The sequence below is a fragment of the Megalops cyprinoides genome, chromosome 2, assembly GCF_013368585.1.
Source record: "Megalops cyprinoides isolate fMegCyp1 chromosome 2, fMegCyp1.pri, whole genome shotgun sequence".
In the NCBI taxonomy this organism is placed as follows: Eukaryota; Metazoa; Chordata; class Actinopteri; order Elopiformes; family Megalopidae; genus Megalops; species Megalops cyprinoides.
The window spans coordinates 60,764,961-61,053,318 of record NC_050584.1 but is presented as its reverse complement, the minus strand read 5'-3'; the positions used below and the strand labels follow the sequence as shown (position 1 = coordinate 61,053,318).

At 46.3% G+C, this 288,358-nt stretch overlaps 4 protein-coding genes and 1 long non-coding RNA gene across 6 annotated transcripts; 2 read left to right on the top strand and 3 right to left on the bottom strand.

Moving 5' to 3' along the window:
• Window positions 1-2,057: 2,057 nt before the first annotated feature.
• odad2 (outer dynein arm docking complex subunit 2) lies at window positions 2,058-43,953 on the bottom strand. The gene is made up of 20 exons (XM_036520655.1): window positions 43,877-43,953; window positions 43,017-43,250; window positions 42,359-42,516; window positions 41,846-42,044; window positions 41,526-41,632; window positions 40,541-40,677; window positions 37,853-37,969; window positions 34,120-34,337; window positions 33,315-33,458; window positions 31,910-32,063; window positions 23,837-23,983; window positions 23,232-23,441; window positions 21,606-21,839; window positions 21,137-21,247; window positions 20,643-20,797; window positions 15,240-15,482; window positions 12,470-12,584; window positions 9,136-9,324; window positions 8,692-8,913; window positions 2,058-2,321 (listed from the first exon to the last, which is right to left on the bottom strand). The coding sequence occupies exons 2-20, from the start codon at window positions 43,238-43,240 to the stop codon at window positions 2,208-2,210; spliced, it is 3,198 nt and encodes a 1,065-aa protein (XP_036376548.1). The 5' UTR covers window positions 43,241-43,250; window positions 43,877-43,953; the 3' UTR covers window positions 2,058-2,207.
• A 15,967-nt stretch (window positions 43,954-59,920) lies between these two features.
• On the bottom strand, window positions 59,921-149,046 carry mpp7a (membrane protein, palmitoylated 7a (MAGUK p55 subfamily member 7)). 2 transcript variants are annotated; one of them, XM_036520656.1, is made up of 18 exons: window positions 148,981-149,046; window positions 134,260-134,378; window positions 121,161-121,238; window positions 116,212-116,292; window positions 111,748-111,879; window positions 99,227-99,308; window positions 98,518-98,603; window positions 95,966-96,040; window positions 94,108-94,304; window positions 93,379-93,443; window positions 86,849-86,869; window positions 85,832-85,873; window positions 76,971-77,141; window positions 72,979-73,059; window positions 69,435-69,528; window positions 66,926-67,034; window positions 65,450-65,593; window positions 59,921-61,318 (listed from the first exon to the last, which is right to left on the bottom strand). In XM_036520656.1, exons 1-18 carry the CDS (start codon window positions 149,015-149,017, stop codon window positions 61,139-61,141), a joined length of 1,794 nt encoding a protein of 597 aa, XP_036376549.1. In that variant the 5' UTR covers window positions 149,018-149,046; the 3' UTR covers window positions 59,921-61,138. The 2 variants fall into 2 exon arrangements, with proteins under 2 accessions (XP_036376549.1, XP_036376550.1); XM_036520657.1 differs by lacking the exons at window positions 85,832-85,873; window positions 86,849-86,869.
• Window positions 149,047-149,108: 62 nt separating this feature from the next.
• Window positions 149,109-192,776, bottom strand: LOC118796648. Its single transcript, XR_005004453.1, has 3 exons — window positions 192,584-192,776; window positions 160,111-160,190; window positions 149,109-149,183 (listed from the first exon to the last, which is right to left on the bottom strand). It is a non-coding gene; the product is annotated as an uncharacterized LOC118796648 (long non-coding RNA).
• A 5,149-nt stretch (window positions 192,777-197,925) lies between these two features.
• On the top strand, window positions 197,926-230,228 carry waca (WW domain containing adaptor with coiled-coil a). Its single transcript, XM_036522755.1, has 13 exons — window positions 197,926-198,164; window positions 198,362-198,395; window positions 199,276-199,456; window positions 207,080-207,171; window positions 212,500-212,615; window positions 212,767-212,882; window positions 220,462-220,707; window positions 224,432-224,554; window positions 225,351-225,499; window positions 226,604-226,719; window positions 228,493-228,718; window positions 229,458-229,585; window positions 230,029-230,228. The coding sequence occupies exons 1-13, from the start codon at window positions 198,124-198,126 to the stop codon at window positions 230,096-230,098; spliced, it is 1,638 nt and encodes a 545-aa protein (XP_036378648.1). The 5' UTR covers window positions 197,926-198,123; the 3' UTR covers window positions 230,099-230,228.
• Window positions 230,229-236,283: 6,055 nt separating this feature from the next.
• On the top strand, window positions 236,284-240,642 carry bambia (BMP and activin membrane-bound inhibitor (Xenopus laevis) homolog a). Its single transcript, XM_036521926.1, has 3 exons — window positions 236,284-236,767; window positions 239,040-239,318; window positions 239,984-240,642. The coding sequence occupies exons 1-3, from the start codon at window positions 236,692-236,694 to the stop codon at window positions 240,403-240,405; spliced, it is 777 nt and encodes a 258-aa protein (XP_036377819.1). The 5' UTR covers window positions 236,284-236,691; the 3' UTR covers window positions 240,406-240,642.
• The last annotated feature ends 47,716 nt before the right edge of the window (window positions 240,643-288,358 follow it).

Sequence of the window (288,358 nt, the reverse complement as noted above, 5' to 3'; positions counted from 1 at the left end):
AATGATGTCACAGTAACTGGGCTCCACATTGCAGGACAGAGGAAACAGTGAATGCAGGGGCTTCCACATTCCTGATTGTTCGGGTTACCGGAATGCTTTCATTCAGACGTTTCCAAAAAAACAACAAAAATAAAAATCTGTTTTGGGTGTTTTCGGGCTGTTGAGAGCGTTTGCATGGAATGAGACCGCCATTAATCATGGGGTATTTATTTAGTTTGAAACCGTTCTGAGACAATGGCGGGTTCAGCCCAGCTCCATGTTGCGCTCTGGAAGGAGTCCTCGTCGGAACAATTGAGTTAAAGTTCACCCTCTCCTCCCTGGGACCCGTGGCTCTGCTAGCTGCATCCCCCTGGCCGCAGCTGGTACAGTTTAAACATGTTAGAGTGATGAAGGTTTCAACCACATACTTTTGATGTTTAGCTAATTTTTAATATCGGCCTGATATTAATGACGGAGTTCCCGTGGGCCTTCTAGCAGTCTCAATAGCAGGCCGCAGAGTTAATTAGGACCAGGGAACAACGGAGGAGGGCAGGCAGAGCAATCAGGATGTACTGCGGCCTGCTGGAAAACAATGGGAAGTGACATGGCGTGTTTTTACTAAAGGCCTGAGACACGCTCACCGTACTCTGAACATCTCTGTGTTTTTCCGTTCTTCTTTTTTTTTCCCCAGCACATGGCAGCTTATGAACTGAGAAAACAAAAGATGGAGCTGAATTGTTTGTATTACTGACAGCCATAAAGGAGGGGATATCATTGCAATAATATCTAAACTGATTTTCTTTGACTGAAGATTAACTAATGGGTACACTTGAATGTAACAAATACATTGCAGTTGTGGATATTTAATATTTAATGCTTTTTCCCTTTTTAGAATCCCCAACTGCACATTAGTCTCACCTCTGTAGTCGTACAGGAGCACAGAAATGAAATCCTGCAAGACATATGTAATCCACACGTACACATTCCCTGTTTTTTGTACTACAATACCCATGATGCACCACAGTAAGTAGGCACCGACTGGAGGATAAGCGCAACTCCGCTGATCTCATTGCAGGCGCAACACCAACTTGCAGGTTACTGAAGATCAGAGGAGATTAGCTGATCCTGGGTAATGCAGCCACCCCCTATCCCCTGTGGCATGCTGCAGTCTCCCAGTTATTGACAGTTTTGACCCCTCGCGAGCCCAGTGTAAAGCAGTTATATTTATATGTGATATAAAATGGTTATGATTAAATTTTTTAAAAGGTTACATTGACTTAATGTTATGTGTTTGATTTACATCCTCATCTAATGCTTTCCAAAGAAACCTTTGTTATGATGATTTTTATTTCAGTTCTAAAAAGTAATTTACACTCTTGCAGATGAGGTTTCCCCATAATTCCACAATAGCTGTGTGAGGGTGAATATTATAAATTATGTTGAAACTACAGATACATATTGAGAGTTCAAATCCATATCAAATTTATGCTTATACCGAGTGCATACAGATTTTTCTCATCAGTCATATTCGTTTCTGTCTTTCTTTACAGACTTTCAAGGAGTAATTCAATATTCATGCACTCAAAATCTTTCCCTGTGGCTTAAACATTAAAATACAAACATCTGATATGAAACTGAATTAACACAAATCAGATCAGTCTCATCTGCAGAGCAATGTTTGTTTCATACATGTAATATGTATACATGTAATAGCTGCCTTTCAAACGTGCCTCTTGCCATTTCGAAAGTAATACATCCAGATGTGGGACTTGATTAGATATTAATCTCCCGTGCGGATTACATGCAGACCCCGCGCAGGCGAATCGTGCTCAGAGCTGCTCCACTGAGAGGAAAGCGTATAGCGTTTGGCGTGGGCACAAACAGAAGAAGAAAGCATTTATTGTTATTATTAAATCGGACACTGTGAAAAAACAAAGGAAGGGGGAGGCTTTCATTAATGTTTGTATCAAGTCCAAATTAAATAATCACTCGGAACGTATCGGCAGGATTTTCAGAGAGTCTTCCTGCCATTATGTGCTCTAAACGATATAAATACACACACACACATATCAGCGGCTGAACACTTGTTTATTCTCGCTCTTACTCTGTAGAAAGACGATTGTGATGCGTTTGCAGGACCGAGCTGCCTACTCAGTCCCGCGAGGGCGATCAGCCGAGGTGACCGCGGAAATACTCACTGGAGCTGATTGGGTGGGAGCGATTCCCTTTTAACCGTATCTGGCCTTTTCATTGGCCAGGGCCAGCCGGCGGATGCTGGCCACACAGCCGGCCGCGGCTTCCTGCAGGACCTCATCGCTGGAGCCCATCATGGTCAGGAGGAGCTGCCCCAGAGACGGAGAGGAGAAACAAACAAGCTGTTAGCGATGAGAACACGAGAGGCCTGATGACAGGAGCAGGCCCTTCGGCCCAGACAGGCGAAGCTCGGCCCGGTCTCACCAGCCTCGCAACAGCCTGCTGCAAAGGGGATTCAACCCGCACTCGTGCGTAGTCAAAACGCGCTCCTCGGCGGGGAGTGCTGTGGGGTCTTCAGTTACATTTTGGGTTGACTGAGAGAGCGTAGATTAAACTGTGACGGTATGCTGCTGGTTGCCATGCTTCTGTGTCTGTTACCTATTTTGATCTTGCAGTGCAGGCAGCAGCTGTAAAGCGCACGCCTCTGAGAGTTTGCTCAGATGAAAGTGTTTGTCTAACAGGCAGCTGTGGGCATTAAAAACACGAACACCAACCGCAAAGCTTGACAGCCTTCCATTGCTCAAAGGTCACATTATATCCGACGGTTACTGGCTTGTGTAATAAACCTTCTTTTTTTTTTTGATCTCACTGGAGAACACGATTTTTCTCCCTCCAAAAGTCAAACTTTTAAGAACATGGTTCGTAAAAAAAAAAACTATATACATTACAATTTTTGTTATTATGTTTAAAGGGCTCTTATTATACTGTCACATATTGTGAGCCCAGAAAAGAACTGCCAAAGATATATTACGGCTATGGTATATCCGAGGGGAAGAAGAGTGCATCAAGTCCATGTTGAGCTGTGGGCTAAAATGAAAATAAACACAAATTCGGGTGCAAAAAAAAAAAAAAAAAACGCTTTGGCACTTGGGAGGATTTTAAATTCGTTCAATGTGTTCCTTTATGAAATCCCAAGGCCCGTGCCATTGAACTCCCGCAAGTGACAGTGGACAGTACCCTTCGGGGACGGTCTGCGGTGAGCAAGCAGTGACCCCGAAGCGGCGGAGCGCCCCTCTCTCATCTCCGCCTCCGACCGCCTCCCGCCTTCCCCTTATTGTGTTTGGGCCCTTTTTGTTTCTCGGACCGGCTCTCTTGGCCCGCCTCAGCGCCTCATGACGAAGGGAGGGACTTCGGGTTTATTATGTGCGACTCCACCAGTCAGGAAGTGCATCTCCTTCTCTCTCTCTCTCTCTCTTTCTCTCTCTCTCTCTCTCTCTCTCTCCCTCTCTCTCTCTCACCCTCTCTCTCCCCAGACCAGATGTCCGGCCAGGGAGGAAGCAACAGGATTCTTCTATTTCTCACAACATGTTCAGAAAGCTTCGGGCACGGGGCCCTTTTGGAATATTTCTGAATGCGGAAAATGCTGAAGGTATTATAGAGTGCAAGCAGAACCTTACGTCTAAAGATACAAATTAATATGCATTGGAGTGTATTAAATTATAACCGCAGACGGACGAGGATAACATATCACAATGCATGCTTTCTTTTTTCTTTCCTCACCCACACATAACCCATACAAAAACTGCAAGGTGCAGTTTTTTCCCAAATCTAGCATTTATTAATTTGTATTTTGTGTCAACAACCCACTTGCTCCCTGGTCTAAAATAGCATCAAAAACAACAGAGAGAAGCAAACTAATACACAGCGGTCGGGGGAACATGCAGCTCGCTCGGACAAGTGCCTTTTGTGAAAATAGAGGATGCTTGAAAAGTGCCAAAAACAGCCCTTTGCCAACCTCACAGCATGTTATTCAGACCCAGCCAAATACAGGCTCCCGAAGCGCACAGCTAAGGCAAAGATAAGCGTGTCTCTCTTTTGCATTTTCTCCCCCCCCCCCCTTTCCATCCCAGCTGGGATCTCAAAGACTATAATGCAGCTCTTGTTGGGTATTCCAAAACCTTAGGAACATGATAACGCAGCTCTCGTTTGAAAAATTAACCCCCCCCGGTCGGCGGTCGGGCTCCCCCAAGGTCCATGGTGGCTCTTGACCCCCCCCCCCCCCCACTCCTACCCTGGGAAGGCAGCGCACAGTGCAGGTGGCCCGGGAGGCCCCCGGTGCACGGGAGAGGTGTCGCAGTGTTAAGTGCACAGGCAGCAGGCCGCTCCTTCCTGTGGAGCGGGCCTAAATCCCCAGGAAAGCCTCCTCCATCTGACAGCCATTACCCGACCGCACGGAGCGGGTGGCTGTTCCCATGTTTCGGGTCCCTCTCCCTGGGTAAACAGCACAAACAAGCCGGGTTTTTTTTTTTCTCTCTGCCGAGCAGAGAGCTCCGCGCTTGAGGAAGTGACTGAGCAAAGTCAAGGTAAACACCACTCCCAGGGGCCTCTGGGAAGCCAGTAAGATTTAGCTGTTTTCTTTCTGTAAAAAACAGCATTAAAATCTCCCCCCGACTGGAGGTTGTATTTACGGAACTTTTTTTTCGCAGTAAAACTTCAACCTGGATTGAACCCCCCTGCCCCCAACTCCCTAGAATGCTACTGAGGAATTCCATTTTAGGCTTAACATTCCGTATTCCAGACTGTTTCGAATGAAGACGGTAGACGGAGCCTAGCACATAACATGCTGCGGATATGTCAGGTACACAGCAGAGAGCAGCCATGGAACATTGGGGTCACCTGTTCACCACATCTGCGCCTTACCTTAAAACCTGCAACAGGCACAGCATGGCTCAGCCTAAACTCGGAGGAAATACTTCTGAGAATCACTGCCTCACACAACTGTCTCCCAGGTCCATATTTTTCTTTCTCTCTGGCTCAGTTGCAAGGATGCACGCACTCACAGACACACACACATATGCGTAATTTGAATATGCAGAGTTTAAAGAAGGGTGAAAAGCAAATGCTAATGCTGTGAAGTGCACAAGTACACATAGCAACAACAGGAACAAACGTTTTTCTCATTTACGTCTGAAGGCCCAAAATACATACCAGGAGCTGGCAGCAGTCATTTTTTGGAATACCTTCAGTTGAAAATTACCAATAATTACCATCCGCATTTTGTAATTTACATCAATTTACTTCACAAAGCTTTTCTTATGAAAGGGGTTCTTTAATACAAAAAGCTGGCTAGAAGCTGTCTACCAGGATTTATGGTGTCAGCAAACAATCCCCAGCCCTCTGGAAGTAATGTAGAGGCAAGGGCAGAGCGTGTTGATTTTGTGCAAGTGGAAAAAAATAAAGCACATCCTTGTAGAACTGTGAGATACCAAGTGTACACGTCAAATCAAACTAGAGAGCAATTAATCTCGGGCCTTTTTAAGCTGCGCTCTGGTACGCACCACCACTGGGATCAGGGTCTCGGGGGCCTGTTCCAGCGCAGGACTTGCTCTCAAAAGTCTGCGCACGTCCTTAAAGGAACCAATGAACACGGTGCCGTTAAACCGCAGGGTAACATTAAGTGATGCGCGACAACTGAGAAAACATGTTTCAAAATGCCTGACACACTGAAGCCAGTGAAGCGTTTCGGCTCTGCTGGTATGCTAAACAGCAACACAACACTGTTTCCAAATGTGAAATATTTTTGGTTTCGATGAAAAAAAGTGACGCAGGTCAAGTGCAGTATAAAGTATCTTACAATAAGTACACTACTGTAAGTATAAATCATAATCTTGCAGTATAAAATATCTTAATATTTCAGTTTACCGCGTACCGTGAAAGGAAAACGGTGAAAGATAGCGCCTGCAAGCTTGTGTATTGCTCCAAAATTTCGCAGAATTACAGCAGGGCTTGATTTGTATATTGTAAAGTCACAATGATAGAAAAAAAAACGAGGAGAGTCAGACGGGTCACTAATGTCTTTTCCAGTGTAAAATGCTTTCTTTTCAATGCTTAATTTCCTCTCCGAAGCTTAGGGGACTGAGTTATACACCATTAAGAATGCTGGGGAGGAAAGTTACTTACCGAACAAAACACTGGGAGAAAACGCTCGCGCTTGCCGCGATCGTTGGAAATCATTACGCTGCCGGTGGGTGTGCATGTTTTGAGAGCTTTTCAAGGACGAAAAAAGGTTTTTGAAATACTGTTGCAATAATACCAGAGGCGGTCTTGAATTTTACACTCGGACATAAATTAGATTATGAGACAGACAGAGCCCAGCATCGGTTCTTGATAAACGCCTTCGCCGATCGCTAAAACTTCAGGAAATATTGTTTTAACACATTTTGCGCCACACCACCACATATATCATCGGCGAGATGTGTAACTGCACTAGCTTCACCTCTAAAACTGACAGCCTCTCATGTTGTAATGCTTCCTCGGGGTCAGACAGATATGAATCAATTCTCAGCATGCTATGGGCCTTAATTTGGTAATAACTTGTGTTTCTGCGCCTCCTATTAAAAACTAATTGAAAAAGGTGCAATATGGGCTATTTAATTAAGCCCTTTAAAATCCCTAAATGCATTCTGGAATCCTGCTGAAACTCAGTGCTAGTACATTAGTAATGAAAAACAGCAACAGGCAGTATAACACTCCAGCACCCCACTGAACAACGCAGTGTATTTGGTAGGAAAAAATTTTTTGTCTGTCTAGTGATTTGTCGAGGCTTAAACTAAAAACATTCTGCTGAACGATTTTTGCAAATTGGACATAACTCTTTTGGAACACCCAATGTTCAGTTCAGCTACCAATTATGGGTAGTGTTGAACCACATACAACGTAACTGCAGATCTAGCTAAAGTACACCATTAAACGAACATGGGAAAGAATATTTGGCTGCAACTGCAGAACCACTTCAGAATTTATAAAGCAGTCGGTATAGAAGAAAAAAAGGCTTTAACTCTACGTGGTCACAAATGTTTTCTCCTCTGAAACTGTGTACTAGAAATGCCAGTGATTGAATTAGGAAATCAGATCAAAACACTCTTCCAAAGATTAAATTACTCTCTTGTGTGCAGAACGCCAATTGTAATTTAATCTGACGATAAAATCTGCACAATAATGTCATTTACAAACATAAACTCATTTTGTTGATAACCACTAAAAATAAACATGTTAAAAACTTACTTCCAATCCAATCCAGGCCAAATCCTGGCATCAAATCCAGTGACCATCAGTGCCATTATATTATTATTCACATTACTGTGCACTTTCAAATAAGCAATACACACAGTCTCTGGTTACAACTGATTCATGCCTTCCCTCCTTCAGCTCGTCTCTAACACTAATAACCTATATCTCCTTTTTTAATAATTTTGTATGTTTTTAAATTTCTTGCAAATATTTAAAGGCATTACTGACTGAGCTCAAATTTCCAGCAATTTTATGATCATCTAAATCAATTCATGTTCGTTCATTGTTCACTGGTCTGTTCAGTGACTAAAAACTTTTTTTATTATTATTTTACAAAAGCAAATTGATGCTATGGTTTCAATTGTCTTTAATGCCGGAGACACAATGTACAAAACAAATTTACCACCATTATTTTATATATGGGAACAGTGACAAGCCAAGATGTTCTGAGTGGCCTCTGGTCTTTTTGTTGTCCTTTTGTTTCCATTTTGTTCTCAATAAGCATTCTTCATAGAAAAAAAAAGGTACTGTTACCATGACAATCTGGTCAACCTAGACAACCCCCGCCCCCCTTTCCCTGAACCCCCGAACATGTTAGTGCAGCGCTTTGCTTTCATGGTCAAATGTGACTCACAGCAGCAGTTGCCCAAGAGACAGTCTTCAGATTGCTTTTTGTAATGGCATCTATGGCCTACAAGAGAAGTGGCACTTCGCACATACTGAAATGTTGACTTTTCTGAATTCCCATGACTGCTAGAAAATGCCGCTGCGTTTCCGCCCGGGATAAAACAAGCCTTGTTTCAGCTTCATTTGTCAAAGGCTCTGAAAATAGTTCCCATTTTCAGAGTTTATTACCAGTGTTTTTGGACCGCACAGAACTAAAACAAGTGTGATTGGCCTCATGGACTTTCTTTCTTGTGTGTTTATAGTCTCCAAATGCTAAATCTGTCCCTGCTTTTTTTCCATGTTCGTGGATAGACACTGTGTGAAAGCCAGCAGAAAAAGTGGAACATGAACATTTAGGCTTTTCAATATCAGTCACTGAATCAATCAATTGATTACTGCCCACTGATCATTTCCTTACACATACTATGTTGGACTACATATATATGTAGTCTGTATATATATACAGACTACATACATATATACTGTATGTAACTGTTTGAATATTACATTACATTAGTGTCATTAAGCAGACACATACATAGAATAGGTTACAGTTTTATCCATTTACACACCTAGATGTTTACTGAAGCAACTGTGGATTAAGTATCTTGCCCAAGAGTACAACAGCAGCGCCCTAGCGGTGAACCGAACCAGCAACCTTTCAGTTACAAGCCCCGCTCCTTACCGCTACGCCGCACTGCTAAATAGTTTTGAAAGCATGAGATGGTATCTAAATGAAGTGAATGGCGTACGGGGGGGGGGGGGAGGGTCAGTGTGGCCTACCTTCACCACTCCGTGCTCATGCATGGTGATGCAGTTGTTCGGGTCCTTGGACAGCTGGAACAGGGCCTGGGCGGTGGCCTGGTGGACAGAGGCGTCCTTGGACTTCAGGTAGCGCACCAGCGGGGCCACCGCCCCGGCCTCCCCGAACGCCTCCCTGTTGCTCCCCCACATGCAGCACCGGGCGATGGCCTCTGCCAGGTGCCGCCGGAGCCTGTCATCCGTCTGCCGAGGAGGTCACAGTAACACGGGACATTACGCGTAAAAACGCAACCTCGCAGAATTAAAGGCGACACTGAGAGCACGACTAAACCTCTTCCTCTGTTCACTCAACACAACTGAGTCAGACCGCCGCATCAATCCCCAGCTTAAATGCAGTGAATCAGAGTCTGAAAAACTGTTTGAGGAGCTGTATCTGCAGTAGGAGAAAAAGGCGAGTTTGCTTACTGTATTTGTCAGTTTCGCCAGCATTGGGACGACGCCGTGATCCGTTATGACTGCCAGGTTTTCTTCATCTTTAGCGATTTTGGCGATGGCGGCGCACACGCTCGCCAGCACTTCTTTGTTTGTTGATTTCAGCAAATTAACAATCAGTTCCAACCCACCGACGAAGGACCGGACCATTTCCCCCGCGTCCTGCAGGAAAAAAAAGAGGCTCCTATTAATCTGAGCGCTCGATCTGCGAAATAAAGGGAGCGGGGAGAAAGCCGTGGCCCAGACTCAACCCAGCCGCAAAGCGCTGTCTCTAGCCTTTAGCGACGGATTTAAGTAAGTGCTACATTTCAGAATTTTCTTTTTTCATAACATCGTTCATTAGTTTCAGCGTCCTCTGACCTCCCGATGTTGTGGAGAGATGGAAAATGTTCGACTAAAATGAAACCACTTGCTGAAAGCTGAGGAAAAAAAGGACATTGCATTCAGACTGAGTCTGGGCCACTTAACTGAAAATATTAAGCTTTTATTTCTAGGAAGCATGACCAAAATCATTACAGAAAAAAAACTTCACTGCTCTTACGTAATTGCAATCATTGAAGCAAAACTTAATCAATGAAGTAAAAACCAAGGTCAAATCATGGGGAAATTAACAAAATGACCGTATGGTTACAAATAATAAATAATTTGTGAGCCATTCAATGAATTACACTGTTAATACTACACTAACAACGAAATAAATTCGATCTCTTTTCTCGACAGCATTAAGAGCCTACATTCTCTTCTACCCTTGGCTGTGTCTGGGAGATAAACCGCAGCCGGCGGTTACTGCTTTGGACAGGGAAGGAGGAGGCAGCAGAGCCATTAGGTGTGAATTACTGGCAGTGAATCTTACAGCTTTTGATGTCCACACCCCTTTGGTCAGGGGAATTTGCTCGATCCCATATCCTCTACAGATGTAATTGCCCATGCTTTTTTTTTTTTTTTTTACACGTAAATGTAGAGCAGTCCATGGTAAAATTTTTTTTTTCTATTTACATTTACATTTACATTTGTTCATTTGGCAGATGCTTTTATCCAAAGCAACTTAAAAAAGTGAGTACAACGCAAGCAAAAAAGGCACATAAGGAATTAACAATAATAGAAGCACAGCATGGCCAAATTTCAATAGCTGGCCAGATAACGTACAAGCTAGCCGGTAGAGAAAAGCACAAAGTTTACGATATACTTGTACACGCAGCCGGGGTGTTAATAGTGCTTTTGCTCGCTGGTGCTGTAGCATGTCGGCACATTAAAGTGAGGTGAGCAGGGAGTGATTGACGGCGTTCAGAGGCGGTCAGGACGAGATGAGGCCCGGGCTATGCCAGGCGCTGTTTGCCCCGAGCTCCGTCAGAAGACTTGCCAGAGGATGAGCTCTGTTTGGAGAGCTGACCCCCCCGCCTCCCCCGCCTGCCGCCCGCCCGATTCAGCGAGAGAGGAAGTGCTTCCTGGGGAATACTAATGGGGCGAAGGATGACAGGGCTCTGTGAAGCCACCAGCTGCCACTGACTAAGAACTCTGCCTTTCATGGACCGGGGCGGTCGCCGTGTCCAAACCGCAACATTACGAACCTCCACACGGTATGAGCTGCCCTCAATATACGAATACAAATCGGAAATAGATAGCACATGATGCGGGTATCGGGAGTGGTGAAGTAACTGGCCTTGTAGCCACAACATTGTAGGCTCAACGCTTACCTTCATTATACCTTTAGCAAGGTGCATTTGCTCTAGTAACAACAGAGAGCTTTACAAATCTGTATCTCCATCTATTCCCATATCTGTCTCTCCCTATCTCTCTCCCCCTCTGTGCATGCTCGCTATGTGTGATACCCCGGGTAATGGAATCTGCCAGACCAACAGATAATGAAATGAATGATGCAGCGCAGTTCTGCCGCCCTTGAACTGTGGTCCTTCACTACATGAACAGACAGGTCACTTCCTTGAACGAGGAGCACAGCGGTTTCCCGAGACGCGGAACGCCGGTGAATTTCCTCAGAACTGGCCGCCTACAAACGAGATGCAGGTATCCGTAGATGAACGGAGGGAGAGGGACATACAGCTGCGCTTATAGCAGGGCTCTGTCTGTCATAAATCCACTCTGTGGCCGCTAACCGAAGCCAGATGTGTTTTATCTAAATAACTACTGCACCGAGAAATATCGGATTCCGTCACTGTATGGGCGGAATGTACTGTTTAGCTCTTGTCATTGCCCTAGCCTCAGAAATCACTGAAATGGCATGTGTTTAAAAAAAAAAATTTGGCACCATAAATGTCAGACAAACATTGTCAAACTTTGTTAGCTTTCAATAAGATCTTCTGTGCTTTTTTTTCCATATGGTGAACATACGGTACATCATTTTTTTGACCAAATCCTGAGCCAGAAAAATCTCTGACAGAAAGAAACACTCCTACACCTGCTCGAACACATTTCTTTCAACTTCAGAAGGTTAATGTAGAAGTACACCATTCACTCACTGTGATTTTAAGACACATTTAAATTCAAGTTCAATTCAATAGTTCAATAGTGAGTTTCAGGAAACACAACGCATTGATTTGGTTCTTACTGAAAAGACGGTAGATGACATTCAACATGACATTATATCGAGATATCTGCAGGTCTGTGACAGCAGTGCATTCATATAAGTTTCTGCATAAGCGCATTCATGTATGTCTCTGTAAGCGAAGCACGCTCTGTCACCCCATAGGGCTGCTGAATGCATGACCTGGCGGTTTGCCTAATGCACACTGCCAGTCGTGTCACTCTGGGGCTCAGTGCATGCAAGAGCTTTCTTTCGAGAATCAGCATTTATGCAACAGGAAATTACTCTCTGTCTCTCCCTGTCTGTTTATAAGTTCACCAACAGAGTGCAGCGCACTCTGCTTTGTATTAATGCAAGGTTCATGCAAGCTTTTAGTGCCTTCAGCACCCACAAAATGACATATTTAAAAGGCAAAATGGAGTACAATTTACAAAATAATAATAATAATACTCATATTAATATAAGCAAACCCTTCTAAAAGTGAGTTACAGCCAAAAATTCCAGGCTGAACGCTGAAACTTCGGAGTCCATTTCTTCAGTGGTATTACAATCGTAATGTAAACACGGAGGTGATAATCCTTGAGTGCTGTTCTCAAGATGAGGTATGCAGAATAGACCCAAAATATACATTAAGTGATATTTCATACATAATTCCTTTTTCTCATACAATTATACAATGTCATTTTCAATATTTCTAAAAACAGCAACATAATTTGTAATATTTACAGATGTGATTTTCCTCTAAACTATGTCACAGCTCTGTCTTACCTTCGCGTTTTCAATGCAGGGACAGACGGCCCACGCGGCACTGGCCTGGACGTCTGGATTCGGGTTTTTCAGCAGCGACCAGAGCAGGCGAACCCCGTCCAAGCGGTCTATTATTCTGCAGCACAGAGAGAGGACACTGCGGCAGCAGCAAAGACAGGCACGGTCTAACAGGCCGTGTGTTTCCACACTCTGAGGGTGAGCTCTGAGGTCCTGCCGAAGCACAAAAACACACCACTACACACTCAAGCAAACGGGCTATTCGGCATCAGTAACGCATCGCTGACTTTTACTCATGCAATCTAATTCTGTAGCTCGGCTGCCCCGACCAAATTCATTTCCGCGACAAAGTATTCCATGCACATCGATGGCCGGTCATCGTTTCATTCATCAATATGACTGCATTGTGGTCTATGCCGTTTTTTTTTGTTTTTTTTTATAACCCCATTTAAAGCCGAAACAAACACGAACCACAGTGGTTCCTTTCACTGTACAAAAAAGGGGGGACCTCTTTCCAATTTAAACAGTTAGAGAGACAGATTTCCCAATATTTCACTTTGTCTGACTGAAGTTGACTTAAGCCCCTGCCATATTTCATGCTGCATTCGCAGGCTGTAGTCAAGGCTGTAGTCAAGGCCTGGGAACCCAAAGTATTACGCCACAGAGCATCCGTTGTCTGGTATAAATAACATGTAACGTGTTTCCCATGTGTGCTCCACCAACAGGCCCCGACATTCAACGCTGTCGTAATTGCTTAAACACTCTCTAATCAAAGCGTCTCCGTGACTGGCGATGAATGGAGTCTCATCAGAGATGTCCCCGCACCATCTGTCTCGCGCCTGCTAATAAATCAGTCTGGGACATCATAACGTCGGATTAATGCCCGCGGGGTGCTTTAAATTGAGCAAAGCGACAAACCGAACTAAATATCGTCCACAAAAAGCGCCTCTCTTCATACAGATTGGTAGGACGCATTTAAGAGAGATGAGACGTCTGATGATGAGGATGCGAGTCAGACCGCAGATAGCCTTAAAAAATCTTCCGGGCATCTGCGTGCTGTGTGTTTTATCTTGGACTGCGTGGGACCTAGCCGAACTGAAGGTATGCGTGATGTAGAGTGTACTTTCTCTGAACCGAACGAAACCATTTCAATCACGCTGTACGCACTAGGTGTGTCAGTCCTTCCTCTAGTCTAAGTGAAAACAACAAAGACGCAATGAGGAGTAAACAGCTGAACGAGCTAAAGCGAGGCGCGAACGTTAGCGTTAGCGCGGCCTTACTACATACAACCGACATCAGAGCGTAGTGTGGGTTTCCGGACAGCGAGCAGAGGAAAGGCAGGAGTCCAACCGAAGACGCATTAGTCCGGACGCATGCGGACACATGTTTAGCATGCAGTTTCGGGGTAAAGTAAACCAGATGGGGAGCCAGCCTGTCAGCTACTTGAGGAGCTGCTCTTTGGCTTGTGGTTCCCCTTCACCAACCAGATGATGTTATGTAGATTGTTTCATTATAACCCCCCTTCCCTATGTAAACACAAAGCCCCCTCTCTCCCCGTACATGAAGGCAATTTTGGGTTTTAGTGAAAGAGGTCAGTTTTTGAATGGTATGAATGTAAGGGGGGGGGGGGTGAATAGCTAAGCATGCTGATAGCGGAGATGAACAGAGCGACGGACGTCACGCCATGATCCTACCAGCCGGATGAATGACAGCACTCTGCCTGAGTCACTTAATTTCAGAAACAGTTCTGACCATACTGGTTCCAGGCAGGAAACAATCAAATGTGAACTATGTTAATTGCTCAGCAAACCCCTGTACACAATGCTCAGAATAAGCCTTCGCCACAAGATGTAAAAAAAAAAAAACTTGTGGAAATAACGACTTTCTTTCCATAACTAAGTGTAAATGCAAAAAGAAAAGAAAAACTAAATATATCTTCCTTGAGAATACATGAATAATATTGGCTGTAAAACAATTGTTTGGCTGGATTCTACCTCTTGCAATTAATTGCTGAAAAAGCTTTGTTTCTTCAAAAAGGGTTCTACTTTCATCCATACCCATCCATAAATCTATTATTTTTCAGACAATTGCATTAACTGCTAACTAACAAAATGTACTTGATCATAAAGTTATTTATTTGAGTCCAGTGTTAATTAAGAGGGGGCTTTAAGTCTGTAACAACCCTGTAAAAGCAATGAGAATCAGATGGTATGGTACATACAGTACACTCTTCCCAAGGACCAGCAGGGAAAAGCTTTAGACAGAGCATGGCAGTATGTTTATTCTAAACTCTACCTCATTCTACACATCCCACTGGTAGCTTAGCAATGAAAATGATCACTACTGACCACCAACCACAACAAGCACCGTTTTCTTTTTTTGCCACATGTAGGATAACAATCAGTTGTTTTAACATCCATAATGGTATGAGCTTCTACTATTTGGGTGGCAGTGCACCATAGCGGTAAGGAGCAGGAATGGTAACCGAAAGGTTGCCAGTTAGATTCCCCGCTGGGGCACTGCTGTTGTACCCTTGGGCAGGGTACTTAACCCAGAATTGCCTCAGTAAATATCCAGCTATATAAATCTGTAACATGTAAAAAAAAAAAATATAACCTATGTAAGTTGCTCTGGATAAGAGTGTCTGCTAAATGCCGGTAATATAATGTAATGTAACCTCACAAGATCTCATTTCATTACGACTTAAGAGTTTGTTAAACAGAGATAAGAAAGACGTAAACACAATAGAAAAAACGTGAGTTTGACAGCTTACGCCATGTTCTCTGTCTCCGTGGCGCAGGCGCCCACGGCCTTGGTGACGTTCACCAGCAGCGCCTGATTGGTCCCCGTGAGCAGGTTGACCAGCGGGGGGATGCCGCCGCACTTCCTGATGATGGCTCGGTTGTCGGGTTTCTGGGCACACTCGCCCAGGGCCCCCACGACGTTGACGAGGACCTCCTCTGGCTGGTCGGTCAGCAGGGCCACCAGCGTCTCCAAGGCTTTGTACTCCTGGAATCTGAAACGGGGGGCCACAGTCAATGCGAAGGAGAGCCTTCACCCTTTCTCCCAAATACTGTCTGTTTGTTCCATTGTCACTTTGTTGAATGTACAAGGATTGCTGTCTTCCCCTTTCCAATTTCATTTTGTACAGTAATAATTGTCTTTGTCTGTGTCAGCCAGCCCCTTGGTTAACGAGCCACACCTGCCTAATTAAAGGCATGTTAAATAAAGGTATATGGCTGGAGAGCAGAGAGCTTTTTTTCCCTGCTGACTGTGTGCTCAGGCTGGGTTTGTTTGCTTTGTTGGTTTTTCATATTAATTTTCTTTTTTTTTTTTTACATTAGTTCTTTCTGCTAATTTTTGTGAGAAGCGTCCGCCAGCTCCTCCACGGTCAACTTTCATGTCTTCACAACTGCCCAACCCCTCACACAACTCGCCGTGCTACTTTGGTAGTGCAACAGTTTTCCCACGGTGATTGCGTGCTCGCAACATGCGTGTACTCTGCAGTGGTACGGCTCTCTGTGGTTTGGAAGGATCGCGCCTTTGTCTTGCCATGATCTGACTTTGCTGTCCAGCACTTTACAGTGGTAGACTACAGTAAACATTTAAAAGGGATATGATGTGGTTTCGGAAAAGCCTCAACAAACCAATGATGTACGGTTAAGTTATATGACTGTTTTTATTCACAGTTACGGTTCCTGGCAACGGGGCTGCAGGCTATTGTCGAAAGTGTCCAAGGTCACTTGGTTTTGGTCAGAATCCACCGAAACATTTTCTTGTGAGTGAAACAGTAATGAAAGGTGGAGAGGCTGCCAAAGTTAACTTACTGAATTTGGCAAACCCCCCCCCCCCCCCAAAAAAAAATCTTGTTCATGTGCCACCATTGCAGCGTTATCGGCAGTCTGCTACAGTAGAAATCTGGCCTAATTGCATGCATTAGTTTTGATAAATTGACTGCAAGTCATGTCTATTTTTGTAGCACCGATAACGACATGAGAAATTAGCAAGGCAAAAGAAACAAAATTAGCCCTTACCACAAATAGACAGCCCCCACACAACTGGAAGCATCACTGAACCTTGTCAAATGACTCGGGGAAGAAGGAGGTGCTTCTGTCCAATCTATTTCTAATTTTTTTAGGCAGCTCCTATCTGCAAACATATCTGATGTATCGACACATTCACTGTAACAGTAGAATACACTCTGTCTACACTCACAGGAAAGCCTGTTTTCAGCTGTATCTAGACTGTAGGTTTACTGTCAGTTTCAGATCCTACAAATGAAGCCTTTGCAACTAGAACAAACAGTGTGGAAAAACAATTGTTGATGAGGATAACACATTGGATCATAGGCATGTAAACTTAAAACATGCTTTGTTCAGTAAATGCATCCTTCTCAATGAAGATCCATCATCATCTGTAAGCACATTTACAGGGGTAAGGATCCCATTACAATGCCTATGCACTTTTGGCTTGAAATTACCCTTGTTGTGGAACAAGGGCAGCTCTTGTCCTATAGCTAACTGAGGCAGAAGGGGAAATGGTCAGTAATTGTGACTGAACAGTGGGATCTTGACCTCAAACATCGCTGTACGTTGGCAAGTGCCCTCTAAGTCTTGGCAAAAGAAACTTTCCATCCTAAGGATTTTCCCATCGTTAGGATTCTTTTTTTCCCGGCTGCATTTTCAAAAAATGACATTCATGTGTGTCTGCAGCACCTCAGTATATTACATTCAAAAAGGTCACCGTGTTCACTGATGTGTAACCAACTAAACACTGTCCACAGTTACATGCTAACAATATCAAAACACACATCAGAACATCTTTACATTTTTAAGGTCTTAACTTTCCTCTCCATTTGTGAAATAATAAATTATACCTGTTTGAAAAGTTTAGCTGCTATAAAACAGGTCTTGTGAAAATCCAACTCTCCAGGTACTTAAACACAAGATGCAAGGTTTAAATAAGCATGCCCTGGTTATGAATGTAATTATATTTTTGCCATCAATCATTTCTCATTTTGATGCATCATTAATCAAGGAAATGGGTCCCACATGCTCCCTCTGGTTTTTGGAGGAGGTCTCGCTACTCAAATCTTGGGAGTCCCTTCAGAAAGTGCATGCTAAAGATCACTTGCACAATGGAGCACTGTCTGTTATCTGCCACAAACGCTGCTTAAGCCGTTCATGAGCTTTTTACAAACCTCCCCATTAATTATCATCGCTGTAAAGTATATTTCAGGGCGATTTTCGTCTCCGTGCACGACTCCCGCCTTGATTGATGTTGAAATGAAGGAGAGCCTCGAGCAACGCTCCTTGAAACTCTATTACCGTTAGCAATTCTCGTTTTGACGGTAATGGCTCGGTCATTTCGTTCCAGCGCTTCGTCTGACCTTGACGTTTTTATATGTTATTCAAATAACCCTGGGAGAGTTTGAAAACCAGATCCCGCTCGCAGATTTAAGTGCGCATTAAAAAACGCTCGCTTTGCATCACGCTGGTTTCCGCTTGCCGCGATGGCCAGTTTCTTACCTTCGTTCGCACCCAACTGGTTACGCAATCCAAAAAAGCATTTTAAAAAAATCATGCAGGAAAATAAGTGTTAAATGAAAATATTACAACAGGACACATTCCTCTCATTTTCTTCACTGGATTTTTTTAAGCGTAGGAGAGCTATTTGGAATTTTGAAGTTTGTTAATGAAGTGTCACCAACTGCAGTTTGCATGCCATTACTAGTATCATTACTATTATTACTGTGGCTTTCCTACATAGCAACAGTGTTATGAGAAATTACAACAAGGCAGAAAGCCCACTACTGGGGTATGTGCATTGAGCTGCCACACTCCTCACTGCCAGTAGAGTTAACTTTGTTTTATCACCTTGACTGGCCGCTTTCTGAACAGCTGCCGATCTCTGGCGCCTTCGTACAATATTAGGACTTTGTGTGAAGGTTCATTTGGCACCCTGGGGCTGGGAGACAGTCTGAAAAGGTCATTTTTGTGTTGTACCCTATTACTAGTTTCGCTATACTCTTAAACATTCGCCGGTGGACAGTGTTTAAACGTTCGCTGCTCACAGCTCCTGCGCTGAAAAGACAGCTACCACATCTGTTATAACGGAAAAGGTCTGCTCATCTCTCACTCTATAAACAGACTGAATCTTTATCACTCCATCTGTGTGAGAGAAACATACTGTTTTATATGTTTTGAAAAACTTACATGTTTGCTCGGTCAAGGTGGGAGTTGGATCTAAAAGCTCTGGCCTTAACTTTGAGAAAGGGATTTCATCAACTATTGCATTTTGTTTTATTGAATCTTGATCACATTTGTGGGATCAGGGTAAATGAAATTCAGTACTCAAGTTTAGTTAAAAGTGGTTTAACTTTCAGTAATTCAGTAGTCAAGGTAACACTGGCTTAAATTCAGTATTCAAGTTAAAGACAAAGGGCCAAGGTGGTCAGACTAAATACCTCCCTGGCATGGCAACAACTACTTTTCTACCCAATGAAAAGCTGTCATCTAGCATGACCAAACTTCCTCTGAATGAAAAATCTTGCCGATCTTAAAACACTAGACAGAAGCAGACCCATCTGAGTGTCTGGGGGACATTTTGATTCCATATTACGTCCAACACACCCACTGAAAGCGATTTTTACAGCCTAGATTAGATGGAAGAATTATCAAAACAAATCTTAATTTATTACTATAAAAACTATGAAATTCCAGAGCTATTCTTATCATTAAAAAGCAATGGAAACTCAGCCTTATATCAGTTTTCTGGTTGTGGCAAACGTCATAATCCTGTAATTTATTAAGGGGCTACTGATTATAAATGAAAGCATGCCTGGGTTTTCCTCTGCATATCCCCTGCCTCACACTACATGGAAATTAAATATGGCTAAATAATTTTTTTAGGGGTACCTTTGCGGTGGTAGAAGGATGCCAGGTCACAATTCTCTACTATTATTTATTTTTTCGAGGAGAGTTACCTGCTAGAAAAACCGCCTGACACCCCCGTGGCTAGGGAAACCCTCCAAAAGTGTCAGTGCCTGCGGAACTGAACGACACTTAAATAAACGGCTGCGTGCCTTACATGACAAATGATTTAAAATCTGTCAAGTTACATCTCTGACATCACCGGGCAGTCATTCTCAAGCCGCGTTCCTCTGGTCCGCACGCCCATGTTCAACACTAATCAGCCGCCGCTTTGACAAACACATCATTTGTGTCCATAAAATCAACACTTTACTTCATCTTTTTTTGTTTAACAGTGGAAAGGCGCATTCCTCTGACAAACAGTCAAAGGGAAGGCTAGAACTTACAGGCGTCGTACGAAAACTTCGCTGCAGTTCAAATAATCACGACGGCCCGGGCTCGAAATGTGAGATGGATATGACAACACTTGGACTGTGGAAAAACTGACTCCTTATGTGAACAAATAAGGTTGCTCATAAAACAGACACATGTGATTGCACCACCCTCAGCTGCGCTCAAGATTCCCACCCTGCAGATGTGTCTGCCCGTTTTCAGGCTCTGACCTGGCGCAAAGTGGATCAATCTGCACCTACAGTGAGCTCGTCCAAGGGCTCTCAAAACAGCACTAATGGCCCTGTCTTGGAAAGCGTCCTTCAAGTGAGGACCAGCAAACCATAGACACATAATGGTTTGAGATGATATATGATGATATATGATGTATGATGACAGCCATCATATTAGGAATCACCTCTTTGATGGCCTTCATTGTGGCGCATTCCAAGGTTTCACGTTCATATGGCACATAAGTGCTGAGCAAATTACAGATTAATTATAATCATGATCAGATAGTATAATCATTGATTGACATAATCAATAATGATAATAATCATAATGAATAATAATGATAATAATTAGAATAATGAATCAATGATGATTGAAATAATAATCAATAATGATAATCAATAATCAATCATAATATAATAATACAGATGAAATAGTATAATCATGACACGCTGTGTTAACTTACAGTAGGTACTGAGAAAATTGAAAGATGTGACATGTGATAATCAGACAGCTCCTTTTCGGAAGTAGGGGATAGTGCCAGGTGTGACACACAGTATGGACCGTGCGATACGGAAGTACACTGCGTGCTTCTCTGTGTGAGAGCCCGGCGCGCTAATGAGGCCTAATGGCTTAATCCATACTTCACTACGTTCTCCATGCTGATGGAGCACTTCCAGATGGCCCCCGTGGTGGCGGCCAGGAGCTGCTTGTTGTCCGACTCCTTCAGGAGGGCCACCAGGGGCTGGAGTCCTTCGTACTGCCTGACGAGGTCACGTGTCGTCTTGTCCTCCGCACACTGGATGGAGAGAAATTCAGGCCCGAACATGTGCGCCGTTATTTCAAGAATGGATGGAAGCTAATGGGCCGAGAAGGATCATTGATGAAGGGTGCTGCTTAATTTTTTTTTTTTTTGGCTGATTTCAAACCACTCAATAGGCCGAGAGGAGAAGCTTTGAGTATGAATGGCTTCTTTGAGCTAGAATTGTAAAGCAGTAACAGTGCTTCACAGTCAATTAATTTATTGTATACTTAGCTGCAGTGGAATTACACTTAAGGTCCTCTGTATATTCACACAATGGTTTATGGCATTAGAACAGACGTGAAGAAAATAAAAAAACCGTGAATGAAAGTGTACCTTAAAGATGGCGCTGGCACAGTGCATCTGCAGTTCGTGGTTGTCGCAGCTGAGATTTTTCACCAAATCCTCGATCATTCCCTCAGTCTGAATTGCCATCCTGTAACTGCTCTGTACACAGAAACAGAGACACGCTTATGGCCTGTGCGGCGTGGCAGCAGGGGGTAGGCGGAAAAAGGGGTTCGTAATTCACATCTCAGGTGGGGCACCTCTCTCGTGCCTTCGAGCAAAGTACTCAACCCAGACTGCTCCAGTGAATACCCGACTGTATGAAAGGACGTTACGTAAGAACATACATACAGTGTTGTGTAACACATGGTCACCCTGGATGTGGGCATCTTCTGACCGCACAGACGGCGGACGTGTGGCGGTGGCTGAGGTTTGAGCGCCTGTCAGAGCGGCCCCCTTGTGAGGCCCCCGTGTGGGCGGGGCAGGGCGGCGGGGGGAGTTCGCCGATTGGCCGGCTCACCTCGGAGGCGCACTCCTGCAGCGTGCCCACCACGGGGATCAGCATGTTCTCGTGGGGGGACTTGAGGAGGCGCGCGAGCAACGGGATGCCGCCGGCCCTGCGGATGGCCTCCTTGTTCCTGGTGCTCTTGCTGCAGCTCCAGAGGGCCAGGGCCCCGCAGCGGGCCACCTCCACATCCCTCTCCTGCTCTTCCGTCAGTGCGGCCGAGTCCGGGACGCAGTCCAGCAGCTCCACCTCCAAGGGACATTACAGCACATTACATTAGATTACATTACTGTCATTTAGCAGACGCACATTGTCATATATCCAGAGCGACTCACATAGGATACAGTTTTTACATGTTTATTAGTTTATACAACTGGATATTTACTGAGGCAACTTTGGGATAAGTAGGGGTACAACAGGGGGACAAAGGAGAGGAGAGAATCGAACCAGCAACCTTTCTGTTATGAGGCCTGATCCTTACCACTATGCTGTACTCTGCCCATACAACGCAGCATTAATCTCCACTCACGCACCTGCAGTCCCCGTCTTTATCAACTACATTTTATATCGCACTGTCCCTTCTGAACTGATCCACAGGAGAGGTCTTCATATCTGCTATTATCCCTAACCCCTAACACCCGCTACTTGTAATACTTGTATTACTTGCTGTTTATTTTATGTGTAGTATCGCGGTGTGTTTTGGATCCTGTGATCTAATGACTGTAATGTATGGTAGTGTGTGCACTTGGATTCCCGTAGTTTCTACGCTGTCTGTTCAGGCTGCACAAGGTAACTTGTGGTGGTGCTTGAACAGTGTTATGCTCACACTCACTGTTGCTCATTCAGCTTGAATGGATGCACTTCTGTCCTTCTGTGCTGAAAGTAGCTCTGAATAAGAGCATCTGCTAAATGAATGTAATGTAATGTATTATGTTTTTCTGCAATAACTAGAAATGGCTGTTAAAATGGATGACTCACAGCAAAGTTTTGACTGAATCCATGAGTGACACAGGCAGTGAAAGGCATACATGTCGACCGTTCGGTCATATGGCTGTCTGTAACGATTTATGAAATAATGAAATAATAATTATGCCACAAAACTCAAAAGTCACTTGCCACAGCACAAAAATTAACAGAGCAAAAAGTGCCGCACTGCAGCGAAAAGAAATTCAGCACTGCTCTTTTTTTTTATTTATTTTCCAGGTGGAAATTTGACAGTTTAGGAAACAATCACTCACTGCGCTGACCTACATTTCCTGAACGCTAAAACGACGCACACGCGGCCATTGCGCTCTCGGTTCACAGGTGGCCTGTAATTTTGCAAGAAATTAATCCGCAGCTGCGATATCTCGTAACTAAATTGAATACATCCGATGTGGGATTTAGGAAAATATACAAGGCACCAGCTTTAATCACCGGGTGCCCCGCAAATAAACAGAAAAGCTGGGGGCAGCGCTGACGACGACATTCTATCTGCTTTCCACTGGATTACTCTGAAGTCGTCGGATCTGCTGTTTGCGAAACGAGACCTGACTTTGAGAGAGCTGCGTCATTAGGGCCGAAACCTTTGAAAGGAGAAGCCAGAAACACACTGAGTGTAATGCGTAATGCAGGGTGTCGGTTTTTGTTTTTGAAACTCACCAATCTCTTTATTCCGCCGTGCTGTCTCACCGTCCTCCTGGCCCTCCGGAACTTGGCCACGTGGGCAATGGTCTCTGCGGCCAGACACTTGAGCTCCTTATCCGGGGAGTCCAGTATGGTCACCATGGTCTGCAGGCCCCCCAGGTCCGCGATGGCCCTCCTGATCTGAGAATTTCGGCTGATCTCCTTCAGGATTTTCAGAGAGCCAATCTGACGGCAAAAGAGAAAAATTTCCTCGTTTTTTTGGAACATCAGCTTCTCAACCAAAAAAAAAAGCAACTTTATAGAGCAGATGCATTCTCAAGTGCTTTAGGAATCGTTGTTAACAGTAATGCTAATGTGAGGTCTGTCAAGGCAAATGCACAAAGAACATCAATACCCACGGGAACGCTAAAAACAGACAGCGCCTAATTTTCCAATAAATGTACGCTGTAAATCCGGCTCATTATGTAAATTAAAAAGAACAATAATTACTACCCTGCTTTCTTTAAACACTGGCATTTGCACTGTTGCCTTAGAGAGCCCTGCTCTGAACACACAAACTGGCAGACAACGTATTTCTGTTAGCCTGTAGGCATCCAGGTTCTTTGGCAGGAGCGACTTACTTTGCATTTGATTTCTTCGGTATCCAGCAAGTTAATGAGAACTTCAAGGCCACCTACGTCCCGGATGGCCAATTGGCAGGTCTCCTGCCCCAAATTAAAGTCCCTCATTGAGCACAGAGCAATCACTGTGGCTGGCTGATTGCCTCCCTAAAAATAATAATTCACAAGCATGAATTAATGAAATAGCTGGCAAAGCCAGAGTTATGAAGCATTAATAAATTGAAATAGCAGGCCTCTTTATGAAAATGTCCCCCTGGCATAACTTTGTTTACTTCAAGGTTGCAACTTTTTAGTTTTGCCACTGTAAACACAGAGAAACAAAAAAACATACATGAAGTTGATTCTGAGTACTGTACTATAGCCAAAAACCATAGACAATGACCTAACTTAGAAATTCAAAGAAAAGGAACACTGAAATGTAAAAGATAATAGCGAGTTTGTATTTCAGACGTTGTGTTTTGACAGTTGCTATATACACACACCGTCTTTTAAGTTTTCTTCCCTCAAATTAGCTACTAAGTAACTACAAAGTAAACAAGTGGTTTGTGTAAAAACCTGATTTTTTTCCCTTTTTAAGGTCCTGCAATATACGAGACAGGATATTGAGCAGATTTTTCTTTTATTACTTTTAAATGCAATATGTATATGCAGTACCATATAGATTCAAAACAGGTGGTCTGAAGGTTATCGCGGCTCCCCCTCTGATATTGGACTTTTCCACAGCTACTTTTTCATGTGTGCCTTTTACCACCCTAAAACAACACCCCAGCCATTCGGAGGGTCTAGGGTATGCCGCCATAGGGAACTGATGTTGAGCTGGGTGTCTTTTGGACAGTAAGCAACAGGTCCAAAGAAAGATGGACAGTTTGATCAAAAGAAAAAAAGGAGTCAGCAAGAAGTGCCTGCCATGAGCCAAATACAACTCTGAAAGGTATTTTTTCAGTATTGGGTCAATCTGTTTTTAGTTGTTTAGGTTTAAAAAAAAAACACTGCAAAACTAAAAACGGTAACTGCAAATGAAAAGTTCAAGCAAAGTACCGTAGGTAGAAAATTAAGCAGAAAGCTGGTGTAATACTGGACGCGTTACATGGCTTTGAAATGCAACACTGGATACAAAGCAAAATCTCTTGGCAAGTGAACAGTCACCTTTTAGGAGATTTTTTTCCCCTTTAAATTAACCACAGATTCAGTTAAATTCATCAAATTCAAGATTTTCCTGCTTCTGCATTTATTCATTACACACAACAGCAACATCTCACGTAGGAAGCCACAAAGCAAATTACTTCAATTGCTCAGAAGTGCACATGTATCTGTTATATTATTACACAGCAATAACACTATCTTCTCATTCATCTTTAATATTCACTTTAATAATAGTACTAGTTTTACATCCATGGTTGACTCCTCAAGACAACTGTAAAAAGTAATGTTTGGAAACATATTTAAAGCAACCCCAGTCTGAACAAGCTTTTTCTCAAGTCTCGCTAAAAGCAGAGTGAGAGAGGTCTGAAACAGCCTGAGACCCCGCACATGTGCTGCCCATATTATGATGTTGGCCTAAATGTAAACCATTTGTCCATTAACAGCAGTTGATCCACTCTTCCTTTGTCTTCACCATTCATACTCTTCAAAGGATTCAGAGGGCAGTGATCAGACCTTGTAAAAACAAAAGCTATGTTTAGAACTGAAACAAGAAAAAAAAAAAAGATCACATGCTTGAATTTTTTTGTTCGCTTTGGTCTTGAAGTGATAAAGAATTCCTTAAAACACACACAAAAAATCCCCATCTGACTACCTACAATAATAAAACTTTCCTTGACAGAACCATGCTAAGGGTAGGTTAAAAAAACATATATCAAATATGCACTTACTGATACACTTTAGCCTCTTAGAAATGTAAAAATTCTGAGACGCAGAACCGAATTGGTGGTACGTCCCCAATATTTTTTGCAGCGTTTTCAGCGGACTGCTCCTTCCTTCCGCCAAAACCATTCACAAAACGTAATTTTAAACTAGCTTTCATATGCACATATCATTATAGGAAAAAAAACAAAAACGGGGGTTTAGAAAAAGGACAAACGTTTCATCCTGACGACTTAACCCAGGTGAATGGGTCTCCCCTGCACTTTGCCTGGTTCTGGTGCATAAAGTTAAGACCCACTGTTCAAGACATTTGCTACCAGCAGGATTTGGCAATCTGAGCAGCAGTGACTAAATGTCCTCATAAATTACATCCTGAGGAAAAATATCTTTAAATATCACACATTACAAACTAGGAAAGTATGAAGGGGATCCATAAATCCATCCATTCAAGGTCTGCGAAACGCAGTCAATTACCGATGTATCAGAGGGCAATCACTTCTCGACCTCTCTGTTAATCCCATTGGGTGCACTCACTACTGAGTTACAAATCCTGAATTTCACAGCACATAATTAGTATTTATCTAAAGTCGATAGGAATTTGCAAAAGACAAGCAATGTGCATTTTTTCCAATTAATATTATTATGGCCATTACTAAACATTCATTTCCTATCAAACATATTCATTTAACAGATATCAAAACAAAATTAAATTCAAATGGTTAAGCAGCTGTGAAGCACCAAATGATCTAGATACATTTAAACTAATATAAACTAGATCAAAAGAAAACACATTTACTGCTACAACAATGAACATCCATCTGTATGATACTGTAAAGTAGTTCATGCTTTATGTATAGTCTGCACTGAAAACAGAGGTGTGACATGTGGCTACCATTTCACTGAACCACACCTTTAGTTCAGCTGTGTGTCAGTGGCAGTCACTACAGTTCATGATCATTACTAAAGGTAATTTTGGCCAGGTATGCAGGTGCACTAGCTACCGAGCTACCGAGTGGCTACCAGTTTAAACTGAATGAAAGGTCCAGAGGCTTCACGCAGAGTGTGCTTGTGCCGCCGGTGACAGAAGCTGGCGGCGGTGTCCCGGGCCAGCCGGACTCCGCTGACCCCTGACCTCTGAACCCCGGGCCAGCGGACGGGTGTGGGCGCGGGTGCGTGTGCGGGAGCTGGCCCCGCGTCAGGTGGAGGGGAGCCAGAGCTAGTGTTTCGCAGACCCAGTGTAAAAAAGAAGCGACCGGGCTTGGCAGGGGCCGAGGCTCAGGGGATGCGTGTGGTTTTTGCTTTTTTGCCTTCTCTGGAGCAGAGTTGCAGCGCCAGGCTAGGGATGAAAATAGAGAGAACTCCGCCAAGCCCAATCTGAGTAACAAAAGGGGGGAAATGATTGGTGGTTCTTTCTGAATGCATATTTTTTGAAAAAAAAAAAATCATTCAAATAGGATCTCCAGTAAAGAAAGATGTTAGCGTATGACTGGCTCTGCCGTACTTCTGCAACTCAGAGGAACAATACAGCTAATGTTAGGCGTCCAAATATTTTTGTGCTTTTTTTTTGTATTTGAAAGGAAGCCCTTAAATACAAAGCAGGAATATGTGCGTACGTTTTGTAAAACAGAAAACGCAGAAATCATTTTTACATTATTTTGTCATTTCATATGGAAGATTGCTTTATCAGAGCATGAGAGAAATAATCCAGTTTTCAGCTGGAATAATGTTTTCAATGTGGTAAACCTTTATTTTTAGATACAGTGGACCCATAGAATAGGCATTTCTCCTGAAGTCAAAAGCTTTTTGATCCATTCCTCACGATAAGGCTAAAAAAAATAAAGGAAAAATGCTGAAAAAATAATAATGAAATGTGCTTTTCTCGAGATGCTGTAGTCGGTTATAAAAAAGAAGAATTTCTGGTCTGTGTGATTCTTCGCTAGCTTGTAACTTAATGACCTTAAAAAATTATGCTTTCCTTCCAAAGTACAGTATCTTAATTATTCTTGAAAACAAAATTACTGTTGTAATAACTTCCCCCTTCAAGTTCAATAATCTTTCATTATCAATGTATAAAAACGTAAAGTTATAAAGTTATACTACCGGAAACAACTCAGATCTCTCCAAATCTGTGTATAGTGCAGACTGACATAGTCTGACAGAGTCAGTCCTGCTAGCGAAAGGCATTTGGTAATCATCTGAAATAAGTGGCTAAACCCTGCTCCTTGTGCACAGCTCAACGGGAGCCTGTAGTACCGCTACACACCAGCAGAGGGAGAACACCTTCAGCAAGGATTCCACACGCCACTGTCAGAACCAAGGGGCTTTTTGACAATTTTCAAACGCTGCAGTTTGGCAATAAAAAAAGTGACTGACATCCAGTGAGTTTCCCTGCAAACTGTCCTTCTCAGTGCATATGACACTTCAAACAGCAAAACTATTTGAGCATATGTTGCCGCACTCAGAAATGAGAGAAATAATGAATGAAAATGAATGATGACATGAAGCCAATATTCATTACGCCTTAGATGCTGAAAATCAAATGTCTGAATTGGTTTGAAATTTTATGTAAAATAAAGATGTCTTTTTCACTTGATTTTGATTTTACTGTTTGTGTAACCATCAAGCGATACTGTACCACAACACATGTTACTTCGCTGCTATTTCCAACACTTTGAAAGCAATCTCATTGACACACTACTGAAGAAACACAATGTGTAATCAGGTCTCTGCTAGATGTAATTTCATTGGAAGCAATGTCACAATTTTTCAAAAATAATTTAAAAGTGTTTTCCAAGCAACAGTTTACGCAGGGGGGGATTAATCAAGAACAGTTGAGAGTGAAATGATTAGTAGCAGCTAATGCGAAAAGCTTTTCTATGAAACACTGTTTTGCTGCCATATATATCTGCAGCTAGCTAATGAGGCAGTTTGGCTTCTACTTGTAAAACACCCTGTGGTTAGCTATACAGTGATGCCAGTTGAGAAGTATGGAAACTGTAATGCTTGTTCCTTTACCATCTGTACAGTGAATGAATGCACTTCAGGTGTACTGCATGTTTGAGACCATAAAGCCCTGTTCTAAATATACACACACTTAGGTTTGTGCCATTTAAAAATAACTGTTTGCCCAATTTAGTCTAAAAAAAAAAACACACAAACTTTCAAGGCCTCACTCAAATCCGTCAGTGTGAGCTGATTTCTGTAGTAAAAACACAGGTATAAATACACACTCACACAGGCCACATACATACAGTGTATGAACCGGTACAAGCACAGAAAGATGCAGCCAGGCATGACAGCTGAATGATTAAAGGTTTGTCCAGGCCGAGTGAAACGCTGACTCAGACATTCGCTGATAAATGCGCAGTTCACAGTATATATGCTGACGGGGAGTGGCACAGCACAGGAGTGAGTACAGCTGCTGTGTTCAAATCTTCAGTTTTGTATTTGATCTTTTCAATATACTGACATACTTAGGTATAAAAGAACCAAGTATATCAGCACATATTTCCGCTGAACCCAGGCAAACACCTATCTTCACGTTTATCTTACATAACGTGTCACTATTTCAGACAAATCTAAAAAAATGATGCTTCAAAATGCGCCAAGAAAACAGAAAGCAAGTCATTAATATGTCACTTTCATCGAAACTTCCTAAAATAAAAATGTCTGTCTTCACACTGAAAAAAATGTTCTTGTTCCTAAATAAAAAACCCCATATTTAGTTTGGCTCAGACTTAGTTTCAGCCTCTGATGGTAATGATATTACAAAATGACTACTGGACAAACCCCATAAATAACTTCTCAGTGTGGAGTACAGATTTGTGCAGGTTACAGATGCATCCTACCAAGGCATGAAATCATTAATCGATGCACAGCTTTATCTGAATGTACAGGAAAACAAACAACATCATCAGAGAGCTCAGTCCAGGAAAGCAGAGAACTAATGTACTAATCTGCTCAGTATTATCCTTTGTACATTTCTTAATCTAATTTTTTGTTTTAGGAAAGAAGAGACTACATTCCTAAAGGGACTTTTCTTCCATTGTGCACAAATTATGTACATTCTTGTTAGGACATGCATCTTATGGGTGTATTAATGGAGAATATTATTAGTGTACTATTAGTGTATTATTAGTGTATTATTAGTTTTATGAGTGTACTGTATTTACACCGTATTTAGGCCATCTGAGTGAGATCATGGCGCCCTTCCGTGGCAGCCGTGTTTGCTCGTTCCGCTCTTGTTCTGTCCAACAGCCATCAGACTCTCGAATGGGTCAAATACACTAATACACACCTCCCCAGCCTAGCCCATGCATACATCCACACATACACACCCACACCGCAGCCAACTGTGCAATGGAATGGAACTGACATTGCATCAGCATTGCACATCCTACACTGCACTGATGTCCTTTTTGCACATTTAATGTATATATCCTTTATTTATTTATTTTTCTTACACTCTCGGACCTTTTTTTATATATTTTCTTTCTTAGATTCTTGTGTTTTCTTACCTAATTGTACCTCTTACTCTTAACGGCATTCATAAGTGGAAGGCAAAGGAAGAATTTCGTTGTACAGGGAACTTGTTTCTTTACTGTGCATATGACAATAAACTGTGAACTGAACTTGAACTGAACTGAGCTAATTATGCGTATGTGCATTTGCTACTATTCCTTTGAGCAGGAACAGCTGAACTACAATAAACTGCAGCAAGACTACATGAGGGTTTTATTAGAAAGGGTTAATATCCAAGCTGCCAAGTTTGACTTCTACAGCTGTCTCAATTCATTTAGCTTGGTTGCCTGATGCAATTAACAACTTAGTGAGCTAATGCATATTAGTCTTATTAATAAAATTGATTCAGATTTGGAGAATGGCAGTAATGCCAAATATTAATCTGCTTAGCTTGTCCTTTACTAGCGGGCTACGAAGCTGTGTATTCAGAGTGACATTTGCTGTTTTTTTTTTCGTGTCATAAGTGCAGCGCATCTTTTGAAACCTGAAAAAAAAAACATCTGAAAACGTCCCCTTCAAACTTAAATTTATTCCAGACTGCGGAAAGCTGTTTGTTCTATTCATAAATTGCACAATCATATCTGAATGTTCCCACAGAGATTTAATGTGCAAAACATTAAAATACAGGGAATGACATTTCTTTTTAACGTGATTTTTGCTAATATTAGTCAAGGGGACCCCAAAACTGAGCTTCCATGGGGCCCCAGGCCACACATTCCTCTACCACTACCACAGTCACACGTATTGATCAACACAGCACCTGCAAGGAAGTGTGTGGAACAGCAGTCAGACACAGAGGGAGACATCACTCAGGACTCAGTGTGTAAGGCCATCGGATCCACATCATGCTGGTTATATTACTTACTGCCCCGTTGGCACAGTATCTGTGTACACGCTAAAACACAGGCCCTGGTAAATTGTGAAGAGCGCACATCGCTTGCGGAAGGCAGGCTTTTGAAGTGTTCCCAGGCAGGCTGGGTCACATGTATCTGTCGTTCATGTTTTGACACATTAATACGCACCACATGCACCATCAGACACTCGGCACTGCGTTTACGCACTGCAGCGAAGGCGACCCGCTTGCACTGTGCAGCTGTCGTCGGGCAAGGCGCCCGAGTTCTGGCTCGCTGGACAGCCCTGCGTCAAAAACCACAAGCCCGGGAACCAGGCTCACCACTTCAATAAACGTTCTGAAACAACGCACTATTTAAAACAGAAGTACCTCATACATGTATGTTATTTCATCCGGCAGCCACTTCAATCTTCACGGGCAGCTTGATACACAAGCATACACATCGCTTAAAAATGAAGCCGATGGAAAGCACAGTTGGGGAATATATTTACTGCGGGCGATGACACAATGTTGTAGCTGCAACTGAAATTCATTTGAATATATAATACACCACAATATAAATTCATATGTAACCCGCAAACAAACCTGTACCACCATCAAAGAGAAACTGAAAGGTAAGAAAAACACTTTGTCAACGGCAATGCCAATTTGTCAGTTCACAAGATGAAGCTCAGTCTCCATCCTCCCAGCAGCTGAGATTTATGTGAAAGTACAAAACAACAACCGAAAAACCCTCAATATGGCTGAAGGCATCATTTGGTTCAGTCACACTGCCAGCAGCAGCATGCTAACACGTCACCAGCAGAGGCCGAGGCTGATCGTGGCACTGTCGTTACCTTTAAGTACTTGACCAGCTTCTGGATCTGCCAGTACTCGGAGGGCAGGTCCGTGTTGCTCTCCGGACGGTGCTCCAGCTGCTCCTCCTCTTCCTCGCTCTCCGACGAGCTCTCGCTGAAGTTCTCGGCCCTGGTCCCTCCTCCCGGGGTTTTGCTTTACAAAAAAACGACAGGCCGTGAATGTGCTTTGCCAGGGAACCTCCATGCTGGTCCTGAGGCTACTCAGTAAAGGGGAGTCCAGAGCAACCAGACATCTTTGTGAAAATGGAGGGTGGAAGGCTCAGTCTACAGCTCAGCCATTAACACTGCACTGGCTTCAGAAAGACCACATGGTGAATCTATACAACATACATTACATTCTGTATAACTGTGCTATAAAATCCACAATGAATAGGTTACACAAATAAAAGTAACAATGTTTACCTTTGTGCAGGCCAAGAAATCATCATATGTGATAATGTATGTGAGGTGGATGATATCATAGAAATCGTAGCTCTGGGTAGTTTGTCAGAAAAACGCAGCTCTGCAATTAGCTAGGTGGTTCCCGGGGTCGTTAGTGTTGCAATAATCATTAATCTATTATCGAGAGTCTCACTTGAAGTGTCAGATTGCAATATCCTTGGAGCCCCAAGCAGTAGTTAAGCCTGACAGCAATACGGAGGGGCTGAGCTCACCGTCATAGACAGGCCTGTATTGCACACGCAAACACATATGCAGATGGCTTTTAAAGTCAGTCGGGCCTTTCAAATAACTGTATCATGAAAACGGTACGCTGCGGAGCAATGAAATTTGGTACACAATCAAACAGGGCCAGGGGGAGCCTGTTCCCATGTACCGAGATAGCAATACCAGGGAGCTCTTTATCCAAACGAAAAAAAAAAATCCCCAGCTTACTGCCATTTTCCATGCAGGGTAAGCCATGATAAACACCAACGGTGGCCACCGTAACCCGCTGTGCATTCCCTCGGTGTCCACTACTGGTGTCCACCACAGCAAGTTCCCCGCGGCCCCGTTCGTACATGTACCAAGTTTCACTAGTGCATAGCGCTAAGTGATCAAAGCACGCTTGCTTGAGTCGACCCAGTAAGTTTATTAGGAGCCTTTATACAATGGCAGTCACAATTACAGAGACAGCTGGAAATCTTACTGAAACTCTGCAAAAGAGGGGAAAATTGTACATAAGGCTATACATTGGCTCATATAAAAGTTTATTATCAATTCCAAAAGAAAATATTACAATGGGTGGTGGGCAGTGCCAAGTTTTTTCAGTAACTAAGTCTGAGTTAAAGCTAAATTCTCTGCTTTCTTTACTATAGGCGGTTCCCCTATCCAGAGTGCTGAAGACAAACGAGAGGGTCGAGTTACTGCCGAAAAAACGGGTAACGCTGTGAAGCAAAGGACTTACGTTTTTTGTGAAGACTGACGCTCGGGCAGAGACGATAAAGAGAAATCGGCTTTTTTCCTGCTCTCTGACCGCAGGGGTTTGTCCTGCCCTTCAGCTAATCGGCCGTTTACCCCTTGCTTTTTAGACTTCCTCTCCTCTGCATCCCTGGAAGAAAAGGAAAACAACCTGACACCTTACACAGATCACGCACGTGTGATTGCCAAATCAGACCCTGCTTTGCGGCTTCAATTAAAGGTTATTAACTTAATCTTGTTACACTTAAAATGAAGGTAGCCCCACAAAGGAGTAATCACAGCTACCACAGTGTTTTCACAAGCCGATCAATACCTCGAAGGAGCTATCGCAAAGTACGGTTACACAACGCTCAAATAAATCACAAGCTGTGATCTGACTTGACTTGAATTGTTGAATGCTGATGACGAAAAATCTGTTTCTGGATTATAACAGGCTTGGTGACATCTATTAATCTGTCAAGCAACAGGTGTGCTAGTTCACTCCTTAACTGATCGTTTCCAAATGTCACCTGGTTGCTCAGAGGGTGCCGTTCAGGGAAGGAGGACCGTTAACCAAAGCTATGAGGTAATCATGAAAATCAGGCCATGCTCAAAAAACATACATATCCTCCATAACCACTCTTTTACGGCACACGTCTGCTGGCGTGTGAATATGACACACAGCACCATTGTGGACGTCTTTCACTTCAGGCGACATCGATGTTGAATCCCTTACAGTGGGTCTGATCGCCACCACTCAAAGTGCGTCGGGTCAGTTTGGTATTTCATAGGCGAGCGGAGTCATTACATACTCGTACGGGTCCGCGAGACCCAGGTTCTTCCATTTCAAAGATGGTTCTAATTTCTGCCTGCCTGGCTTGTTCTGTGCACGCTGTTGTCTCGGCTTCTCGCGCACATTCTTTTCCTGAAGCTCGTAAGACCTTTGGGTTTGGCCTTGTTCCTCCGCATCAACCGATTCCACATGCACCACCTTCTCGCTCGACAGAGGCTCTTCTTGAACTGCGAAATCCTGTTAAAAAGAAGAAAAAAAAAAAAAACGGGAAAAAAAAAAGAATTTTCTCAATTTGTACAGAAATGCTAGCACTGAAATATACAATAAATTTTGGTTGTAAAATTATATAGACTTGGCCTGTTTAAAAAAAACTCTCTTCTTCTGAATGATTGTTCTTACAACAAAAAAAAAACTCTGGTTCGTCATGATTCTTTCAAGTTATACAACATAGTTTCCAGTCTACATCTGACACCTTGCCTCTTCATTAATTTCTGACAGACATATCACACACGGGTCTGTGTAGGGCTAGACGCTTTCCAGCCTGTGAAGAACCACATAAAACCAATCAGGGTTATGAATTTGTATTAGTAACCGTGTATGTAAAAACGCCTTCAGAACATTCCACGGCCAGAGGAACAATTTGGCCTTTATTAAGCTGAGAAAGAAATAACACATTTCACTGCTTTACACGGCAGAAACCCTTTCAATTAATTTGCTGAACAACATCAAACGTTTATTGTTTCTGTACATTCCACCCGCTGAAGCTTGAAGCTTGAAGCTTGGCACCAGGAAAGTAGGGGCTTTGTGTCACTGTTCAGTGATGATTTTTAAGATTTGAAGACTTTTTTTCCCCCCCTTTACAACTCACATTAGCATGCCAGCAGGACACATGAATAGTTTGCAGGCGGGAAAGTTTTTAATCGCAGACACCTGCTAAGGCAGAAAACGAGCTTCTGCTCGAAAACGGCCCCATTCATGGTTACTCTTGATGTTTAGCTTCAACGTGGCACGCAATGTATTCACCAACGAGGTTTCGGAGCACCCTTGGACAGGCCCTGAAACCTTGCCTATCCACTCCTGCAGCTGATCAAGTCTTCAGCGTTCCGTTTCTTCTCCCATGGTCAGAGTGGCCCTCAGGGGAGGACACCATGCTGAAAGCAGCCATAAGCAAAATCAAAAAATACCAGAAGTAGCCAAGCTGGTTTTAAAAGTAGCCCAGTAAATAGACCAGTCATTTCAGACTGAAATCTTCCACATCTCTTGGCACAGAGGGTAAAATACAAGGTTTCAAGTTCTTTAAAATGTAAACTGCTTTAAAGCTCATGTGAATACACCGAAAGTTGCCAAAAATGGCTTCAAGGGTAGCCCAGTAAACGGCCCAATGATATGACTAGAAACCATCGCCACCGCCTTTGGGATATGACTCACAAAGGCATTCCGAAGAAGTTCAAACTTTACAACATAAAATAAAGAAATATTTCCAATATCTACTGAGATGGTATTTTCAAAACGTGTCCATAATAAATCTCAAATTTGATCGTTCCTCTGTAAATCTTTTTTCTTTTGGCAGTACACACTCATTTGATTAAGAATGTCTAAAGTAATAAAACTATGAGAAGACATTGGTCCTAATATTGGAAACATCCAGATATGTTCAGGGATCTGTTTGTTATATCTGGCTGTCACCTTCCTGGTTCAAGTTTGCTTGGCACTGCAGTACTGCAGAACAAACTGTTTAAAATGGCCTACTTCTGAGCTAACAAATTACATTTGCAGGCCATTAAAAGAGAATATTTTGACCTTAAAGGTAGAAGGTTTATTCCTTGCTACTACAAAATTTGTATCTGAGTGAGGCATAGGAATGTGTGGATGAGCTTATGGGAATCTCAAGGCAAAGCAAAATTTAACTGTTACAAAGTTAACCAAAGACATTTTTTAAATTACAACACCTGAAAATGTTGTTATAGGATCAGATTAAAAGGATCAATATACGGTATGTTTAAGATATGTCTAAGACCCTTCAACGCCTCAATTTACAGACAATGTGCCAACAGACAGGATGATCAAAATATGACACAATCCATCCACAATTCATCACCATTCTTGGCAACCGCTAACAAAAAATTTAACTTGAAAGTAATTTTATTTGTATTTAACAAATCAATCTCTGCTGATTGTACTTCCTCTGTCCATTGTCCTCTCATAGCTCTCATCAGTCCCCACATAAGGACTTATATCAGGTAAAAGCTGTAGGCCTGTGTGGTGCTCCAGCACACACATGTCTGGCACTGCGGCTTACATTCATAAACCCTTCTTCATAACCTTCACTCATAACCCTCTTCACTGTCACTTTGTTCATAGCTACTGATTCCAGGGTCTTATAAACGGTGCGACCACGAGCTCCTCCTTATATTTCTTCCCATTCATATGACAGGATTATGACACAGATTGGAAGACAGTCTTGTGAATTTTGCTACTGGTATGTACGCAACTATATGCAACACAGATTCTAGACCTTCAACTGCCAACTTAATTTTCTTTTGTTTCTCTGGTGGCCTAAACAAATGTAAACACAGGTCAAAAAAACAAAAGGCTCAAGAATGTGCTACACGTTCGGCAATTAATTGGACAGCCAGTAAATGCAATTAATAACTGTTCCGTTCAATTCAATCAGTTAATACACGTTCAGTTAACAGATATGACATAATACGAAACCACATTGCCCTCATGCTCGCTACCTTTTGCATATATTCACCCTGAGTTGCATGGATCTGGACAAGGAAAACACTTATTTTTGTAGTTGTTTATCATGATGATGTAATGACATGATTCGTAACTGGGCTAGAATGAGCAATGTTCTTATACTAATTCTGCAAACACAAGCATTCCTATTTGACTTCTTTGTATTGATGAGGAGTTGAATGACCTGATGTCCCAAATGCTCAAAAGTCGTTCCAATGATTCCAAGCACACAGTCACTTCTGCAACACATTAGCCCAAGTTACAGTACATCTATAATTGATATTCTTGTCTATTCTGTTTTACATCTGCAAACTATATATTCTGATACCATCTCTACAGTTTTGCTAAGAACATGGTCTGGGTAAAAGGAAATCAGTCTTTATAATAGAATTTCCGTTTTGATAGCTCAGGGACAGAATTATATTTCAAAAGCAGTCTAACAGACAACAGAGCTACCAATGCTAATCTTAGTCTTTGTTTACACGTATAATAAAACGTATGCAGGACAAAAACATCATGGTTGATATTAACTCTTTTTTAGAGCAAGCGAAAAAGAATTCAGTGCAACCATAAGCTTTGTGTGACAGACACAAGTACAGTGCACTGAGCCAACACAGCTGCTAAAAATTGGAAATTCATTTTTTACTCAACTTATTTTATTAAGAAAATTTAGAAAATAAAACTTTATGTACAAAGGCCTTCTGTTCTTGAATTATTTGGCCCAATAGTTATATAGACGGTCTGGTGACCCATACTTTTCCTCTTACAAATATATCACTGAGTCACCAGCAACCAAACTATAAATTGTTGTATAAAGAATGCTTTTGTATTTTTTTCTGCAGACTGAAGCAATTATTGGAGTGATTGGTTAATCCATCATATCACTTTTTGCGGGAAATACGACAACAATAATCAAACATCACTTTCCTGATACACTGTATCTGAAAGCAGAGACTTCAAAAGTAATCTCTGAATGTGTGGTGATGCAAGACCAGTCATCCAAGCACTACCTGCTTATTTATGTTCTCAGCAAAATGAGGAGATTCCCCTTTCAGAAGTGTCACAAGATCCTTGTAGACTTCACTTTTTCGCTCATAGCCATGTTCTTCCCCTTCCTGTTTAATGCCCTGAAAGTATACAAAAATAAAACAAAATAATTCTGGATTAATTCTGTCATTGTTTCTTTGTACAACTGAAACCATCACCCAGGACAATTCACAGTCTTACACTTGATTTCACCTGCAGCCACTAAGGCACATCACCACATTCTCGATTGCACAAAAGCACTATTGCACCTACAATTCACAGCTAGGATTCTCAGGTTAAGAGCTCAAAGTCATAAACAAAACACTGATAGCAGCAAATCAATATCACTGTTACATGTGCAATATATAATAATGTAAAACCGTACTCAGCTGATGTCAGTGCAATATATAATAATGTAATACCGTACTCAGCTAATGTCAGGTAAGGTTGGGAGCAGAAGGAGTATAGTAAGGAGTAGTATGATAATAATTGTACAATGAGGCATAATACAGTGAGGTAGAGTAAAGTAATACAAAGCAGTACAATGAGAAATAGTATAGTGATAAGCAACAGTACAGTAAGAAGTAGAACAGTAATAAGGAGTAGTATAGTAAGGAGTCATACAGTGATAAGGAGTTGTACAGTAAGGAGTAGTACAGTGATAAGGAGTAGTACAGTAATAAGGAGTAGTATGGTACTGAGTAATACAGTGATAAACAGTTGTACAGTAAGGGCTAGTACAGTGATACGGAGTAGTATCGTAAGGAGAAGTACAGTAATAAGGAGTAGTACAGTAATAAGGTGTAGCATGGTAAGGAGTAGTATAGTAAGGAGTAGTACAGTAATAAGGAGTAGTATGGTACTGAGTAATACAGTGATAAGGAGTTGTACAGTAAGGAGAGGTACAGTAATAAGGAGTAGTATAGTAAGGAGTAATACAGTAATAAGGAGTAGTATGGTAATGAGTAATACAGTAATAAGAAGTAGTATGGTAAGAAGTAATACAGTGATAAGGAGTTGTACAGTAAGGAGTAGTACAGTAATAAGGTGTAGCATGGTAAGGAGTAGTATAGTAAGGAGTAGTATGGTACTGAGTAATACAGTGATAAGGAGTTGTACAGTAAGGAGAGGTACAGTAATAAGGAGTAGTATAGTAAGGAGTAATACAGTAATAAGGAGTAGTATGGTAATGAGTAATACAGTAATAAGAAGTAGTATGGTAAGAAGTAATACAGTGATAAGGAGTTGTACAGTAAGGAGTAGTACAGTAATAAGGAGTAGTATGGTAAGGAGTAGTACAGTAATAAGGAGTAGTATGGTACTGAGTAATACAGTGATAAGGAGTTGTACTGTAAGGAGAGGTACAGTAAGGTGTAGTACAGCAATAGTGCAGTAATAAGAAGTAATACAGAAGTAAGAAACAGTACTGTGATAATGAATAGTGTGGTAAGGAATAGTTCAGTGATAAGGAGTAGTATGGTAAGGAGTAATACAGTAGTGGGAGTACAGTAATCAGGAGTAATGCAGAAATACAGAGTAGTATAGTAATAAGGAGTAGTATGGTACAGAGTACTGTAAGGAACAGTGCAGTAATGAGGAGTAGCAGAAGATGGAAAGCAAACACACAGTCGCATTGTTAAGAGAGGAAACGTGTCCTGGCCATCAGGTGCTGTGCTGTCTATTCTGTGCACACAAAGGGGTGGAAAGAAAGGAGCACGGACGAGTGCAGGGGAAAGGGTGATTGAAAGCTTTGGATGTTACTGCATGATTTAGGCCACATGGACGAATACTCAAAGCAGCTGTGGTTCCTCTGAGACATTCTGTCAGAACTCTGGCAAAGTGGATCCAGTGCTGTCCCAGTTGGAGTTTACTGCACCACTGCCTAAAACCAAATTGCCAGAGACTGAAAACCTACCTAAACCTATCTAGCCAATTACACTAGGTTTTCAACTGTGGTGAGTACAGTTTGTTTCTTCAAGAATGAGTCTGTGTAGTGAAAGATTTTTGCATTGTTTGCACAATTTTCTTTTTCTTTTTTTTTTACTATACTGAACTTTACATATGAATGAAGCCTGACAGACTCAGTTTTGATTTGTCTGTGAAGTGTTGCAAGTGTTTAACGCTGCAAAGTGAAATTTGGAGTTGAACCGTTCGCATGAATTGCTAAACTTTTCAGTGACACTTACCTAATCCTTTGGAAAAATGGCGAATATCATTAATTTGATCTTATTAGGGACTCGGTGTGTCTTGAAAATTAGACTAAGATTAATCACCTTGACAAGTTGCCATGTTGCAGTTTACAGTTCATTTACATAAAGAACTTTACTGTACAACTGTACTGTTTTAACATATTTATGACATCCATGTTGCTTTTCACAGTGTATCCTGTTCAAATTCACACAAGTGAGACAGGGAACTTTGCATACTATTCAGCCATCTAACATATTAAACATCATCCTAACAATGAGGGCGCACAGCAGGTGGCATTTTACAGACGAAAGAATTATTCTGAGGATTACGGGCTGTCAGACCGTGACAAATATCATCAACATAAGTAAGAACAACACTTCAGGAATGCCTTTGACCAGGAACAAATCCTATTGGCTATGTAAGCTTTCATTTCCAACCATCCACTCGTTTCCTCACGCTTGCCCTCCCGTCCGGACACTCACCCCGTTGAGAAAGACACCGGCTGTGCTGCAGGTGACGTACAGGGGGGCTGTGTCACACGGCTCAATAACGAGGTAGCTGATTTCTCCATGGACTTGCCTCCATGGAGGTGCACGGCAACCGTTTGGAAACTCATAGCCTTTAGAAAAGGAAGGTTAAACAGGAAATGACACAAAGATAAAAAAAAAACTATCGGCCAAAACGGAGGCACATTTGATTTCACACGCCATGCGCTCAGAGTACATGGCATGCTTGGCATACTTACATCCACGCAATGAGAACAAAAAATCAATTGTGGAGATTATAAGAGACTAAAGGGAAAAGTCCTGGATGTACAAAAGAATCATGGACAGGCTGTGCTTTCCACACGACACCTCAGAACTAAAATTTCATCCTTCATGACTTCACTGATACACAGGGTACACGCTTTGCTGTCCCCGCAACTAGAGGTAGGAAGGAGGCAAAAGAAGTTACATGGGGTCAATGAGTATATTAGCCCGGGAGATAAAATCAGCACCTGTGCCTAAGCTGAATAATGAGATGACTGATCACCTTGCATTACAGGTTAGAAAACAGCGGAGGTTTATGGCTGTGACCTCACGCCGTTGTAAATCATCTTCAGAAAACACAGCCCGTCCTGACACAGCCCATATATTAATGAGCGCGGTATCTCCAGCGCGAGTGTTTGCGTAGAAGGTTTCAATTTTCCTCGGCATGAGGGACACATTTTTCAGAGACGAGCATTTATCACTCAGTGCGGCGCGCATTTCTCCGACCGGTTAATTGTCACGGTACGGCAAATCCACCCCTCTTAGGCGGGTGAAAAATTGATTAATCTCTTGGTAAACTGAAATCTGACGTTTATAATCGCTTCCACGTTTCGGGGCCGGGGATACAGACATTTCGCGTTTTTCGGAATATCCAGTATTTCCCCCCTTAATGGCAGAGGGCTTTTTCTAGACGCAGAAATGTGAAAATAATTCAAACCTGATGTGTATTCGACAGACTTCAACACCCTTTTCTCCCTTTCACCGCAAAAGCGTTTCAGCAGCTCCACGCTGTCTTTTACTGCGGCCGGGCTGAGCCGGACCTCTCTGCAGAAAACAAAAAAAAGGCCGCAATTAATTTCCATTGTTTAAGGCTTAGCCCCTAATAAACTTTTCCCTAATCCCGCCACATGTGCTGCAATTTGCAGAACATAAAGCACGTAGACTTCACGTGTTATCAATCAAGGACGCTTGACAAATGCCCCCCCGCCCAAACACGTTGTACTAAATAATGCAGAGAGAAGTTGAGACCCCACGCACCGGGAGATCTGCTTCAGCGAGTTGCTCAGCAGCTGCGTATCCAGCTGCTGGAGAAGCAAGAGCAGCTTCATTTGGGCTTCGGCCTCCTTCGACACGCTGTCCTCTTTCACTCTGTCCAGCAGGCGCAGCACGGAGGTGTCCTCTCCCTCCACCGTCGCAAAGCTAGGCCCGAGGATCTTTACCACCGGATCCCTGTTAGCTAAGTAAAGAAAAAAAAACTGTAAACGCCTATTTTGGTCCCTTAGCACATTTTTATTGTTTTTTTTTTTAAACCACCATTTCCTAGGCCAGTGTTCTAGATGAAAAATACAGTAAATTCATTTTTTACAGAAGCGCAATAAACAGAAATTCCCACGGGGTATGCGCGGTAAACACATACTGAGGGCAACCAAGCTTGCTCTGAAGTTTAAACTTTAATTATTACAGAAGGACCTGCAACGCGAGGCACTGTTTTTTTTTTTATTTTATTTTATTATTAAAACTCGTCTCTCGTGTTGTAGCTTTCACGCTTACCTTCGAGGCACGCCCGGACCTCCCTTAAGGCCTTATCTTTTGCCAGCTGCGCTACCTGCGAGAGCTGGCCGAAGCTGAGCACAGAGATGGACGGGAAGGACAGCTGCAGGAGTGGGTGTCCATCGCTGTCCGTTTCAAGCGACTTCACCGCAGACGCACTGTGAAACCAAAGGGAGCGCACGCACAGGGGCGCACCGGATTCAGTGCTGCATTCTCAACGCAACGCACTCCTTAATGGAAATATGCTGTGTCGTTTCTGAGGCAGGAATCACTCGACGGTTTCAGAAAAATTTACAACAGATGAATGAAAATCTCTTAAAAGGGTGGAAAAGGACCTGAAGCCGTTCCATCCCACTTTCTTTCCAACATACTGGACGTGAACCCAGCTGCTTTGCACAACAGATAAAAATACTTAGAGCTCTCACACTTTCTTATTATTGTATTCTGTACTGTATTCTCAGTACCCAAGCTCAACAAACAGACAACGGATCAGAATGCCGTCTGCTGGAGGCCGAATATACCACAGGAAGTGTTGCTTTGTTAAGCAAATTGTACATGCTGATGCGGAAATGTAAGACATGCACTAGCATAATGCAAGACAGGGCCACCAAGGCTCCTGCTTTCCTTCAAAACAGAATTCAGTCTGTTTCGCGTTTACCTGATGTCATATCCCGTCTGGAAAGCCGAGGCCTGTAACGACGTTTCCCACCGCAGCGGCTCCTTGAACACGAGGCTCGCCTCCTGGGGATGCCTGGAGCCGAAGTGCTCCACAAAGCGGAGGATGTCCTTCAGCAGGGATTCGTTAAGGGGAGTGATCTCCAGTTTGCCGGCTCCGGAACTCGCGGTGGTCCACTGCGCGGCTCTAGTCAGCGCGACCCCCATGGCACCCACTCTAAGTGCGGAGAAAGAAAGAAAGAGTACATTTTACTGTGCGCTGTCTGAAGCGTCCTTAAACTAGATCCCTGTCATATACTGTAGCAACTGGAAAGCTTCTGCGTGTATTTTAACACGTTAACTGGCAAGTTGTGCATTCACAGATATTTAGTTTGGTGGAAGTTATATGCGACAAGCGGCACAACCATCGTACAGTTGTGCAGGTCTTTGAGAAAAAAATCTAGTTAACGCTAGCTAATGTACCTTGGCTAGTTGGCTTAAGTTACGTGCCTGCGTGCTACGTTGTCTGCGTGCTAATTAACAACTGTAGCCCAATTAATCCGTATAATTTATAATGATCCACAAGAACTAAAGGCCAAGTTCAGTTTCTCAAGACAAACATTAATGTTAACGGTATCCAGCTAAGTTAAATGCTGAATAGCTAACCAGATATAAACGGTAACAGTAACCTGTTGGACAGCGTAATCTTATCTACGTTACAGTAGCTGCCAAGCAAACTACACTGGTGTCAGTCAAATAATCACCTCTTTCTCGGTCTTAGCTTTTAGTTATATCAGACTCGTTATAAGTAAATAAAGCATTGTTTGTAACATTTCAGAATTCAGCTTTTTTTTTAGAACTTACAAACTGTTTTCTCCTCTTTCCAAGACCTCACGTAAACTTCTTGAGGATCAGTTGCTGTGTTGTCCTGGCAACAAGACAGACACGTGCAACGGAGCCAGTGCTGCCATGGTACTGTTGCTAGGATACGACTAAACAACGTCGGCCTGGAAGGGACAAAAGACAAGCACCGGTATTGCGGATACCGTCTCTTTCTCTTTCTCGTTCTCTTTCTCCCCATCGCCTTGTGACGCAGAGCTGAAAAATGCCTATGAAGCACAATTTGTATTTATTGCTAAACGCATTTGCCTTGTCGTATCGCAAACTTAATACATCATTAAAACGACACGCTCAGAGATTGCTATTAAGGTTACTGCATAAAGCTAAGGTGGCTTGCTGAACGTTCTTGTGTACGTGTGCATAGAACTGGGATATCAAAAGTGTGTCATCCGTATTGTGCCACATACGGTAACGTCACATAATTTCGTGATTTTTAAACTTTGAAATATTTTATCAGCTGGCTTTGACCTGTGTGTGTGGATCTGCCCTTAAATCAGAAGTCACTCGTGTGACGTGAGCATTTGAAATTGGGCAGATAAAATGCTTTTCAGTGCATAGGCTAGAGCAAGCCTATATTTTCTCAGGCTGTGTGTCCACTGAACAGCACGTTGGTGAGTCTCTCAATAAACTTCCCTCTGGACTGCTGTAAGGTTTGGCAGGAGGGCATAGACAAACATTGTGTTGACGAAAAAGTCAGTATTTGAAGTAGCTTTTTTTAAACCACTCAGCCTCCCATAAAAAGTTCATTCAGTTGAACTTACATCAAGTTGTGTTCCTGGTTGTGCCTTTGTTCTGAAAACAGGACGGCAGTGTGGGACAGTGGTTAGAGAACTTGACTTAGTACTTTTGCATGCAGGTTCAAATGCCGGGTGGGTGGGGCACAGCTGTTGTACCCTTGAGTAACACACTTTGCCTGAATTGCTTTAGCAATGTAGTTAAGTGGATCATATGACAAATTAAGTCATGCCGGAGAAGGGCATCTGCAAAGCATTTAAGTAATGCAATGAAAACCCCAGCCCTGTTCTAAACTTTATATGTAAATTAACAGGATGTCCCTGTTTCCTGGCAAACTCGTGCTCTGGCCTCGACATAACTCCGCTATGAAGAGCCGAAGGAAAGGGGAAATGCCAAAAGGACTCTTTCTTTGGCCTTTCTGATTGACCGTTCTTATTCTAGAACCTCAAGGCAGAATGATCACTGTGAGGGGATATTTGATGCTGTGGGTGAGAACAGCAGGAAAAAAAAAATACATGCTGGGGGATGTCCAGTGCAGCAAAGTCAACAGTAGTTGAATCTGCGCGCAGATGTGCACGGAAGGATGAGGAAGGAACTGACCTAGAATGGTGAATACACCTGAATGTCTTGCGTTATCCCATCCCATCAGCAGCCATTTTTGGTCCGAGCCCTCGCACAACAAGCTCTCCGTATGTCTGTTTTCATGTGAGAAGCCACGTCACTCTCGCTGCAATTTTCCAAGTTAATGGTGCAGGTCACTTAAAAAAAACACACGGGCGTTTTGCCATACAAGTAGCCTGCTTCCTGGAAATATCATGGATATTGCCATGCTTTTCAGGGCTCGTACAGGTAAACACCAATCAACCTATTTAATTGAATGGATAGAATTGCATGTTTTTCTTTCAGACAAATGCAAAAAGAAAATAAGCAAATGATCCTAAAAGCTTTGACTTGGAACATGGAACCTAACCCGCTGCGCTTTGAAAAGACGCAGTGTGCGCGTTCGACGGCTTCCCTCGCGCACGGAGCTGCGCATCAGCAGTGAGCGCAGACGGCAGATGAAGCGAACTCCAGAAAGGGGTAGCTGCGCTCTGTACGCGCTCCCATAAGCGTGTGCCCAAACTGTGATTTATAGTCAGAGAGCAGACATGTTTTCATTCGATTTGAATAGCTCCCTTCCCCACAGGTATTTTTTTTTAATCTCTGCTGAATGAATTGCCCAATTTTGCTGAAATCGCCACTGTTTCTCATTGTCTGGCAGCTGCCCATGATGTCTTATGACGCACTAGAATGACAACACCAACATATCTCAAAGAATAAAATGCAGTCTCCGGAGTTTCTCCGGCTTCGCTCTCTCTGTTGTCCAATGGTTCAGAAAGTCGGTCTTTGATGTTTTTTTTTTCTACCCACCCAGCACAGCACGTGGAATTACTTCTACTCGAGGCCGTAGAGGTACACCGACCCGTGCGGCGTCCCGTAAATCAGTCGGCTGCAGTTCCCGGGAGACCGGCAGTAGCTCATCCCTGGAATCAAGAAAAATCATTCCGAGTGTTGTTGTTGTTTCGGGAACGATTTATGGGTTCCCCCTTTGGACATTTCATTCGGAATGAGAGAGCTTTCTAAATTAAGAACGACAGACAACCCAGCTTTCCACCGTGGGGCGTATCAGCGTGCGGGGCAAAGTAGGGAGACGTGCCTGCGCGTGTGTGTGCGCGTTGCAGGTAGGGGGAAAAAATGAATACCCGAATGAATGAGGGTATTAATATATCTGGCCCATGGTCTCATTAGCAGTCCTAATTGCTTTTTTTGGGGTTAAACGGAACAGTCTGGTTGGCCAGACAGAGCCCGTGCTTACTTAAATCTAAAGCAAATATGGTTTGCGGTAAAAAGCACCTGCAGTTTCCTTTAACTCAATACAGCATAATAAACAAAGCCATTCCCTTTGTTTTTGTTCGTTGGTTGAGTTAAGCTGTTGATTGAACAAAATGGAAAACACGTTAGGGAGATTTATAAAGGTATCGAAACTCTTAAAACATTGGATTCCTGATTGCATCCATCTACAGTATATTCAATACTCAAAACATTCCGTTAACATTATGATCAAACATGCACAGAAATGTACCCGATTGAATGAGCGATGAACAGAAAAGGGCTACCTCTGCTATAATTAGAGCACAGCAAACCAATCTTTCTTTATTTTAAAATCCTTCATTTTTATTCATCCTTTATTTAAAGTACGCTTTAACTTCTCCTCCCTTCTTTATTTTAAGTACCCTAACACAGAGAATAGGAAAATACTGCGGCGGATTAAAAAAAAAAGTCATCTACAGTTCAAGTGGGAAAGTTAACTGCAAAACCAGTCAAGGCTGAAACCCTTCAAGGGCGATATTGAACAGAGGAGCACCTGCTAGATTTCGAACATTTTGATTAGAAATACCTATCCAAATTAGAGAGAGGGAAATGACTCTAACAGGGAGATTACAACACACTGTCACTGTGCATTACCACGTTCACGCTTGTAATAGCCTACCCACATCACGATTACCTGATCTGTCTCACTTGTCGTACCTCTTCCGCAGACAGAGCAAGGGGCACCCGTCTGACTATGATTCAGTGAGAGTGACTTACAGTGAACAAGAGACTTGATGACCTGTCATATAACTCTCATTCCGGGGAGCAATTTACTACACGCAGGTGCTATTTTGTAGAACGTTTCCTTTACACGGAGAGAGTCGTTGCCTTTTCTTATCTCCCAGAATAGTATGGATTCATACTGAAAAAAGAAATCCCTCTGGTATGTCTTAATTGTTAGTAATGGCACGCTTTTATTGACTGTTTGGGCAGCTAATGCAATGTGATTTACTGGTGGAAAAATGCTCCACTCCCTTCTCTCTCTGTCTCCCCCGTGTTGGATGGGTAAGAAAGAGAAGAAAGAGGAAAAAAAGAGAAAACAGCCAAAGAAAATTATTGAATAAAACACAACTGACAAAAACAGGCTTTTGCAGAATTTCTCGGTTTTCTGAAGGCCACTGCGGCATGAATCACCGCTACTGTTTACGTTCATTGTCAGTTTGATATGGACATCCTTAAAGAGGTGCTCTCAATGTCTGAAAATGTTGAGCGCCATCCAGACAGTCGTGCACGCAGGCTTACCTGACACTGAAAGACACAGCATATCTTTGAGAGAAAAATGTTGTTGTTTTTTGGCATAAAAAAGGCTACGCCGAGAGCGACCCCGGCACAAGTAAATCAGAACCGAGAGCGAGAACATCTGTTTCTTTTTCGAGATTTGACTTCACTGACTTGGAAACGAGTGTCACCTTAACCGATATGAGTCCATTCGCTGGAATGCATGTTTATTTGGTGATGCCAGATGAGTCCTGCATACCCCAGTTCAGGCGTTTTGTGCGTTAGACGTTATTAGGTGCATCTCAGGTGAACCTCACTATTCTCTCATACTAATGATTGTTAAGGCACTGATGCCCTTCCCCCCCCATTTAAATAATATGGTTTGTCTTCCTTTCCTTTGTTCCCTCTTCAGCGGTATGGAATTATGAAAATACATGCTCTGAGACTAAATGTCAACCAGCCTTTATGTTGGCTGAACTGGGCAGGTGATGTAAACGTCCAACCCAGTGACTATGCAGAGAAAAAGAGCAAAGATGGGAGTTTTTTTTTCCCTTTAATCATGGTGCCATGGAGCCAAACAATTTTGCAGGGGATATTTACATGGGAGAGAGAACTAACAAAAATAGCATATAAGGCACCCTGGGAAATGCGCTACCCGCACACAAGTTATGGTACCATGATACAATGTTTGCTGCACACATACAACTCTTTCCTCTAACCCAGGTAAAGAGCTCCTCACCATAGCAACCTTACTGACCTGTCCTTAGCTTTGAGTAAAAAAAAAAAAAAAAATCAAGCGTCAAGTACATTTTTCAATAATAATTTGTTAAATAATGTTAAATAATATTTTTTTTCCATTAATTTCTTCTGAACTTGTGATGATGTGAATAATAAACATAAGTACATGCAAAATGTGTGTAATATTTGCTTAAACTCATTACTCAAAATTACAGGCAAGGTGCCATAAGGGCCAGACAGAATGTCCCCCCCCCCCCCCCCCGGCGACTGTTCAGAACAAATGAATCAAATAAAAAAAAAAAAATTTGAAAATTATTTGTCTTTTACTCTGGAATTAGCACATAATGGCTGAAAGCTGCCGGGCAAGTCAAACAATAAAGTCTGATGCAAAACCATTTTTGTAAAGAAAACAAAATCAGATACTCTTGAAAATGTTTTCTCTGTAACAATGAATACCATTTCTAAAACTTTGCATGGACTTTAACCTGCAATTATGGCTTTTAAGTACTGTGTGTATTTTCAAATTGTTAGTGCCAATGCTTACTTTGGAGCAGATTGTTGCTTGTCAAATATAGAAGTAACAAGATTTATGGATATATGAATGTCCATAAATCTGGAAATGGCAAAAAAAAACAATGACAGACTTCTGCTACTACATGTATTGGAAGGAAAAGTGCCCAAGCATATTTGCTCTGCATGTTTAAAATAATAATAAAAAAAAACATTCAAACATAATTTATTCATTCATTCCTTTATAAATTTTGTCACAGATTGACATTTTAAGAAGCTATGTAGAAATGCATTGTTTCGGAAGCAATTCTGAAAAACAGAAAGATACACATTTCTAAGGATCCATGTCACCGTGTCACTTATGTCTACGCTTGCCAGGCTGTCGGTGCAGATATCGATAAATGGCATGATATATTAGAGTCGCCATATGCTGATGCAAATGTCATTCTGTAGGCACAGAAGAACAGGCCAGCAAACACACTGTATATTCATCTAGTTTATGCACCTACGTGTATGCGTGTGCATATGTAGATACAGACGTGGTTTTATTGGCAGATGTTTGGCATGGAAAAAAGAAGGATTAGACAGGGACGCACAGGGCTATGAAAATAGTCTTAAAAGTTTGATGAAGTTACATTAAAACCAATACCAGAGGGATCCTGTGCTGCATAAACCAACAGCGAGTGTTTTCATAGCAGCAACGGTGGTAAGGTTCATATTTTATTGTTACTTTCAAAGATATTCCAAACGCTGTCATTTTCTCTGCACAGAGCTGCCTCTGACGTCTTTCCCCAGTGTTGGAAAAGCGCTTAAGGAAGGAGTCCCCCCGGTGCTGGACGGTCGTGAGTCGTGACCGGTCCCTCCCTGATTGGCCGATTGAGAACGGGGGGGGGGGGGGGGGGGGCGCGGCCTCTGCGGGGCAAGTCCTTGTCATGTTTCCCGCTGGGTTCACCCAAGGTCAGCCTGGCCCTCGGTCCCACGGCGGTGGAGCCATACTGCCCCTGGGGTGAGAGAGCTCCGGCACTCTCCTCCTGCCAGGCCAGCCTGCCGGCTCCTGGTCTCCCCTTCTGCCTGGAGATAGCAGCTGGTTCTGTTTCAAAGTCACTCAACATGCTTAAATAAAAAGCCAGATCTTCACTCTCCCCCTCTCTCTCTCTCTCTCTGTCCCTCTCTCCCTTACCCTCTCTCTCCCTCTCTCTCTGTCTTCCGCGGTGTTATTATTTTGAAACTGCGGTCTCCAAAGCTGTCTGCGTTTGGCCCGGCCTTCGCCGGCGAGGCTTTCAAAGATTTAATCTGTTTTGACTTTTGTTTAATAATGACCCCTGGAGGCCTGCAGGAGCTCTCTGTTCACTCCCAAGCTTCATTGGGGCAGGGGCCGACACGCTGCCCCCATGCTTGGGACGGGGAGAGAGGGTCTGGGATGCTGGAGCCTCCCAGTCACTGGTTGAGGTGGCGTTTGTGCGCATGCTGTGGCAGGCCAAGGTTGACATGACTACTGTGGCTGTTCAGTGTATTGGGACAGAGGGGCAAGGCGGTGCTTCCACTGTAGTGTTGCGCTTCGGAAAGGCCGCATGTATGCAACATGCGTCCAAAGGAACAGGAACAGATGAGAAATGTTCTTAACCAAATGTCAGCATTGAGGGGGTGGACAGGCCTCTGCACTAAGTGGTAAGTGACAGACCCTGGAGTTTTTTTGTAGGGTTATTATTTGGAAACATATTCCGTTACGTTGAACCGAGGGCCGTGCCTGGCTAAGGCAGGCCTGAGATTGTTCCAGGCGGTGCTAACGATGTGGTCTGGTCCCACAGCGCACGGCGGGGCTAATTGGTCTGTCTCCGGCCGGCGCGCAAGGGCTTTTTTGGGGGGGGTTGGGGGCTCGTGTGGAAAGATGCACGGGGGCGGCGCAAGCACCAGCGGGGCCGGGTTGCACTCTACCAGCGCTGGCATGGGGGACGAGTTCAGAGGGAGCGCCGTGTCTGCTGGCTGTCACCCCGGTCTGCCGAGGATCACTCATTAAGCCGCTGTTAAAAACGCATTCCCCCGGCCAAGGCCTCCAGCTCCCAGGGCCACTCCAACACCGCTCCCCGACGTCAACACCTGCTGACACCGGCACGACTGGGACAACTTCCACTTCCCCCGCCCCCACTCCACCACCTCTTACACTTACACCAAAGGACTCACTCCATTCTCTCTCTCTCCCTCTCGCTCTCTCTCTACCCCTTTGTTTCTCAGAACGTGCCACCGTTAACCGGCCATTTGGTGGAATTGCTCCACGCTGGCTTTCCTCAAGTGCTGTTACGAACGTCAAAGGACGCCCATTAACCACGTCAGTAAAAATATAACGGCTAATGGCTCTTACAAAAAAAAAAGAAGTAGCCCGTTTTTTTCACTCTCTCCCTCTTTTTGTTTTTACAATTTATTTGTGTTAGGCCTGCCTCTGGGTTCTGTTCATGTGAGTCATTTTGAATTTGACAGATTAATGCTAAAGTGGAGGAAGCCTTTTCACGACCCCGTCGCTTTCCGCCAGACCTAGCCGCACGGTCGAACCCGAGTGAGCCGGTCTGCTCGATGCATACACGGCCCTCGCTGCATCCACGGCACTTTATTGTGGGATTACATCACCCCAATAGGGGACTTGACCCCGTCACAGAATCATATAGCTCCTTCTTATTCTTCCCTCGCAAAACCAGACAGGTCTACCTCTTGCTTTTTTTTCTCTCTCAATCGCCGTCTTTCTCTTTCGCCTTCTTCTCTCTCTTTTTTTCCCTTGAAAACATCAAATGCATCGCTTTGGTTCCCATCATGCATCTGAGACAGGGCTAAGGGCTAGCTGAACGGAAACAATAACACAGCGTGCGTCCGCTCCGTGGGGCCCCTCCGACGCCGTCCCGTCCGAGAGGGAAAGAACGACAGCGTGTCAAAACAACGCGGCACACGCCGGAGGGAGAGAGCGTGTTGTTTTGGGGTGATTTCAGGGTTCGGGCTGGGAGCGCGGCGGGGGGGGGGGCGGGGGTGGGCGTCCTGGTGTTTCCATGAGCTGGCCCGTCACCCTCACGCGCGGGGGCTTGTTTTCCATCTGCTCGCGGACCTCTCTGCTCGCGGAGGTGTCAAGAGAGACCCAGGCCGGCTCCCGCAACAAGGCGCCAAGACACTTCTGATATGAGCTAACGCTCCGGCGGAGCCAAATCTCAATAGCCATGCACGCACGGTTTCAATCCATGAGTGTGAGTGTGTGTACACTGTCCTGGAGAGTGTTGGATTTGTCAACATATGGAGGTGCCTGGGAATGTTTGCTGGTTGCGCATAAGCTGTAAATGATGCACTCCGGCATTTCAAACAACAGATGGTACCAGTGGAACAGGGTACGAGGACACGTGATCTTGGACAACATTGTTCGCCTTGACAGAATCCTATACAGTGCATCCTCGTTTCACTGGCCTTGCTGTCACCACTTACAAATAAACTTTGGGCCTGAGACAAACAGGCATATCCAGGGGCTCCTCTGACAGCCAGAATAGAGTTAAACGCACGATGCCAGAAGGAGGGAAAAAGATGACAGATCAGCCCCAGACTGTTATCCGCGCAGGAAACTCCGTCAGGTATTTTTAGCCCGTGACCTGGTATTTTGGCTCCTGCTCTTGTCAGCGGATTGGAAGGAGTTTACGTACCACGGGCCCCCATAAGCACCCAGAGAAGCATGCAACAGAGATCCGCTTGATAGGAGTCTACAGACGGATGTGGGGAACTCTGCCATTAGAGGAAGGAGTGAGGCTTCGGGCTGGACAGGGGGGACCGTTACTCACTGGAAGAGGAAGAGGGCAGAACAGAGGAGGCCGGATACCCCAAAATATTCCTGACTAGATTGGTCAAGGGGGTGCTGTACGCCAACAGTGAAAATCAATTACAGTCTGTCCCAACAGGCATCGGTCATTACATTTGGCAGAGTGATCCAATGACTTCAATGACTGAGTCTCCCTCCAACATCATGAAAGAAAGCATAAGGCTTTACAAGATCAGCAAGATAACTAGAAGGGATCAACATTGTCTATCTTTGTTGGTATATATGTTGGAGGTTTAATTGCAGTTGCTGGTATGTCAGTTTTGTTGAAAAAGATACTAAATATTTTTAGAAACTGCACACACAAAAAAAACAGACAAAATATTACGGCTGCTGGATCACGGAAAGCAGACAAAACGATATTAATGTGGGGAACCTGTCTTTGTTGGAATCCTGCAGCCTATGATGTATTTCAAATGAAGCTTTAAAAAAAAAAAAGAAAAAGAAACGGAGGAAGCTCTCATGTGTCAGCTTGCCTTCCAGCTGTGTTATTGCTCCGGCCCTAGCAGTAACATTAGAATTCGCATTCGGACGGGGGCCGTTAATGACTGATGATCAATGCTCCCTGTAATGCGCTTAGCAGCGTTAATGAGGCCTTACAATCAAGGCTACCTTACCGTGCTACTCCTACGGGGCATGTGGAACTGGGAAACCTCGCCAAGGCAGCCATACTCCACACCCTCTCCTCAAAGAACCCCAAACTGGTATCCTAGACAGGTCATGTCTTTAAGTCTAGCAGATGCTACAGCTGGTTCATAAAACAGAGTACTTTTTTAAAGTTAAAAATGCAAATAGGTGATATGATATCCACGCCAAAGGTTATGATTACAGGCGACTGTAATGTTGACTTTCGACCTACAAGGAAATCCACAGTTTGCATGTACCAAACCTATGGGGGGGTGGGGGGGGTTGGGGGGGGTGGCGTTGGGAAGGATCTACAGACAAGAGATTGGCAATGAAGATGCAAAACTGCAGTAAGGTTTTGTGGTAGAAGTAGGGTGGGGCACAATAACTACAATATTTAGCACTGAACCTAAAAGAACCTTCATTTATCTCAACATAACGGACTTGCACGTTTGCAGACTCTGGATGGAGTGTTATGGAGCGAGATTGCCCGAATTCCCCCCCCCGACAGCCGAGCACACAGAAACACGCAGGACTGGAGCGTTCATTTCCTGCGTGCGCAAACCCGGCCCTGTTAGCTCTCTGACGCTAAACACCCGGGCTCCTGGCCGAACAATTAAAACTGGTACGCGGAGGCCGCGGCGCCCCCCCCCCGGGGGACCTCCGAGGCAGAGTTTAAGAAAATACAGGTGGACAGCTCTGTGCTCCCATAACACAGTCAATGCACCCCGCCACCTCCACCCACCGCCCCTGGGTTTCCTCTGTGGACGTCAAAATCACTCCCAAAACGTGCCCCCCCCCTTTTACCTGAACTTTTACCCTCCTGAGCGCGCAGAGCACGGAGCCGGCACGCCGCGCCCCTCCCTCCCCCGGGCTGCGGAGTACTTCCTGCTCAGGAACAGGAAGAAGGTGAGGGGTGGCGAGGACATCGTCCACGTGTGTCATCTGTAATGACAATCTGCCTAGTCCCGCCTGTAGCCTCCAGGCCTTATAATGGAGCAATGCAGCTCAAGGTGAAGGGGGGCTCTGAAGGCCTCTGTCTGTAGATGTGAGGTAATGTGCTGTTAATTAGGGACTGGGGTGGCTGGACACCTTCTCCTGTGCAGGAGCGGGTGAACTTTCCATCTGCGGTCAAGGACGTGTGCGACAGAGGAAGAAAACAACCTGTCCTCTACGCCTTTATCTGTGCTGCACCGATAAATCGAAAATGAAAGCGAAAGGATTTCATGATGAAACACACACACCCACATACACCCCCCCCCCCCCCCCCACACACACACACACACACACACACGCACACACACACACACACACACACACGCACACGCACACGCACACGCGCACACACACACACACACACACACACACACACACACACATACTCACAGACGCACACACACACACACACACACACACACACACATACTCACAGACGCGCACACACACACACACACACACACACACACACTCAAAAGAATATTCTGAAAGAAATAAAAGAAGCCTTTTAAAATGGATCTTTAAATGGAAGGTATTGAATCTGAAACAGTTGGAGCAGACATATATATATACATATATATATATATATATTTTTTTTTTTTACCCTGTCCTTTGATGCCCACAATGTTCAATTTGTCACAGGCAGTGTGCAGGACTTATCACAGTGAAAAGGGCTCAGGATATTCGTCTTGACTACATAATTTAGCGCACTAAATCAAAATGATTGGGGTATATATCAGGGGGGTGAGTCACTTCGCTTTAACTGTTTCCGAAACGCATCACAAACCATGTAAAAACTGCGACATGTCACTGGTGCCCTGACGGCTGTCTGGGTCTCTCGCTGTGTAATCTCCAGCTAGTCTGCAGACCAGCCCCACGGTCTCTTACTCCGACAAACGGCTAGTTAATATGAGAATTTATGGACATGAAAACAAATACATCAGAGGGCCCGAGATGGACCCATTCATGAAATCTTAACCTACAGGAGCAGCATCAATCTTCCTGATCGGAGATAAAAGCTTAGCCTCTAATACTATAAATCCCTCCAAATTCCAAAACCTCTCTGTTAAAGCATTACAGCTATACAGGGAGGAGGAAAAGAAATAGAGAGAGAGAGAGAGAGAGAGAGAGGGAGAAAGTGGGGGAAAAAAAGCCAGCTCTTTGATTTGGTGAGCTCCTGAAGTCGTTTCGTAACTGGGGGAAGCCACCGCGCCGTGCAGCTCAGGCCGGCAGTGCTCCGGCGAGCAGGTAAAAGAGAAAGACGATTTGTTTTCTTAAATCAGTAAGGGACGTTGGGCACACAGGAGGTTTATTGACCTACACAGGGATTTATTTTAAGAGCCCTTTTCATCTCGCCCTGGCTGAGAGGGCCCTGCCGTACCTCATATATGCGCGCTCACGTAGAGAGGGGCAGGGCCGCGGCTCGGCGTTAATCCAGCCCCTGTGGCACCCTCCTTCGGCCCAATCGCCCGTAATTGGCGTGATTGAGACTTGGCTCGTGAGGAGAGGAGAGGAGAGAGTGCGTTCCCTCCGCAAAAAAAAAAAAAAAAAATTTAAAAAACGCAACGGCGCTGTGGCGCTTTTCCAGCGGCCGCTGATTGCCCGTGGCACTTGGGGGGGAAACCCAATCCGGGAACACATGTTTCTGTCCTCTTCGTTTTTATGTGCACAGAACACCGACTGAAGGAGGCTGATGCAATGCCTCGGGCGCACGGCACGGCGGTGGCGGCGGCCGCCGCGTTTGAGAGGCACAGAGGTTTCAGCCGTTGCGTCCTGGGGGACGGGGAATGTGACACCAGGAGGACAGAGAGGCGCTGTGCTCCTCCAAGTCAGGTCCGCAGTCAGCAGGAAGGGCGTTGTGATGCAACAGTTGAACCTCAACCCCTACTCTGCCAGTACAGGCTTGGCTCCCTGAGCCCTGTCTCCCCCCTTCCCCCGCCCTAAAGCACTGATCATGTAGCATCTCATAATACTTTGTTTATGGGTTTTTGGTATAACAGTTAGCGCAGCGCTGCTTTAAACATTGCGACTTGATTTGAGGTTAATGATGGTTTCTTTGATTGCGTGACACTTCGTGGTTCTTTCAGTCATAGCACTCTGATTGTTATAGCGCTGTTACCCTGTCACTTTTCTGTAGCGCATTACTGATGTTTTTCTGGATCTGTACTGTTCATGTAGCCTTTCATGTATGCATTAATGTCCCCAAGGTTGTAAGTCACTCTGGGTAAGCGAGTCCACCAATGAGCAAAGGTGAAAGGCAAAAGAAAACTGCGTATTAGTCACACCTCGATTGATTGGCTGTCAGTCACCTTTCTGAGGTGTTTTCTTTGGGCAGACGGATTTGGCTCAAAAGCCGACTTCATATGCAATCCATCACTCTTACATATGTTTCGGGAAAAAAATCCGAGAGAAAACACTTCAAATCAAACTCATACATCCAACCAAATCAGACAAAGTAAAATAAGCACTTCCAAAAAAGAACCTTTGAATGACACACAGTGCTGTAAAAAAAAAAACAGCGCAGTGATCTGTCTCTGTACTTAACCCCGGACTCGGTCAAAGCTAGCTCCAGTTATTTCAGTGTACACTGACTTTGTTTGACCCAGACAATATTTAGAATAAGGAGCATGACTGTCCCATGTGAGAAATGGGGAAATCAAACAGGCTGCAGAAATGATGGTAGAAGTTAAAAAAGGAAAGTAATTAAAGTAATACAGCATAAACTTCACTGATGTCACTAATCAGTATGTAAGGGGACCTAAACTCAGACCTGCACCACCAATCTGCTGCCTTCTCCCTCATGACTCAGTCCCAGCACCCTTTCTCATTACACACGTGTCACATAATGACTCATATATACATTTTCTCTCACATATTTCCAGGAGTTTATTTTGATTGCAGTTTGCAAGGGATCAGAGAACAATTTCATTCTTTCCATTTAGTCTCACCCAGGATTTTCCTGTTCCCACTCCTTTGGAAGTAGCACAGTATCAAGCACAATCTGCAAGGGTCACCGCACCCAGTTCGAGCTGACTGATGGAACAACTCCCTAACTCCTTCTTCAACCACGGGGACAGCTTAACCCTCAGACTTTTTCAAAGTTGCAGTAATGGGAAGATATCCAAAGAAGACCAATATCCATTACTGAGTTCTGACTCTACTGAGACATTGGCTGGCTGTTACTGCCATGTCTGTCATTGCCCCCCCCCCCAATTTACACAGTCCCCTTCACCCCTCCAGGGGTCCCATCAAAGGAGCGCCCGGAGGAAACTGGGGGAAATTTGCGTTCACTCAGAACCTTCCGTCTGACACCAGAACATGAGTCTCCCGGCTCACATTTCCCTTGGTTTAAGACACAGTGAAGAGGCGTTCAGCTCGCGTTAAACTCGGTTCACCAAGCTCGCTGGCTCTGAGGCGTTAGAGCAGGTTTCTCGCTTTGCGCCGGTAGGCCGGCTGCGCCCTCTGTACCTCTGCGTGAGGCGACCGGAGGCCCGTCGCCCCGAATCTCAACTAACGGGCAAGCGCAGGAGACCCCGGAGCCTCCCGCCGGGCCGCTCCCCGCGCCCCTGCCGTTACCTCTCCCTGACCTCCCCGGCACACGTCCCTCCCTCCCGCCTGTAAAGGCCGACCATCAAAGCCCCAACCGCGCGCAGAGAGAGGAAATCTGAAGGCTACGCGACCTGCCTTGGCTCCGAGTTTGTTCTGGAACGTCATCAAGGCGACTCGGGTTGTTGGGGGGGGTGGGGGGGGAGTCCCCCGAGTGCCGCTCAAGACTTCTCCAGACTTCTGCGGGCTCCAGGCGGCCATTGTTTTTGAAGGTCCAGTGACATCTGAATTAGCGATTTGGCCACCGCTCAGACGACGCCCGTTTAATTAAGGCGAACTGTTGACGTCGGGGTGCCGGCTTAAGTTTTCCCCAAATGCCAGGGGAGATGGTAGCCCAGCTCCCCTCTCCCCCTCCCTCTCTCTCTCTCTTTCTGGCAGGGATCTGGTCACGCCATCGGTGTTTGCTAATTACAGCCAGTGAGAAAAAATATTATTGCACCCACACATTATCACGAGAGAGAGAAGGATCAAAGCTTAATGAAGCCGGGTCCCAGCGCTCTGGTTAGCCCATTCTGCCAGATGAAAGGTGTGACTCGTTTTTGCGCTGGAGGGTTATTTACACAAGCAGGGGGGAGACTACAGGCGCTTCTGGGGTAGCTCTTTTGAACTTATGGTAGGTAACTCCACAGGGGCACAGAGTCAAATTCCAAGCACACGTGAAATTTGCACTACTCTGACGATGGCTTCACAAACAAAACACACCAGTTCAACCTACGGAAGACACATACACAAAAAAAGACTGCTTACACGCATACCTTGGAAATGTTTTGTTTCTTAGGTACTAAAACTGAAGAGACTTCCATCATCCAACATTCCTGCCCCCAGATTGACTGTTTTGTTAATAACATAAAATAAAATAAATATATCAAATACATATAATAGGGTAAACAGATAAAGATAAAGACGTACTGATTGATTGATACAGTATTTAATGTACAGTAAGAAAAGTCAATTTGCTCATTTGCACAGTCATCTTGATTTGATCAAGAACACCGATATTAAGAGGGTGATATTAAGTGTATACACCTCTGAAACAGAAACAAACAGAATATTCCATCGTTTGTTTGAAAACCCTAAGGAAAAAAAAAACACAGAGGCTTCCACTGGGGTTAATTTGAAATAAAAAAGATCAGTCAGTAAACAGGCAAACCCTTTTTTCATGAGCTTTAGAGATACAATAAAAAGGATGTGTGACGTGTTGATTTGCAGAAAAAACTCACTAAACGATGAACTCACTGAATGATGAGTGAGCTCTTCATAAGAACGTGTGACGTGTCGTCACGGCAGAGAAAGCTCACTGAACAACGAGCGAAATTTGCATAAGATGCTGAGCTATTGTGCGGGGGCAAACGCTTAAACAGCACACGGGAGCCAGACCCACTGCAGCACCGGCACAGGTGCGGTGCTGATGATCAGACCGGGAGGCAGGGAGAGGTATTTACATGGAATGTTGAGCGGGACTGCATAGAGCTGAGGCTGAGGGCTCAAATGACAGGCCTGAGAGAGCGAGAGAGAGAGAGAGCCGGCCTGTCACTTCGAACACACGCGCATACTCTACAGCCTCTGCAGTGCTGCTCACTGTAGATACCCTGCGAACTGAGTCTGCATTTTAAGCTCACGCACAGTGTTTGTGTGCATGTGTGTGTGTGTGTGAGAGAGAGAGAGAGAGAGAGACAGAGAGGGAGGGAGAGAAAAAAGAGAGAGAGAGAGAGAAACAGAAGAGAGAAGGATAGAGATGGAGTTAAGAGAGACAGAGACAGAGAGACAGAGAAACAAAGAGGGAGACAGAATCAGAGAAAGAAAGAAGAAAGAGGGAGAGAGACAGAGAGACAGACAGAGGGACAGAGAGACGATGAGAGAGAGGCAGACAGACACAGGGAGAAAGAGAGCATGCTTCAGTAAGTCTCCCAAATAACTGTCAGCTAACCTTTTTTTTTAATATAACCATGACCCTTGTTAAGTCAGAAGCAGCTATGCAGTACTTCTTGGAGCAGTAAATCTGGAAATGCTTAGAACCCTCTGTTAGGTTCCTTGTTTTAGACCTATTTTATGAGAATAAATGCAACTTATACTCCACCCTAATTACACAAGATTGAGAGCATTTCTTGTAAAGGAGAGCCAAAGTCTGGTTGCTTTAATGGCAAACTGTTATGCTGGGCACCTTCAGAAGGGTGGAGGACTTAAAATAGCTCCTAGATGAAATTTAAAACACTTAACAAAATGATATTCTGTGTAGTGTGGACTTGGATGGGGCCTTGTAGTGTAACAGGTTTGAAAACCACTAACAGTCGCTCCCACATTAACAATCATCATGGTAGTGCACAGTATTTACATCATATTGCTTTTAAAAAGTTGGGAAAGATGCATATAAAAAGATATGTAAAACATCAGAAAAAATTATTAAAATATATTAATTCATCTCAAAATAAAACTTCACAGTGCCCTCTTTGCATGTACCTGTGAAAAGTTTTCTTTGCCTTTTCAATATAACCAACCATGGCGGCATTCAAAATGGGAGGGTTTTGTCAGCAATTTGAAAATTTAAGACTGAAGGCAAACTTTTTTTTTTTGTTTTTTATCCCCCTCTTCCCTTTGAGGCTGTGCGCTATACATAAATACATGTAAACCTTCCATCCAGATGATAAATCCCTTTGGTTTCTATAAACTAATGTTAAAAATACACTAAGTGGCAAAAGTTCCGTGCTGGTGGAGTGCCGGAGGGCGGTCATGGGAAGCTGTCTCCCTTGTGGACAGCACGTCAGTACAGTTGGTACAGTCAGTACAGTACATACTCAAACAGGAACCCAGTGCTTCCACCACACTTCCACTGACACCCCAGCGACCCTCTCCAGGGAAGACTGGATAGCCAGCACGAGTTATCCCAATGTTGTCCAGCTGTATATGCTTATTTTTATACATATATAAAAACGCAACCCCGACAGTGAAATCCTGCATGCCTTCAGCGGAACTGCCCTTGAGAATAAAACTCCTTCCCTTTTTTTTCCTTCTTGAATTCACGCTCTCTCCCGTCCTTTACTTTTTCCCTCCTCTTATGAGTGTGTCCAGGTGATAGGGACCCAGTGAGTCTCTGTCTCCAGCCGTTTCAGCGCCATCTTCAGCTCGCTGAAGGCGGCCGCGAGGTCGTCGTTGACGATCACCTTCTCGAAGAGGTGGCCGTACTGATGCTCGATCATCTGGGCGGAGCTGATCATTTCCTGGAAGTCTTCCTCCTGAGGGATACAGAGAGAGCGTGAGATAAACAAATAGATGAAGTAAGTAAAAGGATACAACAGAGGCCTGAAGGAAGCTTCCCGCTTCTACAGAAAGACCGCACGCACGAATACGCCTACGCGCAGACCGTTTTTGAAACCTTCTCCATGCATGGACCAATTTTCATCATTTCCTCTGAGATCCTACAGGCCTTACACACCGTTCTTCTGTTTAACATAAAATATTCTAAAAAAGAAGAAGACAGAAAAATACCCAATACTGTTTTTTCCCTAATCGCTGTTTTTTCAGTGGTAACAGGCTGGTGGCTGCTTTAGGCCAGCGTAAACTGTTAATTTGGGCTTGATCTGAACACGGCTATGAATGTAAACTGGGTGCGCCACACATTCAACATTTCAGCTCCTTGGAGGTCAGTGTGAGATCAATCTAATTTGTCCGTCATTTTCTTCCACCAACACCACAGGCGTACCCCTTTAAGAAGCTGCTTCTCAGTTTAAACAGGTCAATGACAATGAGTAAACTAGTTTAGATTTCTGTTTTTTGTTCATTTTGACAACCCCCACCCCACTCCACCTCCAGCCACCATTTCTTGAAAGAGCGCTCCTTCACCTCTACAGAGCCACCTCTTTAGCCCCATTAATGGCCTGTTTCTGAATGCTCAGGCACACCCTGGGAAAATCAGGCCAGGCTCAACAGCATCCGTGGCCACCTCTCTTGTGCAAAGGGCAACGCTGCATTCATCTCACTTCAGAGTCCCAGCACACACACACACACGCTCACACACACACACACACGCTCACACGCTCACACACACACACACACACACACTCACATGCTCACATGCTCACACACACACACACACACACACACACACACACACACGCTCACACGCTCACACGTTCACACACACACACACATACACACACACACAAACACACACACATACACACATACACACACACTCACAGCCGGCCTTACAAACTGAAATTTCAGAACCTTCTCCTTTCCCATGGGACTGCAGACCGCTGCAACAGAAATGACTTCACAAAGTTCTCTGTGTTTTTTTTTGCATGATATTCAATCATCGATGAGGCCAAAATTAAATGCGGTGAGAGACGGGAAGAGGTGAGCGGGATTCCTTTCCAATCAATCGCAAAATCCGCAGTGCCCCCAGCAGACAACTCTCTCTCACGTGTTTGGAGTCAGCTGAGACCACTGTATTACTCACTTCCCTGTGATTATGGTCTTCTTTCTTTTTTTTTTCCTGGTGCCCAATCATGTCAGCATCCTTCTCTCTTTCTCTAAGTCTAAACTTTGATGTACAGTAGGAAAAAAAGCTCTGGCCAGGGGAGAAAACCACTCCTTGTTATATTAGCAGTGATCTGAGCTGACCGCTTCTGCTCCATGGTCAGTGGGTTGAGAGCTTTTCCATTAGAAGCTCGGTCCGGCTTCCCACTGCCTCCTGCCCAGGCTTCAGACTGAAGCTGACAGGTCTCTTGGTGTGAGAAAGAGGGCAATGGAGACAGTTTCCATGGTGACGGTTCTGGTGTGACCCTCTCTCTCTCTCTCTCTCTCTCTCTCTCTCTCTCTCTCTCTCTCTCTCTCTCTCTCTCTCTCTCTCTCTCTCTCTCTCTCTCTCTCTCTCTCTCTCTCTCTCTCTCTCTCTCTCACTCTCACTCAGAGTGGGCAGAGTGAGACATTATCTACAGAGACACCTGGTTATCAGTAAGAGCTTTCGCTATTACACATCCTGTCAGGCCCGTGATGGAAACTAGGCTCTTACTGATTCAAATAAAGTGCACCTGCTCCTCGTCTTAAAATAAAATAATAAAAAAAAAAAACATCCAACAGATTCAGCTGGTGAAGGGGTCTGGGATTTATTTCTGAAGAGAAGGGGAAAAGTTAAAAACTGCCTCGCTGGAGGACACCCTAAAAGACAATAACAAGCAGAGTGTGGCCAGCCATCGGGCCGAGTTAAAATTTCCTCCCATTTTGTCTTATGTCAACATTTCAGCATATTTACTGAAACATAATGTGACTCTGATACGATTTCCATATACACATCTGATTTGGCCTGCAGGGTTGATTATATAAACTCAGACTGAGAGCCGGAGACTGAAATGAATGTATTTTGGTATGTTAAAAATGACATCAGCATTATACAAGCGATATTGAGGTTAAAACAATAGAAGACAGTGTCTGGTCTGTTTTAACAATGAAAAGACTGTTCCTCTGCGTGATCTCCTACATTGAAGGAAGGTGGTTCTATTTATTGTTAAAACAGATCAGACTCCTGCCTCTTCTATGAAAGAAATACAGTGCGTCGAGGATGAGATACGTCTGTGCTTTTTCACTGAACAAGGTTTCTCTTTCAGACTTTTAATAGTCTGGATCTGAATGCTTTAAAACACTGTCAGTGCCCATAAGATTACACTGGGAGAAAATATTTGACAATTTGAGCACACGTCTGCTTTAAAAGGGTACATCTAGAGGTCAATGGCTACCTTCTTGATAGCTTATTGGTGCTTAACTCCACCCAATGAGCTATATCGCCTAATTTGAAATATTTTTAATACACATTTTTAAATAAGGTACGTAGGGAAATGATGTCAGCATGACATTTTCACATTTTTTCAGCAGAAAAATGATCCAATATATGAAGTTTTTCCACAGTATGATTATCTGTGTGGATATATATACAGTCGTATATATTGTTATACATACATTGTGGTTGCGGTTGTGGTGTGGTTCTCTCTCTAAATTATCTCTGCAAGTGATTAATGTCTTTAATCGACAAAAGAGTAATGTCTTTTCCGTTTGATATTCGCACATAATGTCTGTCCGCTGTGCTACGACTCGTCTTTTCAACATATTCACCTCATGATCCTCACTGTGTGATTTGCTGAAATGAGCCAGCAATGTGTGAGCCAATATTACCTGGCTGAGAACTGAATGGGAGACCTTGAAGTAATGATGATGATTGAAATGAAATGTGGTAGTACAGTATGACTCTTAGCTAATGATGAACTTTGTTGTTTGAAAGACTGGGTTCAAACATTTAAAGTTAAATTGCCAACATTTGTCACCTTTAATGTTTTAGACTAGAAATGGACCCCTCAATACCATGGAGCACCGCAATACTCAGAACCATATGATCCAGCAGCTTGCTAGGAGCAACATTTCTGTTAGGCTATGGGTGAATAACAACTCCATTTGACCGCACATGCAACACTCCTGTTAGACCCCATGTATAACTGTTCTGTTAAGACTGCAACACTTCTACCGGACTGTGTGTGTGAGTGTGTAACAATGCTGTTAGGCTCTGTATAGCACTTCTGCTAGACTGTGTGTGCACACACAAATCTGTCCAGCGTGAAACCTTGCAAGTGAGGTGGGGGGGTACAAGCCACAGACCCCACAGACTGGGAAACCCATCAGTGCCGGGCCCCTGTTCCCGCTAATTGGTTTCATGTGGGTCTGGGCCGAGCATACAAGGTGTGCAGATTACCTCATTCCTTCTGTGATCATGTTTCTGAGGAGGAATCCTGGTGTGCGTGTGTGTGCGCGTGTGTGTTTGTGAGTGCGTGCATGCGTTTGTGTATGTGTGCCTATTCTGAGTAATGTGGGATGATCATTAAAATCATCTGATAGCCTAAATGACATGCTAGCCCAAAAAAGCGCACTATACCAAAAACAGTGCTGTTCTCCCTTTTTGAGGTAAAACGCAAACCTCTGTTCTAATCCTGGGACTGCATGAGATACAGAGTGTTCTAAGTGTGTCCTCAAACTGCGCTCTAGAGCCCTAGCCCAGTGGTTCATGGGAAGGGTGAGGAAATGATACAGATCTGGAAATTACTATAAAAACAGAGACTGCAGCTTCGAGTGACTGATGAATGTTTCAGTATCACAGTAAATACATTTGACCAGGATGCATGCCTGGGTGTCAGGGGAGTCTGAAGCTCTCTGTAAATAGCTTGTCTAATTATACTGTGTTGGCATGTGGTTCATAAAGATATCCCGTAATTTTCGAGTGGTCCCCAAGAAAAAAGTTTGATGATCACAGGGATTTTCATACGTTTTTTCTGCAGCCAACCCCCCCCCCACAGGCCTGTTGGTACCCCTCCATGCATTACCGTGAAAGGTTTCGCAGATCCCTTGTCGTCCTTGCCCGAGATGATCTTGGCGTTCCTCCTGGTTTCTCGCAAGCGGGCTAACGGAGGAGGCTTCACGAAAACCACGAACGGTTTGAACTCGGCCGTCCGTAAGTGCTTTATCGTCTGCGACATTCAGAGGGGAACAAAGACAAAGTCAGCTGGTGGGTGGGGGGGAGGGGGGGGGTGCACTGTATCTCAAGGGGTCTGAGGAAAGGCAATGTGAGAGAACAAATGCTAAAATCAAACAGATGTCCCTGGCGCTTCGGCAGTCTCTCACTCTCTGGTGTGGATTAGGCGCGTGCTGCTTGTTCACACGCCCAGTGGCAGTGTGGCGTTGTGGTAAGCAGCAGGGCACGCAACCGAAAGGTTGCCAGTTCGACTCCCTGCTTGGGGTACTGCTGCTGTACTCTTGGCCAAATCACAAAACCCAGAGCTGCCTCGGTAAATATCCAGCTGTATATATAGATAGCATTTTAAAAACTGCAACCTATATAAGTCTCTCTGGATAACAATGTCTGCTAAATGACAATAATGCACTGTAAAGTTATCTCACACTGATACGATTCTGTGGGGGAGAACTCGTCCAAGCTAGATACAGTGCGCAGACAAGAACACAGGAGCGAACATTTGTCTGAATCAGCTCTTTCATCAAGCTTTCAGTCAGCAGGAGATAAAACACCATCACTGGGCACAGGGCTCTGAAACCACGCTGATGTGTTGACTGCTTGAAAAATGTGCCTTAGGCTACAACACTCAGACTGATGAAGGGTCTGTCTTATCTGGGCAGAGCAATTAAATAAAAAAAAAAAAAAACCTTTCGACCGATCTGCTAAATAGTATGCACCATGTATCATTACCATTGCATTTTCAAGGAAGTGGAAAATTATAGTGCATCAAACAGCGCGTAGACAAATCGAAGTTCCTGGCCCGTGATGATGTCATTCCTGCTTTGGGGTTTTTGGGTTTGAAAAGCAGTACAAGTGGAACATAATGTAAGCCGATTTTGAGAGGGCAGTGGCTGGCATTCTGGTGCAAGAGCCAGACAAACAAGAGAGAGAGAGAGAGAGAGAGAGAGAGACAGAGAGAGAGAAAAGAGAGAAAAGAAGAGAGAGAAAAGAAAGAGAAGAACAGAGAGAGAAAGAAAGGAAGAAGAGAGAGAGAGAGAGACAGAAGGAAATCACAAAATTAGCAGTAACCATTCCTAAAAATTCCTCTTGAAGCCTAGAGTGGTGACAGGGGTACCCGACCGAGGGCCCACAGGGGAGCGGTGCTCAGGGCTTTGAAGTGGGAGATCCTGTTTTGACACGGGCGAAGCGGAGGTGCTGGAGCCGGTGAAAACACCGCCTCAGAACAAAGACTCTTTCACCGGCTCCCTGTCGGACCCTGCGTGATGCGGCCTCTACTCTGACACGTGGGAGGAGAGCGTGGCGGGCGAGAGAGGCGGGCGTCACTCACGTGGGGCTGAACGTCCAGCAGGCACACCTTGTTCTTAGACAGGACGGAGCGCACTGAATCCAGGCTTGTCCCGTAGTAGTTCCCCTTGTACTCCCCGTGCTCAATGAACCTGTCGGGCAGAGACGGAGAGAGCGACAGAGAGAGAGAAAAAGTGATTACATTACATTAATGTAATTTAATGTAAAAAGTGATATGCATTGAACTGACTCTCACCAATGCAGACTCTCACCACTTAAGGGAAGTGATTCAAAATGCCAATGTCATGATGTGTTGGCAATTTCTGTGCGTACCTGTAGCTTCCAACGCAAAAGGTAAAAGCAATTACCTTGGCAAAAGACAACTGGAAAGGGATGTTGGACCACGAACATTCCAGAGATGCCTCAATGTTTAATTTAAAGGAAAGAATTTTTGTGAGATGGATGATCATATGATCCATATCTGATCTCAAAAAAAATTGCCCAGTAGGGGCACTGTCAAAAAACTGTTCAGATCACAAGTCTCAATTGAAAGTATTGGGGAAACGACTGCTGACAGCAACAGATGGCAATGACTGCCACAAAAAATTTGCTAGTGTATGATGGCATAGTGTATGATGGGATATGTTGCATTGTGTACTGGCATATAGAACGGTCTGCCCAGGGCCACTTGCACAGGTGAGAGATTTAATTCCACACATCATTCTGTGAATACTTACATACCATACCTGTGATGGTACAACAGTAGACTAACAGTAAAAATGATTTCCTGATTCATTTATTTTTCCACAAAGTGCTTTGGTGGCCAAAGATAATTTCCAATACACAACAAAAGTTCAGTCTTTATCAGAAATTCACTTTCTTCACAGGTTACATTATCTGCCTGAAAAAGAGCAGCAACTCTTCCGACTAAAATGAGACCGCTAAAACTGAAAGAAGAAATCGTTATATCCCATGCATCATCATTTTGCTTCTTAAATCCCGTCTCCTGATCTCCTAATAGAAGCAATGACATGAGAGCCCAACCGCGAGAGGGTACAGATTACTCCCCCAGCCACCGGCTAAGTTGTAGCATTCTTCAGTAGAACACAATTCCAGACATTTTGGCACAGTAATATTTTATATAATCTTCTATGTTACACTTTAAATCAGTAACACCTGTTTGTTTTAAAAGTAAGAAATGCAAATGCCAAGTCTCCCTTAATCCAGGTTTCCTGAGCAAACTAAGGCAAACAAACACTTTTCCATCACATAATCCTGCTTATTCACATCGATGAAATGTAATAAAATACTGGCTTGTATTTTTAGAAAAGAGCTAAAAAAATCATTAAAAGGGAAAGAACGTGGAAAGAATTTGTAAATTACAAATCACCGTGGAGAGGCTGTGTAGTGCTATCAGTGAGTGTTGGGCAAACGCACACATTTCTTTTAATAGCTATGTAAGGCTTCTTTATAGTGCTTGTCCTATGGAGGAAAAAGCAAGGGGTGCTTTTGACAAGTAAAATAAACCTGTGGAAAGATTGTTACACAGCATATTTGCCTGTGTGGTTTTCAAATGTGTCAAAACCGTACATACACTATTCACACTGAAATGCAAGTTTATCTGATGACTGAAACCGCAAACAAAAAACAGCAATAGCATGGAAAACTGAAAAACATAATCGAACAAACATTTAAACCTGTCAGTAGGCTGTCAGCAATGGTGCTAAGGAATGTAACATCTCATTCTCCAACTTTTAATGAAATCCAGCCTTTTGTTTGGTTTTATTTGTTTGCTGGTGCGATGTCTTATTTGCACCGTGATGCCCTGCTAAAGGCATCTGGCCTGCTAAGTGGCGTTTGGCTAAACTGGCCGCGTGCGGGACGGCGTTCATTTTTAGCAGGGTTTGGGGTTTCCCTTGGGAAAAAAGCACCCCAGTCGCCGGGGCTCTGGTATCTCGCACACTTCAGAGGAGACTTTCCCCTGCCGGCACATTGTTCTAGCTAGCATGCAATGAAGCAAAACAAAAACAAGCAGGCTCTGGTCCGCGCCTTGTAATTTCCCCTGTGTCTCTGTCCCCAGCGCCCTGCCACAAAACAGCAATTCTCTCCTTCACCCCTCACTTCCCAAAAAACATTGCATGCCGCGCCGCACCGCAGATGACCCTAAAAATACTCCCCGACTCCAGTGCAGGGACACTCTATACTCACGCAGGAAAAAACGACTTCCTCTGGGTCAACGTTTTTTTTTTTTTTGGTGTGCGTGTGCGTGAAGTGGAATAAATAGGAAAGAAACATCCATCATCTCCAGTGCCAGTTCGATGCTTGCTGGCTGCAGGGTTCTCAGAGCGGGCTGTTCCCAGAACCGTGTGTCGGTCTCGGGCGACCCGGTGACCTTGCGGGGCGACACTGCGGGTTTCCCTCGCCGGGCGTGGGCTCGCCCCTGTCAGCGTCCTTTCAGTCCCGGTTTGGAGGACGTCGGGTGACACACAGCAGCGAGAGGTCCCGTGTTTGGCGGGGAGAGACAGAGAGCCCTGCTGCGGGGCGGTACCTACTTGTTGTTGTGGATGTCAGTCTCAAACAGGTGCTTGGAGATGAAGTGGTATTCCACACCGTCGCTCTCCTGGCTCCTCTTGGGCCGGGTGGTGTCTGTGGGACAGAGGTCACGGGAGGTCAGTCACACCTGGCCGCTGATAATCTACATGACCCAAACCATATCCTGAGAGTGTGTGAAAATTACTGACACAGAACAGCATTCTGATTGCACTAATGCCCCCACCTCTGATTCTCCATTTTTATAATTTCTATCAGAAAATTTGCCCCAATTGAACTGCCGGTATGGATGTACAACTTGCACACACATCTTTGACACTTCATAATGTCACGCAGAACAGGATCCGAACCATTTTACCTGCTCAAATCGGTACAATCCCAGAATGCACGGCTCCAATCAATGCAGTGACATCGCGCATGTCATCTCATGTTGTGCGCATCCATAAAACATTCAGGGAGCCTAAAAAAATGGCAGCGCGCTAAAACCGGACACCATGCGGTGCTTTCGGTAGTGTTCGGGCTGCGGTGTATTAACAGCGGAAACCGCGAAGTGCCGTATAACAGCAACAAGCAAATTAATAGAGAAGGCAACACGATAAGATTTTTTTTCCCTCCTTCAGGTCCTCATTAAGATTAATTCCAACATTTACTCGCTTGTAAAATGTTGCCATTAAAAGTATTAAGCATTAAAAGCATTAAGCGTGGCTCCGGTGGATTTGTGAGGGGTGTGGAGCCCCTGCGGTCGGGCGAAGGGGGGTACAGGGGCCGCGCGTTTTAACAAGGGCCGCAAGAGTCAGAGGTGCGCGTGGCCCTGCCTCAGACTAACGGTCTGCACGCCCCCCTGAGCTCAAAAACAAAATGTAAAGTTTTATCGCTGTCTGCCCCGGCTGGCCGGCCCACTCGCAAGGAATACACTGAGTGGAGGATATGTCCTTTTTCCATGGCAGTTTTGGGGGGGGGGGGTTGGGGGTTATGGGGGGGTAGGAGGGTCCGTGCAATGGGGGCCAGCAAACCTCACACATCGACGACGAGGCTCTTTTTTCCTCCCTCCATATCTGCGTTTCGAGTCTGAAAGCTCGAGCAGCCTGTAAATCTGTCCCGGTGATACTTCTGCGAAGAATCATTCACTCATCGACATTAAAGGTATATCTGTAACGCTGACAGACTGCTATGCCCTCAGATAGCGCTCCATATTTATGCTCCTGATGGCAGGGCGATGCAGGGAAAGCCATGAAGGCAAAGCCCTGCTTAGCGCTGAAAGGTGCAGGATGGATATTATTTAGCATCTGCTCTGTGGTTGTAGGAAACACACACGACGGAACAAAGGAATTTCAGTTCGTTCCTTTTTGGAGTGACGCATTCGATCATGGAAAATAGCTGTAAGGCTGGAGCCGGATCAAAATCGTCAAGCCCCTCTCTCTAATCACTAATTACCTACCTGGTAGCGTTGCAGCGGTGGCTGTTTCACATTTTAAGGGGCAAAAAAAAAAGTTAACACAAACATTAACCAGCGCTGCAAAGGTTTTCTCTTTTTCCTGTTTTGATTAACAGGTAAGCAACACTTTTATTTTCATACCAGCCAACAGTAAGTGGTAAATATTTCAATCCACATACCAGCGATAATTAAAAATGAAAACTTCTCTCAATTAAACCTTGTTTTAAAGGGTGTAACGCACCGACTCGAACCAGGGTTACATGCAAGCCACGCTTTATAACGGGGAGAGAATCACAGGTCACATTTGCAAACAATTAACAAGCATGGAGGAAAACTCTGCGATGGGATTTTAATACTAGTGACATTTCAAGTGTCAGACTCTGAATAACCCACATCCATTATGCACTTGTGTGGAACAAACACGGCAATTAATTTAAACTGTTGCAATTTCCCTCCCCCTAAATACACGATTACTTTGTTACTCTGCCCAAGATACATAAAACACACTGCTTCATTGGTTCTAACATGTCAGTTTTCTACTTTGCCAAGTCAAAACTCTGTCCCTCAAATCTTGTCCAGACCCGCCTCCCCCCCCCCCCCCCCCCCAGCTCCCCAAACGCCCCTCCTTCCTCCACAGCGGTAAGGACTGCAGTCGCGGTCTCCGTTAAGCACCGTGGTTGGAACCCGTTCAGAATCATGGCAGGCTGTCATGCGGTCCTTATAGAGAAAAAGGAGCGGGGGTCTGAGCCAGAGTATGAGGCACTGGAATGGCATTCCTTCAGCAGGCAGAAACGGCTCCCCCCCCCCAACGCCATCACTCCGGGGCTGTCAGACTGGCCGTGAAAAGCTGACAATTACGGCGGAGGAGAAGCAGTCCAGCACTTGGGCTGCAGCGCCTCCCAGGCTGAGAGCGGGCCCGTGTGTTACTCACCCAGAGACACCCGCATGCGCGCAGACCCCGAGCTGTTAACCATTCACAGTCATACAGACCCTGAGATCTTATCCATTCACAATCATATGCACTCCGAGCTGTTAACCATTCACAGTCATATGGACCCTAAGATGTTAACTATTCACAATCACTGTGAACCGTACGCATGTGGACCCATGACTATTAATCACTCACAATTACCGTGAACCATGTGCACATGGAGTTGAACTACTGACTATTCACAATCACTGAGAACCACACACACACGGACCCCTCAGTATTAACCAAACACAATCATATGGACCACTCACTATTAAACCATCCCAACCGTCCCTTCTCTCCTTATTCATTCACTGTAAATCATGCCCATGTGGACCTCAAACTATTAACGATTCCCCATAATGTAGTCTCACTATCCACAATCATTGTAAACCACAATCAGTACAAACCACTGACAATTACTATGGACCCCTCACAATCACAGCAAACCATATCTAATTACCACCCACAGGACTAACCACACACAACCATAAAGCAACTCACATACATGCTTCCTTCACTATTCCCCACACGCACTCTCAGTGAACCACGCGCATGCGATCAGAGTGAAATATGTGAGTGTGGACACCTCGCTATCAAGCAAAGACGGTCATGGTGAAATATGTGCATCTGGATCCCTCATCATCAGCCACACGGGCACGCTGATCCCTCGTTTTTATGTATGCACACAGCACTCAGAGACCTATGCGCATTTAGCCCCCACGCTAGTAACAAAACAATCACAGTGCCTCTTGGCTATCATGACATAGGAGCGTCTATGTTTTTCCTGTACAGGTGTGGATGCTGTGTTTACCTATGTTCATGTAGATCCATATCTATATTAGCAGCAGAAATACAGAACTGTGGAAACTTATGTCTGAAGATTATATATGACATATGACTATATGACCACCTACCCATGGTCTCCACCAATAAATAACTGCTGAAATAGCGCTAGATAAGTTATAGGACCAGAAATTTGACAGTTCCTGCTTCGCAGGGGTGTCAGATAGTGGACACGAGATATTTCCTGAACCTCAGGGTACAGCATACAAGTGGAAAAGGGGCGACAGGTGGGTCTAGGACAGACTGGTCCTCCACCCCCCCCAATCCCCCCTCCCCGGCCGAGGCTCAGACTCACGTGGGATGGTGACGCTGAAGTGCTGGGGGTCCGAGATCAGCAGCTTCCTCTTCAGCTCATTCAGACCCACCCCCGTCGGGCCTGGAAGGGGAGTGCAAACAGAAAGAGAAATGAAACATGGCGGTCATTAAAAGACATCACTCTCACCAGAACGGCGCAGGCCCCCCTTGATCCCGCAAATGAAGAGAAGAGGAAAATGGCAGACGGAGTCAGGACCTGCAGGCCGCAGGAACGTGAAAACCTTTTTCCGTCGGATCGGGCCAAGGGGACGGACACTGACAGATCGTCCGCTGGTCTGGGCTCAGCACGTGTGTGATGGTGTTTACAGATGCGGCAGGACGCGGCGATTCCGCGCCTACGGCCGCCGCTGCTGGGAGGATGAGAACGGCCCACGGCCGAGGGCCTACTACCAGTACTGTAAATATGGCTGTGTGTCTGTGTGTGTGGGAGAGGGGGGAAAAAAAAAAAAGACGACACACGCACACACAGCCTGCCAAGGAGACAACTTTGTTGTGTTTCCCTGAACAGCCTGAAAAATCAACAAGGCCTTCATCCCACCAGTCAGCTGTGTTTTCCATCACTCGGGCTGGAGGAAGGGGGGGGGCAGAGGAGGGCGGCGGGGGGGTGAATGCGATATTGATTTGTCTGCGGCTCCGTAGCCCCGCGCATTTCCAAAACACAAGCCCTGGCGCACTTGCCTCCGAACCTCTCCCGCCTCCCGAAAGCAGCATTACTTCAGTGGGAATGAGAACCCATCTGATACTCATTTGAGGGGACCCCGGGTATCCGTGTTCTTTAAATAGCGAGGACACGGACAGACTGCCGAGCAGCAGCGTGCGCTTGGGTTCAGCGTACCCCGGTTCTGAGCGCCAGCACAAAGGGACCGTTGATATTTAAGCGGGATTCCTGAAATGCTTGTCATTCTAATCACCCATTAAATGCGTTCGCCTCACTGAGCGCTCCTTTTCACGGCAAATGTGTTTTGCAGGGCAAAATTTAATACAAACGAACATTGAGCTCTGTCACTGATGTAGGACTGAAGAAAAAAAGCCACACACACACAACGAAAGGGGAAAAGCTTAGCGAACGCTAACGATGTCCCGTTTCACTCCTGGGAGAGTATCGCTCTCCCCGCGCTATCTTCTTCAATGTGCTGTCCAAATTAACCTCCTGTTGAGTGGGGTTTGATCGATTGGAGTCAGAAAAGCAGCTGTGAACACAAAAGAGGGCTCTTTAACCCTCGCTCTGGGGGCTTCGCCGCGGTTTGCAGTACGGGTTATCTCCACCGCCACACACCAGCACCTTTATCGCTGACAATAAACATTCTGAACTTTCGGTTTCCTAATTTCTGCTTGGTCACACATGGTCCAGAGTCACACGTGCGTTAAGTGATAAAAGCTGGGCGTTTGGCAGATTTATTCCGCTTAAATGTTGTTAAACGAACCGATGGCCTCAGCTGGCTTTGCAAAGTGCAGTTTGGCTTTTTTTTTTTTTTTGCACGAACGGCGCACGTCTGCGTGAAGACAGCAATCAATCCTGCAGAGTTTTTCTCGAAAAAGTTCAGCGCGGCCCAAGCGTGGATTTATTGAGCCAAGGAAACGGAGTTACTTTTCAAATTCGCTACAAGGAACCAAGTGGAATTTGGTGCTGCTATTTAAAAAAAAAAAAAAAAAACGCAATGTATCACCGAGCAAGCCGGTGCTCTTAATGTTGTTGTAGGTGTTAAAGTCAGCGGAGCGTGGCGATACATGCTTTTTATGACCCGTATCGCAGCGGTAGACAGTACGCGGGCGGCCCCGCTCCAAGCTTCGCCGGAGTGACAAAGTTGTTTGTTCGAAACGAAGCTCGGCGGTTTCCCGCGGATGTTGGCACCCGGGCCGGCCTGCGTCAGGGCTCGCAATGAGCAGCCATGCCTGTTCGTATGAAAAATGGCCCATGCTTCCTTGCACTTGCGCAATTTCATTAAATAATTTTTCACTTTTTTTTTTTCCCCCCATCATTCGGTTGCGCTGCTGCTGTTGCTACCTCTGATATATGGCAAAGAGTTTTCTTAAAAACGCCGCAGACACGGATTAACTTGAAATTCCAAACCAAGCTTCTGTGTGCCAAAAATGCAGACTGTCATATTCATTAAAGAGAACAGCTAGAGTGCTCCCCTGGGGTTATCGCCGGAGGAGAAATAAGCAACTCTTTGTGTGTTGTTGTTTAACTCGGCTTTAACAATGTGACACAACAGCAAACCTTTAAAACCCACGTGTAGCAATTACGGTCCACTTCAGTGTTTTTCTTCTCCAATTGTTTCTCGATTATATTTAATTTTATATCGTGTTTTCTGACCCACTTTCCGGACCTATCAGGAATTTAATACTGTACTTACGGATTACCGAGTTAAACAACTGCCAGTAAAGGTGTCAGATCTCATTACTACCCTCATTAGAGAAAGAGCCTTTAATATTCAGACTTAATAACTTCCAGGCTAAATGCTGACTAGATCTGATGCTGTTGCAGTCGAGGGCCCTTGAGAGGCCTTTAGGCCTAACCCATACATTCCAACGAGAGAAGCCTTGGTCTGTTCAAATGGCCCTGCTACCCTTTACATCTAAACTAAGATGAGCCAACTTTATAGTTAATATGGTTGCTGTAAGTAATTTTGCTCCCAGCTTTTGGAAAAAAAAGCTTAAAAATATGTGGGGTAATACATGTGTGAAATGACCCAATACATGACCTGGTTTGCTCTGGAAGAATTATGTTACATTTCAAATTAAAACATTTTACAACGGGTGAGGAAACTATATATTTGGTGCTCAGATTTATTCATACAATCAACTGCTGTTTTTACAGTCACAGATAAGAATCTTGATTTTCCTAGAGAACCCTCTGAAAATGATCCCAAGTCACAAATATCATTTTTAGTAAGTGTGGGAGCCAAAAAAATTCATTAGTGTTTTTTTTTTTCAAATATCCACACCAATGAAGAAACACCTTAAGGCGATTTAAATGTCTAATGTGAACGAAAACAATGAAAAGAATGTGGTGCGTTTGAATGGAAAGTCGACGGGGCCAAGCCAAGCAGACACGCTTCCGCCATGTTTGGAACACATACACGCCTGCTCTCCTGCCTCATTTGGAGCCCGCGATTTAAAACGGCTCCTAAAAAGAGAGACTGCTCCAAAATAAAAGAAAAAAAAAAAGGTTTGGGACTCCGGGGGGAGCAAAGAAAGCAGAAAAACATAAAGCAGATCTCACCTCTCCTTCACGCTTCGCTGGCTCTGAAATTATCCATAGGTGTCCTCCAAATTACGGAACTTAATTGAAAATATTTACATTAGAGTGATCAAGAGGGGCAAAAAAAAAAAGAAAGTGCTTTCGGGAGAGGCATCCTCTGCTCGGGCCTGACAGCTTGGCAGGAAAATGGGTGAATTAAACACTCCAGACGACGTGGCCGGAACGTGACAAAGTCCATGCGTACACAGCGCTTTGCGTTCACCGCAAAGAGGCCCGGTCAGTCTGGACCTCCGCAGCTCTGAGCAGCACTCATTCGAGGAAAGGACAGAGCCCGTATTATTCATAATGTACATTTTCAGATTCATTTACTTTTAATCTTTATCAAAAAATCCCCCCCACCCCCACACACACACACACACACAACCCCTGCTGCACCCCCTCCCGAGAAAATAAAAAATGAAGAACACTAGCCAGGGTTCAGAGGTTTGTCTCAATCGGACCATTATACTAGAGTCGAAACTTTCATCAGAAGCACGCCTAAACTCTGCCAAACACTTTTCCACCTTTTTGGCATGTTATCAGACTCCCTGCAGACTCTGCAGGAGGTGCTCCTACTGTGTGTGTGTGTGTGTGTGTGTGTGTGTGTGTGTGTGCGTGTGTGCGCGTGTGTGAGAGAGAGAGCCTGTGTGCAGGAGGTACGATGAGGGCACGATCCGTGCCAAGCGCAATATCCCTGGCGTAGGGGTCACGAGCCATCTCACACTCACCGACCAGAACCACCAGCCTGTGCCGGGCCCCGGGCTGCCTGCGGTAGGGGGCCACCTCCTCGTAGGTGGGGACGTCGGCCATGTCGTACTGATCGCTCTTCTTGCACTCGTACATGGACTTGTTGGTCTTCCTGTCCCTCCGACTGAGGCGGAAGCTCCTCCTCAGACCCGCTAAAAAAAATAATTTAAAAAAAAGTCGATATTATTATAAGTCGATATTATTAAATAAGAAAGAGATGTATTTATATGAGTGTGTGTGTGTGTGTGTGTGTGTGTGTGTGTGTGCGTTTGTGTGTGTGAGCCTGCCCCTGTAGGTGAGTCAACTGTCAAACTTCTTAAAACAGGGAAAAACACAAACATGAGTGATGAGATATTTGAAACTCATGAGATTATTTGCAAAACGAATTAAAAAAAAAAAAAAAGTAGTCCCCACACAGTCTCTTGTTCTGATACACCAAGCACTAGCCAAGCAGCAGCTCCACAGAGGCAACTACTGCAGGTATATAACACGTCAACTTACACGATCTCCCTGGGTTTAATATTCAAGCACGTTTTTTCCCCCCACCGTAAATCTCAAGCACTCAATGGATGCATACATTTATATAGCTCATTGCATGGTGAGGTTACTCTCGTATTCTCAGGAACATAAAAAAGTTACTGTGTGGTCCTATACGTTTCTAGAGCCAGTCATGCTCTGTACCTGTAGCTTTTCCACCCACATCGCAGACGTGATTCATTCGTCTTTTCGGTTCTGCCTGGTGTCTGGCATGTTTTTAGCGCCCTGACCTTCTCTCTGCTCTCAACCACGAGGTCACTTTGAGAGCTAAGAGAGGGAGAGGGGGGAGGGGGGGGAGTCTAAACCTATTCTTTTTGCCATATATTAAATTGCTATATTTCATTGCTATGCGAATTTACTGCCAGTTGCTTCATGCTTGTCCAAAACGCAAAATTGCCGTGCTGTGATTTTTATTTTATTTTATTATTACTTTCTTTGTAGAGGGGGAATGCCCTTTGGCGGTTTGATTGGGGCACTTTTTACCGTTCCTGCCATGTCTGATCGGTTTATCATGCCCCGTGCGTCTAAAAAGGTCTGCCACCGCAAAGCCTTCCTCGAACATAATTTCAGAGCACGAGGGCCTGGTTTTAATGACGAACGGCAGTATCGAAAGACGAAACGCACCCTTCATTTGAGGAGCACGGTTTCGCATTTATGACAGATGCTAGTTAAACCAAAATCCCCAAACCAAAGACACCTAATATCCAATTTCTGCACAAGGCAGTAGGACATGGTTTTTTCTTTTTTTCTTTTTTTTTAGAGTGATTAATGAACTCGGGAATATGATGCAAGATGCCCAAGACAGATTAAGGCAGCATGAAAATTATGGGCTGGAAAGGGGGGAAAAAAAATCCGATCCAATCCTCTTAATACTTTCCACAACACCGAGAAACCACTAGCACTCTGCAGATGGGCGAGGGAGAGAGGCTACATTCTTCTGAGCCTGCTCTTTCCAAACAGCCACTTAATAAGGGGGACAAAGCAGACCTTCGCTGTGCAGCATATGAAACACGCCGTAAGTCAAACAACCCCAAAGTGCAATAGAGCGCACACACGCGTGTGTGTGTGTACAGCCTGGGACGGGTATCGTGTTACGGCAAACATGCGGACGGATTTTTCCACCGCGGGCACGGTGGGCCGCGCCACCCGTTTATAACCACGCAACGCTCGGCAGGGGAGAGGGACGTTTATCCTCATGTGACATCGATGGAACGATGCCGTTAAAAAAAAACGTGCATTACGTCATCCGACAGAAATGACAACCATTACTCATCCCGTTTTTTTTTTTTTTTTTTTTTGTTTAATTTTAAATGCACTGATTAGTCTATTGCCGAGTGAGTCATGAGGAAGAGGTCTGGATGAAGTTACGATTGCACCTGTTTACCCCTGACGGTGAGCCCACGGGATGGTCTGCGCAGAGAACGCAACATTAACGCTGTATTTGCATAATGACGATGCGCCGGGGGGCCGCTGAGGTCAGAGGCGGCCGGCGGCGTTTGGCAGGCTCTGTCAGAGCGGATCCGTTTGTCTCTGCTGGGCGGGCAGGTGCTTGGGCTTCTCCTACTGCTCTCAGCTGCAGGCAGTCGATACAAATTGCCGCTCCCGAGCAGACGGCCGGTTGCCGTAATCTTGGCCCTTCAGAATCACTTAAACCCTTCCAGACAGCTCCATCCAAATAATAAGGTAACCTCTCCCTGCGGTCGGGCTTATGTGGCGTAAATCAGTCAAAAAGCTCACGCACGAAAAACCAATCGGCTCTGTTACTGATGGGGGCAGAATTAAAAACCAAGGGAGGACAGCTAATTTGATCCAGAATAATAACAAAACAAAAAAAAAGACTCAATTTTCTTTGGATTTGCCTCTGTCATTGAAGTCTCCGTGTTTGGGCATGTGTCACTCTGTATTCTGGGTAAACTGATGCCATGGCAGTAGTTGGGGAATGTGTAGCTGTGGACCTGGGTCTGATTGGACAGTCAGTGCAGACAGGAGACAGGGCAGCGCATGGCTGTCCCAGCATCCATCTGAGACCGTGATGGTACCAGAGGTGCTTCCTCAGAGGGGAAGCACTCACACGCCTCCCGATGGTTTCCACAGCTCAGAGACCGGTCTACCGACAGCACCCCTGACAACGGGCCTCGAAATGCCACCACGTGATGCGTTTTAGGGCTAAGCCCGCCCCACACCCCGCGCGGTGTAAACACGCTTGCTGCCATCACCGCAGCAATGCCCGTTTTCTACCCTCCGTAATATCTCACAGCCACGCGGGAAATTTAAAAATGCGAAACCCCCCCCCCCATGCCTAGCGAATAGCTTACTAGCTTCTGGGTTTCCTGTCAGTGGTGTTCCATGAAAGGTACATTGCTACCTTTCCATTGGGGGGGAAAAAAAGATCACATACAAGCAACAAAACTAAGCTGCCGCAGATTTCCAGTGACTTTAACGAAGGGCCACAGGCCTGAAGGGACCCGGATACCTCAGCCAGCATGGATGATTATGCCGCAGTCATGGCTCGGACAGCGCTGGCGTTGTAGGTGGCGGTTTGAGAGTGATGTAATTGGCGCGCGATTGGCGGCAGTGGGCCCGTGGCTGGGGGGTTGGGGAGCTGTTTCGGAGGCTGAAGTCACCGTGCGGCGCATCGCTTTCTCCAGAGACGCGCTGACAGGTACCGACCCGTCCTGGCAGTCAGAAGGAGCCCCCGCCGAAGACGGACGACTGGGGATGACAGCTCCAGAATTAACTTTCTCTCGCGGCATTAGATTAAGTGAGCGTTACGCTTGACGCGAATGTGCGGTTTATCACTGCAACACTTACCCGGCCTGCAGCAAAGCGGGCACGAAATGTGGTAACCATTATGTGCTCTTTTTCTCATTATATGCACCAGTTGTTGTTTCAAAATCTGTTAAAGACTATTTCAGACGTCCCAGAGAAGGCAGAGGAGATGGCACCCTGAAGGCTTTCCCACACTGTTATCCATGGTACCTCGACGGGTGCAGAGGACCATGCACAAACGAAAAAAAATACTAGTTTTCTCCGAAAGAGTAAATGGCACCATTTATGCTGTCATTGCAGGAAATGTCTCCTTCTGGAAAACAACTGGTTGTTGTGAAACAAACCCCCCCCCAAACCCCCCTCCCCTAAAAAAAGTGTTTAGCGAGTCTGGATGTCCATCCACTCCTCCAATGACCACCAGGAGGGAGAGCGAGTGCGTGTGTGTGTGTGTGTGTGTGTGCGCGCGTGTGTGTGTGTGTGTGCCCCTCAGGGTTTTCAGCCGCACCGATGTTTACAATGGCCAGCGGGGGCCAGCACATTACCACAGCGTGAGACTCCCATGTTTTGGGAAAAGGAAAACGCCGTCCCAATGCGTCCGCCCACTGCGGGGTTCAAAAGGGAATCGGCCCATCCCTCTGCACAGCTGTGTGTGTGTGTGGGGGGGGGGGGACCCTGTCAGATGGACCAATGTGTCGCCTTCACCCGCTCCCCTGCGAGCATCTGCGAAAGGGCTTATGGGTGGCGAGACCTCCCTCCTGAAATCTCACACAACACAGCAGGCTTTTTGCTTTTCCCCTCGATCTGGAAATCATACTCCACACGCCACCGCACTGATGGTAATTGTATTGAAATTTAAACATGCTCTGGTCTTGGGGGGCCCCCCAGATTCTGTAGTGAGGGGCGTTTTTACCAATCCCTTGGGTCTGAGGCCATCTCTTTGCTGTCATGAATGAATTCCCTGTTTTAGGGAAAACTCCTGCCTCCTAGCAGGAAAAGACATAAAACCTCATGTTCATTCAAAGGAAAAAAAATGTACTGTACTTAGTGGTGATATCTCAAATATGTATCAAAACCCAGGCAATATCTGAAATATGTATCAAACCCCAGGTGATATCTCCAATATTTATCAAACCCTAGGTGTTTCGTGTGGATGTAAAGGAAAACAGTCTGGATAGAGGCAGCTATTTGCTAATATCATGGAAAGCGGTACCTTTTCCCAAGCGTTACGAGCATGAGTATTATACCACTCAAACCTTTTCTGGCCGAGAAATGCAGGCTTGATCAAAACGATATTTGTTTTCCTGCCACCCACCGTATTTCTCAAGCTCTTTGGGCGGAGGAATGTCTGGTATGAATGCTGCCTAATTTACGGAGGGAACCGGGCACACGCACGTCCCGCTGTCTTCTCACGGCTCCCGAGCCGGTCTCAGACCGCCGCGCGGCCCCCGATCGTGCCAGGAATGCCGAGCCGGAACGCGCGCCTTCCTGTCTGTCTCATCAATCGGCCGCCTGATCGTAGAGGTGCTCAGCAGACACGTGATCGCCGGGGTAAGCTGCCTCGTCCCGGGGCTCTCGTCGAGCTGCGACGGACGGCTGGCCCCCCCCCGGGAGAGGCGCAGGGCCTTGGTGCTGGCTCGGCGGCCGCGTGTCAGCGAGCGGCCGTTGACAGCCTTTTGAAAAAAGTCTTCCTGCGCTGGAATGCTACCGTTTCGTACGAGCTAATGAGAGCACGGTTTAACGACGAGAACAGGCCTCTCGGTCCATCTTAGCCTGTCATCCGCCAATAATCCAGAACAAATCTATCACTGTGTCAAGCTTGGTCTGGAAGAATCCCAGAATCCACAACTCCACTATAAATCCTGAAAACTTATTCCATGCAATTATAACTCTCTGTGTAAAGCACTTTCTAGTGTCAATGTGAAATTTACTTTAATATTTCCACCTGTGGGTCTGTTCAAAGAACCTACCACTAAATAGCCCCTGCCAGCCACCGCATCAATCCCTTGTGAATTTCAAATAAATTCTGATGTCTTCTCTCCCTGACAGGGAACTATTCATGCTGCTCTTCTCCGTACTTTTGTCAAGAACTTCTACATCATTTTTACAATGTGGTAATTAACTCATATGCAGTATTCTGAATTTGGTCGTTGTATTGGCACTGTATCCTTTAAAATATAACTATTTTGATTCACAGTCTTTATGATCTGCTATATGGTCCTAGTATGTTATTTTCTTTCTTTGCTGCCCTAACACAATGTCTTGATCCTGACAATGGAATCTATTACTTGTGCCTCAAGTATTTCTTCCTCTCTGTATGAACAGAGGTCCCAATACAGATCGCTGGGGGATTCTATCCTATACACACCTTGTTCACACACAATCTCTCTTACTGTTTCTCTTTTGAGTTTTTTCTGAAGGCATTTTTCAAACCAACAGGAAGAGAACACTTTTCCTCCTCAAAGGTTTTTGTTTAAGAAAAAGTTGCCTGTGAGGTGCTCCATTTTCACATAGCTTTCTACAGGATTGGAATCTTAATCAACCCATTAAATGCAGTGAAATGAGACACACACCTCCACAGGGAGCAAAACTACGTGAAAAACACCATTTTAATGTAATTGAACCTCAAAGAATGTGCGAACCCATTACTCACATAAAATTCGCCTTATTTACCCACATACATTAAATATCGGCAACCTAAAATCCGAGCCAAAAATGTAGAAGATGATATAGTGTTCAAATCTTCAACTGATTTTTTCACCCCACCTTTTGTCTCCCAGTTGTGAACCCACTGACAGATGAAATAATCTAGGTTTGGAAGCGGAGCGTTTTTATTTGACCGTGTCTCTGTTTTTCCATAACTGCATGCTTTAATTGGATTCAGGAGTTGATACCTTTTCCAGGTTTCTCCCCCTCACCGAAACCCACAATTTTCTGCAGGATCTATTGATGATGATTACAGCTCACACAGTTACGGTACCTATTATCTCTGCGCACGGCAGAGAATCTGAACCTTGTCACTCATCTCCCTCTGAAAAAATTAATCACGATTCGCACACAAATCTTAGGGAAATCACCTTTTCGGCTTCTTCCCTATAGAAAGAATGAGACCTCTGCGGCCAGGCTTCTTAATAGCCGTCTTAATCACTCCTGCTCGAGCCAGGGTCCCATAACGGTGTTTAAAGTTTAAAAACAGGGCCTCAGCTTCTCCCCTCAAATCTCTGGCACAACAGAAGGGTTTCCTACAGAGACCTAGAGCGCTGCAGGACCTGCTGATCGGTATGCAGGAGTAAAAAAAAAAAAACACACACGTGTTACAGGTAAAGTACTAGAATGCTGCTCGGGAGACTGCATACCTCAATGCCCCTTTAGTGCCGTTTGCCCTAAACTCAATCGTTTTCTTCCCAGTCCCGAAGGTAGTAATTTCACCAGAAAGACAGGTGGAGGGGTTAGAGAGAGGCAGGGGTGATCGGGTGATCTCAGCTCCAATTAAGCACATTAAGAGGTAATAATTTTACGTTTAGAGAGAACGAAGACAGATGAGTAACCATCCCCGGAGAGCAAATTCAAAATAACTTTGCGCATCGCGAAAGCATCTCTCCTGTTTTCACGCTACAAAGTATCGCGTGTCTCTATTCAAATCGTGCTGGCAGGCAGATTGTGCAGTGGTGAAACTCACGAATCCTGTTTGTTGTTTTGCAGGGCTCTCCCGGGCCGACTGCAGCCGGCCTGTGACAGAATTTACTGTTGAACACGTGAATACCATTAACTGTTCTGGGAACCCCGGGGCCGATGTTTGGGTCGCGCCTTAACAGAAAAATGAAAAGGTTGAGGTTAGACGCAGCAGGGTAGGGACGGCCCAGACGGAGAGAGAGAGGGAGGCTTTGCGGACGGAGCTTAAAAGGTTATCCCTATTGAATGACAACACCCTGATTGACTTTGGCAGAGATGGCCAGGCCACTTTAAGTCTAAACTTAAAAGAGTGCTGGATCGTCTGTGAAATGAAGAAGGAGAAAAAGGAAAAAAAAATTCTAACTTAACTTCTCGAACATGCTTTAAGCATCCAGAAACCAAACCAGTGCATGACCTCAGCCTTGTATCCGCCTTACAAAACACAGCGCAGTAGGTGTGGCTATGTTAAAAAAAAGGGGGGGGGGTGCTGGGGAGAAGCAGCCAGCGCCGGAGCGTGTCGCCCCAGTGAGCTAACTTATGATTTGTCCGGAAAGTGACAGCGGTAATGACAAGACGATAGCATTTTCCGCACGCAAAGCGGAATTGAAAACAGCGTCTGCGCTTGCTATAAAACAGGTCCGGGCTGCCAATCGTCCTCAGGGAGTCCGCGTTCGACGGGAAAGATCCGGGCGGCTCGTCCAAAAACGGAGAGCGGCGAGGAAACCGTCGCGTTTACCCGAATGCACTTCTCATTTACAAACAACATACACAGGGCGTGAGGGCAGCCAAAGAGCACACAGCGCTAAGGCTGAGAGCTACAGGGCTACAGAAAACACGCTCCTCTCCTCAGTCCCAAATGTACGTATCACTGATGAGCAGAAGCTTTCCTTTGTTCACAGGTAAGTGTTGACAGACCATAAAGATGAATATATATAAAAAAAAAAAATTATTACTGACATGTGATTGGAAGCAAATCATATGACAAGCTTCACCATCAAACTGTAGTGTGCTTTTGTGGACGACGGTCAGTGCATGAAGCATATCACGCTCACAGACAACTTCAGTCAGGGTTTGGAGCTCAGTGCATGCGTTGATGGGGTTAAAAAAGAAAGATAATAAAAACACTGATATTGAGAAAATATCTGATTTACAGATACTACAATACACAGTGGCACTGCTTCTTTCAGCTTTTTAAATGTGTTTTTCCAAACATTTCCGAACTCCGCAAATACTCTGAATACAGCATGTTGTACTCATTTCCTGTGCCAATTGTCTAATATTGGAATATCACGTTAATGTTGACAAAGTAAAAGAGAAAAAAAGCTCATACTCTTCCCAGCAGGAGACAACACCAAGCACAAAGCCATTACAGTGGAATTGCATGACCAAGGGCGGCCATCAGATTTCATTAGCGGAGATGTTAAACACGTGTCTTAGACTTACACTTACAACACACCAGACAAACAGCTCTGTTCCATTAACTGTCAAGCGCTGGAGCGGGGGCGAAAACTGAACACGGCACGACATCACGCTCGTTCACAAAGACAAAAAACAAACTTTGTTGGGGGCACCGTGGAGAGAGAGAGAGAGAGAGAAAGAGAAAGAGGGGGACAGGGACGGGGGGCAGGAAACGAGAGAAAAGCGGGAAGTGGGGCGCACAAAAAGAGCCTCTGTTCACACACCACGTCACAGATGAGGGTCACAGTATCACTGCTACAGTACAGCCGCACTGCTGTTAGTACCGCTACCACACAGTCACAGGGGGCGGGGCCAGGGCGGGGTTAGAAAGGGGCTGACGGGGGAGGGGGAGGAGGAGGGGGAGAGGGAGAGGGGGAGGGGACACAGAAAGTGGAAACAGGTGTCTCACCTATGTGGAATCCGCTTATATAGGCACCATAGTCAGCGTCCTCTGGGTACAGTGTAAGGGCACAGAGAGGGGAAGAGCAGAGCGACCAGAGAGGGAGCACAAGAGTTAGAGAGAGGCCAGGCAGAACATTCACAGATACAGGAAGTGACACGGTGTCTTCCTCCGGCTACACGACACCACCAAAGGCGGGCGACCCACAGGCACTACGCACTACAGCACAACACGTCACGGGAGACACAGAGACAAGCAGAGGTGTCTGCACGGTACTTTGAGCACCGCATTATGAATGACTTGCCATTCCCTCTCTGACATGTAGGTGGCGCTACGCGTGGCACAGATTTTTTTTTTTTCCCCACAGCCATGCAGTCTGCTGCCACACTGACGTGACGGCTTGGCACGCAGCCTCCGTTGAGAAGCATCACAGTGGCCACGTCACCATAAGTGGAATGGTTTATGCACTGGCCCGGGGAACACGTAAATGTGCTAGCCGCATCTCTGGGCATTTGGCATGATAAAGTTACAAGGATGAAAAGTGGGGGGGGGGGGGGGGGGGTGGGGATCTGGGGCATGAACAGTAAACTGCAGTTTCACATGAAAATTTCTGGGCGAACAGACACCCCAGGTCGTCTGTTTGTGTGAATCGGCTGAGATGGAGAGACGACAAGACAAGACATCAGAAGCTACACAAAGGAGGCCACGTTCCTCCCCGTCTGACAGACACGCTACGCTACACAGCAAGGCACTGAGAGGGAACCAATCAGCACGTCCTGGTTGATTGGGTGCCGTGTTTCCCCCCTGAGCCAATGAGCTTTGATCCAATGGGTAAGCGGGGTTAGGCGGTCCGAGAAGAAGTACCTTCGATTTCCTCTGCTGAAAGCGTATGCAAAGCAAGAACAAACAAAAAGAAAGAAAGAAATGAGAATTTGTTAAATTTGGCGCAAATAAAAAGGTAAAATGAAGTGTGGATGTGAGAGGAGGGCCAAACGAACAAAAGAGGAGTAAAGGAGGAACACCTACCACATTCAACAGCAACATCATCTTAGAAAAGAAAAAAACAAAGAAACAAAAGAACAACAGAATATTGTTAAAACCTTAAATGAGGCACACAATGACACAACACATGATTCTTATTGCAGATTGGGCCCTGATTCAAACGCACTGAACTCTTTGGGAACTTGAATGAAGACTCAGTGTTACATGCACGCGCACACACACACACACACACACACACACACACACACACACACACACACACACACACACACACACACAAACACACACTGTTGTGCATGCACACTCACATACACACACACGCTAACACATACGCGTGCACGCACACACACACACAAGCTCACACACGGTCAGACACTCATATGTTGAGACACACACATATGCACGCATGCTCACACACACGCACGCACACACACACACACACACACACACACACAGATCACACAGCTCATGGGAAGCATTACACAATACGAATACCAAACTTAACGAGGGCCGCCAGACGTGAGAAATCCCCCTTGTTAATCTGCGTACAGTAACACAGTATAGCGGCGCTCTCTGTCCGCGGCGGGGTCAGACACGCGCAGACGCATGATGCAATGGCAGAGGCAGGATGGAGTCTGAATAGGGCCCGTATCCTCCTCCAATGAGCAACATTTGGATCCAGTTAAGCCGCTTCCTTTTCATCATGTGGTCCCAATTCCGCCAAACAAGGTTAAATCAAAAAGTTCAAAACTTCTGCATCTATACTCTTCGGCTTATATTTTTCGGCTCGCCTTACAGTGTTGCGCTCCTCGAAAGAGTACAGTGCCCGGGCCCTGCGAGATGCGGCGTCGAGATACAGGTAATGTCTAGACATAACAGCTGTCACCGGCGATCGGCGGGAAAGTGCTTTTTAACCGCGGTAACGTACTAAGAGCGCCTCTTAAGTGCCGCTTACGGCGGGGCCGAGCTGAATCGCTTTCTTGTTCGCCCCCGTCCCGCTTCGCGTGTAGCGTGTGTTCGTGGGCCGTAATGACGTCCCCTCCACACTAATTTGATGTTCTGACTGAAACAGCTCCTGGAGGGCGCTTCAAAAGCTGAAAATGTCAGAGAAAGAGAGAGAGAGAGAGTCCGTGTGAAAGAGACGTCTATAAGTCTCGCTTAAAAAACAAAAAAAAAAACAAAAAACACGCCGCTACACGATGACGCACGCACTTGGACCCCCCCCACCTGCCATTTATGCACTGGGAAGGAGTTTTCAGTAGCCCGTCATGTGACATTTTTCACAGGATTAAAATCATAAATGTAAAAATGATACGGAAAGAAAAATGGAACAGAAAAACACCGAGCGGGGGCAGGGGGGGGGGTGAGAAAGCTCGTCGTTTTTAAAAAGGAACACATACTGTACTACTGTGTTTTCAGGTCCAAAAAAAAAAAAAAGAAAAGAAAGAAAGGGAGACATTTTTCCATCAAAAAAAAGGGGAAAGAAAAAAGAGAGAAAAAGAGAGGAGCTTCAGAGAGCAGTTTGTGCTGCTGTTATTGTCGTTACTCTCTCCGGCCAGCGCTGGCCGTGTAATGACAAAGGGCCCCTGTCATTTGGTAAGGCAGAGGGGTCGGTCCGCCCACACTGCGGCAGGAGCTGATCTTGTAAGGCCTGTGACAGGCCCTAATGGAACGGGACATGCTAGTTTGCACTGGGGATGTTACACCGTACTGATAGGCAGCAGCGAGGGTGGAGAGGGAAAGAGAACACCCCCCCCCCCCCCCCCCCCTCCTGGATCCAGGGGGCTCAGACAGGACTTGGAGGTGGAGGTGAGGAGGGGGGGTGGACTCTTGCAGTATTTCCTTTTCTTTTCACAGCACACTGCATCTGGCCTCTCCGGTGAACTCTCTTCCCTGATCCTGTAGAGGAGTCTTACGGCTCAGCAGACGGAGCACTCCGATAGGGCCCTTCTCTGGGGCAGCCTCACTGCAGATGAGTGTGCCGGTTGGGGAGAAGGTTCACTCTGTCACTAAGGAAGCTGATACCTGACACTCAGGAGGCCTTCCAACTGACACTGAGGAAGCTGCTCCACTAACACTAGGGACACTGCCCCCGCTAACACTAAGGAAGTTGCCCTACTTACATTAAGGAAGCTGCCCTACTTACATTAAGGAAGCTGCCCTACTGACACTAGCGAGGCTGCCCTACTGACATTAAGAATGCTGCCCTATTGACATCAAGGAGGTAGCCTCACTAGTACTAAGCAAGCTACCCATCTGGCCCTAAAGAGACTGCCCCACCTAGCTTTACTAGGCCAGTCTATGACACAATACCGTAGGCAAAGCTTTCTCTCGTTTATTGAATCAAGACGATGACTTATTCAGAATGAGATGTTTTTCATTTGGGTGCTTTTTTTTGATTTGTTTTGTTTTGGTTTTGAATTACAATCCAGTATAGTGGCAGAGTCTTTGCTTCCAAGTCCGTTAATGAAGTGCAACTTGCAACACAAACATACCAGCCATCTGGATTTAGTTCTGGGTGCATGTACTGAAAGAGCTACCACTGAGGCTAGAACGCTGTAGGTGATGTTGTGGTACATCAGGCACAGACACGCAGGACAGCTTGTCAGGCTGGACGGAAAACAACTGCTATGGATTTGCACAGCAGCAAAGACAACGGCTTGTAACGGCAAAGGTTGCTGGTTCCATTCGCGGGTTGGGCCGCCGCTGCTGTACCCTTGGGCAAGGTACTTAAATCCAGTTAATATCCATCCTTATGTGTAATATTCGGTTATATATAAAGGGATAACAGAAAAATGATATGCTATGCGAGTCACTCTGGATAAGACAGGCTGCTGGGGAAAACGTAACGTAATGGATAAAAAAAAAAAAAAACATACAGAGATGGATCTGAGCTGAACAGACTTCAGTGGAGTGTGTTAGTAAGTGTGAACGCTTTCTGTTCACACGCATGGGGATTAACTGGGACGTGCGGGTGCCAGCGATATCTCCCTGTTATGGTACGAGGCTGTAAAATAACCCCCCCGTCATCAGCGCAAGGAGGAAACAGAAATATAGGCTGATGTCACTCAGCTTCTTGGCCAACAAACACAGGCCTTTTCATTGGAGAGGCACTTGCTTGAACAAACTGTTAACTTGTTTCCAAGATGAGACCAGCGGAATTTTCCAGATGACATGAAATTAAATCTCTTTAATGCGTTTATCTATCCATCGGATAGACTTATTTACTGTCCGGGTTTTCTAATAAAATCTGGGGTAGATTAGGCCTACCCATCTGATTACAATTTGCACTCCGCTTCATAAATTCTGCCCACAGGATGACGAGAGCGCCCAATCTGACAGACTATGCAGCTTTATTCGAACACTATTCTTTAGCAGGTAAGCCATTTTTCTGCATTTTTATTACACGCCTTTACTCCCAAAAAAGTGCTTGCATTGGGTTTTGGATGAACTGGTGTTAACTGCTTTTTACCTTGACACATCTTACACCAAAGAAAACGTTTAATCTTCATCAGCGAGACAATGGGAGTCTGGGAAGACAATAAGGACCTGAAGGAGGAGACGGCACGCATCATCGAGAGACATAACTGCACCAAGGTGTTTGGCCGCGCGCGGCCCTTCACAATAAAATTGGACCAAAAAAAGAGCAGCTGAATGGTCTGACTGTCAAAAGTGTTGAGACATCTGCCATAAAATGCTCAAAAAAGCTGTCAGGATGCACACCGGCCTGGCAGAGAGAAGAATGGCTGGAGGTGAGCCAGGGAGCACGCTAACTCTGACGCTAACGGGAGCAGGGAGGCTACCCCTTCAAATAAGGCACTGGGTGAAAGAGAACGATTTCAACCGTCTCCGTTTCTCCAAAGACAGGGCCCAACTCATAAGACGTCTCCTCTAAAACGAACCTCTTTGGGGTTTTTTTTTGAGGCGGGGTCATTTTCAATGCACAGAAAGTCTTTACACAGAGAGCGTCACGCAGGGAGAGACGCCTCTATTGATATCTCCTGAGTGCAGCACAGAGCAATAAAGTGATGCTCTTCTGCCTCGCCGCCCAAGATCAATATTGTTGCAGGCTTGGGTGCTCCTGCTCTGGAAATGTCAGATCCCCCCGACAGGTTCCTCCGGCGCCTTTCAATTAAAAAGAGCTTATGAGTCGCAGGCCCCGCCAGACAGGCCTTCTTCTCAGGGCCAGTGTTGAACCAGAGGAAGTTCCCCTCGTTGCGGTTCGGACCGGGCGCGGCAAGCTTGCCGTATGCTGGTGCCGGCTGCTGCCCCCCACCCCTGTCTCCCACCACGGGCAAAAGCTGATATTCATTAGATAAACATTTGCAGGCTCGCGGAGACAAGCGCAGCACACATGACGGGAGCTCAGCTCGTCCCCGGCCCCATCCGTCATCCTCGGAGGCCCGTCGGGGGAGCTCCTACTGTACGATCACTGTTTATTATTGAAACTGGGGTGAGGTTTCGGCTTCTCCCTCCCACGGGGGGGAGGGCCCTCACACTGCTACGCCGCGCCACTTGCACGCTATTTACCAAACACGCTCCCAAACGTACACATCCACTCCGAGCACTTCAGCTGACGGTCAGCGGGAAGAGCAGGCATGGCAGCGTGCCATGTTTTAACTCTTAACCCTTTTCCGCCGTCTTGTATTTATGACTTGCGCTTTTTAGCTCTCTGCCAGTATGCAGGAGAAAAATAAATAAGGGACACCTTGACTATATAAAATACCCAGTGCTTTTTCATCACTCGGTTACACCTGCCAGTATGTTTCACACAATTTGGAAAGTTATGATCACCTGAAAGAAACAAATGACAAAAATCACAAAAAATGTTCAGTATGAAATGTTTCCGTTCACTCTTAATATTTGGTGTTGAGTAAACAGCTGCCCTTTAGTTTAAAAAGAAATGATCCATTTTGCCATTGGGAGGTTCTACTGTGGTGAAGTTTTGCACATTATCATTTAACCTAAACAGGCTGGAATTTGCCCCCGTTCAAATCTTTTGTACGGATAAACCCATATAGACTCTTAAAATTTCAAGCAACACCGCAGCCTCACGACCGGTAAAAGCTGAACTACTCGGCAAGATTCAGCTACTTGGCTGTGGCAGGGCGGCACCGGGCCAGCTTTTATCAAGAGGGGACTGCAACTGGAACACGAGCGGTCGTTGCGAACAAGCCCATAGGGTGACTATTACCCCGGCGGTGACCGGGAACGGGGTCGGACCGCTCGCTACCGGAAGGCGAGACTCCGGTCCATCAGTATTCTGCTCAGCCTCAGCGCCTCCGCAGTTTCCCTCCTCTGCCCTCCCTGTCTGCACACATTATCCTCCTCACTTAGCGGCCGGATTAATGTCAACACGCTGATGGACAGGATGCAGAGGGAGCCGTCTGACGGGATTATGGGAATGCGCCTCGCTGATGGGAGGTCTGTGTTGAGCATGGACGTGAAAAATGGAATAAAGGACACACTCAGACGCTGTTCCTCAGGAGCCCGTGCGTACGTATGATGCCACTGGACTCGGCCCACACCGGAAATGAAGTGTTTTGGGGAAAGCGTCCTGGGGAAGCAGTGTGGTGTAGTGGTAAGGAGCTGGGTTAGTAACTGAAAGGTTGCTGGCTCCAATTCCCGCCGGTACCCTGCTGTTGTACCCTTGAGCAAACTACTTAACCCAGAGTTACCTCAGTAAATATCCAGCTACATAAATGGATAAAACTATGCGAGTCGCTCTGTGTAAGAGCGTCTGCTAAATGACAATAATGTAATGTTTGACAGATGGACAAGTAGGAGTTTTGTGTTGAACCACGCGATTCTCCTTGGATTTCCAGGTTTGTCGAAGGGATCCAGGACACGTTACGAGCCTCTGCGGGAGAGAGGGCCCATCTGAACCGGGACTTGTGTGTTCCAGCACTGAACGCTCTCTAACCTGCCCGCCTACAGGTACTGTGCCTGTTTCCAGGGAGAGGCCCGAGCCCACAATCCCTTGTCGTGAGACTGTATATTTCCGCACAGTCCCAGGGCTAACGGCCAACATGTTCACACTCAGTAAAACATTTTAATGTGTAAGACAGGATGGGGCATAATTTATAACAAAGAGGAGGCCACATCCACGTCCACATCACATCCACATTTCCTATCAGGCCGTTCGCTCTTCATTAGTTTCAGAGCGCAGAGAGGTTTTCCAGAGTTCAGCCTGAGGGGCAGCAAATCCCTGCCTCTCGCTCTGAATCCCACGTTAAATCGGCAGGGGAGAGGGGGCCAGAGAGGCCGTCACTACATCCCCCCTGCCCCCCACCCCCCGAACACAGCGACTGCTAGAGGATCTAACCGTTTCAGAAAAGGAGGACAGTGATGAAGTGCCTTCATCCATCAACCAGGTTTATCTCTCTTAAAACGGCACACCCCTCCCCCCCCCCCGGCCCCCCCACCCTCCACCATCATCTTAACCTTCTGAGCTGTATGCAGGGGCTGTTTGCCTTAAATGCAGGCACCTGCTCCACAAAGAGAGGCTACAGGGGTGTGATTTGTGTTCGCCGTCATTTGATATACGAGCTTACATGATCTTCGGTTTGAGATTTTCTGAGGCTGAACAAGGGCCACAGGCCTTCGGAGTGCGAACCTCCTGCAGGAAGAACGAGAGAGAGAGAGAGAGAGACAGAGAGAGAGAGAGAGACAGAGAGAGAGCACAATAAAACCATCAGTTTTCACGACCGGTCTGGGATTAATAAACACTTTCTGCTATGATACCACGAAACGTTCTTAAATATCCACCAGGAAAAAAAAAAGAAAAAAGAAACGAAAAAAGGAGCGCAGGACGAAAACAATGCCTTCTATTCAAAAGCTGCTGAAATAAATCTGAGGGCTTTGAATTTTTCGCAGGGGCCCCCGGGGCCGTGCCAAGAAAGTGCTCCTGCGTTGCACATCAGCGAGCGAGGCCCGAGCCCGAGCCCGGGCCCGAGCGCCACTCGTGTGCCATTTTCCATGCGCTCTCCTTTCCAAAGTGGATCCACACCAGCACTATCATTTTCTGTCGTTACTCATTCCCGGGCCAGACGTGCACGGAAATCCAAAGGATTCTGGCAGCGTGAGGTAAGAACTCATTCCTCCGCTTGTCAGGAGTCAAACACGGTCAGGCCGGACCGGGGCCCTGTAATTGGGTGGCAGACGGTGTCGGGGGTGAGGTGGCGGCGGGGAAGAGGGGTGTTCTGGTTTTGGGTGGGGGGTGGGGGGGGATGTATGACGGAGTGGCCGGCCTGGACGGCACCGCCGCGGTCTCGGTAGCTTACCTTTCCTGGAACTGCTTGGAGGGGATGAGGCCTGCTCGGGGGTTGGCATCGCCGTGGTGCCTGGCCTGCCACCAGGTTGCATCATCCTGGCTCATGATCTGAAGGATGTCCCCCTTCTTGAAGGCCAGCCCGGCCTCTTTACATGGGATCGCTCTGTCCTCATTAGGGTCATAGTCAAAGAGCACCCTGACAAACATCTGTAAGGAGGGAGAGAGAGACAGACAGAGAGAGAAGGACAAAAAAAAAACAAATTGAAAAACAATAATCGTATTGATCGCAGATTACCTTCGCGGTCCCGGGTGGATCCCCACGAACGCGACGACACTGAAGATCCAGCCGAGGGCCCGGTGCTAAGCAGCGCAGGCAAGTCAGCGGCATGCGTGCAGGGTTAAACTTTCCCAGCTTCTGAGAGCGCCTCACTGTCAGTTAGTGTGATTAGCCGGGAAAGGTCAGCGCAATCAGGTCTAATACCTGCTGCCATTTCCTCCACCCCGTAACTCAGGCGAGACGCAGGGAGGAACCGGCCAGAAACACCCCCCACCCCCCCAAAACTAAATCCTGTCAGCTCCTGTGAAGCGTTGCGAGGCTTAACATCCTCTGATTCAGAGGTACCAAATGTGACTTGCGCGCCGTTTCGCTCTGTGATTTTCCCGATGTTGCAAGTCAGGTTACTAACAGCGATCCTTCCAAACAAAGAGGATCTGAGGAGGGCTAATTCGTCCTGGCTGCCAGTGATGCTCTGTCTACACGAAAGCTGTGTTAAAAAAAAAAGGAATGGGCGGGGATTTAATAAATATCTGCGGAAGAAATTACACCCCTCATGGAACCAACAGCCGCAGCGTCCAGCTCACTCTCCTTGAAGCAGGAGTGTCACGGTAAATTACCAGTCAAGGGCTGCCGAAGCATACGGAGGGAGAAACTCGGGGCAATCAGAAAAAGTTTACTTTACTGATTTTAGCAAGTGCTACTTGCCATGCAGTGAAATGATGTTACAGTCGAGGACTTCGGTGCTGGCTTTGGACTTTGGGGTTTTCAGAGGAGTACACTGATCCATCCCTGCTGAAAGAGCTTTCTTTACCCTCCCTCTGCTTATTACACATGTGTACCCAATTAGCTGCACTTACAGGTACTTATTATATTCGTTAAAAACTTGTTGCACAGTGAAGGCATAGCCCTGGCCCTGATGTGGATTAGAAGCTCAGACTAAAGCCTAAAATGGACATATTAAAACTATTAAACCATAAAAAACACCCACACGCAAACTCTGTACAGATGATCTTCCAGGGTGTGCATTCGCCCGAGCTTTACCTAAGGGACCAAATGCCGCCTTCTGTTATTGATAAAAGTCTGCGAAAGACAATACATCAGACCTCTGCCTGTGGAATGTATCCAAATGACTAATGGCAGGTTTTCACTTTACACAAATGCTGTTCAGCATCCCCCTCACCCCCCCACTCCTGACCCAAAACACATCATCATCTATGAACATGAGGACTGCATTCACACACCCACACCGATGCCCGCCCGCTTCAGCGCACGTACACACAAACACACACACACACACGCACACACACGCACACACACACGCACACACACACGCACACACACACGCACACACACACGCACACACACACACACAAAGATGGGAGAAGAACGCATCGATTTTCAGACTCCAAGCCCTCACCTCCCCACCTCTAGCCCTCCCCCGATAGCCGGCGGATTAATTTCCTCTGGACGTAAGGCAGATCGTTCAGACCGCTGGGCTGGAGGCAGCGAGCAGGAGACGGCCTTTCATTTCATTCGGCACAAGTCCGCACGCGTGTAACACAATCGATTTAATCTCTATGGCAGGACCTACCTTGGGTTCCTTGCTCGGCGTCTCCTCTTTAATGGCTGGTATTATTTTAAATGTAATGGCCCCTTGGGACTGAGCCTGAACATGGGAAAAAAAAAGAACAGACAGGGGAGACACATCCATCGTTAATTTAAACTGAACAATCCAACGAGAGACTCCGATGTAAAGCTGACACTCTAGGAGTGCCACTAGGGAAGGGTGGTGGCTACGTCCTGAATGGTATTTTTGCTTACTTGCTCCATACGCTTCTGCTCAAAACAGCACAAGTAATGAGTTTGCACGTATCAGAACAGCCAAACTTTCACTCGCTCTTGACTGCTTCATTCGAGTGTACGTGCACGTGCACTTCAGCTGGTCTGACATTACAGGGATTCCTTTTACCCAGGATACCCCAGTATGAGAGTATGCACTCGACCCCTCATTGTGAATTTTAAAAGTGTTCCATTAAATTACAGAGGCGCCAACAAACTAAATTGTAACCAAATTTCCAATGGATGGTGTTTTAGTGTGCTTATGAATGAATGCTCCTCACACACCACCACGAAGCAGCAGTTACACTGTGCTGAGTGATTCCCATGCAATTTCATTACAAGCGAACAGGAACTGTGACAAATGACTTGCGGCGGGATTTCAAGGATTAAAGTAATCTGAATCACTTGGACATTTAGCCAGTTATCAAGCACCATTTGTCAAACATTAGACAAAAGAAATGTTTTATATCAATCGTTAATCTCTTTTTTTTTTTTACAATAAAGCCAGATTTACAAGTGACTGCTCTGCACTAAAATGTATGGCTAACCAACTGACTTCAATTATAAACAGTGTAACGTTTAAATTGTTACTTTGCTAAAACTGGGAGATTAATGGTAGCGGGAGACTTGCATTCAAGTAATGTTTTGCTCTTTCGAAAGTACTGAGCTGGGGTTTCCCCCACAGTTAAAGTTACTTTGTGCAGATTGATTTATCATTGACTCTTTTCTGTCCCTCAATTTCCAAACAGTGTTTGCCAACAATTGGAAAGACTGGTGAGGGAAAAGACAAGACTTCCTCTTTAATCTCTGGTGTTAAAACCCACACAGATTCGTGTTTAACTGCATTAACACTGTGAGCATTACGATTGCAGTGTGGTTTCCAGGGGGGCCACCTCTTCTGCAGTTTCTGTTTTTTGTGTCTATTTTTTTTTTTTGAGTCCCTCTTGTTCTGTCACAAGCCAAGGTGCTGGAATGATGACAGCAGACTGCATCCCAAAAGCGCTCCCAGACCTTTCTCTTCCTTCCTCCGGTGCGTGCTTTTGTGATGTTGTGTTGCGAAATACGGATTCCTTCACATACGCTTCCCTCGTCTGTTTGGATTGGGATGTAGCTGATAACTGCTCAGAGACTGAGCTGATGTTAAAGATGTCCACCTATATGGAACAGGGATGGAGCTGATAACTGCTTACAAACTGAGCCGATGCTAAAGAGGCCCCCCTACAGTGGCCTGGGAAGCAGTCGATAACCGCTCACAGAATGAGCTGATGTTGAAGAGGGCCCCCTGCACCAGTCCTGGGGTGGCTTTGCCTTTAATGATGCCAGCACAAATCTGTGGGACCCTGCAGCTTGAGCCTCCGGTGCCATTGCCCCTAAGGAGACACAGGGGAACTGCACAGGGACTGCACAGAGACTGCCCAGGGACTGCATATGGACTGCAAAGAAACTGCACAGGGACTACTCTGGGACAGCACAGACACTGCACAGAGACTGGCCAAGGGATTGCCTGGGGCCTGCACAGGGCCTGCCTGGGGTCTGCACAGAGACTGCCTGGGGCCTGCACAGAGACTGCCTGGGGCCTGCACAGAGACTGCACAGAGACTGCCTGGGGCCTGCACAGAGACTGCCTGGGGTCTGCACAGAGACTGCCTGGGGCCTGCACAGAGACTGCCTGGGGCCTGCACAGAGACTGCACAGAGACTGCCTGGGGCCTGCACAGAGACTGCCTGGGGCCTGCACAGGGACTGCCTGAGGTCTGCACAGGGACTGCCTGGGGCCTGCACAGGGACTGCCTGGGGCCTGCACAGAGACTGGCCAAGGGATTGCCTGGGGCCTGCACAGGGACTGCCTGGGGCCTGCACAGAGACTGCCTGGGGCCTGCACAGAGACTGCACAGGGAGCACAGGAACAGCACAGGAACAGCACGAGCACAGTACAGGGAGCATTATCTCGGGGGAACTGCGTAGGAAGGCCTACACAGAAGGGGCTTCCCAGGAGAAACTACACAGCAGAGAATGCACAGACACAGCGAAAGAGGGGCTGTACAGAGCCTCCAGGGCCTTATAGCTGTTCCTGGCGGGTCGTACAATCCAGCGCCGCGCCTCTGTCCCTCTGAACACGCGTTTCGCCGAGCGACCTTGTAAATAACGCGACCGTTTAGCCGTCAGCGAGGCGGGGAATGAAACGGCCACACAGCTCCAGGCAGACGCATTAAAGAGCTGCGCCACGGCGAGGCCCGCCGTAAATCTGCTGCCAGAGAGCAAAAACAGACCTATAAACAGCAGGTCAATGATAACAGCAACATACCAAAATGTGAATGATTTCCTCAGGCTTCCGATCGTCCACAGGAATCCCGTTTACCTCCCTGAGCTCGTCCCCGACGTGGATCAGCCCTGCAGTGCAAACATACCCATCAGCAGGTTAGGGTTAGCATGGGCACATACAGCACACACACACACACACACACACACACACACACACTCTCACGCTCACACAAATATATAAACACACATGCACACACCCAGAAGAAGGGTCAGCATGCAAGCACACACACACACACACACACACACACACACACACACACACACACACATACACACACACACACACACACACACACACGCACGCGCACACACACACAAACAAACAGACATACACAGGTAATAAAATATTTGATGTTATTACACAAGAATAGTTTCCCTTTTAGATTAATGAGAAGCGCTGCCCTAGAATCCCAGAACATGTTCACAGAATACCATTAAAAATAAACAGACAGGATTTGGCCTGAAGTTATAAGGCTTAATGTGGGAGATTTACTGTAAACACCAGAGTGCAGTTTTGGTACAGGCTGCCACAAGGCATGTTAGCTCTGGTGATGACAGCCTGTGGGTTTGTTTCATGGCGGTATCTGAGACACTTGGCTTGGCGGATGGCTGTCGGTGTGTCAGCTGGACACCGAGGGAGAGAAACGGGGTGTGAGGACTGCAGGAACGGGCCGGGGACGTGCAGAACTCACCGCTCCTGTCGGCCGCTCCGCCTCTCATGATCCGAGCCACCACGATGGCTCCCGTGCGCTCGTCCCGTTTGATGGTGGCCCCCTGCGTCACACACACGAAACACAGCGGTGAAAAAAGAGCCAGGTGAGGTGATGGATTTTACCCGGACGAGGTGTGCAGCTGGCTTCCAAAACGAGAGCATTTTCTATCGGGCTCAGTGGCTTGTGTGAAGATGGTAACAATGCGCAAAGTCTCTTCAAAGACCATATGCTACTACCCTCAACTCCTGTGATGTGATTCACTCTCTAGGTACGACAGCTGGCGTGCGCAGCCGGGGCCTACTGCACAACCAAATGCACTGTGCCCATACTGCATCATTTATAACATCATTACATTTGCTTAGCTGAAGATCTTAACCTAATTGACTTACATACAACACTTACAAGTTATCCTTTCATAAAACCAGATATTTAATGAGGAAGTCTGGGTCAAGTTTTGCCCACAACAGCAGTGCCCCACCTAGGAATCACATTAGCCATCTTTGGGTTATAAGCCCTGCTCCTTACCACTACACCACACTGCTGCCCACTACACCACACTGTTACCACACAGCCCAAATCCTCAAGCGCTGAGATGGACACAGACACACGGCCTCTCAGGCCTGTTAACCGGACGCAATCCTGGACCAATGCGCTTAACTGCACCTGTCTGGCCACGCCCAAATAAGGGTGATGCTCAACCCCGCACTGGTCTGGTGGGGACTGAAAGACAGCAAGAAAGAACTATGGCCACACTGCGAGAAGGGTGAAGGTTTTCTAGGTTCTCCGCCATAAAAAAAGAATAAAACCAGTCGACACAAGTGCCGCCACCTACAGACTAACCCTACTGTATTAACCTTGTATTCCCTTGAGTAGAATCCTGCTGTGCTGTTGTTTCTGTTACACCTTTAAGTCGTAGTTAAAAAAATAAATAATCAATGAGTAAGTCAGCACAGCCCTGCAACAGCAAAGCCTGAATCCTTTCTTAAGTCGTTCTACATTTCCTTTAATAACCTGTATTACTGCTCACTGACCTGCTAAGGAAATTTGTGGAGCAGCTTTGTGAGGTATTAATTTTCCTCTCTGCTTTATTTCAGCCTTCATTATCTGGGTGAGAGGGTGCGCTCCCCCCCCCCTCCCCGCTTCCTTTTCACCCCAAAACATGTCATCGAAAAATAGTTCTCACCTTTCTTCCTACTTTACCTGTTTCCCCTGCCAGAGTGCATACCTGACTTCCATCCCAGATGAAAGGCAAATTGCTGCAGCCTAGGACAGGTGACACCAAAGGCCACATCTCAAGGGGAAGCACAGCAGTCTGGTTTTTGTACCATCCCAAGGTTTCCAGACTTACTTAATAGATTGTTGCCATTTCTTTGAGGGGGTCACGGGTAATATTTTTTCCCCCTCAAGGTCTGTTTTCTACCGCTGATGAATTAAGCGATGGTCCCCTGATCGAAAGTGCAGTACCTACACCTCATTCGCACACTTGGAGCCCGGTCTTAAAACGTATCCAGTTAATCGAATAATTACATCAATTAAGCGGTAACCACAGACCTTCGGTAGGAGGAAAACCGTGGAGACGGATCTCCGGCGGCCAACTGTCAGACCTTTTGGTCCGGGGCGGTGTTCCGAGTTAATAATGATTTTAAGCAGCTGTGAATGATGCAATAGAGAGAATTCCAGAAAGGGGGATGATACGAAACACTCTTTACTGGAGGAATTTCTCCTTCTACACTGTGGCACTGCTGCTAAAAACCAAGCCCGAGTGGCAACCACACAAACTCAATGGGCCCAGCTTGGCAGACCATGGAGTGACAGGGGACAGGAGGGTGGCGGCGAATTTCAGTAACAGTAGCTCGGGCCAGAGCCAGCGATCACTCCGGCGCTGTGATTTAGGGAGGCAATCTGCATCATACTTCCCCAATAAAGAGGGCAGAAGGGGGACTATAAAGTGGTAAGCTGATACATCAGTGCTATGTGATGAAACAGGAATGGCTGAATAAAAAAGCTCCTGGCTGGTTCCAGGACCCCGTGCCGGAGCGTTGTGGAGTCCCGAGAGGACATGGCGGGAGGACGAAGCCGCAAGAAGCTGGGGGCCCCCGCAGACACGCGTTCGATGATCTGGGCAACGTCAGGCGACAGACGGTCACTTCCGAGGAGAGTAGGAGACATGACGAGACGTTTTTTTTCGATGTTGAAATAGCACACGCGCCGTGTCGGGCTTGCAGTCTGTCTCTCTCCATCACTCTCACAGTCAGCCAGCCAGGCTTTCAACACGCTCTCCCTGACCCCGCCACAGTGCCGTTCCCCCTGTAAAGCTGACCTCTCAGTGCTTCACGGTCTGCATTCCTGCCACATCATTAAAGCTGATTGATCTGCTTGGAAATGCCTGTACACTTCATCGCTGCTCCCCGGGGGCAAATCAGCTGTTCGGGGGTCTCGCATAACAACCCTCGCTCTGTTAAAAGAGAGAGAGAGAGAGAGAGAGAGAGAGCGAGAGAGGCCCCTTCAAGAGGACTGCGGGCTTTAGATGTCGCCTTCCCTATTATTGCTCCTATTTCCCGCTGATATACTGCAGCTGCTGGTCTCCAACTTCACCCCTGTGACACAAGCGCTCGCAAACACCAGCTAATTAACACGCCTGTCTGAACCGCCATGGCCGTTAAGCAAACACATAAACACAGGGGTACATACTAAAATAAGCTCCAATCAAAACTCTGCTGGGGGTGGAGGGGGAAACTCCGACCGGCCTGGGGGGCCTCCTCGAGCTACTCTAGGGCTCCTAATTGAGTCCTCTGCGAAATGGGGCCCCAGGAGCGCATGGAAGCCATTTTCCAGCCGCGGTTCACGACAAGGCAGGTGAGGAGGGAGGGTAGAGGGATGACTGCATGCTGCTTTGGTACCCCGAATCAGGGCAGGCCAGACAAGGCAGGGGCCCTCTGAGACGAGACCTCTGAATGACCGACGCTCCACAGTCAAAAAAACAGATAAATGAGCCACACTACATCTTGCAAATTACAGCCTAACCGCTTAACCACGGCACAAAAAATAAAAAATTCTCCACCTTCGCCTGGAATGCCCGTCTGCGCTCGCACGAGAAGGTACAGTGTACCGCACATTCGCACGGGGAGAGGGAGAGACGTGAACCCCCCGTTTTTGCTACCGAGCCCTTGCTTTTCCGAGCCGTTCAAAAATAGACATTACTCAAATGAGCGAGCCTCTCAAAAATTATATGTTGGAGAGCAAAACGATCATCCTTATGGAATCGGGAGTACTTTTAGCCACGGCGGTCAATTACTCATCAGTAACGCGAGCCGGGCTGCTACTCTCTGACATGATCAGGTCCATATGTACGTGCTGCCCCGAGGACCATTGCTATATTTTTAACACATAAATGCTTCTGATTGTTATTGTAGAGCTAGCCAAAACTCAATAGCTTAAGCTGCTCCGTGTGATGAGAATTGGAGCGATATTCGTCTCTATCAGACCATAACTTTCTTGAAATGTAGGGAGTAGGAAAAAAAAGAGGAAAAGCAAAAAGGGGGGGGGGGGGGGGGGGGGAGTGCTGACAAATGGCTCACGCTTCACATATTCGTTCACCGGAAAGAGGAAGGGGAAAGGGGTCTGGGGGACAAATCTGGCCAAGTTCATATAGCTACGGTATGTATATATGTAAGTGTGGCTCTCCCAAAAAAGTTAAGGAAACCCAAAGAATTCCTTCCAGGTCCTTCTCACCGTGGCTCACTGCATGAAACACCAGCAGACAGACACATAGCCGCACTGGGGGGCGCAGCATGTCAAATTAGACACCCGCTCCGAAAACCGCGGACGGACGGGCCTTGAAATAGCTGTTAGCTGTGTGGCCTGGTGATTAGGACAGGGGTATCCCACCCCCCACCCCCCCCCCACCCCCCCCCCGGGAGCTGCCAGGGAAAACAAGCATGAGGATCCATTTCACACACTCGGCCCACACCTGAAACGGCCACTCAAAACATTGTCCCTGCAATTGGGTATAAAAAGATGTCATTTAACAAACATTAGCTTCCTCTCTAAATTGACACGGACAAGAAAAAACAATTTGAGGGCGCGGTAAGGGGGATAAACATAAAACGCAGTGGTGTTTTGACACAAAGTCACTTAAGAGCAAAAATGTAACAGCAGCGGTGAACGCTCTCCAACTCTGTTGACTGGGGTATTTGTGAAATGAATACAAATTCAGTCGGGAACACTTGCCAGCAGTCTTTTCACCAGATGTTGTCAATGGAAAAAAAAGATCACAATGGAAAAAGGAAAAACCCTCCTTCACAATAAAACGCAATTAGCCATAATCGTACCTTGTTTTTAAGTGTGCCACTTTGTATTATATCCTGATAGTGCATTCCCATTGCATTAATAAATTCATGCTGCATGAATTCATGCTGCACTAATCCTGGCTACGGATGATTAACAAACAGGTACTCTGTGTCTTAGAATTGATATCAGCGAATTACCTCAATAACAACACTTTCTGACAAAACCAAAGGCACATTTTTATTGCAGCTGCAAATCTTTAATGCAAAGTAATACTGCATGCAGTGCTTGCCTATGGTAACGCTATTGAGCCTGTATGCATGCTTGGAAGTGATCAGACAGAGCCTATTGTTTCGTATACTAGACTATATTAACAAACCACTGTAAACTCTGCAGAAATGGAAGCTGGCTGCCTCCAGCTTCACAAAGACTAAAGCATTAGTCCACCAACTGCAAAAGTGCAGTTCCGCTCAACACACCTCCAAGACCAAAGTTTGCTCGCGATGCCACGTTTCTGACGGCCAACATTACATTACATCACATTCATTTAGCAGATGCTCTTACGTGGAGCGACTTCCAGCACAAGAGAACAGAAGTGTATCCGTTCAAACTGAGGGAGCAACAGTGTTCAGACCAGGCTAACAACTCTCCCAGAGCAGCGCGCGTGAGGCCAAGAGCGGCCAACGCTGTCGCACCGCGCCACTGAAACAGGAAACATGCAATTTGGGATGCGGGGCCATAGGTGGACCTGTGAGGCCGTGGAACGGGCGCCTAATCTAGTGGGGACGAGACGGAGATCACTCCGAGCGACTGCAATTCCCCCTTGCGATCGCAAAGGGGAACAGTGGAGTGGCAAAAGGTGGAGCCGAGGGCACCACTCACTATGAAGGAATGCGGATGTTTTTTTTTTTTTGAAAAAAAAAGACCTGGCAAAAAATCGCCCATTGGCACGAGAGGCATGTAAGCACTCTTTCAGAAATATGTGAAAATAACTGTAATCTTCACCCCCCTGTCCAGATCACTTTTCTCACTTCCTCGCGTTGGAAAGGAGTGTGAGAAAACGCCGTTTAATGATTATTCATTCCTGGCCATGGAATTCGTTTCAAAACTAAACACGATCACGCAACTTTATACCACTGCCCAAATTCAAAACCTTCATTAACTCTGATAATCACTGGAGCATGTTTTTGGAGTTTCTGGCCTGCATTGGGTAACAGAATCATATCAGTCCTGGGCTCACTTTACGTAGTTGTTATGAAAGCTGTCCTGTTGTCGTATGTCATCCAGAAGTGAAAAAAGTACAAAAAAATGCTGTATGCCAACTTACTCCTATCTTGGGCCATATCTCTTTTGGACTGGACTTTCATGTTGACTAGATATTAAACCTCATCATTGTGAATAGAGGACTAATAATAATAAATACACAGAATTTTCTGGAGATACAAAGGGTCATATCTGGATGATCCTTACTGTACCATCTATGCTATCCAAGATGGTAGATGGAAGAACTGACTGCTCCGCTGGCTTTGAAATGGAGTCCCCAAGAAAAGAAAAAAAAAGTGAGACAGAGGTGATCCAGGTTTTCTACTGAAAGATTTTTATATTTCATTCCAGGGCGGTGCTGTTATCCCCTCTGAATGACCCCTTGCCTGCCTCTCCACCTGTTTTATTAAAGAGCTTGTGATTACTGCTAATAAAATCTTACCCAGAAAGTGTTCTAAAATTTCCTTTTTTATTTCCTTAACCCTCCTCCTAACCTCCGGCGTAATTAACAAGTATTATGAGAAAAAAGAAAATTGCAGGTCATTATCATGATAATTACAAGGAAATTCCTACAAGAAGCTGCCAGACACTGGTAATATAAAGCAGGGGCTTGAGTACGGCATTTTCATTTTGGTTTTTTCCTTCTATACCCAAGGCTTGATGTTTGATAGAGGTTCAGTCACTGCATACCGCCTAAAAAAAAAAACACACTTAGCCACACGCCTCACCATCACAGACAGGAGTGTGTCTGTGTGCGTGTTTGTACAGTATGCATGTTTATGTGCATATGTGTATTACTGTGCTCATGTGTGTTCTGATGACATCCTGCCTGTGGATTAGGCTGAAATGGATCCTTCTGGATCCGCCGACTGTACGCACAATGATAGAGTTATACATCGCTGCATTTAAGTGTTGACTCTTTTCATTAAAATTGCCCTGCAAAAGAAATAACACTTTCAGATGCCGCGTACCGCTTTCCCAAAAAAGCCTTCTGGGAAACGGACAGCCCAGGGCGATTAATATCTCCACACAAAGCAACAAAGCATGCATTCATGCAGCCGCCACACAGAAAGCCGAGCGGAGAGGGGAATCAAGAAAGAAGCGATGAAAGATGAGAGAGAAAAAAAAAAACAAAACAAAAAAACGAGCTGCTGGTTTTACGCTCGGAGAAGACAGGCAAAAACCCCTAGAATCACCTCCACAATAACATCACGCCCCATTTGTTAACCGTATGGCTGCTGAGTGTGTTTCGAAGAGCCTGTAGGAAACCTCAGGCCTGTCCACACGCTGGAGAGCACGGACAGGCCCGGCCCCTCCCCCCATCCTGCCCGCTTTCACCCCCATCTCCTCCCTGCCACATTTATAGGGTTCGAGCAGCAGGTGGGCCCGCCTATTAACCAGCCCTGCCCGTGTGTCACATAAATAAAGCAGCAACCAGCAGGGGACTCAGGTCAGTAATCAATAGCTGTTTTATTACGGACACTTCTCCTTGGTTATTTTTCCTGTTTGTCAGGTTCAGTCCCACTAAGTTCTTATAGCACTGTGTTTTCTAAAATATTCAGAAACTATCATACAGCATCACTATGCATAAAGTATATTAGTATTACTATTTGTGTTAGTCATAGTTTTATTAGTAATAACTGTATTATTATCAATAGTAGTAGAAGCAAGAGTAGTATATATAGCAGACATTGTAACAGACATTGTAGTAATAGCAGTACAGTTAGTAGTAGTACAGTAATAGTGGCAGTTGTAGTGTTACTCACTGTAGTAGCAGCAGCAGCAGTTTTAGTAGTAGAAGCATAGCACTGAACCTCAACTGTGTTACTTTCAGCTGTTCATTCAGATGCCCACAGATACCCCCCCATAATGGTGATGCTTCCCACAATAGCCTTGTTAATTGCCTTGGATTAAAACATCAGCGAAATGTATAAATGTAAATGTAAATGTAGTAGTAGTAGTCAAAGCAGCACTAGTACACAGGCACTGCATGGCTGTATCACACTGATCACTCATGTCAGTTCTGCACCTAGGCCATGTCCCACGAGTGCGGTTTTAGCGTTAATCTGCTGAAGCCTTAACGCCCCCAGCAAAAAGCTGTCAAACTAATGATAAAGTGCTTTAATGCAGAGCGCACCTCTAAAATAATAACACATGTCTTTTGATCTAATTTCCTGTTCTGTTTCTTTCCAGAAAACCGTTACTCTTGCGCTTAATTCCTTATAATTTGTAATGCGCTCCGACTGAAAAGAAGACTGACTTCAGTCAACTTGTGCTCTTTTTGTGCTAAAGTTACCGATTTCCCTCTCTAAAGAGACCACCTATTTCAAAACCCGCTCCAGAATTTACCGAACATTTTCTCATTGCATACCAACATGATTTGCGTCACGTTATTTCAGCCAAGAGGGAACTTAACCCGGCCAGCCCTGTTTAATGATATTCAGATTAAATCGCGAGACCGAGGAGCAATGACTTCAATTATTTGATTCACTAGGAGAAATGTGCTTCACTTCTCATATTATCAGCATAGCAGGGTCTGACAGTTATATCCCGTTAAGTCTGTACACGGCGTAATCTGCAGAGACGTAAGATGACTCAATAATATCCCGTATCCCAGATGCAGCAGGGATGCGCATGCAGGCCGCTCTGTAGCTGGATGAGTAGGGGCTCATGGAGACAGCGGGAGAAAAATCTGTCTCCCAGCGCTCGTGTATATAGAAGCGGCATTCAAGCCTTTTCTAATACAGAATTCCATAGAGAAACCGTATTAAGACTCGGGCGAACAGCACGGACAGTAGAAAAGATATTTGTTGTGATGTTTTTTCCAGCAGAGGTGCGGCCTGTCCAGCGCTCTGATGTGGTGTGCTGTATTGATTATTGCTGGACAGCACATATATTTATTAGTGCTAGACATTGGTGCGCTGTATTGATTATTGCCGGGTAGTAGACATATTGATTAAGGCTAGGAAATGACTGCACTGATCAGCACTGGGCAGCAGTGGCTGTATTGATTAGTGTTGGGCAGTAGACGCATCGATTAAGGCTGGGAAATGGCACTGGGCATTGATCAGCACTGGGCAGCAGCAGGTATATTGATTAGCATTAGCACAGTGGGAGCTGGATGGCAGACGGACCCGTGGTAGGGCGTGGGTGGGCTGGCACAGCTGTGGAAACAGACCCATTGTGAAGAGTTTCTCACAGGGCTCGACTCATGGCACTGTCCTTAATGGAAAGAACGAACCCCCGATGCATAACGGAGACAGAAACGTGGATTCTGTTGGCACTGCTGGCTTCAGGCTCTGACAGATGTTACTGCTGGGGGGGGGGGGGGGGGGGGGGGGGGGTCTGTAACTTCGGCTCAAATGCTAAACGAGCTGCACTAGTTGTTCTGACTGCAGTCGGCTGACCCCCTTGACCTTGTGAGAGACGCTCCAAGAAAGCATCGGTCACACGACTTTGCTAACCGAAGCAGCAGCCTGAAATGAAGAAGCCGTCTTTTCCTCCGTACAGTTGCTTCTGCCACAATTCCTCCACGTAACTCCGTCCGCAAAAAGGGAACGAGGCCTTCCAAAAGTGGGAACGTCGCCAGTAGCAACCGGCATCCCTGCCCTTTCCCATTTCAGATGGAACAAAGGGTCACGCAGGACCAGGGACGTCAAAGCGAGCTGTCAAAAAGCACGGCAAACAAACACCCGGGGCTGTCTCCAATCTGCTATTTACATCTGGATCAGACGAAGCAAGACCGCCCCAAATGACTGGAACAGACGTGACCACAGCAGCCCTGAATATTCTGTAATGTTTACACATTATCTTCAGGTCAGCTTTAATCTATGCGGCATTCTTGTTGATTTCGCTATTTTTTTCTTGCCGTTTCTCGCAGTCCTCTCCCCCCCTCTCTTTTTCCTCCCTCCTCTTCGAGATGCAGAGCGGAGATACTGAGGCGTTTGGCTCGGTCTCCTCCTGGTTTCGGGGGCCAAGCTGTGTAACACTACCAGCTCCCTGTTCTCCCTTCCCTGATTTCTGGCACTTTGCAGTTTTGTCTACAGTGCTCCTATTAGTCAGTCTGTACCCGGACTTTTTATCATGGGAAGCAAGTTCACTATATTGCATGAGACAGAAGTTGGTCTTCGTGCAGCTCCGCGTTCTACTTTAATTTAGGTTTTCGTAACTCTATCCAAAATAACACATTCTTTTAATAACATATGCGACTGCACTTGACTTTTTCCTTTTGCTTTTTTTTTTTTTTTTGGCCTTCCCCCCCACCCGAAGGACCCACATGTTTATGCCTCTTTCGAAACCCAATTATTTCATTGCCCTGACATTCGAGCTAATAAATTACGCAGCTCTGGTTTCAGTGAAAGAGGGGGGGTATGGGAGGGGGACGATCACGAAGATTAAGTTTTTTCGGTTTTGCGAAAATACAGCATGAAGTCACGGTCTGAAAAACGATAGCAATTAATCAGAGCTACCGAATACAATCTACTCCACTAATCACAATTAAGTTAATGGATGAGTCACGACGAGACCCGGTGCACTAACTACGGTCCCCCGAAGACACAGCCAAAACATTCACGGCTATACCCCGAGACTGGGAAGAAATTACTCTGTTACCGTATCGCCCCGTCTAGTTATGATGTCAAGCATGAACGTTTCGGACTGATTAAACACAATTGCCAAGTTAAAGGGCACATCAAAATCAATTGTTTTTTTCTCTGAAACGTTAACAAAGACCCAACACTGCTTGGGTGACTTTACTGGTGGAACTGAATTTAGAAATATATATGAAAAACTACTACGAGGTACAGCAAGTGCTTGAATGGTGACTTCAGAGCGATCATTAGCTCACACAAATGATCCTCCTAGCCTCTGGCAACGCTCTCCTCGGGTCACAGCAGGCACAGCCCACGCGGACAACTCCATCAGAAGCCCCGCTCAGGGGAATGGGGAGGGAACCCGTAATCAGATTTTGGGGAAAATTTATCGTCTTGTTTTCACTCTCTCTCACGAACGCAAGCCTCGCGCACCCAAGAATCCGCGGCTGGGTTAGCTAGGCCGCAATTAGAGAAACCGCGTTCAATTAGGCCGAGGCCTCCGCTTGACCCTTTCAGACAACGTGAGGGCAGCGCGGCCGCGGCGCTGACCGCAGGAGCTGTGGGGGAGAGAGAGAGAGAGAACGAGGGAGGAAGAGAGAGAGAGGGGAGAGAGAGGGAGAGAGGGAGAGGGAGAGAGAGAGAGATGGAGAGAGGGAGAGGAGAGAGAGAGGGGAGAGAGAGAGGGAGAGGAAGAGAGAGAATGACGTAGAGAGGGAGAGAGAGAAAGAGAGGGGGAGAAAGAGGGAGAGAGAGAGTGAGTGAGAGAGGGAGAGGGAGAGAGAGTGAGTGAGAGAGGGAGAGAGAGAGAGAATATGAGGGAGAGAGAGAGGGAGAGAGAGAGAGCGAGAGAGAGAGAGTGAGGGAGAGAGAGAATGGAGGGAGACAGAGATAACGAGGGAGAGAGAAAGAGAGAGGGACTCCAGCCAGCCTCCCGTTCCACCACCTGTCCCTGACCGGACCTGACCAGACCTGACCGGAGCTGCTCCCGGCTTCAGCTCTTCCCCATTCTCATCCAGAGTGTTTACCTTCACACAGCACAGCCCGACATCGCATGGAGCTGAGCAACAGTCCAGAGCGCTTTTTTTTTTTTATTTTCTTTTCAAAAAGGACGCACATTCAAACATGCAAACCTGCCAATTAAATTCTGCCAGAGCAGTCCCTGGTCACATTATGGGTTTTCAAGATGTGACATTACAGCAGCTTTTCTGGTTTGCTGAGAAAAAGAAGGGAGGAAAAAACAAAATCCCCGACAAACAGCCTTGTATTAGAGTGAGCGGCGTCTATGACACACAGGAGGCTAAGGGCAAGGTGTTGCTGATGTGCGGTGGTCTGGCCGGTGGAGAGCGTGAACGCCGGGCTTTGGGAGCCGTGATGTGAAAACACGGCGGCCGAGCACTGGAAGGCCTCTGAGGATCTGAGAGGAGGCTTCCAGCGAGGCGGACAAAGGCGTCCCCCTGGGACGAAAAGCGTGGCGTGGCTAACGAGGTGCGCCCTCCTGTGAACAACCCGTCTGGGACAGTTTCAGAAGTGCTGGGAGGAGGAAGGGAGAGGAGGGCTGAGCACAGGGTGGCATGAGAGAGAAGGAGAGAAAGACAACACAGAGTGATGGAGAGAGATTGAGAGAGAGGGAGAGAAAAAGAGGAGAGCGAGAGAGTGATGGAGAGCGATAGAGAGTGAGGGTGAGCCCCAGCTGACCACAGACAGGAGCGCCTATTTGCCAGTAGCGCCGGTGGAATGTGTGGTATGTCAGAGTGGCCGCCCAGGAAAAGGGGATGATAAAAAAAGAAAAAAAAAATGAGGCGGACAGGCCAGGATGCTGTTTTTGTCATTGTTGTCGTCGTCATCCTGGTAAGGTCACTGAGAGCGCGAGTGAGGAGCGTGACCTGGGGTTAGCAACACTGCTCAGACACTGGCAGACCTGGGACTCCGCGTGAAAGGTTGGATTGTGGTGAGGTAGATGGGGGGGGGGGGGGGGGGGGGCAGCTTCACGCCACAGGTGCTACAAGCTCCTCGGGGGCACAGAGTCATTCTCCCTTTGAGCTCCTGTGAAGGGCTGCTTTCTCCAGGCCCGGGCCTGGTGCCAGTGTCACATGGGCGGTGACGCTCTGGCACTGTGGATGAGTGTGCGAGATCCGCTTTGCACTGCGATAGACAGCGGGCATCTGAATGACAGAAGGCTCAGGGATGCAGCCATTTAAGCACACGCAATGGCTAAAGCAGAATGGCTAAAAAATCATTTTTTGGAAGGAAAAAAAAAACACTCGTCCCTCTCTGTTACTTGGACACGTGAAAAGAATACAAACCAAAGCCATTTCAGAAGGTTCACGGAGCAGGAGCAGGTGGGGGGGGGGGACTCACCAGCGGCTCTTTGTTTTTGACCAATCGGATGATCTTCACCGAGTCCTCGTCGTCGTCGATGTCCTCCGGCAGCGGCGGCAGCTCGGGGTCATAGCTCTTCTGCGCCACCGTGTCGTGGACGGAGAGCAGGCCCTACAGGGAGGGAAACGGCAGGGTCAGAGTTCAGAGGTCGTGGGGTCACGGCTCAGAGCCCCACGTGTGCGCTGTGTCACTCTGAGGCATCTTTGCACTTTGTCACCACGGCAGCCTATGGCATCTGCAGGGCCTGGCCTTCCAAGGGGTTCCCATGTAAAACAGGGGCGTCAACGTAGCATAATGGTAAGGAGCAGGGCTCATAACCGAAAGGTTGCCGGCTTGATTCCCAGCTGGGGCTCTGCTGCTGGACCCTTGGGAAAGGTACTTAACCCAGAACTGCCTCAGTAAAGACCCAACTGTATAAACGGATAACATGTAAAAATTGTAGCCAATGTAAGTCATTCTGGATCAACGCACATGCTAAATGACAATAATGTAATGTAATGTAACTGGCACTCTACTCCACAGCAAGTAATTAATGACAAAACTCCCTGCTCTCAATATAATTACGAACTGGTGTGTGAACACAGTATCCTCTGAATACCGATCTACATTTATCTACATACTGTATCCATATATCTACACTTCTGTGGGGTTTGTCACAGAACACCAGTGTTCATCACCATTGAGGGTTTAACGTACTTCAGGGTTAATGACAGGGAAGCAAAACACATCGGCAAAGAACTGAACAAACTGCTCTGAGATTTAACGGAGACTTCCACTGGATCTAAGATCTTTGCAACTTTAATAAAAATCCTGGCCGTTTGGCAAAATTCAAACCCCACAACAAAGGCTGTGTACGACACTGACTGTGTTCTAAAATGAATTTCTCAAACGCTGTAAAAACCAGTTACACGGTGTGCTTTGGAAAACATTTTTTTGCATGATAGAAAACATCTTTCAGGCACTTGCATCAAAAAAAAAAAAAATTGAGGGGAAAAAAATAAAATGAAAACAAAGCAGGCTGCTTTATTACTTGGGAGCACGCTGCAATACAACATTCAAGATGTTGCTAAAAGAGACCAGATGGAATGGGGAGAAACTCCACTGGGAGTCTGCAGGACCGGCAACAGGAGTAAACACCCATCTCCCATTCATCTTTATCAGCATCAGCCAGTGAGTCGGTCTGAGGCCGAAAATACGTTTTCTCCCTCCCCGCTAACAGATCCATTCTACAACTGGCTACATTAAAAAAATCCACCAGACTACAACGCATTCCTCTCTAAAGAAAACGGTACAGAGTAAATATTATCAGAGGTACATCGATTTGGAGCTACACTTCTTTCCTCGCGTTTCTGACTCGATTAGTATTATTACTTTTTCCTAGAAAATGGTTAAACGCGTCGTCCAATTGAGTTCCTCCGGTTTCCCGAAAACGCTTTAAAGCGGTCCAGTCCGGTTGGGGCCTGCGAATATGGCCCGAAAGCAGACAGCCCCCCCCCCCCCCCCCCCCCCCGCAGGTCACCACAGTGTCTCACACGCTCGGCCGTAATTAGGCTTCCTCTGAAGTATCAGTCACACGCTTCCCCTGTCAGCAGCTTGGTCCCCCGGGCGAGGACGGACCCACCGCCACGGACGCGTCGCTTTCATGCCCGGGAGCCGGCGCTCAAGGACCTTTCCCCCATTAGCCTCTTATTTGCACTTTTCCTCGGGTCTATATCAATCAAGTCTAATATCCTGAAATTTTCGGAGGCTTATCATCGATGCCCGGCGTTTCCCTCGTCCCCTGGGCGGCTAATAGCAGCGCAAACCAGTAATGGCTTGTAAAAATTCAGGATCACAGGCAATGAAAGGTAAGAACGATTGTGAGATGTTAATAGGTAGCACATGGTGGAGCCTTTGCTTGTGGCTACCTACACACGCATTTGTGAGGTTTTCCCGGTCGACACCAGTCAAACGGAGCCTGTTATGTCTCAATGGCGGCAGCTCGCCCGCGCATAATTGAATTGCGAGTCCGAATTTCCGCGTTGTAAATTAAACTCTCCGAATGGCCGCGCTACTTGTTGAGGGCGAGCGCCAGCCAACTTCTTCTTGACTGTACTATAGTCCCGCTTTAAAAAGATATTTGTTTTCATTAGAAATAATAGGATCCTAGAAAAACAGATCGCCAGTCTTGACAAAATAAACCAAGAATGCATTCCTGGCATTGAGATCTCATTAACAGCAGTCTGTAATTCTGAAAATAATTTTTTACCTGCTGTGCTTGGTACGAACACTGTACCATAACCCGGTTTCTTACACTTTGAAGGTGCTGTCAATGTGGCAGACACGCCGGGACAAAGGCCTACAAACAGCTATGTCTAGGACACCATGTTCCTCCAAGAAACAGCCAGCCGCCATAATGGCCACTTTCATCACTGTCAATATTAGTCTTTCTAAGGAGGTTAATATGAATGAAATTTGTTTTTTCATGTGCGAATCATAAAAGGGGAGGAAAAAATCTTTAAGGCTTGATTTACGTCCCACCCACGGAATGGATCGTTTCAGGCCTAATTGAGAGTGATACAGTTACTATCGCACAGAGCGGCCATTCACCCCCGCCATCTGCTTGTGCTTTGCGTGGCTGTGATTTACACGGTCGTGATCTGGTGTCAAATGCCCCAGCAGACAGATCTGGGGGGGGGGGGTGGCGCGTCAGAGACAGTTCTCGGAAGCCGCGGAGCCTCAAGCCGGCCAGCCTGCCTGCCTTCCTTCTTCTCAAAATCAGATCCTTTTTTGGTAGCAGGCAATCGTATTTATTGCGGAGCAGAGGTTAATATATTACGGCCGAATGGTTCCCCTTGACTGACGGTTCCAGAGAATGTCAGGCTTCCTCCCCGAGCGTCTCGTCGTGCGATGCGGAGACGCGAGAGACCCCAGCCAGCAGCGGGAAGGCTACCGAGCTGGTCGGGAACGGCACAGGCTGTCAGCACCTCAGGCTTAGAGGGTGTGGCCCGGGCCCAAGAACACGGCGGCCGACGCCGGCTTCTTCGCGGCGAGCGCGAACCCTCGAGTGTAATGCTTGGACCGGCTTTGCGTCTCATTAGCTCAGAAAGCCTCTCCTGAGTAATTACTCAACGGCATGATTAGTTTCATAAGAATTTTGTTTTGATGGATTCACATTATTGAGTCAAACCATTGGCGGCGGATCTGGCCGAAGGAAAATAAATGCTACTCTGCCGCTGCACGGGCTGTCCAGACAACTGTCTTAGACACGCGATGAGAGAGTATCAATCAGGACTCGAACAAAGGAGCAAAAATACTAGGAACTCAATTGTACCAATAACTATTTGGGCATGGAAGACAACTCGATCCATCACAGACTCACAAACGATTTGTTTCATTTCCATTTTTCTCCACCAAACATCCTCCGCTTGATGCGATTCCTCATCATAATATCTCCCGAGTCAATGGCCGAGTGCGCTGCCATGCGATATGACAGAAGACACTCTGACTGAGTGTATTTTCTCTGGCACCGATAATGGCAGATAATTTGATGCGCTTTAGAAAGAGACTTTCAGAAGTCTTTCCATTTGAGACGTGACTCTCTCTGCCGTCTGCGTCACCTTGCGCTTTGCGTCTGACAGGTGACACGACAGCGACAGAGGGGACGGAGCCAGGAGGAGAGAGCAAAGCTGAACCGGAGCAGACGAGAGAGACACAGCCCTTTGCTGCCTGGTGTCACGCACCCGATCAGCAGCTGATGAAAAGAGGAGCAAGCTTTTGTTATGTCTTTATTCACACAACACCACACCTCCGCACACAGAGACAGTGTGTGAGCAGAGTGTATGACTCAGAGCTCCTGAAGGTGTGTGGGTATATGAGAGTGAGCTTATGTCTGAGTGAGAGTGCGCAATTGTGTGACAAAGTGTATGATACAGTGTACAAAAGTGTGCGTATGTGTGAGCGTCTGCGCAAATGAGTTTGTTGGCGTTTTAAAAATCTGATTAACTGTGTGTGTATGAAAAGTGTTGAAGTGGGCATAAGTAGGTATGTGTCATTAAGTGAGTGCGTGGCAGTGAGAGAATGTGCACGTGTGTGAGTGAGTGAGGTGTGCGCGTGTAAGTCAGTGAACATGTGATAGAGCATGTGAACGTGTGAGTGGGTGTGTGCGTGTAGCTATGTGTAAGTTAGTGAGTATGTGACAATAACAGCATGTGTGTTAATGTGAGTGTGTGTGTGTGTGTGCACGCGCAGGTATAAATGTATGTCAGTGAGTGTGACAGCCTGTGTGTGTGAGAGACAGTGAGAGAGCACGTGTGTGTGTGTGTGCACACGCAGGTATGAATGTATGTCAGTGAGTGTGAGAGCGTGCATGTGTGTGAGACAGTGAGAGCATGTGTGTGTGTGTGTGATCGTGCGTGTGGCAGCAGGAGTGAGGGGCTGACAGGATGCAGGGAGTTTCCTCACCTTAACGTGTGGTTTGGCCAGCAGTTTGAGCAGCTCTCGGATCTCTGCGCTCACCGCCTTACTCTGCAGCTCCTCGGCCAGCTGAGGGGGAGATCAGATCCACACACACAGGGTTAGCAGCACAATCGGCTAACCTGCCGCGTCACTACCACACACACGCGTGCGCACACACACACACACAGGGTTAGCGGCACCATCGGCTAACCTGCCGCGTCACTACCACACACACACACACACACACACACACACAGGGTTAGCGGCACCATCGGCTAACCTGCCGCATCACTACCACACACACGCGTGCACACACACACACACACACACACACACACAGGGTTAGTGGCACCATCGGCTAACCTGCCGCGTCACTACCACACACACACAGACACACACAAACACACACACACACACACACACACACACAGGGTTAGCGGCACCATCGGCTAACCTGCCGCGTCACTAACACACACGCACACGCACACGCACACGCACACACACACACACAGAAAGACACACACACATGCTCACAGACAGACAGAATCTATCTTGTACAAGGATATTACTTTCCAGTGTGTTCAGACAGAAGCCAGCATGAAGAAAAACAGACCATCGATCTGGGCTCTTCCCCGCTCCCGCTCCTGACAGCGGCCACATCAGCCAGGCCCCGCGGCTCGGCGTAACCAGGCAGAGGGGTCAGCGGGGTCATACGCGGCCGCTGGCCCCCGTGGGCCCCAGGGGCCCCGGGGCCCAGCCTGATTGACAGCGGCCTTGCTGAGCCCCGCCCCCCAAGGCAGGGGAGGAGAGGAACAGTGGACAAAGGGCTGCTTGTACGAAAGCGGGATCAGAACGGTGGACGCTGCCTAAGCTCAGGACCTTTTCGGCGAGCGCCGGTGAAAATTCACACGGGTTCTGAGAATCCCCGCACTGGCCTGGATGCAGTGTGTGTTTGTGTGTGTGCGTGTGTGTGTTTGTGTGTGTGTAGTAGCTAGGGACGAAGGCAGGAACTCCGCCCCCTACTGCCTCCAGCAGATATGTGCTTCTGGGTTCAGTCAGTCAGGGCTGAGCTGGATTGTGCTGCAAGGCTTTACGTGGAGTAGAGATGTGGTTTGTAATGGTGATAGATATGGTGCTGTTGTATTTGGTGGACATAGCTGGGGGGTGACTAATGACCGCTGGGTGAGGGAAGGGAGGTGGGGTGGGGGCGGGGGAGGGCGGTAATGAAGGGTTCAGTTGTGTTTGGGGACCTGTTGTCCAACGCGCGTCCATCACCTGCCTGTGGACTTTTCCACTCACAGCATTCCCTGGGCTGATGCAGCTCTGATTGATACCCGCTGCGGACCGGCTGAATCCCGCTGTCCCGTCTCCCCTCCCCTCCGGATACCGATCCGCTCAATCAAGCTCAGAGGCCGCCATCGCCGCCGCCAGCCCAAATTAGGGCCCGGATCACTGTGACACCGGTGTCCCGGGAAGGGGAACGCTAGCCGAGCAGCGTTGCGACCGCGTGGGGAAACTCACGCGTGTCAGACGGCGGTGGCGGCTCGCTGCTCTCTCCCTCAGCTTTTCACACCGCCACACACGTCAGCCTCGTCACCCTGCCCGCGATTACCTGCCCGCGACTACCTGCGAGGCCAACGGCGTATTTCCACCGGTTTATTGTGTTATTAGAAAGGGCCTCGTTTCGATAAAACAGCGCGGGAGAGGAGGGCTCTCCAGGGGAAAGAAGAGACGTGTTTGACGGCACGGTGTACACAGCGTTCACGGTTCGCATTAAAATCACACTTTCTGTCCTCACTCATCGCCCAGCATTTTTTCTCTTCTGAAAACATATAACACTCCGAAATGTGGCTTTCCGCCTGTTTGCACAGCTAATCTGGAGCCCCCTACCCCCATCCTGTGCATATTTAGACAGGCGTAATCTTGAGCACATAGTTTACTTTTCCAGTGGCCCTCCAAACTTATTACGTTATTTCAAACACAAATCAGTAAAACACAGATCCTTTAAAATTACACGTGTCTTTTACAATCACATCTGAGATATATTTATACGTATAGGATTTTTTTTTTTTTTTTTGCCTCAAAAAATGTAGCGAGCATGGAGAAAGGCAACCTTGCTATGATGAAATGATGTGTGCTCAAGGTCCCTCTGTCTGACACTGGGGGGAACAGCTGTCTGCTGTGTCTTTATTGTGGTTGATGTAAGCCACCCACGCGTGAAGGGGTCTGGACGGAGCGTATCCGGTATCTGTCCTACACCACTGAAGATGGGTGGATCACATGGTCCACACACATGCATACATAAAAAACCCTGGGAAAGTATGGAGGCACTGTGGCTGCCTCACAACATTAGGCATGACTGTATGTAAATTATCCACGGGACCAGCTGGAGCTGCAGCTAACAAAAGCGCCACTTTAAAGTGCCTGACCCTGGTAGTCTCTAAGCCCATACATCATTCTAGCTGTCAGGTAAAGTCTCTGTGGCCACAGAGTTAAACTCCCTGGGGCCACCTGCTGGCCCAAAGAGGACTTAAGGTTGTTGCGAGAAAGGCGCAGGTTAATCTGACCTTGATATCCAGTCAGAACAGCTGTAGAAGTGAGAGGTTGGTCACTGTGCAAGGAATATGTCTTCATTAAAGCATTATGTATCTTTTTTAATGTAATATTTTTGATATAAATTCAAAGTTGTTTTTCTTTTGTGCATGTGATTTTTTTTTGGACAACAGTTTCATGCAAACATAGATTTCTCTCCCTGATGTGCAGCAAAAAGCCGGACCGCAGTAGTGTTATTTGCACCCCTGAGGAAGGTGGTGCTAGAGGAACAAATGGCACTGATGTGCTTTCAGAGGACCTTCCCTGTCGGTCAGAGCTGTGTGGCCTGACCTCACGTTGTCCGACTGAGGTCACACAGTGAGGTGGGGGGTGGGGGCGTGGGGGGGAGTTTGGTAGCGGCTGTGTAGCTCTGACAAGGCGCCTCTGTGTGAAAACACAATCACCGCGTTGAGCTGTGAGTCAGATCTCTGCTGGATGAGCCAATGGCGGACAGGATGCATCACCGAGAAAAGGTGAGGTCAAAGGTCAGACTCCATCAATCACCCACAGAGTTTTCAATCACTTGGACAGGGGTGGGAAAGGCCTGAGCGGCCACTTTACACCAAAGCCTAAATAAAGGCCACGCTGCTGAAACCTCAGGCCGAAACGTGTTTGGGTAAGCACAGCCTCTGCAGTTTGACATTCAGAATGAGCTCTGAATACCGCTCTGAGCGGTAATGTGATGTAAAAGAATACTTCTTAAAAATACAAGAAGCGGCCCGAGTAATTTGGTAGCGCAGCCCAGCGCTCTCGTTTTTTTTACCTTTGATAAACTGTTTCAGGTTTTTTCCCTCTTTTTTCATCCCGATACCTGATAATCCCTTTGTGAGATTTAAGACCGTTTTACAGGCAAGAACAAATTTAATAGTGCAACTTGGAAAAAAAGGGGGGAAAAAAACAGCAGACAGGGTTAGCCCTGAAGAAATACAAAGTGGGGCACTTGCCACTGCCCATGGGAGGGCTATGAAAGAGGGAGAGGAAGTGCGTGAAAGAGGAGCCGCACCGTGGAGCCGAGCGTGCTCTGTCTGAACCGGGCCTTCCGAAGCAGAGCGGGTTCGTTTGACGTGCCATGTCATTCTTCCCCTGCCGTGTCACAGTTAGGGGCATGCAGTGGTGTTCCGGGCCTAATGACCTCACAGTGGATATCCGCCTCGTAGAAGTTCTCTGGCCAGACCCTAAGCTCACAGTTCTAAGCGGGGCCTCTGACCTCTCATCTGGGCTCAAAAACACAGCAAGCCTTTCCTAAAGAAATACTTTGTGGTGCACACTGCCAGCCGGTCTGTGAAAGCCAGAGGGCTTACGTGAATACAACTTTTTTCCCCTCTCTCTCACTTTCTCTCTCTCTCTGCCCCCCCCGCCCCCCTTCTCGATTCAGGACTAATTACAATGATATATTACCGTGCTCACTTTAAAAGAAGAGAAATACCCCTAAAGTACTTTGATTACAATAAACAGGCCCGGGGATTTAAACAAAAACCACAGATCATTAAACCGTCGGCTTTTCCCGTTGCGTCTTCCAGGCGGCCCGCTGGTTTACACAGGTGCGGGCGCGGCATTGCCCGCGTGTTCCACATAACGATTGGCGGGAGAAACGGAGACAGCATCTCTGCGGCTTGCATTTCAAATTCGACAGGAGAAAAGGGCTGGGGGGGGGGGGCAGGCAGGGGGAGGTCAAAAACGTTGACTTCAGGAAATGAACCGTTCCATCAGAGCTGACAGTTGTGATAATTTATTTCTGGGCAGCGCGATGTCAGCTTGGACGGGAGTCCCGGGCGATAAATCACCGCAGGGCCTGTGTACCACAGGTACGTCACGACAGCTCCTTCTCGCCTTTATTTATTTCGCACGCTTCATTTCTTTCGGTTTTTATCTGCCGTTCGTCTCGTCTCGTCTCGGCCTCCCCGACGCTCCAAATCCGTCTTTATTTTCCCCCCGCAATCTTGCACTCTGTCATTTTCCCCCGAAAATATCCCGAAGGATGACAATGGGCCCGTCCCTCGGGGGGGGGGTCAAGGGCCTGGGTTTTCTATTTTGAAGTCTAAAATTGAAGGTGTGTGTGTGTGTGTGTGTGTGTGTGTGTGTGTGTGTGTGTGTGTGTGTGTGTGTGTGTGTGTGTGTGTGAGTCCTTTAGAGCGTGTCGGGGTTGTGGGGCGTTTTGCGTTCTGTGAATGCTTCGTTTGTGCAGCAGGAACACTAGAGTCCACCTTGTGTCAGAAGGTCTACCGCCAGCTGAGTTTGGAGGGGGGCGAGGGTGGAGATGGGGAGGAAGAATAACACTGAAACCTCATCTAACTAGGGGGGGGGGGGGGGGGTTCTGGGGGTTCACAAACACAGAGTGGGGAGCCCCCACCGGGGAGACCTACCTCATGGGCCAGAGTCCCAGCACTGTCCAGGACCGGAGCGGGGCTCTGATCCTCATACTTCTGCAGCCTCTCATGGATCTGAAAGAGGAGAACGGGTTGTGGGATCAGAGACGTGGAGAAGAACAGGGGCGAGCGCTGTACAAACACCGGGTCGCGGCGTCGCCGGTGTCTGTTGACGACAGCCCCGCGGGTAACCCAGACCCCCCCCCCCCCCACCCGACACCACATTCAACTCATACATCACGGGGGCTTCACACACAGTGAGCGAGAGGTCTCCGCCTCGTACGGAGTCAGACGGAGAGAAAATACACAGAGGAGCACAGACGGACTCGCTGCGAAGGGAATTCGCGGCACAGGTATCTGCTTTCACCCCTGCTCTACGCAAACAAAGCTGCGTACTGTCAGGAGAGCGCCGCCGCCCCGCCCCAACGGAGCCCCCGACCGAACAACACCCAGACCCAACACAGACACCCACATTTCAGTCACTTACTATTAACAAGGAGCAAAAAGTACATGAACGGCAAGATACTATACGTTAAGATTCGTGATAACGTTACGTTTGAAGCTGCGTTTCACAACAATGCAACAAAGCTTTCACAAGCTACCCCTTGGAACTCTGTTCCACTGAAAAGCCAGTAAGGACACCCCAAAAGTTTGCAACCTTCCTCAAAAGCGTACCTCAAAGCCAACATAAACCATATTCAGTTCAATTTCAATCACGAATTGGATAAGGATGGGTGAAGCACTCTTTCACCTCAAGAGGCTGAATTTTTAACAAGACTTGACCGATTCTAAAGTTTCCCAACAACAAAGCAGACATCTTCACACATTTGCAAAATGCAATATTGCTGCCAAACCACGCGACCGATGTAATTATTTTCAACAAATGTTCAAAAAATTTGTCAGATAAGGAAATCACTGTCAAAATGTTAAGACACTGTGACGTGCAGGTCAGGAAAGATACGCATTGCTGAAAACTGTTATGACTTGAGCAACAGGGGTTCCAAAAGATGAGATTGAGCCATTACTGACTGTCACATGAGAATGCTAAATGTTCAACTTCAGTTTTTCAAATTAAAGCGCTATTTGTGCTACAATGCACTGACGTGGCCCTAACGTTGATGCGATCTTAATTACAAAGGTCAGGATAATCCCAAATATTGTGAAAAGACTGTTTGTCCATATTTAGTGTAGCGGTCACTTCACACTGTGCCAAAGCAGAATTGAGAGTTTCAGGGTCATCAGCTGACGATACGATACCCTGGGATTCTACGACACAAGAGCAAAATGGACCTCTGCTCTTTAAATTTGTAATCCCTGTCAAAACTGCAAACACGGTTAAACATTTCTTTATTCGTTATGACAGCGCCGCAAAAAATTCTTTCCAGCAACTATTACTGAATCATTTCAGTGAAAAAAAAAGTAACAAAAAAAAGCAATCTCAGTCACTGAAGTTATTTCTGGCAGTTATAAATGTTGTTTCAGAGAATAAAAACACAATACTGTCCAATGCATTGATTGAAATTTCTTAATTCTATTTTCATGTCTTCTGCCCATTAAAAAAGAATTAGTATTAAAATATTGCTGAAGGAAATACAGACAGAAGACTGAAATGAACCAAAGAGTACACCATACTTCGGAAGAGCAATTAGCATGAGGGCTTGAAGTATTCAGAACAGGGGTGGAAAGTTTTAAGGAGACTTCCAACCAAATCAAATTGACTGCATTTCTTGCATCTTGGAAACACTGAACGTGATAGGAGACGGCCTGAGATTTTCCTCTGTGAGGTGTCATGAGTAACATCAACTTGGGTACGTGGGTCCTCTTCTCCCAAAAACAATTTAACGTCAGCGAGCTACTGAGATCCATTTCACTGTTTTATCCATTTAATGTCCACAATGCTCACGTCTCTGAATCAGATTTTATTCAGGGGTGACACACCGTGTTTTGCTATTTTTTGTAAAAATGCTATGTTAAATGCAAAATGACATCAACACCCATATGTTATGTAATATAAATTCCCTACATTTTAACATGTAACAGTGAACTGGAATCACCCCCCCCCCCCACCTATGAAATCCTGCAGATGCACTTTTTACATGGTCAGACAAGCAAATAGCTGTTTACTAAACATTATTTCATCACTTATGTATGTAAAATGGCCAGCTGTGGTGGCATATGACTTTTTCCAAGGAGATGGATAAATAAGATGCAAATGCAATTATAAATGAAAGATGCAAGATGCCGATATAAATGAAACAGGTGGACGAGTGGAAAACTGGAATCGGGCCAAACTGATGTGTGTATAAGGACAGCCACCTGCTTGCCTAGCACAGATTAGCATGGCTGTCCAGTTTCGACATTCTCTAAACAGCAAGCATTTCATATGGTGGAATATTCACGTCACAAAAAAAAAAAAAAGCCACAAGAAAGGTGGGCTGCTGGATTCAGTGCATTTTGTGGTTACATCTTTCATCGTTTCAAAATCCATGCACATGATGCAGCTACGGACCGTAGCAGGAATCAAGCTGACCAAACACAACGTCCCTCTCGAACAGTACCAGCAAAGCGCTAAAAAGGCACTGAAAGGAAGGGAAAGAGAAGCGGACAGAGTACTAGACGCGAAAGCATATGTGACAGACAAAAGTGAGATGCTGTTACAACAGCCATTAAATCACTCTCCTCCCAACCTAAGCGCCTTTAAACAAACAAACAAGAAGAAACCACAGAGAAGCAATCAGTAACTGAAGCGCCTGTCACACAAGATTTACGGGCTGTGATATGACAATAAGATGACACAGGACACTGAAGAATGCGCCACAAAATGCAGGGAACAAAAATAGCACAAAGAGAGAAGAGAAGAGAAGAGAGGTAACTTCTGGCTGTCAGTCAGCATGCTTGTAGGGGAAGGACCAGTGGGTGTGAGTGATAGGGACTGTGCTCCAGACAGGCGACTGCTGGACACCGGTCATACATTCCAGCACGGACTTGAGAGAGACAGAGAGAGAGAGAGAAAGTGAGCAAGAAAGAGAATGAGCGAGACAGAGCGAGAGAGAGAGAAGGAGAGAGAGAAAGCAAGAGAAAGAAAGCAAGCAAGCAAAAGAAAGAGAAAGGGAGAGGGAAAGAGAAAAAAGTAAGCGAGAAAGAGAAAGACATACAAAGAGAAAATAGCAAGATAAAGAAAGTAGGGAGAGAGAGAGAGAAAGAGAGGGGAGAAATAGAGAAACAGAAAGAGAGAGGGAAAGAGAAAGTGAGCAAGAGAGAGAAATAGGGAGAGACAGTGAGAGAGAGAGAGAGAGCGAGAGAGTGAAAAAGACAGAGAGGGAAAGGGAGAGAGAGGGAGAGAGTGGCAGCTCCTCGCTGGGTGACAGTCACCGAGGATGCTCTGGAAGGAGCTCCTGGAATGCTGCTCGCTGCAGGACCGCTAAGAGCCACAGCCCAGAAATCAGCTGCAGACGGCGGGGAAAAAAAGGACTTTGTTTTCCACCACGTTGTTAATGACTACAGTTGCTGTGTAATTAAAACATCTGTTTCTCTTTTTTTTTCCTGATGTCTGAAAGTATGCTGCCCAGACAACGTCAGACTCTTGACTGCGTGATGAGACTTTTGAGTTTCAAAAGTACAAACAAATTACTGTCACTTGTAGAATGGAATTCCTCTGTTTAGTCTGAAATGCACTGAAGAAAAACAGTATAATGCATGCATAATGTGGTACGTATCAGTGGACAATATTTGAGTAAAGGGGCAATGCTCACTACAGATTAAGTAAGACCTCTCTTTATATTTATTTCCCTCATTTTATTACAGATTTCATTGGGTTCAATTTTATGCCATCTGAGAGAGGAAAAAAAATCTCCTGTTGCAATATGGGAAGAAAGAAAAATACAAATGAGATCCTGCTTATCTTCATTGCAAGGGCCAGGGTGACAATATTATGGCTTTATTATTCAAATCACGCATCATTAAAAACATATTTATGTCCCTCTCATAATCAGAGGAACCTTTACAGATGATCTTGGTCGAGAACTCTTGCGTTATATATCTACAAATGTCAAGCGCACGCTGTTTGCCAACAACAGTGAGAGAGGTTGAAATCCTTGCGCAAAGTCAACATTATCCTGCACATAAAGCCCTTGGAATTAAGTGCGTTGGTCTATTCAATCTGGAGCGCCCTGCCAAGTCAGACACTTCGTGTAAAGCTCTCAAGCTGATCCTGGCGCAGCATAGCTTAGCGAGGTGCTGCTTTGGACAGCACCGCCATCCCAACGGAGCTGGTGGACAGAGCCTGTCTCAGGGTCAGCGCTCTCGCCACAGGCGCCAGGCCCATAACAATTATGCCTGCAACCACCCCCATTCTCGAGGACAGACAGCGGCAACGCCACCTCTAGCGCCTCGCCCCTTTAACACCCTCTAGTGGTAAAGTGCAGCTACTGCGGTCCCATGACGCGATGGGGACAGACAGCCAGACAGGCATACAGATAGACATATACTCACACCAAGCCAAGTGCAATACTCTTGGGCTGGGGTAAAAAAAAAAAGAATCTTTTTACAGTAAAGAATGTCGCTACGTACTAACTCCCGTCCAGAAAATGACATCTGCTTTGGTAGTTCCAGAGAATCTGGTTAGTTACTGTGGAATTATTTTTCCTTTTTTTTTCAGAGGGAACGTGAGATTAAATGCTTTTTATTTACAACTCTGTGACGAGGTCCAGCGGACTGTCCCCCTTCAGAGGAATGCGTCTGTCCGCCCGACGGGGCCCGCGTTTAAAAGCTATCACGCGTTTTTTACGCATCATAGCATGCATTCCTGGGTCCCCCCCGGGCGAGAGGTCTGCTGGCAGCGTCCGCCACAGCGTGGAAAAATGACGCTCCGCTGGAACGGCAGTAGTCTGTGGCGCGACGGCCATAGAGCAAGGGGGGGGGGGCTGAGGAATGCGAACGGAATCAAAGAGGGATGGATGGACTGGGGTGGGGGGGGGGTGGGTTAGGGGGGCGTAAATACGAGGCGAAGGCTGCTCGTTTTCAAAGGGAGCATCATGCCGCTACCTGCAAAAAAACCACTCAGGAGGTGTGCGCTGGAGGTACAAGGGAGCTTCCTCTTCCTCTTCCTCTTCTTCTACTTTCAGGAACGTGCTAGGACGGCTGCTAATGTCCCCCTCCCTGCGAGTGAGGAGGCCTGCTTCCTCCTCGGCTCCCTGCTGTGAAGCATGTGTACTAACCCTGTCAGTCTGACAGGATCTCAGTACCCCTTAATCTTAAATAAATACAGTCAGACAAAAACAAACAGGAAAAAAATAATACAAAATCCATTCCTACGCTCGTCTTGCTTTATTCCCAGGGGGGATAACCGTCCCACAACCACCCCCTAACCCATAACACAACGTTGCCAACAATGTTGGCCTTGTAACTCGAAAAAAAAAGGACCACGGATCCAATTCCCAGGCGGGACACTGCTGTTTCCCCCCTGAGGTGATTCAGCTGAAAGGCTTCAGTGTAAAAGGGTAAGACAGTAAGCGGTGGGGGACATGCTAGGGAAGGGTGTCTGCAAAAGCAAGTCAATAAATACTTCTACAGTAATGACAGTAATAACCTCCTTCTTATTAGATTAGAGCCGACAAGCAATCAGGTCCAGGTGCGCAATTCGATCCGGATCTGCACTGCATGTAGGTGTGCTGACCCACGCAGTGTCACAGGGGTAAACCGACACCGAGACTGTCGAATTTGGCCTGCACGCCCTCTAACACTGTCCCCGAGGCACCCGCTAGTGCCTAGCAGTTGTAATTTTTTTTCCTTTTCTTAATTCAGGTGGCTGCTGTTGCCTGGCCGACCGCTTATGGAGCGACCCCGGCCTCCCTCCGCGCCCCTCTCCGGCTTCCCTGTCACCGCGGCAGGGCGGGACGCACGACCAAACAAAAGACCGCCCGCCGGACGCCTTTTAAGAAAAAAAAAAAAAACATCCTCCCGAGCAGCCCCCTGAGGTGAGCTAACAAGCGTCTGGCAGAGCGGCGGGGCGAGATCACAGGGCCAGGATCGGGTTTCAGCGTGGGGAGCCCCGTGCAGGGCCCGCTGAGGCCCCCGCTAAGCGTCCTGACAGGAGATCGCCCCCCGACCCTGGCCGGTACGGTTTCCATCTGCGCCCCCGGCGGAAAGGCATATCCAGTATCCAGCGCCCGGGATTACAATGGCTAATCCAGAACACCTCATTACGGAGTGAGGTGGGGGGGTGGACTGGGAGCGCCCAACTGTCACAACAGGGAGACGGAGGGGGAAGACAGCCACAGCAGCTTGGGAGTGATCACTGAAGGCAGCAGTGTGGCATAATGGTAGGGAGCAGGGCTCGTAACCGAAAGGTTGCTGGTTCGATTCCCCACTGGGGCACTGCTACTGCACCCTTGGTCATGGTACTTAATCTAGAATGGCCTAAGTAAATATCCAGTAAATATCCAGCTGTATAAACTGTAACCAGTGTAACTTGCTCTGGCTAAGGGCGTCTGTTAAAATGACAATAATGTAATGTAAATGTCTGTGAGTGGGGGAATGCTAGCCGAAGCCTTCTGTCTGCGTTCTGCTCTCCCCCAAATTCTGTCTTCCAGCACTCCTGCCTCATAGCGCACAGGCGCTGCACAGACTGCTGCTGAAAAGGGGCACAAGAACCCCCCCGCCCCTTCCCTCCTTCCCTCCTTCCCTCCTTTCCTCCTCTGCCTCACTAGGCCAAAGTACACAACCAAGCCTAATATTACAACTGAAAGAGACAGCCGCTATCTCGCAGGCTTTCTTAGAAACATAAGCAGGGGATGACTGCATTTGTTAGCTCAGCCGCCGCCAAATCAGGCCCTAAGCCCGCTCGGTGCCACACGGCACCCCGCCCGCCACCGAGTGACGGAGCCTTCGCCGATGCCGGTGGCGTAGGGTCGGCGCCCGGAGAGACATTCGGTTGCACTCGCCAATTTCCTGCGTCGTTAACGTTGGCCAACCTGCCCTGACCCTCCCTGTTAGCGCTCCGTGAGAGATCGGCTTGCACGTGCCAATGTCCGGGATCTCCCTCCACCAACACCACCACCGGCAGTCTCATCCTTGTCCGTGGCGGACGACGGGCAGCCCGCCGGCGCTTCAGAAAGCTCACCGACACACCGAAACCTCGCCCTCGGAGGAAGCTGTCGGCGGCGGTCTCGCGTTTCTGGCCGGATTAACGCAGAGCCCCCCCTCCCCTGCTCTCTCCACTCGCTGCTCAAACGCGACTGGAAAAAATGATGGCGACCTGGAGGAGAGAGAGAGGGAGCAGCTTTCCCAGCTCCCGCGACAGGCATATCATTAGGTTAGAGGATCCGTTTCCTTATGGAGCCTCTTGAAAGGAGCGAAATGGCTGTGGAACTGGAGACGGCCGCGTGTTTAACTACTGAGCTGAGCATGTTTGTTTTGCGTAAGGGAGGGACACACACACACACACACACGCAGAGGGTAAATGATGCGGCTTTAAAAGAGTGGCAGGGTACAAATTATGACACCCCCCCCCCCCTCCCACCCACAGAGACCTAAAACAACACAGGGAGGGAACACCTTCAGTATCATGTTCTACTTAGCATTTAAATATTTAATATCCCGTTTTATTACTCGTAAAATGAAAGAAAGAAAACACGCGAGCGATTTATGACACACGTGGCCTTCATTAAACAAGCTGATTTAAGTGATTTATGGAAGGCAGCAGATTGTAAACAAAAGTTGGAGCGTCTAAATGAAACTGCAGGCGTTTTGTTCAGCCCATCCTATGGCGAAATCGAGAAAAGGACCCCGCTGTCAACAAGATGCTCGGGTTCGAGGGTTCTTCAAAGGCTCTGTTCTCTCCAGACTTTAACCTCACCGGGACTCCCTCTCCCCAAGGGCCAGCTTGTGATCACTATTTTCCACTTATTATTTCTCTCCTTATGTTCCATGTCCTATTAAGAGTTAGGTTCATGCGATCTTCTGGTTTCTCCTCTCTTTCTTCTGTGAGACCCAAACCACCGGGTACAGCACCAAAAAAACAGGCTAAGTTAAAGGGGGCTCTGTTTATTGTACTGCAGGGCTGCTCGGCTAGCGGCCGGGGGCCAAACATGGACTGGCGTGGATTTCCTATTGACCTTTTTCACTGACAGACCAAAAATGACTTATTGTCAGTAACATGCATTGAATTGCAACCATTTGGAACTCCTGCATAATGTTATTTTACAAGTGTCTGCTTGCTTATCCAAGTCTCTTGAATTGTGTGCCATTTCCTCAATTAAACCATTCTTGAACTGTCTGAAGAAAACCCTATGGTAAAATAACACAGCAATAAATAAATAAAAATAAAATAATAAGATACGAAAAATCAATTAATTGTTATACTAAAAATCTGCAAAAGGGTATTGGATTCAAGAAGTGGTTTTAAACCATATACAGCGTTGTTCCAGGGCTCTGAGAGGTTTTCTTGAGCAAAGACCCGAGGGTGTATTCTGTAACAGGAACATTCCCTTACAGTAGAAGCTTATGCACAGATAAAAGTAAAAACACATGCAGGCAGGTGAAAAGGAGAGCGAAGTGGCGGTGTGTGTTTTTCGGGGGGAGGCGTCGGGTGATTGCGCTGGGTCCCGCAGGGGTGGGCGCGGGGGGGAGCGTCCGGTCCCAAAGCGGTAACGAGAGGCCGTCTCCGTGGCGCCCCCTGCGAGGGAGGCGCTAACCGCAGGCAGCACGAGGCCGATCCCTCAGGCGGGCTCGGCTTTCCCGCAGCGACCCGGCGCCGGCGAAAGACATTACACCTTTTTTTTTCCTCCTTTTTCCAACAGCAAGAGGACAAAGGCGTAGAGGCCCTGCGCGCCTCAGGGAGTCCGACCTGCACTCAGCATGCGGTTTTTCGGAACCGCTTCCCTCCGCAACCGGAGGGTCGCGAGCTCCAGAGAGGGACGAGCCCACCTGAATGGGCAGGAACGAAAGAAGGGTCCCGGCCACACCAGGCCCTCTCCCTCCAGCAGGTGGTCTGCGTCGGCTTCGCCTCGTCTGATCTGAAACACGGAAAGCCTTCCAGCCTGCCCGCGGAAACAGGTGTGCTGGCGGCTCGAGCTCTCCGCAGGGGTGGAAGAAGCAGCACCTGGCCTCGCTTTATGGCTTAAAGGAGCGGAGCTTCTCAGATTGTTCTGATGACTTGCTTGACAACAAGCAAGTAATAATCAGCAATAATATTAGTTTTATGTACTTAGTTTTATATGAATATTTTATAATAAAATGCTAGTAATAGCAAACTTATTAAAAACATTATTGGACTTAACACAATACTGGTTATTTTCAAACCTCCTGGGTTTCACAGCTGTTTTTAATGTTTTTTATTACAAAATACATAGTGCTTTTAAGCCTTCTTAATCAATCATCATCTGTTTTGCACAGTGGTGTGCATTTGCAGAACAACTACACAGAAAGTAAACTGATAGATCATTTTGTATTGAAAACAATACTAAAATGGCTAAATCATTCAAAAATTTTCCTTCAGTTTGATACATCAGTAGATTTATCTAGTCAAACCCATACTATATAACTCAGTTACATCAATTAGATCTACTTAACAGTATAGTCTACAATGCTATATACATACCTTCAGGTAGTGCCATAAATTAAGATAAATAACAACCCTGGCACCACGTGATTACAGTTTTTTTCAATTTTTTTCCCCCCACAGAGCATTGCTGGGCTCTGCATTCAGTCTAACTTGGTGCAAACATTCTCTGCTTAAGGATCATTGCTGGGCAAATTTTTTTGCTCTGTTTTTAACACCTTAAAGCCTATTTACTGCAATCCTGGTAGCTCTGGATATAGGCTGTACTATGATTACCTGTGTTTCTGCTATAATGTGAACATCTCTCTCACACACACACACACACAGAACATAACCAGATTATCAACAGACGCTGCAGTCACACCACTGAAGTCATTCCTACTCCGGCCGACCAAACAAGCGCTGACAGAAACTTGGTAGAAACCGCAAAGTACCTGAAACAGGTGGAAATTAAATGTTGTATTATATTTCCTGTGGCTTTTCAAGGAGCGAGCAAAAAGTTGGCAAAAGAACTGTAAAACGAGGAACTTCTAGAAGGTGCCCTTTTAAAACAGCCTTTACTTTAACTGGAACGGAAGAAAAAAAAAGTCTGTATCATTCTGTTCTGTCACCAGTTTCCATCATTAACTTTACAGTCCTTTTGAACAGTCTGCCATTTCGTATTAACCGGGAGCGTGCTTTGAGTACGTCTGTTGTGATATATTTGTTTCACCGTGGAACATTTGAATGGCATATCCTGATGCCGAGGGATGCATGGGGGTGGGGGGGCACTCCAGACCGTCGCTGACAGGAGGTGAGAAGAGACAGAGCCGAGAGGAGTCAGCCCTGCCTCCCGTTCCCCAAAGCTCTGACACGCTTCCTCCGCTCAGGGGGTCCCCAGGCCCCAACATGCGATGCTCCACAATTACCAAGGTGAGGGCTGACGACTTCCACACAGGCGGCTCGCCGTCCGGCCTGTCAGATTAGCCTAATATTTTTCCTAGCGTATGCCTCCCGAAAGACCTCCGTTTCAAAGCCCGTTCCAAAGCGGGACGGGAGGTTCTGTCACTGATACTTAGCGCCAATGTAAACCGGGTTCGTCTGCTGGCGCCCCCCGATGGTCACATGCTCTAAACGCGGGGCAGAGCGCTGTCCTGAGGTGGGCTCTCACCTGCCCCTCTCGCACCAATGAGGACCATCCCGCCCTCCCTCTTCCTCCCCCCACCCAAACTCACTCAGCTCCACAGAGGATAGGACAGGAGCTAAATCAGACCAGCTTTTTTAATTTTCTTCTTAAAGGAAGAAGAAATAAATGCTTTTGTCTCTGCTGGTGGAGGCGGCAGTTGCATGCCTTTGCATTTGAGACTGCCTCGCCGCTGGGCGCACGCAGTTTACTCATTACCCTTCTTTTACGGGACATATATTTCACTGCGGTAGCTACGCCGCATTAGGCTGCATTAGTCGGTGATCCTGCCACATATTTATAGATTGTGGTTGACGCGACCTGCAGCCCGGGCCCAGCCGGTGCTGAAGCAGGTGCTGGAATGTGGGTTCCAGCCATGTGACACTCGTTCATTACGGGGCCGAAGCCGTTCCAACTCCCCCCCGCCTCAAATACCTGTCTGCCTGTGACAATCTATGGAGGTTTTAACCTCGAGAGCATGATTGGACGTCCCCCTGCCTACTCCCCAACCCTACTGCCAGGTGCTTCAGCGTTTCGAGTTTTAAAAGAAGAGGAGAAGGGGCCAGGGGGATTGGGGGGGTGGGGAGTGGATTCCTCCGGGCCTCCGCACAGCTGGAAGCCCCAGGACTCCTGACAGCTCTGCTCTGGTATGTCCCTGCTCATCTGCTCTCGTTTGGTCTCAGAGCCAGCCCCTCCCACCTGTGCTCTGCTGCCCCCCCACCATACAAACCCCCCCATCTGGCCAGGCTTGCTCCCCTGGTCCACTGAATAAAAAAAAATGTTAAAAACGCTGCCCCCTCTGGTGCTCTCAGGCAAGTGTAGGACGGGTCATTAACAGCTGGTCACGCCCCCCTGGAGAAATGACAAACATTCCACAGGGCGGCGCGGAGGGAAAAACAGACCAATCGCGAGCACATGTGTACATGTGTACACACCAGCAGGAGCTTTTTTTTTTTTTAAGCGAGGAACCGACTTTTGCAGTTCACAGAAGGACACAAACGCAGGAGCACATTATTGTGGAAGCTCTGCAAGCATCATTCTGTTGATTCTGCTTATGAAATATTTCAGAAAGCTCCATCCGTCATCATTCTGTAAGACACTAGTTAAAATATGTATGGTATGTGTGTAGCACTGACCACTTTAGGCCAGTTTATCCCAACTGATAGCTTGGAAAAATTGAAAAAAAAATGCTGTAGCTAAATGATTTAATTTCTTCATGCAGTACTGTGTTTTCTTTCTTTGTTCAAAACATCTCAGGACATTGGATACGGAGGAAAAGTCTCAGGTTATTCGGAATTCAATATAAAATATCTTCGCCACCACGACCGAAAAAGTAATTTTTGAAAAGCGTGTGTAAGAGACTGAATACAGAAGATGTATAAAATAAAAAGCATTTGGCCTCCGTATGTCTCAGCCTCAGGTCTTCATTCAGGCATTTGAAGTATTCCATAATTTTGAAGTCTTTACACGCTTGCATTGGCACATTAAAAACTGGACCCTGTACAAGCAAGTTAATAGAGAAAAGGTTTCTTTTGCACATGTGGGAAATGATGTCAGGATTTTATTTTTTATTTCATTTTTTTTTTTTTTATTATTAATTTCTGACAGAAGAACCACAGCCGCAACCACAACCCCCAGCTGTGCGCTATCACTATACAGCATGCGTTTCTAAATCGCTTTTACATTCACCCTCGCGGTACTGGCTACACACACCAAGCGCGATGGCGTTGGCCGTATCCGCAGCTACAACAGCAGCGGCAGCACCGGTGACGGCCGCCGCCGCTGCTCCGCCTGTGTCCCTGGAATGCTGCGAGGAGCAGGGTTCCAGGCATCTCTCCCCCTCCCCGCTCTGAAACGGATCCACATCGCTGCACCAGACGGGGGCAGACGGCATGTGTTTCGCTCATTAGCGCCAGCTGCCAGAAAATAAAGCTATCAAGTGCGCTCATCTCTGTATTTTTGGAACTATCTGTTTCAACAGCTCTGGGGCCGAGTATCTGCCATCGGCATGCTGGTCCCCGAATAAAGAGCCCTTGTGCGCGAGGGTGGGGGGAACGAGGCAGACAGAGGAGGGGGGAGAGAGAGAGAGAGAGAGAGAGAGAGAGAGAGAGAGAAAGAGACAGAGAGAGAGAGAGAGAGAGGGAGAAGGAGGGAAGGCAGTGTGATGAGAGTGAAACAGACAGCCACAGAGGGTGAGAGGGTCACGCTGAGATAAGGAGAATGAAGGAGAGGGAGACAGAGCGGGAGAGACGCGCACCCAGACCGTTATCAAAGAGAATCAAGGAATTCTGTGAACCCTGTGGCACCCCTACCCCCACAGACCCCTTGCCCCCACCCCCCACCTTGTCCGAGAGGAGGAGAAGAGTGAGGTTTACCTTGACCAGCGAGTGGAGGCTCCTCTCCCCGAACATGTCCTGCAGAAAGACGCAGTCCTCCTGGCTGTCCACATGGGGCTGAAGCTGGGCGGGGAGGGTGACCAGCAGCTCGTACAGACCTGGGGAGGAAGAGGAAACGGCACCATGAGCTCTCTCTCTCTCTCTCTCTCTCTCTCTCTCTCTCTCTCTCTCTCACACACACACACACACACACACACACACACGCACATATGAAAACATACAGACACACACACACAGACACACGCACACATACACAGACACACACACGCAGATACACACACACAAACACAGATGTACGTGCGTGCACACAAACGCAGATACTTGCACACACAAATACACACACACAGACACACAGGTCAACAGTGCATGCCATCCTTCCATCCCTCCCTCCATCCCTCCCTCTCTTCTCTCGGGTGCTACCTGCTAACCTGTGCACAGCTCCCTGGTCCCCCTCTCAGAGGAGCCTTAGATCCTGCCCCGCAAAGGCTCCTCTCACAGCCCACTGCCCCGCAGTCTGGGGGTAATAAGGCACATCCTTTCACAACCTCCAGTTCCGGCTTTTGTTTCAGGCTTTCCTGTTATTCCAGGAACTCTGCCGTTTAAAAACAGAGAGCTCTCATGCTGAGCTACGGCTTTTCGAAAAAAAAAAAAAATCTAGCAACGTTCAAGCCCTGATTCCTTCCTGATTTTTCGCCCCTTTAAAATCAAAAGCTAGTGTAAATTTCGCAGCGCTAGAACGCTCGCGTCTCAACCGCAGACGATGTTTACTTCGGTAGTGTTTGGGATTCGGGACTGACACCTTAAGCCAATAATAAATAAAGGCTGTGAGGAGATCACAGCATATTGAAAGTTTTTTTTTTTTAAAGCGACGTTCGCACATTTTGGCCATTTATACAGAATGTCTACAGTATGTTGCCGCGGGGGGAAAAAAACAAACAGCCTGGGGTACAGACTGAAGCAATGATTGAATCCTGCCATCATCACTGTCTTAGGCCACATGAAGATCTTTAAACAAACACTAGTAATAATAAACTCCACAGGGGCTTACTCCCAGCTTAAAAAAGAATGGATTCTTCAATTCGGTTTAAAGAGAAACAGACCGGAGCCGATGGTTTCAAGATTAGACGGCCCTCTGAGGCAATGCGAAACGAGCGAAAGCAGGCCCTTCCAAATACAACAAAGACGGTCAGAGAGGGCAGTAAAGCTGCATCAGATAAGCCCGGGTGAAACCCTGGAGGTGCGTTTAAGCGGAGGAGAGATTAAAGGCAGATCCGCCCGGTGTGGAGGCCGCCCGACCCCAGCACGGGTCCTGCGGAGGCCCCGTCCGCCAACCATCAAAGGAGCCGCTCGCCGAGGGACCGTCCTCCACCCGCAATGCACCTCGCCGTGTTCGATCCGCGGGCGGGACCTCCGTTCCACGCGCCCGTGTCCCCGATCGCCGGGGCGCGCTGAAGACAAAACGTATTACCGAAAGGAAAAACACTTCAGCCTTTGGCTGGCGTTAACCTGACAGCACGCGTGATCTTCTTTGGAGATTGCCTAATTTATGAGCCAGTCAAAACGTCCCCGACGGCCCGTCTAGAGAACACACACCGAAAGGGGGGAACGTGGCCTCTTCAGAACCCCGGAATCGCTGGAACCTCTCGCATGTCTCGCGGAAGAGCTTGGCCAAGGCGTCGCCATGGCGACCAGGCCCGGCGGCTCAAGGCACCGCGATTCCCGCCAGTCGGCCCCGCCGCACGGCACAGCAAGGCGCCGCCTCCTCCACGCCGGCAGACAACAAGTGTGAACCTTAATGCTTTTCACACCGTGCGCTCTGACCCGAGACAGGACCGTGGGAGAGAGCTGCCAACAGGCAGGAGCCGAAAAAGGCCGGGGGTGAGGACACAGCGGGAGCCGTGCTGATAGCCCGGGGGCGAGGGAGGGACAGGGCTGCCATTCCATAAGCCGGTCAGAGCGCTCTTCCGCCCCCCAAATCCGCTCTTCCGCCCCTCGACTGGCCCCAGGGAGGGGAGACCGAGTGCTCAGGGTCTCGGCCGGGACTCTGCCGGGATCATCAGAACCAGACCCAGCTGCGGGGCATCTGGTCCCCTCGTTAATTTACAAGCTGGAAATTTGAATAACATGTCATATTATAAAAGATTTAAAGGACACAGGATGATGCGGGAGGGAGGGAGACGTGGAAAAGCCATCACAGCAGCAGACTCTCGTAAGAGGCTCGAAGAGGAGCGGGTCGAACTCCCCCCCACCCCCCAAAAACTTCACCCAACGGACCCAGAGCTCGCTTCATACAGTACGCTTGGAAAATTGAAAAAATCTTTCAGTTTAATACCCCTGTATGGGGAAGAGATCAATGGCGGATCCGGGGGGTTTGAATATCACAGGACAGCGCTGCACTTCAGTTAGTCCGCTTTAACTGACCGGCCTGACAGTGATGTTTAATAGGGCCTAACAGTTAACGAACACAGAGGGCCGGTCGCTGGCGCAGAGAGGCATGCGGAGGCGCCCTGAGGAGAGGGGTGGGTGAAACCCGACAAGCGCTCCCGAATCCTGACACGAGGGCGAGAGCGCCCCCCCCCCACCCCACTCGCCCCCCGGCTCTGCCCCTGTCCCCTGCATCTGCGGTTGGCTGCCGTGTGACCGGGGCTCGCTCTCCCCGCGCGGAGCGTGTCAGCGCTTACATCACCTCCTGTCGACTGCGCAGGGAAAAGAAATCTGGGTAGCGAGCGCTTTCCGCACGCGACTGATGGTCTTCTCAGACTCCCTCCAAGCAGGGGCACAGAGCCACTGTGCAAAGCGCTAAAAAGTCTACTGCAAGTAGCTTCCAATGTGCAGCGAGACAGAGAGGAGAGTGCTGTTACCAATATGATTAATTACCGCAACTGTTCTAACTGTAACTGTTGCTGCCCGACTGTTATATGTCAGTCATATGACTGGTTGGTCTCTTGTTTTGTGTTGTCGTTGGTTGCTGTTTACGCTTCTGCAATATGTACTTGTTACACCATCAAAGCATTTGAATTAAACACAGAGAGAAAGAGAGAGAGAGAGGGGGAGAAGGAATGGGAGAGAGACAAAAAGACCACAAACTCTGGACAATGTGGTCCGGGAGCTATTCAGGGCAGGGCTGTGCACTGGGGCTGCCAAGCTGAGAGAGTGAAACACAGTCCGGCCGTATAAAGTTGTGATATCAAACAAGCCAGCCAAGAGAAGAGGAAGTAACAGGGCCGAGCTTGCCCCCGCCACCGGGGCGGGTCCCCTTGTTTCCTCCCAGCTTGGCTCCGTCGCCTGATATCACATCTTTATACGGCTGGACCGCATTTCCAACTTGGCAGCCTCAGTACGCGGCCAGTGTTTTTGTTATAGCTATACAGTCCAGCACGGTCCTCGACAAAATAAGAGAGAGAGAGCAAGAGAAAGAGAGAGAGAGAGAGAAAAAACACTTGTTAAATTTGAAGCCAGCACCTCCAGTAGCTCATGGTAAAGGAAATGTCATCTCACATGGTGCCTCTGCTTCTCCATTCACATAGCTTCAATTCCTTCAAGTGTGATGGAAAACAGGATTGACAGCAGGTTTTTTTTTCTGTAATTTTGGGGGGGGGGGGGGGGGGGGTCATCTTTTAAATTCATCCCACAATCCATGATCTTACATGTAGTAGAGGACATTACCGCTTAAGTCCGGTGTTTTACAGAAGGGACTTTCCTGGAGTTGCTGTTTAGTTAATCTGTCTGTCAACATAATTGCTTGCTTGGTTGGCGAGCTGTACATGCTGTACTAATGCTTTCTGTCTCCCGGTCACTTCAGGACAGAAATTCAAATGGGCCAAAAACATGAATAAATCATGTAAATATACATATATAGCTATCCACAAACAAATTCGTATGAGTCATAAAATTACTGATACTAGTTTTTATTCCACATGCCAAAACGAACTACCAAGCTTGATTAAACATACGCAATTCCACAAATAAACAAAAGCTTGGTGAAATACAACCATCAGCATATTTTCTTGTTTAGGAAAGACAGAAACACCAGCAGAAGCCGTTTTCCGTGCGGTAAATGCAGGCTAGTGCTGGACTTGATTTAGGTAGATCAGTTCATCTGAATAGGACAGCGCACACGAGCTGCAGGGCCTGCTACACAGCTTAGCTCCAGCTCTGAACCCCGGTCTGTGTTTTCTTAATGACGCGTGGCAAAAATACAATTTCTACAGTATGTAGCAGCATACCATGAATATGTTCCAATACACCAAACTTAAACCGTTTATGGAGATCGTCGTACTACTTTTGGGCCAGTTGTTGCATATTCACGTTAAATCCTGGGTCAACACTTACAATCCATCAAGGGTAAAATTGCCAAGACTGTCTTCAATTTGGCCAGCTAGGTAGGTCAGAAGCTTGCAAGCCAAACGTACTAATTGCCAAGGCTAAACCTCTAAGAAACCCAATCGCCTATAAAACAAAATAATTTGGTCTATAGATTTTAAATCTTGTCTATGTAGTGATCAAATTATACTCTACATCGTTATCGTCACTGAAAGGCCCGCTATTTTTCCAAACGCATAATTCACACAATGAGGACAAAAATTTCTTACCTACCTTCTACCGATTTAAAAGTGGATTTAACGCGCAACGGCACGTCCGAAACACACGCATGAATAAACAGTAAACTTGTCAGTATTTTTAAAACGGTATATATCTAAAGATAAAACAAGACAGTGAGTTTTTGTGCAAGTTATTTTAACCGACGGAGCAGACCCATTTTAATCGTACAAAATCTGGACCAATATCTGTCGATAACGGCAGACCAGCCGTTATTGCTCAATCCGTACAGTATGCAAGGTACTATCCATTTTATTTGTCTTCGTTTCGGGAACAGAGAAAATCTGTCTTCAACGGTATGCTCTAGGTAAGATGACATATTTATAGCCATAAAACTCCATATCAATTACGCACGGTGCCTGGAGAAAACGAACTTGATTCTGAGAAACAGCAGAGGGAGATTAATATTTGAGCTTACTTTACTTCCCCTACTCGCAGGTGCAGAATGAGCGATTAGATTTGACCGTATATATATCTAGGACTTATTAAGGGAAATATGAACATCTTCGAGCTGTTCCAAAAACATTTGGACGTCTTCAGGGTCAATGTTTCAAACCTTTTTTTCGATGAACATGTTTCAGGCAGTCAGACTTTGAACAGAAAATAAAGCAAGGGGGAAAAAAACGAGCAGCTGCCTCAAGTTACGCTCGCTGTAAGACAAACCATTCGGAGTTTGATTTACCTCGTAATTTGGGACCCATCGGGAGAGAGATACAGACCCACCAGAGCAGAGGAGAGAGATAAATGAGTGAGTAAAATCGAAAATGGATGCTTTAAAAAGACGCGGCGAAAAGGCCGCTTCGGGCTGGGGGAGACATTAAGAGACGCGCAATCGCCAGAGGCGAGTAACGGAAACCGCTGCCTTTGCGCCTTGCGGCCAGGCGCGTGTTTGTGATCGGCTCGACCGAGGTTCCAACGGCTCCCGTGAACGAAGAGATCCCGTTTGACCCCCTTTTAAATATTTACCGAGGCGTCACATCTTTGCGTGTGTTTTTATTGCTTTATTCCTTTGTGTCAGTTTCAACTAGTTTCAAAGCAGTCTTTTAGAGCTGCAAAGCCAAAGTATAACAATAGCTGGCCGTGGCTTTTTGAATTAAGGCAACAGGCTGACACTCCATCACTAAGAACGTTATTGCATTATATTCCCAGTTGACACCTTCATCCGTAATAAATCTGAGTTACAATGCTTGCAAATATACAGATTCCACTACCCCTATACTGTATATAGCTGGATATAACTGAAACAACTACATTACATTACATGACATGCATTTAGTAGACACTTTTATCCAGAGTGACTTCTGGCACAGCAGAACACGTGTATCCATTCAAGTTAAATGAGCAGCAGTGTCAGACCAGGCTAAACAACACCCCCAGACCAGTGAGTGTGAGCATAACAGCATTCAAGCCTTACCACAGGTTAACTTGTGCAACCTGACTAGGCAAAGGAAGCCAAGTACACCATGATACATCAGTCACTAGAACACAGAATCAAAAACACATCATAATACTACATGTAAAATAAACATCAGATACTAGAAGTAGCACGACAAAACGTCATATCTTAAAAAAAAGGTAATAAATACTATGTAGACATCGGGATACAAGGACACAACTGGGGGTGCACTTAGGTCCTAAGCACCCCCATGTGCAACTGCAACTATTACTAATAATAAAAATGAGGAGAAGAAGAAGAAGAAATAGCTAAACAAACAAGCAAAAGTTTTCCAGTTCTGGAATCTGAATAGACAGCTGTTGGGTCCAGGCAACACACTGGCCCATGTCACTGCAAATACAAAGGGCCTCAGTAATTACAGCAGAAATGCTTCAGTAATGTCAAGTATCCTGCTTTGTGGAAATTAAGTGCAAGATATATTAGAGTACGTTCTGGAAAAACGACCCCATGAAGGCCACTCTGGTGCTACGTCTCTCAAGTTATATGAACCTTAATGCACATCAACAAAAAAAACTACACAGAAAAAGCCTTGAAATCAAACATAACTCACAAAGAGGTTCCAGACCGAACACACTTATCAAAGCCTGCAGCTTGGGCCAGACTTTTCAAAATGGATTTATTTATTTCCCACTGTGCCATGAACAGTCACTACATCACCAACCTCAAATCTACTCAACAGTTAGTCACACACCTGTACACTTCAAAAGAACCTTTCACCACAACACTCAGGGAGAAAAAAAATGAAGATTTCACTAATGGCCCTAATTGAATGCACGCTCTCTGCGTATTCAGCTGGTGTTCGGTGTTCCTAGAGCTTTCCGCCAAGCAGATTCTTTTAGTTTTATGCTACACAATATCTAGATCCGACTTATTTGCCTGTCAGCCAAAAAAAAAAAACCCCCTGAAAATGGCTGTGGTCCTCGAAGTGCTGACCTGTGTTTGAAAGAAGGCTAAGCGCACTGAAGCCCTCAGAGTGGACCGCTGGTGTTTTCCCGCCAGGCCAACCTCTGGAACCCAGGGCCCGGGGTTCTGAGATGGGTTTCGGGTTGCTCTTCTCCGGACCTGGATTAATCACTATCGTTCGACACAGAACAGGGCCTCCCCGGCTGCAGACAAAACACACGGGCCGCACCGAGGACTCGAGGCCAGCGACCTGCCACCTCCATTTATCATACAGAGCGAGCGCTTCTCGCACGCGCGTCCAAGACGCAGTGTCTCCTTTCTCTGCTCTGGGAAGCTTTTAGGAAACATCGGAGAGGGAAGCCCAGCGGTTTTGCGTGCACAAGGTTCATTTTCGGACAACCACACAAGCCGTTGGAACGGGCCAAAATATGCCTAGAATGTGACAGAATGGTTATACTTTAGTATACTTTATTCTTTACTTTTGATTGTGTGAGATACGATGGCTGGCTCCAGAAGGCTAATCATCAGGCTCTTTAATTGCTAAAATAAATATCCTCTCTCTCCATGTCACCTGAGATGTAGCGTGCATGTTCTGGTACAAATTGGCTGCTATGCATCACCCAGACACGTGCTACACATTGGTGTTTTTTGGGGCAAGTCCTTCTTCATCAAGCCCCCCCCCCATTATGGAGTAGTGTAAGATCCTTGAGAGATAATGAAAGGCAGAATATAAGTGCACTTATTTTAGGGATACCCAACTTTTCAACTGATGTGTATATGCTGTTAACTCTACTTCAAGTGGAAATAACCCACATGCAGTGATGTCCTTGAGTGTTAGTGTTCGGCGTGCTTTGGGTGAGGACAGAGGATATCACCATTGTGGCGGCAGTGTAGCATAGTGGTTAAGGAGCAGGACTCGTAACCGAAAGGTCCAGCTGTATAAATGGATAACATTGTAAAGAACTGTAACCTATGTAAGTCGCTTTGGCTAAAAGCGTCTGCCAAATGAATAAATGTAAATGTAAATGTAAGAACGCAGCTGTGTGGAGGAAACACAGCACTTGGTCTGAGCATCTGCAGATAATACCGTGCATTTTTAGCATGATGTTCCTGATGCTTCACCACTGGTACAGATGACACCTCTGTGTGATTACATTCTGGAGAGGACGTTCAGAAGTGTTAGACTTAACAATGGTGTGACCACTACCCAGGTTGCAATCAGGAGAGGGGCTGTTCTCTCACACCCCAGAGAGATTCCCTCTGACTGCATGAGAGAGAACCCAGCTGCACTGCCATGGTGCGAACTCTGTGTCACGTTGATGTTCTCAAGTCTGGCTGTGAAGTTAATTCCCCTATTCCATCATGAACATCAGGTCTGCCACCTACTGAACGTGGAAATCTCTGTGTTCCATTGGATTCAGTGTTTACCAACAACCATCATCCCTTAAAAATTGTGTGGGTGTGTGTGTGTGTGTGTGTCGAATATACATACGTGTATATATAAATACATACGCACAGACACACACAGACAAATAAAACTCCTCCCCTCATTTTTTTTCTCTTCCTCTCCCTCTCTCTCCCTAGTTTGCTAAAAACGAAGTGGAAATTTTCGTTCTGATGTAATTGGAAACAGGGACACTTTCCAGTGGCAACAAATTCTTGTGTTACAGTACTGTATTCCAATGGCAGGAGAGAGAGAGAGCGAGAGAGAGAGCGAGAGAGAGAGAGCGAGAGAGAGAGAGAGAGAGAGAGATGCTGTGTCCTGGGAGGAGGACAAATGGCCGGGAATCGGCAAAGTGCTCCCGCAGCGAACGCCTCTCTCGCGCCACGGATTCCAGATGCTCGGCATTCCTGACATCAGCGCGGAAAAAATTTACCGTCGGGGCCTAGAGAAATTTAATATCGCCCCATTCTTGTCATATCCCTCATAGCTCCGCCATTAGGCCCTGGGAGCTGTGGAAGCCATAAAGGCCCCCACGGCTAAATGATAAAAAAAATACGCGATCCCTGCATTTCGTTATCGGATCCGATTATGAAATGATTACCTTGTTTGAAACGAGGATGCGAGGGGACCGCCAAAAAAAAAAAAGAAAAAAGCGGGCGCACTCATTAGAGGGTGTATCTGGAAAAAACGTTTCTCCTCAAGGCTTCTCCCTTTCGCTGCCTTTTCCTGTCTCCTGGTGCCCTGAATAACAAAAGCAGGGACTCGCCTTTTTCAGTGTTGCAAAGGGGGCAATAAACACCGGCGGAACATGCCTGCACGGGCCAGAACAACACAGTAAACTTTTATGGGTTAATAAAATGGGGCGGGGGCGGGGGGGTGGGGGCAGGGGCGGGGGGGTGAGGGCAGCACCAATGCCTTCCATCACTGTGTTGGTTGATGTCACCAGGCAAGGGCACAACCCCTAATATCCGCATTGACAGCGGCGGTGGACTTCAGCGTTAGCTGGCTGTTTTGCTGCCAGCGGAAGCCGAAGACCATGGCGGTAATTACACACGTGCCACTTACTCCGTATGAACACTGGCGCAAAACAGAAGCTGGCCAAGGATGACACATAACTGTGCCAACTGATAAATGTCAAGCAGCTGGCTTGTACCTTGTCTGGCCAACCACTGAAACCTGGTCATGCAGCGCTTCTAATATTGTTGACTCCTTATGTTTTTTTTTTTTTTGCTTGTGTTGTACTCTGCCTCACTTGTAAGTTGTTTTGGATAAATGAATAAATGCAAAAGTAATGTAAGTAATGCAATTGAACATCTTACTGAAGCACATTAAATGGGATTTAAGTCTGAGATGAAAGATAATCTGCAGGCTTCTGGGAAATGTTGGATAATGTTGATATCAGGTGCAGCATCTATACAACCCACAGCTGCGCCTCAATGCAGGGCTGTATGTCTGGTGTTTGTGTGAATGAGCCTCCTCTCAGTAAATCCAAGAAACAGTGAGATTTGTTCAACTATTCATGATCTGAACTCCTCCCCCACCCCACTAACCCCCTCACCTCGGGGCCTGTCCTGGCTGCCTTGGGAGGGGCCCTGGGTATACCTGAAGCAGAGCTGGATGTGATCCCCCACTCAGTCCCACGACAGGACAGACCTTTTTCACTGGGCTCGCTAACGGGCAACATGAGGGTGAAGGACCCGCCCCTCTGACCCGCCTCCCACCACCGGGACCCGAGGGGAAACCAGACGTCCGGGAGGAAAGCCGCACCGACACCAGGCGAACGTGCAAACACAAGCAGTCAGATGCCAGAAAACAGATGGCTAGCCCCTGGGTCTGGAGCTGTGAGACGGCTGTGCTAACCGCCACGTTCCCTCTCCCACTCCGCCCTGACAGTACAATTACACCGCTACGCTCGATTCACCTCCCCCACTATCCCGTCAACACACCCCTGACGATTTGCACAAATCTCGAGTGGGGCGAAGAGGGAGCCGGGTCCAAAAAGGGTTCAGGACGAGGCAGTGCCCCCATCTGCGGACGCTGTCAGAGGGTCCGGTACGTTATGCGTAGTGAAAGGCTGCCATTTTCTGGAGAGTTAAAATCTGCCCCCAAGGCCACCGCCAGATGAAAGCCGTTGCAGCTGTGCTGGGGACAGCGTGTCTGAGGGGACTCACTAGTTCCACACGTTTCACCCTGACTTCCTCACAATGGCCAGCCGATTAGCTCCACACCCTTTTTGCGATTAATCCCAAATTTCCTGCCACTCAGGCTTTGCGTGTATCGGGTCCTGGGCCTGCAGTGCCGGTCCAAAAATCCATCAAGTAGCGGGTACAGAAATTAGCCTTCACAAGACATCCACCTCTCCAGTGAGCGAAGAACGTGGTGGTGTTGGGGGGGCAATTCCTTCTTCTCACTCCTCACAGTTTAAAAGGATTTAAACACGAGACACCAGCCAGTTCCATTAGCTGAATCACTCCTTAATCTGGTTCCAAAATACTTATTAAAACTCCAAAAGTTACAAAAAGAGAAAAAAAGAAAGAAAAAGAAAAAAAAAAAGAAAAGAAAAGGGTAACCCAACCACTAAGACGGTCTTTCCACAGTCCCCCTGGTAAAACTCTGAGGCCAGTTTTCCAGCGTTTTATTGTTTTTCAGGTTTATTTTTTTACTATTTGGTTTCATTTATTAGATCTTAATTTGAACAAAGATGTTTCTTTGCGGAGAGATCGGAGAGGCAGTGAAATAAAGACGCTCCAGCTGAGGGCTAACGCTGTGTGTACCGGCGAAGCACACACGGCTTCATATTTACTCTCAAAACACAGGCATAACGAGCGCTTCAACAAGACGCCTATACGTCGAGGACAAAGTGCTGCGCCTGGAGTTTGGAAGGAGAAAATATTGTTATTAATGCGGCTGTCGTCTAGCGGAGGATTGTTTGGTTTACCCGCGGGCGCTCGGCTCATGCCGCATGTTGCCGTGTCACGTGCCCGTAGCGCACCCGCACAAACCTTGGAGGGCGCTCACGGCGCTCTTACGGAGAGGCATGAAAGTGTCACACACCTGCTGTGTTCACAGCCCCCGACTGGAACCCGCCCCTCCCATCCCACCACCAGCTCCCACTCACGCCAGCTCACTGAGCTCCGTGAAGGGAAAGCAGTTTAAAATATCATTGGTCTTTAAGAGCTTAGTGGCTAAGCACAGCAAGTGCTATGAATTATGTCTCTTAACGAATCTCTTAATCTGTTCTTAAATCTCCTCCACTACGCACACACAGGCATCCATACAAGCCTTCTCACACATGCACACACACCTTTTCACACATACACGGAGCACACACGTGTACATACATGCATGCGTGCATGCGCACACACATACCCGACACACATACACACGCACGCGCGTATGCGCCTCCATGCACACACATACGCCTTCTCACACACACAAACAACACATGCAGACACTGACATAGATGCACCTACACACACATCTGCTGGCCAAAAAGAAACATACACACACACACCCTCATAACCCCGAGCGCTCAGCCATCTCCCTCCTCCCTCTCCGTGTCTGATCACAATTACACACAGTGCCTAAACTCATTCACCTCTCTGTCACGGAGCTATCTCAACTAAAACTATCAGCCCCCCTCCACTCCAAGGCCGCGACGCCCTGGCCGATCCTTCATCCTGGGAGGTACAGAGAGGAGACTTTGTGCAACAGCTTCGATCCATTGCTGCGTCCACCCGCTGTGCCTCATTATCCTCCCCAACAACAGCACCAATAAACAACCTCTAATGCGGCACGGCCGGCCCGGGCCGATCGGGTTTCTCCCCAGCGCGGCTTTTACTGGACTATCAATGAGGAAGGGATCTGCGACTCTTCCCTTACATGTTTTATTTGGAATTCATTTCATGCCAGTAATTGCCTCAAATGACTATAATAGTCATTGATGGTCTGGCTTTTCACTTTGTCTATACAAATTTCCACAACGGGTGCGTAATCACTGTCAGAACCCGGATCCAAAGACGAACACATTCTTTATCCATCACTTTTTCCTGCCTCGATTTTTTTTTAAACGTTCTCCTCTTTTTCTTCCTCTAGGGGAGGGGGAGGAGGGCGGAGATTGATATGTCTGAGGCAGTTAACGGCGAAACAGGGACTTGTCTAATTGAAGCCGGGCTTGTCTCTCACCATCTGTCCGCGAGTGGAAAAATCCTGACTGTTCTTCACTCTGACATCACGCCCGCAGGGGAGGTGGTGACATGTCCAGGGGAACAGGGTGCGGGGTGAGGGGAGCGGGGTGTTGGGAGGGGGGCGCGGGGGTCGGAGAGGCAGGGGCGGGGCGGGAGTGAGTGGACTCACCCTCTTGTACAATGTGTGAACGATCCGCCCGGCTTCTCGGGCGCCGACCCTCTGACAGCTGTACCTCTGCTTTAGCTATCACTGACGCACTTTTAAACGCCCGCATGACGCTCCTATCAAACTCCTCAGCGAGACGTAACTCAAAATTTTAAATGTTCTGTGACAGTCTATAAATCACTCACATAAGATGTGTACATGCTGTTATAAACTTATAAACTTACAAACTCCACCCGTGTGCCTTTAAAATTTCTACATAAACAACAGCAAGTTATAAGGGTAGTAAGTCAATATTATACAATACACTATAATACACTACAATATGACACAATGCACATAGTATGATTATTGCAGTATAACGTACATACTGGAAATAGCTTGATTATAAATTTCATAAAAATGTGAGGAGTTACCAGCAGCCATTTTTCATTAGGAAAATTACACATTGTTGCTATAGACTAATAAACTATAGACTAATATCACTACAATATATACAAGGTGGTAGATATTCCATTACTAAGTGTACTATAGGTCTTGTCAAGTGTAAGTTGTAAGTGGATAACTTACAGTACTAGCAATGACTTGTATATGAATACAGCCATATAAATATAAGTACATTTACATTTTACATTTATTCATTTGGCAGACGCTTTTATCCAAAGCGACTTACATAGGTTACAGTTGTTTTACAATGTTATCCATTTATACAGCTGGATATTTACTGAGGCAACTGTGGGTTAAGTACCTTGCCCAAGGGTACAGCAGCAGTGCCCCAGCGGGGATTGAACCGGCAACCTTTCGGTTACGAGTCCTGCTCCTTAACCACTATGCTACACTGCCACCCCAGTAGTATGGCCCAGTATAAATGTACAAAATGTATAACTATATGGACATTTCTCATACTTTTATACTTACAGTCTAGTATAAGTTATGTCCACTTTTATATTAATTATACATTAAGTGTATATTAATTATACCGGCATACATATGCCTACACACTTACATCCCAATACAGGTAATGTATATACCTATACACTTGGACATCTGCATTATAACTGTACATCAAATAAACCAAGAAAGTTAAGTCTATATACTAACAGTCCAGTATTAGTAATGTCTGGTATAAATGTACATTAATTATACCTACATACCTACACTACATACATGTCCAGTGTAAGTGTATAGGTGTAACTACTGCCTACTACAAAGACACAGGTATATGCTATGTCCAGTACAGGTAATGTCCAGTACAGGTATATCACTTATGTCCAATACAGGTATATCAGTTATGTCCAACACTGGTATATCAGAGGTGTCCAGTACAGGTATATCAGAAGTGTCTACTATATGAATACCAGTGTGTCTGCTTTAAGTGTATAGGAATATTCATGCCAACACAGTTACAGCCCAATACAGGTAATGTCCAGTATAAGTATTGTAGTATACTTGGCTTTTGTCAGAGTGCACAAGGTAACTTGTGGTAGAGCTTGAATAGAGTGATGCTCACACTCACTGGTCTGGGAGTGTTGTGAGCCTGGTCTGACACTGTTGCTCGTTTAAACTGAATGGTTACACTCATGTTCTACGGTAATGGAAGTCGCTCTGGATGAGAGCGTCTGCTAAATGCACGTAACGTAATGTGATGAATATCAGTAGTGTCCTGTGTGAGGGTAGAGTGCTGTGCCATAGCAGTAGGTTGCGTGAGTCAGAGCAGCAGCGCGGAGAGAGTGCCGCAGCACAGCACTGAGGCGGGCTCTCGACCCGGGCCCTCCAAAGGGAGAAGAGAGGGGGGCCCATCACGAGAGAAAGCACAGACGGCGGCTCCGGGACCCGCTGGCCCCGGGGTAACAAAAGAGCCAATGTTCCCCTGGCCTTCCCTCCCGCCCCCGCAGAGACCGGGCCCCCGGGGGGGGGGGGGGGGGGGGGGGTGGCGGCGTGACTGTACCTGTGTCATTTCCAGATCCGGCGGACAGCGCCGGCATGGTTCCTGCCTGCGGAATATCACACGGGGGCGTCGATCAGTTAGCGGGGGTGGCGGGGTGTGTGCGGGGCGGGGGTGGTGGTGGTGGTGGGGGGGGGGGAGCACCGCCGCACTCGGGGGGCCAAGCCGTCCTACAGCCACAGATTTACGCCATTGGCGGCAGCTCCCTAGGAAAGAACAGAGACAGGATTTAGTACCCCAGCGGGCCCGGAACCCACATGCTTGTGTGTTGTGAGTATCACAAAGAACGGCGTGGACGAGGACCCAAGACTATCCCCCCAACCCCCTCTACCCCCAACCCCCCACCCCCCACCCCCGTCCCAGACGGCCACAGACGTGCGGCGTGTCAAAGTTTCAATTCATAAATTCACAACCTCGGAGAAACATAATTCAGCTGCAGCCTTCTCCTCCTCCTCTCCCCAGCACACGACTCAGGGCAATAAAACACAGAAGGAGGGAAAACACGCTCATCTCCTCCCTGCGGATAATTGGAAGAAGGTTCCTCGAGAAGAGAGAGGCGTCTTCTCTCTCGCTGCACGGAACCGGGAGGTGTTTGCTCATTTTCGAGGTTTCCAGGAATCACGGGCGCAGAAAGGAAGGAGAGGAGAAAGAACAGAAGGGACAGGCTCCCGTCGGGGAGGAGGATATACGGGTGGCGCGCTGGAGCGGAGCGGGACACCGCGCGGGCCTCGCATGTGCGACCCCTGACCCCTGTACGCCGTCCAACTCCTGCAGGTGGTGCTACTGTGCCGCGGGGTCGGGGGGGGTTGGGGGGGGGGCTCCAGACTGCAGGCTGCTGCACCTCTTCACCAGGCCTGCTGCTCTGCTGCTCTATCCCTCCAGCCTAAGCCAATGCACAGGCCCTGCGGTCACGCTGCCCTCCCCTTCTCCTCTCTCTCATTCTGCATTACATTGCTGTCATTTAGCAGAGGCTCTTATCCAGGCTGATTCACGTAGGTTATCCATTTATACAGCTGGACATTTACTGAGGCAACTGTGGTTGCCTTAAGTACCTTGCCCAAGGGTACAGCAGCAGTGCCCCAGCAGGGAATCAAACCAGCAAAGGATTACAGTTACAATTTACGATTTTGGTAACGAGCACCGCTATACCGCTACCCGGTTTTGAGAAGGCCGCACTATCGCTAATACGCGACCCATTTATCCAGCTAGATATGTACTGAGGCGATTGTGGGTTAAGTACCTTGCCCAAGGGTACAGCAGGAGTGGCCCAGCAGGGAATCGAACCAGCAACCTTTCGGATTTCGGTTACAAGCCCTCCTCCTCAACACTACGCTACACTACTGCCCAGTTTTAAGAAGGCTACGCTATTGCTAGCACAGGTACACATCTCCAGGACGTTTCTGGCATGTTTTGGTTCCGGCATTTTGAGGTTTGAGGGATCGCGGAGTGAGGGTCGTTCATACGGCCACCCGGCGGCCAAACACAACATCCCTGAGCCCCCATCCTGTTCTCCGCACACTACAGCGACCTGCTGCCTGTTCGACGCTTAGCGCGGCACGCTAACCTGCCCCTCAACCCACCTTTGGAGCTTTCCTGTGATCCAATGGAGGAAAAGCGCCGGGCGAGGCGTCGCACGTGGGAGGAAGGGAAGACTGAAAAGGGGCCGAGTTGAAAGGGGGGGGGTGGGGGGGGGGGGGAATCGCGCTCCCTGTTCCAGTTTCAGGGCCTCCCACAGCGGGACGGGCGGCAGGACGCGGGCGCTGGCATGGGGTTCCTGACAGCCCTTTTCCACGCACCACGCGGTGTGTCGGCGTGGCAATTTGGCTCCGCGTCCTGGCAGGGTGGCGTTGCAGCCGGGGCCTGGCAGGGCATGATCATCTCATTTCATTCCCGGTGTACACACCCCCCCCGGCCTCCCACCCCCCCTCCTGCAGCACTGTGGCCTGGCGACCGCTCGCTGGCCCGCTCAGGGTTTTCCGGGATCTGCTCCACCACCCCACCGCCTCTCCATCATCCACCTGTCAGAGGACTCCCATCATCCCCTCCTACAGGAAACAGCCCTCCATCCAAGACATCTGCATGAACTCAAGGGCCCAGGGCTGGTGGTGATGCTGAGCGTGTGCCTGTGTGTGTGTGTGTGTGTGTGTGTGTGTGTGTGTGTGTGTGTGTGCATGTGTGCACGCACATTTGCTTGTCACATGCAGAAGGGAGAGTTTCAGCAATGTGGTGAGGAGAGGGTTAAATGGGATTAAAATCAGGCTTACAAGGGGTTGTCTGGTAGCCTCTGTCAGAGTGGTGTGTCCCTGTACAGGCCATGAGGGCTGGGTGGGGGTGGGAATTGTGGGATAGCGGGATCCTCCATGTGGGCCACAGCCTGGGCCTGTGTTCTTTGGCTGCTCAGAGAGGTCAGTCAACAGCATGTGTGAACGAGTCCCGGAGAAGATACGGCAGCAAAACAAGGGTTCTGAGACCCTGTCCTTCACGCTCCGCTTCACCCCGGCCTCAGGTTCGAGCGGCTTCCTCACAGAGAACGAAGGGCTGGAACGGGGCAGACGACCCGTCCAAAAAAAGGAAAGGAGCTGCGGAGTGACCCCCAAGGGGGAGCGCGATAAACTGGCCCCTTCCCGCTTGGCGGGCGAGAACATCGCGGGATATTTCGCGCTGCGAGCGTGCGCAAAAGCGGACAGCGGCGTGGAGCCGAGGCGCGAATCCAGGTATACATATCCCGGAATACCACTGTAGCGCTGGATTACTGCTGAAGCCTGGGGCCGTCTGTGTGAGATACGGAGGAAAAAACATAACACTGCAGGTGTGGAGAAACCACATGAAAGCAGCCCGTTCACCAGAGAGCACCTGAATCTAACATGCACTGCAGTGTCTGACACATTACATTACATTATTGTCATTTAGCAAGCACTTTTACACAGAGCAACTTACACAGGTTACAGTTTTACCCATTTATACAGCTGGTTACGTACTGAGGCAACTGTGGGTCAAGTACCCCTTGCCCAAGGGCACAACAGCAGCACCCCAGGGGGGAATCAAACCAGCAACCTTTCAGTTATGAGTCCTGCTCCTTAACCAGTATGCTACACTGCCGCCTATTTTACCTCTATACCATTTTACATCTATGCTGGTGGGTTTTAGTGTTTCACGGTGAGGTGGAGGAGGGGGGGGCGGAGGGCATGGGTGGTTCCCTGCCGCTGTTGTTCCGCCTGTCTGAAAACAAAGCAGGACAGCCGTGGCTTGGGGGGGGGGGGGTCATCCCGGGTGTGGCTGTAGCCAGGGGCCAGGCCGAAAAAGAGATAACTGTTTACACAGCACAAAACAATCACAGGAGTGATTGCTTACACACACACGCGCTCGCTTGAACGCCATCAGATGTCCTGAGGAGATGGGGACCCTTGCCAAACCGCATGGGGAAGGGTCACGCAGAGAGCCCGGGGCTCCCGATGCGGAGCGGCGGGCACGTTTTTGTCATAAGAGCCTGTGATGACTCTGACAGAGCGAGCTTCGGGGGATCGATTCGCCTGCGGCACGCCGATTACCAGCTGCCACGCCGCATCCTGCGAGGGATTACCGAATATTCTGAAACCGGACCCCCCGATCCATCTTTCCACTCCGAGCCCGAGTCCGGGGCCAGGAACCGCGCCGCAGTGTCGAGTGCACCTGAAGACGTTTACAATGCCCGCAAGACCTGTAACCGCCGGCCTTAAAAGAAACACTGAAAAAGGGATTCGTTTTTTTTTTTTCCTGAAAACGTATTATTCCAGCCGTGCCGTGCTTCTGTAGATCGCATAGTATCAAATTTTTGGAGGTTTCTGCAATGTGGAAAAGAAAGAAAAAAAGAAAAAAAAAAAAAAAAAAAAAACTTGATCGCAATGAAAGGTATGTTTGAATTTCCACCGGGGCCTTTGTCACCTATGAGCCTCTTGTGATGCTGGTGCCATCTAGTGGCCGACCAGTCAAACTGCGGCTCCTGACATGTTTCCGTCCTCCCCAAAGTCCAGCTGTGGCTGGCTAGACATGTCCAGTGCCCCAGAAATGAAAGGCCTGCATGTTAGGAGACACACGCCGAAACTGTTTTGTCTTGATCAGTGTGAAACCCGAAGTAAGGTAATTATTTCAAGAGAAAACAGCTGGGAGGGAGACACAAACGAAAGGTATTATTTTTTCCATTTTTCAAAAAAAAAAAACAGGCCAGTCCAGCCCCAGCGTGTGGGTGGGAATATCCCAAATCCCAGCTGGTCACCACCAAGGGAGGGAAGAGCCGTGGAAAAATAGCCCCCTTCATCTGACACCGAAACAAGCTCGCTGCGCCCCCTTGGATCTCTTAAAAGACATGGGGCTCCAGGGCAACATAAATTAGTGCCTCAAAAGACAGGGCTGGGTGAATACCATGTTCTTGCTCCTATCTGGAGCTGCGCGGCGCCAGGCGGCCAATGAGGGGGTGAGATCGAATGCACAGCCCGACGTGGCTTGAATGATTCCGCATAAGGTCTCACGCTCCCAGGCCCCTTCCCTCTTGCGCCGTTAACAGATCGGGTTCGAGCGCCGCACTGCCCACGCGGGTTCGGGAGGAGGTGAACCGCGAGTGGAGATGCAGAAGTCATTTGGGCCGGGCCTCTCAATACTGGTGTTTCGTCGGGAGATTTGTGAATGAGGCTTACAACCGCCTCCTACACCGAGGACCAGGTTTTCTCTGGGTTAGAAGAATAATAGCTCTTTTCCACGTGATTACGGTTGGTGTTGACCTCTGCGCCGGTTTCTCTCTGCAATCCTCCCGTCTGGCTTGGCTCGGTCTCTACCCCACTAAAGCAGAAGTCCAGTCAGTGCTAACAGAGCAGCCCACAGATGTACGCTGGCTCCGTTTGACAGTGTAGCGTAGTGGTAAGGGCTCGTAACTGAAAGGTCGCTGATGTGATTCCACGCCAGGGCACTGCTACCCCTGCTACCCCTTCCTCAGCAAATATCCAGCAGCACATGGATACCATGTAAAAACTGTAACCTCTAGAAGTTGCCCTGGATAAGGGCATCTGCTAAATAACAACAATGTAATGTACTGCTTAACGTCATGTAGCATCCAGGCTACTGCTAACAGACTTCCAGTGCAGACTGAAGCTCAGGATCTCTGTTTAGTATTCAGTGTTCATCCCTCATCACATGTTAGAGGTGAAAGCAAGGAGCCCCCTCCACCAACACCTCTCTAGCCTGGTGTCATGGAAACAGGGCTTCGGTCCCAGGACACACCGGCAGCCTCGTTTCAGACACCCGGCCCTGCCACTGCGAAGGGACAGCTAAACACAGCCTACATGGGGCCCCCTTGTGGGCAACGCGGACATGACACGCAAATCCAGACCAGCCATCTGTGAGGCCCCTGCCAGGGGGATCTTTCCTGAGATGGATTCCCTTTACCACAAGTGCCCTTCAACCACCCACCCCACCCCCCCATTGGCATTTAGCAGATGCTCTTACCTAGAGGGTCAAGCAGAGAGCCCGGGGCTCCCGATGCGGAGAAGCGGTGACTTACACAGTGACTTACATCAGTCACAATGTCACCCATTTATACAGCTGGATATTTACTAAGGCAATTTGGGGTTAAGTCCCTTGCCCAAGGGTACAACAGCAGTGTCCCCACAGGGAATCGAACCGGCAACCTTTTGGTCACGAGTCCCTATGCTACACTGCCGCCCCAATTGACTCTCTCGCCCTGCAGTTTATTCAGCGACCCCCTCCAGCAGAGTCTGACTCCGGCTGGTAACGCCCGAGGCCGCGGCCATAACTCAGGCCGGAGGCTCGCTCCACTATTAAAGGCGTAGCGTGTCATTAGCGAGCACGTGCGGTTTCCAGACCCACGCCGCTGTCTTGTTTTCACATGTGCACGCGTGCGCTCCCATAAAGTTCATACGGTGACAGAGAGCACACGCTCTTCCAGTCAATAAAACCCCTGCCCAAATATTTGTGCCGTGATGCCGGTGAGCTGGGGCAAGACCGCTGGAGGAAACGGGGGTGGGGGGGTGGATGGGGAGAGAGAGGGAGGGAGGACGGTAGGGAGAGAGAGAGAGAGAGAGAGAGAGAGAGAGAGAGAGAGAGAGAGAGAGAGAGAGAGAGAGAGAGGGGGGGGGGGAGGGAGAGAGGGGGAGGGAGGGAGGGAGGGACTGAGGGAGAGAGAGATTTGAGGGCCCTGGTCATTAAGCAGGTCTCACAGCACTTGGCAAGATTTCGTCAAACCGTGAGGCTCCGGCCACCACGGGCTGCAGAGGGGAATTCCATGCGCCTGCGGCTTCGTTAACAGGCAGGAGAGACGCTCACACCCATAAACAGCGACCGCAAGAAAAACAGCAGTGGCATTATGGAGAAGGGGGAGAGAGTGGGAAGGAGAGAGCGGAAGGAGGGGGGGAACACAGTTCTTAAAGGTGAGTGGAAAGTGTCTGGCAGTAAGCAAAGATCGGCTAACATTTAATTAGGTTGTGATACCGAAACCAGCAAGGGCACCAAAGGGCCACAAAGACACAGAACAAAACGATGTTATCACCATTCCAGTCCACTAGGTGGCATTACTACTTCACAAGACAGAGTGACAGTACAGGGAAGTTGCTGAAGTGATCACTGCAGACGTATACACTAATCAAGCCAGTAAGGTCTAACACATTAATTGATCTCATGAACATCAGCAATAACTGAAAGTGTGTGCAATTTTACAACATGACCCAAGTGCACAACTGAACGTGGAAAAACTGTACTTAATCACACTGGTTCCTTTGTTGTTCTTTATGATGCAACATTATGACACAATTAACTTATTCAGCACTAGCAGACAAATAACTTTCACATAAAGAAGCAGAAAGGTGGCAAAAACACACACACCTATGGCTGCATTCGTGCACACGCACACATACACACACACACCATAGATACACACGTAAGCGCACACACACACACACACACACACACACACCATAGGAGCACACAGGCACACACGCATAGACACTCAGACGCGCACACACACACATACACATACACACGCAAGCTCATTGCTGTGCGCTCACTACATTTAAAATGGAAAAGTGTCTGATTCCTGACAGAACTCGTGTGGAAGCCAGCTCTGGATGTCTGCTCTGTTTGTGGAAAATACAACGTCTGAATAAAAGCCTTCTTCACACGGCTCCCCCGAGGGCCGCCAAAACCGTCACCTTGTCCAATCCTATTAGGCTGGTGAAGTTGTAGGGTCGGCGCATTACTCTCTGTTTACGGGGACACGCCAAGAGGGCTCCATTTTTAGTTGTTAAGTTTATGTAAGATCGGTGTTCATAAATAAATGTGCTGGCCAGGCCCGTTATTGGCTCGGAGCAGAGAGGGAGCGAAGATGGGGCCGGTCCGAGGCACGGCGGACAGACCGCAGGAAGCGGAGCATACATTCTACCCCACGGACTCGATCACTGCATCTCTTCCATAGGATTACGTAGCGCTAAACATACCGTGAGAGAGAGATAGAGGGAGAAAGGGAGTGAGGGGGAGGGGGGGAGAGGGAGAGAGAGAGAGAGAGAGAGAGAGAGAGGGAGAGAGAGAGGGAGAGACGGGGGGGACAGAAAAAGAGAGAGGCAGACAGCGGGAGAAAGACAGGGAGACAAAGAGAAAGGAAAAGAGAAGGAGACAGAGGGAGAAAGAAGGAGGCAGACATGAAGAAACAAAGAAAGAGAAGGAAAAATAGAGACAGAAAAGAAGAGAAAATGAGAGAGGGAGACAAAGGGAGAAAGAGAGAGAAAGGACTCAGAATGGGTCAATGATACTGGAAGATGAATTAAGGATGCTTTAGACAAAGCAGAGTCAAGGCTGCAATCACCGCCGCAGCAGCCAAATTCCTCAAACTGTGTGAAGAATATCATCCAAAAGGCTCTGCAAAATAAAACCTCTTTACTGATAATTCTATCATTACTTGTTTGCATGCCTTGAGGAAGGACGAGAAGGCTTTGACTTTAACCCACATTCCTCCCGTGGTTCTGATCCTAGGAATATGAGATCAATTCACAAAGAAAGACTCTTCTTGCGCGTTCAGGTTCGAGGGGCTCCTGTGCTCCACGGGAACGCGAACGATATGAAAGTGCAGGGGACCGTGACGCGATACAATACATTTTTAACATTTTAACGCCAGAGGAGGCTTGTGGCTGAATTAAGCCTCTCCACCTCACATCCCATGGTGTCTACAGGATCGGGTCGGAGGAGGGAGAGACACAGGCTGGTTACGCTTTTCAGCGACCAGAGGAGGCCATGTGCTCTTGGTGTGATTGTTAGCGCCGCTGTTTAAATGTGACTTTAACCACTGCATTAAAGGGTAGGATGCGCCTCTGCCTCCAGCTCTGCCGACCTCACCGCGCAGCACCGACGTCATTTTACCACCCCGCCAGGGTCTTCCTTTAACACAGCACACTAACAGGGCTGATTCCCCTTAAATAAACTACGCACCATATTAAACCTCTTCCTGCCGCGTTTCATTCAGTTACAACAGTGTAAAAGCAGATGAATGCAGTCCGTATGGTTACATTCTAAAAAAAAAAAAAAAAAAAATGAAAAAGAAAAAATAAACATATTAGGCGATGTTTAAATTCCTGGGTGCTGAACTGATTCTCTGCACGTTTACTTACTAAACATTATGGCAGCAGCTTTAAAAAGAAACAAAGACTTTTTAAATTTAATTTAATTTAATTTAATTTTTAATGTAAAATTTTTTAATGTAAACATTTTTAATGTAAAATCTTTAAAATGAGTGATAACCTCTCTCTGTTCACCTATGCACTTGGACACAACGTGATGTGCTGTGGCTGATTATTGAATTATACCTATCATTGACTGATAATGTTGGTCTTCCATCTTTAATCTGTGCATGATCTGTACACCTTATCTGATGCAGTCAGATACTACACTTCAAAATTTCTGTTTGTTTGCTTATTTTTTGACAGAGTGGTTTGGCTCGCTGTTCTGGAATCAGTCCTCCGCTTCAATATTCTCTCTGATTGTATTTTACCATCACCTGTCAGTTAAGTTTTATTATGCATAGGCATCACAGCATGAACACTGATAAGACCTGGCAGAGGTCAGCTTTTTACAGGAATGCTGCTCCAGCACTGTTACTACTGTGCCTAGGGTCCACACCCAACCTAGCCACAATGTACTTAAGCCTACATTATGAGTCATGAGTTAAAAAGGTCACTTTTTTGCATTCCTTACACAATGCAAAGAGTTCCCTGGTTGCAGAAATTAACAAAAAATATGCACGGAAGGCAAAATGAAGCCTTTCATAGTAAGCTGAGGACAAAATTATGTTGTGCATATAATCAAAGCTTCAGACTGCTCGTTTGAGAACTGGCTGTACACTCTACTGACAACATCAGTTAGACCACAGCTGGTCAGGGGCCACAAGGAAGAGCATGGTTATTTCAGTAGTGGTGACCACAAGGGGGTGATGTTGAACAATTTTTTTCCGCTCAAAGCCACCATACCGGAGCAAGACGACACAATACCGCTCGTGTCCACTACAGTTAATCCGCAGCTGCGCAGCAAGTTTCTGCAGCATCTGGATTACCAGGAACTGACAGACGGTGTTAATCAAACAGAGTATCAACCAAAAAAAAAAAAATCAACACATTACCCTCACATTAAAGGTAATGTGCTTAACACAATAGTTTACCACACTGCAAACAGGTCCGGCCGGTATGTTGATAAAGGCGTAGATAACATTCCCCAGAGGCAAAAGTGTGGCACTGCGCCGCATGTAAAAATTCTGCATGAGGTAAGGCTTTGCCTCTGATGTGTTCTGCGGAGAGAACATCGAAACAGTCTGCAGCTTCCAGGTTTCACTCTCACTCATCCGAACAGCACGGCAGAGACTACATTACATTATGTTATTGTCATTTAGCAGACGCTCTTAACCAGACTGACTTACATAGGTTACAGTTTTTTTTTTTACAATGTTATCCATTTGTACAGCTGGATATTCACTGAGGCAGTTTTGGTTTAAGTGCCTTGCCCAAGGGTACAGCAGCAGTGCCCCAGTGGGCCCCAGGAGTCCTGCTCCTTAACCACTACGCTACACTACTGCCCATCTGAGCTAGCGGGAGCCACATAGTGTTTGGAGCGCAGAAAATCAGAACCAGAGAGAAAGAGGCGTAACAAAGCAAACCCAAAACCCTGAAACCACATGCCCACTGGGGCGAGGGGGGGGGGCATAAAAAGGAGCAGGTTTCAATCACTGCTAACATGGAACAGGAGTGCCCCCCCATGAGTGGACACCACACTGCTGTTCACGAACTAATCTAATATGCTGCTGTTTTTCCTGCAGGCATTTCCATCTGGGGCCTCATACACTCCAGTTATTACTGTTTTACAAACATTTATTAGTTAATGAGTTCCAGAAAAGCTACAAACGGATATGCTACCATCAGAAAATCCTGCAACGATCCCGTCACTCAGATACATCTACATGAAGGCGTAGACAGAGAGGCACATGATATTAAGAGAAAGACAGAAAGTGCAAAGTTATAAATATTGTTAGAAATCATAAAGGAACGAGGAAACTCAAGTCTAGAAAAAACTAGAATCGTGTTGTAAGGAAGGAAAGGGCGATTATTCACCTTCTTAGTTTAGCAATGGAAAGCGCATTGTGTGATATATGAACCACTACAATACACAGAGACACACACATATGCGGAGAGACACAGATATATGCAGATACAGACAGACAAATGGAAATGCAGACAGACAGACAGAGACACACAGTCAGACACATGGAAACAGGGACAGACATAGGGCTCTTTTTGTTTGTGTTATGCGGATCCAGTGGAGATTTATTGATCGTCACAGCATGCGAACTGGCTGATGTAGCAGGCTCACTGAGCAAGGTGAGCCGTCCTGATGGGATAAAGATCAATGAATGCAATGATCCAGAAGCAAGCCAACATACACAAGCAGACAGGAGACGACAAGGGCAAGGGCAAGCAGATGGCCATCCCCGAGGAGGCAGGCGGATGCAAGCTAACGGGTAGACACAGGCAGACAGGACCGCAGAGCGGCTGTGAAGTGCAGGCTGAGGCCGTGGGCCGTGGGGGGGGGGGGGGTGTCAGGGGGGAGATGACTCACCTGATCAGTCCTCAAACTCCGGCTCTGTTAAGGAGCCTCTGGCTCATCACGATGCACGATCACACCTGGCACCTGGGAACCTGAGCACAGGGGAGCAGGGAGAGAGCGTTACCCAAGAGCCTCAGCTTACAGACCCCACTCACACTGCCAACCAGGTGGCTGAACACCAGGACAAAGCAATGGTGTCACCTCTCTCACACTGCCAACCAGGTGGCTGAACACCAGGACAGAGCAATGGTGTCACCCCTCTCAGACTGCACACCAGGAGACTGAACACCAGAACAGAGCAATGATGTCACCCCTCTCAGACTGCACACCAGGAGACTGAACACCAGAACAGAGCAATGATGTCACCCCTCTCAGACTGCATACCAGGAAAATGAACACTAGAACGGAGAGTGTTATGTTGTTACCCAAGACCCTCAGCTCTCTCAGAGCAATGATGTTACATCTCCATACTACATACCAGCAGACAGAACACCAGAACAGAGTGTTACAATGTTACCCAAGAGTCGTGACCCTTATAGCCCACTCATGTCTCACACCTGGGGACCTGAATGGTCCTCTAATTCAGTGTTTCATGGGTCCCATCACTGGTTTGAATTGTTTATAGTATGTGAAAATACTTTAATATTACAATATGCGCATACTGATGTGTCCATCAAATTAAAACAAAAATAATAAATAAATTCTTATTTTATAATTAAATCCGTTTGCTTAGATTCTGCCCAGGGGGGGTTACAACCACTCATTTTGTAATCCAGCAGGTAACTGTTATCCTAGAGGCAACCCTACTCATGGGTACAAAAAATGTTCTGAATGGGACTCAATCCCATGACCTTCAGGTACAGGGTCTGGTGCCCTAACCACTACACCCCTAACCTTTGCCTTAAACTGCAAAATCCCCCTGGCAATTTACATTTACATTTATTTATTTAGCGGACGCTTTTATCCAAAGCGACGTACAAAAGTGCATACAGTAAGTATAGTGACAGTACGGGGACAGGATGTGTACAGTTCCACAATGAGACAGTTCTCAGCTGAGAGCAAGGTCTGTTTGAGGACACAGTGCTATCTAATTTATACAGCTACAGGGTATAGGGCAACTAATAAGATCCGACTTCAAACAGCGCAATGAGTGCCAGAGATTTAATTTAAAGGAGCAACTGCAGACAGCGGAAGACAATTTACAAGGCAGCAACCTTGGGTGCAAGAACCTAAGTTGAACACTAGGTGGAGCTGACTGCACATTACTACAGACGACCACAGCACGGGATACGAGAACCAAGGGACAGGTGCATGCAGCAGAGATAAGCGCTCGAACAAGTGTTTCCTTGCTTAAAACCTGTTATGTAGCAACATCTCTCACTGAGGCATTTATTACTGTGAACTCATGAAAATCAGAGAGACCGCAGGTGCCGCGCATACCAGCACGCACACCGCCAGCGTTGCGGAGGGCAGAGAGAGGCGTTTCCGAAGGCGTCTAATTTATATCATGCGCAGACCTGACGACCTCTTGCGACAAAAGGCGAGGACGGAATCCGGTAAGACCGTCTCTTGCCAAACACTTTGCTATTCAAAGCGAATCGGTAGGAAGGACTAAAAGGGTGAGACTTCGTTGCTGCGCTTCCAACAGGCCATATATTATCCCCTCTCCGCAAACACTGGAGGGCTTTGTGTCCTGCAACAGACGGCGGGGGAGTCCAGCCCCTTCTTTATTGCGCCGCTAAATTCTGCCGCCCTTTTTGTTTTCCCCGTCCCGGTCTCCGCGGCACAGAAACTATTTTCAATTCAATTAATGCACAGTGCCGGGGACTTGTTCTCGGAAGCGGGGAATAGATGAGAGGGAAAAAAAGAACAGAATCACTTTGCCTTATTAAAATACCTCATTAAGTAGAAAGCATTCCAGATTACGCCGAACGGAGCGCGTGACGCAACTTTCTGTGTCGCATCAGCGCCAAATCCTTTGCCAATTAATCTCTGCTTTGTCGAGATTTCTGCGTGTTCTCTAACTGCAGATAAAAGGCCCTGAGTAATTTCAATCAAGTCTCAATCTGTCTCCACAGCCTCCTCTCCGAAGCGGACACAGGTAGCGCTAACGCCTGTCCTTGCCCGACTGTCATTCCCAACGCCTGGTTGCCGGGTAACCCACATTCTCCGCAATCCGAGAGGCGAAATGCTAACACGGAATGTTTTTAGACCGATACGTTACTTTACATTGTACTCGGTTACATTATTCATCCCCTGAAACGGCGTCCTTGCTCCACGCAAACTTTAGAGTGCTTTCAGGTTTACGTTGCTCGCATGTCTGATAAATCATTTACAGCGGGGGTCTTTTAGTGAACCACTTCAGAGTGGTCCATAACAAGTACTCCACACTGCAGGTGGGCTATCTTAAAAAGCGACTTCAGCATGCCTGCTGCATATAGGGCATGGAGCATCATATACATGGAAAGGCAAGCAGAGAGGCCAAGCCTGGGATGAGCTGCTGTGCCATTATGAGATGCATAATTTAACACCCTATTTGAAGGACAGCTTTCAGAGCATCCGTGCTGTGCGATGACCTTTGAGGAGTTGCCAGTTATCTGAAATTGCCTGTGGTGGCCCTCTCTGACTGGAAATGGGTTACAGAGTGGCAGGCACGTGCAAGCACTCCTGTACCCCCAACTCGTACTGTAGTGAGAATACAGTCACACACATATGAACACACATATAGATGTTGCAGTGTGATACCGACTTCAAACCTGTAATTGCTCTTTTGGGCATACACAGGCACTCTGACTTAAACACACTCCTGTGCCCCCAACTCGCACTGTATTAGGAACATGGCCCCCACAAGCACATATGAGCACACACACGCACAGATGTTGCAGGGTGGTACCCATTTATAAGCTGTAAGTACTCTTGTGGGCACCTACAAGCTGCAATTCAGTTTCAGATCTGCCATGCCCAGGCCCTAATGATTCTATAGGAGATACAGTGTGGCATGTCCACTATTGTAGCTTGTGATCTTCAGATGCTGAACTGTAAAGTCTAGACTGCAGCTAGAGTAGAACTAATCGTGACTGACCTTCCAAACCCATTGTGTGCGTGAAAAAACGACACCCAAAATCATAATCATGTCTTTTCTATTTACATTGCAGGGTAAAAGGTCATCTTAGGTCTTGCCATTTTAACCCTGTTTCTGCCCTGGCCTTCAGTGCATGTTGGCTCGGCAGAGTATCAGGGTCCCAGACAAAAGAAGCAGCAGTGTGCATCTGTGTGTGTGTGTGTGTGTGTGTGTGTGTGTGTGTGTGTGTGTGTGCGCAAGTGTGTGTGTGTATCTGTGTGTGTGTGTGTGTGTGTGTGTGTATGTGTGCGTGCGTGCGTGCGTGTATCTATGTGTGTGTGTGTGTGTGTGTGTGTGTGTGTGTGTGTGTGTGTATGTGTGCGTGCGTGTATCTATGTGTGTGTGTGTGAGTAACTGAGTGTGTATATATATATGTGTGTGTGTGTCTATGTGTGCGTGTGTGCGTGTGTGCATATGTGTGTGCGTGCACGCATGAGTGAGTGTGACTGATGGTGCAGCAGGAGAGTGGCACGGAGCTTGTATGCCATTGTCCATGAGGCTCGAATGCCAGCAGCTTGTAGTTTTCTCTGCACAGTCAGGACAGCAGGGCTGCACATGGGAGGCATTGTGGCCAGCCCCTGCGGCTTTCAGTAGGGCGCACGGAGCGGGACCGCCCCATCGGCCGCGGGCACGGGTGGCACCTCCCCAATCCTGCCCCTTTCTTTCATCCCAACACGGCCTAACGAGCCCCACCCCCTGTACCCAGCCCAACCCTAGCAGAGTGCCCCACTCCCCATCTGTTTCTCCCTCCTCAGATTACACACACACACACACACACACACACACACACACACACACACACACACACACACACACACACATACACACACACACACACACATGCTCCCAATTACACTCGCACACAAATGTGACTGCACACACAAACACACACACAGCGCAGGAACACGCACAGGTGTTCATACAGGAAAGGAAAGGGAGAGAAGGCAGAGCGCATTGCATTTTTTCTGTGGAAAACTACTGCATTTAAACAAAAAGAGGGACAGCACACGCACGAAAACAACAGTTCCTTTAAATGCCACACCAACTGGGCGGGGATTTCAGGTAACCCGATATGCAGCTCTGATTGTCCTACGAAAATAGTCTCCCAGGAATAATTTGCATAGAGGGTGTGATCTTGGAGATACTGGGCATTTCGTCCTGTTTTTCACCCTGGTGCTCCCAGCACTCCCTTGTTACTTGAAAGACTTTATGCACAGAATCCACAGTTGATGACACAACCCAAAGTTCATTCAGAGTTGGGAAAGCTTCTGCTAGAGTTTGGAGGGGGAGAAAATGCTGTCTTTTCTCTTTACCACAGGGATAACAAGGTAACCCTACCCTCAGAGCCATGGCCAGCAGAATTTGTGGCCTCTCCCTAAATCCTACTGCTAAGCTGCTTAGCAGTGACAAACAAACAATGGCATTCATGCTCTTTATCTGCAGCAAAGATGCCTTGCAGCGTTTTACCCCGCAGGCATTCCGAGTTCAACCACCTTCCTCTCAAATTCAGACACTTTTTTTTTTTTTTTTAATTAAAATCTGAACAGTCTTCTCTGTCCATGAGAAACCGTGCTTGGCTTCACTTCTTTCACCCTCCTTTTAAAAGCAACTGTACTTCCTTTTCAGCCAGTAAAAACCATGAACTTCGTTAAGACATTATGTGCATCACAGGTACCTGGGTCAGCTGATCAGGAAGATTATAAACACCCAGAGGAGTTCTGGGAGATGTAGTGCTTTGAGGTTGATGGTGCCTCAGGAACCAGTAACACAGATTCTTAAGGGAATGTGCTGGTGTCAGTGCTTCCTAATTTTTGTGGGGTTGCGTTTATCACCCAGGTCGTGTTAATTCATCTCCAACAGACTCTGGAGATAATAAACCCTCCTTAAAACTTAAAAAAAAAAAAGAGAATCTTGACGAAAGAGTGAATGTTAGGTGGGAGCAAGTGGCACGACAGCAGGGTGGATTTGTATGTTGCTCGTCACCCCTGGTGTCACATGGCCTGTGTGACTGTGATGTCACCCATCACCCCTGAGCGTGAGCCAGGGGAGTTTCTGCTGCAGATGCCTAGATCTCAGTGCTCTCCTGGACCTCCGGGACCAACCGGAGAACGGGTCAGACACAGCACAGGGCACCTGTACCGCCCGAGGGCGCCGAGTCTCTGGCTGGTACAGCATCGAACCAAACGCTGCCCCTAGCTATCCCTGTTCCAACTGTCACAGATACCCACCCCCTGCCCCCGCCCCCTCTGGAGAACAGTTAAATCAGAGTGCGATCACAGCCAGAGCCAGAGTGTCGCAACAAATTAACCTTGTGAACAAATCAAGAGTCACAAGTGGGTGTTTACAGTCTGAAGGGAGCGGGACAAACGCTCAAAGGAGAGCCAAAAATTAAGGGCCTCAATGGGGGGAAAGCTTTAAATGGCAAAAAAGGGGTTTAGAAACGCACACAAAAGGCGATGCGGGGAGCTGACAAATTGCATCTCCAGTTCAGGGAGCCGTTTGACTTGCTTTAGAGATGCACAGCGGGCCCCCTTGTGAATGTCTCTCGCTGCCCTTGGAAAAGCATCACTGTACTGTACATCCCCCCCAGCGAGCCGGGGCCATAAAGGCGCACATTGTTTAGGTCCAGACACCGGAAAAACAGCCATTTATTGCCCCCGATTACCATTTCAGCAATGCCAAAAATGAGGCAAAGGCAAAACACGCTACGTCGGGCTATCACTTTTCACCGCGCGTGCTGCCAGCTTCCAACACGAGCCAGAACAGCACAGATAACCCACTGTCCATAAAGTTCACAAACACACACACACACACACACACACAAACAATGCAAAATAGCATCCTCTCTCCAGATCTCTCTAAATCTCTTCCATCTGATACACACACACACACACACACACACACACAAGCACAAGCTCTGTGCTGCCCTGTTCATCTCTTCGACTTGTCCGTTTTTGTTCCGTAATCTGATAAAGGCCTCCGATCCAGAGCACAGTAGCGGCTTAAAAGGCAGCGAGGATTCTGCTCTATCTAGCACACAAGCCCTGCTCTGATCTCATGGGTATCACCTGCAGCCAGCCAGCAGGGCCCAAAAAAGACAGGGACATCAGCAGCTTCCTAAAAACTGCATCCATTTACAACCTGCCAGAGGGGGAATTCGGTCGAGTGTGTGGAGGGGAAAAAAAATGACCTCATAGGACCCTGGTTTCATCATTTTTAAAAATGGAGACAGAGGCAGACAGAGGAAGAGAGAGAGAGAGAGAGAGAGAGAGAGAGAGAGATAAAGAAGGAGACTGAGAAAGAGAAACAGAGACTACGAGAGGTCAACTGTGTGGCAAAAGAAAAATACCTAGAAGGTCCCTGACTGTATTGTTTTATTATTATTCTTTTTTTTAAATGAGGCAGAGAGCAAAAGACAGAGAGACATATAGAGGGGAGACTGAGAAGGAGAGAAGGAGAAAGAGACAGCTAAGAAACAGAGTGGAGATAGAGAGAGAGAGAGAGAGAGGAAGAGAGAGGGAGAGAGAGAGAGAGAGAGGCAAGTGGCATTCTCTCGGCCTGTGGTACAGATATCTGATCTCTGGGGGTCCTGAGCTCGTGACTCAGAGGATCTCCCCAAAGAGCCAGCTGGGAATAGGCAGTTCTCCCCCCTCCCTCCTCGCTGTGGGAATGTGGCAGACAAAGGCCTGCTGGGAAATCCCGTCAAAGGGCCCACCCCCCATAGCTGCAAAGCTGTGGAGAACAGCTCAACACACGTATGATGCCCTCTGGTTACATGGTCGAAATTTCAACTGGTGTCTGGAGTGTTTCTGAGGCCAGCTGAGGCCAGGGAAAGAGTCTGGACGCACTGGCTGTGTTTTGGTAGGCACAGTAGGGGGCCAGCCCTTCGCAGTGTGACCAATACATCAACCCAGGCACTTTCCCAGGGTTTAGCATCCAAATTAGCCTAATATAACTTTTTTCAAGTGAAACCAAAATTTTCCTCAATGTCCCTCTAGACTTGTACATTAAAAACGCCGAATAAGGTCATAACATTGACCCTTTTTCCAGAGAACAGCCCAAGGTGTCCTTTAAAACACTCGCTGACAAATTGAACTTGAAACTCTGCATCAATTCTTTAAAAAACCCTTCCCCCTGTAACTTGCACAGCACAGCAGCCTCTCTCATCTGAAAGCTCTCTCGGGCTGAAACGGGACACTTCTGGGCCAGCTTTCATTGAACGGTGGGGTGACACCCGATACGGAAGGACTCGCAAACGACTGTCGAAGTGAAGTAACCATGAATAGGTAATGAGGGCCAGGTGCGTGGAAGACAGATTGCAAACAGCGGCAAGCGAAGCCGCGACGTCACCGTATCCCCGTTGGGTCCCCGTTGTTGGCCAATTAACAACATGGGCTTAACTAAAGGATATACACTCTGATCTAAAGTTTGGCTCCACAAGATAAAAAAATGAGTCAATTTCCCTTGACTGTGTGTCTGGCATTGGGATTAGCTTTAGCGCTGACACGGACACAGAGGTCACTAAGAGGGACAGACCTGGAACAGCAGGACACGAAAATGAGGGTCTTCTCACCATCCAGGCCAAAACACATCAGCTCAGCTGCATATAGTGAGGACCTGGTATCTGCCCCTGCCCTCACTGGCCCAGCCCAACACAGCATGGCCCAGCATGGCCCAATATGGACCAGTGTTGGCCCAGCTCAGAACCACTGCAGACCAGCACAGTTTCCTGTTACCAAGCTGAGCCCCTGCTCCATCCTATACACCTGTCTCCTCCTCCCAGCTGTTCCAGGCTATTACCCTGCAATGCCTGCAAGTACTACACACACACACACACACACACACCCATAAGCCCGTACGTGCACACAGGCATGTACACATGACACACAGCTGTGCACACACGCCAACAGCTCCGCCCCCTTTCCAGCAACCAGCAAAGACACACCACTCCTCACCCTTCTAGATCTCAGTTTACAGGAGGGTTCAATACAGTGCCACACTGCCGCAGTCCCCCGTGTGTGTGTGTGTGTGTGTGTGTGTGCGTGTGTGGACGCGCCGTGTGAACAGATGCTACCCCCCGCCAGAATGATTTGTTTATGAGCCGTGCACATCCATCACGCCGCCCCAGCTGAGCAGACAGTCGCTGGCTGATCACGCCGCCCTCCACACCTGCACCCTCGCTGGGAGAAGCATCCCAGACGCAGCAGCCACTCACTCCCTCTCCGACGCTGCCGGAATTTTCCATCCATACATGCATTACGCGGCTCTGCGCTGTCTTTGACCTTGAGGAGGCTGGCTCACCGAGCACGCTCAGAAACATGCCTCGCGCCTCACAGCGGATCAGGGTGCAAGCCTTCTCAAACCAGGGCTCTGGGTGACAACGCACCTCAAAACATTTTCACGCCACTACAAAACAAAAACTGGTTTCTGCCACAGACTCCTCTTCAGTGAGGAAGACTGGTATATTCCTTTATTTTTGTTTTATAGTTCATTTTTCTGTACACTGTGCCAGAGATGAAAATGCCAAGCATAATGGCTAGACAAAAAAAAAAAAACAGCTCAACCAAAAAACAGAACTTTTCTGATTTGCCAAAAATGGCCAAAACAGCTGCTCCTGACCAGCGGTTATTGCTCTCTCCAGAGAATGCCAAGAGTTCTTGTTCTTATCAATTTTAATTTCCGTACTCACATGAACAACTGACATGTTTTAATATTGATGAAACACGTCTATGGCAAAAATCTCTACGCAAGAACAAAAAGCCACAAAGAAAACAACTTCACTTGCATGCCATTATTCTCTTATTTCCCCCTTCCGTATGTTTTACCCTTGTTGTGGGCAGCAGTGTGGTGTAGTGGCAAGGCTCATAACTGAAAGGTTGCTGGTTTGATTCCCTGCTGGGGCACTGCTGCCTAACTCATTTAAAAGCCACCTTCGGGCATTGCATAGGAAATGAAACCCTGGGCAAACATTTGGTTGGCCATTTCAGAAATGTCTAAGTCAGCCTTGAAACAGCCATTCACTTGTACGCCATTCATTATGTTCAAATGCTAGCTTTCCTTGGGTTTCACTTTAAAATACCTATTATTTCCAGGAACATTCATGCTCCCATTACAAACCACCCATTAAATGATAACTGGAAGGTAAATTAAATTAATAATTTTTACAGTTAAATTCTTAAGCAGCCTTTGGAACAAACGATGGGGGCACTTACATCTAATAGTATTTCAGCTCTGTTTTTGCACAGAGTAATTTTTTTTTTCCCAAATCTGTGCCATTTCAACTAACTGATTACCCAAAACATATGCTCTGAAGGGCCAAAACATACTCCCCCACCTCACCCCCAGAAAGGGGTTAAGTTGTTCTGTGAGGATGGTAGTTGGGGTGAGGGAACTGAGGGGTGCAACACATTAGGTGACAGGGCTAAACCAGAGGACGTGACCAAAACCAGACCGCAGCAATCTGAGAGTCCTCGGGACACCCTGCAAGCAGCTGATAGCTCGGGACGTCTTGCAAACAGCAGCACCTCAGTGGAAAAACAAAGTATCCACAGATCATCACTTCTAAAATTAAAAGCGGCTCAGGCTACCCGGTGGCGGCGTCTTTCCAGTTCTGGTCCTGGGGCACCCCAGTGCATGCTGGGGTTATTTTCTTACTCAGCTCTCACCGATGAAATCTTCTCGGCGCATCTGCCAGGAGGGTCATATTCCTTGGTGTTTTCGTCCCCACAGGAAACTGAGGTCATTTCACCCTTCGTGCAGTTTGCTGGAATATTATGCAGTTATGTGCAAAACGTCTTCATTTTTTGGTGTTATGTCACACAGCAAGTGCCAACTTGAAAAGAAAAAGGGTTTGGGAGATAATCCCTTTTAATCCTTGCTGCTCCAATTCCCTCTGTGTTTACTGAAGATTTTATGGATTGCTCCTCTCATGGATAGGGTCATGTGTAACATCTATTCATGATATATTAATTGATTTAGGCTAATTATACTTTTTCTATTCTACCTAAAAGCTCACTCAAAGCATTTTATGGTTTCTTTATGGTATTCTGAAACTCCACAATAACTTGTTTTCCATTATTGTTTTCCAGTAATGTTTGGGCGTGGGTTTCAGTAAGGGACTGTTCTGGAAGGCCTGGGTCTGTGGTGAGCTTCGGCACTTAACACAGACGAAGAAAGCAGAAGCCCCAGGGGCCGGGCGAGCCTGTCAGAGCAGGTCTCCTAAGCAGCGAAGCAACTTTTTTTTTGTTGTTTAAATCTGGAAGGAAACCAGGCTCATCTCTCCTTAGGGACTGACTGAGAGTCGAGTCTTTGTGCAAGATTAGACAAGAAAAATATTCCAATGCACTATGTGTAATCTTACGCGGGAACAAGCTATTTACCACAGCACAGTTTCGGTCAACACAGCTCAGGGGGGGGAAAAAAGGACTTCTGAATCTGTTTTTCACGTGAGAACCCTTCCACAAATAACTGTTTGGAGTATAAAAAGAAATTCGTTTTATTTATAGTTCTACCCTTTAACCTCAGTTAGTTAAAATGATCGTCTGAAGATTCATTCCTCATCACCAAATGTACTGATATAGCCTCATGCACATGCAAATTAGCCAGAACCCTTATTAAGGAGCCTGTGGAAGTCTGCCAGTGATGTCACAATGGCGAACGCTGTGGTGGGTGGCGAGAACCTTGTAGCTTTGCTGCTAGGGGCTACGAGCACATCTGTTTACACAGGGAACACTCAGACGATTTAAGGGCCAACCTTTCGTCTCTTAGCACCCATTTCCACACTCTGCCGTTGTTGGAAGCGCTTCGGGAGACCATCAGTCACCTTGTTTCCAAGTGTAAAACAAAAGAGACGGCCGATTCTCTCTGCAATGACACGTCCACCACACGGTCCAAACTGTCCCTTTCTCCATTACCCCCAGCTGTGCCTTTAAAAGCATGTGTGTGTATGTGTGAGTGAGTCAGAGGGTAACATCCTGGGAGAATGTAGGTGGAAACTCCCCACGGCCACCACGGGGTCTTTTCAAACGGCCCACCATCTCCACCTTTTCCCAGGCGATGACCAAACCACAGCAGGCTGCTAGCTGTGAGGGAGCCGGCCCCGCCGATGACAGCAGAGAGAACTCACCAGGGATGACGGCCACTCGGGTCACGAGCTCGTGACTGCCAACACAATGCTGCTCTTCACAGAGCTACAGGGGAGACAACCAATGCACCCCCCCCCCCCCTACAACCCCCTCAGCCACCCCTCCTGCACACATTTTACAAAGATTAACAGAATCCAAACAGCAACCTCAACCTTAGTTATTAGGCATTTGAGGTTATTTTATGTGCTGTTACTTGAAGTCCAAAAGGGGGCCCTTGTATGCAGCTCTCTAGATAGAACTGATTCAGTTGAGGGATTATTGAAAATACGTTTGTAGTCAGGATAAACATTTAAAACCATCCAGAGCGCAAACCCAGGTCGATTCCTGCAATGGAGACGGACCAGCACTGAACATGCTGCATATCCGCACACCATGCAGTGCGTTTCCTTTTATTTGCAGGAAAACAGGTGGGACGGGGCTCTATTGCAGAGCAAATCACATACAAAGATACACTTCATTCTTCATCTGACCTGACATACAATCACACGTAATCCTACATGGATTATTACGCTGGAGAGATGACCGCGAGGGACATACTCCCAGCGTGCAGGGAAGTTGCTGTTTACTACAACGGAGACACGGGGATAGGGGGCTGGTCTTTGCAGTGAGAGAGCTGATGTTAAAGGAAGTTGGCATCATGTACGTCTCGTGCAGAAAGAAGTCCTCTGCCACATCGTAGTTTTGTAGCTCGTAGCTCATTCAAACGAGGGACAGAGAGCCGCTGGCGTGCCGCATAGCATGCGTGTGTGTGTGTGTGTGAGTGTGTGTGAGAGAGAGAGAGAGAGACCCATGGGAACAATGGCCTCCATTGTTGCAAGCCCAAAACAAACAGGAGACAGCGCCGCACCTGTCATCCCCACCCCCCTCTGCTAATCACCGTCACTGACCCAAATCAGCCAGGCAGGCGGAAGATCTTTATAAAGACATGGCAAAAAATGGCCGCCACCCTTCTTCCTCCTCCTCCTCCTCCTCCTCCTCGTCATTGCCTGAGACACTGCCGTGACACTGCATCGCTCATCAAGATGCAGACCATAATATGCCGCTGCCGCAATGTTCAGTTTCCTCATGAGGGGCTTCTGTTAGTGTATATGTGTGTGTGTGTGTTTGGGGAGAGAGGTGGGGGGGTCAACCCAGAATCGCTCACCTCTAATTGTTGCAGGCTGGTGAAATTTGAACTGTCAGTGATGGAGGGTATAAATACCCCTGGGAAAAACCATGGTTTAAAAATAAATCATATTCGCGGCCCCCGAGAAGCGATTAATCTGAAACGTCGGCGCAAGGGGAGACGCGTGGCTTCATCTCAGACGCTAACACAGACTCTCCCTGTCACCAGGGGGTTTGGGGCGGGGGGGGGTTGGGGGGGGGTGGCACGTTCTGAAACGTGGAGCCAGCAAGCTCTGAGTTTTTAACTCTGGGAGCTCCGTGCCGGGGCCACAGACAGTACAGCTTTAACAGAGTCACCGAAAGCCTGGAATTCACCTCCCACTTCCAGCCGGGACACACAAACAGACTCCCATGCCCGAACCCACGGCCTCCCATTCCACCACAGAAGAAGCCTATGAGAACCGAGTCGGTGGTGTTTTCTCAACAGCAAACGCGCACAGCGTCGGGGGCTGTGCGCCCGCTAATTACATTACATGCATTTAGCAGACGCTCTTCTCCAGAGCGACTACCAGTACAACAATACAACATAAGTGTATCCATTCAATTTAAACAAACAAAAGTGTCAGACCAGGCTAACAGCACTCCCAGACCAGTGAATGTAAGATTAACACAATTCAAGCCCTACCACAAGTTAACTTGCGCGCTCTGGCAAAAGCCAAGTATACTACTAATAATATTTCCATAAAGAAAGCGATACTCACATACGTACACGCTAAAACACTCAGCTAAAGGGTGCAGCGTCTCCTCTTTACGCTGCTGCAGGGGATTAATATGCTGTAATTATCTATAATTAGCAGTGTAATTCCTTGAAAGGAGAAGTAAAGGGGGGGACGGCCGGGGATTGCTGAGGAGTCAGAATGTTCGCTAATCCCCGCCATTTCTGTGAATGGCAAGGACTCACCGCCGCGCAAAGGCCGTTACGTAACGGCCCGAACCGCAGTTCATCCAAAGGCAGAGGCCGGCCCCAACCCGACAGCGGGCAGCATGGCTGGCCGTGAATGAATCTAGCATGCATTTCCCACAGTTCCTTTCACGGGGGGCATGTTTACACCCCTACAGACATGGACCTTTTACATTACATTACATTATTGGCATTTAGCAGACGCTCGTGGTGACAGTTTTTTTTTTCACGCTGTTATCAATTTATACAGCTGGATATTTACTGAGTCACTTGTGGATTAAGTACCTTGCCCAAGGATACAGCAGCAGTGCCCCAGCAAGGATATCGAACCAGCAACCTTTTGGTCATGAGGCCTGCTCCTTAACCACTATGCTACACTCTTTTACCCTATTTGTGAAAACAATGAAGCGTCAGTAAAGTCCAAGTGTCTATTTGCCATCTGCATTAGTTTTGCTCAGCAGACACTTATCCTGAGTGATTTACACAGCATATCATTTTTTAAAAATGTTATCCATTTATACAACCAGATATTTAGTGAGGCAATTTGGGTTAAGTGCTTTGCCCGAGGGTACAGCAGCAGTTCCCCGCCGCTGAATTGAACTGGCTGTTTGAGTTATGAGCCCTGCTCCTTACCACTGTGCCACAACACGGATTTATAACCCAAAAATTAGCTACATCTGACGAGTCTACAGTGGTCAGTCAGCTGATCTTGAGATCCAGAAAGACTTGAAAAACAGACATTGCTTGGAGAAGCATGCACAGCCGAACCTTGCCAGAACTTAGCTGGATCTAAGTAATACAGCACACTAGGGTTTCCACTGCCAGCCTTGGACTATAACACATCTAGATTAGTGCACACTTATCACACAGAAGACATTTTATTTTAAGGACTTCTCAAGCGTTCTTTTGAAAACAGTATGCCAGCAAGCTAATAAAAGCAAAAACTGTTGCTTTGACTATGCTGTTGTGTGAATGCAGGAGGGTGGCATGGTAAAACAACCTTGACTGTACCATAGTGTGGATGCAGGAGGGTAATGTGGAAGACAGCTTTGACTACCCTGGAATTGGATGAAAACCGCGCTTTGGCACGGACGTCAAGCAACGTAGCCTTTCTCCGCCACAGAAGCGTACAAATTCATACACAAGACCGATTGCATTCAAGCTTCCTCCCACGCTGCGTCTCCACAACAGATGTGCGACTCACCGAGTCCGCGCACATCCTCGTCCGGAGCGAAAGAAAAAAAAACCATCTCATCTGAAAGCGTTTTGCGGGAGGTGGTTTCGTCTCGAGGCTTCGCAACTCCGCGGGGCGAGCCGACGTCCCCGGGAAAAGAGGCCAGACGCGGCGATGAAAGAGTGGAGCGCTGCCGTGGCGCAGACACGGTGAACTAGAAACGTCAGACCAAACAAATCCATTCGGGCAGGAAGCACCCCGGGGGAGGAAAGCTAGCATATGTACTTAAGTCGGGCAGCCGCGCCGCTTGGTGCCCACGCTCCAGACTACCACCAGCTGCGAGAAACAACCTTCACTTCCACTGTTCCCACCTCTTCCCCTGCCACTGGCTCATTTTCTTTGTCTCGCTGGATAAGAGGGTGGCGGTGTAGCATAGCGGTAATGTGTAGGACTCATAACCGAAAGGTTGCCGGTTCAATTCCCCGCTGGGGCACTGCTGCTGTACCCTTGGGGAAAGTACTTAACGCAGAATTACCTCAGTAAATATCCAGCTGTATAAATGGGTGACATGTATAAATTTCAACCTATATAAGCTGCTCTTAATAAGAGTGTCTGCTAAATGGTAATAATGTAGTAAGGGCCAACCTTCTCTTCTTCTTTTTCAGATGCAACCTAGGACCTAGGACTTCCTGCCAGATAAGCTGATCATATTGTCGACATTCTGTCAGCAATGGTTTTTGGAAAAATACCATACTGCAGAGAAGAGAAAATACGCCCACGTTTCTGTGGGTGCCCACATATATCCAGAAAACCCGACAGGCCAGTCTGTATGATGAAGCTCAGATAACAGTAACTTCAGGACAAACAAAACTACCCAAGAGGCATTTCTTCACAAGCCACTCACATATCTTTAAAGTAAATGTTACAAAGTTAAATACAAAGCAATGTTAGGCTGCAAAATTAGTTCAACATTAGCTTTCTCATCATCTTATCTCAGAAATCAGTCTGCCAAAGCCTGAATAAACAGGTCTACAGTGGCATGCAAAAGTTTGGGCACCCCTGGTCAAAATTCCTGTTACTGTGAATAGTTAAGTGAGTAGAAGATGAACTGATCTCCAAAAGGCATAAAGTTAAAGACAAACATTTTAAGCAAGATTAGTGTATTATTTTTGTTTTGTACAATTTTAGAGTAGAAAAAAAGGAAAGGAGAACCATGCAAATGTCTGGGCACCCCAAGAGATTTGAGCTCTCAGATAACTTTTACCAAGGTCTCAGACCTTAATTAGCATGTTAGGGCTATGGCTTGTTCACAATCATCGCTAGGAAAGACCAGGTGATGCAAATTTCAAAGATTTATAAATACTCTGACTCCTCAAACATTATCCCAACAATCAGCAGCCATGGGCTCCTCTAAGCAGCTGCCTAGCACTCTGAAAATTAAAATAATTGATGCCCACAAAGCAGGAGAAGGCTATGGGAAGATAGCAAAGCGTTTTCAGGTAGCCGTTTCCTGAGTTCGTAATGTAATTAAGAAATGGCAGTTAACAGGAATGGTGGAGGTCAAGTTGAGGTCTGGAAGACCAAGAAAACTTTCAGAGAGAACAGCTTGTAGGATTGCTAGAAAGGCAAATCAAAACCAGGTTTGACTGCAAAAGACCTTCAGGAAGATTTAGCAGACTCAGGAGTGGTTGTGCACTGTTCTACTGTGCAGCGACACCTGCACAAAAATGACCTTCATGGAAGAGTCATCAGAAGAAAACCTTTCCTGCCACAAAGTTAAAATAGAACTTTTTGGCCATAATGAGCTATGGTATGTTTGGAGAAAAAAGGGTGCAGAATTTCATGAAAATTAAATACCAGCAAATTCTGAAAGCAAACATCACACCGTCTGTAAAAAAGCTGAAGATGAAAAGAGGATGGCTTCTACAACAGGATAATGATCCTAAACACACCTCAAAATCCACAATGGACTACCTCAAGAGGCACAAGCTGAAGGTTTTGCCATGGCTCTCACAGTCCCCTGACCTAAACATCATCAAAAATCTGTGGATAGACCTCAAAAGAGCAGTGCATGGAAAACAGCCCAAGTATCTCACAGAACTAGAAGTCTTTTGCAAGGAAGAATGGGTGAAAATCCCCCAAAAAAGAACTGAAAGACTCAAAAGCTACAAAAAGCATTTACAAGCGGTGATACTTGCCAAAGGGGGTATTACTAAGTACCGACCATGCAGGGTGCCCAAACTTTTGCTTCGGGCCCTTTTCCTTTTTTGTTATTTTGAAACTGTAAAAGATGGCAATAAAAAGTAATCTTGCTTAAAGAAATGTGTCATCTTTAACTTTATGTCTTTTGGAAATCTCGACATCTTTTGCTTGCTTAGCTATTCACAGTAACAGAAATTTTGACCAGGGGTGCCCAAACTTTTGTATGCCACTGTAAGTGACATACAGCTTAGCATTTAAGTACCCCGAGTATCATCTAAGCACTGCTAAAACAATATACAGAGGTTGAAGACCGTGTAGTATCAGTGCGGATGACATATAACTATCATAATAGATTTTCATTTCTAAAATTGCCAATGGCACATTAGGTTTGACTAAGGTCAGAAACCACCTTTAAACTTGAACAGAAACGTTTGAGATGGAAGAAGCAATCCTACAATACGCTCACACGCCTCAACAGACTTTTTCACAACGAGTCCCACAGTACATAACAGAGAAGCGACCACTGATTGGAGGATATATGCGTCTCTGCTGGCATCTCAAAGGCGCCTGGGGAGTTGCAAGGCGCCTGCCAGTGCTGAGACAGGGAAACCCCGCTGATAAGCCCACTCCTGCCAATTTGTTCTGCCTCTGTAGGGTCCTGGTCTTTGTCAGCTGACTGCGTGGCTGGGTCTGATCAAGCGCCTCACCTGGCGGATCCACTCAGGAGTCTCGGTCGCTGAGCCATTTGATCACCTCTTCACCACACGCAATCTCCAGACTTTCGTCTTGGCCAGAGGTTCACGGTAACGGGATAAGGTGATTAACAGACCTGACTAAGCTTCAAGTTCCTTGTAAAATAAGCAGAACAGGAAGCGGGAGAGGAAGATGAGGTGGTGGGCATCCAATTCCTGCTTCAGATGATCGGGCAACCTAGTATCCCACTGCTCGTAGCATGGGGAGCGGCTGCGTCCACATCACACATGCCAAGCCCTCACCTGTTGGGACCCAGCTCACCTGTGCCAAGAGTTTAACCCTGACAGCAGGAAGAGAGGGATCCAAAGACCAAAATCCCCCATCAAAGAGCTTCATTTTGTGCTCCGTAGGGTTTTAGTGGCTTTGGCTTTTGGGGCTACTCCAAGCTCCCCATGCAGCTTCCACGGTGAATGGAACAGGTTTGACATCACACGTCAATGATCAACTTGCTACTGAGAACACAGAGGCCAATCAGTGGCGGCTTTTATCATTCAGAATTAGTTATGCTCTGAATAAAACACACCAAGACCAAATGTGCCATTATTCAAATATTTTACCACAAGATCAGTAATGGATTACATGGACCTGTATTCAAATGCTTGGTAATTAACAAAAAAATGAAGACTAATCCAGTTTTATCCTTTTAAACGAATAATCATTCAAAGGAAGCTGAAAAACCCTGCACAAAATGATTAATTTTTGCTAATCTACCTGCCGGTTATTAAGTATGCTTTTTGCAGTAAGTCATCATTTAAGCTAAACTGGATTTTTACACAGGACGGGGAGGGCAGGGGGGGGAGCAGGGTATGATCATTAGAATATTCAAATTTGGAAGGCACAGAGTATTCAAATATCAAATGAATGAAGATCCCATTCATACCTATCACTCATGGGCGGCCACCATCACCCTGAGTGTGTGTGAGCAGAGAATAATGAGGCCCATGCTATACCAGACTGCAGTACATGTGGCATACAGGAGGTATAGTATGCCACGTGGCAATGCAGACAAGCAATCAAGCAACACCGAGTCAGGACCACTGACTAAAACAGTGATGCCCACAAGATTCGGTCCTCTAATTACACATAAACACACCTCCTTTCCAACGCAATCCCTCGGCACCAAGACCCTACGAGACTTCAACACAAAACCCACCGACGCAAGAAAATGACTTCCAGACTTCCAGGATTTACACACGCGTAGCATAAACGCCATCATCCTACAGCAGCCCCTTTCCTTGGCCAGCTAAAAATCTGCCAAAGCAGACTCCAAAAAAAACAAAAAAAAAAAAGTATTCAACTGGCCAGACGCTTATGTGAGCCATTCAGCCCCTGAAAGCCACATTAAAAAGGCCGCAAGCTGCGTGAGGTCACTACCCCCCCCAGGAAACCAACTGTCACAGGAGGCCACATTTTACAGCAGGGAGTGACGCACACGCTCCGGCCTCTGACTTACAAAAAAACCCCGCTGGGTCCAGGTGGTGGGATCGCTCCTGTCTGGCTCTCTGCTGGGCAGCGCCTTCACACCGGAAACCGGCCGAGGTACCAGTGAGAGGGCGGCCACGGTTTTCGGCTACAGGCAGGCTCACCTGGCTGTACAGGAGGGTGCAAACGCAGTCCCTAACCTGGCCCTGTCAGAACCCGCTCCCCGTATCAGCAAGGGGTGCCACTGGGCTCCACAGACAGGAATGTATTACTGGTCACCATCACTCTGTTAAGTGAGAGGGTGGGAAAAATAACACACAGGAACTTCACACAAAAAAAGAACAAATAGCCCTGCAGCAATTTCTCATGGAGACATAAGCACTTCCATGCCAGCCTCCTTTCTGTGGTTGCACTGAAGATGTGGGAGCCAGATAGCTTTCACAGCACAAAACACTGGGGAACATACAATGCAATGCGCTAGAGGAAATAAAAAACTCTTTATTGTTCCTCAAAACAAAACCTATGCAGCAGCAGGATAACAAAAAACAATCTACACATTATTAAATGATATAAAAAAAATATTATAATAAGGGACTATGCCTTCAGCCTACAGAACAAGGTCATATGAAGACTCACTCCCATACAACACACTGTCATGAGATAATATGTAGTAGCAATAACAGCAGAACTACGACTGGGGGAAAAAAAACATATCCATGTGTGGATTCATGTATGACACAAAAGAACATCCTTCAGAACAATCCTACATGCACACTTTAGCTGTTTAACAGATATTATAAGTGTAGTTTAACACTTGCATTGCAATGTGCAATACCACTTGACTTGTAGCAAAATGCAAGCTAACAATATTAGATTAGCATATTACAGTGAGACACTCTCAATGGGTGGGGTATACTGTAAATTAGCTTTCTATGTTGCTAAGTGTATCAAGCTAGAAGCTGAACAGCTAAATATATACAATATCAGCCCTTTCAAAAGATACTGTTGTTGCATAAAGTTAATGCACGTGATTCGGTTGTATTTGTCTCAGTCATCCAGTGTAAAGCCAGCAGGTGCACATTTTAATGGCACTTACCAGCTCATTCAGATTTGGTTACCCACTCCTCCCCGCCTTGTTGAATTCACATGTTACCAAGGTTAAATGTAAAAATAATGCTTCCTTGGAAATGGACCATATTAGAGGGGCTTATTTCTAGCTCTTCTTACTTAGTCAGTTCAAAACATATAACAGAAAACCGCCAGTGAAAAAAGGTAAGAACGTCCCGATTCTGTGTTCTGAGAGTGCAGCTTAGCTTTCATTAATGGAGCTACCCATGTTGTTTGCTTTAACCCTAAATAATAGTTTTTAACGATAAGTAAGCTCTTATCTGATGCTACACATAGTAACCGCTGTTGGAGAAAAACAAAACCAAAAAAAAAAAAAAACACACACACACAACAGGACCCACTCAAAACAGACTTTCCAAGATTCTGAAATTCAGATCAGGCGTGAATGCCAGACAGCATATCACAGACACGAGGGAATCTTACTCCATTGTACCATTCTGCTTCATTTCTGCTCATTACATTTTCAGTGAGTTAGACCATATTTTCATGGCAGTGTAGCAGAGGGGCAAGGAGCGGGGGTCATAACCGGAAGGCTGCCCGTTCGATACACCCTGTGAGGACACTGCTGTTGTACCCTTGGGCAAGGTACTTAACCCAGAATTGCCTCAGTAAATATCCAGCTGTATAAATGGGTAACATGTAAAAATTGTAACCTATGTTAAGCGCTCCTGATAAGAACATTTGCTAAATGACAGTAAAGTAATGTTTAATATTCCTCATTGTTATTCATGGGTAACAACTTTGCAAAGAAAGGTAGGCGAATGGTGCTGCCTGCAACACGTGTGTATGACTCGCACTGGAGTTATGCTGGTTAAGCTGGCATTCGCATTACCTTGTGGCCTGCCCCCTGTCGCCATGCCAACTGGCCAGTAATCTGCGGCTCTGACACACCGCAGCTTGCAGGGGGGAGCCCGTCTCAGTTTCGGAAAGAGGCGCAACGCTTCCATTAGCTAATCTCCTTTCGAAATTCAGCAGCCGTTCTGACATTCCTCTCCTGGCTTCCACTAAAAGTCGTAGAAAAGCCGTAGACTACCCTCTCTCTCTCCCTCTCTCTCTCCCTCTCTCTCTCCGTAATCTCTGCACCCACTGCTAATGTCCCTACATGTTACAGTCGCCATGTAACAGTTCGTTTGAATGCTTCTCTCATCCAACGCAATGATCAGGGTGAAAAGGAATTTCAGCTTTGTGCTTGAGCCCGTGTTTTCAGTCTCGGAAATCTGACTACTGAAAGCTGCGTATGCCAATTTCCAGTCCCGGTTGGGCTAAAGCCTTTGTTGTGTCTCTCAGTGGAATGACGTGAACCGAACACCTCCTCTAAGCTCTGAGACAGTGTAAGAAACCCCAGGGTAAAAACCTGCATGTTCCTCACAGTCCGCTCCTGGCATCTGCTAGAAGTTACAAGCCCCAGACTGATGGCATAACACCTCCTCCTCTTACCGGTGTTCTGAATCCAGATGGGAAACTATCCTGACCTGAAATTTGTCCCTCGATATTTCGTCACCCAAACAATTACTCGGTCCTCGGACCACGAGGGGAAGTCACAGAACATGCCATGCTCTTCACTCGTTCCCTGCCAGTCTGACTGACTCCCACGGTAACAGTGATTTATCACAAGTGGGCATAAAGGCCTGCACTGCAGTCACTGCCAATATGAACAGTATGTGTTGTGCTGAAGTTTTATATTTGGTTACTACTGAAGGACACAGGAAAATTTACTCTCCTTTTACTGCAAAAAAAGTTTTTTTTTTTTTTTTTTTCTACAAAGTTTTGTCCTCTGAAGAGTCTATCTTTATGTCATATTTATCATATCTTTCTATGATAAAAATGAAATGTTATGTATTGCTGAAGCACATCTCATGAATTAGGACCGACTCATAAGGAATGCCATCTGTAAAGTGCTCTGAAACAATTCTTCTGTTAAGAGCTCTATATCAAAGTCAATTTGACTGACTCTGTTTGTCAGTTCCAGTATTTCCATTACACTCCACATTTTCAAGTTTAAAGCTTTCTTCCCGGCCTGATCAGTGGCTTCCCAGCAGTCTCTCCCAAACCGCCCCCCCACCCATCCATTTCTCTATAACTCACTTAACCCAGTGCTTCAGTTCGCGTGTTCAGAGACTGCAGCTGGCTAGATAAAGACGGAAAGATCACTGCTGTAGACCATTACCATAGACATAGAGCTGTCCTCAGTGAGCCACACCCCACTTCCCAGCCACGCCCCCTCAAACTCAACCATGCTACAAAGACCATCTCACAACCCGATCTAAATTTAGACACGTCCCCAGTACAGCTGTGCTCGTCCCGTTTCTCCCCAGATTTCCAGAGGGGATGAAAGGTGAGGGGTGAGGGAGTCAGGGGAGTGGGGGGGGGGGCAACTGGGGGCGCAGGGGTCCCGACGCCTTTTCTTCTCAGCAGGCCTGGACCGTGCTGGAACAGAAGCTCCGTACAGGGCTGCATTTGACCCCCCGCCCTGGGGTTGGCCAGTCTCCAGCCATCCTGAGCGCGTATGCTGGACGTGGCCCCACGCAAAAGAGCAGTGTTCCTTCAGCCCGCGCTGCACAATGCCACACTGTCCGAATGCCTAGCAGTCAACGACGGGTTCCGCGGGTCTCTCTCTCTCACGCGCCCTATCGAGACGGGGGCCACTGATTGGTAATTAGATTAAGGGGGCCAGCGGGTCGAAGGGGGACCAATCTACAAAGGCGAGAATGCAGTGTATTGTTCGGGACCCTCGGCAGGAACATGGGAAATGTAGGGTGGGGGGGGGCGTAGAAAGAAAAAGAACAAAGTTATGTGATGTATAACACACACAGCGGCAACCCATGGGACACTGTGTTCAGGGCAAAGGGACCTGCGGTTTGCACACTTTAGCTTAGCTGCGCTCGACAGCTACTCTCTGTGTTCAGCTCTATGGCTTGTCCCGTTCGGCACACACAGGCTTCCACTGTGCATGGGTGCGTCATGTCCGTCCTGTGTATCCTGAGGTTATCTTCCTCCTTAACGAGGGGGGGGGGGGTTTCCCCCACACACCCAACTGGAATTCAGCTTCACAAAACCTTGCGTCCCCAGCGGGCCACCTTAACAAGAGAATCCAGCACCAACAGCAGTAATTAGGCACAAAGTGAAAGAATGGTCATTAAACACTGTTCGATGAAAAGGTACTGCACAGTCAAAAGCTGGCAGAGGCAATGGAGGTTTCAGCTTGGAGATCTTGTCTCTCTTTAAAGCTGTAAAGATGACAAAACAATGCGGTATGAAGGAAATTGCACAAGAGGGCCTAGAGGAGTCACGAGACACTAGTGTGGCCAAAAATATTTGGCGAAGATACCGCCGCGGGAGAATTGCACCTGCAAACTTTAAAACTGCTGCTGAGAATTACTGCAAGTTTGTGAGCCTGATCTGAATCGCTGCAAGTCAGGCCTACGGCTTGATTATTGCATTTTAAAGGACGAATGAAGTGAAATCCATTTCTGGCACCTAAACGCTCACAACATTAAAGGTAATTAAATGACAGGAGCCGGAGGAAGGGAAGAGCTAAACTCAAGGTAACACAGAGCACCTCCTGCTAATAAAAACAAGATGCAGGACACCTGCCACGCAGAAAGCAAGTAAGCAAAGCAGAACTAATTCTACAGTAAAATCATATTCAAATTCATTTAAATCCACAAAAGCTCTCTCTACTGGGCCGATGAGAGTCTCTTTCGGCCAAGAGATCCATGAAAGTTTGCCCATTCCCAATAATACCCTGAATCACTATAAAAATAATGACTCTGATCCAAGATCAATTTGTAAGGGCAAAAAGTGACTACATTGTAGCTGTCCATGCTGATTCTATCCACGTGATGGTCCCTCCTACAAACAACTAGCCGCTCCTGTATCTGTGAAAGCCCCTACTACAACCAATGGGGTCCTATGAAGGCCACTCCTACAACAATACTGGCTCCTCCCACATCTGTGATGGCTCCTCTCACAACAATACTGGCTCCTCCCACATCTGTGATGGCTCCTCTAACAACAATACTGGCTCCTCCCACCAATGCGCCTGCACAGCCATCCCCACAAGCAGGCGACCACAGACCCTTTTGATCCACGAATCCCAGCATTCTTTCCGCTATATTTATCTCATGCTCACGGCCGTGGAACCACTGAATTCTACCAAGGAGGTCCTTAGGGACGGCATGCAATAATTAGTGGCGAGCGAAAGCACTAGTTTCGCGAAGAGCCGGTCGTTTGATATAGGGCGACACACGCTGGCTTGCGGGAGGGCAGGGCCAAGGAGGCCGTTTTGATCTGGGAGATGTTTACATTTACATTTACATTTATTTATTTAGCAGACGATGTTTTCTGCAAGCATGCAGGCAGAGGAGCGCCGTGGCGTGCGGCCGGGGTCAAACGACGCCACGGCGATGCAAATGCACCGCTGTGAGAGAGCAGTGTTGTTAGCTTATCCACACAACTGCCAAATGGCTGACCGTTCTGACACACGCCCTTTTCGGGGACCATGTCAGGTTTCCAACTGACACAAGACCAAGGAGCCACAAATGCACAGAAGCCAATCAATCCAAACTCTGAGACGTCAGGGGAGCGTTGTTAGCCTGGTCTGACACTGTTGCTCATTTCAACTTGAACAGATACACCTCTGTTCTTTCGTGCTGGAAGTCACTCTGGATAAGAGCATCTGCTAAATGAAAGTAATGTAATGTAACGAGAGTTAGTAGAGCCCCCTCAACCAGATGCTGGCTATAGGACAACACAGCAGATGTGTTTGATCGCTAGGCCCACACGTCCCAGCTGGGAACCTCACAAGTTAGGGACCATAATGGAGGAAACCGAAAGCGCGCCGCCGGGCTACCAAAATAAAGGGCGTGGGAAAGGCGAGCTCAGGCCAGTTCGGCTCATGCAGCTCTGTAAGGCAATACTCTGAGGTATGTGCTCAAAGGCCTCAAAACACGTAGCCCTGTCTACACCAGCAGCAGACAAGCAGTCATAGAGACATTCCTCTGTTAAAGTGGAAGATACTGGAGGAGGCAGAGAGAGAAGCTCTCAAATTCAGCAACAGGAGGAGGAACTCTGCCTCTACCTGTGCTGTTCACCACCCCTTTCATTTGTTCCAGAGCCCCCTCAACCACACACACACACACACACACACACACGTGCGCACACATACATATACATACACACACATACACACGCACACAAGCGCGCGCGTGCACACACACACACACATACACACATATACACACACACACACACATATACACACACACACACACACACACACACACACACGCACGCACACACACACACACACACGGTACACGCATGCATTTGTTTCTGCTGTGCTCTCAGGGCTACACCCTTTGATCAATTAGAATTACAATCACATTCAAATGCAAACTCCTCCTAAAATGATCTCTGGGGACCTCGTAAGCCTCCCTCCCGAGCGTATTTGGGGCTGCGCTCCAGTGCGTGCCCCCAGCAGAAACCCACGTCTCTCTACATCCCACTGCGCTGAATGCAACATAATGGGGCTCCTTGTAGGCCGGTGGGTGGTCACATGTCAGCCACTGGAAGTTAGATTGCCGGGATTGTTCTCCACGAGAGGGACAGAGAGGGAGGAACGAGCTGGAGTAAACGGCACTGCCGAGAGCCAGGGGTGGAGGAGGGCGGGGGGGTGGGGGGGGGCAGCCCCCGGCACCCGGCACAGAAATCAACCAGGGGAAGAATGCGCCTAACGCATAACGGCTTTTGGCGTGGCAGGGGGATGGGGGCGGTGGAGGGGAGAGCCGGGGGCAACGAGCTCCGGGCCGGCGGCCGAAAAAATGCTGTGCGGGACCCACAAAAGAAGGGATTACTGCTAGAAAACACTGCAGCGGCACGCCCCGGGACCCGGGGGCTGAAAGAAAACCCGCCCAAGCGCGGAAGAAAGAAAGAAAACCCACCGTCAGCAGAATTCTGAAGGCCGGAGGAGCGGAGAAAACGCGGCGGCCACGGTCTGAAGACGTGCCGAACGCCCTTCTTCCTCTTCCTTCACGGTGATTAACACCGGCTCCTCACACCGCGGTATTACTGAGCCGAAAGGGCCTTTCAGATCGGCACCTACTGAACTACAGAATACTGTGGAACATCAACGGCATTAAGGACACAAAAGGTGACCTAGTGGTTAAGAGACTGAAGTCTCTTTGATAACAAATTAATACACTATAAATAAACTAATGAACAATGCTGGCCCCGATTTCCCTACTACCGGTCTTTAGAAAGGGGTGGTTCTGTGATTAGATGAATCCCAGGAAAAGAGTTTGGTTGGACAAAGCACTCCTCAGATTGTCCTTCCAAGAGCCACTGAGGAGGTGTGTGCTGGCTGCATCCAACCAAACGCCTTCACTGGGGTTGGTTCCCTTTCAAATACTCATTACATAACATTCGCATCATTTAACAGATGCTTTTATCCAGAGCGACTTACATACATGTAGGCTTAAATTGTAGGCACTTATACAGCTCAGTTATTTACAGAGGCAATTCTGGGTTAAGTACCTTGCCCAAGAGTACAACAGCAGTGCCCCAGTGCAGGAATCGAGCCAGCAACCTCTCGGTTCCAAGGCTCCCTGCTCCTTACCACTACGCCACACTGCTACCCAATGGCTTTTTTCCCCCCACAAAAGACTTCCTTTCAAGTTCCAACTAGGCACACCAACAAAGGCATTTCAAGCGCTAAAGTGGTAATTCATCTTCAGGGAAACAGCCGAGGTGCTCTTTAAACGATGCACTATGTATATGGACCTCCATGGTCTCTACCACAGGGGGAGGGTGGCTGCAATCTGATTATCGCCCCTCCAGATTCATTACAGACCACATATCAGGGAAACACGCTTGACCTTCAGAGGATCTGCGTTACCCGATAGGATGAGCTGAACTCCGAGAAGCGGGCGGAGGGGCGGGGGGGGGGGCGCTTTCAAACTCCAACATCTAATGTGTAAATCCTGACAGGGCCGGCCAGAGGCCCACGCTCCATCCCTTATCAGGCTGAGGGTTAATTAGGACCCGCGTCTACCAGTCTCTCCTCCCCGATGCGCGCTGCTAATCCCACGCGGCTTCTCCTCTTTCAGTACCGCCGAGCTCCGGGAACTACGGCTCAAGAGCGCCGGCGGGAAATTGCATTACTCCGCACACGGCCCGAGTTTCTCCGCTACACCTCCGTGACAAAGGGATGAGGGGACAAGCAAACACAAGAACAAATACGCACAGCTAATACCTTAGTGCCATTCGGCCGTCTGTTTATATAGAGGAGTACCGGCAGGATGTGGCAGAGATGTTAAAAGATTAGCTAACATCAATTCCGGCAGCAGTGTAGCACAGTGGTTAAGAAGCAGGGCTCGTAACCGAAAGGTTACCGATTTGATTCCCTGCTGGGGCACTGATGCTGTACCCTTGAGCAAGGTACTTAACACACAATTACCTCAGGAAATATCCAGCTGTATGAATGGATAACATTGTAAAAAAAAAAAAAAAAATCTGTAATGGATTTACACCGTTTTTGATAAGAGTGTCTGATAAATGCAAGTAATGTAATGTGATTCTCCAGCCCTCTCTCCTGCCAAGGGGAACCTGTCCTGTGGCCCACCACAGTCAAGACAAAATGTTTACAAACACCTTCTCCTCCGGTTGACAGAGTGACAGATCTTCGCACCGGGTGAATATCTATTTTTACCATCGTTTCCAGCTCTGCAAAGAGCTGAATTATTCACAGAAGGCCCGCAGAGAGAGACCCGTCGTCGTAATGCAGGGGGACCTTTCATGGAAACCCTCTTAAATATTTAATCAAAGAATAAACAAAGCAACCGCCTGAGCCGCGCTGTAGCCAGCACGCCCGCGGCTCGCTCAAACAGGCTGACATCACGCACCGTGGTACGAAGCAGGTCTGACCCATTCTGCCGCGGTCCCATCACCTCAGATGAAGGTCAAGACTGTTACGGGTCAAACAGTCATTTGCAGCCCCCCACATAATGTGAGAGTGGAGGAGAAGTGGTGAACAGCTCTAGCAGAGGCGGAGTTCCTCCTCCTGCTGAATTTTAGAGCTTCTCTGATATCCCCTCTGCCTCTTCCAGTATCTTTTACATTACATTACATTTATTCATTTGGCAGATGCTTTTATCCAAAGTGACTTACAAGTGAGGTACAACACGAGAAAAAACCATAAGGAGTCAAACACCATAAGGAGTCACCATAAGGAGTATCTTCCACTTTAACAGAGGAATGTCTCTATGACTGCTTGTCTGCTGCTGGTGTAGACAGGGCTACGTGTTTTGAGGCCTTTGAGCACATACCTCAGAGTATTGCCTTACAGAGGTGTATGAGCTGACCCGACCCGAGCTCGCCTTTCCCACGCCCTTTATTTCGGCAGCCCGGTGGCGCGCTTTCGGTTTCCTCCATTACAGTCCCTAACCTGTGAGGTTCCCAGCCAGGACACGAGGGGGGCCGAGAGATCAAACAGGCCTGCCACGGCGTCCTGTAGCCGGCCTCTGCTCGGTGGCCCGGTGCCAGCGTTCTTCGCCGCGTTCCCGCGGTAACTCAACACCGACAGGGGGGGCAGGGGGGAAATGAGGGGCCAGACTCGCGGCCCCAGAAAGGAAAAGCGCCCCCGTGGCTTAATCTGCCCATGTCCGAAAGTGCCGCATGGCGAGGGCCCTGTCATCCGGCAATTACTGCACAACAAAGAGGGGTGTCGGGTTGCCCAGGCGCCCCTTTCACGCCATACCTCTCCGAGAAGCAGCCCGACGAACCGACAGGGGCAAAAAACGACGAGCCCGTCCAATCATTCACGACCCTTTAAAGTGACCAATCATTCACGACCCTTTAAAGTGACCAATCATTCACGACCCTTTAAAGTGACCCACGGCGCTGTGGCCTGACAGGGACAGAAGCCCTCGAGGGTTTCTCCCTCTGCGCGCTTGAACCGTGGCCCGGAAAAGGAAAAGCACGCTAAGCACGTGCAGCATCCTAAAAATGCGGACAGCCGCGCGACCCCCCCTCCCCCCCCACCACCACCATGACGGGTCAGGAACAGGCTGCTCCTGCGTGGGGGTGAGAGGGGCGCGAGGCGGGACATCACCATGTTTTGTCTGGGCACGGTCACGAACTTTGAGGGAACTCTTGAGAGTGGTGACAACACTGGCGCGAACTCCCTCTATGCCCTTCCGCTACGCTGCAGCCCACGTGTCTGAAACTCATTCACTTCATCAGAATTTAGCACAGGTGCAGCACTTCTGCACACACCACTTTTAGGTAAGAACTTTGGCCTTTTAATACCCCTTGAAACTTTTTAAATAAATTAATTACTTAAATTCTACATGATTCCGGTTTTCCTGGTAGAATATCAGTACACTGCCAACTAGTGTTAATGCAGTTAAAACAATGTATCCTTTGTATTGAAAGAAGATGTACGGATTCAAAACAAAGCTACTGCATGTCATTTAGGGACTGTCTCCACACAAATCAACAGACAGCAATGTGGACAAAAAACACTCTCACCATTGCACTCCAAGACCACCCTATCATTAACGACCTCTAAATGACCTGCAGCTCACAAAAAGGATTTGTGAGACTGCAAGTCACCACGGTTATCGTGGTGCGGCAGCTTGCTCCACACGCTCATTCAGGGCCATTCCTGTGTGACTGTGTGCCGAAACTGCACCACGGTGCCTCAGCCCATTACTCCACCTGCAACACCAGCCCGTCAACAGTTCAGCTCTGCTGACAAGCAGGACATTCACTGAGAAATGGTCAGCCAATGCTGGACCAACATGCAGAAGGCCATAAAACTAGCCTATGCGTGACTCACACCCCTGTGGGGGGGATTACCTTGCAATCCAACCAGTAACAGGGCAAAGAAGACATAAAGGGTACAATGTGTCATTTTCCCAGGTGCATTTGTCCCTTAACCCTCCCGGGGGGAGGGAGGGCAAGGGGGTCATTTAAATTTAAGGTGTCACTACAGCAGGTTTACAGGGTGCTTCCTCTTCTGTGTTGCTCCTGGCAGCCTGCTGGAACCTTAGTTTGCATCCACCCCATCACCCAATTTCCCACAGAGTAATAAAACCCCAGCCATTTACAAGCAGTGTGTGCAAACTGGGCTGGGACGGCACCGAGATTGTTTAGCGGCTTCGCTAACACCCTCACAGGGCTGGTGGTATTGTGCAGATTGCTGTGAGAAGCTTTCTACAGCATTCTACTACTTGCCTTTTGAAGGTCAAAAAAACGTCCCTTTTCTTTCAGCAATCTGGACAAGCAGTAAAAGTGTCAGACAGCGTGAGGACAGCTTTTAAAAGGGAACATGAAGCCGGAAAAGACTTCGCAAAGGCAATTCATCAACTCAGTCCTCGGCAGATTTCACAGCCATCGTCTTGCCTGCGCGCGTGGGGGCCAATAGCGAGCGAGCGAGCGAGCCGGGCCGTTCGCGAGCTCGAGCGGAATGGAAAATGGGACGTCAGAGCAAGTTTCCGAGACGTGGTCCAGGAGCGAGGTGAGAGGGGTACGGCTTAGGGGCGGAATGGGGGGGGGGGGGCAATCTGTGCAGTGACTGGCATAATTTAACACGACCTGCACCAGGGCATGCTAATTCCTCCCCATCCTACCCCTCCCCCCACAAATCCTGCCAAGTCACATGGCGCAAGCTGAGTGATCACCTCTGACTTTCAGTAATCAGCACCTCAGGCTGATTACAACCACTTGACCTCTGACATCCCCCCCCCCCCCCCCCCCAGCATCCTGCCCTCGATTGGGAGGGGCGGGTCATGGACACCTCTCCGAAATTCCGTCACATCTACCCGACGCTACTAAAGTCACAGGGAGAGGCAGACACAGGCATTCCACTGGACTCCCACGATGTGTTTGGAATGTGCAGATTCCAGCAGACTATATCAGAGAACTTTGTTCAATTCCTAAACACTCCTCCTTATCGGACCTGCATTTCTGGGAGTTATTTCTGTTGACACACAGAAACACTTTCTGTGAAATGTTTGCAGTCCAACAGAATAAGTGATATAAACTGATAAGGGTTAAAAAAAAAAAGCTGGAAAAAGAATGAGAAAAAGTAAAGCTCCAACAACCTACCAAACCAAAAGATCAAGCTACACAGCATAGCTATTCCTGCCTTTTTTTTTTTTTTTTGGGGGGGGGGGGGGGGGGGGGCAAGATCCCCCCAAAAAAATTAAAATATTGTTATCATTCGTTTCTATATACATTCGTGTTTCAGCTTAGACAGAATCTCAAGGTTCTGTAAGCTGTTAAATGAAATGTATGTCAACAGCATATTTCTATATTTAAGGAGTTTAATTGAGAAACTAGGCAAACTAAATCAACCAGTAACAATACAGATCAATAACCAGAAATATTGTTACACATACAGATCTGTATTGCTGCTGTCATCATCTTAAAATGATGTTTGCAAAATTATTTTTTAAATTACTACATATTATTTATACTGATACTGATTATTATGATTGATTCCAACAATGGAACAAAAAGTGGTGTGTTTCACAGTACGTCATGAAGGGTTTGTGTTAAATACAGTTTTTTTTTTTTCTCGTTTTCCCTACCCTGCCATTCTCTTATTGATGTAGCCAGCTGGGCACCTTCGACGCTGGTTAAGTCACTGTAATTATTGCTGAAAATAGGTTATATATTCAGATTTATGACACCTGTCAAAGCGATGAATTAAGTTAGCTCCAGTTTGGCAAGCCACGTGATGACACTGAACCCTCAAAAGTAATTTCACGTCTCCAGTTGTGTTTAAAATATACCTAGATATAAATATACTACACAGATCAACCCAATCACGCAAGCTAGCCGGGGTAAATTGCAATGCATATAAACCAATGCAGCGATAAACCTTTCTTGGCGATCTGGCGTATTCACGCTTGCGGTAAAATAGTCTTGCAAGAATATCATAAAAATAAATTGATAAGTCTAGCAGTTTCTGTTAGGTCGAATCAAATGTATTGGAAAGTTTTGTATGTGTTGAATTCCTAACTAGCTGGCTATAGGGAAAGTAAAGCAAACTACTTTCGCGCTAGCTAGCCACACTTCACAGCTAACTACATCGTGGGAACACGGCGCTGTCAGTGTCAAGCGCCGTGTCAACATCTTGGCTACACGCAGCCAGGCTGCCTTGCAGATAGTAACCCCCACCCACTCCCATTACAAAGGGATTAGCGATGGCAGAATCTATATCATGCAAACACATTGTTACCAAGCAAATCGCGCAAACTTTAAACTGGAAAGGTAATTTACCTGGTTACCAAGTAACCACTCAGTAGCCACCGTTAACGTACTTGTTGGATATAACGTATCGATTCAGTTAGCTGGACAGCTAACAGCTGCCGGCTAGCGCCAATTTAACTTCAGGCGTAAGTGCAATAAAAGACATAGCAAGCTCGCTATCTCATACAATACAGTGTGCTAGCAGGCTAGCTACTTACTTGGTTTTTTGTTGTCAGACGGCTCACAGTTACTCCCCTTCTTACTTTTCAGCAGAGTTTAGTGGTCGTAACTTCAGACCGATTTTGCCAAGCTAGCACACTGGCTGATCCCGAAGCGAATAAATTCAGATCTTTGCTCTTCTACAATCCCCGATCGTAACTCGACCGCATCCTTGTTTTCCTAACGCGATCCTTTCAAAGCGATACGTCCCGTCCGACCCTCATTCAATGGATTAACCTGGCGGAAGTCAGACCTCAATCCTTTCCGTGATTGGTCCCCACTCGACCGAGAAGGCGGTGCTAATTTCCAAACCTGCTTTACCATTGGCCCTTTCCGCTCTTCAATTACTCACCTTCTCCCGCCCCCTCTCCTGTCGTGCTTAACGCAAAGCTCCGAAACTCAGTGTCAGGTGACTCGTGATGCTTGTAAGTAAATAGGATTTTGGCCGTGTTCAACACAGAAAACAACGTCATTTTTTTATGCTAAGCAAAATTTGATAAGTCTAATACTTTTGCAGGGGGAAGACTACTGAGAATATATTTTGTAACAATTAGCTACAAATCCGAAGTATGGCTGATATGGCCCGAGGCAACAAAGTCAGCAATTACCGGTGCAAACCGTGAATTACTTTTAGTCAGGTCTGACAAGGTCTTAACGTGTAATGAATTTAGAGCAAATGAAAACAAACTCACTCCTGCATGTGATAAGATCACTTTAACTGTTGCAAGCAGTGCGCGCCCCCAGGAGTAAAAATGGACACATTCGACCTGTCAAAATCAGAAGAGCGAGGCTTTTTGCATGTCGAAAATGGGTAACAACCAGGGTGCGAAATACGGGGGGTCCGAGACCCCTTGATTTACACTTGAGACCCCCTGAAAGCCTCAACGGCAAAATTTTAGGGGGGGGGTCTCTGGAAAACTCTTTAAAAAATTATTTGTCACTTGCAATTGTCACTAAAAATGTCATTTAACTCTTAAAGCCCGACAGACTCAGCCTGCGTCCAAATTCACATCCCTTCTTCTCATTGAATTGCTCCTATTCATCACTAACGATGCTATAGTTGCTTGTCTATGCGATGAAGCGTTGGCGAGAAAAAATAATTTTGAAATTACATAAAATTTAATCATAGTTACAATCTGCATACAGCTCTGCGTCCATCTCCACACCCATTACTCTTGTTTGAATTACTCATGAACTCCTCGTTGCATAGATATGGAACACATCACAAGAAAGAGCGGAACCGGAGCTTTGTAATGATGCTAGTCACATAGCCTATCTGTAGCCTACATACCGAAGTAATCATGTTATGAAGACAGATCAAACTTCTGAAAAGTATTATCTTTTCTAATTTCTTCACCCATTTCACACTCCTGCTTCTCGGTTGTATAAGTCACGAAGTCCCCATCGCTTCACAACGTACCGCATATCAAAATAAACAGCAGAACTTACCCTTTCCAATGATAGGCCTACTAGTTGTCGAATAATCCGGTTTTGAAATCACAGCAAATTTCTGCATTGTCACCAACATAGGGCTGACATTACATCCCACTTTGTATGAAAAATGAAAAAACACAAACTTCCATAATTTGCATGGCAAACTTTATTATGAATAATCATCATACACGAATCTATAAGTTTTGTATGTTTGTCTGACGTTACCCAAGTTGCCAGATCGTTTATGAAACACAATCCATACACTACACACAATTATTTATCTACTATCCCCCCCCCGTATGGCAGGTATGGGTAGGGGGGACCCCTGATTGCCACCGGGTATTTTGCACACTGGTAACAACCCAAACTCAAAGACAGCCCTTCACATGCTGCCAGCAAAATCATGTATCAGAGTCATGGTATGTTTAAACATGATTCGCAAAACACCCTTAGGTCCTAAAGCATTAAGTCTAAACTGAACGCCAAGCCCCTCTACTGGATTGAACAGGATTGGCTGGGCCGCGTCGTGCACTGTCATGAAGCTATGCGCCGCTGGGCTACAGCAGTCAAACTGTACTAACTCCTTTCAAACAAAGTTCAGTAAGATATATGAATGCTAACAAAGAAATTACATAGGTGTGTTTATGCGGATTATATCAATTTAATTTATGTAAGTACGCAGGCATTTTAGTGTAGACATATTATTTAAACTAATCCACCCTCTGATGAAGAGCGAATATTTCACATATTTTTTCAAATGTTTAAATTCTCCAGTTGAATTATTGCTGTATAAACATTATGTTTTTCCCATTGATATAAGCTTTAAATAAAAGGTGTAACAAACGAAAAACCATCCCTATCCCTTATAGTTGTTTTTCAAAGTAAGGACCGCACCACGATGCATGTGAATTAAATTCCTGCCCTCATCAACCAAGAGGACAGTGAATGTATGTCGCCCTCTGGTGTTCAATAAAGCAAGTATCAGGGATTCTGAACTTCGATTGTTTGGAGATACACATATTGTTCTGAGTTGTCACTTATCAGTTATTTCAGTTACCCTTCCGTTCAACCAACCTTCAGAGTTAGAGGAATAGCAATATCGTTTTCTCTGGTGAAAAGGGCACACCTGTGGTAATTTATGTCATAGCTACAAGACTACCCAAAAAATAGGACTACAGAAAATATATTGCACCTCTTGATCTCATTCTGTGATTTTTTGGGAACACACAAAACATTTTCATTGCAAATATCCCACATAAAAAACAGTACAGAGTAAGTCTGGACTTGTTGTCTGCTAATTTATTAAATGCTGAAGTTTTCATTATTAGATAACTTTCCTCAAACTGAAGTTGTCATTGCTTTTTGTAAAATTCCAAGGGAAAACAAAAATGTGATTTAACTACTGGAAGGTGTCACCAGTGATGGGGCAAGGGTGATAGGCCGAAAAGAACAGGATATGGAGCCAACAAGTGCAAAAATCAGCAGCACATCCACAAAAATGTTTGGTCACACAGAGGAGGAAAATGGCCAGCATAAGCACAGCACATGTGCGGGCTCAGTTTCTCTTGGAGGACTGCACAAAGGGGGTTGAAACACCAGCACAGCTTTTAAAGAGAGGGAATGTTTAAAGAATTACCTGAAATACCTGAAATTAATTTAACTTTCCTCACAACATAATCAACACTGGTAGAAAAGATTAATAAACGTTCCATTCCAAACGTGTGCGGCAAATAGAATGCTGAATGACATAGGGTGTGTAAGAGGAACTAAAGCATCTCTGGATAGAATGACTGGCATGTGGTTGCCACCAAAAACTTGTCTCTAACCTGAAAGCATGCGTTTTAATGGGCTTTTCACCAAAGGACTATCAGTATGTAAGGGAAGTGGTAAGCAGTGGCGTGAGACAGAGAGGAGAGATAGGGTGGCGCAAATGTTTTGTAGTGATATAAGATCCATAACACACAATAAAGCACCTTTATAAACACTCTTCATGATGACAGGGGATGTTTTTTCCCCCAAAAAAGCAGATGCACTTTCCTTGAGAGATTCCCTTATATTTTTATACCGACCATTCACAAAAGGTTGAAATAAACTTTCACTCACTCCGAATAATTGCTGATTAATGTTCATTTTTTTCAGTAGACTGTTTGGTTTTAGGATTGGGATTGCAGGTATACTATCTGCCAAGCACACAGACAATGAAGAGCTGAGTAATTTAAAAAACAAGAAAATCATTGGTGACAATGGTTAAAGTAATATCAGAACGCTGACCAAATGGGAGCTATAATGGTGATGACCAGGAACATACTTAATTTGCACATTACTCTTCAAACCTAAACCAATTCCTATAATGACAATTTTTCTGGAAATTGCCAACAAAGGGAGCTATGCATTGTGCCCTCTTGACCTCTGACCAAAATGCATTGTTGGCTAAAGTGCTGATGACAGACTTCCTTTGTGATGAACAATAAGGCATTCCTCTCATTTTGGCCGTGCGGACAAATCTTTAAAAAGTATCAGGTCAGGGTCTTTGTGTAGTTCTTCGCCATGGTACCCTTTTTTAACCCATCCTCGCAATGAGGAATATCAGGCAAGAAACACAAAACATCCAATGACTGCATGTGTGTAATTAATTCTAAGCCTTCATACTTTTCCTCTGCCTTTGTTTGAAACATCATTTCACTGGTGGGGGTGTGGAATATATTTGTGGTGTGGTAAAAGCTGTTTTTATGGGCTGTACTCTTCCGTGTATGACCTGTGTTGGGTGTATCTCAGTAGAAACACTGGGCAAGGTCCGCACTGTTCCACCGATGGGATTCAGAGACTTCGCCAAAGTACAATCATCAGCATTCCACTTCATGTTGCGTTCGCCTGTAACGTTGATGCAATACCTGAAAATGCCCACCAGATGTCACAGTAGATTAATATGCATGCCGTTGCTGTCAATAAATTGCTAAAACCTGAAATGAAAAAAACATTTTAAAAGGCTAGTTTATGAAGTAGATGGAGTATCAATCGTGATTTAAATTTAAATGGGTTGCAAATTGTCAAACATCGTACAAATACGTGTTTTATAATTGTCAACTTGGTTAATGCTTCTATATGTTGTTTAGTTATTGGGATAGCAAGTATACCAGCCAGCCAGTTACTGCACAATGACAAGACAAAGTGCTGTAACCATGAGTAGGTACAGAGGTACCATTATACCCCCTTTCAAATACGCCAGGAGATGGTATTGATCCTGCTAGTGTCTATTTTATTTATTTGTCAAATCTTCTGCAACGCGCTGTATTCTGATAAGATCTTAGTATGAACTCCTAAAAATACAGCATTACTGTGCTTTACAATTTTTATTAAATTACTGTGCATTGTCTTGATTCTAAAATGATCTGTTATTTTAGTCTTATTTGTCCGTGCTGAAACATTCAGTGGACCTGCACTTGTTGCCCATGACTGTCTTTATGATATGATACGTCATTTTTTCTCTCTTCAGGGTTATGAACTAAAGCGCATCAGCAGGGAAGTTACGGGTACGAGTGACAAAAACAAAAAAGCAATCAAAGTAGTGGGACTCTGTAAGTACGACTGAAATATATTTTTTTAAGCTTCAGAGACCCCCGCCTCCACGCCACCCACAAAAGGGAACATTAAGCAATATTTTTAAAATGCAGCAAAATATATTTAAAAAGAAAATTAATAAGCAGACGACCCACTAATGCAAAGTTTGCCTCTGTAGTTGAAACAATCGGTAACGTCGGCAATTGAAGTTATCAGCGTATCCCGGCGAAACAAAATTTCTCTTTCCATCTACCGGATAAAGCCAGCCGACTCCAGTGTCCCGGATGTAGTTGTGGGCGGGCGGGGGGAGGCGGGGCGGCAGCGGGGCTGAGCTTCACTCTTGTGCGGATAGAGGCTCAGTTTAGTGTGTGCGACGAGTGGGAGATGGACCGAGGGCGCTCTTCCGATTAGCCGAGCCTCTGAGCTTCTCACTATACCCCGAACTATTGAAATAATAGATGAGATCGGGTCGCTCGAAACAAAAAAAAGCAAAACAAATAAGTAGCCCATCTTTCACCTCCACTCCACACACACTAACACGGCATTGATGGTAATGTATGCAAGGAAACAACCGAGACTCAGCGATGGGTAAACAAGCTCAATGTTTTATATTCAGATTTTTTTCCTCTTTCCCTTCTCCGCTTTTGACAATCCGCCATTTTTGACTGAACCAAAATAAGTTACTTAGCTAAGGAAGCTGTTTCGATCTCTGCTGTTTCCTGTATCATTTTACCTTGTCGATGTGTTTTTAAGCTTGCTAAAACATTTATTTCTTTCTCTTGTAGGTGCAACGACCGAAGGGATCCTCAGCCCTATCAGGTATAAGAAACAGAATTAAGATTAAAAGGGGGGTTGCTACTCTAGCGCAGGCTTTCTGATCACCTACAGGCCTCAGTGCGGAAAAAATAAAACGAAAAAGTAGCTGTTTTGGTTTTAATACGAACAAAAAGGTGTTCCCCGCGCAAGACAAATGTTAGGTTGTGTTTTATGTATGAAGTAATTGGATTTGACCGTCGATCCTAGCAGCATTTGCTGTTTGTTTCTTTTTTATTTATCTTGATAGGTAGCTAGTTTAGCTGCTAGCTTTAGCAAGCTAGCTAGTTAACAGTAAGGCCTGGTTGTATACCATCTCCTGGCTGTAAGTCTAGCTGATGCAGGCCAGTAAACGCTCTTTGATAACTCAAATTTACATATTTGAGTGCATTTAGTATTAAAAGTTTAATAAAAGTTTGCTCGAAGCATCCTTAGGCGTATCATGCTAGGTGGCTAGGTAGCTATTTCTCTTAATGCTTGACATTTGTCTTGCTAGGTGCAGAATAGCTATTCGTATTATGTAAAGTACTACAGATCTTCTTGATAACGGTGTTCGTAAGATGAATATAAATGACTGTTGTGGTGTACAGACATTTTCAACTTGCATGTGACGTAGTTCTCTAGCGTTATGATAAAACGCTACTCGTACGTGGTGTTATCAGATGACAGTGCTTTATGTTCGCGTTATTTTCTCTCTCAAAAAGCGCAACTTACCTGAGCGACTGTGTTATTTTCAAGAAAATGTCACCTGCATTGGTGGCTAAATCGATGAAAAGTACATTATCGCCTGTCCAATGTAACGTTATAGGGGAGACCGAATGCCATTTTCCCCTTTCAACCAGTTGTGTTGACTGAATGCTTTGAGGTGTCCGATCTCTTGTTGCAGACTCTTAAATATCCATCAAAGAGCGATCACCGCCATGAGAAAATGCGGGACTCCTCAGATCCCTCTCCTCCTTGCAAAATACTTCGGCGATCTGACAGTCCCGAAAACAAACACGGCGACGGCACAGGGCACACCAGGGCGAAAGCAATCCACACGCATCGGGGCCGAGAGAGAGATGGAGGTAAGAACAAGCCGCGCTGAACCCGTCCTTCGAACTGCACATCGCAGCTGTCAAAAGTAGCTTTCATCTTTATCGTGGTCTGAAAAGGACAACATCGAAACATTGCCATACCATTCTTAGTTCTGTCCTACCACATTTGTTGCAAAAAATGACAATTTAATCTGAGGCAAACACCGAAATGGAAAAACTCCCCAGGACATGTCAGGGTTTTCTAACTTAAACTGGTGATGTGTTGCATGTATCTCTTCAGGGCAGCTACTTTTTGTGTAAAAGGCCTGCTACCTTAAGTAGTCAAAAAGACAGATGTCAGTAGGGTTACTGGTAGAGAAAAATATGACATTAGTTCATTACTGAAAGCCATGTGGATACAGGGAATCCCAGAAATGGCAAAAAGTTAAATTAATTGTTCAGTTGATGCATGCCTACAGTGTCACTTAAACCACGGTATGCAATGTGGTTTTTTAGGTTAAAGTTCAGTACATTGCCTATGCAACACTTTTTTGGGGTGAAAGGGTGCTGATTGCATGATTTAGGCTGTACATTAACCTCATTCTCTTTAGGTCTCCACTGAGAATAGTTTATGTAGCATGTATGAAGTTTAGTAGTTTATGTAGTATGTATGAACTTCTACATGGCTTGCACGTATGCACAGTCATTGAGCGATACAAGCTAGTTGTCTTTTCAGTTTTGTTTTGCAATAATACAGCTTTGCCATCCAAGTTGTGAAGAGTCATGAGCCCAACAAGCTTTAGAACGCACCACAAAATATTCTAAAAGCAAGGGATTGATTGAAAGTCATATCCCCCCCCCATTGAATAAATAAATGGAAATATGGATAAGTACAGTATCCTGTTTCACTGCAGCATAGAGAATGGCCCTGTACACTTTTGTGGCATAATGTAATTGAATACGTATGGATGAACCCCAGACATAAGGGGAGCGTTGACAAGCCCCCCCTCCTCCTCCATCCATGTGCCCTGCAGTTGGCAGTCATGGCTCCTAATGCTGATGTATTTTCCTTCAAACAAAGCACACCATTTTAATGTAGTTTTACAGGGTGGTCACAAATGGCAAATATCTCCGCAAGGGTCCGGCAGTGTATGTTCCGGGGGGGGGGGGTGCTTCAGGCACTCTGAAAAATAATGTACTTGTTGGGCCTCACTTGCAGTTTTACAGTAGCGCCGAGTAGCAGTTAAATTATGTAGGGAAAGGACAGAAGGTCCTTGGAAAGGAGCAAAACTTTTATTGCTGTGTCTGAAAGCAAGCCCTAGTCTGTGTGTTGGTAATGACAGGCAGTGTTTGTGGGCTTGCTGCTAGGGGTCCTTACCACTGGCATGTTCAGCATCACGTTTCAGCTAATGCTATCGTGAGTGAAATTCAGGGTGCTAGTAGTGTTTTTATTTAAGCCTTTAATACGCTACTGCCCCCCCCACATTTGCTACATGACCAGCGCCTTGCGCTGTACGTTAGTCCGTGACTGTTGTTCTTGAAGCACAGCCTTTATGCTTGCAGCCAGTGTCCACCACGGGTTTCTCAGATTTCTCAGGGAACGCTGGTCGTGCTTAAGCTGTTAGTGGCGTAGATCCAGTGTTTTTTTTTTTTTTAAACATGACATTATGGTTTTTTTGCTTAGCATACACTCTTGTCCAGGTCTTTTCCAGTTGTCAGGTTTCACAGAGAGCAGTCTCCCTGCCTCCAGCTACGCTTCCATTAGCCTTGTTAGCAGCGGTGGTGAAGGACCTGCACCCTTCTGCTACCATCCTCTCCCAGAATGCATTGCAAAGTGAGATTTCGGTCTTGAGCTTAACTTACAAAGTTATCTGAAGTGGTAGACTAAAAAAATATAGCTGTTGGTGTCTGTTGGTATTTTGTCCATTTATGTTCAGATCAGCCGTCATATCTCGATTGCCGTAGTAGCAAGGTATAGTGCACCTGATTCTTTGAACATGTGGCCCAGTTCTCCAATAATCACTGTTTACAGGGGGAACCTAAAGGAAAGTTAAAGCAGAAATGGAACAGTTCTGGTTTTCCAGTTTGCTTCGGAAAAACCGTCTTGGACCGAGACGGCATCCTCTGCGGGGGGTTGCGGTTCTTGCGGGTCTTTCTCTGTGAAAGGAAGTCCTCAAAGGGTCAGAAGTTTGTTTTAAATTCAACTCTGGCGTCAAGCGTGCAGTCTTAATCTCTGTGAAATGCTAAATGGCTGCAGTTCAGCCCCCTCAAAGGCTTACTCAGTGTTGCTTCTTCTGTAGTTCACTACTGTAGGTTTAAAGCCCTCATGGACTGCAGATGCATTTCATTTTTAGCTTTGAAATTGCATTGAAAATTTCCTAGACATACCAGTAGTCTAGTATTTATGATGAACAGTTCAGTATTAGTTCTTAGTCCAAAAACGTACCTGGTATGTATTCATACAAAACATAAATCCTGTATGTTAAAGATGTGGGTGCATATGCTTAGGTTGATGACCTCCACCTGAGTCTGAAGTTTCTTCTTAAGAAGCTATTGGAGGGTCTACTGTGCACTGTTTTGCTTTATTTTCATCGTTTAGATTTTGTTTTGAAAAGACCCATTACCGCTGCGAGAATAGTCAGTTTCCTACATGAGACGTCATGTTCGTAGCAGAGTAAGGACTTCATCACTTTCCCCGGCTGGTGTCACTCCTGTTAGCGACTCTGTCTCCTTTCTGGCTGGCTGTCAGCGGGGCCGTAATTTAACTGACTAATGATTTAAACATTAATATCTGTGAGACTGCCTCATCGGTAGACTGAATATTTCATATTACCTAAAGGTAGTCTATTCACAGCGCTCCAGACATGGCGCCGTGCCTGGTGTCTGAGATCATATCGGCTCACCTGAGCATATATTTAAAAAATATATGCTTAAAAAACCCTTAAAACGGGCATACATCAAAGAGCTGTTTCTGTCACTTTTGAAAGAAGGTACCACTTTATGTCCTCTGGTAAAGCAATATGCGTGTGCAAAGTTGCATGCTTAATTAGGCTACATTTGAGTTAACAACTTTCTGGGTTAATGCTGTTTGAAGTATCCGTATGTGCTACGGCTCTGTGTTGCCAGACTCCTGTGTGCTTGTGTCAGCCTCACCATCTATCTTGAATAATCCTGTATTCACCTCTCATCGTGAATGGTGTAAGCTTATCAGGCTCAACATCGACACATCTTAAGCTCTACAGTTCAGCATGCAGGCGTTCTTTTGTACATGTTCACATTATTGCCATGTACATTTGTCACAATGCCTGGTACTTGACACTTTTTGCAGTAGGCACTTTGGTGGTTACTGAAGGTGCCGCCTGCGTTTTATGCCGCTAGCGTGGTTGGTTTACCCGTGCGCATCGTCAGCATTAAACATCTGCCAGTTAGCCTGCATGCACTCGCAGCCGAGCACATAAACCCACAGCATGGACCCTAAATTCTCTGCACATGCTTCTGTTTGACTTGTTTTGGAAAGCAGTGCTTTAAACCACAGAGTCATACTGCTGTGCTGGTGCGGTTGATAGGGCACGCTTATAGAAATGAATGATCATCCAAAACGGGCGGCCGTAACGGGACGGGGCTGACCCGCAAGCTGTGGTTCTGGAACCTCTTGATAGTTCTAGAACATCTGATGGCTCTGCCCCATGTTTGCATCTGTGTCAGTTTGTTGCGTCGGAGAGCAGTGTCACTTTTGATCCATCTGCTAATTCTGTATACTGAACTTCCCAGCTGCCCCTGAAATGACTGACTGTGGTTGCTTGGTTAATACGATCTGTTGGGCAGCACTTTTTAATAGTCGTGGTCGAGATTAGTTTGTGAAGAGGAGAGTTTCCATTGCTTTTACATCACAGGCGCCTGTAGCTGGCGGAGACCGTATTTGTTGTGCTTTCCTCACGGTGGCCACAGCTTTCGTCAACATCGTTTACATTGCATCACAGTCTTTTCGTTTGTTCTCTACAGTGCACTGAATATTCAATGGGACTAGTCAGGGCCGTAGCACTTACTTCATACAGTGATAAAATTGACTGCATGTCTGAGGTGCAACCAGAATCTGCATGAACCCGCCTCTTAATAATAGGATGGGAAGTATCAGTGGGACACTCGTGTACCACCAGTAGGACGGCTGTCTGTATGGCGCGTCTCCAGCAGAGAGCCGTGAGAATCATGGTCATGTTGATGTTATGCAGTCTGTTTTATGTAGTAGGAAGGGTTCAGTGGAGTTCATCATGAGGCGATCTGCAGGTGTTTAACTTTGCAGCCATTGTAAGGTCCCCTATGCATTCCCACATTAGGTAGACCATGCAGCGGAGTCTGAGGCTGGGTGGGGGTTGAAAGGGGATAATTGCAGGCCAGCCATCGCTCTCTCATTGTGGCGATACTGTTGGTGTGAAAACAGATGCCGCGTGACCCTCGTTCCTCCCCCGTTTTACCTTCCCGTTGAGTAGGCTACCTGCCGGGACGTCGCCGCCGCGTCCTCCGGGCCCCGCCCCGCTGGTGCGGTCGCCATAGTTACCAGGGCTCTGGCGGCGGTGCCTCTGCTTCACTCTGCGCCCGAGGCAGCAGGTGCTGGCTGGCTGGCTGCCGCCCCAGGGGCTTCTGGGAGGCACTGTCCCTGTGCCCGCCCTCAGTCTCTAATGTGGCACAGTTTTTAGCACTCGTTTTTCATCTTTGACTCATTTACCTGACCTTAGTCCGCCCGGCCCTCCGACCTGGTACCCGTTTGCTGGGTCTCCTCCGCTCCAGTTGCCTGGGGTCATCGTGGCTGTTGGGTAGAATCTCCCACCAGAGAGAGAGGCACCTGCACCGTAGACATTCATCTGCAGCCCTTAGCTTTAGGCAGAGGGCAAAGGCTTTTCTCACTGTGGAAAACTCTCCAGTTAAACTGTACATCAGCTTCATTGGGGCTTGGCTGCCCCTTTCACAGTGTTTGTCTTGGATTTGGTATCTTGTCGCTAGGGGGAAAGGAGAATTGCCTCTTGTTAATTCCAGCTTTGCTATGATTGAGTAAGGCAGGTTAATGACCACCGGTGAATCCTCTCCACCTCTTACAGACCAGCTTCCTCAGTGCAGTTTCGGATAGTGCTTCGGATTTAGGAATGATATTTGTACTGCTGGTTGTTTTTTCTTGTGTGCTACGTTGTAACTCATTTACAGAGCACAAAGAAAGTAAAAATTGGGCTCAAATCTGTCAAACATACTGTAATTGTTAATGAAGTACAGACAAAGGAGGCAACTGTGCCCCCCGGGCGGCAGTGTAGCATAGTGGTTAAGGAGCAGGACTCGTAACCGAAAGGTTGCCGGTTCGATCCCCGCTGGGACACTGTTGCTGTACCCTTGGGCAAGGTACTTAACCTACAATTGCCTCAGTAAATATCCAGCTGTATAAATGGATAACATTGTAAAGAACTGTAACCTATGTAAGTCGCTTTGGATAAAAGCGTCTGCTAAATGAATAAATGTAAATGTAAATTGTATAAATATTCTTCATTCAATATATGTTCTCCATCATCAGATCTGTTACTTAGAAATAATTATTTCTTATCACATCAAACATTTTGAAGTGTTGGGCATTAATGATTGCAGTATAATTGTTAAACTTAACTAGGCAAATAAAATGTAATACATTAAAGAAGGACGCCTTTAACTGTAAGCTTCAATCTATAACTGCGAGCGAATGCCCTTGAATAAAACAACGCTCATGCCACAGTCAGAAAAGTCTGTAGAACGCCAAGCATCCATTGGCTGTTGTGAAGCAACATCTCAAAACAGCATCCTTCAAAGAAGACTTCTGTGTGCTTATTCTCATAACGACTATCAGCTAACTACAAAGGGGCAGCAGCCTTATATGTAGCTGTGCCTAGTTCTTCAAAGCATTATTGAATGAATGCTTGCTTTCCTTTTGATAACAAATGGTACAGTTAAAACCCAGGTGGAGATTTTACTACTTTTTTTTTTATTCAGCAGATGCTCTTGCCCAGAGTGACTTACATACATGTAGGTTACAATTTTTATCCATTTATACAAGTGGATATTTACTGAGATAATTTTGGATTAAGTACCTTGCCCAAGGGTCCAACAGTGCAGTGCACCAGCAGGGAATTGAACCAGCAACCAGCAGCCTTTCAGCTATGAGCTCTGCTCCTTACCACTACACCACACTGCTGCCTACAAGAAATTGACTCATGGTGGTCTAGTACAACATAGTACAGTGCTACAGATTAATGGTGGTCTGGTGCAGTATAGTACAGTGCTACAGGTTCATTGTGGTCTAGTGCAGTGTAGGGATCTTTTCATTTGGGCGGTTTAGTTGGTTGTAGCGCAGATAGCCAGAGATGAAATGTGGTAAGTGCCTGGGAGCAAGCTGAATTCTGCCAGCACCTGGTTGGGGTACTGTGGGTTTTGTTGCACCCCCTAAGTGGCATGTGTGGTGCCTGCGAGCTACTTAGGAGACGTCAGTGGAGCTGTGTCTGTCCTCCAGTCTGTCTTTCCTGCGTGAGTGTATTGGAGGGTAGCGTTTAATATGCTTCGGGGCTGCTCTGTGAGCGCAGGGGTTGCACTACTCTTAGTAACTATTCTTAGCATGGTCTTGATAATTACTCTTAGCATTGTGATGCATTTATCTGTAAGTCGATCTGGTTAAGTGGCGTAATGTAATGTGCAGATGAGGTTAATGCAGTTTAACTGCCGATTTCAAAACGTGTGTGTGTGTGTGTGGGGGGGGGGGGGGGGAGGATTATAAAAGATTAAACGTTTCAGAACATCTGTCAAAGTTTTTGACACCCTGTTGATGTGTGTCGAGAGGCGCACGGTGACAAGAACACGGCATGGCTTCACGCGTGCGAGACCCCGTTACAAACGTGCGGTACAACCAGGCGGCGAGGAGCAGCTGCAGACCGCACATTCTCAGGTGCCAAACGCTGCATGTTCTCCAAACCATCCCAAACAGCAGTTCATACAGCTCAGCGTATCAATACTGTCAGGGACAGAGTCACGTGCATCTCCAGCCAGGTAGACGCAAGACCATTTCTTAGTTGTTTTCCCACCTCGTGGACGCTGAGACACTGGTTTTCTGACAGGTAGCTTTAAGACAGTGTTTAGATTGCTGATTGGCTGGCCTTCCAGGTTGAAGGTGATGATTGTGAAGCTGACCCCCATCTGACACGTCTGAAAGAACAGTCTGCTGAAAAAAGACTGGAAATGGCTGTGGGACTTTGATTTATTTATGGTCTGTTTACTTCAGGAGAAGGTCTTTGGCTTTTAGTCTGTCCTGGGATGAATGCAGATCAGTAGTGGCATAAAACTAAAATGCTTGTTTTTGTCCGTTTGTCTGTGTCCATCTTGGAAAAGGTGTCTTCCTATTCAAAACGAGTGCAAACCTGTATTTATTGTTTGAACAGGATTACACACAGTACTTGAAGAGCTAACACATGGGGCTGGCCTCTCACCTCTCACCTAGTCTACAAAGATTTTGTGATTGTGGTTGACGTAATAGACTAAAATGCAAATAACTGAATTTTGGATTGAATATCTGGTCTACAGGCTTGTTCTCACTCGGGGATTTCACATTTACTGATTTAATGGATTGCAACCAGCTTGTGTTGTTTTTTTTTTGTTTTGTTTTTCTCTCTACAGGGACCAGCTATTCTCCACAAGAAAATTCACACAATCACAGCACCCTCCATAGCTCAAATTCACATTCTAATCCAAGCAAAACGTCAGACGCAGTAAGTATCTTGTTTCCTTTAACAGCTGTTTGCGACATGCAAAATCGGTGCTGTAAAATGCATCTGGATTTTAATTCCCTGTCGGGCTCTGCACCAAAGCTCATCAGTGACATCGTGTTCATGGGAATAGTGAATAATCCGTTGTGTGTTTGTACCAGAACAGTGCAAGCAGTTGTTTGGATAAAGGTTCACTGGCTAGTTTGTGAGCCCTAATGGAGAGATACCGCAGTGGGTAGAAGAGCAGGATGAGAGAGAAGAAAGACAGAAATCAAACCAAGCTGAGTATATGATGTAGCTGGGGGAAACGGGTTGACAACTGCAGAGTTGACTTGGAAAAAGAATTTTTAAAAAGAGTGAAAACAGCTAGTAACTGTACTGGAGAAGCCTTGCTACAATGGGTGGCAGCGGTAGAGGTTTTTTTTTTTTTTTTTTTATAAATAGGGAAAGAAACTGCCAGTTCTAATGTAGAGGCCTTGCTATAATGGTAGCATATTTAATAAAACCCGCCAGAAGTTTGAACACACCCATTTTTCTATGAGAGCTTCTTTGAGGAGACTTCGCTGGGGCGGAGTGTTGACAGCATGGCGATGCATGAATGAGATTTTTTTTTGGTGGCAGCCCGGCTGCTGGCAGGCAGTGTGACCTCCTCCGCGGAGGGCTTTAAGGACACGCGGTAATGATCCGAAATGAGGATCCCCGCTGCGCGTTCCCCGGGCCTCGGCGCTGTCCGTCCCGGTATCGCGCCAGGCGGCAGCCGCTGAATGTCCTCCTCTCCCGCGCTGGCTGCGTCACGGAGGTGCTGACACGGCCTCTGTGGAGCTCAGACCTTCCCTCCACCCCCTGCCTGTCAGTGGGGACTGAGCTGAGGAGGGGCTCAGCAGAGCGGGGAGGGGTGCTGCTCGTGCAGCTTTTAAAGGAACAGCACAGTCTCCCCCTCACTCCCTCTGCTCCACCTTCTTCTCTGCCTCCTGTCTCCCTCCCTCCATCATTCTCTGTTTTTTTGTCTCCACACCGCTTGTCCCCTTGCTCTCTCACTCCTGTTTTGGTCACCCTCTCTTTCCTACCCCTCTCTCCCTCCCTGCCTCTCTCTCCCTTTCTCTCCTTCCCTCCACCCCTCTCTCTGTTGTGCCTCTCACCCTCTCGCTGCCTCTCTTCCCCGCTCTCTTACTCTGATTTGGTCCTTTTCTCTCCCTCCTTACCCCGCTCTCTCCCTCCCTACATCTTTCTTTCTCTCTCTTTCTCTTTCCTGCACCTCTCTTTTCACCTGAGTTCCTCTCTGATTTGGGGGGGGGGGGGTGATGCCTCCCTCCACCTGTGGCTCCCCTGGTGACCTCCCCTCTGTGCCAGTGCCAGCCCTGTAGGTCTGTAGCAAAGGGCGAGAGCAGTCATCCCACCTGGTCTCGAACCCAGGTTTACGGGGTACCAAACCTGCAGCTTGACCACGACGCCAAAGAGTCAGGCTCGTTGGTATGGCAGTCAGAGCACACACTCAACCGTAGTGACAGCACTCTGTCACAAGTTCCCTCCCTGCACGCCTCCTAGCTGGACCACCACTACAGGCTGAATGCACTTCTGCCAGGTGTCATTTCTTTGCCTGAGAGTTGTGAAGTATTTTTCTGTGGAAAAGGTGTAAGCAAACAAAACAAGCAAATTCTATCCTGTCTAGTCAGGTTGCACTGCGCTCACGCTCAGTGTTGTTAGCCTGGTCTGAAACTGTTGCACATTCAACGTGAACCAACGCACTTGTGTTGTTTTGTGCTGGAAGTCGCTCTGGATGAGAGTGTCTGGGAATGTGAATGTAGCGTAATGTACATCACATGTACACACATCACAGAGCCCGTTGCTCTCCAGAGCACCAGTACTGCCTGTGGGCAGCAGGAGGGGTGAGACGAGGCTGAGGAAGTGAAACACACACAGCGTGTTAAAACTGAGACGCCCGCCTCTGCGGTACACCCGCCGGGCTGTGGCATGTTCTTTCAGTGAGCCGTCAGGGCAGTTGACACAGTGCATTTTCACATTGTTAGGCAGGGTACAATATTTGTGTGGAAAGCCGTTTGTTTTTTTTTTTGCCAAAATGTGTGTGTTCCTGAGGAATTCTGTCTGAATTGTTGAGGAATCGTATTTTTAGCCACACTCTTGTTCTGGCACAAGGGCAGTAGACACTGCGCCCCCCCCCCCCCCCCCACACCGCTGTTAAGGCTCTCCTCTGTTGCTGGCCAGCCCATGACGTGCCTATCTGCTGGTTACTTATTAGCAGTGTGGCGTGCTCGCTGTCAATAAAGCCTGCACATTGTCATTGTTTAAAACAAACACAGACCCTCCGGCCGCCAGCTCACATCCTAAAGAGTCAGGTGATTAAACGTAGCACCAGAACGTTTTTCATTAGAGACAGACCTCACAGGCTTTGATTTGTCAATGTCTGCGGAACGAAATGTGCTAAAAAGGGCTGAATTGCTCTCCCGTCACCACGTTTAATTGCAGCCGGGTAAGCGGTCGGGACAGGTGTGTGAGAGAGGAAACACTATACTCCGTTCTAGATTTTATTATTTTATTTATTTATTTTTTTTGGTATGGCAGTTATTATTTAAATTTTCTTTTTTTCTGTGATGTTCTTTTGATGGCTGGCCTCTTTAGTCAAAGATGACATTTGTGAAGCTGATCTCTAGCTGATGCATGCTAAAGAACTGTTTACCAAAAAACTGAGACTGAGGAGGCTTTGCTGTGCTTTTGTTTTAATTTATTTTGAAAATTTGAAAATCATCAAACGCGTCCTCTGCTGTTGATCAGCAGGCAGTAGTATTATAGCTGACCACAACGGTGGCTGATTGTTGTCTGCGGAGAGTCGTGGTCCTAGCAGTTTCTCTTCACGCAGGCACTAAAGCGCCCCATCCCTCAGGTTGTGGCCTCAGTGAAAGTGATGGTAACCTTTCCTCATAGTCATGCAGTTAGAGCAGGAAAACTGGCTGGGCTGGATGGAGACATACAGCACCAGCTGAGTTTGAGAAATGCATCTTCTAAACCTCAGAGCCCTGGAGCCTGGGCTGGACTGGCAGTGCCACAGCAGTGATGGACTGAAACCCGTGACCTCCGGCGATATGACTGTGGAGTTAGCTCAATGGTGACATTTTAGGTGTCCCCCCCCACACCCTTTTTTTTAACCCCTGGCATGGACTGCATTTTTGATTGTAAGTTCTCAGCGCACATCTGCAGAAACCCAAACACCGAGAACTTACCGTTTAAAGCGTGTTCGATACTGGAAGGTGTCATTTGGGTTACATTTCAGCTGCAGTTTGCGTGGCTGATCGTGAGATCAGTTAAGACAGAGTAGCTATGGGTTTAATGGGAGCCCCTCCCCTGCCCTTTTGATGTGACCAGCAGAGCATCCTCTCATCAGCACACTCACACTCAACATGCCATTTCCGGGACTTTGCTTCCATGCCTACCGTTGGCCTGGCAAACCCCTGGGCCTGGTCTTCTTGCGTGGGGGGGGGGGGGGGTCAGGTTTCCATTCCCTCTGAACCCTAACATTCATGCTGCAGTTTCATCAGTTGTTAGGATTAAAGTCTGTAGTTTGCTCCCTCTGCACAAGATGAAAAATATTTCGCACTTTTGCACAATCCTGAAACTCATCTGCCGTTTTAGGAATGGGGTTTTTCATCTGCCCAGCAAGGTTTGTGTGGCCTCTTTTTTTAAACACGAAAACTTGGGATGGGACTTCTTAAAACTTTAAGCTTAGGTAACAGAGCTCAAAAAAGGCTTCTCTTAAAGAATGACGGCGGTTTCGAAAACACCTAAATGAGCAGTCGTCTGTAATGTGTGTAAAAATTATTCTGGGGGGGAAAAAAATGAGGTTTTCTTATCTGGAGTTTAAGGCATAAGGTTAAAAAAACTTCTGCTGTAATGTATCGTATCATTTCCTCAAGGTTATATTTCCTGTTTAAGGACAGGAATAGTTTCATACCTGAGGTTTGAGGGTAGCTCTGGCAGTTGGAGAAACATGCCCGGCCCTCTCTTTGCATGGCTTTGTTATGTGAATAGGAAGAATTGCTGCACAGTTAAACTGACAGCCATGCATCCTGGCACCCCAGGTCACGGCACGTCAGGACCGGCCCAGCGCTTTGATGTCACAGGTGCCTGTTAATATCTCTGTCATCATGAAAGATACTGTAGACATCTGTAAATAGTTTATTGGCTTTGATTCGTAATACTCGTTCACCTACACCCTAGTTGACTGTAGGCTTTCTTTTCTTGTAGAGTGTACAAGATGGGACAATCTGTGGTAAACACAATCTGTAGTGAAGTATGGCACAGCCCTTTCCTGTATTTTTATATGTTTGCTTAAAATTGGGGTCGCATACAGTACCAGTCAAAATTTGACACACAACTCGTAGAAGGGTTTTTCTTTCTTTTTTTTATTCTCCACATTTTAGAATAATCGTAAAGGCATCAATAGTATGAAGTAATGAACTATGAACTATGCATTGACAAAAAGTGTTAAACAACTTCTCTTCACATCTCAAAACTATCTCATATTTTATATTCTTCGAAATAGCCAACAACCATTCCAGTCAGAGCAGTTTGGCTCTTGAACTTTAGGAATATTACTGTTATGCAATGCTCAACTGCAAAGATTAATAAAGCAAGGCCAAAGACAACACAATCCTGGATGATAATTGCACAAGAACTGCTTCAGCTTGTGTATGTATATGTATATATATTTGTATGTATTTCTTTTACCTTAGGTACATCTTGGGGACTGTGTGAATAGTTTTATTTTTGTTCATCCTACTGTATAGGAAAAATTATAATGAACTGTTGATCACAAAAGAAAGTAGCTGACAATATTTTTGAATTTTTTTTTTTGAAAGAAATTTATACATAGGCATCAACTTCACTGTTTATATTTGTCTAAAAAACAGATTTCTTTGAATGCATGTTTCCCAATATCTTAATCACGTGTGTTCAAACTTTTGACTGGTACTGTACGTGTAATAGAAACGTCTTCACTTGCATCGGAAGCTTTACATCTCGAAGGTCTCCCTCACTGGTGAAATTCAGTACACAGGAATGTGCAGGGTAGCTCTTTTAAAGGCACGCAGCTTCAGGTATCTTTTTGTCTTCATTTATGGTTGCAGTGATTCCTGACCAATTCGGTGTGCCGGCACCAACCGCATAGATCCTGCGACTCTGATATTGCAAGCTTTTGCATCATTTTTGATCCCTGCCTCAGTCCTGTATTTTTTTTTTCTTCTTTTGTTGTCTTGTGTCTTAGTCATATTTACACTATAGTATGCTTTGTTCTCTAACTCTGCCCCCTCATCCCCGCAGCCTTATGAACCTGCGGATGATTGGTCCGAACACATTAGCTCTTCTGGGAAGAAATACTATTACAACTGCAGGACAGAGGTATCGCAGTGGGAGAAGCCCAAGGAGCTGCTGGAGCGGTATTTCTTGTCCTTGTTTTTTCTTTATTTTTTAATGAGAACCAAAAGGCCTAATCCTTTTCGTTTCAGCCCGTGTGACTTAAACGTACATAATTGTTTTGCTCTTTTTAAATTTTTTTTCCCCTTTTCTGGTCTCTTGTGGTCTCTGCAGAGAACAGAGGCAGAAAGAGGCCACTAAACTGGCGGTTGTCAACAGTTTCCCCAAAGACAGGGATTACAGGAGGGAGGCCATGCAGGCGACGACCACCAGCGGATTCACCAGTACGAGTAAGTACAAGGCCAGAGCTCGGAATGCAGCAAGCCTTCACAAACACAGGGAGAAGTGACGTTTGACTCGCGTTTTAGAGGGAACTGGTTTGGTCAAGTGTTTCATGCTACTTTAAGTATGGCACGGTTCTGCAGTGAGTAAGAATCCTTTTTTGACATGTTGTAAAGGTGATCTCTCTCTCTCTCTCTGTGCGTGCGTGCGTGCGCGCGCGCGGCAGAGGGAGTCGTACCCGGCTACATAGTGTTGTGATTCTAGGAGCGCTTGCATTTCATTTGTGAGGCGCATGAGGCTGCAAGAGGAACCAGAAATAGGTGGAATGTTGCTCTTTTTCCGTTTTCTGTCAGCCGCCACCTTTTTTTTTTTATTCAAATTTTTTTTAACCACACCATCTCATTCAATGTGAACAAATGTGGAACGCTCCAGATATGCCAAGGATGTGTCTAAAAATGGTTTTCTAAGACGGGTGGAAATGGTAGGGTGACATGCTGCTGGGGGTAGGGACTGACTGACAGGCAAATGTGCTCCTGATCCAGTTGAGCTTTTTTCTTCTCTATTTTAGTCTCTTTTTTTTTTTTTTGTCAAGCTGCCATTACTAGTCAGCTTGGGTCTAATGACATTTTTGGAATTTATTAGAACTTCATCATGTTCTGATAGTCATCGTAACAGTTTGCTTATATGTGCAGGTTTGATTTATTTCTGAAAGAGGGTGTAAGCGATAATTGTTGAATGTTTTATAATTCTAATGTTTTGCATAACTGAGACCTGTTAGTCGTTGGAGATGGCTTATTGGCTTATAAAGTGACTGTGAAGTTACAGAATTTTGGGTATGTGATGTGTGGACTTGAAAGTCGGAGCAGTATGCATGTTTAAAGGCCTTGTTTTGAATCTGGTATTGTGTGAAGCGGTTAGAAATGCCCAGCAATTTCAGTGACTGAAGAATGAGCATTCTTAATGACTCACTGGTCATATGACAGTTGTGAAGCTGGACTCTGGCGGACGTGCACCAAAGTGCTACTCACTGGGAGAACCTAATGCTAGTAATCATTTACATTTACATTTATTCATTTGGCAGACGCTTTTATCCAAAGCAACTTACATAGGTTACAGTTCTTTACAATGTTATCCATTTATACAGCTGGATCATCTTGTCTGAATTAGTGGAGTCAAATTTCACTTAATGCAAACTGTTAATGACAATAATGCAAAATTGGTGCTGTGGCGAAATTGTTAAATATCTCAGAAAACCATTCGTATGTTTGACTACGTGGATATGTCTTATAGTGTTATAACCACAAGTTAATTGGTTGCTCGTGGTGCTGTGCTTTTGGCGTCTTGTATTGGACCAAACTGAATGTGGTAGGGATGTTGAGGAATATCTGGCCAGTTGGTTAACAATTACTGTCTGTGTAACTGGGAACATTTAACTTTTAACACAATAATGCTAACTTGTGAGACAAGAGTGTACATTGATCGATCCTGGTTTTTATGAGCCAAAGTCTGAATCGGTTCTCACAGAAACTTAGAGTGAGAGAATGTCAGAATTGCCTCTGTCTAGTAAACCCAAAAAGTTGCCCTTTGCGAAAAGGCAACAGTCGAGTAGAACTAAGCAGGGAAATTTGCCATTCGTGCATATGCCTAAAATTTGAAGCCATTTAGGCTTATAAAAATTATAAAACTTCTCAATCCATATAAATGTGGTCGAGACTAAAACTGCATTTGTTCTACATGTTGTGGCTGTTGAAGCCTATGTCTGGGTACAGGGTACCTCCAAGAAGCTTGCCGTTATTCCCCTTAAGGAATTCTGTGTTTGGCTACAGTTCATTTGTGTCCATTTACCTTACCTGAGTGGGTTGACTCAGTAATTAGCAGTAATTATTGTGTGCTTTTTTTGGACTGCCTTTTTTATTGAGGGTGCATTTGTTTGCCGGACACTGACAGCCAAGCTAGAGTCTAGATATTCTCATAGAAGGTATGCCTCCACTGAGGCCAGTGGTATTATTCTCTTGTTGTTTTTGCTGTAAGTTGTGGTGTGGTTCAGGTTGGCAGTGAGCAGAAGTTTAGAGGGATGTAAACGTTCTTCAGATTGATAAGATCTCATTTTCTTCTCTCTCACTTTTTATTAGGGCTGGGCGATATAGCCGTCGCGATACATCTGATGGCTATTTTTAGCGCAATAACGGCTATCCCCGGCATGTGGCGTTGGGTTTCTTCCCGTATTGTTTTCCCTTTAGTCATACCTGATGCGGGAGCGCACACCTAGTTTTCCGAGGCCATGTGAAATGCTTCCGGGGGGGAAAAAAGGCCACTTGCGTCTATTCAATGTTGATATCACAGCAACAGCACTATGCTACTTCCATGCGGTATGTAGAAACACATGGCTACAAAGATAAAGAGTGAAAACATATGCTATGTGTTTTTCAAAGCTTATAGGTAAGTTAACCAACATATAGATACAAGTAATATTTTTCTGCCTCGGAAGCATTTCACTGAGCTTTGGAGGTGTGCTCCTGCAACAGACTAAAGGGAAGAAAATACGGGAAGTAACCTAACGCCCCATACTGGGGATAGCTGTTATTGCGCTAAAAATAGCTATCCGATATATCGCGAGGGCTATATCGCCCAACCTTTCCTTTTAGCAACGCCACAATGCTGTGATGTTTTTAAACATAAACTGTCAGTTGGTTTACATGATTTATATTTGAACTAGTGAAGAACATTTTATGGCTGAAGATCAACAGTATAATCCATAATGTTTGAAATAGCTTAAGGTGGCTACTTCTCCATATATAAAAATGGCAAATGGCTTATTTTTTAAGTTTTCACTGCCTTTTCCCTTTCACCCCCATTATATGCTCATCACCGTGTTTAATCAGAGTGTCTCTCTGTGTACTAACTTTCGCTCCACTTTACCTGTGAACACGAGAATTGGCAACTCCCTCAGACCCGCTTTTTGTTATTAAAATGAAACAAAAGTGCCCCAGTCATATTTCAGGTGTCCATCTCCTTTCTAGAGAGGGGGGGGTTCCTTCTCCAGAGGTTATTGCCATAGCTCTGTTGGCTGTTCTATGATGGTGGCAGAGAGGGACCCTGATTTGTTAGCCAGACGTGTTGTTTGTATCTTTAGAAATGGAGAAATACCCCAGCTGGAAGAATAACCCTGTGAGATTGGAGCCCTGCATCCATCCTTGTCAGGTATGGATGGAACCAGGACATTTTGGGTGGTCAGAGATACCAGGGGTTGATACTAACTTGTGCTGATGTGTGCTCCCTGTGTACCCTGACACCGGTGGTGACCCTCCATTGCTACCTGAGTCTTTTAAACTCTTTTAAACCCTTTCTGTGATGTGTAAACTTGCTAAAGCTGGAGGGAAGACTTCTGGGAAAGGATCCTGCAGTCCACCAGTGTTGTGGCTGTTGCAGTTGCAGGGAAAGCTTCGATTTTTTACAAGTTTACAGTGTTTGTGTGGAAGTGAATCCACAAACAGGGTGCAATGCCACAATGACTAAAAGTCATGTTTGCACTTTTTGTGATACCCATATGTTTTATATTGAGATGAAGGAAACATTTCAACCCTGAGGGATTTTTGTTCTTTACTAATTAATTGGTCTCTCTCGGTGCTCTGCTTTCATCTTTTTTCTGACAATCTTACAGTCTTGCAGTGTTACAGTCTGACAGTCGCCTGAGTCAATGCAATTAGTAACTGCAAATACGTCAGATGGCAGTTGGTTTGTGGTGTTACAGGTTTCTTTTAAAAATGTTTGATAGAGAATTCTTTGACTGATTGGCATGAGACCAACACATGCTGGTCTGAATGAAAAAACAATCATTACTCCCGGGTATTGCCCTTCCTGTGATTAGTTTGGTTAACAATATCCAAAAATTGGCTAATGGCAATTTGGCATGCATAAGTAAGTAACATAACCGAGGGTTGTCTGGTCCAAGACCTCCTGGAGCTATTTTTGGGTTGATGTTGTTTTTTTTTTTTTTTTTTTTTACCTTTTTTACTTACAAAGTTCAATGCTGTAAATCCAAACCCCTCAGAGCAAGAGATGGCTCTTGTGGGTGTGTCCAGGTAGAGTGCATCAGAGAGGTGCTTTCATCAGAGCAGTCATGCTGGGAATTCAGTCTGCGGTTCAGCTGTCAGTCACCTGTTCAGGTAGACTCAGGAATGCTGAAAGATCCATTCTGGCGACCTCTGTAATGGCATACCTGCCCGGGCTGTTGCTTTTTTTTTTTGCATACCCACGAGGTGTTTTGGAACAGAGGGGCTCGCTTACAGTGACGCGCAGAACGAGTATGCAAATATATGCCTACAAGTAATGTTGCCCATTCTCTACGGTGGGTCCCTACATCTACTTCCTCTGTTCACTTGTAGAGTGATACTTTCTTGTCCTCTACACAGCCAAATGTTAGACTTGTGCCCAGTTTTCAGCTCACTGAAGGCTGCCCATTTCCAGTGCTGCAGAAGTTTTTACTATTTAAATGATTTTATCAGTCGCTCTGTCTGTTGTAGAGCTATGGGTGTGGTGTTGGCTGCAATATGCATCCGTAGATATTGAGACGTTATGTATATTTATCTCTTGGGTGGTGAGGTACCGAAATACCAGGTCTTAGCTCATTTAGTTAGATGAATGTTGCTGTGTAAAATATTATGATTCTGATGACTTGGTTATGTTTTTGCGTACAGCAGAGATAAAGCTAATTTGCTAATAAAAATGGGACTAGGGAGTAATCTGTTATTTTTGTAGTGTCGCCCACACTTGATAAATATGACGATATCCAGCTTCTGTTTGTTTTCTTGAGGCCAGCATCTAGGCCGAGCAGATTGAAGAAGCTTGGAGACTGATTGGGAGGATCAAGGTCGGCGGAAAGGAAGTTTCTGACGGGCTCTCATCTGTCATGCTGTCCTCCATAGCAACGCTGGGTGTTCGGCTTGGTTACCGAAAGCAGGCAGTGAGACTGCAGACACCAGTATGCCAGTGACATGCAAAATGGCAGTGGTAGCTCTGTAGCAGGGGTGTCGCAAAGTAACGTTACTGATGCCGTCCTTAGAGCAGCACAGTCTGCTTCCCATGTGGCATTGGAGGAAAAAGTGGTGGCATTGTGAAAGAGCCTCTTTTTTTTTTTTTTTTTTTTTTTTTTTTACATTTCGCTTTGACTTTTTACTTCCATAGCAGATGCTCTCGGCAGAGTGACTGAACAGGTTTTATGGCGTTATATTTATTTAGTTGGATATTTATTGAGGGGTTGGCCAGATGAGTAGCATTGAGATCTTTCCCCATGTTGGCCTGTATCGGATGGCGTTAAAAGCTATACTTGATGTCTGATGTTTAGACGCTCCTTTCTCTTGCTCTTTCATTGGAGCCAACTAGGTAATGGAAGCTGAAATGCGCATTGCCAGTTCGATTCCCTGCAGGGGCATTGTTGCCGTACCCTCAGACAAGGTACTTAACCCAGAATTGCCACGGTTAATACCCAGCTGTATAAATGGATAACATGGGAAAACATTTGCCTATGTAAGTTGCTCTGGATAAGCACATCTGTTAAACAACAATACTGTAATGTAACAAGTGTGCAAGTGGATGGAGACAGACCTGTGTGTCCGCTCTCCTCCTCTCTCCCCACCAGCTGCCAGTGTAGGCAAGGGGAAACACTGCTCCTCATTGCTCAGGGGTTTTCAAGATCCATATCAGGAATTATAATTGCTGAGTTGGTCAGTTTTGCTCAACTTCGTATTCATGGATCCGGGGTGTGCTGAGTTGAAAAGGTGAACCTGGTCTGGAAATGGAAATGCGTGTTCCTTTGGAGCGGAGCAGGAATGTCCTGAGATGGACCGGTCTGATAACGGACCAGTCTGCACACGCAGGGCAGTTGTGGCTGTGGCATTGGTTGGCTCGGCGCGCATTCTTTCCCAGGGTGGCTTACAGTGCAAGTCATTGTACGTCTGAAATCTGGAACTCTGCTGAGGGAGAAGTAGTATCCGGCCCAAGGCTCAAGGATCTGCTACATAAGCATGGCCTAAGAAATGCTCTCCAGTGGAGACCAGGGTGGGTGACTCTGACAGGACAGTACTGAGTGACTTGAAGGCTGAAGTATAGATGTTTATTGTTTGTGGTGCTAGACACCAAAGCTGACGTGTGGATGTCTGAGGGCTTGAGCAGCCCTGTCCCACGCATTCCTCCGGGCCTGTCACCGCGTTCACATTGTGGACGGTGCTCTCTTCTTGAAAGGCGCTTCCTGTCCAGAAAGGAGCTCCCCTCCTGTCAGATATGGGCCTGCCTGCTCCGCAGTGTCACTGACGCACAGGTACAGCTCGTACAGCCCCGCAGTGTCCCCGGCTGCTTACTGCAACTCACGCTGCTGAAAGAAAAGGAGCTGTCAGCCTGTGTGTGATTTTGTGTTCCTGGCAGACTTAACAGGCCGAAGGCAGTGAGTTCTGGCACCTGAATATTCTTTAATGCAAGGTTCGTCCTCTTTTAAGTGTGTGTGTATGAGAGAGAGAGACAGAGACAGAGGGAGAGAGAGAGGGAGTGTGAGTGAGAGAGTATGTGTGTGTGTGTGTGTGTGTGTGTGTGTGTGTGTGTGTGAGAGAGAGTGTATGTGTGAGTACTCTGGGAAGGTAATTGAACACTATAGCTCGTAAATATGCAGAGAAGCTGTAGACTGCTGTAGATGTAAAGCCCCACAGAGGTTATGGTGTGACATGGTGAAAGAGCTGGTGGGCACGCCCCACATTAACTCTCTGTAGTGTCTCCACGCTCCCTCTGCGAGCTGGCGATTGTGCTTCCTGTGAATCGCCCGATTGCGCTCGCTGCGCCCACCAGGCTGAGTGCAAGTGTATTGATGTGGGGTTTTCATACCCGTGTCGGCCGCTGAGAGAGACTCACTGCGAGAGCTGTGTGTGTGTGTGTGTGTGTGTGTGTGTGTGTGTGTGTGTGTGTGTGTGAGAGAGTGAGAGGGGTGAAGCGAAGGGTCAGAGCCGCGGCTGTTTGTCGCTGCGTGGGTAATGGCGGCGAGTGGGCGCTCGTTTGCCGGATTGTTGTTCCGGGCAGCGGAGCGTTTGCCCGATTGCTGTGTCGGGAAAAGCAGAGGATCCCGTAATTGACCAGTTGGAATTAATGGTTGAAGTTGGGTATGGCACAGTTGAATATGATGGTGAGATTCACTGTCTGAAGCGAGAAGAAGCCTCAGAGAAGCGACTCACTGACTGTGGTCACCAGCAGCTCAGCAAGGCACTGACCTCTAAGGGTGAAACCTAATCCTCTCACTTTCTCTCCTGCCCCCCCCGTGTCTCCCCTGTCTCTCTCTCTCTCTCTCCCCCCCTCCTCTCTCTCTCCCCCCCCCCTCCTCTCTCTCTCTCTCTCTCTCTCTCTCTCTCCCCCTCTCCTTCTCTCTCTCTCTCTCTCTCCCCCTCCTCTCTCTCTCTCCCCCCCCGCTCCTCTCTCTCCTCTCTCTCTCTCTCTCTCCCCCTCTCCTTCTCTCTCTCTCTCTCTCTCTCCCCCTCCTCTCTCTCTCTCTCTCTCTCTCCCCCTCCTCTCTCTCTCTCTCTCCCTCTCCTTCTCCCTCTCTCTCTGCAGAGTCTGCCCCGGCGGATAAGCCTGCGGCGCTCTCCTGCACCTCCCAGCCCCCCTCCTCGGGCGCGGCCCTGAACCCCGCCGGCACGCCGGCCTCGTCCGCCGCCACGGTGCCCGTGTCCCCCGTCCTCCAGTCCCCGGCCCCGCCCCTGCTGCAGGACCCCAACCTGCTGCGGCAGCTGCTCCCGGCGCTGCAGGCCACCCTGCAGCTCAACAACGCCAGCGTGGACATGTCCAAAATCAACGAAGGTGAGCCACGCCGCCTCGCCCCTCTGCTGCCGAAGGGGGCATCTCGGGGTCTCTCTAGGCATGGCCTAAAACAAAGAACTGCTTCAGCTCACTTGAGGGGTGGGGGGGAGAGAAAAGGCCTTTTTTTGTAACTTTCAAATTCAAACACATTATGTAATTACTCAAATTCCTCCACAAATTCTGGGCGTTGCGGTTCTACCAGATATGGTGTGGTTCTGACTCCCGTAGGTGGGGGGTGGGGGGGGGGGGGTAGAGAGCCAGCGTGCGGCCCTGTTAACCCAAAACTTCGCTCACTGGAGCTGCTGCATCCTCAGATTGCATGTAGAGGCCATTCTGTTCTCTGTACGTAACTGTGCTTGGTTACCCTACACACGCTGTGCTTTTTAAAACTCTGCATCCTGCTGGTGCTTGAACTGTCCAATGCCTGGGCTCCCCAGGCCTGCTGTTTGGAAGCCCGTGCACTAATGTCGGAATAGGGAGTCCCCTCTCACTGATCCCAGAGCAGCAGAGCACACTGCCAGGCCTGCCTCTGTGCCTGCAGCTCTGCTCTCCTCCACCAGAACGGCTTGTAACTGTCTGCTCCTGCAGCTGCTGTTGAGAGAACGTATTACAGCCTTTGGCCTGGCGATCCCGACCTTCTCTGTGTCTGTCTCCAGTCTGTCTGTCTTGCTGTGGTTTGGGGTCAGTGTGCACAGCAGGGGTTAGCTCATGTAGAGGAAGCTTGAAGGTTTATGGTGGTGATGCGCCGTGCTCGGAAGTGCAGAAACCTAGGCCACAAAGGAAGATGTGACACAGGCCTTTGCCATTAGCCTGATATTACAGGAAACATTTTTTCCTCCTCGCCCTGGTTTCGCCATTAGAAGTGTGTGGAAACCCACAGCAGGTTCCAGATGCCGGTATTAGAGACTGGCGATAGGAATGCTTTGAACTTGTAGTTTGGTGGTGGAACGTGGAACACCTAATGAGCTTCGATAACCGCAGTGCAGCTCAAAGGAATTCCAGCTGGGTTCATCTTTTCCATGCAGACTTCCATGCAGACTTGAGATGGCACCTTTGAGAGGGTCGTTTTGCTGGGTGGCGATTTGTGTCATGCGTTCAAGAGGAGCTGTTCAAACCTTTTGTTTAGGCTGTGTTTGATTAGTAGCTCCCGTACCGTGGCTCACCCTGGGCAGTTTCATATTTTCAAATGCAGATGGAAGGACCCCCCCCCCACCCATGCCCCCCCCCCCCCCTCCCCCCCCCCCCCCCCCCCCCCCCCCCCCCCCCCCCCCCGGAAAAAAACTACAGAGGGCCGAAGTGTCACTTGTTTGTTTTGAGATTAAATTGGGTCGCTGGCTGACTTTTCAGTGTAAAATGTAATCCTTCTGCTGCCTTATATTTTTGTGTCTGGATCTAGAATAGTTGCATCACTAGAAATGGATTTTTTTTAACCTGTTTCTCTCTTTGCTCACTTGTAACTTGACGATCACAGCAACTTGAAGTTTTCCGGACGTGTACGTTTTGGAAAACATTGTTTAATATCGCTTTTAAATTATATTTTAAAGCCACTCACAGAGGTGCTTGTAAGGTTTCACTGCTGCCCAGCTATAAAGAAATAATTGTCATTATTAGAATCTTGCCAGGGTAATGGTATTTCATCAATACGTTTACAGCACCAGCCACCACCAGCACATAAAAGCTCACGTCTTCTCGTGTTCTAACTGTGTGGCTGGACTTGCCAAAAATGCAAATGTATGGACTTGAAGTTGAGGTAGGGAGGAGAGGAGCTTTATCCTTTCTGTTGGCCCTTCCATAGACTTCCTTCACGGGAGCTTTCCCACTGTCTGCACCTCAGACTTTGGGATCTTTAACCACAAACCGTAAACCGTCAGCAAGAAAGCGTTCAGGGTACCTGTTTGTATTTCCGTTTTATTTTCCCTCACAGAACCACTCCCGCCCACCTCCGGGCCCAGCAAACAAGGGCAGCAGACAGTCTCCCACTACAGGAAGTGGAAAAGTAAACGGTTATTCTTTGAGAAATAATCAGCCCTTGGGTTGACATAAGCCTGGCTAACTGCACACTCATGCTTACTCTCCTGTCCCGAAATAGCCGTTCGCTGGGAAGTTGACATTGCCAGTACACTCTGCTTGGTCAGGCAGTGACTCAGTGGGATAAGCACTTTTGCCAGTCTTTGCCATTCCGGCATGCAGCAGTGAACTTCTTGGGTATCTGCTATTTTGAAGATTGTAGCTATGAGCTAGAAAATTGACCTAGCAAATTGGAGGATAAATCGGTGATGAAATTACTCAAAACTTCACTCAGCCTAAGAGTGAAGACTTCCCCAAGAACCACTGTCTGTTATTTTAGAACTTTCTAAAATATTTTTCCTTACTTTTTCCTAACTCACTTGATTGAATGTACCTGTCTGTGGAGCCCAACAGCTCTGTCTGGTTCAGTTCTGGTTTGCTAGCATGGAGTTGAAGTCATGAAAATGGAACTGTGTGTGGATTTAGTTCCACATTTGACACAAAAGACAGTGGGAAAGTGGGCGGGGCCAGAATTGGAATGGGCTTTTAGAACCCTTTCCTGGTTCTGCTTCCAGCAGAAGCCACCGATGTTAGCAGCATAGAGTGATGGCCTTGCTCATCAAAGTTCCTTGTCCTGTGCCACGTAACGTCCCAGATGGCGTTGGTGTGAAGTTGGGTCCACAAAGCAACGCGTGGGTGGAGTGGCAAATTGGATTTGAAGAGGGGAACGTAACGTACTCCTGGCAATGTTAGCTTCAATTACCCGTCACCCTGCTGTCCTGCTCTCTGAAGGCCATTCTCAGTAACTTCCCCAGTAGGTCCATGAGGGCGAAGCATTGTGCTAACTGTGGTGCTGTGAACAGAGGTCAGGGAAACTGGGAACAAATCAGGCACTTCTGACCGTTGTTGGAGTTAGTTAGTTCATTGTGGTGCTAGCCTGGTCTGACACCAATGCTCATTCAGCTTGGAGAATGGATACGCTTCTGTTCTTTTGTGCTGGAAGTCGCTCTGGGTAAGGGCGTGTGCTGAATTAACGTAATTTAACGTAGTGATTGTCCAGGTTGGGGCGTTCAGCACTCCGTTGGAGGAGCGCTGTTGACGGGAAGGATCAGTGTAAGCACGGCGCGGCGTGTAACGAGATCAGCTAGGGGTCAGAGGCCTCGAGTGACAGACGGGCCCTCAGGACGTGACCCCTCGGGGGGGAGTGACTCGGCTGAGTCTCGTGTGTGTCTCGATCCACAGCATGCAGCTAGGGAGAGGAGAACGGCCTGTGGTTGCTCTTTTAGAAATTCTGGGTTCCGTGTTCTCTCCCCCTGGTAGCACCACATCTGACGATGTCCGGGGTTTCCCTCAGTCAGCAAAAGTAAGCAGCAGAAGGAGTCGCTGAGTGCAGCCTCACCTGTTTAAAACCTTAATGAGCCCCTCACCAGAGGGATCTCCTACCTGTTCCTCCTCTTGCTGAAGATACTGCATCCCTGCACATCTGTGTTCCGCACGTATTCCAGCAGAGAAAATTAACACATTTCCTAAAAACCGCCCAGGGAATCTAATTGCTCTGTTTGCACCGAGTGTGTGGCTTAAGTCGGTACTTAAATTGGGTGTGAAGTGTTCAGCGGGGCTTAGCCTTGCTGCAGAGGGGCCATTCGACCCTGTGTTGAAGCGCCACTTTATGTATCTCTGTTTCTGTTTTTTTTTCCCCTCCCCCCTCTCCCTTTAGTTCTTACAGCTGCTGTCACACAAGCATCATTACAGTCTATGCTTCATAAGATTCTCACGGCTGGACCATCCGCTTTCAACATCACTACTTTGCTTTCCCAAGCTGCTCAGCTGTCCACACAAGGTATGGCCACAGGTGAAGTCCCTTGCGCTTGAAGGTACACTTTTTGAAGTGCTGTGTCAACCTCCGTAGGGCGAGGTTTTATCGGAGTGACGTCTTTGATTTAATACGGGAGCTGTAGTTTGAGATTCAGTGTCTAGTTTGGAATTTGGAAATGTTTTGGGTTAAGTAACTTAATTCACAGTCCTCCTTACGTCTTAGGTTTGTGTGGTTTGCGTCTGTGAGTGAAAACCTTACTTCCTGTAATGCAGAACTCAGGGCAGTTAGACCTTAATCTTCATCATGCAGCGTGGGTTAAAGTGGTCAGAATGGCATACAAAAATAACTGATAGCGTCATCGATTTTGTTGACTTAATTCTTAAGAAAACTGCCTGAGTACTTGGGGTAGTACCTTGGAATGCCCCCGCTTAGGTCAGCACTGCAGCTAACAGCTACTTAACAAACTAACCCCTCTCTGTTAATCAAGCAAACCATGATGTTTAATCCAACACAGGGGTGTAACTTCAGTTGTGTTGAGAATATCTGTGACACTGTCATCCAAAATGTAAGACAAAAAGGCATCTCAGGTTGATGTGCATGAATGAATCCATATTAGAAATGAATTTTCAGATGTGAAATTGTTTTTTTTCCCCAGTATTGTAGACTTGACTTATTGTTGAGCGAGACTGCACGTTGTTGAATGTGGTTGAAAATTGTTCTGTTTTTTCCCGCACTGTAGATATGATCAGAATGAGCACACTGTATATTGCTGAGTGTGGTGTGAACATGCTCATCTCTGTATCCCCTTCTCCCCCCACAGCCCAGCAGTCCAGCCAGTCCCCGATGTCCTTAACGTCGGACGCCTCGTCGCCCAGGTCGTACGTGTCCCCGAGGATAAGCACGCCGCAGTCGAACGCTGTCCCCCTCAAGCCTATGCTGAGCACGCCCCCTGTATCGTCGCAGCCAAAGGTACATCATTTTAGACCTTAACAAGCAAGCAGTTGACATGCTTCTCAGCTAGGGGAAAAAAAACAGTTATCTGAAATCTGGTGTCTTCCTCCCTAGTTAGCTCTCCACGTCATTTTTAATGGCAAGTCAGCACCCAGAATCAGTGATAATCACCTGCTTTCAAAATTAATAGATTTTTGTGATGATACTGGTACGTTTTTAATGGTTGGAACGATTGAATGCATGCAACCGTACCAACATGTTTACGATTGGTTCAGCCTGTTGCTCCGAAGGCATGCCATGCTGGCCAGAGAGGTAGCTGAGCCAATGAAGAAGTGCACTGATTACAAGAACCACTCGATGGGACCGCGCTTTCCAAATCGTAGATGAGCGTAACTCCATCGACTAAATCTTATTTTATGTATTACAGAGAATTGTATGTATGTATATATTATGTTATATCATTGGCATTTAGCAGACACTCCTATCCAGAGTGACTTACATCAGCTACAGGTTTTTGCAATGAAGCCCATATATACAGCTGGATATTTACTGAGGCAATTGTGGGTTAAATACCTTGCCTAAGGGTACAGCAGTAGTGCCCCCATGGGGAATTGAACCAGCAGCCTTTCGGTTCTGAGTCCTGCTCCTTCACGGCTATGCCACACTGCAGCCCCATGTATAGTTCAGTATATTCATTTAAAATATTTTACTTGACTAAAACCACTCTGGTGCTCAACCCCAATTGTAAATTAGTTTTAGCTAGTTTCCATCACAAGACTTTGAAGGCAGGAGATGCTTTAGAAAATTAACCACAAAACTCAGGGAGACATCTCTAACTCAGGGAGAGGTCTGTAAATATGCCCCACTGTTTCTTACCAGATTAAGTGTTGATTGTTTCTTTTATGGAATGAAACCCCTCCATGGAAGCTCAGCAGAGTGATTTCAGTCATAACTGTTACTATTTGGTTATGATCTTCTTGAGTGTTACACAGCTGTCTTCACAGCATTGCGTAGACGTGTTGAGAGCTTTACCTTTGGGCCTGGCCCTTCAGCGGCGAGGCTGCCGGTGAGCTGGAAGTGTGCTCTGTGTGTAACGCCGTGTCCCGGACCCTGTCTCTCCAGGTTAGTACGCCGGTAGTGAAACCAGGACCAGTTCCACAGCCAGTACCTCAGCAGCCCGCCCCCGCTGACAAACACGGACAGGAAGCCGGCTCTCCGCGCAGGCTCCAGCGGCAAAGGTGAGCCAGAGGGCCCCAAAGTGCGCACGCTCTCTCTCGCACGCTCTCATGCTCTCTCACACACACACACACACACACACACACACACACTCTCACACACTCTCAGAGGCCTTGCTCCGCATCCCCTCGCAGGCCTCAGCTGCATGCGAGCTGTCTCCACGTGACCCGGTGAGGAGGTGTGGCTTCCAGCTCTTCCATCTCCCTGACAGCTCACGAGCTGCTGACCCTCCAGCGCCTTCAAACCTTTCTGTCATTTTACCCACTGGAGCTTATCTCGCGCTCGTAAAGAAATGAGCCAGTTTGTCTGCCAGATCTGTTCATTTTCAGCTCATAGTAGCGGAGAGCATCAGAAGATGATCAGAATGAGAATCAGACTTTATTGGCCAAGTATGCTTATACGCATACAAGGAATTTGACTCCGGTTCCAGTTACACATGGAGTAAGGATGGAATGAATGGGGTATATGAAAATGAATATGAACAGCTGCTGTCCAGTAAGTTAAAGTGTACATGAGTACAGGCTGTGAGTCTGTACAGTTATTAGTTATAGACACCTGTTGCACTGTGTTATATACTGCCATAGCACAATGAGTATGATACAAAAAGTGTACCTAAGTGCAGACTATGGACCAGCTGTAGCTGATGTTGTGCTGTGCTGTCCTGGGAGAAAGGAGAGAAAATTTGCAGTGAATGTTTCAGCTGAGCGTGGAGGGTACATGTGCTTATTTTGTACTGTTGAACTGTTTATATAAGGCCTGTTGCCTAGCCAGATGAAACCATTGTGCGCGACATATTGCAGCTATGGTGATTTATAGAATAAATACACCTGCTTGCGTTTGATTTTCCTGGGCAGACCTACTATTATATCTGTGTTTGGTTATTATACAGTTAGCCTGGGTCGGGTTTCTGTGGAGAGGCCTGTGACTTGGCCCTTGGATAGCTGAACCTATGCTGGAGGCGTAGTCGGAAACACTGCTTCAGTTTGTATGTTTACCTGGTATTTACTGATGCAGAAAATGGAGGAGGATCGCGTGCCGCTTTGCCGTTATATTTTTGTAACTTGAAATTAAGACCTAAAATTGCTCAGTCAAAGGGAACAATGTAAGGCAGTAAAAACAGTGAATTTTTTTTTTTCAAATGTGCCTTAAAATGTGGTTTTGTGGCACCATCTTCTGGTGCCTCCTGGAACTGCAAGTCAGAAGCAAAGTTTAAGCGTGCTTTCCAGTGTTCCACACCAGGAGTGTCAAATACACATAGTGTCAGCGGGTAGTTACGCACTAAAAGGTTTCATGTAGCTTTCCTGAGGATTTTACACGGTGTAAGTTGTTTGAATTAACAAAGGGTTTCTGCCTGCAGGTGCACACAACAGAAGAAACTCAGATGATTAAAAAATGTTTTGAAATTGTCCTGTTACTTTTATATGCTACATACAATATCATTTTATTTCAAATAAAAGATTTCATCAGGAGTAAAGGAGCTACATTACATATTTTACATTGTCATTTAGCAGACGCCCTTATCCAGAGAGCCTTACATCAGTTTTTTTGCAATGTTATCCGTTTTTACAGCTGGATATTTACTGAGGCAATTGTGGGTTAAGTACCTTGCCCAAGGCTACTGAAGCAGTGTCCCAGCGGTTATGTGTCCTTAACCCCTATAGCCTGTACTACTCTGCTGCCCCTAGCACAGTTTCAAAATACATGGAAGAGCCCATACTCAAGCACTTGACTTCAACATGAGTTGTGAACGGTGCTTATTTTTTCCTGCTGTTCAGCAGTCAGAGGAGTCCTTCGCCAGGTCCAAATCACGTCTCGGCCTCCGCCGGCGCCGCCGCCAGCAGCAGCAACAACGGCAGCAGCGCCACCTCCAGCACAGCGCAGGGGACGGCGGGCGCGGCCTCCCGGCCCACGTGCGGCCTCACGCCCACGCTGGCGGCGCACTTCAACGAGAGTCTCATCAAGCACGTCCAGGGCTGGCCTGCCGAGCATGCGGAGAAGCAGGTCTGTCTGACAGACTGCGAGTGTGACTGTGTCTGTGTGAGTGTGACTGTCTGTCTATCGGTCTGTGAGTGTGACTGTTTCACTGCGAGTCTGACTGTGTCTGTGTCTGTGACTGTGAGTGTGACTGTGTCTGTCTCTGTCTGACTGTGAGTGTGACTGTCTGTGGGTGTGACTGCCTGCTTGTGAGTCTCTGTCTGTCTGTCTGTCTGTCTGTCTGTCTGTCTGTCTGTGTGTGTGTGTGTGTGTGTGTGTGTGTGTGTGTGTACTTGTGTGTCTGTCTGAGAATGTGACTGTGTGCATGTGTGTCTGTGAAAGTGCCTGTCTCTGTACGTATGCGTGTTCGTCTGTCTTTTGCTGGGTTCCTGTGCCTGTCCCAATTCAGATATATTGAGATATATGGGAGTGCATGTAGTTGACATCTCTTAGTTGTGTAGGCTGTCTAGTTTCAGGTTGGCACAAGTTAACTTGTTTTAGTGTTTGAATGGTGGTGTGCTCATAGTTGCTGGTCTGGTAATGTAGTTACCCTGGTCTGACACTGTTGCCCTTCTAACTTGGGTGAATACATGTATGTTGCTCTGATTGAGAGCATCTGTTACTTGAATGCAATGTAGAGTCTGTGCATGTGTGTCTCTGTCGGCAGTTGTTGTTGCAGATTTTCCTCTGCCCTGTCTCTGCTTTAGGCTTGTTGTGTGTCTGTCTGTGTGTTAATGCGGGGAAGTAACGCATTTTTCTCCCTCAGGCGTCACGGTTACGCGAAGAAGCCCATAACATGGGCAGCATTTACATGTCAGAAAACTGCACCGAGCTGAAAAACTTAAGGTCTTTAGTCCGAGTGTGTGAGATCCAGGCGACGTTGCGGGAGCAGAGGTGAGCTCAGTCTCCATGCGTTCAAAAACTTTTCCGTTTAAAAATTCACAAAGTTTTCAAATTAACTTTGACATCAGAATGACTTACTCAGCAGAGATAGCAATTCTTGTCTTATCACGCTTGTCAGCGTTAGATTAATGTTAATAGGTTATGTAACTGTATAGTGGCAACAGGTTAATTTTTGCTGTCATTGACGCGGAGGTCAGTGTAATGACTCCCATCTTCTGCCTGACTCAGGCATGCTTTTGATACGTGTATTTATCAAAATGTCAGCTTGAAATAAAATTGCTCACCTACCACTTAAGCTCCATGCGGTAGCCCTTACTTGAGCCACTTTGAATTGTGGGTGTTCAGTGTGTGCTTTTTTCTTCTGGTAAAATATTTTCACTCCAGGTGATAACTTACTGTTCTCTGTTTCTCTCTCTCTCTCTGTTTGCCAACAGGATACTATTTTTGCGACAACAAATTAAAGAACTTGAAAAGTTGAAGAATCAAAATTCCTTTATGGTTTGAGAACTTGAGGAAAGTGATAATTGCACATGGTTGGAAAAAAAAAAAACCGAGAACTTTAAAAGGTTCTTTGCCCAGTCTTAACACTTTGAGCTGCAGTTCAGTAGTCTTTGGACCGTTGGGCTGGGCAGGGCGGGGCGGGGGTGGGGAAGGCGGGTGGGGGGGGTTTTGAGGGGTTGATACAGGAAATATGCTCTGTATGGCCCTCAAATGTAGATTTCTTGTAGATGTATCCATGTTGTAAATATGTTTTGTAGAGTGAAGCCATGGAAAGCCATGCCTGTCTGAGCTTTGACATCCAAGCCTACTTAACGCTGAGGTGGCTCGGCGTTCAGCCCCTCTCATGTTAACTTTGTCGGCAAAAAAACTTAAGCTTTCGTGAAACGATCAGAGAACCATTGCCACGAGCCTCGTGTAAAATGAACATGTGGTTAAAAAAAAATGGTGGAGGACGTGAGAATGTCAGTAACTGGGGGCTGGGTTGAGGGGGGGAGGTAGAAAAAAGACAGGTTTTAGATTTCCTTTATTTTGAGAATAATCAGAGGATAATTGGGTTAGTGGCCTCTGGCTCAACAGTAGTGTTTTTTTTTTTTTTTTTTTATTGTTTTGGCCCTTCCTCCACAGTACGGAAGGTTTGTCATGTCTGGTTGCAATGGTTCAGGGATCCGCTCCCTCTGCCCTCCGCGCCCGCGTCTCCTACAGTTTAAACGAAAGAAAACAGTGCCTGGTGGAGGGCAGTGAAAACCCCCGCAGCACCTTCTGAACCGTGTGGCGAGAGAACGCAAGTGAGGACCATTCCCAAGACTGCCCTGCCCCCCTCCTCCGCAGGGCGCCACCCACTGCTGACCCCTCCTCAGAGGGCATTGACCCCCTTTTTTTTTTTTATTTTAACCCCCCCGTTTTGGTTTCCGGTCTTTCCAGCAAGTTTTTTTTTTCCTCTTTTTAAAACTGTACTTTTTAACATGAGGTTGTTTTCAAGGCACCTTGGATCTACCAAGATTGCATTCCTATGTACAGTTGCTAAAGTAATAATGGAGTTAAAAAAAAAAGTTTATTAAAAAGTTGCAGTGATTACTTAGTATATCAGATATGTTGTATTCATAAATTATTGCTACACATTTCCTTCTCCCCTCTCCTCCCCAAGGATGACATGACCGTGCTACTGGGACACACAAGCTCTAGGCTCCGCGGGGTTGGCCGGCCGGTACCGAACCCCACGCAGTGGGTTCGCGGCTCTGAAAAAGACGCAAGGTCAAATGTGAAATGTATGTATTGTAATAAACATGCTAAACTAAAGTGAGCACTGGTTATTTTTTTATTTTTTATTTTTTTTTTTTTAGCTTTCATTTTATTTTCAGAAAGCTGATAATGCCCAAGGGAAATACATGTCAAGTTTTCAGCCATCCTTGTTGAAGGGTCAACCATATTTTCCCTTTTTTATTTTTAATTTTTTTTTTTTTTTTTTTTGACTAGATTTTGTATTTCCAGGAGGGGTGGTGAGTAGAAGAAAATTCAACAAGGATGTGCCTGATCTCTCCTGTGCCGGCGCTGTTCGTATTGTCATGGCAGTCTTTTTGTCTCGCTCAGACCCTCCTTCTATGAGTGGGTGTTTGTGACGTAGCGCAGTGCCAGTCCTTCGCTGACTGTTGTCCTCCGCCATCCATGCGCCTGAGTGTGTAAACTGGAGCTCACCACTGTTCAGACACGGTGAAAGAGCTCAGCTTTGTATATTGTTTCCTAAAGTATATAAAAAAAATAAAAATTATACTACCACTGGTTTTGTTTGCTTGTTCCGTCCTGCCAACGAATGCCCAATCGCAATAGGCCTACCACACCTACTCGGAGTAAGGATCGTATTGGAGAATGCAAATTTTTGTGTTCATATGAAGCATAACGAGCTAATTTTCCAAATTCACGATGTTATAATAATTTAAGGTTCCCAATGAATTGTTTTGCTTTTGAAGACAAAGCAATCGTGCCCAATGCTGAGTCAGGGTGTTATCGGCTGATGTAGTAAAGATGCTGAATTCTGAATTCAGTGATGGACATTGAAATTGCACTATCGCCACTGCTACTAAGTTTGTTCTAGAGATATCCTAAGTTGCGCTGTACTAGAGCGGCTAATCCGTTTTTACACAGCGTGTCACACAATACGTTTTGCCTGCGCCTTTTGTTTTATGGAGATGGCGAGCTTTCATTCACATGCTTTGCTTTGCAAGGACCGAGGAAACCGTTTTCTAACTGAGGAGACATGAAAATTCACTTCATTTGGATGTTGACAATGACGCATCAACACGCATCCTGCAAAGAGACTTATACAGATGCAGAAGTCAAATTAACGTCTTCAGTAACGACTTATAAATTCGGTGCGTAATCCTTCGTCACTTCAGTGGATCTGTTCTTAAGTCAATTATCAAAGGTGGGGGAAACCGAAGTTAACAGGACCCTATACTTCTCATGACAACGAATTGCAAGTCTGGCCAGAGGGCCACTCCCTCAAATCCACATGTGAAGATTTACCGTTGGCGTACAGTGTATTTTGTGTAACTCTTGTTTTTGGAAACGATATAGTCTTGTTTGCTTACCTTTCATTGCTGAGTTTCATAGACAAAGAATGCCCGCTAAATGATCAACTGGGAGTCACAGAAAGATTACTAAAGTCTGTTAGAATACGAATGTAGGCCTAAGTAACGTACATTAAAATAACCAAAGGCTTGTTATGGGCTATGTGTTTGATTCTGCCTGTTTGAATGAATAACCTTCACCATGGTCAGTGAGTCACCACGTTAACATTCCCCAAACCTTTACAAAACCGATACCCCACATAAAAGCTTGGGGTGGAGGGATGAAACGTTTGAAGATGTTGGTTTGCCCTTTGTGAAGGTGTGGGAGAGACACATAAGGACCTGCACAGGTGACGGCGTGATCAATGTCCCGTCTTAGGTGAGGGTGTCTTATTGACATTCACCCCGCAAGCGTGTCTCGATTTCTTTATTTACATCCCAAACAATGACCTGTCTGCACCGGCGTCACCTCAGTTCAGGTAAAACGGTTTCACTGCTGCTGCCGAGACGTTATATTTCCAGGACTACACATTTTAGCAGTTGGCTACAATACACATGTAGCGCCATACAAAGACAAATGATTCATGTATCAGTTAAAGTCTTGACGCAATCAACATTTTTAAGGCTGATTCAGAATTAAACGCGTGCCAACTTGTAGCTTAGTTTTCAGAAACGGTTAGGCCAGTTCATTGATCACCAATATTAACCAAACGACTTAATCTTGGATCTCGAAAAGCAGTGGCTACTTGCATTTATTTGTTGGTCAACGTTAAGGACAAATGTGATTTTAATCCAAGCCTAGGCTATACAATGCAGTGTATGCGAGTAATATTAGCCTGTAATTCTTTATGCATTTGTCCGTGACAGTAATGTGGAGACTGTTTTATCTCTGCTAAATATCCGCTGGCGGCTTCTGACGGCCGTTTGATACTATAGCACTTGATAGGTTCCTGTGGCGACAGATTAGGAGCTGGGGTGTCCCAATCACACCTCGTTCAAAGCGTGGCGTGTCGAGGCCCACGTGCCGACGTGCTACAACAAACATTGTCTCGCCTACACAAATTACACCCACCCAGCAAGTACAAAGAACATATGCCTATGCCTCATTTCCATTTCCTCGCATACAGGTGAAGCTTTTATACAGGGCCTTGCACGTGGGAATACGGTTGCCAAGGAACTGCAGAGTGGAGCTAGATCATAATAGCGAAGAAAAAAAAATTCACCAGCTCCTTTACCACTGAGCTCACCACATGAACTAGCATTTTATGCAGTCCGACGTAGGCCTACGTTAGTTTTTCCTGCACGCGTGAGGCCTTTATATCCCGATCTTGAGAAAATATTTTCCATTCTTAAAACACCAAAAATAGGATAATGCGTGCAAGTTTTTTAAAAAAATATTTTTTGCAGAAATAGCATTCAATTTTGAACAGCAGGTGGCAGCATTTACTTGCGTCAAAATTCTCGATTGAATTCTGCGCGCGTTTCGTTTGTGTGCACTCCTTCGCCACATCCACAGATACCACCATTTGGAATATTTTAAAACCATTTTCATTGTGTAAATAAGAACCTGTTTATGAAAGTGGGTCTACATTTGAAATACAAGTCGTGTAACTTATGTTACACCCAAGTTTGATATTAAGTTTCATAGACGCTGCAGCACATTTCACAGTAGCCAGAATTAAAGGAAAAAAAACACGCATCCGTTGACGATGTCAGGAGAGATAATTGTGTGAGGGAGGACGTGTCATTTGGGCCCACAAGTGTACTGTGTTTGCACTATCAGCAACTGACAACGTTCTTCCCCTCTCTGTCTGTAAGTAAGCCAAGAAGATTGCCGCTGATAACGTGCTACGTTCACCGCAATTCAGAGAGAGAGGGGAGAGGCGATGGCGAGGCAGACAGACTGCGTGCAATTAAGGATTAGAGAGGCGAGCTCTTGCAGTACGAAGTATTGGTATAGTTAGAAGTTTATGGTGCCTGATGCAAAGCAGATCTTGAGCTGGCGCCTCAGCGTCATTACCTACAATTACGACAATTGCTGCCTATCCAGTTATTTTCGTGCGCGCATGTCCCCCTGAGCGGAATTGCTCGTTTCACCCTTTGACACCGGTGATGGCCATCTATCTATAAGGCATGCTTTAACTAGGCCTGAATGTCAGTGCCTCAGATCTCTCCTAGCACATATAATGAAAAATTCCGGTCGCGACAAATGCGAAGGACGAGCTTAGTATATCACCTGTCCTTTAGCGTTTAAAATCTTAAGATTTCAAAGGAATTAAAGGAGGTATTCATTCTCAAACGCCAACTGATTCGAGACTATTAAACATGTCAATATAAGATCCGCTTATAATCTAAGGGAAAATAGTATATATATTAAGTGACCATAATGTAGTTATGCACACTCTGCGCTTACGCAATTTTAAACGCGGTTGAAATTATATTATGGCTTTATTAAACGCAGACACGCTGTTCTGTAATGCTTATTCAAGAGCTGCTGCTTTACTCTATATTATCAATGTTTAAATGTATTTAAATTTATATTAGTTTTAAAGAAAATGTTCACTTTGACGTTTAGCCGCAACGACATTTGTTGTCGTTTCTCTCTAGCTTTCATGCATATCTTTTCCTTGTAAATAGCCCAGCAACCTTTTAAAGTCATTGTTTCATTTTTCCTCTCCATGGACGTCTTCCTAACTCCTTGCCAGTCTTCAGACAGTACACTGACAATGCATTCAACATATCACCGGGCGCGTCGGGCTGAGTCTTGATATCGATCGCGCAACTGTGTGTTTTGCATGGGGTTGTTTTGGGGATAATTGACCGTCAGTCTCTGTCTGCGTCGTCTCAGTGGCGCCATGAGCCTTTTTGGAGTGCTAATTTCACTAACCGCCTGCCTGCTCCTCCTACAATATCCATTCGTACATCATCAGTCCATCTGGAACTCCCTTTCCCGGCGTAGCCTGGGGAACCTGTTCACCTTTGTATCAACCTGTTCCGGAGAAGAAAGCCACCATACGGAACACGACTACAACAGAATCACACGATACAGAATGCACAGTCACTGTCATGGACTACAGAAGAAGGAAAAAAAAAAGCTCCAAAACTCTCAAGGGATATAACTCAGTGTAATTATTATTTTTTGTTTGCCACCCTTACATATGAACCAAGAGACGCCCAGTATGTTATCCATGAAAATGATGCTAAATGATGCCGAAAGAATTTGCAGAACAATTTCATTCTTTTACTAAACGTCTTGCTGTATAAATTAATTTGATCATGCATAACATATGCGTGGCTTTATCTTAAAATTTAGACGCAGCTAAAACCACGAGTTAATAAAAGCTTCAACCGGTTGTGAGCAGGCAAATATGAAACGAAACAATACGCACGTTGAAACAATAATTATACCTGGCGTCAGGCTGTATAATTAATCGGCTGTCTCAAAGTACGTAAGGCGGAATGATAAATTGTCCGACTGCGCAGAGAGCCAATCACAGCGTCTATTTTCCAGAATATGTAAATTTAATTAGGTATGACCCAATGGGATTCTTGGAAGGCGGAGCCGTAGTTAGGTTGCGGTGGGGAGCGGATATTTCTTGAGCGCTTTCAAGATATCAGGTCGGCTTCTGAAGCAGGGAACTGGTCGCGGAGGAACTCACGCTTCTTCGGCTTTGGATTATTGTATTTCTGAACATAATCACCGTCAGGGAGTTAGCCTACATGGTATCGTCTTAGACAGTACTTAACCAGTAGTTAATGTTTTTTTTTTCGTCTGGTTGCCCAAAATCTAAAGAAATGTAGCCCGTTTTCTTAGAATGAACCAGCGTTGTGATTCTTAAGAGAAGTTTTAATGCAGGACGAAGTTTTTGTTGTTTTTGATGGTGTTTTTAATCCACATTGGAGGATTGTGCCAGTGTGTAAACGGGAGATCCAATGTTTTCTCTCGCATTCATGTAACACTTAACTACGCGGTTTTCGCTAAGGATCAAGATACCAAGAGAAGACGACTTGAAAGTAATTTGATTTTCGTAAATGGATCGCCATTCCAGTTTCATTTCCATTTGGCTTCAGTTGGAAATTTGTGCCATGGCTGTTCTTCTAACAAAAGGTAAACGACGATGGTGGCATCAAAATATTAACCTAAAGTCCCCATTGGAGTGAAATATCACCGGGGGGATGAAGTTAAACGGGGGTCTAACTTTTGGGAAATTAAAAATGACCGTAGTCGCGTGCTAACGATATAGTCACCGCTGGCCACTTGTTAACAGGTATGACTTGAATAACATTACGTGTAGGTTCATCTAATGTAACGGCGTAGCCGTTAATTGGTGTTAATGTTTATGGATATATTAGTAATGTAGCCAATGTTATGCTCGTCTGTGCAAACCTGCAAATTTCATTGCCTGCAAATCTGCAATGCCTGTGTTCAACTAGCCCACGTATCAACGTGAGTAATTGTTACACTTCGTGGATTGTTTGTCTAGTTAACGACATTCCTCGCTGTCAAGACGCTACGTTTGTGGGCAGCGAACGTCAGCTCATTATCGTGTAATTGCTGCAACAACTGATTGACGAAGTTCATGCAGGCCCAAACGCAGTGCAGTCCCGTGCAACATTTACCTGTAGCGAAGCAGTGACGTAAAGCGCAACATTATCACGTGAGAAATTACATTAAATATATATATATATATTTTTTGAGTAATGGTCAGCATTACTCAAAAAAGAGAGAAAGTGGCCTGGACGTAGAGGTAGCATTTTTGTCTGAACAAGGAACAATGAAGGCTATAATCTGAAAGTTGTGGGAGAAAACGACTGTTCGTCAAAGGCCCACGTACCAAGACGGACTCGACTGCTGCACCAACTGCGGAAAACGTGCATTTTGAAGATAATTGCTGTAAACGATTATAATATCAAATTCTTTGCAAGTACACCAAGTTTCCGAATTTGACTTAAATGCAAAATATGTATCATTTGAATGAAACTATTTAGGCTACACAAGTCTTTATTCGTAGGGCAAATGTGGAGAACATTAAGTAGGATGATCATATTCCTATTGTATGCCTGGTCGTTTTATTTGCTTGGTGAATTAGTCTGGTTAGCGGAGGGAGGGAGACCCGCACGCTGCCGTTCCCGTGTCTTAGGTCTTGTCGTGTCGCTAATAATGTGCCGTGTAATCCGAACCTCTCAAAGCGCACACACCCAGCCCACAACAAACCCTTTGCACACAAAAGCCCGTGTTTATTTGTGTTTGTGTCTGTGGTCCTTTAGTCCGGGCACAATGGTCATCTGCCCCGATAAATCTCAGGGTGGCGACAGTTCGATGAAAAGGAAAACATTGCTCATAATGGACGTGGACGTATCACTGAGCTCCTTCGCTACTTCGACACGGCTATATAATATGAATGCTGCACATTACGACGAAATTGACGCGAGGAAGGCATCGCGCCCTATACACTTCAAAGTAGTTTGCTAGCGGCTGCACAGCGAGAAAGAAATGGTCGTTTTTGTACTCCAGAGTTTTTAGATGTAATCTCAATTCCCACACCCCCAATCCTTGCTGCAAGTTAGGTTGCGTGCAAACCGAGAAAGGAGACTCCTGCGCCGCTCTTTCACCCCCTTTTTTACGAGTTTCCATTTGGGTTGAAAGAAATTGACTTTGGCAAACAAACCACTAATTATAAGCTACACGGTTCCTGTTTTATAATACTGACTAAAAGGACCCCTTTGCACGAAAATCTCTTAAAGTAGTCTGGTAGCTTGCTTTCTGAAAAGATTTCTTGATTTAGCACAAACATTGGACGCTTTCAGATTATTGTGCATTTTCCACGCGACTGTTTTTTTTTTTGTGACTGGGGGACTGCCGCTGAATAGTTCAAACGGGACAGTGGGATAAATTGACTTCCGTTTCAATAATTCATTGGTTAAAATGAATGATTTTAAGTGGGAAAGCAATAACTTAATTCTGGCAGAGAGTAACACCGTGTGTGGCTATTACACAAGCTCGGGCAGACAGGTTTATTAGGCTACAGTTTTCTATTTTTACAATCGAAACATTGTTTTGCTTTGCTAGTAAACGGACTGTCGAGGCTACCTTTTAGGAGCCGTATATTTTCCGGATAACATTAGGATCAACACAAGCAAAATAAAATTTTCAGCAATCAATGAATGAAGGTCGACAGCTTACCCTATCTGAACTATGTGACACAATTTGTGTTTCTTGGCTTAACCCTGATAAAGCGGCTCTGCAGACCCCCGTTTGACTCCCCATAACTGCCTGTAATTGTTATACCACAAACCCAAAGTTACATGCGTGTTGTGTATCTATCTTGACTTGTCATCCCAAATAGGTTTTTAAAATGTGTTTCCCTTTTTATTTGCAGGAGAAATACGGTGTTACTGTGATGCGCCGCACTGCGTGGCTACCGGCTACATGTGCAAATCGGAACTGAACGCTTGCTTCACCAAGGTCTTGGACCCTCAGAACACGAACTCTCCTCTCACCCACGGGTGTTTCGACCCCACGGTGACCTCGGCTGACATGTGCAGCTCGAAGTCCACAGATCGGACAGGGGGTTCCTCCGCGCTGGAGTGCTGTCACGAAGATATGTGCAATTACCGAGGCCTCCACGATCTCGCGCAGAGCAGAGGAGACTCCTCAGGTAAGGCAACCTTTCCTCAGTCCATGTACGTCGCAGGAGTGAAACTGAAGATCGAAGTCAGACATCTTTTTACAAATCAGTCCAACTTTAAATGAGGTTCCCGTGGATTCTTTAAGGGAACCGATGGGGATCGTTTAATTATTTCCATTGTAAATCGACAAAAATCTGTCGCACGTGCCCGCGTTTTCCGGCATGTTATTGGCCCACACGAAAATAATAGATGTGTTGACCCTTGCACAATTTGTAACACGGAGAGACCGTCTTCTGGAGCATGAAGGCCTTTTTAAGGAAAACTAATGAGTGCAGGTAGCAGTGTGGGAGGCAGTGGAGTTTGGGGAAACTGAACCAGTTGGAATGCTGCAGGCCACAGTGTCTTACTCAAAGGTATAACTAAGTAAGACGCATTGTTTAAGTGAACATGAAGCTGTATATATGGGTGGTGTGCATGTAAAATAAATGCTTTGTAAGTCATGCAGGATCAGGGCATCCATGGAAGAAGTGGATTCTGTAATGTAATGTGAAATATACCCGGGGGGGGGGGGGGGGTCATTTGGAAAATGGTATTATTTAACTTGTGTAGGTTTTTTTGTGGGGGGGGGTAAGGTGGCTCAGATCGTGCTCTGTCCTGAGGGCCTGTTTTTTTTTTTTTTTTTTGTTCTCCGCAGACCAGGGCGGCAGGTACCAGCCGGAGAACAGCCGGAATCTCATCACCCGGGTGCAGGACCTGGCGTCGGCCAAGGAGGTGTGGTTCCGGGCGGCGGTGATCGCGGTGCCCATCGCCGGCGGGCTGATCCTGGTGCTGCTGATCATGCTGGCCCTGCGCATGCTGCGTAGCGAGAACAGGCGTCTGCGGGACCAGCGGCAGCAGATGCTCTCCCGGCTGCACTACAGCTTCCACGGCCACCACGCCAAGAAGGGCCACCTGGCCAAGCTGGACCTGGAGTGCATGGTGCCTGTGACGGGCCATGAGAACTGCTGCCTGACCTGCGACAAGATGCGGCAGGCCGACCTGGGCGCCAACGACAAGATCCTCTCGCTGGTGCACTGGGGGATGTACAGCGGGCACGGCAAGCTGGAGTTCGTATGATCCACCCTCCTGGGGGGGGAAAAACTGAGATGAGACTCGCTCTGTGGAGAGAGGAAGGGGGGGTGTTTTCTTCTACCCGCCTTTCCCTTCTTTTTTGACGTTGATTCCATTGAATTCTAAATGCGTTTTAAAATGGGAAAAAGACAGAACGAGGGCAAGCCTTGCGGTTTTTGCTAAGGAGCACTTTACTTGAAATAAAAGCCGAATCAACGCGGAGCTGTCGTTAAAACTTGAGAGGCCGGGGGTGGGGAGGGAGGGAGGGGGGGGGGGACGCTTGTCATATGCCCAGAGAATCCTGGACTTTTAAATGATCGCTGAAGGATTCCAAAATTTGTCTTATTTGCACATTTGTTAAAAAAAAAAAAAAAGAAAAGAAAATAGGTTGTTTTGCTTTAAAGGAAGCTAAATAGAAGAAATTCACACTGACACCAGGGTACAAAGGACTTTTGAGGAGTAAAAAAAATGAATTGATTCAGTGTTAACTGTAGGTGTGCACACTCCTCTGTGTATGTTTATTGTAAAGATTTTAAATATATATTTTTGTCGGTTAACCTGTTTTTGCTGTGTTTCTTTTGTCATTGCTTTATCCCCCGTGTCATTCACTAGTGCACTTCTGAAATTTGACTGTAAGATAAAGGCCTTGGCAATTAATGGCATTGTGATCACGACTAATTCTTTAGCTGCCTCTTCCACTGTGTGTCCATTAATCTTAAGACAATATTTTCCAGCTTTGTGTGACCGAGCAGGGTATTGCTCTGAATAGGCAGATGATCAGGACAGGGAGCCAAATTTTGACATTGTTACATTAACATGCTTTTTAGCATGTTTACATTCAAAGAGAAATAAAAATCTCCTCAGTTCTTTTTTTTTTTTACTTTGATTTAAATGGTATTTAGGCACTCTGATCTCTGTCAAAAGAAAAAGAGGAGGTTATGAGGGAAAAAATAGGAAAGCATCCTGCATTCCTGGTTGATTTGAATATAATTTTTATTGTTAAGTAAAGTGGTGGTAGTGTCTTAAATTGATTAAGAAGCTGAATTTCCCCCCTGTAACTTCCATATGAGATCCTTGTCCAGATGGTTTTTTTATACTTAAAATACACACATATATGTATGTTTCAGGGTGCAGGCACCAGTCTTTATGATCAGGCAGCCGCAGTGGTCTGATGTAATTATGATGTCATCAGTGGCCCTGGCAGTCGCCCCAGTCATGTCTTGTTTCACGGTAGCGCCACACATCTGACTGACTCACTCTTGAACCCCCTCCAGGGGTCAGATTTTTGGGTTTCAAACAGCTTTTTTGCAAGCTTTTGCCTGGGTTTATTCTGGAAGTGGTAGTGGTATTTGTGTGAAATTTGCTTTAATGCCCAGTAGTTCTCCCCAAGTCATTTTCATTGGATGGACTTGTACAACTGCACCCCATTTGCAGTAAGTCTCCCCTGAAAGTCTCTACATGCAGTTTCTAGATGGATGTGTCTTTCTTGGACTATTGGAAGAGAATTTCAGATATTTGGAGTATGTTAGCACATTTTTGTGAATGCTTTTATGACCCCAACCTTTTTGGCACGTGAAAATACGTTACCCAAATTCCTGACAGTTGCATTTCCCCTTTCTCATCCATTGTATGTATCCATCCATGCTTTACCTGTCTTGCAAACTGACATATATTCTGCATAGTACACCAGGAGAGTCCCACCTTGGAAATAGAACATGCTATCACCTACATTCATTGGCTTCCTTGTCACTCTGGCCTGGTGTATGTTAGATAAACAGCGTTAATGATGACGTCAGAACTACAAGTGTCATTTTCATTATATTGTGGAAGTGCACTCAATTGAGAATTAAGAATACGATTCGGGGAGAGTGCGTTTATCGTGGAGCAGATGTTGACTTGCGTGCATGTGTGGCAGTGCCACTGTCTCATCTTTATGATGTGGTCCAGCCTTATTTTACAATATGCTCCCTCAGACCTGAGAGGGTTGTGTACTTAGCATGTTCGGTGTGCTTTAGGGGTTTGGTTTTTTCAGTATATGAGAGACAAAGAGAGCCAACATACTGGTGCTTGCAGTGGAAATTTTAAAATAACATGTATGGTTTGGTTTCTGCTTTGTGTTGTACCTTTTTGCAGCATCGGCGTTTGTAAGTGAGTCACTAAATAGAACGGATACGGTTGGGAAAGTGAATTTTAGTTTCTGAGCCAACGCTGACTTAAAAAAATATACCAAAACATCAGACAACGCTTCAGGTAAACTTTTTCTTTTTCTTCGATAACATGGCAGACACCCCTAATCTTAACATTGTTGAGGTTTGGCTGTTTTAATAAATTGGTTAGAATTGTGACACACCCCGTGCTTAGTGGACAGTTGTGGAAGATGCTGGTCGTGGGCTAACCTCCCTTTTAGGTGTTTTTCACTGGAGGATTAAATAACTGCAGCTGCTCTTACCTCCAAAGGCCTGAGCACTGCAGCTGACTGGAGACTGCAGCGCCTGTGTTATTAAATACACACTCGCTCCACTGAGGGCTATTACCTCCGCAGTAATAACAAACCCCCTCCGTTTAGACAGCTAATGCGCTCACTGTTTGCTTAACATTGTCTCTCAGCGGTGAGCGGCCCCGCTTGCCGGTACCTGGCTGTGATGTTTAGTGAAAGGCGGGTCCGCGCGTCTCTCCCCAGCGCTTAGGGCGGGGTGGGACTGCGTGTAAACAGCACTGTGGTATTACTGAGAAACCAGAGGCAAACAATGTGTCTGCCGTTCTGCACCGAAAAGGGTGGTGGGGCGAAGGGGGGAGGGGTGTCCACACCGTTGCTTTGGCATGCAAATTGAGCTCTGCTAATTGCTGTTTTTTGCCCTCTAGAGCTAAACTTGTTAAACTGCGACTTCAGACAGTGACCAGTAAATTGCTGTTATGCTGATTTCTTAAAAACATTTAAATTATTGTTATTATGGAGATTTCCAAAGATGTGTAGTGCAGACTATAACTTGCAGTTGGGAAAGAGGTCAGGGAAATAACAAAACCTTTATTGTACTTTGCCATTTTCATACTTACAATCGTTGCTCCAGCAATATTCTATCTGTCAGCTCACAATGAATGTCCTCACACTGTGATAGACCTTTGCAGTTGAGTGTGGACTCGTTCTCCCCGCACTGTGGGCATACAACACAATACATTAAGCATAATCTAACATGCACCCTGATAATATTGACAAGCAATCAATGCACACCTACCTTCAGCTGTAACCTTTTTTTTTTTTTTTCTTAGAATACAGAGTATTGCTCTTTTTCCTTCCCGGCCTCTTTGTGGATGTAGAATTAATTATACGGCTGACTCCTGATAATTGCATATTGTTGGGCCTGTTGTGACGCCGCCGGTGTATGCACACAAGAGTAAAGCCAGTGAGATTAAAACAGGACCAGCTGCATACTCTCATAAAACAGAGCATGCAATTACCGCATATGCAGTTACAGGGAGTTGGCTACATCACCCTGACACAATGCTTTTTATCAGGGCCACATCAAATGTTATTTCAGGTACTTGCAACAGCCAACCCTCTTTGGTCTGTGCACTCTCAGCAGGTTCTGTTAAATGCCTAAAATAAGTCAGACTAAACATGCTGTTTTTCCACAACTCTTCATTAAGTAACGTTTTTAATGTGCGCTGCAGACTGAGCTTGCGGAAAATCCAAAGTGTCCGTCGATGCATATTTTTGTATGTGCCGGGTGCCACTAGCATGGCTTCTTCTTGCATCTGAACATTCTGAAGAACATCCATGTTCTGGAATAGTTCTGGACAGTTCTAGAATTCCTACCACCTCAGTAGGCATCAGTAAAGCTTTCAGGAGAAGTCCAGCCAGAGTGGTAACCACAATGTCTGCATTAATGCTAATCCCTCTGTATACTTTCAAGCATACCATAAAATACAATGTGAGACACATCTTTAAAAGGACTGACAGGACTTGGGATTTAGGTTTGAAAAACTTGATATTTTCCAAGCGATATAATCATGGTGTCAAGATATCCATACATTTTATTGCCCCTGTGATCAGTAGTCTGGTCATGTTGTATCTTTAAAATTTATGAAGGAACATGCCTTTTGCAGTTTAAATTTTTATATATATTCTTTATAGTTGTTCCCATGCGCGTGGTAAGAAGAACTAAGACGCACACACACACACACACACACACACGCATAACCTTTGTGTCTTTTCCACGTCTCTTGTTCACATTCATAGAATGAAGGTTATTTGTCGACTTCCTCATAAAATACACAGAGATTGTGAAAAACAAATGTATTCCCTCATATAGTCACTATTTATGAATAGAAGTGGGGGAAGAGGGCTGGGAAGAAGCACCAGACGTGTATACATGTCATTCTTTCCCCTGATGGACATCTATTAAAATGAAACCTGAGGTAAATATTTTGTCCACCAGGATGGTATTTTTTCCCCCCTTTTTTAAACATAAGACACCACACAAACAGAGTGATCGTTTACCTCCGTCAAGGATAAACAATTACCCTTGCGTATTGTTAACATTTAGATATCAATCTCTGCAAAACAACAATAATGAAGTTTGGGATTGTTTACGAAATGGAGATGCAATGAAGTGCTTCCAGCTGAAGAGTCCTCCTCAAGTGAATTTTACATCGGTTGAAAGAGGGAAGTTCGGCGCATTCGGACATGTTGGGGCAAATCAAAGCATTTAAAGCAAAAGTCTCGGCAAAGGAGTTTGAAGGGGAGCTGAAGACCAAAGACGATGAACAAGATGAGAAGGGGGTGGGGGGGGTGCTTTTTCTTTGTTTCGAAAAGTACTTTTTTATGCTCACAGTGCAAGTCAAGGAACAAATGAGGTGTCACTCAAGGGCCCACCTGAACCCGCCTCTGTCATTGTGTCTCATTCGCTGAGCAAAGAGGCCACTCCACACTGGAGAGACACAAAAAAGGCCAGGTCCCTGGCGGTCATGTTGAGACTCCCGATATTCAGTGTCACCCTCAGAGCCCCCTGGGGATTGTAGCTTTGTAATGCACCCTTCCTTCAGAGTTTGTTAAGAGCTAAGTCCCATGTCATGTGTGGAGCTGTTGGACCTCGTGAGTGGGGTAGTTCCTCCTCAACGAGCACAGGGCGTGGGGCAGAACAAGTGTACCTCCAGGCTCCTTGACATCAGATGCAACAGAAGGCGCACCCCCCGCCCCCCCAATTCCTTTAACACACACTCATTAACACACACTCACCCTCTCTTCTCTCACACACACACACACACACTCACACAGTCACACTCTATTCTCTCACACACACACACACACACACACACACACACACACACACACACACACACACACACACTCACACAGTCACACTCTATTCTCTCACACACACTCACACTGTCTTCCATCTCACACACACGGACACACAGACGCACACATACCGATTCACACACAGACGCACACACACATGCACACACACGCAGACACATACACACACACACATACTGATTCACACACAGACGCACACACATGCACACACACGCAGACACATACACACGCACACATACTCATTCACACACACACGCAGAGAGCACAAGAGCCTTTTATGATGGGAAAAGGCCATCGAGGGCACCCAACCTGCCAGTTTTCTTTATGCTTTCCTGGCAGCCAAGGTGAAGGCCGGGCGGATCATTAGCCTCCGCGACGTGACCCGGCAATTAAATTCTGAGCGCCAGCGATTATGCAGAGCGACGTCCATAAAGGGGAGATTAAGCACGTCGCAGGGTGCCAAGTATGGAGGAATGTGGGTGAGAGGAATACCTTTAATGAAGGTGGAAAACGGGAGGGGACTAGGACTAAAAAAAAAAAAAGTCAACCACTAAAAGTAATAAAAAAAAAAAAAACGGTAATAGTAACGACAAAAAAAATGTAACCTTTGCGTGCACAGTAAAGACCAATAATGGATTTTATTAAAGAGCCTGGATCCCTGCCAGGTCTGAATGGTACAGTGTAGCCCGAGGATGTCTCTGAAGACATAATGCCTCTGCTTCATAAGAATGGCTCCGGATTAAACTGCCTGAAAGGAGAGAACTCCAGCGGTTATTCTGACAGTAGACTACCTGCATAATGTCTCAAAGGAGACGAGCATTGAAACACCCTATGGTGTATATCCCAAAGTGACAGACAGGCTGTTTATACCGCTGACGTATAGCCCTGAGCCACCCATGGACTGTCATCCACAGATCACGTCTAGGTATTAACTGAAATGACATCATCGTAAAATGATTGGCTGAAGTGTCAAGCATGTTCTGTTCCTTCTTCTTTGTCAAACGACAATTATTTCTACTGGAGGTGTTCGTGTTTGGAATTGTCAGCCGCGATGCATTCCATTATGGGTTCATGACACAATGCAAATTGATTCATGCTTGATATCATTGGCAGTGATGTGTTGGTGTTTGATATCCTCCATAGAGATGTGCTCACAGTTGAAGCACACTGAGCATACTGAAACTATAATGCCACCATGATACTGTATCTCTTGTGAGGTAAACCCGATGATGTCATAAAACCAAAATGTATACATCTGCCTTTAGTTTATGAAATGCAAAGCTGAGAATAGTCTGAGGGCATATGAAATGCGCCTTCACATTTCAACATCTTGAATCACCTTTACGCTCAGCAGCCGAGCTCTTCAAACACTCCAAGGGGAGTGAATGCAAGGTTGCTGAAATGAAAGAGCCGGGATTATAAGAGCTAAAGCTGAAAGGGAACTGTTTAAAAGATAGCAGAATGGCATCAGAATTTTCAGCTTTGAATCATTCTGCCAAGGACCTCATCACATCCTGCAGAGGTTGGTTGTGCATGGCCTAACAGCACTGTGCAGGAAATGAGCAGGTGGGCTTTGTTCTGAGAGGTATCTCTAACTTTGCATTACATTATTACAACTTAGCAGATGTTCTTATACAGAGCGACAGTTTTATCCATTTATACAGCTAGATGGTCACTGAGGCAACTGTGGATTAAGTACCTTGTCCAAGGGTACAACAGCAGTGCCCCAGCAGGGAATCAAACCAGCAACCTTTTGGTTACAAACCCTGTTCCTTGCCACAACACCACATTGTTGCCAACTAACTTTGGTTATTAGTGGGTTTATTCCTTCTGCTGACCAACACCCACGTCCTAGAGCCCCCCAGCATTGCCAAAGGGGCTCTCTCTGTGAAAAGAATGAACCTCTGAAATCTCTGTGACTCATCAGCTGGTGAGCATTAGCCTGCCCCACCCCAGGGGGGGGGGGGACCTGGAGCTGGTTTGAGATAAGCACATATCCACCCGGTCAATTTACCACTTAGTCTGGAGCTTGGCCGTTCCGTATAAACACGACTCGGGGTCACTCAACCTTGGCCTCTCTGGGGGCTGAGAGCCTGTTTGCAAACCTTGGAGAGCAGGCATAAACAGCCTTCTCCAGTTTATTGGGTGCTTTTTGGTGTGGATGCTGTACCGCTGTCCAGCTTTTTTTTCCTTTCAGAATGGGAGCTGGTTGTGTGATGTGTTTTACAGGAGTAACAGAGAGGGTCTGCCCCGGTGCATTCTGGGAGGGCGGCCCTCACCTCTGGGATTCTCAGAGATACAACAGCATGACTCTGCTAATCCTACACAACGGTTTGGATCTAAGCGTGTTCATCACGATATGTACATCCCTCTTACCATTGCGGCATGTGAGCCCTTCAAAGGCATTGTTTGCTTTTGGCTGGAGCAGGAGGGAGGAATCTGGGAAATTTAGAAAAGCTAAATGCAATCTGAACACATCAGAAGAGGCCACATCAGAATAATGCTGCTTAATTGGAATTAGATTGATCATAATTCTTCATTAAAAAGATCCACTTTCTGTCCTCCCTCGAACAATAAAAAAAAGAAAAACATCTGTCTTTGGAGGGGAGTGCCATAGTTAATCTGAACCGGCCTCCTCTGCCAGTAATTTTCTCCTCCTCTGACATGATACAGCTCTTAAAAGGGAAGTTCACTTCCAAACAAAAATACATTTTTTTTTAAACGTGAGACTGGCTCAGGGTCACCGGGCGAGGGTCGAGCAAATAAATATGAGGCCCTGCCCTCGTGGGGCTCCGAAAGCTTCGGACAGGGATGGAGGGGTTCCCCTCGCTGGAAACCAAACACCGGTTTAATTAGAGCTGGACGGGGCACAGAGGAGTTACAGTAATCTAAGATTACCACTGTACTCCCTCTTGTTTGAGCACCAGGAAATAACAGATAGAGAGAGACAGAGAGAGAGAAAGAGAGGGAGAGAGAGAGGCCGGCTCTCTCCCCTGACCGAGACGAGGGCCCTGTGGTCGATCATCCGGGGGAAAAACTGTTTACTGCCGAGGTCAGAGTTCCAGCTGTATGTTTATGGACTCGCCCGGGAAAGGAGCGGGGCGCTTAAATGGTACCCGCCGCAGCGGCCAAATTCAAGCTTATTGTCCATGTCCTCCATTCTTCCTGTGCCACGACATCCCATGCTAACTGCATAAACAGTTTTTCCTTTTTCCTCACCGAGCAAAACAGAAGTGAATGTTTTGATTTGGCAACCATTATTACTACCAGGAGGTTATGAGGCATTTATTTAATATTTATATACACATACACATTGCCTTGCAAAAGTATTCAGACCCTTGACCAGTTCTCACATTTTACTCAATTACAGATGATATGTTATTATTTTATTTAGAAAACAGTGAAACTGAAATGAACTCAAAACTATTTTAATGTGACATTAGTTTTATGTTATATTTTGGAAATATATTATGTTTGCATAAGTATTCAACCCGTGTGCTCTGGTGGTCCAAGCTGACACAGATGAAAAATTGCTCTATCGAGGAAACAATTGCCTTACCATCGGCCTCTACCTATGAACCATTAAAGTAACTGTCATGTTACTGTTATTAAAGTAACTGTCATATTTTGTCATCATTCTGACCCCCCTCTGCCACAAACCATTTTGAAAGCAAACCACTTAACAAATAACTCCAAACGACAACAAAGGACTCGCAGGCAGAAGTAGTCAAAACTTGTAAAAGATACCTGTCTGTTTATTGTTTGAGTGTCTGAACGCTTTAAACATGTTCCCGAAGGGCTTTCCACTCTCACCCCAGTCTCTGAGTAACCGTCACTGCCTCCCACTACCTTTCAATGTCCTTCAGAGATTCTCCTCCCTGCTGTACAGCAGAAAGCTTGTACAGCTGCCAGGTGGGGGGGAGTGGGTAGTATTAGGGGTGAAGTATTATGAGCAAAGGGACCATTAAGCAAGGGTGGGCGGAGCGCCGCGTTTGAGCGGGGAGGAGGATGTTTGGGGCACGGGACGAGAGGGTAATGCAGCCCAGAGTCCACGGCCCGAAACACTCGCAGAAAGACAGGAAGTGCAGGGGCGACTGTTAGCCCCGTTCAGAACCCAGCATGCTGCTACAAGAGTATGAGGCCTGGGTGTCTGCCCCACATACCCCACATACCCTCACCCCACACCCCTAACACCCCACCTCACATGCCCCACACACCCACACACATATTCCACGCACCCAGTCATTGTATTTGGATTAAATTCAAAATTCCTGACAAAAAGGACAAGGTCGTGTTTTTTACGTGTTCTCCAAGTAAAACCCACAATCAATATTTCTCAACAGAATAGAAAGTGAAAGATTTTATACCCAAATTGTGTAATTGCATGGTATCATATGGGTTTGACTTATCAGACTGTTTCATCTTAAACAATCATATTTCCTGTTATTGCCACTATAGGTGCATGTCTCTCTTGTTCTGAAGAATGTAGTTGTTGTGACTGGAGAGATAAAAGCATCTCCTTACATTGCACCTGTTCTCTTTATTTTGACACCAAAGACATCTGACAGGAGCAATGCTGTGTAAAATGTTTTTCCATCATTGGTTATGTCATTTGAACTGATGTCATGAATTGATCTTGACCATAAGACCATTTTTTATGGTCCAATCACAACAATACAGCTTAGATGCCACTCTTATATTGTTGGCTAAGGCTGCTGCATGTATGCCTATTACATTGGTTATGCAATATTTTTACAACCGCTGCATGTTGAAAGCAATGCACGCTACTGTTAAAAGACGTAGACGAGGGTTTTCCGGCAATTTCCAGAATATGACATTATTTTTTATTCAGTTGACTCGGGAGTTTGATTTATAAACTCTTATTTTCCTCCGCAGGCGTGGAAACGTTTTAGCTTTCCAAACATCATGGCAGGGTTACGGAGGCACAAACATAAGAGAGCTGAAACAGAGCTTATCAGGGAGAGACAGCACGCCGCTGTTTCACAATAAACAGCGCAGACACGGAGCAGGCTGGGGCGTCTCTTCCCATTGCGAGTGATTGACACATGTGTTTATATCGTTATTAATATGTCCATAAACACTTGTGGCGGGATTACTTGCAGACTAGCGCTGTGCTGTAGATCACTGAGTGTGCTGGAAAATGTGTTTAAAAGGTTCTGGTTTTAATATTGTTTTTTTTTTTTTCTCTCAAACAGCCGGAGAGAATTTTGCTCCTGTATAGGGCCTGTTATTAAAAGTGTGGAGCAGTTCACTGCTTCTCCCTCTGTGCTTAGAACCAATCTGGCGCTGTAACCGGGGGTTGGGGCTGGGGGGGGGGGGTTATTAGCCTGTTACAAATAAGCAGCCCTTAACAGCAGCCTGTGTTTCTCTAAGGCAAGCTGCTGTGCTGGCTATTCTTCACACACTGAATGACAATGCATATTTAATTTTTTTTGTTGTAAAAGCTGGCAAAGGTCAAAGGTCATCCAGCATCATGATATCATTTGCTTAGCAGGCACTCATTGTCCAGAGGTACTTACATGTCATCTTGTATCTCGATATACATATCACAATTAATGTGGCAGGTCAGGTCAAGGACCTTTCTCAGTAGTGTGCCATCAGTACTCCATATGGGAATGGAACCCGTAAAGTTTGGGTTTGGAACCCTGCTCCTTGCCATGCCATTGCATAAGCCTGCACAGTGCAGATGGTGAATGTGTGCGTGCGAATGTGCCTATACCGTTTTCCTAAGTCTCAATGAGGACTGAGTGTCAGTGCTGAGCTGCGCAGGGGTTCTGCCCTGCAGCCGGCAAGCTGTCCCACTGCCATCCATCTCTCTCTCATTCACACACACACACACACACACACACACACACACACACACCATCTCAGCTTCCACTCGCTGGCAGGAACCAAACACAGGTCACCACGGCGACCGGGCGGCAACAGCATACTTTCCACAGTGGTAGAAATCCCGTGGTTTCCCCTCAACGAATCATAGTGTGCAGGTGTGTGTGTGTGTGTGTGTGAGCATGTGTGTCTGTGTATGAACGCATGTGTGTTTCATTATGTGGGGGTGTGTGTGTGTGTGTGTTTCTGTGTGTGCGCATATCCATAGTGGGAACCACTTAGCAGGACCTCTTTGGTTTTCACAAACGGAACAGACAGGTATCCGGGAATAATATCTTATCTTTCCTCTGTGCCTTTCCTCCGGCGTAACTCCATTGTGATGTCATCTCCACTCCAAAAATAACACCCTCAACAAAAAAACAAAACAAACCCCTTTCTGTATGGCACACATGAAGCTTCTCGCCTGTGACCCCCGTCCCGGAGGGGCCCCCACCTCATGGGGGTGTTTTCCAACCGGCACGGCCTTGACAGACCCAGCTCAATGCCCGGTGCCTCCCATGCGGTCTTCATTAATGGGATTACATCCGATAACCCGCTCAGGGGGGGTGGGGGGATGCAGGGGCCAGAGAGAGCGGCCATCTGGACTCGGCGCTGGTGGAGCCGGGCCTGGACAGGGAGAGAGAGAGAGAGAGAGCTGGGCCTTATAAACTGCAAACTGCAAACAGATGCCCCCTGACGAGCGGAGCCCGGGCGATGACAGGCTGGCCGCCGCTACAACGGGAACGGCCGAGAGCGGGGAAAGGTTACTGTCGTCCTGCGTCGGGGTTTACAGCGCACACAGCCTTACCTGAATGCTGACGAGGTTTTTTTTAACACCTTTTCATTATGTTTTATTTGTTGGGAGGAGGTGAAACGCCGGGGGCAGTCGCTGCTGCCGGCAGTGTAGTGTAGTGGTTAAGGAGCCAACCTTGTATCTAAAAGGTTGTGGATTCGATTCCCTGCTGAAACACTGCTGCTGTACCCTTGGGTAAAGTACCTTACCCAGAATTGCTTAAGTCAATATCCAGCTGTATAAATGGATAAGATTGTAAAAACCTGTAATTGATGTAAGTCGCTCTGGTTAAGAGCATCTGCTAACTGCCAATAATGTAATGTAAAAGAACAAAGCTGGAGACTTAAGGCCAAAAGCTGTAAATGTACTCTATAGCTCTGTACTCTATGCAGAATGCCTCTGTCCCATCACGTGGTCATGCCAAAGAACTTTACCTGCACTCGGCCGCAAAACATGATTCATCACGTGACTAGAGGGTAGCCAGTGAAGTGGAGACCCTCTCGGTACATGGGTTGTCATGGTGATGTGTCGAGGTTTCAGATTCTGAAGCTGCATGCGTTACTGTGTTATACACGCTTTGCCATTATTACATCATGTCAAATAGGGTTTTTGGCAAACAGCACGGGTTCAGCTTGGTAGGTCAGAGGAGTGGAGGTAAGGATCCGGCGAGCACAGACCTCGTGATGTTCTGGTGTTGTACATGGCATCTAGTCCAGTCCACCCAGCTGACTGGATCAACCCTTGGAAGACTCTGTGGTCTCACTACAGCCATAGCTCAAACGAATCAAAGTTCAGCTGAGGAGCATAAAAACAATGTTCAGCTGAACTTTTCAGGCCACAGTAATGTACCAAGATTCTTCTGAATGAATCATTAATAAATTAGATTTTTTTTGCAGGGCTGCACAGCTTCCCAGGAGCTAAATTAAGAGCGGCAGAATTATGCAGAACCCAACAGCGTCTCGGTTTTAAGCCAACGAAACCATATTCTCACTTATCCAGCTGTCAGGGTTTATTTTCTTTGCAGCGTGCTTGGTATTCCTGTTGAGCTGTGCAGTGCGAGAGAAACTCAAACGGGGACACACTCTTGCCTCAGTGCTTTTGCTTTTTTTTAACGCCTCCCAAAACACACATCCGAGCGACAGAAAACTTGGGTCCCTGTTCGCGAACGGCCTGCCTCCGAGAGATCGCACACACACGCACGCGCACACACTCACGCACGTGTCTGCAGTTGAACACATGCTCCGCACCCAGTAGCGCAGCTGCAAAGGAGTCTGGGAAGGAAAACGCTGCGCCCTGGTGACCGTGAGAACCGCGAGAACGCAAAATGGCAGCACAGTCTACCACTCAAATTTATTCACAGGGTCCCATTGGAAGCTCTTTAGCAAACTGCCGGGTAGACTGTATGTTAACCTCATGCCCCCCACCTGAAGATACACTCAAACATCTGCCGTCATCGCACAAGCTACATTTAGACTTTGCTAGTAGTTTTTTTTTCCTTTTTTTTGTCATCATCCTGTGTGTCATAGCTCACCCTTACTCATACGGCACACTTAAAGGCAGGGGGTGGGGGGAGGTGGGTGGGGTTGGGGTGGTGGTGGTGGTGGGGGGGGCATTTCCCCTTCCTCCTCTCTCCACAGTAGCTGCCGTTCAGAGCGGACAGATCGGGCATGGCAGACATTACACCACAAATCAACTAACACCTGTTTTTCATAAAGAGCGCACAGCACCCCCCACCCCCCCCATCAGAGCAGAGGGGGGGCCAAGGGCCCTCGAAAGGAAGACATGTTCCTGTTCACATATATCTGTGCGGCAGGTTTCTGCCACACAAAAGCTCCCCAAAAATGCAAACCAAAAAAGAAAAAAAAACATAACATCACCTTTTCACATGCCACATTTTCTCCTCTCAAAGACTCTGCAGGAAAAACAACTGGAAAGAAATTAAAAAAAAAAAAAAGAAAGAAAAAACGCTGGTGAGCACAGGTAGTTCTGACAGAGACATAAGGACTCTCCTGGTAGGAGGTAGGCCTCATTATGTTATTTAGTTTCTGCCTGGGGGAAGGCCCTGGTCTTGAAATTGCATCCCGTGCTTCCTTTCTTGTTGTGCCTTCTTCTCCATCCTGTGTGTGTGTATTTCATTTTTTTTTTTTTTTTTCGGTTTTATTGCATGAGATTATGCGTCATTGTGGTTGCCTACCTTTTCATTTCCACACAGTAACCCTAAATTACACCCATCAAAGGGAAACAGGTCGGGGGAAAAAATTTCAAACACATTTTCACGAGACTTCCTGCACTGATAGAGGAGGAATGTCTAGAAAACCCAAGGGGACATTCAAAACCCATAGATAAAAAAAAGGTAACATTTCCAGACAGGAGAAATGTCTGCTAATTCTTCAAAGAATGTGATAAAAGACTTCCAACACTCCCCTGATATCCCAATATATGTTTGTTATTTTTGTTCAAGCAGACCATGTTTTTTTATGACTGAGTGATACAGAAAAAATGCATAAATATACCATGGACTAGAGGCAAATTACTAAATCAGCTGCAGCTCAAAGCCAACAGATAACAGCTGATTTTGGCCTCTCTGGAATTAATAAAGACGCCAAGCTAGATGCACAGAACATGTAACATGGCAGTCAGATGAGTAATAGTTTTCTCCTTTAGTATAACACCAGCCAAGAGTATAACTCGACCTAGCTGACTGAGTTTGCTTAGCAAATGCGCACTGCCAAACATGCAACAACATGGTGGGCTCTAATTACAGTATACTTATTTTACAATACATCCACCATGGAAACGCTGAAATGGTGAAACTTTAGTTACTTTTTGAAATGGGCTGAAATGGGCAAATGGTTAGGATACGATTGGACCACACATCGAGAGAGCATTTGTACAAAAACTGAACCATATTGTTGTTCAAAGTTGTCTTTTAAACTCATTTTAAATGCTCCCTGCCCCCCCCCTTGCCACAACACACCACCATCACCAACAACAGCCCCCTCCAGCCAGCCCTCCCAGCCCCACAACAGACTGCAAACTGCAGACTGTGGACTTCAGAAACAAAAATCCAATTACATTATGGCTTGCGAGATACTTTTTGGCAATCTGGGTTTTACACATAAATTGTGAACACAAATATTTAAGAACTGAACCCGCTCGTTTCAGCGCTAACCCTCAACAGCCTTTTCACGAGCTGAGGTCCGTAATGATCTCTCACGTATACAACGCGTCTGCAGTAAAACAAAAAAAAGAGCAGTGCATCAAGTTCAGCACTTACGATCCGAGCGGCTTAATGGAAAAATGGCAACCCTGTGTTCGGAAAAGGCCGTTTAGGGGCAATGTCAGCCACATAGGGGTTGGAAAAAACACACAGTTTCAGACAGTGAGATTACGCTGGGTCCAGAAAAAAAAGCGCCTTATGTTTCTTTCATTCGCCTAATTGCGTGTAATAGCGACGGGCCGTAATTGGATAAAATCATTATTTTTCATTTTGAAAATGACATGCCTTTAGAAGGCAGGAGTCTGCAGCTGACTCTCTCTGTGCGAATAAGCCGGTGGAATTTGTTGTAATTGGGGATGCGCGGTGGAAAAGAAAAACTTCAATTACCGCGCCGATGCCAATTTGAAACCTTGCGTCACCCTTTCTTTTTTTAACACGAGGGTGGATACCAACGCCCCGGCGGAATTTACGGCTACGCAAGTACATAAAAAAAGACTAATTTACAGCTACGTTTAAAAAAGGACACATTCTGCTCCGAAGACTGAGAGCTAGGACTTGTGTTTGTGGCGGTCCTGGCCTTGCTTGTCACACTTTCTTCTCTTTTATCATCTTTCTTTGTCAATTGTCAACTTTGTCAAATTGTGCAAGGGTTCCCTGACTCATTAGGCTGAAGAATCTTTTTTAGTGACTGTGCTTAATGATTTTAATTTTACCCCTAATAATAGCTGCTGTCTGCCTCTGTTTAACAAGCAATTAATCAGCTGAAATCTTGTCACGCTTACATGTAACATATAATATAATGTAACGAAATACAAAGAATCTTACTTTATTGTCATTTAGCAGATGCTCTTTTCCTGAGTGACTTACCTTGATTACAATTTTATCCATTTATACAGCTGGGTATTTACTGAGGCAATACTGGGTTAAGTACTTTTCCCAACGGCACAACAGCAGTTCCCCAGCAAGGAATCAAACTGGCAACCTTTCAGTTACAAGCCCTGCTCCTCACCACTACTCCAGGCTGCTGTCGCATACCATGCAATAAATAGCAATGCTTTAATTTTCTTATAATTTGGACATCACAATATTAAATATGTGCTACTCTTACTGTTTGGTGGCACTGTTGTTGAATGGCAGGACAGACGACTTCCAGACAAAAAGTTTAAATGTAAGCATGACAAGATGGCCGATCCACTGTCAGAGCTGTGACCACTGCGGCGGTAAATTTGGCTCAGTGCATGTGTGTGCTGTAATGGTAAGGAGCAGGGCTTGTCACTCAAAGCCTCCTGGCTCAGTTCCCAGGTGAGGCACTGCTGTTGTGCCCTTGAGCGAAGCACTTAAGCTGAATTGCTTCAGTATATATCCAGCTTTATAACTTTTTTTTTACTGCTTTAAAGTAACTCTTAAAACTATTCGCTCTGCCCCCTTGATTCACAGGAGAGGGAACTTCAGCAGGCCCCATTTCAGGGCTATACTACATTAGCTTAGCAGACGATCTCACGCGGAGCAGCTTACGCAGTTTGACATTGCATAGTTTACGTTTCCATACATGTATACAGCCGGGTGTTTAAAGGCAATTCAGGTGAAGCGCTTCACCTAAGGGTACAGCAGCGGTACACAACTGGGGCTCCAGGCAGCGACCTTTGAGTTATGAGCCCTGCTGCTTACCGCTGCGTCTCAGAACCGGCCTTACCGATGTACCTCAGGAACACTCCATCGTGGGCGGGTGGTGAATTACACCCCTGTCCCACAACGCGCAGAGGCCGGGAGGGAGAAGGCAGCACCAGCCGAGAGCCAGTTGCACCCCGTGACACTGCGGTCGGGACCCCCGTTTGGGGGCCTGACCGTGACCCCTCTCCCTGCTGGGAGCAGTCCGCCACTGTAACTCATGTTGGTAAACAGGACCGTAGAAGTGATTCGGGGTCATCTGAGGAACAATGACCTGGGAGTGCAGAACAGTTGCTTGTGTAAAGGTGGCAGTGTAGCATAGTGGTAAGGAGCAGGGCTTTGTAACTGAAAGGTTGCTGGTTCGACTCCCCGCTGGGACACTGCTGCAGTCCCCTTGGGAAAGGTACTTAACCCACAATTACTGCAGTAAATATCCAGCTGTATAAATGTATGTAAGTTGCTCTGGATAAGTTGACCAGAATTTCCCAAGCTCTCCAAGCTGAGGCCCCACCTGATACGTGATGACTTTTCCTGTGACTCACCCAACATGAAAATGTAATGCAAACTGCAATCCAATGCGATATAAAATTATATTTTTGAAAATATGTTGATGTAACTACTTCATTGGATTAGAATGGATATCTGTGGAGAGGAGGTTATGTTTACGTTTACATTTATTCATTTGGCAGACGCTTTTGTCTAAAGTGACTTACAAGTGTGGTACAATACAACACAAGCAAAAAATCATATGGAGTCAACAATATTAGAAGTACTGCATGACCAGGTTTCAATGGTTGGCCAGGCAAGGTACAAACTAGCAGGTAAAGCTAACAAGTGCTGGAGGTGTGATGTGAACTTTTCCATGTGATCTCGGGATTCACTTGCATGGCTTCCCTCTCTTGACCCACTGGTGGGTCCTAACCTGCAGTTGGGGAACTATTGCTCTGAAGCACATGCTGTATTTCAGGTTCCAGCTGCTTTACTCATGTAAGTATCCGTCTGATCCAGATGAGCAACGACTAGTTTTATTTGTCAAAGAGACTACAATCAAGAGTAAACAGGGCAATCCACTTTAACACTTTTTCCTGTGAAATGATCAAAGCACAGGAAATAAATAGCGTCACTGTCAAATTTATAACGCTGGGAATTATTTCTAAAATCGAAAGACATTTAAAGGAAAAACTTCAAAGCTGTCCAAAAAAAAAGGCCAAATAAATAAATAAACGCCAGTTTCAGATGACCCATTGCCAAACGTCGCACGTCTTTAAAATACCCGTCCGCTGAGGAAAAACAATGACATAGTTATTTAGAAGCATGGCATGCAGAACCACGAGTGAATGACTGAACCTTACTGTGACTGGACGGGAGCCTGATGGTCAGCCACCCTCTCATTTTCTGATCCCTGTCTCCTCGTCCTCCGCCCGTCTCCATCTCTGGCCTTTGTTCAAACGCCAGTGTGTTAAAGGGAGGAGTGGGAAAGCCTGGGATTTTTTTAGGGGGTCGTTTACAGAGAGGGGGCTCTCTTTTCGGCGGCGTAAAGTCAGCTCTTACGTGTGGGCCACGCAAGAAAGCGGGCCTTGAACCATCCCAGGCGATTCTGGGTAATTGCTGTCCATTGGGTTTGAGAAGGCATTATGCTTACATTGGGAATGATTATAGGATTTAGTGGAAGGCAAGAAAAGTGGCCACAGTGAGCTTTCAGTAAGCTCCCTACTCTTTTCTGTCTGGCGCGTGTGTAGGAGTGTTTGCATATACAGGTTTGCATGTCTGTGTGTGTACGATAATGTGTGCATATGTGAGTTTACACGTGTGTGGGCATCTGTGTGTGGTTGTGTACACTTCCAATATGCATTGTGGATTTACTTTACTTTTAATGTTTTTTTTTAGCTCTGCTGTTCCAGATAAGAGTAAAGACTAAAGTTCAGGCTAAATGTCCATTTGTGCACAAAACAAATATGACTTCACGTCAACAAAGACAACCTCTCATGCAGTAGACACCACAACCAACTAGGATACACAAAATACCTTCTTGGGCTGGGTTGTTTTTGACAAACGCATTACATTATCTTTTCATGATTTTCATTTAAAAAAAAAAAAAAGATTCTTGTTTTCCCTTATGCGTCTGTGATGCAAAATATTACATTACTTTGTCACTGTTATTGTAGTTAACATTTTTGTAATCACAGATGTGCTTGTAGGATTTCAGAATGGTACAGTTTTGAATGCATTGGGACAGTGCTGTGATTACAGGGGCCGTTGGGACTGCCCGTTCAGGGCACACTTCTTAGCCCCAGTTCGTGACTCACTCCTTCTTCCCTGTGACCTTGCAGCATATGTGACCTCAGCTACAGGGGTTGAGATGTCTGACTCCCAAACATTTTCTGACAAAGTGCCCGGAAAAACCTCCCGAGACCACGAAGACTGTGTTGTTTGGGGGGTGGGGGGGGTCAAGAGCACCGGGAGGCTGGCCTCTAACAAGGCCTCCATGCTCCCGCTCGGTCAGGACGCACGAGAGAAAGGGTCGGCTGCTTCGCCAGTGATGAATGCCACGGGTTTCTGGTCAGGGAAATGCACGGCCGAGTCTGCTCCCGAGATCTGCAGTCAAAACCGTAAGGAAAACAGTACTGTAAATCTTCACATAAAACAGAACTGGGTAAACCATTAATATGAAGGCAGTCATGTGGGATAGGAGGGACCGCAGTTCACGGACGCCGGTGAAATACGGCGTTGCATCGCCTGGTGGCGTGTAAATAACTGTGTTTGTGTGAGTGGTTGTTTTTGCCTGTGCTGTGTTTACTCAAATCTTAGGCCAGGAATGAATTTAGATTATGTTCTGAGATCACCGTGAAATCGGCCGCGTCTGCGTTTGATTTCCAGACATTCTGTATTTCAGGTTTTGACTGCAAACGCTCTGTCACAGCGTGATCTCTGTTTCCACTACCACAGCTTTGCTCTTTCCCTCTCTTCCAGATTACGTTTCAGTTTGAGGGGCCATCCCCGCCTATTCACGTAAAAGAGTATGTTCCCTTTCTGTGTCAGATTCACGGTGGACAGAAAACTACACCGTGAAACAGTGTAACCTGTGACAGCCTGAGCATGCTGTACCGCTGGTTCACCTCACTTGGATATAGAACCTGGATGGGTTAGCTCACTCCTGTCATAGTACAGTTCAAGGAGCCACACCTGTCTATTCACGTAAAAGATTACATTCCTTTTCTGTGTGAGATTCATGGTGGACAGAAAAACTACACTGTAAACCAATTTAACCTGCGGGAATCTGAGCATACTGTGCTACCGGTTCACCTCAACTGGATATAGTAACTGAGCAGGTTAACTCATCTCGATAAGGGACCTGGAGAGGTGACTGCACCTGCACATAGGACCTAGAGAGGTTAACTCAACTGGGTAGGTTAGCTCACCTTGATATCGGTCCTAGTTAGGTGATCTCACTTGGATGTAGAACCTAGACACATTACCTCACCTGGATGTAGGGCTTGGAGAGTTTATCTCAGCTGAATGTAGGACCTGGGTGGGTTAGCTTACCTGGATATAGGTCTTGGATGGGTTAGCTCACTCCTGTCTTCCTGGTGCTGCCCCCGGTTTGTTTTGGATCCAGTGTGGTGGCATGAGCTTCCCATAGCAGTCAGTACTGTGGACTCACCAGACATCATCCTGTCAGACTGCATCTTGGCTCCCCTACCAAAACATAGCAACAAAATGTTTCATTGTATTGTGTATTACTGTAGGGTATTACTGGGCTTACTGAAGTAACATTATTGGCATTTAGCGGATGCTCTTAACCAGAGCGACTTACATCAGTTACAGATTTTTTTTTTTTTTTTTACGTTATCCATTTAGACAGCTGGATATTCACTGAGGCAACTGGGGGTTAAGTAAGTTGCCCAGGGGTACAGCAGCAGTGCTCCAGCAGTCCTGCTCCTTAACCACTATGCTACACTACTGCCCCACATTTATGATGTGACTTCTTTATTTAGGAAGGCACTGGTTATTATGGAACTGTGTGACGGACTGACGTTCAGATGTGTGCTGTCTTTTTCAAAGTGTACTGTTGCTCCCGTGCCATTATTTTATGAACTTTTGTCCCTTTGCTTTGTAAGTTGCTCTGGATAAGAGCATCTGCCAAGAGACTAAATGTAAATGTAGGTCACCTGTCTGGTCTAAAAACATCTGATCTACATTTTTGTGTCAGGGCTCAAAGTAAATAAACACGCAGAACTTTGCCTGGGAACAGCAAATAGGATCCTGTAAAGTGTGACTGCATGCCAAGTCATAGGATCAATAACAATGAAAACACGGAAGCAAATTTCCTCCCCTTTCCAATGAAGAAAGCTGATGAGGATGCCCATCACCTGCATGGATGCCCCTCACTGCAATACATGGAATGAGATACGCAATACAACAGAACTGAGAACAGAATAAAACAGAACTAAGAATATAATAGCATAGAACTGAGAATAGAATAGAATAGCATAGAACTGAACTCAGAACAGAATAGAATAGAACTAAGAATTGAATGGAACAGAACATAGAATAGAATTGAACTGAAGAACTGTGTATCAGTAGATCTCCACCTCTGAGACACAGGTACTCATTGCAATAGGGGTTCATTCGGCAGGTAGCCGTGGATGACCTCACGCTAGCGCCAGGTTAGCTGCAACTCAGCTGAGCGTTAGCATGGCGGCACACGTTGCAAATGAGCCATGGCGACCGAAATGCTTCATAGCTGCTGAGTCCCATCATGCCTCAGCGGCTCATGGGCAGACCTTTGCACAGCTGTTTCATGGTCATTACTCCTGAATATGGGCTCTCCTCTCATCCCTATTGTTTGTAGGAAAGATGACTCTCACATATAAAGAATTACAAACTGAGACCAACAGCCTGACTGGGCGGGCCCTGACCAAATATTTATCTGTCTGTCGAGCCGACTCCTTCTGAGCGGCCTGTAATGAGAGGACAATTTAGTGCTCATGTAGAAATGTCCAATTAACGTTTCCAAACAAGACACTGGCGCGTAACAACTGCATTTTACAAACACAGGCTCTTCATTACTTTTGAAAGGCCCATATTTTAAACACAGGCATGCTATTAAACCCCCCCCCATCCCAAGCGTTAACTTCAGGGGGGAGATCGTATAAACAGTGTTTACTTTCGGCCGAAGAGAGAATTCCCCAACGACGGGCCCTTCTTTTCCACAAACCTCAAAGTTGGTCTCAAAATGCATTTGATTCTCAGTAGGACTGTAGGAGACCAGACGCATCATTTCATAAATGTTTTTAGAGGGAGCAGTGGTGTTATTTAGGGGCCTTGTGGCCAAGCTGAATGAAACGGCAACGGCCTCAGAAAGAACTGCAGTCAAAGGGATCGTTTTTGTCATAATAGATTTATGTTTCATTTGTACAGAAACACACACACACACACACACACACACACACACACACACACACACTCTCTCTCCTCTCTCTTTCTCTCTCACACACACACATACCCCCCCCCCCCCCCACACACACACACACACACACATTTTCCACCGCAGCAAAAGTGGAAATATTTGGCCAAAATCCATATCCCTATTTGCCTGACAGTTCCATAACATTTCACCATCATGAATGAGCTGTGGGCAGAGCTCAAAACCTACCACATAAAAATAGCCACCGATTCCTGTAGTTTACAGTGTTTTCATCCAAACAATACAATGCCATCCGAATGATCTCAACAGCTCACCCACTTACAAATGCCACTACACAAAACAAGGAAGGGACTAAAAGCAAGTCATGCAATTAATTCTCTCGCAAAAAGAGATCTCTCTGTGGCATGAGAGACAGATCTCTAAATGGCTTTTAACATCCCACAAATCCTTGCACATAACTGTAATCACGTTTGTAGTGGAGTATATTCTATACAAGTGGAAAAAAAAATGGTCTCTAAGAACAAGGAGCAAAAAATTGTATTAGCCAGCCACAAACACAGAATTCCAAGTGGCATGCATTTGTTATAGCTGTATTTGGAAGGTGCTCTGGTAAAGCGTCTGCTAAATGAAAAAACATGCATGTAAATGTAAATGCATTTCATTACCAAGAATATACTGAAATACTGTTGCACCACTGACAGTCAAGTAGCTGCTCGCCACTAAGTCCCTTTTTGTTTGTGGGTAAATCAGTTAAATGAACTGGGGAAAAGGGCCACTGTACTGTGCCCTAGGATACCAAAAAATAAAAAAAGTAAAAAATAACCAAATTGCAGGAGCAAATACATGTGTTCCCCACAACAATACTTCGGCTACAGCACCCCCATTACATTACATTGTTGTCATTTAGCAGACACTCTTATCCAGAGACGACTTACAATTTCATCCATTTACACAGCTGGATGTTTACTGAGGCAACTGTAGGTTGGGGACCTTGCCCAAGGGTACAACAGCGGTGTCCCAGCAGGGAATTGAACCGGCAACCTTTTTGGTCACAAGCCCTGTGCCTTAGCGCTCCACCACACTGCTGTTCTGTCCTGTAATTACGCAAAACAGGGTGTCCGCAAGCGGAAGAGGATGCATGACAGTCACTTGTAAGTGCTAACTACGACAGGGGTAAATACCACACAACGTCCACGATAATTGTCAATGAAAAATGCTTGTTTGTGGGGCATGGCACAAGACGGTGATCGTGTAAAGGACTTCTCCATGTTACCTGGGGTGCACCAAGCTGTCACAAAATCAATGACTTGGACAAATTTTGTGATGGGTTTTATTAGGATACCCTGGACCTACATCATTTTTTCCCTGGGGCACTAGTGTGGCATAGTGGTAGGCAGCAGAGCTTGTAACTGACAGATTGCTGCTTCACTGCTGCTGCATGCTTGGGCAAGGTACTTAACTCAGAACTGCCTCAGTAAATACCCAGCTGTATAAATGGATAACATGCAAAAATTGTAACCTATGTAAGTCACTCTGGTTAAGACCGTCTTCTAAAATGACAATGATGTAATGTACTGTAATAATGCTAGACTCAAAGCCTCCACCTGCAGTAGGACACATGGTAAAATGTAAAACAACTTTTGGAAATTAAGTTCTGACCATTTCTGGTCAATAACTTTGTAATAGATTTTTGTACATTTCTTTTGCCAGGTCACTACAGATGGCTTGCTGTCGCTGTGAATTCTCTGAGCTAGGTCTATATCTAGATTTTATAGTCTAGTTTATTTAATGGGTACTCCTTGAGTCAGCATCTTACATGCTTTAGATCTTACTTGCTGAGTGTAGTCAGCCAGTTTGACATTAGTAAGGCTGTGCTTTGCTCTCTTTTGAAGATTTAAGGAGCCTTACTGCACTTATGCACTTTCAAAGGAAGCCTGTATGTACTAGCGGCTTGCTTTTTGTGTTTTTTTATGAGCATGTTATACATTCCTTTTAGATTATAATGCTTTATGGACTGACTTAGCTGGGGGGGGTGGGGTGGAGGGGGATACGAGGTGGATGACTCGTGTCCCAGTTCAAACAAATGCAAAAAAAATGAATAGCAACTCAGCTCAGTTTTAGGGTAGCTAGTCATGCATTGTGAATAGTGGAGAAAAATTTACACACAAATGAAAGCAAGAAAAAACAAACTGACCCAATATCTTTGAAGATGATGTTGGCTACAGGAAGAAAAGGTCTCATCTGGAATTTCATTATTACACTTTTTTTTTGCTCTTGGTGTAAAGCTGACGGAAATTTTTGCACTTCAGCCAAACAATGGAGACACTTTATTGAAGAGGATGCCATCCGTTTCCGCACAGAGCAGATGACGTTGGCAGGAATGGTTGAGTCAGAGGGGAAAGTAACTAATAAAATAAAGCATAGCTGATAAGGGCCTGATTGCAGGTTTGAACAGTGAGACTTACATCAGTTACAATTTTATGCATTTACTGAGGCAATTGTGGGTTAAGCACCTTGCCCAAGGGTACAACAGCAGTGCCCTAGCAGGGAATCCAACCAGCAACCTTTTGGTTACACACCCTGCTCCTTCCTACTGTGCCACACTGCCGTCTACATATCAAACAGGCCTGGTATTTAAATGCAGATAGAAGCAGCGGACAGGGTCCCCTAGGAAGGCCTGGAGGTCAGTGCTGAAACAGTCCTCCAATTCCCTGTTTTCCATCCCACCCTCTTCTCTGTCTCTCTGTGTGAGCACAGCATGCATTCCACATAGTCATACACACATATTCATATTTCAATATACACAGTCATGTATACAGTCATATGCCAACATCAGGCCTTGCAAGCATCTCCTGCTTCGCAATGCACATACTTCTGACTACAGAAAGCAGACGGTTGATGGCATTGTCTCGTTCTGGCGAGGGCCCTTTGAGTGCCGGGGCTGAGGCCGGTGGGAACTTTGAATTACCCGCGCGGGCAGACCTGGTGAGCAGATGTTTACCGTCGCGCCAAAACGCGGGAAGACAGAAAGAGAGGGAATGCCACTGTGGCGGCAGCCAATCAGAGCTTGTTGCACATTTGTGCGTCCCCCCCCCCACTGCCAGCTGCTCGTGAGGTCGCCTCCGCTCCGAGTTCAAAGGGTTTAAGGATCGTTTCCCTCCACCACATGACCTCATTGTAGTAAACATGCAGTTTGTGGGACACTCCTACAGCCAGAGCCGGAAGAAGGAGACATTTCGAGAGAAGGGGTGACAGCAGCCGTCTTTCTCAAATTAAGTTAGGTCAGCTTGCTTTACTTTCCTGGCGTGAGGATATTCTTTGTACAGCCTCACACGGCAAGACATATAAAAATAAAACTGTGGGAGTCTGTACACACACAAACACACACGCACGCACGCACGCACACACACACGTGCAACCCAACAGTTCAGTGACTAGAACAACATTAGCACAAAAAAAATCATATACAAAGTCAAGAACAACTTCCAATGATTTCCATAATCAGAATGTTTATGGCAACTGAGATGAAGTCTGAGATCTAAAGTAAATGCTAACCATTGCTAATTTATTCTCCGGCATGAAAGACTGGAATCATTCCTGATTTTCGATAGTATTTTAGCAGTTTGATACTGACACAGACAATGATTTGGTTGAAGTGCTGAGGTAGAAGCAGCTTGTGATGGGTGAAAACTAATAACGAAGTTAAATAAAAGCTACTTCCACCACCCTCTTGTTATAAAAGTAAAGATCAAGAACAAGTACTAGTGACTTATGTTACTGATGTGATTTTATTTGATTGGTCACAGTACTCGGCACGAACAGATTCCTGAGTTCACACAAGTTACTGCAGAGGGACAGCAAACAGCCCAGTCCCTGCTGTTTCCTTAATAGTCCAATGAGTCATTCCTTCATCCTGAGTAACCTTGTTATGGGCAATTTGAATGTGTAAGTACTGAATTGTAATAAATGCTTCATAACACAGAAAGGAAAACACAGAACGTCTAACAAACCCCTCACACCAGGCTCCACCGATCCAAAGGCACAACATTTGACTTTTTTTTTTTCACATTTTGCAAACAAACAAAATAAAGCAGTTGAGACATTTTGGTGCTTTAATAGGCTCATATTTTGTGTTGCAATATCCCCCCTTCAGTGTTTTTTTGTTTTCTCTACTTTTGCCAACACGGACAATTATGTCAACATTTTCAAAGAGACCAAATAAGCTCAATGAACTGGCAGACCAAATAAAAACACTAATGCAGGCAGACTTGGAAATGAAAATAAAACTTTTTTTTTTTTTTAAATAGGCAACATTATTTGATAATTTACTTCATATTTTCAGACTTCAAACAAGCAAACAAACAAGACAAAAAGCAATTAATTAAAAAACAATAAATGTCATGGCAACGAGAGGGCCGAAACGGGCGGCCTGTGCAGCGATGAAACGTGTTTCAACGCGTTTACCGCTTGAGTGGACTCCTGTGCGCCGCTGACCTCTGCGTTACCTCTGAGCATCACTGGGATGAGAATATGATTCCCCCCCGCATAATGAGATCATTATCAGCACTTAATTGGAAACAATGCATCTTTAAAACATTTCCTCGTATCGCATTGTGTCCGAACAATTGTGTCCCTTGTAGAGCGCTTCGAATGAAGGCCCGAGCCAAAGGAAGGAAGGGCCGCTATTGTCCCCCTCCTGAGAAACCTCCGCGGCTCTGCCTTTCAATGAATTCATTGTTTTCCGTGCTGTTTTCCAGCTGAAATGTAGGTTCCCGTTGCCAAGTTAAGCTGCGTGCTGGAGATTGAGATCTCGCGTTTGATAACTGTATCGGTGTGCAAAATATGGGGTGGGGGGGTGGTGGGGCAGGCAAAAAAGGCCCTACAATTTTGCAAATAGTAATACTTAAAGAAAACACAGAATGCATATTAATGATAACCTTTATGAAACCTGGAAAAATAACTACATTAAAAACTACATTTAAAAAAAAGGAGCTGCGAGCTGTCTGGTGGTTTGACTGATTACAGGCTTACATCGCACCTTTCCTCACTTCCTTCTTGAAAGAGACTGCTAATGTTTGTTTTTCTCCAGACGTTTCTCTATGACTCAGTGTTAGAAACTGCGGCCACATTTCTCGCTGTTAAAAGAAGCTCCGGAGCCAAAAAAAACCGTGGCTCCTGACCGTTCACGAGCTAGCTGCGCTGCGGCTGCCGCACCGATAATAAAAAAAAATGAGAAAGCATAAGAGTTAATCTCTCCGTTGGATAACAAGGCCGGACGTGTGTCGCATTCTTTAGGAATCGCATGCTAGCGTCCGTTATCGGAGGCGTGCGTGCGTATGTTCCTCGGGAAAATTAATGAATCCCAGACAAGCGCCGGTGTCCGCTGGCGCTGTCGCTGAGGGAACGTCTGCGACCCCGCGGGGTCGGGAGGGGAGGGGGCAGCCCGTCCTCCTCTCCCTCTGCCCTTCAGAGAGACGGAGAGACGGGCTCCAAACGGCTGTCTGTTGCCCAGCCGTCTGCGACCCTACCCCCCCCTGCCCCCTCCCACCCCAATTACCAGCACGGACAGACCCGCCGAGGCCTCTGGATGAACACGTCACTCATGAAACGATGGCGTATAAAATGTTAGGAAATAGCAAGGCGCCAGAGGAGTGCGAACAGGCTGAACACTCTGAGTCTGGGGAGGTTGTAGTCTCAGCTTCCCCTTGCTTGCAGGTGACATGGCCTGAAATATTTTTTTTTCCATTATATTTGCATGGTTCCAGGGGTTACCGCAAAATCAGACGTGCAGACATGTTGATCAAACCCATTGCCTAGAACTCGGTGCCACAACAATAGTGGAGTAAGATGTCACTATAACCTTTATGAACCTCTACTCTCTCTAACGAAAGACTGCTCTCTTGTTGTTTGTTGGCTGGTCACTGCCCTTACTTGATTTTCCTATACCTCTGTTAGGTAGTGACAGGCCTGTGAGGCTTCAGGAACACCTTAATGGGTGGAGCTACTGTGTGTTATCAATCACTGACTTGTATGACCCAACAGACTTTTGTCTCCATGGCAAACGGCAATGAGTGATTCACATAAACAAGTCACTGATAAATCCATGGTTGCTCCGCCTGCTATGGGATGTGGAAGCCTCTTTTCCAGGCACCTCTGTCAGGGCCAATTTACTCAAGCTTGCAAATGGTAAAAAAGTAAAAAAAAAATTATCAGAGGTTGCTTTGAGTACAACAAAGTTACTTTCAGCGAAAAGCCAGAGGCCAACCGGAGGAGGTCACAGACTGCTTTCACAAAGTGAAGGGTAAGGAGGAGGTGATTCAGGGCTGTTAGACTGCAACACTAACTCTCTCTGACTGTACACACGCGGCCACGGTGCAGGTCAAGTGAACACAGCTGGATGCTGTCTCAACGGCAGGATCTCTTTGAAAACAAAAAGAATGACTCCAACCTCTGTGTCCACAGCTCCTCGTCTTTACATTACATTATTGGCATTTAGGAGACACTCTTATCCAGAGAAACTTACATCGGTTACAGTTTTTACATGTTGTCCATTGATACAGCTGGATATTTACTAAGGCAATTCTGGGTTGAATACTTTGCTCAAGGACATACCAGCAGAGCCCCAGTGGGGAATTGAACCAGCAACCTTTCACTTACAAGTCCTGCTCTGTACTACTATGCCACACTAGTGCCCCAGGAAAAAAAAGGGTGGGGGGTGTAAGTATAAAAGCAATGGCAGGAATTTAAGGATGTTCTCACGGCTTGCGCCACTTAACCCCCGCTGAAAGCTCCTCCTGGGGAAAGGCACGGCTTGTGTCATTCCCCGCATACTCTCCCGCTAGATAAACAACCTTTGCACCGAGTGCCCTCCCCGCCACCCGCCGTCAAGGAAGGCGGTAATTAAGGGGTGAGAACACGGCTCGGTTGGCGTTCCGACGTGACTTGTGCATGTCACTGAGAACACCCAACCTACTGCAGTTTGAGCCCGGCCGCGTCTCCGTGTGGATGGAATGACACACCAGTCAAAACCCTTTTGATTTATGAGCAGTGGGAGGAATACTTTAGGGGGTGGTGGTGGGGGGGCAGAAAAAAAGAAGAATTTTTTTACTTTCATTTTTGTGTTCGCAATATAAATAGGTACATAAATCTGTTTCAGGATTGCATATGAAGCATACTTTCAGACAAACTGCATAGGATCTGGAAATGAATCATAAGAAATGAATTATATGAAATTATAAGCCAGAACATTTGATTAAGAGCAATTTGCAAGCCTGTTACAGCCCAAATAAACTGGGCATTAGGGACCAAGTGCCCTCTAGCAATTACACGCTTAACCCTATTAGTCTTCGAGTAAGGTAATTGCTGCGTGATTATAAAAAGTGAAATTAAAGCCTAAAATAGTTTCCTCTCGTTATTTAATAGCTTAATTGTTTTGAACGGGGTCAGGGAGCCGTTTCTTGGTTTAAAGACTCCCCCTCTGTTAAGGTTCTCTCTTGTCCTGCATTCAGATAGGACTGGAGTCTGTGCTCATATCCTGTAATAAAGTTAACAGGTCCTAAACTGTGTCCTGAAAGCTGACCTGTGGCTGGCCTTTTCCTGCCTAAGTGGCTACTGAGGGCAGGGTCTTATCACTCTTCTGCCACCCACACAAAGGAAGGCCTATAACAGGAGTGAAAGAGAGGTCTCTCTCTCTCTTTCTCTCTCTCTCTCTCTCTCTCTCTCTCTCTCACACACACACACACACCTTGGTCACCACACCATCTTCTTTTTGCAATATTAGTGGTGTCAATCTCTTCATTTCCTTCGGCTGTTTGTGTGACTGGGCCACCCAGTGGGCTGTTGTGTGGTGGTGAACACTTGGTCAAATCTTATTCGCACACACAACGACACACACAGTAACTACTCACACACTGCACACTGTGTGTGCGGCTTCCATCCAACAGAGCAATGACTGTCTTGGTCCTGCCAGTGTGTGTGTGGGTACTCATAAAGCTGGGGTGCATGGGGTGCTCATACAGTAACACATCACTTGCTCTGAGGTCTGTCGATGAAAGGAGTCACACAAACGCATACAGGAGGTTGACGGAAATGTGACTTAGCCTACTGCTTGGGCTACTGTGCTAGTTAGCATGTGTGAAAAAATAGTGACATCAAAGATCAAGGTCATCAAGGTCAGACAGAAGACAGCAATTAGACAGCTGGTAGTCTGAACTGATTTATTTCTTTTGCTAACTATGCTAATGTATGTCTGAGGTTCTTCATACCTCAACTAAGACTTGTCTTACAGCCTCCAGAGCACAATGCAATGGCTAAGAAATTCATTCTTAGAATTGTAGACTGACAGAAAGGGCAATTGATGGGGTTTTCTATCTTGTTAGGTTATTGTAAGCAAGGAAATGGGAACTTTTTTAAAAAAAATTTCTGACCCCTGTTTTGACAGTCATATCGCCACATACAAACAGTTAAACTGGTAAGGTCAGAGTATATCATCACGAAAGAATCTAGCGTTTCCCCCTATGTACTTATAAAGGAGGTTATTTTCGTATCCATTGAATTTACGCTAAATCGCTTAAAATGGTCTCATCACAAAGCGATTCCGCGCTGCTGGAGAGTCAAATACAGCCACTGTATCAAGACTAAATTGAAAAGAAAATAAGCAATGGCATTTTTTTCTTAACCACCGCATGTTGGTTGGCATTTCACAAGCTATCATTTACCCTCTCTCTTTCCTCCTCTCCTCATTTTCCTTCAGTCAAAAAAAAGCTTTGAAAAGCTGCCAGCGATTCCTATTACAGAAATATAATTCAATTCATTTTCTTTTCTCGTTACCAAAAGGGCCCTTTCATGTGCAAAAATGAGCCCATCGTGAAAAACTGTAACATCTGTTTAAAATACAACACAATGCGGAGCACCGAGCTGCACAAAAATGGGAGCGCGCCCGGCATTTGCCATGTGACAGGGTGTCGCTTGCACACAACAAAGAGGACGAATATAAATCTTAACTTCTCAGGGCAAATAATCCCGAGGCTTTCGGTTTTCCCTGGAAGCCGGAGACCGGCCGTGACGACGATGACGTGTTTGTCTCATGTTTGCGGTACGGCGATTATCTCCGGTCCTGCCCGCCCCAGAACGCTGCCGGGTGAAGCTGCGCAGAGCGCGCTCGGTGCCTGCCGAGCCTCTCAAAGAAACCCGCAGTATCTTGAACTACTTTGTTTAATGTTCTAATTAGATTTTTCTTTTTCTTTCTTTTTTTTGGGGCGGGGTGATTCGAGGGGTGTTGTTTTGTGAGAGGCGGCGTCGGTTTTCCACTACTTCATTCTAAGAAGATGTTTTAATTGTAGGAAGGGAGGCGTGCGCCGCGGTACCGAACGTGACGTCGCGGTTTGTCTCGGTCCAGATGACCGGGGTGACAGTGATGCTGGAAGAGAACAGATGACGGTGCTGTGCGCTCCTCGTTAACCACGGTGGCTGTGACGGGGCGGCGTCCTGAATTTTAGGTAACGTCATTACTTACTGATGTGTCAAAGCCTTGTCAATGTCAAAGCACAAAACTGCTGTTTCTTCAGAGAAACTCTGACTGGCTGAACAAACGTAAATAAACCCATATGCCATAAATAAACTCGTACACTTAATCAATATAAGGAGGTAAATGAATGAATCAATATAAATTAATGTAAAGAGGTAGAATGACCAGTTGGTATGAATGCAGATCTTAAAAAGAAACTGCTCTCTGCACCTGCCTGAATGGATCTCATTTGAAAACACCCCCCACCCCCCTCTCCCGCCCCTCCCAAGCAGACCACAGGCTAACAGGACATCACTCCCACTGCCAGACAGCCAGGCTCTCCCTCACTGCCAGGTATGGATTCTGCCTGTGCCCAGAGGTCTCTGCCTCTCTCTTCCTGTCTCCTGTCTGGAGGCACAGAGCCTGCAAGAGTTCAGAGAGCAAGGAGGTGCTTCTTACTAAATATACCCATTTAACCCCCCCCCCCCCCCCCAACCTCTGCACTCCCCTCTTCCTCCCCCCCCCCATGCCAGTATCCTGGGCCATCAGCTGATGAGGCTATTAGCAGGAAGGGCCTATGAGCTGATTGATCTGCCCAGGCAGTGCAGACAGCTCCAGCTGGAGATCAAAGGCAGGCCTCTCCTGCTCCAGATGTTTCCTCTCCTGCCCTGTCACGCTCCATAATTGAATGGCACTGTAGACTCTGGCCATACCCCCCTCCCATTCCTGCCCCTACCAGAAGCCCTCTCTGCCCTCCAACCCCCTACCCCCCCCTCCCCACCTCGTTCCCGACATTAAAGTGCAGTGCCTGGTGGGACGCATCACTGAGAGTTACCTTAAATTAGGCAGGCGTCCCGCACCGCAGTGCCGGGGTGAGGCTTCAGGCTTCGGGGAGCCGGACGACAGCCTCATTACTGTTCTCACTGGAGCGGGGCGTCCCGGCAGCTCCGGCTCCGCCCATGCACACCCCCCCCCCCCACATCACTCCAGCCGCGGCCCCCAGACCTTGACCCCCCCCCCCCCTTTCATTACAGGTACAGCGCGCAGGGGCTGAAATTAAGCAACAGGAGGGGGATGCTTAATGATAGGGCAGGTCACCACGGGCGGGATGGAGGTTTTTCATTTTTGGGGGCAGGACAGGCTCGGCATGGCTACCCCCTCCTTGCTTCTGGGTCTGCGGGGAGGGTGGAGTGACTCAGACCATCCAGTCAGGTGACTCCCCCCCCCCACAGCCCCGGGGCAGATGGCTGACGCAGATTAACGGCGGCTGCAGGTGCCACAGCGGCTGCGGAGCGAGACGCAGCAACGTCGCAGCTGCTGCGGGACTGCCCGGTGCAGATGCCTGCGGCTTTCACGTCGCCGAACCCGAGACCAGCGGAAAAACAAAGCATTGACGGTCAGCAATGTGGCACAGCACTGAGGACCAGGCGCTCATAACATAACCCAAAGGGTTGCCGGTTTGATTCCCAGGTGGGGCACTGCCTAGCACGTGCTGCCTCCGGAGACGTCCAGCTGTACAAACCGACAACATGTAAAATACAACCTGTGTAAGTTGCTCTGGATAAAAGTGTCTGCTAAGCAAATGAAGTGTAACGTAAAAGGCCACAGTTGCCTGGAAACTGAAATGAATCTGTCACTGTTTCCAGTCTGGTCTTGAGGGATCCCAGAATCAAACGGGCCACATTTGCCTGTAATCTACAATGAATCTATTACTGTGTTGATTGTGGTCTTGAGGGCTTCCAGACACCACCATAAATACATGCATCCTCCTGTTTCATTCAGAATGATTTCTTTAGTAATTACTGTTTTATAGGATTTAACACACATGCCTTTAATCCTGTATATTGCATCTAAATTATGAGTAATATTTGTGGTAGTGTGATGTAATGGTTAAACATCTACACCTGCAGTTAGGAGATTGCAGGTTTGATTCTTGATTGGGACACTTCCATAGTAGTAATAAGCAAGATATTGGACCTGAATTGCTTTGGTGAATAACAACACGTAGAAGGTCATCCTCAATAAACACAAGGACCCAACATATTAATTTATATGTATATACTGAAACCAAAGCCTGGATGGCATCTACATTGGATTGTACTACCTATTACAAAATATTAGTATCTAAAGTTATTAAGATTTAATGAAAAAAACAAATATCACTCAGTGCATGTAGACACAAAGGGCAAATTTGCAGTACCATCTACTTGCACTAGAAGACAAGGGTCGAAGTAGGATAGTGAGAGAATAGTGTCATTTCTACAGAGTAGGTAAAACATTAACTTTACATATCTACGCACGATATGAACAAAATGCTGCAAAAGATTCCTAAAAAACGGGGAACGCTTGACTAAATCAATGATTGAATATTATCCGTTCAAAAGCCTTCTTATTATTCAGACCATGTGTAAGTCTTTAGGTGAATACCGATGTAGTAATAACCGTAATTCACCACATGTAAACAAAACTCTCCAGGGCCTCTACCGTAGGACGTTTTGAATATTTCATAAAGATGGCATTGTTTCTCGGGCGAGTCCCTTCTCCAACCGCACATACCTTGTTAAACTTCTGACGGGAATCGTAAACTGTGCTCACAATCCCAGTGAATGAAAATCGCAATTTAACACCCTCCGCTGCTGCTGGCAGATCTGACGGAGCTGTAGTTAAATGCGCGAAAGTATAAATATACGGTGTGTTCATTTCCCCCGACACCACGTCATCGCTAGCCTTTTACCTCTGCGGTCGGCTGGCCCAGATGCTTACACGCGTACACGGGGAATTCGCACTCGACGCTCGCCGAATTCGAAGCTTAAAGATTTTGAACGCTTAAATTTCAGCGTCCGATCGTGCCTATCTGCGTGGGGTTCTCCCCGCCCCATACAACCATACGGGGCGCCGTGCAAGTGTAAACTGCGCAAACGTGAGAGACATCAGGGAATATGAGCTGCTGACAGACTCGTAGTAACGTTTCAAAAATACACCAGGCCAGATATCCAACGTATTCAGACCTCCCCTCTTGTTAAACATATAAAAAAAACCAACAGGGTAATAAAGTTGCCTTATGGAGTTTTACACTGACCATGAGCGAAAACCACTCTAATTTAAATTGATGTGCGTTCAAGCCAAAGTCGGGCCAGGCAGCCTCGGAGGATAATCAAAATACTTTCTAAAGGTCCACGGGGAAAACCCCATCTTTCATAAGCGAGCTGCTGGGCGAAAAGGGCAATCCCCCCCGGCGAAATAATATCCTCACGAGCCAGGAGCCCGTGGTCAGGTGTTTGCTGCACGTCTGGTCTTGTTTGTGCCCACCTGCGTCCTTATTCCGGTTTGCTGTACACATAATACACACAGTGTTATATGGGTAGCCAGCAACCCTAAACTAACCAGGTGCCACAAGCCTTCAGACAACCATTGTTTACGGTAAATTGTAATCCTAATCTTTTGTTAAGCAGTGCACTACAGCTATAATGTGTAATTGCCTTCAGAAGTCCATTACTTTATTGGCATTTAGCAGAATCTCTTATCCAGAGTGACTTATATACTGTAAGTTACAGTTTTTTTAAACAATGTTATCCATTTATACAGCTGGATATTTACTGAGGCAATTGTAGGTTAAGTACCTTGCCCAAGGGTACGGCAGCCCTTCTCTGGCCATAGGCATTGCCGCCTGCGCAATTATACCTTCTGTCATGTCTGTTTTGCCCTTACTTGTTTTCTGATCTTTTTTTTTTGGGGGGGGGGGGGGGGGGGGGGGGGGGCTGGACGTGCTGCTTTTAAGATAAAAATCTCTGGCTTTCCTGGCTTCATACCGCGGTAAACCAGGTTGCATTTCCATGGAACAAATGCCAGTTTAATTCATATCCACATGGCAAGACAGGCTTAGAGCACCCCTGCTCCAGTCTCTGCTGGTGGCTGAAGCTGTTTCAGCAGCAGCCCCGGTCACCATACTTCTAGTAACCTACTTCTCTTTCTCTTTTTGCACATTGGGAGAGTAATATATTTTACTGTAGCGCGGTTGACGCTGTGTACAGTTAGTGATTTATTCCCTCGGCTAAGTAGTAGGGATCGGCCGCTGACAAATGCAACACATATCAAGAGAGGCAGTTGCACTTGGATACCCTTCTCCAGTCAGCGTGAGGTCACATCTTTCTAGATGTCGCAACGCCGTGAATTAGAGAATTGATTGCGAGCGCCGTGGCAGAATTATCCTCAGCGGGGAAGTCGCGTAATAAAACAAGCACTCCTGACTCCGCTGGAACACGAACACGAGAAAACAGAACTGTTTTATTCCCGAAGAATACAGATAATTAATAACAACAGACGTCGGTTGTTATGAGTTAGACCTCGTCTGGGCGTGCAAAAACGCGGCATCGCACGAAAAGATAAGTGTTCCTGGCTTCCGAAAATGTAAATGTAGCTCGCCCCTGTGTAATATTTACAACATCAAACTTTGAATTATAAGGATTATCACAAATTCAAGAAATATATATATACACAACGGAGCGATGAGCTCATAGTAATTTCATAGTAATCTCTCCAAATCTGGTGCTTCCTTTAAAAATCTGGTGAAGAGGTGCATCAGTCCACTTCCTAGCCCTGATTATCAACATTTACATTATCCAGAGCACCTTGCAAAGCAAAGGTACACAGCCAGGTCCCAGTGGCCTAGTGGATAAAGCACTGGCCTCCTTAGCCAGGGATTGTTGGTTCAAGTCCCTAGGGTAATTTCTTTGATTGGTGGGGTGGCAGCGTAGCATAGTGGTAAGGAGCAGGGATTGGAGCCAAAAGGTTGCTGGTTCAATTCCCCGCTGGGGCACTGCTGCTGAACCCTTGGGCAAGGTCCTTAAGGCTCGGTAACATATCCAGCTGCATAAAGGGATAACGTGTAACAACTGTAACCTATGTAAGTCACTTCGGGTAAGAGCGTCTGCTAAATGCTGGCAATGTACTGTGATACTTATAACCACATAAGTGCGTCCCCAGAGCACCCTGGATGGGACCCTCGGCTAAGCACCTGGTTGTGTCTGTGCTGGTGGCTCCCCTGGGTTCTGAGAGCCTCTCACACAAAGGGGAACAGGGCCACGCACCAGGCCGTGCGGAGAGTCGCTAATGCTAACGCTAACGCGGCTCTCCTAGTTGCTGTCGCCTCTGGCACTCCCTCTGCCTGCGGGCCTCGTAGGCACAGAGCTCCCGGGCTGCTCCCCGTCTCAGATGCTCATTAGCTGCCAGATTTCCTGACATTTATTAAATGGAGCTGTCAGAGGCCTGACACTGTCGTAATTGAAGCTTTCCCATGTTTGTTTGCACACATTTGGTTTGAATTAAGTTTTTTTTTTTTTTTTTTAGAAAGAACCAGGCGAAACCATTTAAGAGTGCTGTGAATTGTTTTCCTCTTTTTCTTTTTTTTTTTCTCTATTTGTTTTGAAGTGGTTCGGTCATCTGGGTCTCCGGTCACAAACATGGATGGCGTAACTGGAGTGGAGCATTGCAGATAAGGCATTCATGTTGTCAATGTTATCAAATGCCCTCCCCTGGCTTGCTTTTCGGGCGCAACGTCCCTGCTTCTCATAAGGGCTGCATATATTGTATGTTCTGTGCCTGGTTGAACATCCCTGACTCTCTCCAGGTATGTGCAATTGAGATCATCTGTGTGCTGGATCCATCATGGATGATGAGGTCACCCCTTGGAGTCTGTAGGGAAGAGATAACTGAGTCTCCCTTGCAGTAGCCCTGGATCCTTTGGCACGGTAGGCTGGAAGTGGAACTTGTATAATGTGGGGTTTTCAGCAGATCATCATTTTATTCTCAGCATGGGGTGTGTCCTGTCACAAACGGGCAGCCTTGAGGACCACTTTTTAAGGTTTTTCAATGTTAATTTCACATGTCTGTAAGTTATTTGAACAATCGGCCCAATCGGTAGTTGAATTGGTAATAAAAAAAATTTCAGGGTATGTATGATCGAAGGCACTATTCTCCATAATCCTCCATAGAGTGGGAAAAGGTCAGCAAAACAAACCTATAACATTCTGCCTGAATGGGTAGTTCATTCAGATCCTCATATGTAGCAACTTTGTTAATAACGGAGGGATTATCGATTCATGAACGGATGTCCACGAGAAAATATACAGTCAAAACATGCTTTATTTTTGAACAGGGGCTTCAGGAGTTACGCGCACAGAAGAAACAGTGCCCTTTTGTTTTAACGTTGATCTCCACATTGGGCCAGGCTGGCTTTGAATGCGGTGGTCAGAGGGAGTTCAGTTGTATTGCGTGACATTTCGTATGTGAAAGAGGGAGTGATAGCATCAGGCTCTGATCTCAGGCTAATCGAATTAGTTGTGTTTGAACTTTGATTTTTGCTTTTTTTCCACTGGGGGGATTTACACAGCTCATATGTAATTTATCAAGTCAGATAAATGACAGAACAAGTGGTAATAGTTTCTATAGATTTTTTTTTTGTATAAAATCAGGATAAAGCCTGTGACTGGCTGTAAAGAAATGTATTTTAAACCACTGAGAAAAAGTTGGTGTCTAGATGTGTTTTTTTAACAATATAAAATTTATGCACAGCTTTTCTAAAAGGCAGCTGAAAGCGTAGCTGGATGACGTTAGTATCGTCTCAGCCTTTTCCCTCGAATCCCTCAGCAGGGCATGTGATGTTTGATAGAGCAACAAAGATCTTGTCTGATAGTCTGCTGGCTCTCCCTCTCTGGCTCCTTCCGTATGTCTCTCTCTCTCTGTCTCTCCCTCCCTCTCTGTCTTTTTCTCTGAAATGGACCTTTAGAAATCCAGGGAAAATGTGGGATAGAACCAATTACCATTTCAACACATTTGAGCTACGCTATAAGTACTACACTACATAATTTACGATTGTATTAATTTCATAAATGTAATCATTTATTTCTCTATAAACGATGTAGTCCTTGCCCTGGAGGAAAATTCCTTGATTTGTTATGGGTTATCTGAATTATCTTTTTTATTTTTCCGTGCAGTGTGGTGGTTCTTTTTACCACTGCTCTGGTTAATGACCAAAAACAGATTTGTTAAAACTCAAAAGTCTTTCTTTCTTGGTCTCTCAGTCTCTCTGATTATTTCTTTCTCTTTCAGCTGCCCAGTCCAAATGTTCTTCCCAGCAACCCGTGCTGTAAAAATTATTTATGGTTTATTATTAATTATATCAGCTCAGCCTGTCTGAGTTGTCTGAGCAGTTCTCCTAAGGCACCGGAGGTAAAGTCAAAAACAGAGAAAGAGACTAGACCCGGGCCAGGCTCTCAATACCCTGTAAACAGCTTCTCCAGTCATTCTGTAATTATTTCTTTGTTAACAGTGTTTAAAGTGCATCACGTGGTTATTAAAAGCACAAACCCTATTTGGGAATTAGAGAGCGGATGGCTTCCCGTTTGTTTGGTGAACTTAATTATGGTATGAACTGCAAATGACACAGTTCAGGGGATAAAAAGAAGAAGAAGAAAAAAAACACATTTTCATCCCCTCTGTCTAAAAGCACTTCCAGAAGAGCATGGAAATAAAGCAAGACTCTGATAAAATATCAAAAGACGATTCAGCAGAGTTATAATTTAGCCTTCAAAAAGGGGGCCTAATGGAACTTCTCTTGCACTTTATTTAAAATAAAATACAAAAAAAAAACTCTAAACCAACTCTGAGTGATTTAGAGTCCTCTCTGCCTGGTGCACCTAATTATGGCTCCGGAAGATTGTAGGGTGTGCATGGATTCCCGAGCCCAGCCAAGATTACAGTTCTCCATCTGTGCTAGAGCAAGGAGAGCTGGGAAAAGTAATATGCTGCAGACTTTATTTTGAACGCCTCTGTACCCTTTGCGTTATGTGTTTTTTTTTTGGTGGCAATTTTTAAGATCGTACCCCATCCTCTGCTCCACCAAAGCTTTAAATCTGGAGGACATCCATCAAAATCTCACTCTGTATGAAGGGCTGGAGCGGGTGTGTGTGTGTGTGTGTGTGTGTGTGTGTGTGTGTGTGTGTATGTGTATGTGTATGTGTATGTGTGTGTGTGTGTGTATGTGTGTGTGTGTGTGTGTATGTGTGTGTGTGTGTGTGTGTGTGTGTGTGTGTGTATGTGTGTGTGTATGTGTGTGTGTGTGTGTATGTGTGTGTGTGTGTGTATGTGTGTGTGTGTGTGTGTGTGTGTGTGTGTGTGTGTGGCTGTGTGTGCGCGTGCTTGTGTGTGTGTGTGTGTGTGTGTGTGTGTGTGCGTTTGTGTGTGTGTGTGTGGCTGTGTGTGTGCGTGTTTGCGTGTGTGCGTGTGTGTGTGTGTGTGTGTGCGTGCATTTGTGTGTGTGTGTGTGTATTGGGGGGGGGGCTGGCAGGATAGAGAGTCTGGGCAGTGCACTCTGAAATGAAGCAGAAATAGCATAATTCAGATTACAGATGTAACTGTGCTGCATTCAGAAAAAGCACAGAAACCCAGACTTGATTACCATATTATGTATCTGCAACACGATATGATGTCTAGCCGTGTGGTCAAGCCTTTGGCGGGAAGCTTTCAGAAGGATCTCTGCCTTTGTCCACTCTACAGGGCCTACAGTACTGGTTGTGTATTCATTAATTTACTCATTCATTTTGATATAGTTATTATTTTCTATTTAGTATTTTTGGAGAGGCCCACATATAGAAAGGCACAGAGAGGTATACAGCAGGTCATTTGCGCAGTGCAGTGTATGACGCACCGGGATAAAGTGCTCTCCATTCTGCAGCACCTTGATCATAACCAGTTCTCCCCGGGTCACGTTATGGGTTAGACACCAGGTTTCCGTCAAGGACGTCTGCTACCGCTCGAACCCGGGGCTTCGTGACGGCCGCCTCGGAAAGGGGTAACCGGATACACGGTCCTCTCTGTACGGGGGTAATTACAGCCCCCTACTCTCTCCCCACTCTTGGAGGAAGAGGGGCAGGCTTTTGGGGACAAAAAAAAAAACAATTTTGAAATTCTAGAACCTCTTCCTCTTTTATTCTGTACCCTGTTTCCTGAGAGTAGAGGGGGGAAAAAAAAAAGTTTGATCAAATCCAGGGGAGAATGTGGTGGGAGAGAGGTAATACTGTGGTGTTTTGGTTTCTACAAAAAATTATATATAAAACATTCCAGAAGGTAATAATTACCAGACTGGCTTATGCACACGTGAGTGATGCATTGATTATGGCAATACGCTATGAACGTGATGAAAATTCTAATTTTTCCAGAAGGCAAAAATCTTAAAAACCTTGCTTTCAGAAAAGCTATCTTCTTTCGTTATCTCTGAATTATCTCTAAGCACAAAAACATGCAGTGCATTGCTTTGAAACAGAAAATATGCTCTGTGTTTTTTTTTTTTTGTGAAAACATCATTTGGTTCATTTATTGCTTTATGAGGTCAGACGGGCTGCTTTTCTTTGCTTTCTCTGAACACAAAACAAGCAGTGCATTGTTTGGAAAAAGAAAATAAACTAATATTTACATCTACTAGTTTATACAGTGTTTGGTGAAAATATTATTCAATTCAGTAAGTGCATTGCGAGGTCAAAGTTATTTTTGTAAAATAAATATGTAAATAGCAGGCCAATTGTGAATGCTTAGTCATTGTGGAAAACATCCTTTCTGTCCAGCTGACTGTATACCAAAGTGACAGAGCTTCCCACTGCCACATTTCCAGGTAGGTGCGAACGATGTGTGTGATTTGGGCACACGACCTGCAGGGATTTCTGGGATAGCTGTGGAGGCCAATGACCCCGTGCTCTGATGGACTGAGGCCTGCTTAGCAATGAGATGGCTACTCCCTTCGTCTCCTTCAACACATTACATTACATTATTGTCTTTTAGCAGACACTCACACCCAGAGTTTTATCCATTAACACAGCTGGGTATTTACCGAGGCAATTGTGGGTTAAGCACCTTGCCCATGAACACAACAGCTGTTGGGATCGAAACCAGCAACCATCTCAGTTACGGGCCCTGCTCCTTACCACTAAGCCACGCTGATTCCCACATTACATGACTTGGGCATCTCGATGGGATGTCTTGCATCTCTCAAAGGCTTAGTCTGGCTGAAACCACGGAGGTACTCTCCCCTCCTGGCTGGTTTGCCAGCTGCGCCGTTTACACGGTCATGTTCCTGTCGTTTGTCCGGTTAGTGGACTCTCTCTCTCTCTCTCTCTCAATGGCCCTTTGGACACTCAGAATGTTCTGGCAGGATGTGAGCATGTCTCCTTTACAGCACACAATCCCGAGTCTGCTACTTAATACCCCCCTGCAGCAGTATAGCACATGGGTAACGAGCAGGACTTGTAACCAAAAGGTTGCCAGTTCAATTCCCCACTGTGGCACTGCTACCCTCGAGCGAGGTACCCACAATTGCCTTAGTAAATATCCAGCTGCATAAATGGGTAACATTGTAAAAAAACTGAAACCTACCTAAGGCACTCTGGATAAGAGCATCTGCTAAATGCCAGTACTGTAATGTAAAAAATGTAATCTCTATAGCAGTTTCCCTTTCAACTGAAGGTAAAAGTCAGTGGATGGAAGCAAGCCACAAGCTGTGTGTTTTTTTGTGTTTTCTGAGGAGAAAGAGAGTTAAGAGATTTAACTTACTTTAAAATCAAACCCAAAACAACCAACAAACACATGAAACCCTCCTTGGATATAACATCTAAGCAAAAATGCGGGCGCGTGTGTTGTAGTCTTCCCTTTAAAAGAAGAACCAAGAAAAGAGCTCAGAAAAGAGTATGAGATGGATGGGGAGGTCTCCTTTAACGAGAGTCCAAGCACACAAACCCTGTCTCACCAGGTCGCTGTGAGGTCTGTGTCCAACGGTCACTTCAAATGAGCTCAAGTAGGCAGCAGTGTAGCATAGTGATTAAGGAGCAAGACTTGTAAGCGAAAGGTTGCCAGTTCGATTCCCCATGTGGGTACTGCTGCTTTACACTTGGGCATGGTACTTAACCCACAATTGCCTCAGTAAATATCCAGCTGTGTAAAATGGATAACATTGTAAAAGCTGGATAAAAGCGTCTGCTAAAAATGCCAATAATGTAAAATGAGTTCACTTTCAGCCTGTTTTGCTCTGAGCATGCTGGGAGGGGTTAGCTCAGGGGTGGGCTTCTGAAAGCCTCATCACACCTAATGTGGAGAGATGAGGGGAAAAAACTGGTTATGTCTGGAAGGTAATGCACTTTTCAGTTTTTTTTTTTTATTTTGCTGCTTTAAAATCATTATACCGCTTACCTTATATATAATTGATGAACTGCAGTTTGATTGCATTGTAAAAAAAGAAATCTGAAAGGGCCCTTTTGAAGTAGAGCGACAATTCGGCAAAAACGATCCTTGTAAAATGGCCGCTCTTCCAGGTCCTGACCGGTGTGCTGCCATTTAGCGGCCGTATGCTGTTGCTGTTTTGGGTTGTCATGGAGTTTTAGCTGCAAGAGCCGGTGTGTTGTGAAACGCTCTGACAACGATCAGCGGAGTGCTTTTAGCCTCGGTGTGACAGAGTGTCCCCTGGAAGAATTTCATTAGGAGAGGCCGGCTCAGGGGGGTGCTGGGGGGGGTCAAAAGGTCTCCAAACAAAGGTTCAGTCAGACACAAATATGTCAGGCTTTGTGAGATCAGCCGAGGGACACATTTGGAGCCCATGGCAGGGCAGGTTTCGGCTGCAACACAAAGGCCCAAGGAGGAGAACATTCAGAGAACGTTTATTCAGCATCCTGTAAACATTACATTACATTATTGTCATTTAGCAGACGCTTTTATCCAGACTTCCATAGCATACAGTTTTATCCATTTACACAGCTGGATGTTTACTGAGGCAATTGTGGGTTAAGTACCTTGCCCAAGGGTACAACAGTAGTGCCATAGCAGGGAATTGAACCAGCAACCTTTTCGTTATAAGCCCTGCTCTTTACCACTACACCACATTGCTGCCCACGTTATGCCCACCTGAACCCTTCAGTGTTTCTGGTGTGGTTAGAAGGTTATTGATTTAGGTAATTTTTTTTAAAGGAATCAGATATAACCGACTGAGCTGCGGGGAAAGTCACATGATGTGGCAATAATTCCACTGTATCATTTCGGCCCACACTAACTGATCTAAGATCAGTTCACTCAATGCTAATCCTAGCCCAAGAAGGGCTAGGATAGATGAGGGACAAAATCTATCTATGCCTGAAAGGAGTTGCAGACTCCTACAAAAGAGCTCAGTGAAGGGGTTTCCAATGACTGATGGGAAAAGGCCAGACAAGCACCAAACACAGCATTCTTCATTCTTGATATGTGTGGGTCCAGTTTAAGTCAGTTTAAAATGAAATCAAAAGGCCTCATGAATCACAGACTCTGATGAATGTGTGTTTTAGAAAACGTAAATCTCAATGTAAATGTTTTTGAGGCCAGATAAATCTTTTATTTTGTTTATTTAGATAGATGTAAATAGAGATGACTCTCATATGAACACATTGTTCAGATGAAAATCCATCTTCTTCCTCTTTTAATGCCTTTTTAGATGGGGTAATTACTGATACTTAAAGTTGCAGACAAATATTTTCTGGGTAGTCCCTCTCTGCGCTAGGTGTATTTATGCATTTTAAACAAAGAGGAAAAAAATGTGAGTATTGTCTCCAAACAAAGGCTTAGGGAGTTGTTGCAGGGGCATTAATGTTTAAAGCAGGCAGAAGCGCTCCACTTCTGCTGTTTGGGTGATGTGCTGGGAACTGTGGAGGATGATGGAGTGTGTTATGGGTGGGTGTGTAAACCGTGCTGGTGCGTCAGAGTGAAGCATCCCACGGAAACGCAAGTGGCGGTGGGGGGGGGGGGGGGGGGGGGGCGAAGAACGCCAGGCGACCCCCGGAATGACTTAAATAGGTTACAGCTTTATCCATTTATACTGCTGGATATTTATTGAGGTATTTGTGGGTAAGTACCTTTCCCAAGGGTACAGCAGCAGTACTGTAGTGTCTCAGCAGGGAATTGAACCAGCAGCTCTTTTGGTTACCAGCCCTGCTCCTTACCACTATGCCACACTGCTGCCCAAGATGCTGATAGAGCAGCAAGCATCAAGGACAAATGTCCAGGTGCTGCGGTTTTGAGATGTCCGGTCACCTTAGAGCACAGTGGATGTTAAGCTGTGCTGATAGGTCGGGTGTACAGTGACAGACTCTGAAGGCTCTAGATTGGTTTTTGCACTTTGAAATATTGATGCTGTGCTTTAGTTACGCCACCTTCCTGTTCCCCAACATCAGCTAGGCCCTGTTTTTTTCGCGTGCTGAGATGTTGCCCTTTCATCTTTCCGAAGACAGGCCAGCGGCTGCCATGGGACGCCCCGCGCCTAATCGCCGCGCCCCTCCCCTTCCATCGCACCCCATCCACCACGGAAGCAGTCACAGCCGTCAGTGGCAGCTCCTTAGTCTGCAACACCGGATGAACACCTCCCCCCCCCAACACACCCCCAACCCCCCTGCCTCCCGATGCATCCTGTCCTGCCCGGTGACTGCCCCGTAATCTTCCATATTCCCATTCCTGCAATTTTCCCCTCGTCTATCGGCAGGCCCGAGAGGGCGCCTCCTCCGTACTCCCCCCCCCCAACCACCCCCCCGCCTTCCTGTGCTTAATGGCCCTCTCAGAAGTCACAGTCCTGTCATTGCAGCCTCGCCCATCTGGTTCTGATTCCTCTGTCACGTAGTTACAGTGAGGGAGAGACGGGCTCGGCGCAAGGTCCCAGAGCCCACCCCCCCAAACCCCAACCCCCTCCCCCTGGGGCTCGCTCATGTCTCCGCTTCACCCACCCTTCTGCACAATAAGAGCAGAAGCCATTAAACTTCAGCAGGGCCCGGGTTCCTAACGGCTGCGTTTCCTGGGTCGCCTTTATCAAAGGGCCGGAGGTGAGGTGAGGCTGGAGAGAGAGAGAGAGCCCCGCAGTTTCCGCTGAAGGGTTTAGTGTCTGTCGCTTTCATCATGGTGGATGTGACAGAGAGCCAGCCTCTGAGTGGCAGCGGTTGACCCTGCTCCTCTCCTCCCGCCTGGTCTCACCGTTCTGACCGCTTTCCATATACTGTGAGCTACATTTACACTTTCATAACTGTATGCTACAGTTTCATACTGTGGGCTAGATTTACAGTTTCCTAACTAATGCTTTTACTATCACTGAATAAACACGCCCTTCACTCTGCCTTGAAATGTCCTGAAAAAAGTCAGGGAGAAAACAAAGCCCTTGCCCCTTGCATGGGGTGTTTGTGTGCGTTAACGAGATGTATGCGGTGACACAGCCATTACACACATTACATTACCGTGTCGCTTGGCAGATGCTCTCATCCAGATCGACTTACACGGTGCATCTAATGAAGTGGCATGAAAAGTTGCGTAAACAGGACGCTGCTATTTACGCATGAACAAGTGTCGGAGCTAAACACAGCTAAAACAGGTTGAAAATGTGCACCTAGATTATCTTGTGAGTGCAAAGCAATATGTATGACTTAAGGACTCTCTCATTCCAGGTAGAATGCTAACGCAACCCTCCTTTATGTGAGATCAAGCAACTTTCCGAAATTCGGAGGCAAAATCCTTGCTTGTTAATGGACTTTTCCGCAGGGCAATGTGGAATTGATGTTTCTTCAGACCAGAGCCGGCGCTATGGGGGTTGTCTGCTTGTATCCCCATGTCTACATAGTATTTATTACGTCTTTTTTAAGATATGTTTATGATGTTTTGTGCCCCCCCCGGAGATTGCAGCTTTACCCCTCTGTATTTCCGCCTGGCACTGAGCCTGCTTCAGACAAACGGACATGACTCATCTATATCTGCACTGATACCAGTGCTGCGTAGCTCAGACTCCTCCCACCGACCTCTGTAGGGTGGCACATGTTATCGGTTTAAACAGAGTGAATTTGCCTCACACTGTGATAACGTGGCATTGGATATGAAAGCAGCACCAATACCCAGAGATGCTGTAAGAGGAGCATCTTTCAAAGTGCGGTGTTTGAAACAAAGGTGTATTTCACATGTGGGCGTCTGCCTCTCCTCATAGCTCCGGGAGCGTGCTGCTCCATCCTCAGAGCGGGTGCCCCCTTTACTAACGCTACAGGTATGAAAATTGCCTGTGTCATGTGACATGGGCCTATTCTTTGACGGTCCTGGGAGAGACTCATCGCCTTACAGCGACGCCCGATCACGTTCCACCAGATAGCAGGAGCTCATAACCTCCACCATTGCCTCACTCCGAGTCTCTGCGTGTAACCAGAGAGGTATGAGTATGAGGGAGTTAAAGAGAGGGAAAGAGAGAGGGAAAGAGACAGAGAGAGAGAAGGAGAGAGAGAGGGAGAGAGACAGAGAGAGAGAGAGATAGAGAGAAAGAGAGAGAGAGAGAGAGAAGGAGAGAGAGAGAGAGAGAAGGAGAGAAAGAGAGAGAGAGAGAGAGATCTTAAACTGATATCAGGAATACCAGGAAGTCAGTGCAATTCATGCTCTCTGCTTCCCATAAGGAGAATGTGAGTCACTGAGAATGAGTGAATGAATGACTGAGTGAGTGAATTCGAGCGCTGGTGAGAAATAGTGAATGAATGAGTGACTGGATGAGTGAATGAGAGTGAGCAACTAAGTGAGTAAGTTTGTAAGTCAGTGATAGTGCACGAGGAAGTGAGTGAGAAGGAATGAATGAGTGAGTAGATGAGTGAGTGAGAATGACTGAATGAATGAGTGAGTGGGTCAGTGAGTGATTGAGAGACTCCATGAGTTTGTAAGTGAATGATACAAGCAGCGAGGGAGTGAGACATATTAAGTGAATGAATTAGTAAGTGGGTGAGTGAATTAGTGAGTGGGTGGATTTGTAAGTGAATGACAGAGAGAGAGAGGGAGTGAGTGAGTGAAAGCCCAGTTCACTTCTCCAACCATCCTCGACATATGACCACAGCTCCACACCAAGAGAGGTGCAAGACGTCAGCCAAGTCACGCTACGTCTGCAGAAATCCCCACAGTAACCTGAGCCTAAAATCACCACTTAGGTGACTGAAATAAAAAGGGCAGTCAAAAGACAAACATATGGGAGGTGATGGAGTTAAAGGCAGCTTATATTTAAACAAAAAAAACACTCTCCCTCACATCCAGAGTACAGAGAAGAAGAATCAGCCAAGCATGTGCAGGCAGTGTCAGCA

Bases quoted from the DNA above. Each gene is read 5' to 3' on its own strand.
- odad2 (XM_036520655.1), bottom strand. From the start codon at position 43,240: ATGGGGGTCGCGCTGACTAGAGCCGCGCAGTGGACCACCGCGAGTTCC. The intron at 34,338-37,852 runs GTAGTGCTTGGA...TCTTTTTAACAG, and splicing joins CTGAGAACATAAATAAGCAG to GATTTCGCAGTTCAAGAAGA. The intron at 8,914-9,135 runs GTAAGCAAACTC...CCTCCTCGGCAG, and splicing joins TGGCGAAACTGACAAATACA to ACGGATGACAGGCTCCGGCG.
- mpp7a (XM_036520656.1), bottom strand. From the start codon at position 149,017: ATGCCGGCGCTGTCCGCCGGATCTGGAAATGACACAG. The intron at 111,880-116,211 runs GTGAGGAAACTC...CCCTCCCTGTAG, and splicing joins TGGCCAAACCACACGTTAAG to GGCCTGCTCTCCGTCCACGA. The intron at 69,529-72,978 runs GTGAGTCTGAGC...TCTGTCCCACAG, and splicing joins CTTCAGCGTCACCATCCCAC to ACACCACCCGGCCCAAGAGG.
- waca (XM_036522755.1), top strand. From the start codon at position 198,124: ATGGTAATGTATGCAAGGAAACAACCGAGACTCAGCGATGG. The intron at 220,708-224,431 runs GTGAGCCACGCC...CTCTCCCTTTAG, and splicing joins CATGTCCAAAATCAACGAAG to TTCTTACAGCTGCTGTCACA. The intron at 226,720-228,492 runs GTGAGCCAGAGG...CCTGCTGTTCAG, and splicing joins CGCAGGCTCCAGCGGCAAAG to CAGTCAGAGGAGTCCTTCGC.
- bambia (XM_036521926.1), top strand. From the start codon at position 236,692: ATGGATCGCCATTCCAGTTTCATTTCCATTTGGCTTCAGTTGGAAATT. The intron at 236,768-239,039 runs GTAAACGACGAT...TTTTATTTGCAG, and splicing joins GGCTGTTCTTCTAACAAAAG to GAGAAATACGGTGTTACTGT. The intron at 239,319-239,983 runs GTAAGGCAACCT...TGTTCTCCGCAG, and splicing joins GAGCAGAGGAGACTCCTCAG to ACCAGGGCGGCAGGTACCAG.